This window comes from Phodopus roborovskii, unplaced genomic scaffold (assembly GCF_943737965.1).
Source record: "Phodopus roborovskii unplaced genomic scaffold, PHOROB, whole genome shotgun sequence".
Lineage (NCBI taxonomy): Eukaryota > Metazoa > Chordata > Mammalia > Rodentia > Cricetidae > Phodopus > Phodopus roborovskii.
In genome coordinates this window covers 655,245-943,602 of record NW_026126539.1, presented here as the reverse complement: position 1 = coordinate 943,602, position 288,358 = coordinate 655,245, and positions in this window count along the sequence as shown.

Here is a 288,358-nt window from a genome sequence, read left to right as displayed (position 1 = left end):
AAAGAGCATTTCTTTAGTTTTTCAAGTCAATAAAAACTGCCCCTGAAGACAATACAGATGTCTGGGGATACAGTGTCTTTATCATGGGCATCTGTCTTCTTGGAATTTAAGCTAATGATTTATCTGGTTGTATATGTGAATTATCTTATGTGTCAATCAGTTTTGTCAAAGGTCACCCTCAAAGTCATGAATGTTGTGCAGTTAAAGCAAAATAAATAAAATAAATGGAATGCTTTTTTTTTTTTTGTAAAATATAGATTTAAAAGGCTTGCTCCCAAAGCCAGAGGTAAAAGACTATTTTATTTGTTACTGACAATGTGATTATAAAATGGTGTTTCTGCATTAGAGTTTTGATTCCAATAAATGAAAAATGCATACAGTAGTATAACATATACATCAAACAAGCACTAACACAGCAATCATCTAAAAGAGTGTATCTATCTGAATTTGTTTACCATATAGCACTCAGCTAGACATGGATTCCCATCTAATGTATTGCTAAAGTGAACTCAATTCTGGCTTGGGCACCCCTGCTACAGCCATAGTTCTCGGATCATCATTTCTGGCCTACACTGTTAGAATAGATCTACTCCTGTATCCCTAAAGATATGCACTAGTACTTTATAAGAAATGTTTTCAACAAGTTGGCTAAGCCAACCAGGCAGGAAACTCTAGAAATCTGTCCCCAACTTCCCAGTTCTGGGCTTACAAGGTCATATCACCCATACTTGGGTAAATGTTATATGGAAAAACTTTTCCTGGGGAGACACAACACTCACATCTACTCACCCCAGCTAAGGAGCCCATGATAGACCAGAGTCTACTTTGGTTAACCATGAGTTTTAATGTGGTTACTTACAGAAATCTGGGTGAGGGGTTACTTACAGAAGCAGAAACGACTCAAAGGCTCATCCCAGCTCATAAAAGCTAGGAACCCGGAGCCTGCAAGCAATGAAAGAGATTGGAGAGTGTTTTTTCCAAATGACTCAGTTGTGTGAAACCTCTTTCAGGTAGCTTGACTGGTTTTTGCTTCCTCCAGGCAGCTGGTCTAGTCTAAAATCTTCTTTACAGCTTTCTCTGGAAAGGATTGGCTTAGTGAATCTAGTCAGTTTCAGGGACTTCCTGAAGCTATTCAGTCTTGCTTACTTTCCTGTGTAAGGAGTTTCCCTGTTGATGGATTGTTTCCATCTCAGAGGAAACTGTTACACTGAGTAATTAATTAACCTGTTAATTTGTGTGTGCGGACCAATGGGTTTGCAACTGACATTGTGTATGGACTGATGTGGAGGTGTGGTCAGAGGACAACTTCCAGGAATGTTTCTCTTCCTCTACCATGTCTGTTTCAAAAATCAAACTCTGATCATCAAGCTAGACAGCAAGCACCCTTACCTGCCCTTATAAAGCTGAGCCCATTAGAGTAAAAATTTTAAACTACAGACTTCCTTGCATGACTGATAGAAATAAGATATGGCCAGTTTTCAACCCATTTGTCTACTATATACTGTTAGCTAAGTAGGAAGACTTGTGAACAGGCCAGGGGCATCTGTTCTCCCTCTACAAATCCAGAGATACAGAGAGGAGAACACAGGAAGCAATCTCCTCTTCAGCCAGTGTACAGAGTGTTGTGGACAGATGCTGACCACATATACTGACCAGAGATAGCTCAAGTTATAGCACACACTATTTGTATTACCTAGGGGAATTGGAGATAAATGACTTGGAGACAAGTGACAGACTACTCAAAGTATCTTCAGTACAGGTACATGTTCAGACATGTGGTCACAAGACATTAGGTTTAGTTACTAGTTATAGATTGAGTAACTTAAAAACTATTTGGAATGATGTTCACTACATCGTTTACAAGAACTCCACATGTTTTTGAACCTCATTCTCAATGTGTGTTTGTTAAGCTTTATGATGAGGATTCTTCAAAAAGAATTCTGTCTTCATTCACAGTGCTTCATGGTTTGTAAATCATAACAATATTTATTATTCAATCTTCACTAAAACTTTTGAGAGTAGAGTTGTTAATTTCACACAAAAACATACAGATAACAAGGTTTACATACTTTACTAAAATTTATTTGTGAGTTTTGACTATTTTTTATTTTAAGCCCTTAATTTTGGACACAACATAATACATTCACACACACACACACAGAGGTATATATACATATGCTTATATGTATTTACAAATGAAAGTGTTTTGTCTATATAGGTTCAAAAGGCCATATTTAAGATTTACTCATCCCAGAAAAGTACTAGAAATACATAGATTTGGAGTATTGAATCCTTATTTTTGCAATGCAGTTAATAGTGTAACCTTGGGTTAGTTATTAATATTGCATATAATCTTCTTATCTAATAATGACAATCACTCTGTAGAGTTTTTCTTAGAACCACATAAACACATGCATTTAAAGCACATGAAATGAAAGCACCAGTGACCATTTTTCTGTCATTATATTTTACTTTATCTAGATAACCTTCTCATTCTCCTCATTAATAAAGACACAACTCAAGGGAAGTAATTAGGTAGCTATGCTCTTTGTGACCTCTGGGAATGAGAAAAATAACCAGCCCATGCTAGATCAAACCTGGAGTTCTGACTTCATGAGCAAAATGCAGGGAAGGTGTTCATTCCACTGCAGACCCAGTGTGGTTCATCATTTGTACCCTTGAGTCTTGGCATTTCACATGTTTGAAAAATGGGTGTTCTAGGGCCCACACAGGCAATGAGATCTGACCTTTTTCTGACATAATTATGCCTCAATGCATTTGTGAAAATAGAGAAAACTTAAGTCATTAACCAACTTGAAGACACCATGGGATATTCTAGATTCTGTTTTGGATCTTGTCTTGCTTCTTCAAACCTCATCTTAGTATGTCTAGCAACTATTTCATTGTAGAAATAATGGACATAAATACTTTAGACGAAAGTTTAAATGATGGCTATGGAGAGAAGTTATGGGTGAGGTTTTAATCATCAATGGAAACAGAACAGAATTGAGTGATTTTCTCTTTTAATGTCTGTATTTTCTTCAACAATAAAAATATGGAAATGACAGCAGTCACATCAGTGCACTGACATATGCTCATAGCAAAGAAGCACTGCTTTGTGAATATTTTAGGGCCAGAATGAAAATGCCCTTGCTGGATTCCCAGGAGATGCCTTTGTTGGTGGACAGGCACTTTTGTCCTATGCCCAATCTCAGTTTTCCATGCTCAGAAGTTTGAGCTTCTTTTCCTGAAGCAGCTCTTTCTGCCATCCACGGATCTCATCAGTGCAATTCTCAGGGTTGGCATGCAGCTGGCTTCCCCTGTTTTTACTTTTGAATTGATAGCACATTTCTTTTCCAGAAGTTCTTTTTTTTTTTCCTTCTGATTGACCCAGAATGGGTGCAGATGTGGTAAACACATGCTGAAAGTCATTGAATATTATTTTCACCCTGAAGAAAAGCCTGACACAAGCAGTTTCAGATTGTGTGAATTCTTGATTTCACAGTGGCCCTTTAATGCTGCTTCTGTTGCCAGTGATAACAGACACTAGAGCAAGACCTTGGGAGGTAAACCACAGGCTGACTTAGTTCCAACAACTGTTGGTCTCATGAGAGCTTTGGTGCATGATCTTGGGAAATAAAGCAGTATTAAAAGAAGTTCTGGTTTTCCAAACTGGCACTAAGACCTAAATCAGTATGTGGTATATTTCCCTGCTATGTTTTAGGGCACGTATAACAAAGATAGTCTTTGCGGGCCAACTTCAAGTTTTGAATTTTCTTTTGGGTCCTATATCCTTTGGTTAATAACATATTGTATTGCAGGTCTATTTCAACTAGGAGTTAGATATGTGTATCTCCATTTTGATTCTGTGAAATTGTAATATACAATTGCAGAAAAATAACGATAGTTGTATCTATCTAATCTTTCACATAATCGTTATACTGCTTATAACTTGTTTATTTACTTTTAATAAAAGTATGGTATTACATAGTTAGCTTGGGCTAGAGAGATGGCTCAGTGGTTAAGAGCACTAGCTGCTCTTCCAGAGGACCCAGGTTAAATTCCCAACACCCACACTGCAGCTGACAATGGTCTGTAATTCCAGTTCTATGGAATTGAATACAGTCCACGCTCACAGAGACACACATGCTGGCAAACCACCAATGCACAAAAAATAAAAATAGATCACTAAAAAAAGTATAGTTAGCTTAAGTGTGTGTGTGTGTGTGTTGTTTCTGAGATCTAATAATCTTCATTCCAGAGATTTTAAAGGAGAAGACCTTCATGTTCTGGCAGATACTTTTTTGCTGATAGGTGATACCCAAGGACTTGATGTTAAATTGTTTTCCACAATCACTAAGAACAGCACTGAAAATGTGCTCAACTTACTCATTTACTTATTTAACAGGAATATATCAAGAACCTACCTCAGACCAGGTACAATTTCAGGTGTGATATGGAGGCCAGTTAGACACACAGTCCCAGATGTTACATTATCTCTAGACTTATGTGGAGATAAATAAGTCAGCATCTGCAAGGGAATCCCACTGAGGAAAACCCTGTACAATATATGATGTAAGGAAAGTGTTTCTGAAAATTAAAGTAGATCTGAAAATGAAAGGAAATTACCCAAGTTTGTTTGTATACTGAGGGAAAGTAAAGGACAGTTTGTGCTTTTGTTTGTGTGAAGGAAGTAAAAAAGAGGGGGAAGACACACACACACACACACACACACACACACACACACACACACAGAGAGAGAGAGAGAGAGAGAGAGAGAGAGAGAGAGAGAGAGAGAGAGAGAAACAAGGACACTAGGTAGTGGTGTTCCAGTCTACATTTAGAGAGAGAACTAGCTTAAGTCTACATTTGAAATGAATTAAGCCTGCATTAAAAACTAGTGAAAACACTTCCCTGGCCACCGTTAGGCTGTGAAAAACTTACTGGCCAGTTCCAAATTTTGTTTCTTGGAACACATAAAGAGAATTGAACACATGCCTCTTGGGGTGAAAGAAAGTTAATAGACCACTAAAAGGGTCTAATTTACCTCCAGGATTAGATTACTCAGACTAGAAACAGAGCAATTATGATGCCAAGACTGCGTTTAAAAACTACAGAGTAACTCCATAAGACCAGAGTCTCCCAGAAAGTGCCAAGGTTTGTTTAATGAACTAAAACTTTAGTTTTTCCAGAACCTTACACCATCAAGACAGGTAAAAGCAAAACAGGGAGAATTCATGTGGGTTCCATTTCACATTCCCAGGGGGCAGTCTTGACTACATTAGACTGTTGGAATTTGCAGAGTGTAGAAATCAGATGTACATTTGAGAGGGAAATCTGGTAATTTTCTTAAAGAAAAGAAAAGAAAACAAACAAACAAAAACAAACAAATACAAAAAACAAAGCAAAACACAAAAAACTTCATCATACATTTCTGATAGCTCTGATTGATCCAGTAAACTGGAATCACACCAGGGAGTCATGTTCTGAGTTCATTTTTTTATTCTTACACTCTCCTGATCTTCCAGTCTAGCTCTCTAGTTCTCCATTATATCACTGTGAGATGACTCTCTTCAGAGAGTTCAAATGCCACATGTGCTGGCAGTAGAGCCAATTCTACATGTGTATGCTTCTCTGCACTTTATAGACAGGAAAGCAAACCCAGTTTTGAAACACCCTGGTTTCTGAATCTCTGGCTTTGGTATGTCTAAATTTCAGTTCAAGGACTTGGTCATTTATTAACTCAGATTGTTATAAAACAAAACAAACAAACCAAAAATCTAGGAAAACAGATAAAAAATGCCTTTAAACTTGGAATTTACTACTATGCTACAATATATTTATTGATGATTTATGTTGCGGTATGCCCTGTTCCTAAGTGTTATCTATGCCCAAGATTCAATACCTGACTAAGTCTGAGTTAGAATTTCACTACTATGAGACAAATTCCATGTATACATGTGAATATAGATATTCAGAACACTGTCTGTGAACTCAGTACCTATGTGATCTTGCAGTTTAACTGTTTCTGACATCTTCATCCACCAGAGAATTGGTAAAGATCAAATGTGACACATTAAGTGAAGGGAAGCTTGCTTTGTGAACTCTGAACTCATGCTGTTCACCACTCAGATTTCATCTTTCAAGAGTCAGTACATCCGGTGGGAATCATTTTGTGAGCTTCTATCAGGCCTAGTCTTGGGAAAGACTCCCTCAAAAAACCTACCTTTATACCTCATTCTGTCCTGCAATCCACATTTTTGTTGCTGTGTATTGGTTTATGTTCAATCTTCCTTCAATTTCCTTCCAGAATTTGTACTTTGAGCGAACAAAAGATGCATCTGTTCTACCTTCTGTTTTAGGCACAATCTTTACAAGAGTCCATTTGTCATTGTTAACTAAACCAATGATACATATATGTATCCTGTAAGACTTGCTGAGGACAAGTTTCTGAAGGAGTTGAGAGTGGAACACATGTTGGTTTTTTGTCCTTGTGTGCATGCAATTCCACTGAAGTCTCAAGAGCACTTTTCAGGACAGACATTCTGAGTCACATCTCGTGGTAGAAATGTGGCTCAAAACCTAATGTTGTTTGTCTATGTTGATGGTGGGAAGAGTAGAATTGCAACTCTATTCAGCATGTCCACTAAGTCACAACATTTCTTAGCATGGAGAAACTATTCTGAAAATTACAGGAATGTTGCTGGGGTAAGGCTGACCTGGAGTTTGACCTTTGTAGCTAGCTGTCTTTTTATTTGCTTTATTTTTTTCATTTCTATCTACTGCTTTGCTCTTATCAAGTAAAGATAAATAGTATAGTGGCGGCTACTCTTGCTGTTGATCAAGGTTTCTGCTTGAAAATGAAATTCAGGGCATCTGTTCTGCCCTGTTATATTTTATGTTGAAAAATGAAAGTTATTTTTTCTAAAGGTAAGGCACATAGTTGATAAAAATGTAAATAACGCAATATATTTTAACAAGAGGGAATATATTATGGGTATCTTTGTACACTTTGCTAGTGAATGAATAATAAATACCTTGGAATAATCAATATTATTCCATGCTGTCACATTAAATCTATGCTCCATTGTTTTAATGATTACATATTACTGCATCTGATACTAATACAACATTGGCAAATTTAGTAATATCGATAAAACTTTTTTAAAAAGTCATTCAATAGCAGTTACAATGTTTTTCTGATGAATATGGAAAAGTTACTTTAATATATCTAGTTTAATTACTGGACAAGATAGAATTCCTACAGAAATAGAAAGTATGTTTCATGCTTTATTGACAGTAAGAAATCTAGATATATCGTTCCTCTTGTTATGAGTCATTTAAGATCAACTATAGAGATGGAGTGCTGTTAGAAGTTGTTGAGATACCATCTTGCTTTGGTCAGATGGATAAAATAAAAAATTCCAAAGACAGTTTATGCTTGAGAGCATGTGGAGAAAAGGGAACACTCTTCCACTGCTGGTGGGAGTGCAAACTTGTATACCCACTTTGGAAATAAGTATGGTGGTTCTTCAGGAAAATGGTAATCAGTCTACCTCAAGACCCAGCACTCTTAGGCATACACTCAAAAGATGGACACTCATACAACAAGGACATCTGTTCAACTACATTCATAGCAGCATTATTTGTAATATCCATAACCTAGAAGCAACCTAGATGCTCCTCAACTAAAGAATGGATAGAGAAAATGTAGTACATTTACATAATGGAGTACTACTCAGCAGAAAAACAAACAATGGAATCTCACTCATATATAGATATTAGAAATAGAGCAAAGGATGACCAGCCTATAATCCACACCACCAGAAAAGCTAGAAAACAAAAAGGACCCTAAGAAAGACATACATGGTCACCCAGAGACGGGGAAAGAACAAGATCTCCTGAGCAAATTGGGAGCATGGAGGGTGGGGGAGAGGAGGACTTGAGGGAGTAGGAAGATTGAGTAGGGAGGGAAATACAGGAGAGAAAAAAATCCCCAGGAAAACAGGTACCATAATAGAGGGAGCCATTATAGGTCTAAATAAGAATCTGGCACTAGGGAAGTAGGGAAAGGTCCAGAGATCTACAAGGATGACCCCAACTAAGGAACTAAGCAATAGTGGAGAGGCTACCTTAATGCCCTTTCCAATAATGAGTTATATGCCATCCTAGAGCCTTCATCCAGTAGCTGATGGAAGCAGAAACAGACACTCATAGCTAAACACTGAGCCGAACTCCTGAAATCCAGTTGCAGAGAAGGAGGAGTGATGAACAAAGGGGCCAAGACCAGGCTAGAGAAACCCAGAAACAACTGATCTGAACAAGGGGGAGCTCATGGACCCCAGACTAATAGCTGGGAAACCAGCATAGGACCAACCCAGACCCCCTGAACATGGGTGTTAGTTAGGAGGACTGGGACATCTATGGAGCCTCTGGTAGTGGATCAGTATTCATCCCTAGTGTACAAATGGATGTTGGGAACCCATTCCTCATAGAAGGACACTTTCAGCCTAGACACATAGAGGAGGGCCTAGGCTCTGCTCCAAATGATATGATAGACTCTGAAGATCCCCTATGGAAGGCATCACCTTCCCTGGGGACCAGAAAGGGGATGAGATAAGGGGTCAGTGGCAGGCAGGGTAGGAGGGGAAAGAACTGTGATTGTCATGTAAAACAAGATTGTTTTTAATATACATTAAAAATTGTTTAAAAATATTGTTAAGAACAGCTCAGGGACTTGTGTGTATATACAGTTCATCTTAAAACTCTTATTTGGACTGTTGAGAGCATTTAGCTTGATTATCTTACTGCTCTTGAAAACAGATGCTATTATTTTTAATATTTATAGGTGAGAAACAGAAGTGCAAAATCTGATTCTAAATCCTGTGTTTGAAACCAGGTCATATGTTTTTGTCAGTTGAAAAAATAACCTCAGTGTCCACTTTATGAGCCTTTGTCACCAACCATGGAGCTACTGACAGTTTTTATTAAGCCCTTAAAGCTTTTTACAGCCCGTAAACTCACTCTTATATAACCTAAGCTTGGTGCAATTATCAGCTACTGTTCCCCAATACCCTGTACCAGTTCGAAAGCTATGAGATATTTCTGGGTTCGTGTCAAATGTCCCCATAAACTACCACTATTCTGTTAGAGATATTGGTTGATGTGGGTTGAACTATGTCCACAAAATTCTTACATCAAAATTCCCACTACAGAAACTTCCAACTGTTACCATATTTGAATATAATATCTTTTAAAAGTTGATTAAGTTAAAAGTGATCATCAGGCTAGTGCTCTAATAAAAAAATAACTGGTGTCTTTATATGAAACCAGTGGTAGTGGGATGTGCACCAAAGGAAGGGCCATGTAAGGATACAGCAAGAACAATGTGTGTACAAGAAAAGTGGTCTCAGAAGAAACAAGGCCTGGTAAAATCTTAATCTTGGATGTACAGCCTCTGTAACTCTCAGAAAAACCAACCAAACAAACAAACAAATTTTATTATTCAAACCATTAAGTCTGGCATTTTTTCCATTGTAAGTCTTGTCATAACTATTAGTCTTGTCATTAGTTTGAAACCAAAGGGAGACTGCCTGAAATATAACAGGTTCTCCCTGAGGCAATTTTGATGGTTTGTTGGTTGCTCCACTTACTCTAGGTAATTGTGGGCATTTGTTTATTTCCAGAAATCTATGTTAAAATAAAATTTTCTGTAATCATATTTGTATCTCAGTATATATTGGTACACATTTCTAGAAGTAAATTTCTGAGTAGATTAATTTCATGACTACATGTATTTCAAAATCTTCATAAAATAAATTAAAAATTTTTATTCAGGCAAGTCTACACTTCTAGAAGACAATATTGTATTTATTGTGCTCATTGTAAGTCCCTTTTGGCATTCACAACTACCTTGCCAATGAGGGGGAAATATTTCAAAGTAGAAAAAAATTGAAAATGCATTGGGGTAAGTTTGAAAATCTCCATCATCTGCTAAGCAAACCCAAAGCCACAAAGGGCAGAAATGTCTAGGCTGTCCTGACAATGGGCTTTTGGTGGAGGCAAAACCACCTATGGCTGACTAGTGTATCTGGGAATGACGCCTCTTCTCTTGGACATCCTTTGCCTACAAAACTTATCCATAGTAACAATTTCCATCACATTCCTCCTTTCAAATTACTGGGCTTTCACATGGAAGTTTTCCAATCTAGAGATCCAAGACCATCCAGCAAATCAACACAGTACAGTTTTGCCTAATGAATTAGTATATCAGATGCACATGTCCAACAATTCTGACTGGGACTCCAAGAATGTAAAGACAATCCTTAGAAAATACTGCTGTCTACTAACGATGTTTTAAACATTATCCACAGAGATAGATGACTGTTTTAGTCATTTGAAAATCTAGAATTCAATAAGATTTGTTTCAATGAGGTATAATTACATTAGCATTAAACAGAATTGGTAAATCACCTAACCTCTTTCAATTTAAAAGTCAGAGCAGTGGGACAGAGAGGTGAGAGGAGGACCCTGCACTAAATGACAGGTGACAGGGGTGACAAGGACCAGCTGAGCTGCTGGGAAAAAATATTCCAGGTAGAAAAGAATTCATGGTGAGAGGTGCTAAGTTCAAGAGAAACACCACGTATCCCAGGGACAGAAAGTCCCGTGGCCTGAGACTGACAAGGAGAGAGATAAGTGACAGGCGATAAGAAATTGCTCCTTTTCAGGATACATGAGCTCATGCATGTGTGTGGTCTGTGCAAAGGTGAGGCAGAGGGTGTGGTTTCCTGTAGAGGCTTCTGAGGAGCAGAAACCTGTAATCTTTCATATAAGGTACTTCTAAGATGCTTGCTGAAGACTGAAGGGAATGAACAGAATTTGGGGTGGGGATGGGAGGGAGGAAGATACCATATCATTTTATCCATTCTCACAGATGACAATGCTCAAAAGGAATTAGCATATTTAGAGAAATAGCTTCCTAATAATTTCACACATTTAGCTATAGTTTGATAATCTTTTCTGAGTAATAACAAATCCAAACTTAGTCAAGACCAAGTTAGTCAGGTTTTCATGAAGTCATGCTTTCACATTCAGGAAATTGATATTTATGCCAAAAAAGCCTTTTCTTCATCATGCCCTTCTGTTTTCTTCCATGTCTTATTAAAACATTTTGATTTATGTATTCTGTAAGCTTATTCTTTTTAATGGAAATGTTTATGCAAAATAATTCTGAACAACATTATCTTCTTGATATGGCAAAGAAAACTTTGTGGATGGAAATTGTTTGATAAAATTAACATTCAATGCTGGCTGTTGGTGGCATGCACTCATTTAATCTCAGCATTCAGAAGGCAGAGGCAGGCAGATCGTTGTGAGATTGAGGCCAGCTTGGTCTACAGAGCTAGTTACAGGACAGCCTCCAAAGCAATACAGACAAAATCTGTCTCAAACAACAATAACAACAGCAACAAAATTAACATTCAATATAAAAAAATAGATTAACACACAATGGACTTAAAAAACTGTGTGTGTGTGTGTGTGTGTGTGTGTAAAGAGAATGATGCTGATAGAGAGCAAGGGATGCCTATTCAGACATACATTTAAAGGCACGAGTAGTCCAGGTATGCCTGTAGGCTGTCTCATGGATCTTGTTTTTCTTGGTTTTCTATCCTCTGCACATCTGAATAGAAATGGAGGGTAACTTATTTAGTACCAGTGGGTAGAAACCATCTAAAACACCTAGAATTTCTTCATATTGTAAGAAAAACACAACTTTAATTTAAAACCCTACTTTAGTTGGTCTTTGACATTTTAAGTAGAACTAATAAAGAAGCTAATAAGGTGAGTTGCTGCCCTGACATACTGGAGTGGGAAATTGATGAATAGGCTTTGTAATTATTTAAAATTCATTAGTCTTCACTTTGCAGCCAGTTCTTTTTCCCTGACTAAAACCTAATTTTCAAGAGAATTTCAAAGCTCAGCATTTTAAAGAATTCCAGTACTGTTTATTGCATGTAAGCACAGGTGAGAAAATTATTTAATTCTTTCATATGTTACCTTTTAGTAGGAAGATTAGAATAATAACACATTAGCTTGCACTCAGATAACACATCTCATCAATATTTAAGAGAAACATGTCACTTGTTCTGTCTTTCCTTTACATAACTATGTCACATTTGACATATCCAAATTCCCTGTTTTCCAGAGGCTCCCCTTATGCAGAATGGAACATTTTCCCTGTTTATCCTGCTTGGTGGCTGCAGTTGTTCAAAGCAATCTGTCCAAGGTTACACCTGAATTAATGTGGTGAGAAGTTTGTAAAATCACATTAGTTTTAAAAAACTCAAGACATAATGCAACCTTTTCAGTTATTCAGGGCAAACATTAACATATAAGCAGACTAAATAAAGGTAACACATATTTGGGGAAAATGCTGAGAGACACTCTTTTCCATTTATCCTTCCTTTTCTTCTTCCCTGTGGCCTAAAATTTCTCTATTAGAAAGGCTTTATGTAGAGTAGTATGGGATCAGAATTCAAATACCAGAATAAGAGAATGCATGCAAAGCAGTGGTTCATTTATGGCTCTTTGGATTTGCACTTCCGTTACCTAGCACAAGCTTGGGAGTAGGCACAAGTATTGCAAAGTATTTACAAAAATAGTGGAAGAAAGAAGTTCCTGGTCTCCTTGCCCTAGTTACCTTGTTCAGATTATTAATGAAGGACTATGGAGCTTTATGTGGCAGGATCTATAAGTGTAACAGGACCACAGATCATAGTAGGCCACCAGATCTTAGCACAACTGACTCCATGATGGAAATCCCATTCAGGCTGTAAAACTCAGCATGTAAACACTACAACCTGCCAAAACAAAAACAAAGGCCTAATACATCAAAGTCTATGTAGTTCTGGGAAAGTATCTAAATCTACTAACCTTCCTTTTTTGTTGTTGTTTTCTGTCTTTCTTTATTTTTGGTTTTTATAGTTCTACTTTTGGCTAACTGTTCTTATTAACTGAAGTATTTCTACACAGGACATAGATTTTGTACTTAAAAGCTCACCCTGAGAAAGGCTCAGTTTTACATTGGGATCCTGAACATCCAGTGTAGTTGTAGCTATAAAGATATTCTGTTGGTTTAAACCTATATCTGTGCATTCTTCTCTGGTAAGTATCTCACATTTTTGAAGATCCCACCAAGATTCCTAGAGACTGGGCTTCAAGATACCAGGGGTCTCGAAGCTCCTGGAGTGAGAAAGAGTGTGGTAGTCAGTGACTCCTAGGGGATGTATAACCTGAGATGTTTCAGGTCCCCAGGACTCCCTTTGATTAATTGATGCCTACAGTCTCAGAGGGTCCTAACAACTCCACCCCAAAAGGAAACAAATTAGAAATCCCCCTGGTCTGTCACCTCCAGAAGTAAGTCTGGTTAAGGCAGCTTTTGTTTGAACACATAGGAGCAGTTGGACAAAACTGCTGATCCAACTTCTGGGATCCATGTCAAATGTGACTGGGTCCCTCTGTCCCTGTATTCGGATGTATGGTGGTCACCCCTGGTTGTCTTTACTGTGTCTTTCTCTATGTGAGTGACTCTGTGTGTCTTTCTATGTGTTTCTTTTAGTTTTATTTCCCTGTATTGATCAGTGGCGTTCTCTGTTGTAAGAACCCTCTAGCTTAAGACCTGTACCCCTACCTTTTGGGAACCTGAATCCTTTTGTTTCTATCAGGTCACTGAGAGAAACTAACAACAAACAACACAAAACAACAAACAACAGCAAACCCTCCACCTGTCCAACTTTAAAAGTTGGAGTGTTTGTTTTGTTGTTTGTCTTCTGCTAATGGTCAAGGTTGGTGTTTGTATTTAGGCATCTGTACTGGCCTGCCCTTGGAGTTCTGACAGGATACATCCTCAGCTTCAGCCACTAAGAGCACCACCTGTGCCTATTCACTATGTTCTCTTTCAAAAGGGCTCTTCCCACATCCCATCCCTCTCTTTCTCTCCTTTGGTCTGTCTGTCCTTCTCCCCCTCCCCCCACCTCTCTTTCCTCTCTCCTACTGCTTCTGTCCCCAAATAGTCTCTCCCTTCCCCTTTCTTCTTTTTACAATCCCTTTCCCCTAATTAAAATGAACAAACAAACAAATGAATGAACAAAAACCTCAACTTGAACTCTGCTATAAGATGTCTTTCTCACTCAAGCTGCTTTTTAAAAAATTACCACAATTGGTTCCTGTGTGGAGATGGGGAAAGACTGGGCCTCTCATCCAGGGCTCCCTGCCGTCTAAGTACATGGGGAGGGGGAAATAATGTCCCAGGTGAGTATTCCTTCTGATCCCTTCTTGTTCTAAGCAACCCAGGGGAAAGGAAAAAGTCATGGATTGAGCCCAAAGGAAAAGAGAAAGTTGTACTCCTTTCTCATTCATAATTTATGTCTTCTTTTTAACCTGATACACAAAATCCACCATTTCCCCCCCAAAAAAATATGAAAAATAAAAATAAAAGGATAAAAAACACCTCTGGGGCAGGTAGGGGGCATTGCTGCCTGGCAAAGCATCCTGGACAGAATGGATTGTCCCTCTGTTCAACACTGACCAAGAACACTTTGAACAATTTTCATGAGGTACATTTGAAAGAGTTTAAAGACAGCTGCTAAAAAGATTTTTCCCTGCCACCAAGTTGGCCTCAGATATTAGAAAAAGTTACAAAAATTAAAGGTACAAGTAGGTCTCAGTTATTGGAGTTAGCTCAAAGGATGTTTAACAACAGAAAAGTAATTGGGACAAAGGCTTTCATATAAACTGAAAGTTGTGATCAGCCTCTCTGATGATGAAACACAATTCGACTTACAGATACACAGCAAAATTTGGGGCCTTACTTTCTTTCAGAAGAAACCAACCCCAGGACTGATTCAACACTAACCAGTTGAGTTAACTACTTCATCTATCTCCTTCCACATCAAACAGTACCCAATGACCTTGGAAACAAATGGGAAATTGCAGGCCATATTACCTGGCTTAAAGAGACAGGAATCCCTGTGCCCTGGGAGTCACCCTGGAATACATCTCTTCTGCCTATGAAGAAACCTGGGACCTCTGATTCTCATGAGTCTGATTACTCCAGAGAAACAGGTGTATACTATCTTCAACCCAAAAGATTCATTCTTCAACCTCCCATTGACAGACTTGAGTCAACCTATCTTTGCATTTAAATGGACAGACTCAGTAGGACGTTATAGAGGGCAACATACCTGGACCAGGTTGGCCCAGGACTTAAAGACAATAAATGCAGATTTCCTGCCTTTCTGATAGAGATTTCCTGGGGAAATAGATTATAAAAGAGACATATAGGACTGCTGCAAGAGTTACAAACCTTGTGCTATAGAATGTATGTTAGCTAAGAAAGCCCAGCTTTGTAGAAAGCTACCTGTCATGGCTACCAGCTGAAGGGAGGAAAACGAATCCTGTCTCAGAGTAGGATTGTTGTCATGTGTCAGATCTCAACACTAAAGAATAAGGGGACAGGTTCAAGAGTTCCTAAGTGCAGTTGGATATTGCACTCAGGATACCATAGTTTGTGGACATAGCAGGACTACTATAAACCTGCACAAAGGGGAGCAATATGCCTGCAATCTGGACTGAAATTAAAGAAGAGGCATTTGAAGCTTTCAAAACAGCTCTGACTTTGCCTCAAAAATCTTTTCATTTGTTTGTCCATGAAACAAAATACAACAGGGCTTTTAATCCAAACTTTGGGATCATGGAAACACCCTCTCATGTTCCTGTCTAAACAGGAACCTGTAGCTACAGGTTTTCCTACCTGTCTAAGAGCTGTGTGTGCTAGTTTAATGAAGGAAAGTAAACAAGTTAACTCTGGGTCAAGATCTTACATTCACAAAACACCACTGTGTGGCTGAGGACATCCTGCAAGGAGCACCAGAGACTGGCTGTCTAATTACAGTGTGACCCAGTATCAGACCCTACTCATGGCCCACCCTTAAGTCTAGTTTGAGAAGCCCACTGCCACCAATTTGGCCACGTTCTTGCCTGATGAGAAGGTGTTTGTACATGACTGCCATGAGATGAAAAATGAAACCTGGTACATAGGAGCTGAAGTGGATACTTTAACTGAAACAATTTGGCCTCAAGTCAGGTACTTTAGCCCAGAAAGCAGAACTGATTGATCTGACTCAGGCTCTCAGATGGGAAAAAGGAAAGCCCACCAACATATACACAAAGAGTCAGTTGGTATGCTTTTACTGCCAAGCATGTCCACAGTATGATATATAGAGAAAAGCAGCTCTTAACACTGGGAAAAAGGAACTGGTCCCTGATTTGGCCTCCCCCTAGCAATGGGTTCTGACAGTAGCCAAAACCTCTCAATTAATAGCCAACACTTTAGATATTGATTGAAAGCTTCATTGTGCATATAGACTTCAGTGTTCTGACCAGGTAGAAATAATAAACAAGTCATTAAAAGAAACCAACAAAACTTATTAGAGTACAGCAAAAGATAGTCTCCTTCCTTTGATTTACCTCCTATAATAATTATGTTTGGAACCACCACCACCAATTGCTTTCCAGGCTGAGAGAGCAGCAGTTGACAACCCACTAGCAATTCCTTCCACATGTCATAAGAGGCCCTCCAGTTCTCCATGGCTATTCATTGAACTATCTGTGTGACCAAGCTGACCTTAGAGTCCACCACCAGTTTCCCCTTGTTTGAGTCCAGTGATATTGTCTTGGTCAAGCAAGTAGCCAAAGGGGTGCTGGAGTGAATGTGGAGGACACTATATATGGTGATTCTCTCCACTCCACAGCTGTGAAGGCAATTGGCTTTATACAAGGGAACCACCACACATAAGTCAAGAAAACAGAAACCTTAGACACAGCTTCCAAATGGATTATTTCTAGCCTATAGAGCCTTTGAAATTAAGGTTTCATTGGGCCCCAGGCCCTTCCACTCCCAGCCTCTCTACCTCCTCCTGAGTCTTGTGTTTTGCACTATGGGTATGAATAATGCCTCATGTTTCCAGCACCCACTGTTCTCAGGCCTGGACTGGAAATGGAAGAAACCAGATACAGGGAAGGTATTAGTTAGTGTGACTGCAGACCAGCAACACATATTATATCTTGACCTTTACTTACTGAAGTCCACTTTAAGAGTTTGTTTTATGGAGAAAAAGAAAGATATGTGTATTTATCTTGTGACATAGTAGTACAGAGTTTACAATTCTATGCATTCCCAGTTATTGGGCTTCCTAGTCCCCAGAAACAAGGGAGTTTTTGTTGTAAATATCAGACTTCTAAAACTGAGGCTTCCTGAAAAAAATTCTTTAAAAAGATTCCTATGGGAAATAAGAAAAATCTTGGGAATCAGACTCTATGCCACAGGAAGGTACCCTTAGATAGAGTTAATCATTCCCAGACACAAAGAGCCAATATTGCTCATTGTGCTGTACTGCATAGGGATGGGAACTAACTGAAATTTCAGCCCATTAACTGACAAAACTCACTATGACTAGGGGCAGCCTGAAATTAATGTTAGAGGACTTATAAGGGTCCTTCAATTTTGTAGGATCATTTCTGCAAGGGGGTTGAACTGTTGTTTAATACATCTAAGCCCTGATCAACCCGTCCTTGATCTCTTGCCATGCCTTCTGCCCCCAACTACTCTGTTATCAGCACTGACTGCATCTTTAGTTCTCATCCTGATTGGATTAAAGGTGGGCCCCTGCATCTTAAACTATATGACCAATTATGTATCAAACCAGTAAACTTTGTGGTTCTTAGGAGCAGCTATACCTCTTTAGAGCAGGATGAGTCCATAATTTGACCCATTCACTAAGACCAGTGGGAAGTGTAAAAGGGTCCCAGACCTTAATAGGCACTGAGATCTTAGCACAACTGACTCCATGGTAGAAGTACCATTCAGGCTATAAAACTCAGCATGTAGAGAGCACCACCTGCCAAAATGAAAACAAAGGCCTAATCCATCAAAGTCCACAGTTATGGGAAAGTCTCTTGTTTTTTGACTTTTGTAGTTCTGCTTCTGGCTAACTGTTCTTGTTAATTTAAGAATGTCAACCCCGGGGCATAGTTTTTGTGCACAAAAGCTCAACCTGAGAAAGGATCAGAGTTACACTTGGATTCTGAACACCCGGCATAGTCACAGGCCTGCTAATAAAGATTTTCTATTGCTTTAAAGCTGTATATGAACTGTCTTCTCTGGTGTCTACCCCACAGCAATATGTAGAACCAGAAACTCTTATTCAAGTCACTTATAGAAGGATGGAGTTTTTGATCTTGCTGGCTGGATTGATTCTTCCAGAAACTCTCTGAAGCATTTTTGTTCCATTTCTCAGGATGTCTCTTCTGCCTAGATTCCAGCTTCATGATTTCTTCTGGTCTTCAAGCCTCAGCTAAAGTGCCCCACTCCTTATATCCAGTTTCCTCCTCTGGCTTTGATTCCTGTCCTCCCTTCTTTGATTATGACCTAATCTCTTCCATCACTATTATGGTTAGCTTCCCTTGCAATGTCTCTTTCCTGTGTATTAACTCTTCAACATCAAAGCCCTTTATCCATCCTTAAAAAGGCATGGGATTCAGTATATGTATAACATGTGCATTGTAGTGTTGCCCCTGTATCTCTGCTTATTTCCAACATATGAAATGAGCATTCCTGGATCACTTCTCTTTAAATATTCACCATACTTCATTTTCTCCAAGGTACTGTATTTTAAATTTCTAGCCAGTGTACCAAGACCCCTTTTCTCCACCAGCTGATTAAATGTTGGATTTCCCAGGTCTCTGTCTTTGGCTTGCTTCTCTTGTCATTTTACACCTATTTTCCTAGGTTAATTGTCTTCATACACACATACAACAGTGCTGAGAGGCCACAAATACTCCTATCAAGTTTAGAGAAAAACAAAAACAACAACAAAGACAAAACAAATGAACCCTTGAAATCTCAAAGGCCCGGCTGGAAGTCTGTGAATCTCTCCCTCCCTTCCCACCATCTCCCACATCCAGTTTATCACAAGTAGCTGGCAGACAGAAGCTGAAAGTGGGTAATTTCCTACTCTTGCCCTCACTTCTAGAGAAATGGACCAGTTGAAGAGAAGGCCCAAGTGCACTTCCTGATTGGAAGTTCAGGCTCAGAAACATTATAACTTATCACTGCACCCTAGAAAACTCACATGTCAGTGGTGAGATCTCTTTCCACAACTTGTCCTTTCCCACAGGAGTCACTGGAGGCTCTCAGACCTCCCACAAATTAGTTGTATGCTTTTTTCTTTTCTAATCTCATGCATCTCCCCCACCATGATTTCTCCTTACACCCTGATTCCCAGCACATTAGTGAGGCATTTTCATCTTTGGGGGAAAGTACGACATTTGGGGTAGGTTTTCATTCTAACTGATTCAGAATTTGAAGGCTCAGAAAGAAGTATGATGTAGCTGTGAGATCTATCACTACATCAATCAACAGGCTTGAGTCAGCTGAACTGGTTGGCTATGCCAGTGTCCCTGCCCTCCCTTACTGCTCTATGTACATCCTTCTCGGAGTTGTTTACTCAGGTGAAGACAACGACTTCTTCAGTCAAGGGTATAAGGGCAGCTTCACTCTCTTGTAGTGAGATAGTCATTCTGTGGCACTGACCACGCCCATTGGGGGTGGAGCCATGGGCGGATGCTACCTGTGGAAGGAGGTCTGAGGAAGAGCCAGAAAGAGCTCTCTTGCTGGCTGGACTCGGACAGGAGAGCATCTGGTGGAATTTCCTGGTGTTCATCTGTCTAGGTTGTAAGTTATTTCTCCCTGAATAAACATCTATTCTGCTTATTTGTTTATCCTGATCCTTATTTAACCACGATACTCTCCTGCTTGACCCTTCAAACAGCTCACAAGAGTTTGAAGACCTAATTTTCTTAGTAAAAGGAACTTCTCTTGAAAACAGGTATTTTATAAGATCTCCAGTTTTTGACTCTTGATTTGATTTCCGTGTATACGTTTTACTCTGGGAGTTATGTGGGGAGATCAGGGGGGATAAAAATCAGTTTTTAATTAACTATGGTTATTGATCAATAAAATCTTTAGGTAAAATTAAAATTTATTTATTTTGTGTGTACATTCTTGTACGTGTGTGTGTGTGTGTGTGAGTGTGTAGGTGCATGTGCAAATGTGTGTGCATGTGTATCTGTGCACAAGTGAAAGGTAGAGGTTGACTTTGGGTGTCTTCTTAAATTGCTTGAGACTTTATTTATTTATTTATTTTAGTTAGGATCTCTTAATGATGCTGGATTACATTTATTTGGCTGGACTGACTGGTAGCCAGCCTGAAGAATCCACCTCTTTTTGCCTGTCCAACTTGGGGTTAACGGGTATGTGCTATCATGTTTGACTTTTTTTTTTTCTTTTCTTTTCACAGGAGATTGAACTAAGGTAGTAATGCTTGCTCAGTAAGCACTTAGTTTGACTGAGCTATCTCCTAGCTCCCATTTTTAAATTTTTAATTGACACATAAAATGTACACATTTATTTCAAGGCATATATACTAGGTCTAATAATCAGATCAGGGTAACTGGTAAATCCATTACCTTAAACATACTTTTTGTTCAAAGAGCATTCAAAACTGTTTGTACTTTGTTTTTTATTGTTTTGTTGTTATTATTTTAGACAGAATCTCACTAGACAGTCCTGGCTGGTCTGGAACCAGATATGTTGACCAGAATGATCTCAAACTCACAGAGATCCATCTGCATCTGTTTCTCAAATGCTGGGATTAAAAGCGTGTGCCATCATGCCTAGCTTCTACTTGCATTTGCAAATATAAATGAACTTTTGCAAACTAAAGTTATCTTACTATATTGATTAGTTTCCTCAGTGAAGGACAAAATACCAGTAGGGCTTATGTTGGCTCATGGCTTCCAAAGTATAGTCCATCATGTAAAGGAAGGCATGGCAGTTTATGGAGGCAAGAGCATGTTGACATGATGGTACACTAGGAAGAAGGGAAAGCTTGGAATATAAGAGGCTGAACTAGAACTTATGAGGCCACTGATAGGGATCTACTTTGTCTAGCTTCTAGCTGGATCCTACAAGTTCCACAACCACCCTAATAAGCACTAGCCACCGAATTCTAAGTGTTCAAACACACAGGCCTATGAGATGGATATGTCACTTTCAGTATAAGATACTCTGTGCTGTATCAAACTGGCTCTATTCACCCTCCCCTCCCCCAGTTATCCTCTTTACTCACACACTCTGCCCTTCCCAGCATCTGGAAACTACTTGTGGTTGTAGTTATTTTGTAAACTTGATGAAATTTAGGATCACTGCAAAAACAGAATCTGGGTATATCTGTGAAAAAGTTTCCAGATTAAGTTAACTGAAGTAGTAACCACTCCATGCACTAGTGTCTCAAACCAAATAAAAAAGGAAAAATCAAGCTGATAGTCAGGATTCCTTTCCTTCTACTTCCTGATTGTTGATGTTGCATGGTCTGCTGCCTCAAACTCATGCCACTGTGACTTCCCTGCCATGATGGACTGTTGATGGGAGATGTCATTCTGTATATGTTTATCATACTGGTTAATGAATAAAGCACTGTTAGCTTTCTTAAAACTAGTGGCCTATTGGGATCTGGACTCCTAAGTTTGGTTTCACCAGTCTATTGAATGATCTGAACTGTGCAGATAGGAGGGACTATGAGACAAGGATGAAAGAGGAAGTAGTAGGGAGAGCCAAGATGGAGAGTTGGGAGAAAGCAGAATGCTGGCCGGCTCCCCGGTAAGAGAAATACATAGATCAGCAGAAATGGGTTAATACTTAAGACAAAACTAGCCAATAACAAACTAGTACCTGGCCAACAGAATTATATATAATACAGAGCCTCTGTGTGTTATTTGGGGCTGGCGCGGCAGCGGGGCCAGACCAGGCGGCGGGAGGAAAAACCAAACACCTTACAGACTGTGTCTTTCAACTACGAGCCACAAGATCCTTTCTTTCTTTTTTTCTTCCTTCCTACCTTCCTTCCTTCTTCCTTCCTTTCTTTCTTCCTTCTTTTCTTTCTCTCTCTCTTTCTTTCAAATATCAGTTCTCAACCTGTGTGTCATGAAACCCCTCCCCCATAGAAATGGAGAAAAAAACACAGATATTTACATTATGTTTCATTACAGTAGCAAAGTTACAGTTATGAAGTAGCAATGATAATAATTTTATGGCTGGGGTCACCACAACATTCAGAACTGTACTAAAGGTCTGAAGCATTAGGAAGGTTGAGATATACCGCTTTAAAGAACTATTTTTATTTTATGTGTATTAGTTTTGCCTGTTTAATAAATTTATTTGTTTAATTTAGAAACAATCTTATTTTACATATTAACCCCAGTTCCTTATCCTTACCATTCTTCCATGCCTCCTACCAATCCCCCCATCCATTCCCTAGGAAGGGTGAGGCCTTCTATGGGGTATCATCAAAGTCTGTCACATTATTTGGGGAAGGGCCTAGGCCCTTCTCCCTGTATCTGGCCTGAAATAGTATCTCTCTGTGGGAAATGGGCTCCCAAAGTCCATTTGTGCCCTAAGAATAAACACTGGTTCCACTATCAGAGGTCCCATAAACTGCCCATGCCTCTTAACTGGCACCCACATTCAGTGGGCTCGGTTTGGTGCAATGCTGGTTTCCCAGCTTTATGACCTGACATCCATGTGCTCTCATTAGATCAGGTCAGCTATGTCTGTGGGTTTCTCCAGCACTGTCTTGAGTCCTTTGCTTATCCTTCCTCGTTCTCTACATCTGAATTACAGGAATATGTCTCAGTGCATCCCTGTGGGTGTCTACTTCTGCTTTCATCAGCTATAGGACGAAGGCTCTAGGATAGCATTTAAAGTAGTCATTAATTTCATTTTAGGGGAAGGGTATTTAAGGTAGCCTCTCCCCTATTGCTTGGATTCTTAGCTGGGGTCATCCTTATAGATTGCTGGACATTTACCTAGTGCCAGATTTATCTTTAAGTCTATAAAGATACCCTTAATAGAGATACTCTCTATTAAGGTATCTTGTGCTTTCCTCTATTCTTCCCCTGACAGTCTTCCTGATCCCTCACCTTTTCCTCCCCCCTCCTCTACTCCCCTTTTCTTTCCTCCCTCTCTCCTCCTCCCAATTTGCTCAGGAGATCTTGTCCCTAATCCCTTCTCCAGAGGACCATGTATGTCTTTCTTAGGGTCCTTCTTTTTTCCTAGTTTTTCTTGCAGTGTGGACTGTAGGCTGGTAGTCCTTTGCTCTATGTCTAATATCCATATATGAGTGAGTACATACTATGTTCTTCTTTTAGTGACTGGGTTACCTCACTCAGGATTGTTTCTTCCAGTTCTATCCATTTGCTTGCAATGTCAGTATTTCATTGTTTTTTTCCCCCACATTGTGTAATGTACCACCTTTTCTCTATCCATTCTTCAGTTGTTGGGCATCTAGGTTGCTTCCAGGTACTTGCTATTACAAATATTGCTGCTATGAACAGATGTCCTTGTTGTATGAGTGTGCATCTTTTGAGTGTATGCCTAAGAGTGCTGGGACTTGTCTGACAAGGAAATTGAGGCTATGATACCAGCCTTAATTTAGAATGTTGAACATCTTGTCACTTTGGGTCATGGTCTTAAGACTTCTATCAAGGAAGAAGAGAAAAATGACCCCAGGACAGACCAAAGCCTCACTCTATGGCATCCCTGCCTCCAGCACTTGCATGTCCAAACCTCCACAGCCATGGGCAAAAAAAAAAAAAATTGTGAAGCCCTGGGATGCTAAAGGAGATAAAGCTAAGGCAAAGGATGAGCCACAGACAAGATCTCCAAGGATGCCTGCTAAACCTGCTCCTCAAAAGGAAAAGTCCAAGCCCCAAAAGGCTTCTGCAAAGAAGGGAGAAAAGGAGCACAAGATATGGAAGGGGTAAAGCTAATGCTGGAAGGATGTAAATTATTCTGCAGAGTACAGAGACACAAAATCAGACCCATCACAGAGAGAGAGCCAAAGTTGTTGGACATGCCAAACCAAGTGTGTTATTATTGATAACCATGTCTCCTGATGACTCTGAGGAAGGAAATGGTGTTTTTAAATAATTTCTATATAAAATGCAGAATGTTATTTTACTGTTTTTTTTTTAAACTACATTGTTAGCACACAGAACAATTCATTGTTTTTTGGGGGAAAGGAACAAATGTCACAAACAAATTTTTTTCCAATTTCGATAAGGGAAGAACACCTTTTCCTGCTGAATTTGAAAGACTCATCTTGGCTCCCAGGAGAGATGTTCAGGTGTTGATGTAAGTGGTCACCACAGCATAAAATGCTTTGGGGTATGGGAAAACTCTAAATTCATTTTTTGCATCCTATTCCTCACCTACCATTGACATAGACTTAGCTTCCTTAAAACTAGTGACCTATTGGGATCTGGACTCCTAAGTTTGGTTTCACCAGTCTATTGAATGATCTGAACTGTGCAGTGACATCACTGAGTGCTCCTTCAAAGAGCAGAGGTTTCTTTTCTAAATGACTGTGGATTTTCAGTTGATAATTATGCCCTATCAATTCTATTCCCTGAAAGTTAGGTCTGGCTTGGGAAAAGCTGTAAAACAACATTTTTAATGTGAAATGCCAACCCTCATTCTGAATTTTCCCATTTCAAAGCAGCAAAGGAAGACATTATTGGATGTTATAGTAGGTTTCTGATCTTAATGGTCCACACAGGATAGATGTTTGGAAGTCTTTGTGCACTATTAATGATTGGCTTCCCATGTTTTGCCTGAAATACCATGACTGTTTATGAAAAGTGTCTTCAGTAAAGCTGGGTACAGTTTGGCTTGGAAAAAAACTCTCTATCTAGAGCAATTGTAAAGTATTTTCCCCTGAAATTACTTTAAAAATACATTTTTTTTTTTATTGAGACTTACAGAGTCTCACAGGTATAACATTATCTGAGAATCAAATCCTCAGCATTGACAACTATTCCTTTAGATACTACGGGCCCCCTGATTTAAAACAAACAAATAAACAGAATAAAATAAGAATAATCTCCCATAGAACCCAGTCCTCAGGTTTCACCTAACAGAGCTTTTCAGAAAAGTCCTCTATTGAGAGAACTGACAGAGACCCTTGACTTTGAGCAGACAGCCTACAGCTGTGGAGGTAGGTGAATCTTAAAATGTTTCATATTTTCTGCTCAAATAATTTATTTTTTGATCCTGGACTATGTTCCATTTGCATCAAATAAAATTCAGGAGATCTAAAAATATTTTTCAGGTACAAAATATTGAAAGGATTTTCAGTGAGGTGTACCTTCTAACTTCAAGGATACAAGTAAGGACCCAAACATGGAATCTGGACAAGTATCTAACCCTGTGTTTTTAGTCCTGTGGACCATCAGCACTTAAATTGTCACATAATGGAAGGCTTCAGAACAATGAAGAAAGCCCTGCAAGTTGCAATAGAACTAATCAAAGCTTATTGAATAATCCAGTCTGACAACCTGGTTTACAGGAATACATACTGCTTCATTCAATTTACATTAAGTTAAAAAAAAATACCCCACATAATCTAGAATGGTAGCAATCTAAGTCACAGTGCCGAGAAGAGGTCATATAATGTTTCTAAGAGATGTGTAATGTGTGGGAACTCACAGAGCTGAGTCTTTGGTCTATATATTCTGTCACACATTCCAAGCATGCTGATTTGAATGCTGCAAAGGTAGGTAGTACAGCTTAGCTCTCATTTCAGTTCTGTGTGGAGAAACCAGCATGGCTGCCATCACACTGTGTAGATACTTTGTCTTCTTGTATGATGTAAATCCCTTGCCAATCAGGCTCTCTTGCCCATCTATATTTCTCCACAGCCTAATCCAATGCTTCATACAGGAAAGTGATTCAATAATTATGTTAAGTAATTACAGATGTCATTTAGACTCCCAACCATGTGTGTTAGCCACCTTTCCTTATACTTTGAACATGAAATTAATAAATTAATAACTAAAAAACTTGGATAACCTTCACCATTTGTCAAAATTTCAGATGGAAGAAATGTGACTACTTCTCCCACCTGAACTTATTCAAGTTTAATCCAAAAGTTCTTAAATGATTGAATATCATAACCTATGTACATGCTTGCTAAATCTTCAAATCCCTGGTGCTATCGTCAAAGATGCTCATTCCCTAAGCCTGGGAAGGGGACCAGGTCTGTACTGTTAAACTCACCATCACAAATATCAGCTCTTCAACTTCCACATAGAAGGAAGGATATGTAGTATTTTTCTTTTGGTGCTTGATATATTTAATTCATTTAACATACGTCCTAAAATATTCTGTTGTACAGAATAGAAGCATAGAATCACCTGAAAATGAGTCTCAATTAAGTAATTGTCTTTATCAGGTTGGGCTATGGATATATTTATGAGATATTGTCTTGATTGCCTTGATTGATGTAGAAGAGGCTGACCCACTAAATTGCTCTACCATTTTCTGAATAGGTGATCCTGGATCATCAAACATGGTTTCTGCTATACTTCCCTGGTTAGGAATGAGTTCTGTGGTTCAAAGTAATCCTTTCAAGCAATCCTTTCTTGAGTTCCAGCCTTGAATTCTGTCAATTATATATTGTGACTTGGAACTATAAGGTGAAATAAACAAACTTTCTTTCCATAAGTTACTTCTGGTTAGAGTGTTCTTCATTACACAAAGGAAGCCTGTACAATATATTATCATCTAAGTCCTTCAATGGTGCTGCAAAAAGAGAATTCCATTGTTTTTCATAGATGAATAATAGCCTATTTACATACATACCAGATTTTATTCCATTGATGGACACGTAAATTGATTACAATTGTTGGCTTGTTCAGTATTGTTTTAGCTTCAATTTTCTATCCCTCTCTCTCTTCTTCTCTCTCCCTCTCTCTCCCCCTCTTTCTCTTAATACTAGCTCCCATCTACTATTTGACTCTACATCCTTGTACTTCAAGAATCTGATTCTGTGGTAGATTGCAAAATGACCACAAATTCAATTAATCTTGCATCAAGAAGTATTATATATTTCTCTACTTTTTAAAATCTGGAAAGACTTCAGGACTTGATTTGGCTCACAGAATGACATTGATATGGCAGTGTGTAGTTTTTAAGGTGGTCTAAATAGTCCTTGCACTTTTCATTTTGTTCTCTTATAGCCCTACCTCTATCATATTAATAACTCCGGTTAGTCTGCAGGGGGATGAGAAGCCACAGAGATTGGCAAAGTGTTGTGCCAACTTAGTCACCATAGAGATTTAGCTGGCTGCAAGTGTATGAACCAGTAGGTTGACCTCAATTGAGAGTGAGATAGGTCAGCAAAATCAGTGATGGCCAAACCGCATTGATGGCCCATAGAATTGGAATTTCTTTAATATGGTTGTTATTTGGACAGATGGACAAAGTGATTCTTGGATCGTGCCCTTGGGACTTTGAGATATTTAGAAGCATCTCAGGGCTTAACCATTTGATGCATGTAGCACAACAACCTATAAGTTGTGACAACTAAATATGTCTTTTGACATTGTGGAACTCTGCCCTTTCCTCCAGTGATTAAAGACAGAGTTATATTCCTGTTGTCTTAGTTTTTAAATAATTTTCTGAACTAAACTGCTGCCAATTGCTTATCTAAGTTTCCTACTTCCTGTGGCTTACTGTTTTAACCCATCCCACACACTTCCGTCAGTGGTTAAGCATATAAATACAACAACACAAATCTGATCATATCATCTCAGTGTAAGTACACATCAGTGGCTTCTCCTTGCTTACTCAGCAAGATTCAAAACTGCCTGCATTAGAGGATTCTCCTTATCTAGCTTCCACCACAAGCCTGTCAAGGATTTTGTGTGAGCATCCATAAAACATTTTGTAGAATTAAAAAAAAATTAGGAATAGATCCTAATATACCATGATTCACATTTTCTTGAGCATTCAGTATGTTGTTTTGCCTTTATTTATTTTTGTTTGTTTGAAAAGAAACATCTTTTTTTAAAAAAATAAGCACTTCTTCACTAGTGCAAGATTAATAGTGCTATTAATAAAGCATTTTGACCTTCCCTAGCTAAGGGATGGAAACCTGATTAAAAGTAGGCTAATCAGCATCCCCTGTGTGATGCTTCTCCTTGAACTGATTGACACAAACCCTTAAGGACTGAGCCTCCTCTTGTTAATCCCTATGCATACTTTCTTAAGCAGGGTGTTCTGACTATGTTTGTGACCCTACATAGCTTGCATACAATACCTATTGTTCTTCCTAATACATTATTTCCAGTGTAGCAAAGAATTAAAGCATGAGTAAAATAATAATGGCTGACAATACCTAATGTGCATTTCACAATATTAGGGCCACTGACAAAGCATCTGTTATTATCTCAATTAGTTCATGTTTCTCTAATGTGTGTTATAAATGTGAATTTATTCAAGTCTACTACTGGTCCAAAGAAAAGATGGAGAGTGTCATGGAATACTAATTGAAGACATGTTACATTCATTTATGCTGTGGAACATTTATTTAATGATGCAAAGTTGTGTTGCATTATTTTATGTTGCTTTTGTTTAACTCTGTGAAGCTGTGTTACTTTACCTGACTAAAACACCTGATTGGGAGCTGAATGGGTAGTAGCTAGGTAGAAGAAGGTTAGGCAGGGCTTCCAGGCAGAGAGAATAAATAGGAGAAGAAGAATAAGAGAAAAGAGGAGAACAAGGAAAGGATAAGGAGAGGAGGATGCCAGGAGTAGCCACATAGCCACATAGCCAGCTATGGAGTAAGAAATAAAGGTATATGGAATAGAGAAAAGTAAAAGCCCAGAAACAAAAGGTAGATAGGACTATTTAAGTTAAGAAATAAGCCACACTAAGGTCAGGCATTCATAAGTATGAATACGTCTCTGTGTATTTATTTGGGAACTGGGTGATCGACCCCCAAAATAAGAAAAATCCCAGAACAGGAAAGTAACATAATTAATAATCCAGAGATGCCAGCAGCAGCATGTCTAGGTCCTGGCTGTGATGTGGCAGAAGCTTGGCATGTATTACAGGCCTTGTTGTTTAGGTCAGTGCATAGGGACCAAATAAGATTATTGGCGTTTTGGGGTTGTAACTTTCTCTTGAACACTTTGGACTAATGATTATTGCGATAAGGATCAGGATAAACAAATAGGTCAAATAGATGTTTATTTAGGGAGAAATAACTTACAACCTAGACAGATGAACACCAGGAAATTCAACCCGATCCTCTCCTGTCCGAGTCATGCCAGAAAGAGAGCGCCTTTCCTGGCCCCCTCCGACCTCCTTCCACAGGTCACTTCCGCCCATGGCTCCACCCCCAATGGGCGTGGTCAGTGCCACAGAAGGACTATCTCACTACAATTCCCCTTTTAGTCTAAAGAAAAGATTTAGGCTTAATACAAAAGTATATACAAAACAGTGAATAACAAGTGTGCTCCAAGAAAAGGAAAATCGAGAACAAAATGACCTATATATCTAGTCCTAGGGTGAGGGCATAATGGAGTTTACAATAGAGTTGTCCTAAGCTGGAAAACGTAAGTCTAGTACCTAATATATCTAACTAGGAAGAGAGAATAATAGTTGTGATAGTTTAACCTTTCCTGGCCCTCTCCGACCTCCTTCCACAGGTCACTTCTGCCCATGGCTCCACCCCCAATGGGCGTGGTCAGTGCCACAGAAGGACTATCTCACTACAAATGATCACTTTACTAAGGACTTGGAGAGCTACTGTTAGCATTCATTCAGAAAGATAAAGACTTTTTTTCTGGTCAACTTTTAAAATATAGTTGACAAATTTCTCTAGGATGATTTTAATGAGAAATAGTAACAATCTGCAGAGCTCATCTTTGGTTGTTGAGACAGAGCCTCATTTTATAATCTAGGCTAGCACAGAATTCAGTAACTACTCATGCTGGCCTCAAACTCATAGAAAATCTCCATACATAACCACCCAAGTGCTGAGCATATAGGTGTGAGTCAATGTATCAGACAAGTTTCTTGTTTTAACCCAAGAAGATTTATTGCAGCAAATATTTATGCAGCAAAATATCCCCTTACCTTTCTTAAAACCTCTGTATTTCAGCTGAGTTATCCTTCTGGAATCTACCTTCTCCTCCTACTTTTAATCCATATTATATGCAAGTGAAGAAAAACTTAAAAGTCCTATTGCCTCTCTTGCTGATGGTTGAAATCTCCAACTGTGCCACATTCGGTTTTGTTGAATTCACACACAATTGTTTTGCCTTTCTTATTACATTTTTGACTACCCAGAAAAATCACTTAAAGATTTGAAAATGTCTTCAACAGTTCAAACCATCTGAAACTCCATTCCTAAAAGTTACAATGAAAAAAAAAAAAAAACAAAAAACAAAAACAAAAAACCTGCCCACACTATCTACCATATTTCTTTTCAACACTTAAAATCTTTTCCTTTTACCCACCCAACAAATGTTTTTAATATCTTTATCTGTTTTACAAGGCAGAAATGGAGAAGATTAAGCTTGACCCCCAGGGTTAGTGAATGCTTTGTACTATTCAGCCTTTATATTTCTAAAGCAGCTCTTAAACGATAGTTGTTATTTTGACTTTGATAGCCAGCAAACCTCCTCCTGAATTACCCAGAAGTGAGCGGGGTCAAACATGAGAAGGACATGACCCATATTTACCCCTACATTTTCTAACTCTGGAATACATTGTGTCCTGAATTCAAACAAAATCTTCTTAGGACTGGTCCTCATGCTAGCACACCGTGATTACATTTATGACATTTGGAGTGCTGTTGCCTGTCGTTTTGAAATTACAGACCAGTTATATATCTGCACATTGACAAGAGTTTAAAGAAAGCCTCTTTCTTCCACTTTTACTTAAACTGAGTGGCACACCAGTGACCAATGAAAGCATCCAGCAGAGAGAAGGGGGTGGGGTATTGGGTCTGCGGTATATGAAGAAAGCATCATATTAGAACAGTTCACACCTCCCTGGTTTCACTGGCCACAGGGGCAGCATTGAGGGTTTTGTGCTTTTGAAAATTCAGGTAAAAGATTTAGGTTTTTCTTCTTAATTCTGGGGAAAAGCACATTTCTGTCAGAGATGCTTTTCCCTCCTTTTATGATTGGAGGATAAGGAAGAGGAGAGTACATAAATACATAAATATAGTGGAATAGTTGGCTTCTTTCTCGTTGGCTGAAATGCTGGCAATACTATACTGAAAACCTTCCCAAGCCTTCTATAGTGCATAGTAAAGTCTGAATAGCCACAATGTCTGGGACTTTTGACGTTCATTTTTTTCCTCTGCTGATTGAAGAGTATACCTCAGTCCAAACTCTTATGTACTTTATGGGATAAGGGAATTCTTCCTTATTGAAAGAAATCTTTTTTTTTTTTTTTGGCTTTAATATTTCAAGGGAAGTCTCTCAACTGCACTTCTCATTTCACACATGGTCTATAGCTTAGAATTGGATGCTGAAGTGGACAGCAGTATTGTGTACTAGATTTTTTTTCTTTCCATAAGATGTTTGATTTTTGTTGTTGTTGTTGTTTAACTGAAATTTCATACAGATATAAATGAAGTGATAAGGAAAACTGTTTTGTCTGAACAGAGAACAATGAGTCCAAACCAAATTCCAAAGCTCCTTCTGTCTTGAACTTTGACACCTGTTTATGACACACAAGTCTCTGCCAGATGCAGGAGAACACACTAGCCAAGCCAGACAGACCTTCACTTACATACTTCGTTCATTTTTCCTTCCTAAGTACTCTTAGATGAGCTGTATCTAAGTCCTGGTTTCTTCCTTTAAAAATTGTTGTTTTAATTGAAATTTCATGTGTATACAATGAATTTTGATAATACCCTTTATTCTCCCCTTCAAGTTTATTCAGGAGCTCACAACATGGCTTCCTACAAATTCATATTGTATCCTTATTAAAGAAAAAATAAACAAACCACCCCAAAAAACCAAAACACAAAAAAATAAAATAAATAACAGATTTAGCCTTGGTAATCTGACTGTGAGGCTACCCATGAGGTAAGGGCAATCTACTAGCAGTCATATCCCTAAAGAATAATTTCCGTTCCTCCCTCCTTCCCATCTCTGTCTGTCTGTATCTCTCTCTCTCAGCAGCAGTCAGTTGCTAATAGCTCCTCAGCTTGGGCTGGGGTTAAGCTTCTTTACTGTAAAATGGAGATAATTACTGTTATTTTGCAAAGTTACTTTAAGATTGAATTGGTTTAACAGGGTGGGGCAGAAGTTAAGTCAAGAGTCAATTTCCTCTTCCCAGGAACCCAACACAACAGACCAAATTAGAAGTTTTCTTTATTATTATTATTATTATTATTATTATTATTATTGTTATTCCAAATAAGCTCTGAATTTGTGTGTAGCTTTTTTCTTGTTGATATTCTTTGATATTAAATATCGTCTATCTTTCATGTTTAACAAGGTCTTGTTAATGACAATGTCTTACTTTTATAAAAAATAGTAGTTTTAAAAATTAATACTTTAAAAATTAATAACTGGTGTAAGTAATGTCTCAGTTTTTGAAGTTGACTGCTACAATTTAGTTGGTCGCTAATTTGTTTTATGAATTTTTTTGTATATCTTTCACAATTTTCTAATATGCTTCGCATTTCTTTTGTTTAAATTTTGCTTTTGTGTGTGTGTTTTGCCTGCTTGTGTGTCAGTGCAGGACATGTGTCCCTAGTGCCTGAAGAAGCCACATGAGGTTGTTAGATCCCCTGGAACTGGAGTTGTAGGTGGCCCTGAGCACCCCATGTAGATGCTCATATAGAACTTGGTCTTCAAGATGAACAGTCAGAAATACCTACTGAGACATCTCTCCACACCCACACTTGACATTTCTAATACAATTGATATGAGGTTAGAATTATTGTTTTAAATGTATATATCAGTTCCATGAGACTTCAAGGTTATATATTGTTATGTCATGTGTTCCCATGTTCTCTATATGACAAAATTAGTAAAATTATAAATAGATTAAAGTCCTTTTTTTGGCTTGCAAATTAGTTCAATGAGGAGAAAGATAATATTCGATATTTGTTATTTTGTTTTTCATTCTGTACTTTGGACTATGGTGCTGTCTGGAAAAATGCTGTAAGATATTTTTCTCTCATCATTTATTTGATTTCTCTTGAACATGATTTAATATTTGACTTCATCATGTCTTTGTAATACATATGTAACTCCTATCTGTTCCTTGTTTTCTAGTAGGCTCATATTTTTTAATAGATTTATTTTTAATTATGTGTATGTGTATGTTTTGAGGAGGAATGTGAACCATGCATGCATGTGCTTGCATTGTAGCGAAGATTGGCCTTGAACTTGTCAGCTGGACTTGGCTACAAAGCAAGTGCAAGCACAACCTGGATTATATGATTTTGTCTCAACTAAATAAATAAATAAAAGAAAATGTGTGCAGTGAATAGATTTAGCATTTCCTAGACTGTGCTGTTCAGTCACAGATTAACTTTTGGGAGGCTTGTAAGAACACAAGGCAAAATGATTGAGATGAATGTAACTTAGGCTAGAATAAAGGTATGATGTTAATCATAAGCAAAATGAGTAATTGTTTGCAACTGACACAAGGTTTACAGTTAGGGTATATTATCTAAATCTAAATAGGAACCTGACATCCCCAGTTAAGGAACTGCTTGAAGAATTTACACACTTTCATTGAGTTTCTTTAGGTAAATATAAATCAATTAGTGTATTTTATTAGAAATTCCTTTCTCTATGGTATAGTAGATGATGGAGGAAAAAGCAGACTTAAGGGAAAACAACTGGGATTCTTACAGTTTATAAATGAAGTGTGCTCAAGTTCTCCTTAATATAGTTTGGGAAATGTTTCCAGAATGTTGCCAAGTCCCCATGTCTTTGAATTGAGCCTTTGGAACTTATTAAGGAAACTCAAAGGAGACCCAAGGTGGCACAGCACTTACTTCCTCATGAGCTAGCAAACTGAACATCAGTCAACACTTCCTAAAGAAGGCAGATCTGAGCTTCTAACTGGCAAATTTTGTTTATTTGTTTGTTTGAGTGCCAAAGCCTGTGTTTGAAATTCTTGGTGATGAGGCCCAAGGGAATTCTGATTTGAGAATCACAGGAAATGTTTTCCCACCTTTCAATGAAATAGAGTTTTTATAATGTGACCACTCAGGGTTTGCTTTTGAATTGATAATTTATGTTGTACATTGGATAATTAATTCACAGTGTAGCATGAAAAGATGTGTGTATGTGTGCACATGCATGTGTATACATGTATGAGTTCACAAGCAACTCCTATGTACAGGGAACTCCTATTAGTAATTACAGTCTTTTCTCAAGCCTGAAGAAATATAGCAATGAGTCTCTTAGAGTGTGCATTTTGATGTTATTTAATTAAGGAGCATACTGTTTACAAAATTATTCTGCAAATGAAACTATGTTATGGCTGACGACTTCTTCTTGGCTAAACCACAGATTTGAGCTTTACTATCGGATTGGAAACATCTGAGAAAATCTATTCCATAATGTTAAAGTTACTTTTATTGCACAGACAAATTCTTTTCTATATGTATGAATGTTTAGCATTTAAATATGTGATAGCTAAGTATGATCTTAAAATTCTCTTGATCTTAGATTCTAAATAGGAGTGTAGCTGAAAAAAATAAAATATACTTTGGGGTTATTTAGTTTTATAGTAAAATCATAAAATGTTATTAATATAAGAATAACAGTCATCTTGTGACATTTATCCTCATATTCTTATGGGTAAAATATTTTGAGCAAATATAACTAATAGATACTTACTAATTTCCTTGTGTTTCACATTGTAAAATATACACATAAAAGTGCACTGATAATCACAGACTGAAATGAAGAGAAATTCACTGCAATCATTTTCTTTGCTCTGCAGTTTTTCAAGGTTCTGGACTGTCTCCAGATTAGAAGGCTCATGCAGTACTGTGTTTGAGCCTCCTACTTGAGGAAGCTTGTCAGAGAAATGTGAAGTGCTCCCTCACACCACAGGCTAGACCTCACCCCTCACAACGCAGCAGAATCATCTATGTCTCCAACCCAGGGACTTGGTATTTGTGTCTTGCTGTTCCAGAACTGGTATTTAAATCTTCCTTAAGAGAAGCTGCTGATAATTGGGGCTCAGTCTTACTTTTCTAGACCCCTGTTAGGACATTGCTGGTAGATTCCAGTAGGAAGTGGTGGAGGACCTAGCTACAGGAGGGACAATGATGGAAGCAGCCATCTGTATTGTTCACAGGTTGCTGCAGGGCTCTGGGAAAGTAAGCATCTGTGCCATTCGGTGCCAGAGATGCCAAGCAGATGGCAAGGTTGGGACTGCTTTAGGAGCTAGTCAGTGCTGAGGAGAGTGCTGCCTGGGCTGTGATCCCGATGAGCAAGCAAGAACAAGGACTGTCTATTCCATCTTAAATTAATGTCATTCCTATGTTATTAGACCTTCCACAGCCTGAGGATGCTTAGGGAAACTCCAGTTACAGCATTAACATTATAACAATAAGCAAATTTTACTGACAGCCTCCCAAGATACAAAGGTCCTTTGTATATATTATGCTACTTGACCCTCACTTTATCCCTGGGAGGTAGCAGGGATCATGCTATTAGTTCCATTTTGTGAAGGAAAATAATGAAGTACAGAAATAGTACATATCTTTCTGAGTTCATGCATATAATTAAAGTCAGAGCAAAGAAACCACTTGAAGTGCTAATTTCTCAACTTTTTCACCTGGTTCTTTGAACTGAGTGATGCTTGGTGATGCTGTGACTTTATTTGGCCATTGGAGTATTTGGAAATAGAGTAACCTCAAAATTTACTAGTGTTTCTTTGTACTATAGCCAGGGCTAATTTTTAGTGGCACTGTTTTTCAGATATTTTATACATTCATTTCACTAATGGTAGCACTACTCTTTGAAGAATGGATCAGAACAACATTGACCCATCCTTCTGTCTACTTACCAGTCAGTCAGTCAATCAGTCAATCAATCAATCAGTTAATCAATGAATCAATCAAAAAATTCATTCAATCTGTCATTTTCTGACGTCTACCTCCTTGATATCTTTCCTATATGTGTCCTGGCTGCATTTGCACTGTCACTCCCATTATTTAGGTCTTTGCCATCTTTCATTTTGCATGGTGATATATTATTTATGATTTATTAAAGCTTGACTGAAGATTCAGAAAAGCAAAGTCAATCTTAAGGTATAGAAATCAGGCAATGGTGACACACACCCTTAATCCCACCAGCCAGAAGCTAGGAAGTGGTGCTATACAGTTAAACCTAGAACTCAGGATTAAAGGTAGATAGATCTCTGTGAGTTCAAGGCCACTCAGATCTACACAAGATTGATCCAGTCTTAAAGAGAAACAACTCAGCACCTGGGATCACTTGCCTTTAATCCTAGCACTAGAGGGGCATAAAAGATAGGAGCAGGGTCTTCAGTATTCAGTCCCACACATTCATTTTCAGTCACATCGAGGATAGGAAGACATTGAAGCCTCATGATTCTGGAGCTCACTGAAGAGAGGCAACCATCTGAGGCTTGGAGGAGAGCATGATGAGACAGGATCAGACCTTTCAGTCTGAGGTAGTGCCCAGCTGCTTTGCTTTCCTGATCTTCAGCCTGAAGCACCGAACCCCACTATCAGTTTCTGGGTCTTTTATTTGTTGTGCAACAATTTAGACTCTTCCTAGGCTCCTTTTCCCACATCTAAATGCATACCATTATTCTCACAATGACCCCAGACTCTTAGCTTTAGGATCTAAATCAGATACTAGTGTTAATTATCTGACAAAATCAACTTGAGGAAGAAAAGTTTTATCTAGATCACAGTTTGGAAAGTCCAGACCACCATGACAGGAAAGACATGGAGGCAACACCTTGAGGCAGCTGGGCATACTGCATCCACATCCTGAAGCAGAGTATGATGAATGCTGCTGCACAGATCATTTTTTTCTTTAAAATCTTTCCTATTTTTTTAGGACCAGAACCCTTGGAGTGGTGTCACACTTTGGAAAGGTTCTCTCAACTCAATTAATGTAACCTGGAAACTCCTTCACAGCCAAGCCCAGAGGTTTTCTGTCATGGTGATTATAAGTCCCATCAAATCTGGACAACCAAGAGTGACCATTTTACCACCCATGTAGACCATATTGATAGTCATACATTTTCAAGCTAGAATACAAGATACTGTCCACTATAAAACCTGCTTTCAAAATCAGCATCACACCCACACAGTTTTGTCTCCATTTAATGTTCACATCACTATGAAATGTCCAGAATTCCCCACATATGACCAGCCATGTTTGCCCAGCACAGCTCTTTCACTTAAGGACTCTCCTTTGTAGACTCTTACCACCTTCTCTTCTCGATGAGGCCCAGTACTCCTCCAGAGTCAATCAAACTTCCCTTTCCCCACTGGCCATCAACAGACTCCTTGGTCATTCTCACTTGTCACAGTTCTCTCCTTTGCACATACTCACCTGTTAGAAGTTCTCTCCTTAGGAACTCATTTCACTCTACCAGTGGAACTTGATTATAGCTATTTGCTTATGTGGTCTTCTTTTCAAATCAAATATACTCCTTAGTGGTGTGAATGGGTTTTTTTTTCTTATGAACCTTGTCACAAGCTCCCAAAGCAGGGTATGACATAGGTGTGTGGTAAACACCAGATAAATGCATTAGTTGCATAGCTCCTACTCCTGATTCCAAGATTCTCTCTCTAATGGAACCTACAGTTTCTGGATGAAAACATCAGACAAAGCTTGGGCAATGATGCTTTGAGTTTATTTTTCAAATTTATAAAATATCAGATAGGGTCCATTTCTAGATGTCAGTTGATAGATGCTGCTAAGTGTTTTGCAAAGCAGTTGAAGTCTTGGATTCAAATCTGTTAACCAAACACAGGATTTTAAGTTAAGTATCTGTATAATGTAAATGTGGTCTGTGTCTGAGCTGCTATTTCCAGGTTCTTGGCCTCTTATTTAAGTAATTGAAATAAAGGCTCAAAGGGACTGCAAACAATCTCAATGTGATTTTAGTGAAAACCGAGTGGTAGTATAAATAAGAAGAGTCATTGTCAAAGTGACATTAGGTCACATGAATGAAGTTACCTGATTACTGTTTTATGAGATTCAAAAGGAATTTGGTTGCTAAAGAACATAGGTGGTTCTTGGTTTTGATTGACAGGATTAGATTATGTAAGCCTTTGCTCACTGCAAATGTGCCTTCCCATGATTTATCTGATTTTAATTGTCATAAGCATGCCAAGTTATGATAGGAATAAGATGGGAAATAAGGAATTCTCTCCAAAACTTTAGTGAGAGATCACTCACTATTTGACTTATAGCAGTTTGGCTGGATAGGCTCTACTACTTTATACCTAGAGAATTTGGATAGATACCTTTGGGTAGAAACAGTCCCAAACAGGTCATTAAGAGGATGGGGAAATATATTCCATTGCTAGGGTGGAATGTGTGCATAGCAAGATTTCTGGGTGCATTTTTAGTAGAGGGGCACATACACATACTACATGCAGGTGAGGGTTCTAGGCTAAAAACGGCATTATAGAAGAGGAGTGTGAAATAACCCAAGCCAGGAGGAGTCCCAGGTTGCCACACTATTCTCTATATTTGCCTGCCTCATAGTTGATAGAGTGTTTGAAGGTGGGTCATCTCAGAAAGTAGTAAAACATTCTTTTCAATCTGGAAAGAATTAACACAAGTGACTTCTAGTGATTTCCTCCTTAAAGATATCAATTATGGAGACCAGTGTGGTCTGTAAAGCAGCCAGTACTGTTACACAGAGAAACCCTGGTTTGAAAAATAAACAAACAAAAAAATATCAAGTATCACTTTGGTGCTTAAATGGTTAGGAACATCAATTTTAACTATTATTTTAATTATAATTTGGTGAGATAACTGGCCCAATTGTTTAATTGTTTCAAGTATCTGGTCCAGAACAACAATTACTAAACAGAATTTAAAAATAGAGGCTGAATATCAATATTCTTTAAGAGAGAAAAACAATATTTTCCTACCTGTAGTTTTTTTTTTAAATTAAGAAAAAAAAAACAAACAAACAAAAAACAAATGAAGAAACAAGTGAACGATAACTGGCTGAAAACTGCTTATACATGCTTGGCCAAATACATAAATCCCAAGTTTACTGGGGTTTGTTTTTGAACACTCTTAATTGCTTAGATGTCAGCTCAACATTTTAATACTCCTTTTGCTCCTAGTCTACTTATAATCTTGAAAGACCATCCCAAAGTGCATACTATTTTTAAGTAAGTGGCTTTCAGTGCTCAGAGATGTTCACAGTGCTTTTGGAGAATACATAAATAAGTATTTCCAGGATCCCCAATCTGTGGCACAAATAATTAAGATGCTCTCCATTGTGTGCATTGGAATGACCCTACTAATTCTATTTGTCTTCAAAATATGAACCAGAAAGTTTATGTTTATTATGGACAAGCCTGTTAAAGGTAACTATGAGAAATGTGTGAATATAAGCACATCTAAATCTTAGTATGATATGACTTTTAATGGCACAGAGAAATAAGAATGAATAAAGAAAGAGAATGCCTACATTTGCTCTATAAAGAGTGTAGGCTTGGTTTCTACACATTCTAAAACATTCCTTCATACAATTTCAGGGAAGCTAAAGTTTCATAATATTCTCCTAAATTACTGTACTATTTTTCTTGGATGAATACAGAAGACTATAGAGAGACTTCTGGAGGATTAGAACCTTCATTGGTTTCCACAATTGGGAAGATTCCAGGAATGAGGTTGCTTCAGAGTGAGTGTTTCAGAATTTTGGACAAAGGAAGTATGGCCTAGGTTTATAGAAATGCTGGATTTGCTGTTTCTACATTGTTTCATGTAACAGTTTCTTTATAGGTTGACCCCTGAGAGACCACTGGCTGCACATTGGTTTCAAGGGCTCTCTCTCAAATGCAGCTTGGATCTCTGGGATTTAAGAGGATGGGGCTGACTGCTTTTGCAGAATCTGTGCTCTTTTACTTTTCTGCTTTGTGCCTTGATTTATGTAATATATCTTACAAAGACATTGGAATCAAATAATATTCATTAGTAATCTAGTCGACAAATATAAATAAAAGAAGAAAGTTATAAAAATAGGAACTCTTTTAACATTATATAATGTGTGACAATAGATACTCTTAGTTCACCAGCTTTTTGAAAATTTCTATTGGAACTTTAGGCAAGGTTATCAGTGTTATCTCTATACCTAATTAATCATGAAAGCCAGTTTTGATCTCTAGGAATACTTTTGGTGCTGGGTTTGACCAAATCATTAATGTCCATTATCTGTTCCCTGACTATTGAAACTTTACCATAAAGGTCCTTTGGTATGAGATGGAAAACAATATTAGGAACACAGATTATAATACTTATTCAATACTTACAATATATATGAATTTGTAAAGAAAAAGTGTTGTGCTTGTGTTTATATTGCCAACTGCAGAGCATAGCTGAGATTGTGTTTATGAGTTATCATATCAAGCTGAGCCCAGCACAAGTTAGATGTCAATTTTGATTTTAATGATTGACTGCTGAATGAAACAGGAGTTTCTCAAGAAGGCAGTGGTAGGTACACTGGGCCAAGCCAACTATTTGAATAGCTGAAGAGATCTAAAATCATCTTGTAGCTGAGGAGATTCACATTCCATCCAGAACTGATGGTAGGGACAAACGTGGTCTAACCCCTGCCAGAAACGCTGCCTTCAGATTCTTGTCTCTCCACATTCACAGTTTCTTGTGTCTTGCAGACAGGAGCCTGAGTCCAGTTTCTGACTTTTAGAAACATTTCTGTTGTCTTGATCAATGGAGCACTGCCTGCTTTCTTTACCCAACAAGGGCTATATTCTTGCCTGCTAGTTTTTCTCAATTTGTTTCTGCTCTTGTGATCTTGCTTCTGAGTTGGGTGTTGGCATTTTTGACTTCTCTAAATAAATGTCCCAAATTGTTCTATATGTGTTTCATGTAGAGAGCGTCTATCAAAGCCTGAGTTTATGTAGCCAACTTAACTGGAGGAATTTATCAGAGCAAGTATTTTACTGTCTTTAATGTAACTGCAATAAAACAATAAATACTGGGGATGGAGAGGTGGCTCAGTGAGGAGAAGGGTCAAGCAGGGGGGGGGGAGGGGGGTTATGTTTAGTACCTACATGGTGACACACAACCTTTCTGAAACTATAGTCTCAGGGGATCTGATGCCCTCTTCAGGCCTCAGCAGACACTGCATACACATGGTGTACAGAATACATGCAGCCAAAACTCCCATACTTATAAAATAAAATAGAAAAAAAAATCAGTGGAACAATACATATAAGAGATAAAATGTTGGTGTGTATAAGAAAAAAATCTAAAGTGGATCTTTCTATCTGAACTTGCAACCATTCCCAATAATAGCTGACAATTCAGTGATTAAATCACTTATGTAGTGGCAGAGGTCAATGTTAAGCAGAGAGTAGTACATAAAGATGTCCATGAAGTCTTTTTTATAGGTCTGAGGCAGGCAGGATAAAGAAAAAGTGAGCACAGAAGGTTCAAACACAGTGGTATCTGCTAAAGTAGTTTTACATGTGCTTACAATTATTTAAATTATTGGCAAATTTTATGTCTTTAAACTTTATTTCTCATATACTTTACATAATATCTGTGATTAATTAAATATTCTATAAACTTTTATAATTTTAGTATAAGACCTTATAAACTGGGTGCGTTGCTCATTTGTTACAATATTTGTAGATCATGTGTGAAGCCTTGATTTTAATTCCCACTGCAGAATAAAACTGGGTTTGGTGATACAGGAAAACCGAAAATCCCAACACTAGGAATTAAAGTCAGGGGGATTCAAGAGTTCAGAGTCATTCTTGGCACACAATATGTTTGATGCCAGCCTAGGGTAAGTGAGGGCCTGCCCTCAACCAGTAAACTATGGGTTCATTAACACAAAAGTTTTTGTAGTATTAATTATGCTCCTTCTGTTTCAACAGAAACACTCCATCAATTTATATATGCATTGTTATATTACCAAAGAAGAAAACAGGGCTACCAATTAAGCTATATGCTTACATAGCACTTAGTTTATTTAAAAAATCTTATATTGCTCTTGAATAGGTTAAGGGGGGAAATGCTAATACTTCATTAAACAAACAGTTGACATCATAGGCTAACATTTGTGTCTCACTTTTCATATTACAATTGTGTTATCTGGTGTGCATATAATATCACCCTTCCATGCATTAAGAGAAATGAATGCCACCTTTCTGGATAGATTTCTTCAATATTACCTGTGTCCCCTTCCCATGTTATACGCCTCACTAGAAAGTGTCCACATATTTCTGCAACACATCATCCCATAAAGCTTTATGGTTATGACTATAGTCTTCTATTAGAATGCATTGGGCACAGGACTGTTGTTGTGAAAGACATAGTGAAATCTTGAATTTCTCGTCAAAGATGAGAAGTTTTTTTCCTGATGGTTCCATTCCCATGCTTTCCTGTCCACACAATAACCTTTTCTTTTCAGTGCTCAGTAAAATGTGACTAAACTCAATACATGTGATATTACAGAGGCCTTTAACTCAACAAAAGAGAAGACAATATGAAAACTATGGCTGAGTTTGCCAGTGCTTTGGCAATTCTTGGCTGAGTGTGATGGCAATTGGAGATTCTAAAATGTATCCCAGTGTCAGAGTTGTTAGATTATGAAGGGAAAGTACCTATAAATTAATGAAATATATCAATTTCTTAGAGTGGGCTTGTATTTTACCTGAGTAATTTGAGTAACTTGTCCCATGATTAAAGTTTATTCCTGGGAGAAGCACTGAGCCTCCTTAAAGAATCTACATTTAGATCCACTGAATTAGGAATTATCTGTCTGCACAGAAATTGTAACAACCCATCCAATAATTCAACTACCCCAGCAAAGACTTTACTAATTATTTAAGTTATTTAAGTGGCTAAAGTATTCATTCAAGGGACAGTTCATGACACTCTCTGTAGCACTCGTTCTGAACTTGTTCAGTGTCAGTCATTCCTTATAGAAACATTTTGGATTGATGACTTTTCAGTTTGCTCATTTGCAAGACTGGGGAACAAGGACACAGAAAGGACAGGAATCAAGCCCATACATCTAGCCCAACAGTGTAAAGTCTGAGCTTTGACCATGTGCCATTCTGCTTCTCAGCAAGTGATGTTATTTTGGCTGTACTTCTGGTTTTCAGAAGATCTCATAGTTGATTGAAAAAATAATCTGCTAAAACTTTCCAGGTCATGAAAGCATATTATAGGAGGGAAAAAACAACAAGTCTGAATTAAAACAAACAAACCAAGTGGGCTAGGCAAGGACTTAGGCATGAGTGGGACCAGCTGAAGAAAATGTGGCCCCATCAGAACCTCCAGCAAATCTTTGTAATAAATGCCCTTGGCAAGCAAACACCATCAGAACAAGAACTACTTTCCAGCACCATTGAGAGGAAAGCACTGGCAAGCACTGTGGAAATGTGGTGAGTAGTAATTACCCAGCCGAGGGGGAATCTAAACTGGGACTTGCAGAGACTTTAGATGCCAAACAAAACTATTACAATGAAACTTGAGGAGAGCAGCATAAACTTTAACTGTGGGCCAGGCTATTTCCCTGCTATTGTATATACAAGGGTGAAGTTGAATCAGCAAGCACATTCTGGTGCCAGCTATTTTTTTTTTTCAGCATGAAAACCCAGTAAACATGAAACCAAATTGTCTGAAACAGATGTGTCTTATCAGATTGCTGTTTACCTGAAACAGAGCATGGAATACCTGTTGGCCAGATGTGAATGAATCTTACAGTTCTAAGAAATACAATATATTAAATGCATGTGTTTTACACATGATAAAAACATATGATCATATTTATTTTCTAGCAAGTGGGAAGTAAAAACCATGGTTATCAAAGGTCTTGAAGAGGAATGGGGCTTTAGAGAATGCTGGCCATGGATCTTTCTTCAAGCAGAGTTTATGAGAGCAAGACAGAGAGATCAGTAGGAAGTGTGTGAGGAAAAGCTTTGGCCTGCCCAGGAACAGCAATTTGTTTCTTATGGGCCCTTATAAGAGACTGTGGAAGGGTGGGGTGGTGTGGAGATATGATTCCTTGTATGCCTGGTTGATGCAAGTGTTTAAAAGTTCACAAGGACCCTTGGAGAGGTAAGGGACATCTGGAAGAAGAATGGGCCAGTTACTATGCAGTGTGATAGTGGTGGCTTATTCTGGCTGCAAACCTTGGTTTGGGGTTTTGATAATCAGAAAGGAAGATGGCTCTGGGAAGCAGTGGACAGTGACTGTTTCTGTGAAACAGAGAGGCTGTACCTGCAAGGGCTTGGATTGTATGGGTAGATAGTTATTGAGAACTACAAAGAGGAGCAAGGATGCCGGTGGTCTTTGTCCTGTTGTACTCTGGCTGTAAGGCTTTGGGAGACAGCTTCTTCATCTGGCCTTCACAAAACAAACCTTCTTCTTCATTGATGAAATTTCACTAACAAGTTAACCGAACCTGGTTTCAAATTCAGAAAACACATGACTATATTCTGAAAACAAAACAAGCCTTATTTGGCATATAAATAAACCGTGACTAAAAAGAGCAGATGGGTGCATGCATACTTTCTAACAAGGCTATGGCAGGCTCAGGCGCAGGAGGGGTACCCTGTGGCATGCCCAGCACTAGCATCACAGACAGCTGGAAGAGCATGCTTCCTTTTCAGTTCCCACTTTGTTTACAGCCCAGAAGCCTCCTTCTTTAGATTTGAGACTGATTCTCTCTCTCTGTCTCTGTCCCTGTCTCTCTCTCTCTCTCTCGTTCACTGTGTGTGTGTGTGTGTGTGTGTGTGTGTGTGTGGGTGGGTGTATTGAAGGTCGAGAGTTGGATTTTTAAAGTCAAGCTTATTATTGTCATTTTCTTTCTGGGATATGGAGTGATCCATATTCAGTGATTTTGCTCACTTCTGTCTGAATTTAGTGCCTCAAATATAGCTTTTGTTTAATTCAAGTTTAATGAGGTTTGTTTTGTTATCAAAACAGATGTGGAGGTTGTTCCCTTGAAGGCTTTTCCATTTATTTATTTATTTATTTATTTATTTATTTATTTATTTATTTATTATTCTTATTTTACATATCAATCCCAGTTCCATCTCCTTCTCTCCCTCCCTCCCATGCCTCCAGACCACTTTCCAATCTCATACCCCCCATTACACAGGGAGGGTGATGCCTTCCAGGAGGGGTCAACAAAAACCTGCCTCTAGGTTAAGGGAGCATATCTTCATGGAGAATGTGATCCCAATGTCCTTTTGTGCACCAGGGATACATTCTGGTTCCACTGTCAGAGGTCCCTTAGACTGCCCAGGCCTTCTAACCATTCCGAATGAGGTAACCCAGTCACAAAAGAGGAACATGGTATGGACTCATTCATATATGGATTTTAGACATAGAGCAATGGATCAGCCTATAATTCATACTGCCAGAGAAACTAGGAGACAAGGAGGGATCTAAGAGATTCATACAAGTTCCCTCACAGAAGGGTAAAGGGACAAGATCTCCTGAGCATATTGGGAGTGGGGAGGCAGTGAGTAGGGAGGGAGCTAGGAGAAAGAGAAGGGGAGAAGAGTAAAGAATGTGAGACCAGGAAGATTGAGTCAGGGGAGGAATAGATGGGAGAGAGAGTGAGAGAGGGAAAAAGAGAGAGACAGATAGAGAAATACCATAAAAGAGGGATCCATTATAGGTTTGAAGATAAAACTGACTCTAGAGATAGGTCCAGAGGACTACAAGACTGACCCCAACTAACAATTTGAGCAACAGTGGAAAGGCTACCATAAATACTCTTCCATGATAATGAGCTTGACAACTACCTTATCCACCATCATAGAGCCCTCATTTAGTAGCTGATGGAAACAGAAGCACCCACAATTAAACACTGAGCCTAACTGGAATCCAGATGCAGAGAGGGAGGGCAAGACCAGGCTACAAAACCCCACAGAAACAGCTGACCTGAATAAGGAGGAGCTAATGGGTTCTCAGACTGATAGCTGGGAATCCAGCCTTGGACCTACCCAGACCCCCTAAACATAAGCTTTCCTCTTTTTAAAGCTTGTCATTATTAGTATAGCTTTCCACTAAGTATAGCTGCATTCCCCATTTCTAGCTAATTCAATGTATCTTAGTATATTTTACATATTTTGATTTTTTTGAGTTGTGAGTTATTTAAAAATTTACTATTTGATTTCCAAATATTTGGGATAGCTAAAATATCTTTCCTTATTTGTTTTCATTTAATTACACATTTGTGGGGCTTAACATTTCCTGGAAACTGCCCAGCTGCTTGGTCCATGCTTGTTCCTGGTTCAGGGTCATACCTTGTTCCCTGTTTGCTAGGTAGTGGTCACATTGTCCCCACTTGCTTTTATGACTTTGTATATTTCAATCTTCTCCTTTTGTTCTTCATTGAATTTTTCTATTTTTTTATGACTTTCAAAATTTAACTCAGATTGATTTATTGTTTGTTTTTCTCCTGGTCTTTTCATTATCTTTTAAAAGCAATTTCTATTGTGATCCTTATTAGTTTTTCACGTTTTATTTCTTCCATTTTGTGCCCTTTTGAGGCATAATATTTAGGCTGTTTTCTTTGAAATACTGTTTATTAAAGGCATTTATTGATGTAAAGTTCTCCTGGAATTGCTTTGGCTGCATATCATACATTTTTCACTTTGTGTTTCCATTTTTGTTTTCTCAAGATGTTTACCAATTTGCCTTTTGATTATTCTTAGACTCATTTCTGTTCAGGAGCAGGTAGTTCACTTTCCACATATGAATAGAGAACAGCAACAGGACATTTGTGTGCATATATGAACTCACAAACGTTTAATAGCATGCACAAGACAGACAAAATCCCAGAATGGATGGGAGAGGTAGACTTGTAGATCCATTCCTAGGTGAGGAGCTATTAAAAGTCAATAGCTGTAGGGTGCTGGAGAGTTGATTTTCTTTAAAGGTGTCACCCCTGATGGTATTCTTTTTTTTTTTTTCATTTCTTTTCTCTTTTTCTCTGGACCTTGAGTGTATCATTCTAGTTTCTCTATACATATAAAATGCTCCTCTTGTGAAACCCACCCAGCCCTTGTAGGAATTGGGCATTCCTGGAAGGAGCCTCATTTTACAACTCATTCTTTTTCTTTTGTTTTTACTGATAGGATTATTTGGGTTTTGTGTTTAAATTTTGGTGGATTTTTTTTTTTACTTTGCATTAGGGAGACTCAGCTACAGTAATCCCTCTTAGTGATGGGTCTGACATGAGACTAGAACACCAGGTTTGTAGCTGCTCCCCAGATGCAATGCCCCAGGATCCAAAATGGGTAGGATGCTAGTTTTATGTATAATTGCTCTACTAACTTAGGTATAGCTTCTCTGATAGTATACAGTCATTTAGCTACCTGCTTCTTTGAGAAAAGGTGGGAAGACATTTGTGGCTACTTTCTTGGATCAGCATCAGGATCTTCACTGGTCTAGGTCAACCAATTTTGTGGAAGAGCAGAGATGCTCTAGTCCAGTTGTTCTCAACTCTCATGATACCTTTGGGATGGTCAAATGGCCCTTTCATAGGGGTTGCTTAAGACCATCATAAAGCATAGACATTTATATTACAATTCATAACAGAAGTAAAATTACAGTTATGAAGAAGCAGTGAAAATAATTTTGTGGTTGGGTTCACCACAACACAAGGAACTATGTTAAAGAGTAGCAGCATCAGGGAGGTTGAGAACCACTACTCTATCCCCTGACATTTCACTAGCCACTAGAGGACATGACAGTGGAACACCAGAGCCACTGTGAAGTAGCATAGTAAGAGTTTCCCAGGATTAGGGAGTTGGAGAGCATAAGCTGGGCTACCATCACCTGATGCAATGATGGAAGAATCACAGGGATGGCAAACCATAATGCCTACTAACCCCTAGAGCAGAGGGAACTCTAGTATTGCCTCTGTTTTCACGATGGTGCAATACAGTTGCAACTTGTGCCATATTGTACCTGAAGCGTAATGTGGATTTCTTCTCTGGAGTCATAGAGCCATGTGACCTTCAGACAACTTTCTACATTAGGATTAGATCCTGGAGAGACTAAGAAAGTTCGTGGTAGTTAAAGGCTCTGAAAGCCTTTTCATTACCTTTTCTTTCCTCATAGGAAATAATCCCTCTTGATCTTGGCCAGAGTTGGAATATCCCAGGTAGGTTGAATGAGTATATTCTCTTACTTTATTTGCCAGCTTGAAATTCCATGTTATCATTTCCCACTGCACTCCAGAACTTTTAGACACTTCAGTGAAAATGTGATTTATTCATGTGTTGGTTCATTTTGGAGGAATGGAAGGGTAAACATCAGGCACAGATTTTAACCAGGTGCCTTGTTCTTTCAATTCTGTTGTCTTCCAATCCATATGAGATCTAAATTTAATGTTTGTTTCGTATAGAAAACATACAGTAGGATCTTAGGCTGCTTCAGTTTGACAGTTTCTGTCTTTTAATTGGTGAATGTAGATTATTTACAATGTAATTATTGTTATAGTTGCTCTATTTGCTGCTGATTTTTATTTAATGCTTTTCTTCATCCACATATTTATCTGCCATACTTTTTATGGAGCTTTGCTGGAACCTCTATACAATTATATTTCCTATTCTTAGTATGTCAATTCTAGTTTTTATTTATCTCTTTATTGGTTACTATAGAGGTTATATATACTTCACAATTAATCTAAGCCCACTTTCAAAAAACAATCCCACTTCACAGTTAATATATATACTTCATAAAAAGAAAGTCCTTCCTCTTAAATTTATTTCCATTAAATAACTACTGTTATTCTCCTCTTGTATATAGGTTTACATATACATACACATACACAGACCCAGTCACACATACAAAGACAAACACATACATATATGTTTGTATATACATGTATAATTTGTATATGTATATATAAAACAATCCAACATGGTGATAGATTACTATTTTTCAGAAACTATTATGTCCTAGATCAATGAAGAATAAGAAAATTGAAATCTTCTGTTTTTTTTAAGCTCTTGATCTTTTGAAGGCTTCCTTTATGAGACCCAGACTTCTGATTAGTCTACATTATTCTTCTCACTGATTAGTTTTTCTTATCACTGATTGTAAGGCAGTTCTTCCAATGACAACTTTTTTTATTACTTGGCTTAATAATGTTTGTTGTGACACTACTTATGGCAGCTGCATAATGGAACCAAACCAAGTGTCCAAAATCAATATAATGGATAAAGAAAATGCGGTGTGCATACACAAAGCAATGTTTTACACAAACAAAAATGCAGATGGTCATCTGCAGTAGAAAAATCCAGTTTCATAAAGACAAAAATATCATCTTTTCTCTCACTTATGGTCTACATTTTATATAGACACATAAAACTGTACATATATATATATGGCATGAGAGTAAGAATGACATTTTCTAGCTAGAACAAAGAGAGCTAACACAGGTAGAAAAGGTGCCTCAGGTATGTTTGAGGTATAGAGAGGATGTGTTCAATATACAATGAAAAAATGTCATTATGTAAGACAGTAGCATATGTAATTTATATATACAATAAACTTCAAGAATATTGTGTGTACATATAATATGAAGCAAAGTCCCCATTGTTTGGGGTGAGGGATATAGGAGGCTCCCTTTAGTGAACAGGAGTTGATTATTTTGAGTTCAGTTGAAGAGGCAGAATAACTCTGTATCTTACTGTGCATGAAAACACCAGCACAGACTGCCAACTTATTCCTAAGTTGCCTGAGTAGACTGGCTTCCTAGGAGCACATGGGTGTTTAAAACCATACAGAGAAATCGGGCTCAAGAACTCATCAAACATACCAGTCTAAGAAAGAGGCCTCCTGGAACTGGAGTTACAGATGGTTGTGAACCACCATGTTGGTGCTGGAAATCAAATACAGGGTTTCTACAAGGGCAACAAGTATCCTAACAGCTGAGCAATTTCTCCAGCCCTCTATCCCAAATATGGTATTTTCAAAGGTCTTTAGTGTCAATCATTCTTTTGTATACTTCTCCCTTTACCTTTCTCTCTCTTCATCCACCCCATTTAGCTCTTCCTGTTCCATTATTATCCCTTGTTCCTTTATATCATAGGTATTCTGTCCTACCTGTGAGCTACAATAACAACTGTCCTGTAATATTCCCCCTATGTCCACTACTAACACCCTGCCTTCTATAGGTGCTCCAATTTAAATACAGATCTAAGTTTCAAAGCTGACATTTACATCTTTTTTGGTACTGGGTTATTTAACTCAAAGTGATTATTTCTATCTGTGAATTATATTTTTAACTACTAAATAAAATCCTATTGTATATATGAACCACATTTTCATCACACAATCAGTCCTACACTTCCTAGATATTGACAGCAGAGTAGCAATAAGCATGGAGGAACAAGTATCTCTATAGTAGGATAGTCTTTGAGGAGTATGCCCAGGAGTAGTAGAGCTGGACAATGTCATAGATCTCTTTTTTAGCTTTTTGAAGAACCTACACATTGATTTCCATAGTGGCTACACAGTTTAAATGCCTTCCTTTACATTGGCAGAATTTTATCACCTAGATAAATATTGTAGAAAGCAACTTAAACTAGAAACAATTTGTTCAATACGTTTTTCCTCATGGTTTCAGTCTACTGCCATCCGGTTATACTACAATGGGTTGGTGGAGTGGCAGACATCGTAACAGTGTAAAGAGGTGGCAAAGGAAGCTGCTTGCCACATGGCAACCAGGAATCAGAAAGAAAACAGATAAACAAACAAATAAATAAGCAAGTGAAGGAAGAAAGGAACAAAAAAAAATGCCTAGTGAACCACTGAAACTAGCATTCACCTCCTAAAAGGTGATTAAGTTATTGTATAATTCATTAATGTAATTACTATCCCCATGAATCAACCCTCTTTCAATAGTATCTCTATTAAAGAACCAAACTGTCAACACATTAATTTTTCATGGGAATACTTCAACCTATAACTTCATTTGTTCAGTCTACTAACTAGTCCATTAAAAACCATCCTTCACTTTTCTTACTGTGTGCTCTATATCTACATTTAGAGGGAAGTCTTGAATTACATAATGACTTAATGTTGGCAGGATGATTAGACAATCTTTGAGCTAAGCCTTCCTTCATTTGAACAACTGTATCAATCTGGAGTTAAGTATTTATTTTATCTAGATATTTTAAGTTCTAATTAAGTTCTATCAGGTTAGGTTCTGATAAAAGATAGGCCTCATTAAAGCAACCAGAAAGCTCATAGGTATCTCAAAATAGTTCCTGTTTTCTGTTGCTGAACATTTTTCTTTTTTATATAAATTCTTTTTTATATAAATAAACAGAAGTTGAGAGTATAGAAACATAACTCCCCTACAAAGATGCTGTGATGTCACTTGGGGAAAATACCAATAAACCAAATCCTGATGCTCATGGTTCTTAACGGTTTCTATTTCCTTTGTCTCTGAATAGAGTTAGTCCTGCTTAAGCTCAGGGGTTGAGAAACTGACTGCGATTTGCTGCAACACTGTGCTGGAATGTTCCAGTGATTTCCACAGGTTTATAAGTGGTGACAAGTCAGCTGATTCAGGCCTCTGTGAAATGCTGAAATGACTTTGGTATACCAGTGAGTACTTTTAAAAACATTTGAATGTAAAAGCTCTTTTCTGTGCATATCTGGGCACCAGTTTTGAACTGGGGATAATGTCTAAGGAAAAAAGTTTTGAGGACAAAAAAAGGTTTACAAGGAATACTTGGAGGAGGAGGGGTCAACTCCCATTACTGAACTCTGTTTTGAATGATGTGCCATTGCCAAAATGTGAGATAGTCAGGGCCATTATTGGCAAGGTGTTGACAAACTTTTCCTGTGAAAGCTGCAAGTAATATAGCTTTGACTTGAACCAGACTTTGCAGTGTTTTTAAAGGGAGGCAGAGTGAAATTGCAATATCTAGGAGAAAAATAAAAAGGCATCCTCCCTCATGCCTGATTATACTACAGAATACATGGGATTGAGAGCTGTCCAGACAGGAGTTTGAGGTGAGGTATTTCAGATGTGGAAGGAATGCTAAGGCACTGATAAAACACAGCAGATAAGTGGTGTGTAATTAGATCTTTAAAAATTAATGCATTTCTATTGATGTTGTCCTTCTCCATCTCATGTTTAGGCAGTCATGTTGGTAATACTTTATTTATGTAGCTTCTGAACTACAACCAACTAAGGATTACTGAGAGTGAACAAGTGTCCTCCCTTTCAAAGAATACACTGTTTGATTTTCAAACACCAAATGGTCAGCCCTGTAAAAATACATACAAATACACACACACACACACACACACACACACACACACACACACACACATTCATGCAATAACAATTAATGAAAAAAGAGACCATGAATTTAAAAGAGAGCAAGGAGAAATATAGGAGGGTTTTAAGAGAAGAAAAGGAAATGGTCTTAAAAGTAAAGAAAGTAAATAATTAGAAAAAAATATGTTTCTGTTTAGGTCAGTTTGTTAGAAATAAATAGTGAAAATTATAAAAGGAGAAGAAAATCAAAGCAAAATAAAGTTCTAGAACTAGTTATAATGTAATCAGACATTTCAAGATGAAAAATGGGAAGGTGGAGTCAATTTTATGATGAAGCTAAAAGTAATTACAGTAATCAAATAGACTATAAAGCTATCAGTGGCAATCTTCTCACCTTATTAATTAAAAATTAGCTATTTAATATAATTTCTACTTTAACATGTACTAGAAAGTAATATTGAACCTAGTTTTAACATAGAACATTATTATTACCAGGAAATGCTGTTTCTAAAGTATTTGTATGCAAAACTACAGCTATACATACATGATATAATTATATGTATATAATATATATAAGGTCTATCTATTTAGCCACACACACACACACACACACACACACACACACACACACACACACACGTACACATCATACCTGAGGATGTGACTGTCCCACTGCATGGGCTGAAGCATTGGCACACAAAGACTATTTTCTCAGGCACAATGTGTTTCTCTGGACAGAACAGTAACAGGAGGTGCCAAGAGAGGGACAGAGACGCTCAGGTTCTTCTGGAAGCCACTTGTTTTTCATTTTACAAGATCCACCATATACAAAGGTGCAGAAATTGGGCAGAATTCTGAGCTTTGTGGCTTTTCCTTTTGAAAACAGTGATTGGCTTTCCATCCCCATGGTAAATTAGAATGTATAGCAGCTTGGTAACATAACACATGCATACTCCACACACTCCTGATCCATCACGTTCCTGGGTCTATCACCATATTATTACTAACTTCAAATCTTCTAGCTTCCAGTGTAATCATTAAAATCCACCTATGTCTTTGCATCAATTTATATAATTGCGTGAGTCTGTTTTTCCTATTGATACAGTTCTTGGTTGGTGCCAGTAAACTTGGGGTGGTGGCCATACCTTAGGGTGTGACTTCAGTGTGTGGACGTAACCCCTATAAGGAAGAGTAGGGGCTCATTAGCCCACCCCAGGTCCACTGTGGGAATAAAATGCCTCTACAGTTCTCTTTTCTTTTATAACTTTACCTTCACTTATCATATATTTCTCGTGTAGTGTCTATCTTGACTTTTTATGTGTTAGACTATTTCACTTTTCAAAAGCTACTATCTACCACTTTATAATTCTTTTAAAAATGTTTTAGTTAAAATTTTAGCTGATCAGATCATGAACAAGAATCATGGCCAGTAATAGAAAGTTACTTTTTGTGTTCCAAGAAAAGGAGGCACATTAATTTTTTCCTATGTTCCTATTTTTTCCTGATCCTCTTGCCTAGATTAAAATCACCACCCCCCAACACACACACCAACTGTCAACTCAGTAGTAAAACTCTGACCTTCATATATGGAAAGTATTTACCCAGTCTTAGACTTCAAAGGGTCACATGTGTATCCATTTAGGGTTGCTTTTTATCTTACTAAGTAGAGAACGTTTCTCACGAATTCTGCTCAGTGACTTCATGATCTTACCATACAGGGCATTGAGGGCTTGCTAGGACATGTCTTATGTTTTGAATTTCACTTTCATTTATTTATTTAGGGGTTGAAAGAATGATGCATAGGTACAATAGGAAAAATAGAGATGGGATTTTCTCCATTTTTGAATAATCAAAGAAGTGTGCATGGGGGGGCAGCAGGGGATTCATTTCAGAATCACATTTTCTTACAGCATATAAGCCATTTTTTCTCTGATTGATACTGTCTTCTCACTTTCTGATGAAGTCTTCATTCCACATCCACAGCCTGGAATAAGTTTGTTTGTAAGTCTGCATGCAATCCATTGAGTCAACATAAAATGTGAGGAAAGCCTCGAAGCAGAAGCCTAAGGTCCGTGCAGAAACCCTTACTAAGAACAGGATATGGCTGGGATACAGAGAGAACAAATGCCTCATTTTCAATGTTGCTATATGATGATTTCTGCAGATGTGACTTAATGATTTTCACTTCTGCATTTTTTTGCAATCCCTGGAACTCATCAGATCTGGAAGAAAATGATCAATTCCCAAGGAATTTCTGGCCTGCTCCTAGTCAGGAAGTTACATAGTCTCCTGAGAAATCCTGTCCTTGTAATAGTTATGATCCATTTTGTAAACTCTACAAAGTTGAACCAGGGTCAACAGCAGCTACATTTGTTACATATGGAGTACTAGCCACTGTTTTCTTTCTGTATGCTTTGTTCTTTATAGATAATGTCAATCCTGTTATGTAAATATAATTATTCATATTATCTAATAAGAACTTTGAAGCTCAGCTAACTTATCTCAAGGTTACATGGTCAGCAACTGGCTGAAATGGGACAAGAAACCATAAAAACCATAACTTAGTTTTTAGGCACCATGTAACATTGCCCCCATACGTAAAATTCCTGAATATTTATTCTATGAGAAGAACAGACCTATAGCATCATATTGCTAAATGTATTCAAGTTAAATTTAAATTGATAAGATCAGTAGATTCACTTGATAAAAAAATTATTTATCATTTTGCTGTGTTTAGTGTCTGTCATACTATGATCCATGGTCAAAGACAGCATGGAGGCAATATTCTAACTATAAAGAATATAAAATATGAAACAAAAATTAAATTTAACATATAATGTGATATTCTTGAATTTTACAAATTCCTTAAGTTTAAATATATTTAATATATATATTTATTTATACATAATAAATATATATTTATATATGTATATATGTACAATATATGTATGTGTATAACTTTTCTTTATTATTTACTATCTGCCTTGCCTTAAGCATCCTTCGTTCTCTCCCTTTTTATCCCTCTCTCTCAAATTTTTTCTCTTTTTGAGAATTCCATGCATCATGCATATAATACAATATGATCACACTAACTGCTTACAGGTCCACTCATATTCACTTCAACATATCATCCACTCAACTTCATTTCTTCTTTGCTATAAATATTTTATTTTTAATACTGCACTGTAAGGAGTATGGTTTTTCCACCCGCCGCCTGGTCTTGTCCTGCTGCCATGCCGCCAGCCCCAAATAATGCACAGAGACTCTGTATTTGATATTATACTGTTGGCCAGTTACTACTTTCTTATCGGCTATCTCTGTCTTAAGTATTGACCCATTTGTGTTAATCTATGTATTTCCATGTGGTCTTCTTACCCAGAGCCGGCTGCGGCGTACTGCTCTCTCCAGACTCTCCATCTTGGCTCCTCCTATCTACTTCCTCCTTCCTCCTTGTCTCCTAGTCTCGCCTATCTTCCTTTCCTATTGGCCAACAGTGCTTTATGATTAACCAGTATGAGAAACATATATACATAATGGCATCTCCCATCACTGCACTGAATCCAGTTGGTGTAGCCTACTTGTATATGGGTGTAGGGCTACCTCTTGAGGCATGGGATCCTAGTGGTGGCCCTGTCCTTAAAATTAAGTGATTCTCTTTTTTCCCAACAACTGTTAACTGGTTATAGCTTCTAAATATATTAGGAAGGAGTCCAGAGGTCTTTTGCCCTATCTACTCAGAATTTTGGATGTCTTAGATTTTGTGTGTGTTATGACAGATAGTTCCAGCTGCTGTGAATTCATGATTGGAATTGTCATCTTGTTTGTACAGGACAGTATTTCAGAGCATTCTTCCCAGTTCTCTGGCTCTTACACTCTTCTGCCTCCTCTTCTAAGATATTCCCTGAGCCTTGACATGGGGCACAGAGTTTAATATAGATGTCTCATTTAGGGATGAGCACTCAGACTTGTACTCACAATATTTGACCAGTTATACATATCTCCTTTGACTACTGCCTAAAGCAAAAGGAGCTTCTCTAATCAAAGCTGAGAGCAGCTCAGGCTTGTGGGTATAAACATAAATATTTAGAATACATTTTAACAGCATGAATTTTTAGAAAAACAATCTGAAAAGTAGGTTCTATGCTATGGACTATGACTTGCCTAGATTGGTTTTGACTAAGATTATGGTATCAGTCTTGGAATTCTCTCCTGTGGACCAGGCCTCAGATACAATCAGAAAGTGGTTAGCTACCCCATAATAGTCTTTCCACTATGGCACCAGTGGTCCTGGCAGGTTGGTACTGTATTATGCATGATCCACCTCTGGGTGAGACCACTGATGTATTTTTCCCCCTTATGTCTATATAACATCTTCCTAAGATTGTGAAAGCTTTCCAGCATTGGAGAGTTTATTTATAGTTTTGCAATTGATTTCTTCATGTCCTGTAGGCAACATATGAGGTGTCTTCATCAGTAAGATCCTATCATGTACTTGTGGAGGGTATCCAAGGCAGTGACAATAGCTTGCATTGTTTTGGAGACTTGTGGGGCCTCTCTGAACAATAATTCATGAAGAGATATCCTCTACATTGCATTGTGATTTTCATTTAATAATCCATGTAATCTAGGGGTGACATTGTGCATCCATTCAGGATAATTCTACTCAAATATTTCTTTTTCTTAGTTACATTTGCAATTATCTTATTAACTAGAGTGTTTTTCATGCATTCTTTGTTTTGATCAACCCACCTCCCTCCTTATCTCCTCTCTTTTCATTCATACTAAATACTTTAAAACCCAGTATTACCCAATTAATTCTCTCTTTGTTTTCCTTAACACCTATCTTAACATTCTTCCTGCTACCCCCTGAACACCCCAAACATCTGATAAGTTCACCTGAGCTCCAGAGTACTTTGAGCAATCCTTCCTCTTCCCTTAAACACTGGGGTTCTATCACTGTCAGTGGAAGACTTGTGTTTAACACTTGTTTGTCACACTTGTAAGACTCAATTCACTTCTCTCTGGCACTCTAGTCTCAACTTCTGAGAAAATGCAGTGAGAATCTTTTCATTCTAGAACAGGTTTATTTGTGTGGTCAAAAGCTGTATCACGTCTGCTACCCCAATTCTACACCAATGTTGAGATTACCCAGGACTGAACTGGAAGTATACTGAGCTGATATCAAACCTGCCAGGATGGGGTAACAGCAAACAGAGCAGAAAATCTGCTCAGCAATGGTAACACATATACCCATTCCAAAAGATACCACCAATGACATAATTCCAGGTGTTCAAGTTCCAACACAAAAACACAAACAATGTGTGTCCTGAAAAATTAATACTTCTATAGTAATTTCCCTCAAGGAAAGCAAATTAGATGACAGACAAGACACTGAAGTGAAAATTATAATTATAAATATGTTCAAGGAACACAAAGAAGTTATGAATAAATGCCAGAATGAAGACCAAGAAAACACATTCTTGCTGTCAAAATCTCATACTCTGTTAATTCCTGAACTAAATGCTAACTACTCAAAATCTTTACCATTTGTACTTTATGTGTGTGGGTGTCTTGCTTGCATGTGCATGTGTGCTCCATGAGTGTTCTTGGTGCCTATAGGGGCCAGAAGAGGAAGTCAAATCTCTTGGAGTTTTGAGACACCACATTGATGCTGCAATAGGAACCATATCCTCTGACTACCTGCTGAACTATTTGTTAAAAATTCTTTTACATAAAAATTTAGCTATCATGTTTTTGTTCAAAAATTTCTGTAAACATGTTGGCATCCAGGTCAGGGAAGTAGATTCTGTTGACCTTTAGTTTGTAGAAACACAGCAAATTCTGGCACATTTTCTCTCACATCTCTAAAATGTAAAAACATCTCTTTTAGTTAAACCCCCATTTCTTCCAATCTGTTCACTATTTTGACACTTTTACTCCTTTTTCACTGCAGGTCAAGTCTCTTGCTACGAAATCATGAATTTGTTATGTGACTTTTCTTATCTACTTCAGATTGAGAGGGTAAAAAGGGGGAGCAACCAAGGAAAGGATTTAGTCCCAGTCCATCTTGGTAATTCAACCTGTTCATTTGGAAGTAGCATATCATCTTCACCACCTGGGAAAACTTGGGAATCTCAGGTGATGCTTGCAGAGAGCCATAACCCTGGGGAGTGTCCTAGTTCAGCAATTGTTTAAGGTTTGAATGTCCTCCATGAGAAAAGGGCTTTATGAGCATTCTGTCTTAGCTAGGTTTCTACTGCAGGGAAGAGACACCATGAACACAGCAACTATTATAAGGGAAGCACTTAATTGAGAGGGTTCATTTACAATTTCAGAAGTTCAGTTGACTATCATCATGGTGGCATCAGGCAGACATGGTGTTGTTTACATCTTGACCCCAGAAGGCAACACAAAATCAACTGACTCACTGGGTGGTATTTAGTGCATAGGAAACCTCAACATCTACCCCCACAGTGACAAACTTCCTCCATCCTCCAACAAGGCCATGCCCATCCAACAAAGCCATATCTCCTAACAGTGCCATTTCCTATGAGATTATGTGAGATAATTACATTCAAACTACCACATATCCCATGTTCTCTTCTTGCAATTGTGCATAAAGCCAGTCTTGAGGGCCTTGCATCAAGATGATGTGAGACTAAACATTTCCTTTCAAGGCTGAAGAAGGCAACCTAGTAGGAGGAAAGGATTTCAAAAGCAGGGTACAGAGTCAGAGTCAGCCCCTGCTCCCACCATTAGGATTTTTATATGCCAGATAGTAGGTTCAATGCTAGAGGTGTAATTCTAGGAACCAGTCTCCTTTCCTAACGGTTTTTACAAATATATGGATAAACATTTTCTTCTTGACTGACTGTTTTCTATTCCCATACATCCTCCAAACCAAATCTTTTTTTACTGTTGACTCTTACATCCAGTTCTCCCTACAAATCCCTGAGGCATTAGCTGAGTACAAAGTATTAAGATTCCAAATAAAGTTTCTTCTATTACATCTTTATGAAATGGATTTCTTGGGGCTAGGGATCAGGGTTTAAGAACATGTGCTGTTTTTGCAGAGGACCTGGTTTAATTTCCAGAGCACATATGTCAATTCACAACTGTTTGTAACTTCAGTTCCAAAGAGTCTGGCACCCTCATACAGATATGCATGCAGGTAAAATGCCAGTGTACATAGAAATAAACATTTTTATTTTTAAAAAAGAAATTTATTCCCTGCTAATCATCAACAGCTCAATAGAGCAGCATCTTATTCTGTCTGAATCGCATATTCAGAACTGATTTGACTTGACCTTGCTGGTAGGTACCAAGTGATATTCTTTAGTGGATAACACAGTTAAATTACTAGTCTATAATGAGAAGATTTAGTTCTGCTTTTTTTTCTTTTGTTTTTGAGAAAGCCATATTGCACAATTTATCATCAACATTGACACATGAACCAGAGTAAGGCTTTTCTATATCTTTGAGTAAGAATTAATTGTTTTGTGTCCTTTTAGTAGCAAAAATGTAGAGTAGAGGTTTTCAACAAATATCCTAGGTCCTCTCTGGTGCTGAAATGTTTTTTGTATTTATGAAGGTGTCTTTGTTTCAAAGGGTTTTTTTTTTCTTTTGACAGTTTTGATCTATCATCATTCTTACCATAATCATCATTGTTGTCACTGTTTTTGTCATCATCATCATTCTCATATAGTGTCCAACATGAGGCAGGATACTTTCATATACTTTCTTCCATTTAAACTTCACAAAAATATATTTTAAAATGACTTCTGATTCAGATCTTTGAGAGAGAAGAAGCCTTTCCTAGCACTGACAGGCTTGACCCATGAATACTATGTCAGAAAATCAATGTCACCAGAAGTCAACATGAGACTTTATTTCATTGTCTCAAATGTCTCATTTGATAACACTTGAGACACAGAGAAAAGACTGAGCAAAAGTAAAGAAACATGAAACTCTCAAGGACAGAAAGGAAATGCACAGAGCTGTGTTATATGAAACTTTTTCTATGACTCATGGCAGAAAATGGATAAAAGCTCATGTGAATTCTACAGTTAATTCTCTGGGCATATTGTGGTCTTAGCCAGTGGGGTGGTGCTCATGTGGTCTGTGCATGTTCTCTGGGCCCAAGTTGGGAGGTGATCAGGTATTGTTGGCTGAACCAAGAGTAGTCAGGTATCATAGTAACCTTGCTCATTATCTTTCTTGATCATAGAGCTGTTAGCCTCAGGTAGGTCTCTAACCTTTGACTTTGGTGGAATCTACTAGCCACTGACATTGACTGGCTCTACTATCTGTCATTCAAACCATTATGTCTCTGTGCTCATGATTACATCACCAGTTTATAGTTTGTCATGGATGTTTTCCTTTACTACCTACAGGGAGCTGATATTTTTTTTTTAACCACAGCTGTCCAGATTCAGCTAGCTATTTTCTTGGTTACTTCATTTTTAGTTCTGATCTATTAGATAGTGAAGATGGCTTCCTTAGAAACAGGTGGGAGACTTCTTCTTTTTTCCAATTCATATATTTTATTTGTATTTTTTTAATTTAAAAAAATTTGCTCTTAGCAGGTGAGAGACTTCTACAAGCCACCATATCAGTATTTTTGGGGGTGACCACCAATCAGTTCTGAAATAATGACATGGGGACTTGGCTGGCCTAGGTTCCTTTCTGGCTAGCTATTTTTACTTAACCTTTTCTTCTTTATCTACTTTTTGCCTTAGGACTTTTTACCTTTCTGTATGACCTGCTCTATGTCCGCTGTCTGGTGCTTGCCTGGCTGATTCCAGGTATCTCTCTTTCTCCATTGTTCTATGTTCCTTCTCTTCTCTCATTCTTTTTGAACCTAGATTTCTTCTCCTATTTATTCTCTCTGTCTGACAGCCACACCTATCCCTCTTCTGCCTAGCTAATGACCATCCAGCTTCCTATTAGATCAATCAGATACCTTAGGCAGGCAAGGTAAAATAGCAGCACATCTTTTCATAATTAAAAAAAAAATCAGCATAAACAAACATATCTTTACAGAGTTAAACATTCCACCATATAAAACAAATGTAACACATCTTACAGTTAAATAGTCCACAAGTCACCCTTATCCACAATTTAGTTATTACAGTTAATTGAATTAGATAACAGAATATGAAAAGGAGCCATTGCCTTGTGTGCATGGGAGGGGTGGGGGAGGTTGGCCTGGAGCTTCCTGGGAGCTAGGTGGAGATTTCTGAGATTGTTTTGTTTGTGTCAGCGGCCTGTGTTTCTTATTGGTCAGATTGGGCTCCTTATAGCCAGCTTCAAGTCCTCTTATTCAACTTCTTCTTTGTTTTTGACTTTGCTATTTTAATTCTAATATTGCTTTTAATTCCAGTATTTGAATTCATGACAACACAATTAGCTTTAAAAATTTACAACCAAAGAACCCAAATTCAAACATCACACAATCTTCAAAGCTACTAGCCACATAAATGCATTTAACTTAAAATATTTTGACAACTTCCCAACTGCATTTGTGCTAGTTAGTTTTTGACAACTTCATACAAACCTAAACATACACAGGAAAAGGCAATCTTACTTGAGGAACTCTTTCTATAGTATTAGACCAGGGGCATGTACATGGGGCATTTTCCTGATTGCTAATTAATGTAAGCGGGTCGAGACCACTGTGGTGATACCTACCCTGGGAAGGTGTGTCTGAGCTATATCATAAGTTGTATGCTATGTACATATGCCCCAAAGTAAAGCAATAAGTAGTAGTATTTTCAGGGTGGTTTGTGCTTTACTTCCTGCCTTTAGGTTCTTGCCTAGAGTTCCTACCCTAGTTTCCTCCCATGGCTGAATATATATATATATATATATATATATGTATGTATGTATGTATGTATGTATGTATGTATGTTATCATGTTATGATAGTTTAAGTGAGGCTGGCCCCAATGGGCTCATGTATTTGAATGCTTGATTCATAGTTGATGGAACTATTTGGGAATGACAAAGAAGTATGGTCTTGATGGGGAAAGTTAGTGAAAGGTGATGGGACTGGAGACTTCAAAAGCCAATACCATTTCCAGTGGTCTTGTTCTCTTTGCCTTCTGCCTGTAAATCAGGATGCCAGCTCACAGCTACCACACCAGCACCATGCCTGACTGCCTGCTACCTTGATTCCCTCCATGATGATCACTGACTAAGCCTCTGAAACTGTAATCAAGCTCCCAGTTAAATGTTTTCTTTTTATAAGTTGCTTGGTCATGGTGTCTTTCCATAACAATAGAACAGTGACTACAATGCATGGTAACAGAGATACCAAACTAAGATGACATCTATTCATTTCTAGGATATGATTTTCTTCAAATAAAACAAAAACCTGGAGCTGACTTTATTTACATTAAAGTACATCCCAAGATTTTAAACATCTTAATTTGGGCGACTTGGTATTTAATTTTTGCTTTTAAAACTCAGGCTTGTCAGCATAAAAAAATAGACTGGTGAAATTCATGTGGTGCTTTAAGTTGGGACTCTGGTTTCTTCTTTTTGCATCATCCTAAAGAGGCAGTTATGAAAATATTCTTTGGCCTTTCTTATTATATTTTCCATAAATACACAGTTTGCACAGTCCTTCAACTTTGGGATCAAAAAAGAGAAAAGTGTTATTTTAGGCCTAGATGCAAAGACCTTGAATTTTATGGGATAAATAAATAAAAATGTGTTGTTCTAAGTATTCTAAATCTACATAGGTCCAATAAATGTTTCTAGTTCCCACAGGCCAAAGGGTTGGTTTTCATTAAAAAACTTCAAAACTTGTTTTTTTTAACTCAAAACTCCTTTACCCTGATAACACTTTTAGTGTCAGATTCTGAAAACACAGACTTGTCAAATGTCAATACTCTTTGGCAAGGGGTCAAATTAACATTTTCTCATGGATATTTGTACCAGAATTTCCTCTTTCTAGCCCTGGCACCAAAAGAAAACAGAGCTGTGTTTGTTTTCTTCAGATGTCTTTTTCTTCAGATCTAGTTGAGAAGGAACTCAGCTTTACAAAAGAGGATAGTGATGTTAATCAATGGCAAAATAACAATAGACTAAGACATTCAAGTGTGACAGGATTTGTTGTCTCCCTCTAGATTAACTCTTCTTGAACAGTATCACAAATCTTAGAATTTGATCTTGTTCCACCAGAGTTGCTATAAAAAACCATAGACTAATTTTTATGAAGAGCCTGCATTTATTGCTCACAGTTCTTAAAGATAGGAAGCCACAAATCAAGGTGTGAACAGATGCAGTGACTAGTGAAAACATGTTCTGAACTGCAAAGATGATACCTTGTTTCTATATATTCATATTGCTGGGGAGAAAAATGACCTCAGTCAGGTTCTTTTCTAAGGATTATTGTATAATTAATGAGAGCAGAGACTTCATCACTTAATAAGATCTCAAAGAATTCAAATAGTAACACTTCATGATTAACACCAAAAAATTATGTTTCAAATCATGAATTTTAGAGAGGGAGATAAAAAATACTGAGGCTATCGAAACTGTACAAAAAAGAATTAATGAAAATTTTCCCAGTTGAAACATATTTCATAAGATTTGATGTTTTCCTTCAGCATTTATTAAACACCTGTTCTGTATAAATTAGGAAAAAGATGACTTGTTAATCAAATTCCTTGATTATTCTTCCATAGAGCCACTACAGGACCATCCATGATATAAGGTGATTATTATTGCCCAGGCATTGACAGCAACCAACATTTCTTGATTACTGTAGTCATCCAAATGTATATATTTTAAAGACTTCCATGTGGCAAGCAGTGTGTTACATCCTGAAATGCATGTCCCTGTCTTAGTCATAAACAACCTGAAGACTCAAGCCATATTCTGATTCAGATATGAAATATTCTTCAAAGGAATTGTAAATGCTGTGTCCCATTGAGCAGTGACTAGATCATGCTGAATGGATTATTAGAAGATATCTTCTGGTTGGAGGAAATGAACCACTATAGATATAGCTTTGAATGAATTAGCTTGTTCCCAAGCATTCCTCTTACACTATCAACTTCCTTTGTGAGGTGAATAACTTTTTATTGCCATGCTCTTTGTCTTTATGTTGTGTTATTACCATAGCCCTGTGAGGATTAGTGTTAACCCTCAATTTACAGAATCTAGAATCACATGGGAAGTGGTCCTGTGAGATGTCTATGGGGATTATAGGTTAACTGAAGTTGTAAGATCTGCTTACTCTTGGTGTTTGCTGCTCTAGAGGCAGTGGGATATGAGAGAATGGAGCATAAAAATGAGGCAAACTAAAGTCTCGTGCAATAGCCAACTTTATTCAGACCACCAGACAATTTATACTCTGAGGGTTAAGAAGAATCACATCATCAAAGTTCTCATGAGTTCAAGATGCATACAATCACAAGGACACGACACACATGGCAAACACATGTTTTTTTGTTTTGTTTTGTTTTGTTTTTTTGTTTTTTTGTTTTTTTGTTTTTTTTTTGTTTTTGTTTTTTGTTTTTTTTCCAGAGGCAAAATTGAATAACATCAAGCAATAATAAGTAACATTAAGTGAATACACTCCTATTTGCTTCACCTTGGAGAAGTACAAAAACATATTCTAAGAACATAAATGTTTTTTGAAGAGACTGAGGTTACAAGATCCTTGACTTGTTCTCTTAGAGTTTAGTCATAAGTACTAAGAATTCTCACATGACTCCACTCTTGGCTCATGCTCCAACATCTTGGAATTATTGTTCCTTCAGCAAGGGATCTGGAACCATATAACTTTGGAGAAAGTAAGCTTAAAACTACCATGAATGTATTCAGCCATTTATCTCTTCTTTACTGTAGAAAAGCTTATCATGATATTGTGAACCTAGATAACTTGTTCTCCTTTAAGTTGTGTTTTGTCACTGAAAAAAAAATTACTAAAAATTTACTAGCACTAAAAACATGGGCCTAGGAGTGGAGCTGCTAGGAGTGTGACTAATCTTTATGATATGGCCCAGAGGCCTTCTAATTGGCTTATAGGAAGAGTTTTGATAGTTTTGAGGATACAGGCTGTATTAATAGTCAATTATGACAGAAGTTTGGAAGAATAATGACACAAATTTATGTTGTAAAAGCTGTGGTACTTTTGTTTCAGATGGGAGGAAGTTAATCCTTCTTAAGACAGTACCAATTCAAAAACCTTTTCAAATTCTGTATTTAGACATGAAGGGATTTTGTATACAGTTGCTACATATGCTATATATTGTGCCCCCGTTTTATTAAAGTTCTCACTGTAAATGTAGCCACACATTCTAGGGTCCAAGATAGTGATCTGATTTGAACTTCGAAAAAAATGGCATTGTCAATCAGAGCTGATAAACCCAAAAATCTTGAGGTCTATGTATCCCATGTTTGCTATTAAGAAGTGGGATGTAGAGTTCTTATGATTATATAGTACAGACCATTTCTGACTAAGTGGCATGCCATCAATTCATGGAATCCATAGATATATTAAAATTTTGCATAATAGGACACCAATTTTTCATGACTCTGAATTTTTCTTGTAAACTAAAACTCAAAATGCCTCAAAAATGTAAGTTTATTGTTTTAACTAAGTGAATCCTGGTAGTTCCTAGACACTTTATGTTACTTTTCTTTGTCTTCAGAAAGAATGACAAAACCTGTCATTAAGATGCCTTTGCCAAGACTTGCTCCTCCTTGACCAGTTAAGTTAGGTTTCTCCAAGTAATGTCAAAAGCCTTACATTTATAGTGAAAATTATTTTTTGATGTGTATTCTGGAACTCTCTGAAGAGATATATGATTTTTCCAGACTGGTATCCTAAAATACTGATGGTACTTGACAATATGTTATGAATATGATAATAGTTCTAGCTTTATCTAGCTTCAGAGAAGCTAGATATTCTTGTTTACTTGTTTAAAAACACCTGGCCCTCTCTTTCTTTACTAAACACCTTTAAATATAGTAAAGCTCTGACATATTTAGAATGACTGTATAAATAATGCCAGATTCATGGTCATAAATATTGTTCAGTTGGTCTTGGGATAAATGTAAATAATAATGATAGAGGACTGCTCTTGCTTATCTGTTTTTCTTAGTATATTTAAATTTACAGGAAAATTGACAGTTCATTTAAAAATTGCCCATAAATAAGCTGCTCTATTTTTATCATTCTCAACAGAATATTTTCTTTATTGTAATCAATTAACCCATGTTTCATAATGTAATTACCCACAGTATATAGTAATGTTAAACATTGTTCAACTTTGTTGCACATTTATAGCTTTAAAAAATTTGTGATGGCACAAATCTATCATTATAGAATATTTTCTTCACCATGTAACTCCTCTGTTCTCTTTCTTCTAATCTGTGTCTTAATGAATCCCATGCGAAAAGAAAAACTAATGCATATAGCTTTTTCTGGATTATTGTATTCTGGTGGTTTGTTATGTTTCCTTCATTTGTTTTTATTGTGTGATAGCTTTCTTCTCCATGGGAATAAATACTATTCTAATATCTGAAAGTATAGAAGTTTATTAATCTATTTAATAACAGAAGAATATCTTTGTTACTGGAACTTTTGACAAGTATGAATAAAATTGCCATGAATTGATATGAACATTCATGTACAGTTTTTTGAGTGGTCACAAAATGTCAATTCTTTTGGGTGAACACCAAGGCATTCAAAAGTTAGATCATGTGATAAGAATGTGTTTAGCTTTGTTCAAACCACCAAACTGTAACTTATAGTGATTATATCATTTGCTTTCAACTAGCATGAAAGAGAACTTTGAGGACCAGTCTCCTTCTCAGTGTGCCTGTGTTTCAGATTGTAATCATTTTGATGGGTGTAGTTCATTATTGCTTTAATTTGGAATTCCCCAATAACATTTGATACAAGAAAATCTTTTTATATACTCATTTTCAATCTGTATTTATTTTTAATGAAGACTCTGTCACATTTTACAAGCAAGTGGTAAGTTATCTTGTTTCCAAGAATTCTTTGCATGTCTTGGATGAATGAAAACTAAACAAAAGCAATAGGAAAGGGTACTACATACTCATCAAAGAAAAAAAATCTTAATATCTATACCAAAACACAGAAGTACCCAAGTTTGTAAAAGAATCACTACTACAGTTTATATCATATATTCACTTTCACACACCATCTTTGGGAGTCTCAGTAGGCCACTGTCACCAATAGGCATGTTGTCCAAGTCAGAATCAAAGGGAGAAATACTGGACATAACAGATGCTATAAACCAAATGGACCAAATGTATTTACAGAACATTCACCCAAAGAAAATGGAATGTACTTTCTTTTCTGCATATCCTGGAACTTTCTCCAAAATTGACCACACACTTGGAAACAAAGCAAGTCTCAACAGATATAAGAAAATTGAAATAATTCCCTGTATCCTATCAGACTACCATGGGTTAAACTTGGATGTCAACAACACCAGAAAGCTTACAGACTCATAGAAACAGAACAACTTTCTACTGAATGAAAAGTAGGTCAAGGCAGAAGCAGAGAAATTGAAGAAGACTTTATAGAATTCAATGGAAATGAATATACAACATACTCAAATTTATGGAATGTAATGAAACATAGTGTTAAGAGGAAAGTTCAGAGTGGTACATGTTAATGGCATTTGTTTACATAAAAAAAATCCTAGAGAGCTCTAATGTTAGTAATTTAACAGCATACCTGAAGCTCAGAAAAAAAAAGAAGTTATCATATCCAAGAGGAGTAGATGGAAAGAAATAATCAAACTTAAAGGTGAAACCCATGAATTACAAGCAAAGAGATAAATATAAAGAACCAATGAAACAAACATTTGGTTCTTTAGGAAAATCTGTTAGAGAAATCCTTATTTAGCCTGACTAAGAGAATAGAGAGTATCTATGTTAACAAAAGCAGAAACAAAAATGAGGAGAAAACAAACAACAGACACTGATGAAATACAAAGAATCATAAGGGCATACTTTAAAATCCTACCCTTTGAATTTAATAATTTCTTGATAATTACCACTTATGTAAGCTAAATCAGGATCATGTAAGCAATTTGAATGGACAAATAACCCATAGTGAAACAGAAGCAGTCATTAAAAATGTCCTATCCCAAAAGAGTCCATTCCAGACTGTTTTAGTGCAGATATATCAAACTTGCAAAGAAAAGTTAACACTAGCCACAGCCTGCCTTCTCCTCACCTTTTGTCCTGTTGGGCCTGCTGATCCTGGTGAGCACTGGGCCAGAGTGTGGGTCCAACAACCCCTCCACCTCGAAGGAAATTCTCGAGTCTGCCCTGAGAACACTGGACCAGCCTTCCCACACAGGACCACATTGAAGCCTCACTCACATGACCTTTGGACCCCATTGCCTACCTTCTGCTGGAGGAGAGACCTCTAAAAGAGATAGGATCATCCAGGGTTATAGACATCAAACTCCTGACCCACCTATACCCACCAGGAAAGCAGGGTAGAGAGAAAGAGAGACTCCATCTGCACCCACTGAAAGAAGCAATGGGAAGATGGCAATACAAAAACAACAACAACAACAAAAAAAAACCCTAACCCTAGCCCTGAATGTTCAGAGACTTACAAGGATGACCCAAATTAAAAATCTGAGCAATAGTGGAAAAGGCTACCTTAAATGTCCTTCCCTGACAATGAGATTGATAACTAACTTAAATGCTATAATAGAGCAGACACCCACAGCTATACACTGAGCGAAACTCCTGGAATCCAGTTGCAGAGAGGGAGGAGTGATAAGAAAAGTGGTCAAGACCAGGCTACAGAAACCTACAGAAACAGCTGACCTGAACAAGGGGGAGCTCATGGACCTCCAGACTGATAGCTGTGAAAGCACATTGTACTGACTAGATCCCCTGAATGATGGTCTCATTTAGAATCAAGATGTGTCTCTGGTGCATGAAAGAGATTTGGGAGCACATTACCCATGGAGGGATACTCCCTTAGCCTAAAGGCAGGAGGGAGGGCCTAGACCCTACTCCAAATGTCTTGACCAATTTTGATTAGTTCTCCTGGAAGGCATTGCCCTGTGGATTGGGGGGAGCAGATGGGATGGGAGGGGAGTCGATGGGTATTCCTGGGAGGGAGAAGGAACTGGGATCAATATGTAAAATAAGAAAAAAAATATAAAATCAGAAATAAAAAAAAGAAAAGCTAACAGCAATAATTCTCTGTTCTACAAAATAGAAACAAGAGCAATGTCCAATCCACTTCATGAGACCAGTTAACTTGGTACCATAGAACGTCCTTAAAAAGAAACAGTATTATAGATTAATTTCTCTTCTGAACAGAGATGTAAAAATACTCAATAAAACATGCAAACTGAATCTAAGAACACATCAAAATGATCATTCCTCATGATCAAGTTGGCATCATCCCAGAGATATATGGGTATTTCAACATACAAAAACCAACAAATGTAATCTACTACATAAAAAAAATTGAAAGAAAAAAATTACATGATCACTCATTAGACACAGAGGAGACCCAACACCATTTCATGATAGAATAACTGGACAGATTAGAGATGAAAAGATATTCCTAAACATAAAGATGGCAGTTCACAGTATGGCTATAGCCAACATCAAATTTAATGGAGAGAAACTCAAAGTAATTCCACTAAAATCAGAAAAAAAAAAGACACTGTCCTTACCTATTCACTACAGCACTTGAAAATTTAGCTAATGCAATAAGACAACTCAAGGAGATCAAGGGAATAAAAAATCAGAAAGGAAGAAGTCAAAGAATGGCTATTTATAGACGATATCAATGTATACATGAGTAACCTCAAAATCCTATCTTAGAACTCCTCCAGCTGACAAATACCTTTAGTGAAGTGACTGGATACAAAATTAACTAAAACAACAACAACAACAACAAAAAACAATAGTTCTCCTATATACTAACGATAAATTGGCTGAGAAGAAAGAAATCACGGAAACAACACCCTTCACAATAGCCTCAAATAATATGAAATGCCTTGGGGTAACTCTATCTGAAAAAAAAATGAAAGTCTTATATATAAAATATTCAAGTCTTTGAAGAAAGTAATTGAAGAAGATATTAGAAATGGAAAGACCTCCTCCCATGCTCATGGATCAGTAGGATTAACATCAGAAAAATGGCCATCCTATCAAAAGTAATCTACAGAGTCAATGCAACCCCCATCATACTTAAAACATAATTCTTCCCAGACCTTAAAAGGACAATTCCCAACTTCATATGGAAAAAAAATTCCCAGAATAGACAAGCAATCCTGAACAATAAAATAACTGTTAGATGTCTTACCTTTCATATTTTAACTTCTACTACAGAGCTTTAATAATAAAAAACAGATTGCATTGGCATATAAACAAAAATGTTGTTCAATAGAATCAAATTGAAGAGCTAGACATAAATCCATACACCTATGGATAACAGACTTTTCATAAAGGAGCCAGAAATAAACACTGGAACAAAGCATCTTCAACAAATGGTTCTGGTCAAACTGAATAACTACATGAAGAAGAATACAAACAGGTCTATACTTATTACCCTACACAAAGGTGAATCAAAGACATCAACATAAACCCAGACACACTGAACCTTATAAAAGAGAAAGTGGTAAATAGCCTTGAACTCATTGGCACAGAATAATATTTCCTGAACAGAACACTGATAGTGCACTCTTAGATCAACAATTAATAAATAGGACCTCATGAAACTTAGAAGCTTCTGTAAGGCAAAGTATACCATCTACCAAACAAAGCTGCAGCCTATAGCATGAGAAAATATTTTCATAAACTCCACATGTGATAGACAGTTAATAACCAACATATATAAATGTTGGGAGATGTCATTCTGTAAATATGTTTCTCATACTGGTTAATGAATAAAGCACTGTTGGCCAATAGGAAACCAAGATAGGCGGGACTAGGAGACAAGAAGGAAAGAGGAAGTAGTAAGGAGGAGTCAAGATGGAAGGTGGAGAGAGCAGAATGCCGGCGGGCTCTCTCTCCAGTAAGATAAGACCACGTGGAGATTATTAGATATGGGTTAATAATTAAGACAGAGCTAGCCGATGAGAAACTAGTAACTGGCCAACAGCATTATAATAAATACAGAGTCTCAGTGTGTTAATTGGGGCTGGTGCGGTGGCGGGACAAGACCAGCGGTAGGCGAAAACCTTACTCTTTACATAAAAGAACTCAAGAAGCTAGACATCTACAAGCCAAATAATCCAAATAAAAATGGGGTACAAATTTAAACAGAGAATTCTCAATGGTCAAGAAACACCTAAAAAAAAATCTTCACATTGTTAGTCACCAGGAAGATTCAAATCAAAATGACTCTGAGATTCCATTTTATACTTTTTCAGAATGGTTAAAATCAATAAGCCAATTGACAGCTCATACTGGTGAGGAAGGGAACACTGACCCATTGCTAGTTGGAGTGGAAATTTGTGCAGCTACTATGGAAATCAGTACAGTAGTTCTTCAGAGAGCTGAGCATCAATCTACATCAAGATCCAACTATACCACTTTGGGACATATACTCATAGGATCCTCCACCCTGTCCCAGGACACTTGCTCAATCATGTTCATTGCCTCTCTATTCATAATAGCCAGAAACTGGAAACAACCAAGATATTCCTTAAGAGAAGAATGGACAAAGGAAATGTGGTACATCTACACAATGAAGTACTGCTGAGTTGTTAGAAAATGACATCACAAAATTTGCAGGGAAACTGATGGAACTAGAAAAATAAAAATCACCATGAGTAAGCTAACCCAAACCTAGAAAAATAAATATGGTACATGGTCTATAGCATAATAGTATGGATTTTTATTTTGTAGGGATAAAGTACAGAAATTTGTATGTGCTAGACAAGTACCTTAAATATATGCACTGATCTTTACCTAGTGTCTTAGAGTTACTATTGCTCTGATAAAACACTATGATCAAAGCAAATTGCAACAGAAAGGCCTTGTTTATCTCACTATTCTATATAACAGTTCATTATCAAAAGAAGTTACCATCAGGAACCTGGAGTCAGGAGGTGATGAAAAGGCCATGAAGGAGTGCTGCTTACTGGCTTGCTCTCCATGACTTGCCAGCCTGCTTTCTTATAGAACCCAGGACCACCATCCCAGGGATGGCACCTCCCACAATGGTTTAGGCCTCCCCCACTGACCACTAATAAAGAAAATGCTTCACAGCCAGATCTTATGAAGGCGTTTTTTCAGTTAAGGCTCCTCTATGATGGGTCTAGCTTTTGTCCGTTCTAGGAGTGACAATTATAGGAACATCAGGCCATCCACAAACATCTTTTATGGCCAGCAAGAATCAGTGATCAGTATAGGGACAATGACAGCAATTTAGGCTGCTTTGGGGATAATTGCTATCATTTACTGAAAATCGAGGACCTTTTTAAAATGGTGTAGCCATGCTTAACAGGAGGGCTTAAAGTCAAGCCCCCTGAACTCGTCATCCTATGACAGCTGGTGTGTTGGTTGTTCTTGTCTCTGCATTCATATTTCAAGAGGATGCTATCTATATACATTTGTGTGACATGCTTAAGGTGGTCTGAATTAATTAAATGAACTAGAAGAAAATGGTTATTAGGAGTTTGACAACAGGTCTGAGCTGGGCCATAACTCTGAGGCTTGTTCTTTGGTTTCTGAGACATGGTAGGCTAGACTTTCTGCTGTATCTCTGACAAGACTGGACTAATTTATGAAAGCTTTTGAATTTGTCAATGTCAGCAGGAGGGCTGGAAAAATTGTGGATACTTATGCACAAGGAGAGATTCATAGCCAGCAGTAGTTTAGAGCTAGTAAGCAAGTAATGGACAAGATTTAGTTTATACTTTAGAGACAGAGATTTAACAGGGTGAAGAGAACAGGGGTCCAAACTTTAATAAGAGTAGAAGCCCATGAAAGAGGGGCCAGAACCCAAGAGTAAGACAGAGAGCACAGTAAAGGGGAGAGGAGTGGCCACCAAAATTTTATCAAGAGAGCAAAATCACTGAGGGATTTCTAGAACTCTGGCAGTAGGGCCAGAGCTCAACTGGAGAGAGAAAGAGCTCTGAGTGACTAGACAGAAAGTGTCCCTTAGAAATCTGTGGTGGCTTACCTCCCATGTGCCAGGAGTTTGGTGCTGTATGTTTAAATATTAATAGTCCATTCCAGGTTTCACAGAGAGATGCACTGAGACTAATTCCAAGTGCAACATCCTCTAGGAAGGCTGGCTACTCATAGTAGAGGAGACTGGGACAGCAGATCCAAAGCAACTCCTCTTTATTTCCCTTTTAGAACCATATTTTCTAAATCTATAATAGGGAATCTAATATACTCATTTCAGCTTTAAACAGAAACATGGCTGCAGAATGTGTTGAAAATAGGAGTTATACCACCACTAGTAGCAACTTTTGAGGAAATGTTCAAACATTGAAAAATACGGAAAGAAACATGAAGGAATGATAGTCAGCTCTCCCAATGGTTTCTATGTTGTAGGGCTTTGTTATTGCTATTGTAATGTCTGTGTTCAGGTTTTAGACTTCTGTCTCCTCATTCTCTCTCTCTCTCTCTCTCTCTCTCTCTCTCTCTCTCTCTCTCTCTCTCTCTCTCTCTCTCTCTCTCTCTCTTTAACTACCAAACGTTAGTCCCTGAGAAGGACCTCAGAGACTTTGGTTCACTGACCTGCTTCACAAACAAACAAAAAACCAAAACAAAACAAAAAAAAAAGAAAAGAAAAAAAAGAAAGAACAGTGAAACCAAAACCAAATTCAGCCTTAGAAATATAAAGGGCTGGAATGGGGTTAACATCCCTCACCTAAGAATAAACCTAAGGGCACTCCCAAATTTCATAACATTTTAATACAATTTAAAAATCAAAATAATTCCCAACATTCCAGAGGACCAAATAAGAAATCCTTAAACAAAGCCAGGCTGTTGCTTGTTTGTTTTATGGCCCTGCATTATTGTGCAATGTGAATGGTTGTTTCTAATTAGCTTGTGGTTTTTAGCCAGTACAGCCCCCTGGACCATGCCAGCAGGGACAATGAGAGTTGACAATGTGTGAGCATCATTTCTTTCAGCTTTTATTAGTTTTTCCAATATAGGTTATATATGCAAAGATATATTATAAAGTGTTTAAAACCTATACTTTGTTTTTTCATTATCCTCATACTGTAATATGGTTTCATAAACACAGATAATCAAACTACCCTGGAGGTAATTACTATAGAATTCATCAACATTTACCTTTGAGTGTCAGAATGGGTGTGCTTAAAGTTCTGGGAATGTGCTTGAGAAAAGAAGTTCCTTTTGGAGGACCTGAAAGAATGAGAGCATTTCTGGTTTCCTATCACCAGCTTGAAATGTCAAACCAAGCCATCACAATTCCCCAACCAGAACCACAAATGCACAATAATCCCTAGGATAGTGCCTGCTGTAGAGTAACTTCCTAATGCATTTCAGTTTTACCTTCTTTCCAGTTTCTGCAAGTTAAAAAACAAAGCAAAGGGAAAGACATATCTTTTTCATTTTCTAGGGTAGAAAGTAAGCAGTAGTGGCACAGAATATGAGTGTAACAAGAAAGACTATAGTAAAAGCCCTAAAACTGTCACTCTTGATAACATGTAAGGTATGCTGTTGTTACATGTCTTTAATCTTCTCTGTTCCTCTTCATGGCCATTAAGACCTGTGGAGACCTAACTTTCAAATCCCAAAACCAAAATTAAGTGTAAGTTTCCCAGATCCTTTTCCTATAGAGAAAAAATAATGGACATGACACCTTGATTCTTCTGAGACACTGCCTTATTTTGACTTGTGGAATTCCTTGAAGCCATGGCCAATTGTCTTGAACATCACATATTTTTTAAGTGCAGATTGAATTAGACACCATGAATCTGAATTGCAACAGTCTGAGTGATATTAAAAAAAAATTCAGATTTAGGAGATGACTTTCTTGTGCCCTGTTGATGTCAGCCTGGGGCACCAGAGTGCTTTGTGCTGGGATGATCAAATGCGACTGGAGAGAGTGTAGTCCTGGAAAAGTTCACCTAGGTGAGATCCCAAGGTATTCAAGGGATATCTAGGCAAAGTAACCTTGTCTGTTCAGACTGGTTCAAAGTAGTCTGAATCCCAGTCCTACACAGTACAAAGATCATTTCCCCCTGCAATTCATTTCAGAACTCACTTTAAAATTAAAACTCATATAGTAATGAAAACTCAGAAACATAAGGGACTGGCACATTGTAATGAATTTTCTACAAGGGAAAGCTTAGAAAGAAATGGTGCATTTGTGTGGTTTGACCTACAAATCAACTCAGAGCTATTGGTACTTTTCCTTTTTTTGTCTTAGTTTGTAGCAAAAATAGCATGACCCAAGAAAATAATAAAGATGGTGATAATGGGTCTGACGGATGGCAATTGCTACTCTTCCAGAGGACTGAGTTAGGTTCCCATGTTGGGTAGTTCACAGCCACCTATGTCTCCATTTCTAGATCTGACATCCTCTTCTTGTCTGTATGAGCACCTGAGAGCGTGTGTGCTCATACACACACACACACACACACACACACATCTTTCACATGCATACACAAATCAAATAAAACATAAAAAATGATGGTAATTTTTATCTTAAACTCTAGAGCAGAGATGGGAGGTTTCTAGGTTTTTTAAAGATAAAGTACCCAAGCAACAACCTCAGGTCCATGAAGTCCTGAAAGCTAGCCAAGAAAATAATGCCTAGATCAGAGAATGTATGAAGCTTCCATATATGGTGTCTACTCTGCTTTTAAAGGTCAGCTCCAGGAAAGGTAACCAACAAATCATGTGGAGAATACTTGCTGTTTAATTTTTCAGGAGCTTACATTTCTATTGCTTTTGAAGAGACAGCGTGACCAAGGCAACTTATAAAAGAAAGCATTTCTTCACTTGCTCTGAAGACCAGGCCACCACCATGCCTTCAAAAGAAAGTATTTCATTGAGGGATTGCTTACAGCTTCAAAGGGTGAGTTGCTGATCATCATGGTGAGGAGCATGACAGCAGGCAGGTAGTTTATAATGGTGGAGCAGTAGCTAAGAAATGAGCAGACAGAAAGATTGTGCACTAACTCAGAATGGACTGAGATTTTGAAACCTCAACCTGCCTCCCCCAACACACACACACACACACACACACACACACACACACACACACACACACACACCAATCCATGGTATATCTTATCCAACAAAGCCATACTTCATAATCCTTTCCAAACAGTTCCACTGTCTGGGGACAAAGCCTTCAAACATCTGAGCCTTTGGGGACCATTCTCATCTAGACCAACACACACAGACTCCAAAGTTCTGTAGTTTATCTCTTAGGATGCAAAAATGTACTGTGTTTTCTACTTAACATTCAGAGGAACATAGATGCATAACAAGAAGTCATTTTAACAGTAGATTTTGGCATTAGGCTTGTGGCAAAATTCTTTACAACTGTGTGGAATATGGTTTTAAATTTCCCTCAGTAGGAAAATAATTGTTTCTTCTCATTTGTAATGATAGTGCATATAAATTATATTTATCAATATACCATATATAATACTATTAATTCTTTCCTGTTGTTTCTTAAGGGTCTCATATCTAAATAAATCACTATGCTGTCTGTTGAACACCTTGCTATTCCCTCAAAATAATCCCAAAATTTTTATTTTTTTAAAGTGGTAGTCATGCAAGGTAAAAAATTGTCATTGTGTTATTAAATGTGCAGCATTTGTGATCTTTATACAGCTAACTAAGCATGTCCTAAAACATGATGTTAGTAGAGAGATATCTTTGATTCTTTGAGCACAGATCCATTTAACCTGTACTTTGAGAGCCACAGGCCTACTTTTAAAAGTGAGACAGTGATATAGCTGGAGTTACTGCTTCTCTGAGGGTGAAAGAATTTTAGGAGCATTTGCCACTTGAAAGCCATTGGTTGAAATAGAAGAAGCACCCCAGTTTTGACCCCACTACTGCAAGGGAACACCAGCTGCAGCATCCCCATCCCTACCCCTGCCACCATTCATTTCCTGGATCCTACAGCCCTTTCTCTCCTAACCTTCCTCCCTCCACTCATTGCTATATCCCAACCCACAACTTGAGCAGACACCCCCTGCTAAACCACAGGTCATACCTACCAGAAAATCAGATAGGCATTTCCCAGACCATCTCCTCCCTTGTCCCTAAAACTATAATGAAACATCAGTTGCAGCCTTTGCTCACCACTGCCCAAAACTATCTCTTCCTAGCCTCCCTCCATACTCTTATGTTGTCACATACACAAAATCCAGCAGACTCCCTCTGCTAACATCACTGCAGCTTCTCCCAGGGCAACAAGAAGGCAGAAGACAAACCCATACCTCTCCTATTGCTCCTGAGATCCAATCCCCCCACCACAGTCACATCTCAGCCCTGTAGTTGAAAATCTACTGTGGTCTCCCTTCCATCTCTGACACCATCCCTAATGGGTCTCAAAGAACTTCCCCTCCAACATTCCTTCCCCAAAGTCATCCCAATCTCCAAACACCAATAGGCATTCCGTGTGAACATACCAGCTGAACAAGCCAGGAAAACAGGCAACATACAACCATTACATTCTCCAAAAATCCAGAAAGCAAACAGAAGCCAAGGAAAAACATACCACCCAACAAAGGCAAATTTATAAATCAGCCCCTAGGCATATAATCATCCCAAACCCAGATGCCAAGAGGCTAGTATAAAAACATGATCAAAACAGCTTTCCACCAGAGCACAACTATCCTACCATAACAGGTTATGACTACTTCAACGTAGTTGAAAAACAACAAAAAGACCTTAAAACCAACTATATAAAGATGATAGAGATCCTTAAAGAGGAAATGAATAAATACCTTAAAGAATTCCAGAAAAACACAAAGAAACAATAGGAGGAGATGAATAAATCCCTTAAAGAAAGCCAAGAAAACACGGGGGGGGGGGGTGTGAAGGAAAAAAAATAAAACCATTCAAGCCCTTAACATGGAAATAGAATCAATAAAGAAAATATAAAATTCGAGGCTGGAGAGATGTTTCATCAGTTAAGAGCACTGATTTCTCTTCCAGAGAACCTGGGTTCAATTCCCAGCACCCACATGGTAACTCAAAATTGTCTATAATCCAGCTCCAAGTGATTTGACACCTCACACAGATGCACATGCAGGCAAAACACCAATGCACATCAACTAAAAATAGATGAATCATTAAAAGACACAAACAAAAAATAAGGGAATTTTGTAAATAAAACATTTAGGAAATTAAGCAGGCACTACAGAGGCAAGTTTAACGTCAGAATAAAAGAGTTGGGAGAGGGGATCTCGTATGTTGAAGACAGAATAGAAGAAATAAATACACCAGTCAAAGAAAATGTGAAACCTAAAAAGTTCCTGACACCAAACATCAAGGAAATCTGGGACACCATGAAAAGACCAAACTTAAGAATATGAATAGAGGAAGGAAGAGAATCCCAGATCAAAGGCCCAGAAAATACTTTCAATAAAATAATAGAAGAAAATTTTCCTAACTTAAAGAAGGAGGTGCCTATAAGTGTATAAGGAGCATACAGAACATCAGATTGGACCAGAAAAAAGTCCTTGTAACACATAGTAATCAAAATACTAAAGGTAGAGAACAAAGAATACTATAAGTTTCAAGGGAAAATGTCTAAGTAACAAATAAAGGTGGATCTGCTAGCATTACATCTGATTCTACAATGAAGACTTTAAAAGTCCTAGAGCGATGTGCTGCAAACTCTAAGAGTATAAGTAGCCAGCCCAGACTAACTTTCAATCACCATAGATAGAGAAAATAAGATATTCCATGACTAAGTCAAATTTAAACAATATCTATCTATAAATCCACCAGTATAGAAGATGCTAGAAGGAAAACTCCAAAGTGAGGATGTGAACTGCACCCATGAAAACACAAGAAATGAATAAATTCACGACAGCCAAATCAAAAAAAAGTAAGTGAGTACATGCACAGGCACATACACATACATTACCACCATCACCACCACTACTACCACCAAAAACAAAATAACAGGAATCAAAAACCATTAGTCATTAATATGGCTCAATACCAACAGTCTCAATTTATAAACAAAAAGATGTAGACTAGCAGAATGGTGCTAAAACAGGGTTCTTCTGTTGCATCTAAGAAACTTATTTCAACATTGAGGATAGGCACCACTTTGGGGTAAAGGGTTGGAAAGAGATTTTCTAAAAGATGGACTTAAAAAGCAAATTGCCATATCTATTTTCATATCTAACAAAACAGATTCCAAGCTATAGTTAATAAAAAGATATATGGAAGAACATTTTATACACAACAAAGGAAAAAATCTATGAAGATGATATTTCAATTCTTAACATGTATACACCAAATAAAAGGTTACCTATATTCATCCTCACACAATGACAGTGGGAGGAGTCAATACCTAACTCTCACCAATGGACAGGTCATTCAGGAAAAAAAAAAAACTAAAGAGAAGAATGTTGGAGCTAATAGACATTATATGACAATGGGACCGGACCTACCAAATATTTACAGAATATTTCACCCAAAGCCAAAAGAATATACTTTCTTCTCAGTACCTCATGGAACTTTAACCAAGCAAATAAAAGACTTGTATAATTAAAAACTTCAAGTCTTTGAATGAAAGAAACTGAAGAAGATATCAGAATATGAAAGACCTCCTAAGTTTGTGAGTTAGGAGGATTAATGTAGTAAAAATAGCCATTCTAAAAAAGCAATCTACAGTTTATTTTTACATTTATTTTCATTTTGTGTTCATTTGTGTTTTTGCCTACATGTGTGTCTGTAAGAGGGTGGCAGAAGCCCTGGAACTTGAGTTACAGTTATGAACTGTAACGTGGATACTGGGAATTGAGCACAAGTCCTCTAGATAAGCAGCCAGAGCTCTCAACTGATGAGCCATCTGTCTACCCTACAATCTACAGTTTCAATGCAATCACATCAAAATTTCAAGACAATTCTTTATAGATCTTGAAGAACAATTCTCAGCTTCATATGGAAAAATGAAAAATCCAGGGTAGCTAAAAAAAACAATCCTTAACAATAAAAGACTGCCTGAGGTCTGAGGTCTCAGCATTTCATATTTTCAATTGTATTACTAGGCTAAATTAATAAAATAACAGTATTGGCATAAAGGCAGGCATGTTGTTCAATGGAATTGAATTGAAGATGCAAATATAAATTCACATACTTATGGACATGTGGTTTTTGATAAAGAAGCCAGAAATATACATTAGAAAAAAAGACAATTATCTTTAACAAATGGTGCTGGTCACTCTGAATATCTGCATCAAGAAGAATGCAAGTAGAACCATGTTTATCACCCTGTACAAAAGTAAAGTCCAAGTGGACCAAAGACCTCAACACACAAAAAACTAGATACCCTGAAATTGATAAAGTGGGGAGCTGCTTTGAACTTATCAGCACAGAAGATGATTTTCTCCACAGAGCAACAGTATTGCAGGATCTATGGTCAACGATAAATGGAATCTCTTGAAACTAAAATCTTCTGTAAGGCAAAGGACACTATCAAGAAGACAAAGCTGCAGCCTTGATAATGGAAAAAGATTTTTATCAACTCCACATTCAGTAGAGGACCAATATCCAAAATATATAAAGAAAAGAACTCAAGAAAGTAGACATCAACAAACAAAATAAGCCAAATAAAAAATAAGGTTCAGATCTAAACAGAATTCTCAATACAGGAAACTCAAATGACTGAGAAACAGTTAAATAAATATTCAACATCCTTATCAATAAAGGAAATGAAAATCCTTTCTCAAAACTACTTTGAGATTCCATTGTATACATTTCAGAATGGCTAAGATCAATAACACAAGTGATAGCTGGTTAGGAGATGGAGCTAGGGGAACACTGATTCATTACTGGTTAGAGTATAAAACTTTTACAGATACTGTGGCAATGAATGTGGTGGTTTCTCAGAAAGTTGGGTTTGATATACCTCAAGATTCAGCTATATACTCAGTGGATGCTTCACCTATCACTAGGAAAGTTGTCCAGCCATGTACATTGACATTCTATTAATATAGACAGAAATGGGAAAACCTAGATATCCCTCCATAGAAGAATGGATAAAGAAAATGTGGTAAATTTGCACAATGGCGTATTACTCAACTGTTAAAAACAATGACATAATGAAATTTGTAGGCAAATGGATAAATCTAAAAAAATAATCATCCTGAGTGAGGCAGCCCAAACATAAAAAATCAAATATGCTATGTATTAACTAATTAATGAATATTTGCTGTTAAGTAAATGATAACCAAACTACACCCTGTATACCCAGAGAATTAGGTATAAAGGATGAGTCTGGGAGGACACATGGATCTCCCTGAAAGAGTGAAATATAATACATTTGATGGATAGACTAGGCGATGTTCAGGAGAGGAACTAGGGTTTGTGTGGATCTGATGAAAATGTAGGGGTTGGTTGGGATAGAGGGAAGGAGTGCAGGAAGAGATGGCTGGAATTGGAGGTGGGGGCATCTAAGACACAAAAACCTAGTGCGGGAAATTTCCTGGAATCTATGAAGGTTATCCTAATGAGGAGTCCTAGGAATGGGGAATATGTGTCTCAACTAACCATCTCTCCAGTCAGGTGAGGCTTCCAGTGGTGGGACTACAGTATATTTAGTTAAGTTATTGGCCAAGGGGGGGGGTCCTATGGAAATCCCCAAGCAACCAAGATTTTTTCTAAGACAAAAGGCTGCTCTCTGAAGACTGTCAGTAGGTTCCATTGCTTAAGATAGCATACACATTGAACATGGAGAAGTGAGATGCTGCCTAGGTGAATCCTTCACCCATATGTGCTAGTGTCATCTCCAAATCATTTGACCCACCATCTGTCCTGATTGCAAAATATGCTAAAGAAATGGTGGTACAGAACTTGTAGAAGTAGTCAACCAATGTCTGATTTGTTCTAAGGCCATGAAGGAACCCACAGATGACACTGTTTGGTAATCAAGAGCCAGAGACTAAATACCCTAGAGACACAGGGTAAAACCAAACACTACTACTCTGAATATATATATGTATATATATACATATGTATATTTATACATATTTATATATATATTTATATATATTTATATATTTATATGTATGTATATGTATATGTATACATATATGTATATATGTATAATATTTATATTATACATATTTATATATATATATATGTGTGTGTGTGTGTGTGTGTGTGTGTGTGTGTTGTGTAAATAAAATATATCATTGACTTACCTAGCTATCAGAGAGGCTTCCTCTGCCAACAAATAGGAACAGAGACCCACAAACAGGCATTGTGTATGTGGAGAGTCTAAATTGTAGGTCTTCATCAAATCCCTTTGCTCAGAGCTCAGGAAATTGAGAAAATAGGAGGCAAAGATTGTGAGAGCCAGAGGAGAAGGAGAATAAGGCCATCTGAATCAACTGTGTATGGTGTATACAAGTTCACAGAGATTGAAGCAGCAAGCACAGGGTCTATGTAGGTCTGCACTAGACACTCTGTAGATAAATTATAATCATTAGCTTATTATTTTTATGGGATTTATGTTGACTGTGAATCTGGGTGTGTCTCTGACTCTTCTACCTGAACTCTGAACTCTTACTCTTGTTCGGTTGCCCTATCCAATTCTAATATAGTTTTTGGTTAATTGCATTATATTTTGTTATATTTGGTTGTTATCTCTTAGAACCTATTCTTTTCTAATGAGAGACACAAGAAAGTGGATCCAAGGGGAGGGGAGGAGAAACTCAAAGGAATAGAAGGTGGGAAAACTATAATCAGGATATATTATATGAGAAATTAATCCATCTTCAATAAAAGAACATAATTACAGAACTTGAAAGTAAAACACTATAGAACTTTCAGATTGTTTGTATTTATCTACAATAGCTATGTTGTTTATCTACTGAAGACATAGGGCAGATGTTTCTCAAGCCAGAGCATCATATTATTAAGAGTCTGTGAAGAAATTGACATTTCATTTGGTATTTGGATGAATGTTCAGAAGTTGTCTACTGCCTAAATCAATTTGTCATCTTAAAAATATTTCAGTTTGTGCAGTTGGTGAGCTGCAGGTGTTTGGCTTTGGAAATAGAGGAAGCACAAACATGCAGTTAGAACACTGTGGTTATGTGGCTGGTTCACAATAATTTGAATGGGAGCTAAAAGAAAATATCATTTACTACCAATTAATTTGCTTCCTTTTCAAAAGTGTCTTTGTGATGCGAAACATCTGGGGAAGAAATACAAAAGCCTTAGAGAGTCCTTTGCAGAAGTTTTTCATTTCTTTCTTTTATTTTTTTACCCATCCAATTTTTCAATAAAACTTGTTGGTTGCTTTGTCATATCCACAATTTCATTGTTAAAGGGGAAATTTATATACATGTACTAATATCACAGAAGTTAAAAAATATGAATGCTACAAAAGGTGCAAACAAAGTGTAATATTTGATCAGATTTCTTTCCTATAGCTGGTAGTTTTAGATATATGTGTTGTGTATAATGGTATTGAGCTGGGATGCAGTATAATTGCTGTTATTGCAGCTGGAGAGTAAGTTGTGGAACAGAAATAGTTTGGATTGCAAAACCCTGGAGACATAATCAAAAAGCAAATTAGGATACTAGTGAGATGAGAGGGCGCAATCCCTGAGAGCAGGGTTATTTCCATTCACATTGTATGGTCAGGATATGGTCATAGCATTTTTGGAAAAATTGAGAAGGGAAGAAAAGCAAAAGGTTTGTCCAGATTTGTTTCATAAAACTGTCATCTATTAAACACTTGTAGGAAAGTAAAGCTATGAAGGCTAATGCAGCTGCAAATGTCAAATAAGGGGTAAGTAGTCAAAGGAGGAAGGAAAGTAGGAGGTTACCGCAGTAGGACAAGTGAAGGAAGATAAAGGCTTGGGTTATAATCAGAATGGTGTTGGGGGCAGTGTCTGTATTCTAGGTCTGTCCACTATAGGGCTTATACAATCAACAATATTATTTGAATGTTTGTGATTTTTTTTTGGTACTATAAAACAAATCGGTACACAGACATTCAACTTGGTCTATATTGAGCTTGAAGTATCGTTGAGTTGGGCTATCCAACTCAAATATGGAGCAGATTTTTTGAATATTCATGTTGGAAAGATGTCAAGATGGGGCTGCTGATTGGGGAGTTCTACAGACATGGAGAAAGAAAGAAGTCCAGAGATTTTCAAAAAAATATGTATTGTACAAGAAGAAAAGTAAAAGAAGATCAAAATTACCAATACATTAAATACCAGGGAAAATAAAAATTTTTCCACACTCTCTAAAAGTATACTTGCATTTTTCTCTTTTTTTTAGGCATGGCATATCAGCATGGAGATATTTGAATCTATACTGTGATTTTACTTTATTATTAAATGTAGTAACCTATGCTTTATTCTAACATATGATTTAAGTCCTAGATATAAATACTGCAGAGTTAACAAATGCTCTCTCAATTTACATGATTTTCCAGTCTGAAGAGTCCAAGAAATCAAATGGACTTTAAACCTTCTTCTTATGGTTATAATTCATATAGTCTTAAGTAATTTGGTCCTACAGAGGCACATTTCAGTATTTTATGTTTTTGTCTTCATGGTTTCTCACTGCACCTTGGCCTGACGTGTTTATTGGAAATTCCTGAAAGCTTCCTCAATACTCCTCTGTTGCATGTATACGATATATTTTACTACATTGACCTCTTATTTTGCCCTCTATCTGGACCCTCCCCATTTGCACATAGCTCACTAGATTGTAGCACACTGGAAAGTTGTCTAGTGGAGCATAGGCTATACCACTGAAGAAAACTGACTGTCCCTCTCCTAGAAGCCATCAACTGCCAATAATCTTCAGCTAGTGGCAGGCCCTCATGAGTCCCTCTTCAATCTGTGCTGAATTGATGATTCACTTGATCTTCAGCAGATCTTGTTCAGGCAGCCACAGCTATTGTGAGTTTGTAGGTGCAATGACTCTGTCAAGTTAAAAAGATACTATTTCATAATATTTCTTTTCATCCTCTGGCTATTACAATATCTGTGCCCCATTATCTGTAATGTCTCTGAGAATTGTGGGGTAGGACTGTGATATAGGGTTGATTACTCCATAGTGACTTATTCTCTTCACTTTAGTCAGATATGTACCTCTCTATTAATCTCTGTTCACTTCCACAGGACTGTGAGCTGCACTAATCTATAGATAAAGGAAGGAGTGTTTAGAAGAAAACTAGATAACATATCCATTTATCAAAATAACAATAGTTGAATTTCCCCCAAAGCATATGCCTTCCCAGCCATGAATTGGGCAAGAGTTTCTCCTATCAAGTGGGCCTTCAATCCAATCAGGAAGCCTTTGGTCATACATGACTTCCATGCCACTACTGTATAAATGGACATATTTTGCCAGGCTGCTTGTTACTGTTCATAGCATTCACACCTGTTTAAAACTGTTGGTTCTTTCCTCACTCAATAGCCTTCATGCCATCTTCTTTCACTATGAAATCAAGTCATCAGAGAGGAAGCTTCCAAGCTGATTTCTCCATGTTCTGTGGAAAAAGTGTGTGGTTTCTTCAGCAATAGAGTCTCACCATTAAGCTCTGATAGGCAAACAGGAACAACAGTAGCCTATATTTCAGAGATCTGCAGTTCCTGGGAGTTCTCTGATGAACAACTTGAAATAAAGTCTCACATCTGGAACTGGGTGCTTTTGTTTGATAATTGACAGCTTCTAAAAGGAGCAACTGGTGTTTTTGATTGATAATTGACAGCTTCTAAAAGAAGCATTATCCCCCATTAAGGCTTTTTCAAGTATCCTTAGTGTCAGTCACACCTCCATTCACCCCTCTACTTTACCCTCCCATCCTGCTTTCTGCATAAATGTACCTCATCATCACTGAACTTGTTTAGTGCTTGGAATACAGGATATTTTAACATCCAAGTTGAAATGATAGGTGGGACCATGCAAAAAGTAATATAGACTGTTCTTTGTTGTGTTTTTATGCCATTTGTGAAGATAGATGTAATAAACATGCTTGTAAAGTGAAGTCACCTCATTACAGACATGAGAACAAATAGTATCTGTGTGAAAACAGAAAGCAAGTCATTTACATAGGCAGCTTTATGAAGATGATAATGTAAGTTAATTCCACAGTGATCTATGAAGGAGATAGGTTTTATTTGCCTTACAGATTTAGTCCTTCTTAACTCTGTAAGTGGAGCAATCGATCCCCACCAAGAAATGGACTGGTGGGATTGTGAATAATTTTCATGCTGAAAAAGTAGTCTCATAATGATAGGCCATTAAAATGTAAAAAAAAAAGGTCTATATATGTAAAGCAATTCTACTCAAAACAATAAACAGTTTGATACATGCATTAGAAAGTCTTGGAAAGCACACTAAAGTGATTAACTCAAATGCTTTTTAAAAATAAATAAATGATTATATTTAATAGATGGTAACATAAAAGTGGAATGGAATGCATTTTAGTGTATTTTACTTCCTATCATGTGTTATTAAATAAGACTCTGGAAATTATACTTAAGAATACTTATAAAATTGAATGCCTAATAGAAGTTTTCAGGCTAACAACACTAACAACATGGAAGTGCCCTAGATTGCATGTAGTGAATAGCTCTAGTCCTGTGGGTATGTGGAATTTATACAGAAGCAATATGGAGACTTCCGTGCCCTGAAGTTAAAGCTAATTTATGTATGTAGAGTACAGGTAATTTTGGCCTACTGAATATTTGTTGTTCTCTTAGTTTAGTACCTTTCTTAACTTTTCCCATTTATCCATGGCTTGAAGAAAAGAAAAAGACTTGATATTGCAATAATTGTGTTTTCAGCGTAACTTTGAAACATGATTCAAGATGCAAAAAGAGTATAAGTATTTATAAGTCTTAATGACATGCAAAACACGTCTGAATCATCAAAGAAGTTGCACAATAGGGAGGGCTGAGGGATGTCCCAACAGTTAATAGTACTTACCACTCTTCCAGAGAACTAGGTTTCCTTTCCAGCACCCACATTGTGACTCACAACCATCTGTAACTTCAGTTCCTAGAATCCAATGCCATCTTCTGGCCTCTGCATGCACCAGACACACGTGTCAGGCACAGATACACATGCAGGCAAAATCTCAGATTAATAATAAAATAAAATAGCATAATAATTTTTAAAGCTTTGTAACTTTTACTTCTTTTCCCATCACACACACACATTGATAATACTGGGGATCAAACCTAGGGCTTCACTAATACCAGGCAAACATTTTGTCACTGAGCATACACCCTTGCCCTCTATCTCTGTCTTCATCTGACATTTTTCTGTGTCAATGTCTGAGCAGTAATTACAAGAAGAGCTGCTTATGAGGGTCTGAACAATCAATGAACCTTTTATATTGATAAATTCTTCCTCTTTTCCTGTAGGTAATTCACTACTATAAATTGAAGTTTACTTTTAAAGGGATCTCATTTGGGGTGAATATTTTGATCTGTTTGTAAAAGAACTGCTACTTTTCTTAAGGTACCCAACCCTTAAAAATTCAAAGAACTGGTTCAGTGTTTAGAAACTCCTCCTCTAATCAAAAACAAAGACATGAAAGAAAGAATGGCTTATTTTAAGGGAAACTTAATTACATGCTTTTGTATTACCAGACTCCTTATTCACATGCCTCTTGTTTTGTAGTATGCAAAGACAGTCTTCAAGGCTTAAGACTAGGAAGCTCTATGCTGCCAGGTTTAAGGGAGTGTAGATGCCAAGAGTTTCAAATTTTACTTAAAATTAAATTATTACTGCTATTAGAGGAACCTTGGGGAAAACTAGGCAACATATAATTAGAAAAAGTAACATATGAAATTAAATGAGATCATGAGTGATTAACAACACAGTTTAAAAGAGAAAGAGTAAATGCAGCTAAAGGGGGACCTTTATAACTGACAGAATTACCTTGTAAATTGGGGGAAAGGTAATAAACAGTATAGCTTAAATAGCTACTTATAGACTATCAAGAGCTCTGATAAGAACATTGTAAATAATGTACTTTGGTATTTGCCATAGTAACAGAAGGGAGATGCTGTGCTTACTGCTGAGAAACCTGACCAAGAGAGATGCTACCTAACTTCTGGCCATTTACACATCTAGAAAAAGGTGGGTCTGAAATTTGAACTTGAGGGTCCAATCCAATGATCCAATGAGTAGGATGAACTCTCTCTAGTTCCAGCTTTAAATTAGAGGTGTGAATCATGATGATCAATTTACCCTGTGTCTGGTGTGAGTTCTTTTTGCTAACTCAACATTTAGTAGAAGGAACAAATCACATAAATCTCTTTAATTTTAATTTACTACCTTGAAATCTGTGAGTCTTCGTCTTTTCTGAGTGATTTGAGAATTAAACAAAAGTCATTCATGTCATTTGTAGTATAAAAAAACCCACACAAGCAAAACCATTTGGATAATTAAAGGATTACATATAATGTACTATATTCAACCCTTTCCCACCTCCTATACCAGCACCTTCCTAGACAATTAACAAATTTAAAATAATTTTGTTATTCTTTATAATTGTGATGAAAAAGTCTTTCTGTAGCCATGTACCCTATCTATTTCCTAGATGTGCTACTACATACAGAAAAGCATGGTGCTTAATTACTGTCTTTTCTTTTTTTTTTTTTTTTACCATATAAAGAAAACTTACTAGTCAAGCAGAATGACTCATATTTGATATAGTAATACTCACTGGTCTAAAGCATGAGGGTGGCCATGAATTAGAGGCCAGTCTGGATTACAGAATAGCCAAAGAAGAAAGAAAATACTAAAGAAAAGAGGAGGAAGAAGATGAGGAGAAGGTAAAGAAGGAGAAGAGAAGATGATGATGAAGAAGAAGGAATAAGGAGAAGAGAGAAGGAGGAGGAGAAGAAGAAGAGGAAGAAAAAGAAGAAGAAGAAGAAGAAGAAGAAGAAGAAGAAGAAGAAGAAGAAGAAGAAGAAGAAGAAGAGACTCATGTTTATAAGATAAAGTTGCTGAATTCATAAGATAAAATTGACCTGAATTTGGATATATCAGAGATTTTGCTATATAAATGTCTGAGTCTTGTGAACTCCAAATTAAATGACTTGAAGACATTTAAATGTAGTAAGTAGTAAGTTCTTGCTTAGACTGCTCTATCATGGAAGTTTTGATTAATCTGCCTTCTCTGGCTATGATGTCAAATAGAGTCTGCATAAGAAAGAACATTTTCTTGCCTCTTCTAAAGATTGGTTCTCACACATTTTATAACAAAGGTTTGAAGACTTAATCTAAACGAAGTCATGATTTTTCTAAAGTTCCATTGTGGTGGCACCTCTGCAACACCTCAGGCATTCACTCATGTCTCCTGGTTTTCTTGCTACCCCTGGGGCATTGCTAATGCAGCTTCTGAAATGCTGGCTAGCCCTCTTTATTCCAGAACTTTAACTCTTGGTCACTTGTATTTGCATATTATATGACAGCTACTGAATCTGCCCTCCCTGTGACTCAGTGAAGAACAGCCAGATCTTCCACAATATCAGTTAAGGTGGAGTGAGCATTATCCTCTTTCTTGTGATTTATTATTGGAAGTTTCTCTATGTACCTACTTTCCCAAGATCAGGAAAATAAGAATGCCTCATGGGATTATTGATCGGGATCGAAGGAGCTCATTCATGTGAAGAACGTAGAGTAATGCCAGGCACTGTATAGGTGTTAGTGGTGGTTTTAAGAGCATTGGTACTGTTTTTACTGACCTATCCTGAGCTTGGGGATTGCAAACAGGGTTTATGGCCAGTTCCCAGTGACAGTTAATGGCAATTTGCACTATGTGACAGTCGTAAGAATTAAAGTTCAAGCACAAATTAGGAACTTGATTTTCCTTATATTCCAGTCTTAGTGTTTGTTTAACTCCTACCATATAGCCTGATTTATCAGTAACTGAAAGTGTCATAAAAGGAAGCCTAGGGTCTAATGTAAAGCATACTTAGAAATATGTCCTTTGTCAGGGGAGCAAATGGACATTCCTTGTCTTCTATGGCTTAAAAATAAGCACCCTTCTTCTTCCTGCTCTGAAAACTGACATTTACTCTCAGTTCTTCCTCGCTGGAAAGTAGCACACTCTCTCCACTGCTGCCTGTCAGTTTTTCTATTGATTCCTATGACCACTGCCACGTTTTAGTTCTTTGACTTGGCCCAGTCATGTCCTAGGTAGTGAATGCATTTCTTACTGTTCACAATTTTCATTGACAATTATGGATTCTATAAATTGTCTCATTAGAGGTTTTAGTATTTTCATTGGACCAGACAATGAGGTTAAGAGAATTCCCATCCTCAAGCACACAGTTCATAGAAAGACAATCTCTAACATAGATCTTAATTTGACCTGGTGAGCCTAGCTAAGCTTTGGGACAAGTTCCGATTACAATCAATCTATCATTGTAGCACATGCCAACCATCCTACTCCTGAATTGTAGTCTATAGGAATTAGGAATTATAGTGTAAGATTATACTGCAAGTTTTCTTTCTTCATTTGTTTATTTATTGATTGATATTTTGGTTTTTTGAGACAGGGTTTTGCTATGAAATAGTTTTGGCCTTCCTGGAACTCACTTTATAATTCAAGCTGTCCTTGAACTCACTGAGGTCCGCCTGCCTATGTCTCCCTAGTTCTGGGATTAAGAGTATGTGCCACCACCACCTGGCTATACTCTAAATTTTATGTTTTGAGATTTTTCCAGTGTTGGTAATAGTTTAGATCAAACAATTTCTCTACAATTTCTTGGTCAATTTATTTTGACCAAAGATATGTATTTACTGGTAGAAGAAACACATGAGTTTGAGACTAAGTACAGTACATTGTATTTCATTTTGACAGGGAGACCTTACTGAAGTTTTATACAATAGTTAGCATTATTTCTTAAATAGGTCCAAAGCAGTACATTATACCTTGAGTACATATGTACAAACACACATGGAGTTGTAAGAAATGGAAAGTAAATTGCTCTACCAGTAAAAATAATAATAATGATAATAACAGTAATAATATCAATATTTTAGGAAATGAGAAATAGGTAGTATATTTCTAATACCTAATGTCTTAGATATTGCATAGGAAGTCTACTATGGATGGAGAAATTACTTGTTGCCAATTTATTTTTAGTCAATATTTAATACAGGACAGTAATTGCTTTCATTTAATTATTTTTCCATTGCTTGCCTAGTCATAAAATGACTTTAATATTCTTATAGTTATTGTACTTGTAATTCCTTTTGTTTGTTTTTGCTTTTCTATATAAGCTCAGCTTACTTGGAAGTTGCTATGAACACTTGAGTGCCCTCAAACTCATAGAGATCTTCCTGCCTCTGCTTCCTGAGTGTTTGGATCAAAGGTGTGTGGACCATGCTTGGATGTGTTTGCAATTCTTGTCTTTACAAGGAGAGTATGTGCCTTTGATTCTGAAACCTGTGGATCTCGTGTGAAATGGAGACAATATCCTTCTTGGTGCTTCTACCTGTATGGTCCTTAGTTAAACTTTGTTGAAGGAAGTCATTGCACTAACATTCTGTTAACATAAAGAATCTTGAATACACTGTCATAACTTTTCTCTCTAACCATTGTAAAATTCTCTATGCATTTTTTTCTATCAGTTCCTCCGTTTAAGAGAAACTTTCATATACCTTGGCAGACAGTTATTTATTCACTTTCTTTATTATTAACAAAGGCAAACTTTGATAGGAATCTGATTCATGTTCAAAGGCCATTGCTATTTTTAGAAAACGCATGTATATATGTTAATAAAAAAATTTTACTTTCAAAAGACCATTTTCTTTTTTGCTAAATAAAACTAATGAAAATAAAATTGATGAATTTATAAGCTGTGTCTTCCTCCTGTTGTAAATTAAAGTGTGTGTGTGTATGGTGTATGTGTATGTGTGTGTGTGTGTGTGTGTGTGTGTGTGTGTGTGTGTGTGTGTGTATATATATATATAGATATAGATATAGATAGATATAGATATATATATGTTTCTGGCAGAAATAAAAATCATTGAAAAATCTTTTAAGTAATAATTTGTGTATCTTAATCTCTTTCTGATACTATATCCTTATGGATTTAATGGTCTCTTCCTCTAATGTGATATTGCTAAATTGTCTTTTTACATAAAAAGTAAAACCTATAAACTACAAACACAACTTCAAGTTAATGACAATAGGATAACATTTATCAGATACATCACATACCAGGAACTTTAGTAAGCATTTTGTTGCATGGATTATCTAATGTTGATCATGAAATATGATCAAATTTGAAACACTAAATGAAGTTCTTTTAAAAAAAAGTAGAAGTATTATCAGTTATTAAATAGAAGTTTCCTGAATGATTTTATCTTTAAGCACAAGTTTCAGTCTGTATTTGATTTATAGTCCTTGTACTTTAGTTAGGGAGCACTTGTCTTAGGTTTTCTATTGCTGATAAGAAAACCCATGAGAAAAAACAAGTTGTGAAGGAAATGATTTGTTTGACTTACACTGCTATATTACCGTTCAACATTAAAGGAAGTCAGGACAGGAACTCACACAGCCTAGGAAACTGAAGACAGGAGCTGATGCAAAAGTCATGGAAGGGTACTGCTTACTGGCTTTTCCCTCATGGCTTGGACAGTCTGCTTTCTTATGGAATCCAGGACCACCAGCCCAGGGATAGCACCACCCATCATGAGCTGGGCCAAGGAAATGACTTACAGGCATGCCAACAACACATTCTTAAGGAGGCATTATCTTAATTGAGATTCTCTTCTTTCAGAGAACTCTAGCTTGTATCAAGTTGACATAAAATTATCCAGCACAATTGACCCCTTGTTACCCTGACACACAGACACATCACTATTGTTAATCCACAGCTTTTCCTTTCATATTCATCCCCAACAGCACACATTAATAACATTGAAAGTCAAATAATAAAATAATTAAAAGTCAAGCAATACTTTCCTGGTGTTCTGACTTAATGTTACAGTAATAAACAGCAACAACCCAGGAGTAAAGAGATGTAAAAGATCTTTTCAGACTGGATTAAGAACCAAAGAAAGGAATACAATTACCAAGTACTTTACAGAGAGGCAAGTGTCATGTACAGAGATTCATGTTACAGCAAGCCACACAATTGAGGCACACAGAAACCAGGCAGTTATGTCTTTTGTCTCCCTAAATATTTCCCTTTGTACACAGAGAAAGACTTTTTCTAAAATATCTCCCTCCTCCTTTGACTTCTCTTTGCCCTTAGTTTTATTTTATTTTATTTGTAAGAACATAGCTTTTATTATTTTTTTCTTCAATATCAGAAATACCCTGCTAATTTCTCTCTGAATTTCCTAAAACTCTGTTGGGTAATTCATTGAACTAAGACCACCAGAACTTTGTTTCTCTTGCCTTTTGTCTTGTTTAGGAAGATTTCTTTTTTGGTTTTGCTTCTGAATATGCCAGGCTAGCTGATCCTGGGCTTTGAGGGATTCTTCCATCTCCATTTCTCATCTCCTTACAGGAAGGTTGGAGTTACAGACACATCTGGCTTTGTATGGCCTCTGGGTATTTGAACTCTGATCTTCACATTTGCACAGCAACTGCTTCACCAACCATACCTCTAATATATATATATATATATATATATATATATATATATATATATATATATACACTTGAACAGTCTAAAGGAGGGGGGAATTTGAAGATGCTGCATGCAAATTGTGCAAGTCAAATTAGATCAAATAACAATTCCCAGAAAACAAAAATGAGAAAGGGCTAAGTAGCAAGCATATTCTTCTTGGGTTTGAATCTATAATTCTTTTCTTCACAGTGATACAGCAGCAGTAGCTCAACCTGTATTTTGAAACTGAGATGATTTTTATTTTAGAAGGAAAACAATCATTAGTCTGACAGTAAAATTGTTATTTCTATAAATTTTTAAATATTTCATCATAATGAAAATAATTGTGTTAAATAAACATTCTAATATTATTTATTGATTTTATGTATAATTTAGCAATTAGTTGCCATAAAATTTACTTACTCCTTAATTACTTTATACAAATTCTGCTTTGTTCCTGACTAGAGTACAGTAGAGCAACTTTATAAGCTAAAAATATTATATATGCTCCTTTTAAACACACACACACACACACACACACACACACACACACACACATATGTTTAAACATAGAGCAGGCAGTTCTGATTCCTATCTTGTTTGAATCATTTATCATGATAAAGATCAAATAAGAGGGTGCTGGCTGAGCCACCTACCCTTTCCACTTAAAGTTTAATTTCTCTTCTCAAGTGCTGAAGAGTGAAAACTACCCTTCATCCTTTTTTCTCATTTCCTCTTAGTGGCGTCCTTTGTCTATCTTGTTACCTATACATGAGAGGTGTGAGAATGCAATAAAAATGGTAAAATGGGAGGCTTTTTAAACTACCTGTTCTGCAGAAAGTGCCTCCAAATGTCAAGGGCCCCAACTAACACTGTGAAAGTACTTTCAACAAGCTACCTTAGAGAACAACAAAACTTTACCCAACATTAAAAATTGAGGCATGCACAAACATATCAGTTGTGCCTGGGTGTGTATGTGTCCAACACAGATTAAAGGAACCTAGGGGATATTCACTTCCTTTATCCAAACTATTGTAGCAAATGTCATTTCTGATCACTGGTCTAGTTAAACATGCGCACAGGGTAGGCAATAGTCTGGGCTCATCAGAACAATTCCTTCAAGAATTATGATGGAAACAGCATCCATGATAAATGAAGCCCGTCTAAGACAATATCCCCAGTGAAGAAAACACAGGCAGTGGGGTTAGTGGAATGAGATACTGTCTGGAAGAAATGTCACATACTAACCTCTTGATTGTGGCTCCTTCAGTGGTGACCTTTATAGGGATGTGATTTGGCTTTCTATCTTCTTTTAATAATACCTCCTCTGTTGCTAATTATTGGTTGAAATGTACACTGTAATTGAGTGATGGGGTGGTATTGAAACAACCATTAAATCACTTGGGAAAATAAAATTTAAAAGAATGGAGAAAAATGCACTGCAAACAAAGAAATCACCCAGCTCTATTTAGCTCCACTACAATTCTGCCATTTTTCTTCCCCAGGAATTTTTAATCTGCCCTATATATAGTGATCCTGACTGGCTATTCTATTGTATTCTTGCAGGTTAGAGATAGAGAATAGTATGTAATTTAACAAGGTCATATTCATGGCTCTGCATTGTGTAATATACTAAAGATTTGTATGTACTACTTCCTGTTCTCAGTTTGTACCATAATTTCTTCAAAAATTATTTATTGAACACTGTGCTAGACCAAAAATCTGCAATTCTCACACAGTAACCAATAATTGAATCATATTTTTTAAATGTACACTAGTACAACATAATGATACAGTAGAACACACTGTATTTTGGCTAATATTCATTAAACATGTCCACACCTCTTCTTCTCCCCCATATCCAATCCCCACAGTCTCACCTCCAGCTCTGCAGCAGCAAATATGCTGTAATCTCCCTTTCTCCTTCTGACTCATGCCCAAGAGATGACAAAGATCTTCTCTGATCTTCCTTCTGCACAACTTATCTCAGTATCCCAGCATCCATTACCAGAAGGCCTTCACACCAGCTGCAGGCCAGAGAAACAGGTAAGCCCACTGAAGATGTTCACCACTCCCTCCTCCCCTGCAAATCCAGTGCCCCAGATTCATCTTTAGCTCTGTAAAAGAAAACCAGCTGTAGCCCCACCCCAAAGTTCAGCAGACATCCTCTGCTAACAGACCACACCTGGAAGAAAATCAGGTAATGTAATAATGCAGCATGAGGGGGACCTTGTAAGGGTCCCATGGTGGATGAGGGACAAATGGTGGGTAAGAGACAGAGACCTGCAGATGTAACTTATGTGGAAAGTTTATTGGGGAAAGGTAAAGGAGTAAGGGAAGGGAAGAGAAAAAGAGATAGATACAGATAGACAGCTTCCTCTTCAGAGAAACTGCAGAAAGATAAAGTGGAAGTGGACTTTCCTCTTAAAGAGACCTTCACACCTTCATACATAGCCAAGGTACTGCCTGCTATGAACAGAGGGGTGAGGAGCACTGTGTCAGGTTCCCAAGGGGTGGGGACAGGTTTGCCTGGATTACAACAGATAGACTGCCTGCAGTTCTTTTCTTCTCCATCTGCACTGCCCCCCTCCCGATCTAATCTCCTAATCTCATCAGTAGTTGCACAACAGTACACCTGTGGTGGTCTGGTCGTTCTTGCCTCCAATCCCATCTTGTGAACCACACAGATCTCCTCTTCCTAACCTGGCTCCCTCTACTCATTACTTTGTCCAAGGCCTCAACCCCAGTAGGCTTCTCATACCAAGCAAAAGGACAAACCTGATTGCCATGGAAACAGCTGGTCTGACCACAGACCTTCACCCCTCTTCAGTACTCCTCCTCTCCTGTCTCTTTCCCAGCTCTGTAGCAAAAGATCTGCTGAAGTCTCCATTTTCCCTCTGAGACCATCCCTAATGGATCAAAAAATTTGTTTTCACCAACTCTGCTTTCCCTCCAACTGACACCATTACCTCAGTCTCCAATACCAAGAGGCATTTCCTGTGAACATAGTGGGTAACAGATCCAATCTGCCAGTCTCATCTCATCCCTAGCACTGTGGAGGACCTTTTGGGGTTACCTCTCTTCCCTGTTTATTTGAATTCAAGGAGACAAATTTTTAAAAAAAGCCCTGGTTGAACATTGCTCTTATCCCTCCGGTGAACTGCTACAAGTCCTTCGTTTATCCCCAACCATAAGTATCAGCTCCTCAACTGAGAAATACATTTTATTTGCAACCACAAGTAGCCTCAACTATCAACAGAAAATTTTCTTTGAAGCAACACACACCACTAAAATCCAGAGAGAAAACAGTAATCAACACTCACCCAACAAAGACACGATCAGAACACTGCACCAAGACCTATAATTATTTCACTACCCAATACCTAAACGATATTGAAAAAAAAAAACACAATCAATATCATCCCAGGAAATATATATCCTCTTGAGTCCAGCTATCCTGCCACCACAGGCCACAGAATATTCAGAATATTCCATTATAGCAGAAATACAAGAAGAATAAGAAGACCTTAAAATGGCCTGAATAAATATAATAGAGGTCCTTCAAGAGGAAACTGACAAATCTCTTAAAGCAATCCAGGAATAATCTAATTAAAAATGGGGTACAGATCTAATCAGAATTCTCAATAGAAGGATTCAAATGGCTGAGAAACACTTAAAGAGATACTTAACATCCTTAGTCATCAGGGAAATGCAAATCAAAACTATTTTGAGATTCCATCTTACACCTGTCAAAATGATGAAGATCATTAATACAAGTGATAGTTCATACTGGTGAGGATGTGGAATAAGGGAACACTCATCCATTGCTGGTGGAAGTGAAAACTTGTATAACTACTAAGAAAATTAGTATGACAGCTTTTCAGAAAGTTAGGAATGGATCTACCTCAAGATCCAATTATACCACACAGGACATACACCCAAAGGACACTCCATCCTATCACAAGAACACTTGCTTAGCCATGTTCCTTGTTGTTTTATTCATAATGACAAGAAACTGAAAACAGCTTAGATATCCCTCAAAAGAAGAATGGATAAATAAAATGTAGTGCATTTATAGAATGAAATATTTCAGTTGTTAAAAAAGTAAAAACTGACATCATGAAATTTGTGGACAAATAGATGGAGCTTTAAAAAATTCATCTTGAATGAGGCAATCCAGAACCAGAAAGACATATATTCTATTTATTTATTTATATCTGGATATTAGCCATTAATGAAATGATAACAAACCTACAGTCTGACAGTCTGTAGACTTAGAGATGTTGAGTACAGAGGCAAGGATTGGAGGAACATACAAATTTCCCTGGAAGGGAGAAATAGAATAGTTTTTACAAGCGGACTTTAGAGAAGTGGGAGTATGTGGTGGGTGGCAGGGAATGAGAGAGTCTGGCTTGGCACAGGCAGGGAAGATGGGGTTGAGGGAGGAAATTCAGGGAAAGACAGATGTAATTGAGGAGACTTTGAGGGATGATTTGGAAACCTAGAGGAGTGGAAAATAAACTTCCTAAAATATATGAAGGTTATCTGAATGATGTCTCCTAGTAATGGATGATAGGGAGTCCCAACTGGCCATCTCTTTTCAACAAAGAAGGCTTCCAGTATGGTTTGCATTCAAATGAAGTGTTGGCTAAGGAGGTCCAATCTCCAAACAACACCGGCTGTCGTCACTAAGACAATAGGTTGCTCTTCACAAGCTAATGGGATAGTTGGGCACTACTGATGATAGCACACATACTACTTAGTAAAAAAGGAAAAGTCAGGCCAGTGCCTACATGGAACCTTCACCCCTATGTTCTATGTGTGCAGGACATTCCTATGGCCTTGGTAAGAGAAGGGACTCTGCTGGCTGTCAAAAGAGAAATGTGGACACCAACCCAGCTACAAAATTTTTGATATACAATCTGTCCTCACTGAGAGATAGAGCAACAGTAGCACTGAACTTGGAGTAGCCAACCAATGTTTTGAGTTTTCTTCCACAAGCTGGAAGCCATACCTGACTAAGGTATGTGTGACCAAGAACAAGAGACTAAACTTCAGTCATCATTAGAGAAGTCTCCCCTGCTGCAGATGGGAAAAGATTCAGAGACCCACAGCCAGACATCCTTTGAAACTCCTGGAAACTTAGGATATCTCCATCAAATCCTTCCCCTCAAAGGTAAAGGATCTCTGTGTAAGGGGATGTAGAAAGGGATAAAAGCTAGAGGGGCTAGAGGGCACCAGGAGAATAAAGAGATGTTACAATCCAAAATATGGATGGCTCACAATCTGAAAAACAAGAAAAAAGTTATTCAGACAAAGTCATAGTAAAAACTCTTCTATGAAATGGCATGGTCCTGAAGTTCAAGTCTCAATGTTGACACAAGGGAGAAAGCCTCAATGTATAAGGAAGTACCAAAACAAGTATAATAGAGAATATGCAAATGAAAGAATATCCCATACAATCCATACAGAAAAGGACTAGGAACTGAGTTCAGTTTAACTCTCAGTTGTATTGTGCTGTCATGCAGTGCTCTTTTGTTTCTGTTGGGTTTGCATCTGGTTCTTCAATCTTGAGTTTGTAATTTTCGTCACATAATGAAATTTTTTTTACTGTATTTCACTGAATGTATTTTTTCTGTTCCCCTTTTTCAAAGATTGTGAATATACATATGTTAGCCTGTGTATTTTTGATCTACAGCTCAATAAAGATACCATTTTTTGCCTCCTTTCTATATTAAAATGTAGTAGTTTTATTGTTATCTTCAAGTACTATATTGTTTACCTATTTTGTTCATGAGCTTGTTCAGTGCAGGCTCTCATAGAGTTCAACTCACTTTCTTTCCTTCTCTTTAGTGTTTAAAGGAACCATGGTTATATGTTTCATCTGGTTTTCTGATTGATTAATATGTAAGATAACTCTCCACTCATATTTTTGACAAGGTACACAAGGAGAATTCCTGATGGTAAAATTGGACAAAGTTTAACCCATTTCACCATAGTACATTAAGAACTAGAAATAAATTAGAAAATGTAAATTATCCCTAGTGTACAAATGAACTTTGGAGACCATTCCCCATGGAGGGATACTCTCTCAACCCAAATACACAGAGGAAGGCCTAGCCCCCCCCCACACAAAAATGATGTGACAGATTTTGATGATCCCATGGAAGGCCTCATCCTCACTGGGGAGTGGATGGGAGGTAGGATGTGGGGATCTGTGTGGGGCATGTGAGGATGGGAAGGAGAGGGAACAGGGATTTATATGTAAAATAAGATTGTTTCTAAAAATAAATAAATAAATAAAAGTAAAGAATAATAGAAATATTAACAAATTTTCTGAATAATTCTGGGTTCAAAATATTAAAACTGTAATATAGAAAAAAAACAAGTGTTGTTAAACTAATGCCTTGCATATAGCTAATCTAAAGGGAGATTCAACAGCTTTGAAATGTTTATTACTTGACAAGATTAACAGGGTGTCAAATAGTCAACTGAAAAAAAAAGAAAAAAAAATACCAACAAAGTAAGTATCATGAAGTTATATAAGGAATAAAAATAAAGTTTTACCTCAAAAGTCAGCTAAAAAAGACTCAGTTCATCAATCAAAAAGCAGTTTGTTGAAAAGATCAATAAGTACATAAATCATGAACTAAAATAAGAAAATAAAGTAACATCATACTAGAGAAGACATAAAAACAATGAAAACAACTTTATTCCATATAATAAATGAGAAAGGCTTTACACCACACAATAAATGAGAAACACACACATTTCTAGGGAAATGTAAATTAAGAAACTTAAGGAGAAAGAGGCTACATAAAATACTATTCTTCTAACATATGTTTTCCAGGTGATTTTACTCCTGTAAATCCCAGATAATTTCTTGGCTATTTAAACAGCCCCAGAGTAGAAAGAAAAGAAAGCTTTGCAATGTTTTAAATGAATCCCCCAGACTCTGAAAAATTGTATTTTGTAACAAGAATCAAAATGTATAATATTTCAGTGAAATGCCACTTATATACCCTAAATAAAGTGCTAGCAACTAGAATCCAAATTTGACTGAAAAGACCTACAAAAGGGTCAACTAAGAATTCTGCCAAGTTGCCAATTAATTGTTGTGAAATCTACAGCTGTAAATAGTTGTTATAATGAAGAGGGCAGCTCTTCTTTGTATATTGGGAATTTTCCCCCCAAAGACATGGTTTCTCTGTGTAGCCCTGGCTGTCCTGGAACTGGCTTTGTAGACCACACTGCTGGCCTCAAATTCAGAGACTCACCCGCCTCTGCCTCCCAAAGGCCTGTTCCAAAGCCCAGCCACATGTTGGGATATTTATCTATTGACAATTACCTTCCATGTGGCTGTTAGGAAGAGGAGGGACCTGTAAAATACTATTATCTCACTCTTACTCAATAATTCACAAGAAAATAGGCTAATCTACATATATCCCATCTAAACCATACCTTTCCCAACCATACCCTATTCCTGTCTAAAAGATAAACCTCAGTGTAAGCATCACCTTCCATACCTGACCCTAAATAACTAAAACCAACCCAAAGAAGATGACTATTATCCCCAAATTCCAAAGGTAGGGAAAGGGGGCGTCGTTATCTTAAGGTTACTTTCTGCTGAAATGGGAAGATGATTGCTCCATGGGATCCTGTAGGAAGAAAATTTTTAGCAACCAGATTTCTCAACAAAACTGGCTGTGACATATGTAGCTAGTCACTGTGTGGCACAAAATGCTTGACTGTAGTTTTTTTGAAACTCTGGCCAGGGTGTAATAAGAAGGTACACCATTACAGCTAGCTAGTCATGAGTTGTCTCAAGAAAAACAGTCTCAAACCAGTTTTAGGGTAATGTTTTAGTCCAGATGCATCAGGTTGAGTCAAGTTATATTGTTTAAGTATTTGTTCCTGCTTTACTCAGGAAAGTTTTAATCAGTCTTTTTAGCTAAGTTCCTGAGTATTACAGATTATTTTCACTCACATTTCCTGTACCTATGAGATTAGTCAGATATAGATGCTTAATCTTCAATCACTTCATAGACATGCAAAACATGACATTTAAATGTTTTAATATTAGTACTCCATTGACATGAGACACTGTTGCTCCTGACAGCACCGTGCACTTTCCCAAAAATATGTTGGACACTGTTGTTGCTCCTGCTGGAGTTCAATCTTGCCTCAGCTAATGGCCTGTTGGGCATAGAATTGCCCCCACCTTGAACACTGATTTGGACATGCAGTCCTCTGTGCTTACAGGAGACAAATATAGAAGACTGCTTGACCTTGCCAAGTCAGGGTAAGACAGCCACTCTACCTCCCTGCTGTTGTTGTGGTCTGTCAAGTTCTCTTGGCCTTAGCCAAATCTGGGTGTAGCAACGTTGCTGTAAGACCTAGGGTGACTGTTCAGGTGGCTTGCTGTTTCTGTCCTTGCTGTACCTTTTGGAAGTTGTCCATCCGCATTTCCTGTCTACTCTAGTATTGTTAATTTCCTTCTCAGTTCTTGATAAGGTTGAAGATTAAACTATCACAACTATTATTCTCTCTTCCTAGTTAGATATATTAGGTACTAGACTTACATTTTCCAGCTTAGGACAACTCTATTGTAAACTCCATTATGCCCTCACCCTAGGACTAGATATGTAGGTCATTTTGTTCTCGATTTTCCTTTTCTTAGAGCACACTTGTTATTCACTGTTTTGTATATAGTTTTGTATTAAGCCTAAATCTTTTCTTTAGACTAAAAGGGGAATTGTAGTGAGATAGTCCTTCTCTGGCACTGACCACACCCATTAGGGGGTGGAGCCATGGGCAGAAGTGACCTGTGGAAGGAGGTCGGAGGGGGCCAGAAAAGGCTCTTTTTCTGGCATGACTCGGACAGGAGAGGATCGGGTTGAATTTCCTGGTGTTCATCTGTCTAGGTTGTAAGTTATTTCTCCCTGAATAAACATATATTCAGCCTATTTGTTTATCCTGATCCTTATTTACCGTGATAGGCCCTATCTTCTTTTCAGAGAGTTCAAAGATTGCTGTTAGGAATTGTTATTTTTTCTTGTGGAAAACTTAAACATTGATATTAAAGTAAAAATTTCAAGTTTTAAGGTATGCATTAGGGAAAGGCAACAATAAGCATTAAAATGTATATGAGAAAATTAGGATTTCAGAGAGAAAATTGCATATAATAAATGAGTTCCCAGATTTTGTTTTCTTCTGCCTTACACCAATTAGCTTCTTGATTTAAGGCAGAAACCGTGAATTTAATCTTAACAACATGCTTGAATTTAGAGAAGGAAAGCCAAATCCAACTGCAAAGCCAGCATTGGTTTACACGAATTGGGACTACAGTAATACTAGATAGTAGAGAGAAATAGATTTCTGTATAGAAATAGTTTACTGGAATTAAATATTTTTACCATAAATCAGATTCCTCTTCAGTAAGTTATTGTTTCTGGAGAGCTGTCTTTTTTTCTGTAGGTACCTACATGTTCAGTGTCTTTTGACTGTTTGAAGATAGGTGTTCTCTCTTTTCCTGTAAGAACAGGAACAGAACACTTTCAGTACTTTTGAGAGGTCTCTGCACATCTCAAGGGACCTAATTTGTTGGATGAGTTGTCATTTCTCTTCATTAAGATGTTTCTCTTGTTCAACTCGGATCTTGATTAACTTAGATGGTATCTATAGTTTTTCTTCTCCTGTAGATACAAATGTGAAACCCCTACCCCAACATAACACACATCCTGGTTTCCATTCTGAGGTCAATATATCCTTGAAGTACACTGGCTGATTTAGTTCAGAAGTTTTTTCTATTGTCCAGTGTCTTTCTGCAGCTGTTTTTCCTTTTTCATCAACATTAAGAAAGTTTAATGTTAATAAAGCAGTATGTAATCTGTGTTTGGGTGTCTTGGTTCCTCCTGCCTGTTTATGGAGCATTTCTTTTAAAGTACGATTGGATCTCTCAACTACTGCTTGTCCTGTAGGATTGTGAGGTATACCAATTATGTGCTTTATGTTATAATACTCAAAAAACTGTTTAAATTTTCTGGAGACATATGCTGGAGCATTGTCAGTTTTTATTTGTGTAGGTATGCCCATAATGGCCATTACCTCAAATAGGTGTGTGATAACAGAATCAGCCTTTTCAGAGCTCAGAGAAGTAGTGCATTGAAGCCCTGAAAATGTATCTATAGTGTGATGTACATATTTTAATTTTCCAAATTCTGCAAAATAAAACACATCCATTTGCCATATTTCATTTTTATTTATACCTTTAGGGTTACTGCCTGGTGGTAAAGGAGTATGTTTATAGAGTGAGCAAGTAGGACATTTCCTTAATATTTTCTTGGCTTGTTGCCAAGTGATAGAAAAATCGATGCCCAAATTCCCAAATATTGTTTATTAATGTTGTTTTCATTTAAATGGGGTTGGTTATAAATGGTTAATGACAATAACCAATCTCTTTTTAAATGTAAAAAGGGGATTATGGTATAGATATGATTACTTTGTTTTGGAATGGATTTTCATTTATTGATACAAATTTAAAGTCAATTTTATGATATGTATATTTCTCCTCTTGTTTAGCCATTATGTTTATATATCTCATTGACAAATGAAATGTATAATGTAGTACAGATTATAGATAATTACCTATGATAGTCAAAGCTTAGAGTTAAGTTACTTTTTCAAGATATACAGAGATGTATTTGAGGTAGATAGGAATTCTTCAAACCCTTCAAATACCTACAGAATATGGCATTTAAAATGGTTAGGGTTTTTCTTGACAATCAGGCACAATTGCTCCTGGCAACACCACCTTCGTCAGAAAGGAAGATGGACATTAAAGAAACTCATTATGGAATTTACTTCCAATATGGCATATATTTTACTATGTTAAGGTTAAAACCCTTCTTTTTATTTAGACAGAAAAGGGGAGATGATTGGAGATGTTATTCTGTATGTATGTTTCTCATACTGGTTAATGAATAAAGCACTGTTGGCCAATAGAAAAGCAAGATAGGTGGGCCTCGGACACAAGGAGGATTCAAGGAAGTAGGGAGGAAGAGTCAACATGGAGAGTCTGGAGAGAGCAGGACACTGGCTCTCCGTAAGATGAGACCACGTTGAAATACATGGATTAATAGGAATGGGTTAATAATTAAGACAGAGCTAGCTAATAAGAAACTAGTAACGGGCCAACAGAATTATATCAAATATAGAGTCTCTGTATGTTATTTGGGGCTGGCGCGGCGGTGGTACAAGACCAGGCGGCAGGTGGAAAAACCTTAATCCTTATACCTCTCTCCTTCCCTCCTCTCTTTCTTCCCTCCTTCCTTCCTTCCTTCCCTCCTTTCTTTCTTTCTTTCTTTCTTTCTTTCTTACATTTTGTTTCTTTTGTACTAGGGATCAAATACAGGATTTTGCCCATGCAAGGTCATCAATCTGCCAATAAGCTGATCTCTATGACTAAATACTAAATATTTTGAAATCCTGAACTCACCCTAAAATAGTTGATAAAATATTAAATCACAATGAAATCATCAATAGAAATTTCCATTAGTTGTTAAAAAAATTTTTTTGACTTTCAACTGGAACCATAAACATGAATATTCAACTAATTCTATTGAGAAAAGAAAGTAAAGAGATAAATTTACTTTAAGTAGCATTCCATCTGAAAGATATACCTATGCAAAAGAAATGGTGAATAATAATGGGAAGAATAAAAACACACAAAGTAAATTCTTGGTAGATTAAATAAGTAAATATGAAAATATAGATCCTAAATATGTTACACGTAATGCATATGTAACGCTGAGCATATAGCTCACTAGAAGAGTGCTTGCCTGGCCTTCTTGAATCTCCAGATTCAATGACCAGTACAAAAGAACAAGCCAAAGTCAAAACTGCTGTAATATAGTCTTAGATGTTTTTCTGCCAATCTAACAATGTTGAAAGAAGAAGAAGGAGGAGAAGGAGAAGGAGGAGCAGGAGCAGGAGAAGAAACAGAAATAAAGAAGATAAGGGAAGTCATATGAAACAAAAACACAGCAAAAGATATGAATTTTGATCAAATAAGAGAATACATGTGTTTTAAGGTAATCTTATGAACCTGAAAAAATGTATTTGTGATTTATAAGACAGTTGGAGGGCTAATTTCTCCAATGTAATATGTAAATTAAAATAAATTTAAAAAGATACACATTGTGGCAGGGAAAATGGCTAAGAGATAGAAAACTTTTTGGAAACAAAAGCAGGAATGAGTGCTAGATATTTTGAAAGTTTTTTCCTAGCAACTAAAGCAATGAGATGAAAGCAGCGGCAGGAAGGCTTTGAGGGGAGACATTTGCTGTGAAACTTAAGTTCTATCATGTATACTCAATTGAAATGTATAGTTCAGAAAGTTTACTAAAAGGAGCATTTAAAATGTTCCCCAAGATATGAAATGTAGTTTTCAGCCTAGCAGCCCAACCTCTATAGCTCAAGTCAAGAAAAATGCCCCACAGTTACACTCCCAAATGAGGATGGTGACTTCTTTTAGTTAGGTGTGTTTTGCCAGCTGTCATATGATATTTAAATTTTTATTACATGTATTTATTTTGTGTGTGTGCTTGTGTGCATATACTCATGCATGGAGAGTCAGAGAATAGTTTGTAGGAATCTGTTCTTTTCTTCCACTATGTATTTTGGGGATTGAACTCAGCTCATCAGGATTGGCAGCAACACCTTTACCTGCTGGACCATCTTTCTGGACCCATTCTGATGTTTTTATTTAAAGAAACTCCAAAAATATCCTTCTTGCTGTTCTGAAACATTTTAGTGAAACAGCTAGATAAAGCATAATTATCATAGCAATGTATGGTGTAAGCATTGGTTTTTACACTTTTAAAAAAACATGTTGGGAAGAATGGACTTCCTCCTGTGTATGAGTGGGTTCTATGAAGAGAAGAATGCTCTCAGCATCTTCACCTGACAGGCTCAGTTTTGTAGCCTAAACTAGAAATTAGAAGTGATTATTACTTTTTTTTTAGTATTGTTTTAAATATATTTGCTTATTCATTTTTGAAGTCACTGTTTTCTAATTAGTTTTCTAATTAGTAAGAGTTGAGGGCTTAGATTGATTATAAAAGAGACATCTCTATACAACTTAACTTCTAAGTAGAGCAGACAGAAAAGAATGGCAAAGAACGCATTTCTATTTAGAAATGCAGAGGCCACCACAGACTTCAGAAATAGCTTTAAAAGAATGGTAAGAGAGGAAGCCAGATGTAGGATTTTAAGAAAAGAATTAGCTGAGAGGAAGTAGAGGAGAGAAATATGGAAACTGCTGGACTATTTTTACTCTCCTCCCGTTCCATAACCCTCTTCACACTCCTCTGCTTCTCTTTTATGAACTCCATTGTTAACACCCTTCCCTTCCTTACAGCAGAGATGGCATCTTGTGGCATGACATCCAGCTCCTCATGTCCCTGGGTCACACTCTGCTGAGAGATTTACATCCTTCCCCACAAGGGAGCAACACAGGTAATGTTCTTATATAGGTTACAAAGATTCAGGCTTGAATAGAAATATGCACTGGAGTCTGAAATATGTTTATTCAAATGCTACTTTTAATGCTGTCACTTTGCAAAGCATGGACTCAGTCTTCTGGCACTTTATAAATACCATTCCTTTTTTTGTTTGTTTGTTTGTTTTGTTTTGTTTTTTGTTTTTTTTTGTTTGTTTGGTTTTTTTTTTCAAATACCTTCAATATTTCACTGATCTCTAGGTGAACTGTAGTCTTTTATCCACAGTTACCTCTATCCCTCACCCTTGCCTTACTGTCCCAGGATGAACTCATACTATCATGAATGCTAGGCAGGTGCCTCACTATCTTCACTCTTTCCAACACCACTTCCTCTTCTGGGCCTATAGCAATTACTATGACATTAAAAGCCTTCACTTTGTCTTCTGAGCATGAAGGTTGTTGAAGAGATCTAGTCACCCCTGGGCCTGGCCAAAATGACTCTAGCAGGCCTTGCCATTCTCATCCATTTCCTCTGGCTTGAAAAACAAAACAAAACTTTAGATTACATTTCTAAAGTTAGCAACTAAAGTCTATTTCCTTTTCTGGCCATGTCTTCTTCCTGAGGTCAACCACCAAGGTCAGTCAATCAGAAACCCCCTTTGGCTCACCCAATTAACATGCCCAATTAAGACTAAACACCTCGTCTTTCCTTTCAGGGGTTAGGTGAAATAGAGGAGCCAACTCCAGTATGTGGTGAACACAGCTCATCAAAAATGTAGATGCTAAACTTTACCCAAAGAAATCAGAGGTGAGGTAACCTAGAGACAATGATGTGAACTGTAAACTGAGCCATGTTTCTACACATTTATCCTTAAAAATAAAAAAGAAAGAGGAAGGAAGGAAGGAAATAGGACAGTAACAATAATCAATGGAGGCATTACACATTCTGCTTCCTCTGCTTTTTCCTGGGTCCTGTTGAGTGTCCCAGAGGTGATTATTAGTATCAGCTAACTTGAGTGCATCATCTCCATTCACAGTGCACAAACCCTGTAGCAGCTCCCCTCAATCCACTCTTTTTTTTAAAATATTTTGCTTTATTTCAGATGCAAGATTAGAGTATTACATTTATATTTAACATTTTTAAATTTTACATGTCAATCCCAGTTCCCTCTCCCTCACTCACTCCTTCTTACCCTCTCTTCCTCCTCACATGCACCCTGACAAACCTCCCCTCCCATCCCCCCCACTCCAATTCCACATGTAGGACAATGCCATCCAGGTGGGGTCATGTAAATCTGTCAAGTCATTTGAAGAAGGGACTAGGACTTCGCTCCTGTCTCTAGGTTAAGGCAGTATCCCTCCGTTGGGGATGTGTCTGCAAGGTCCTTTTGTGTACCAGGAATACACCCTGGTTCCACTGTCTGAGGTCCCTTTGACTGCTCAGGCCTTCTAGTTGAGACCCATATTCAGAGGGTCTGAGTCCATGCTAGATTCCCAGCTATCAGTCTGGAGGTTCATTAGCTCCTTCTTGTTCAGTATTTCTGCAACCTGGTCTTGTCCTCTCCCTCTGCATCTGGATTCTAGTTCAGCTCAGTGTTTAGTTATGGGTGTTGGCTTCTGTTTCCAACAAATACTAGATGGGGGCTCCATGATGTGCTCCAAGTTGCTTGTTGATCTCACTATCTGGGAAGGACATTTATGGTAGCCTTTCCATGGTTGCTCAAATTGTTAGTTGGTGGCAGTCTTGTAGGTCTCTAGACCTTTCTTTAGGTTCAGTTTTCTCTTCAAACCAATAATGGCTCCATCTTGTAAGTTTGTTCTCTCTCTCTCTCTCTCTCTCTCTCTCTCTCTCTGTCTGTCTATCTGTCTATGTCTCTCTGTCTCTCTCTTTCACTCACTCTCTTCTGTCTTCTATTCCTACCCTGACTCGATCTTCCTAGTCGCACATGCTTTCCTCTCCTCCCCTTCTCTTTCTCCTAGTTCTCTCTCTGTTCACTGCCTCTCCCACTTCCCATGTTCTCTGGGGGACTTGTCCATTCACCCTTTTGTGAGGAAACTTATGTGAATCTCTTAGAATACACCTTATATCTTAATTCCTCTGGTGGTGTGAATTATAGGCTGGTAGTCCTTTGCTCTAGGTCTAAAATCCATATATGAGAGAATACATACCATGTTCCTAATTTTGTGACTGGGTTACCTCATTCAGGATGTTTTCTTCAAGTTCCATCCACTTGCCTGCAAATTTCAAAATTCCATTATTTTTTTCTGCAGAGTAGTATTCCATTGTGTAGATGTGCCACATCTTTATCCATTCTTCAGTTGAGGGGCATCTAGGTTGCTTCCAAGTTCTTGCTATTACAAATAATGCTGCTATGAACATAGTTGAGCACATGTCTTTGTTGCATGGATATGGATCATTTGGGTATATGCCTCTCAATCCACTCTTCATAGCAGCCAGAATTATCTTTAAAAACCTTAAACAGCCGCAATAATAGTAACTCTGCTTGACACCCCCAAAGATGCCACTATTGGTTAAGGAAGGGGCTACATTGTGGACATGGCCTGTGATTGCTGCCCCAGCTAATCTGCATTGGCCTCCCTGAGAAAACTTTCCAAACTATACCCGATCTCATTGACTCCTAGACAGGTCTTAAAGGGAGAAAAGGCCAAATTCTTCCCCCTTCCTGGCTTAAATCTGCAGACCCTATCTGGGGATTTGTTCATCACAATCTACCCTCAGGAAGACCCTCCCTTGTATTAAAGCTGCTCTCTAGGGGAAGACCTTTCTTTCCAGAAAGTGTCAGACACTGTAGATTCTCTTTTTAACACTTCCAGCTTCCTTGGTGTGGTTCCCAGACCTGAGGAACTAAGCAGTGTGGTGTTTGCTGTGGTCTGTGCTGTGATGGGTGTCAACATGCTTCACATTTACCAAATTGAATCTCCTGTAGGGAACCTGAATTCATAGCATAGCAGGTAACAAGACATGCTGTCCTGTGGCAATTTAGCAGAGTGGTTGCTATTCTGAGGGCAGCAGCTGCCTTCACCCAGAATTCTGTGATGCAGATTTGAGGCCCAGGTGTGTCAGCTTATTTTTTCATGATCATTTCAATCCTCATTGTGAAAGTCATTTAGTCATGGTCATGGATTCCTTTAGGCTTAAGCTAAACATAGCTTTGCTGTACTCAGGTCAATGGTGGCTGGTTATGCGGCCCCTCCTAAATATAAATCAGTCCACTCTATTCTAGTCTGTTAATACTCCTGGAATTTCTCTTACAACACTTGTCCTAAGTTGTAATTATACATTTACCCATGTGAGTGTCTGTTCATGAGATTACATTCTCAGCTTTGTGAGACTGGATAGAGTGGTTTTCAACCTTCCTAATACTGTTACCCTTTAACACATGTTGTGGTGACCCCAGCCATAAAAAAAAATATTTTCATTGATATTTCATAACTCATTATTGCTACTGTTAGGAATCATAATGTAAGTATTTTTGGAGATAGAGGTTTGCCAAATGTGTCAAATCCAAAGGTTGAGAACTGTTGTTCTCATAAGTACTTAATGCATAGCTTTTTAAAAACTCCCTTAGCCTAGAGACACAAGGGAGGGCCTAGACCCTACCCCAAATGACTTGACAGATTTTGGTGATCCCTCCTGGAAGGCCTCTCCCTCCCTGGGGAATGGGTGGGGGATGGGACTAGGGGAGTGAGTCAATGGGGGTATGGGAGGATGTGAAGGAGAGAGAACTGGGATCGATATATAAAATATTTCTTAATTTAAATAAAAAATAAAAAAACGTCAAACCATAGTAAAATTCCTGTATATTTGAATTTGTTTTTCTTTAATTTTTAGCAATTTTTATATGTGAATATAATATATTGTCATCATGGTCACTGCACTTTACCTTCCCTTATTGTTAATCCCAATCATGAGTAAAAACCACTGGCCACAAATTATGGACAAACTGAAACAAGCTTTATTCTGTGCACAGCAGCTGTATCACTTCACCCTAAGACAGGGTTCTAGAGAGCAGTCCTGAGCCAAATTTTTCAAGCCTCATTTATAAGGCAAAACCACTAGGTGCGGGATTATACAAGCAATGACAGTTACAGAATCGAGACCAGACAGTTAAGGAAATCTTCCTGGAATATTTGTTATAGACCATTCTGTGTTCACAGGGGTGGGGCATAGCCCAATTCTGAGAAACAGAAATGCATGTATCACAGTAAATAGAAACCTAACTTATCTAGAATCTTAAAATGGCTCACACAGACAAATTGGAATCCACCTAGTTTTTCATTCTCCCTCTCTTAATCCTCCCCTTGGTCTTCCCAAATACTTTCCCTCCTGATTTCATGTGTTTCTTTTCCATTGTACAGGTCACCTCAACACCTGTATGTTCATAATTGCATTGGCCACATCACATCCAGAAAACTATTGTATAGCACTAATCCTCAACCCCTGCTCCTCTTACAACCCTGCTATTTCCTTTTTCGTAATGAGTTCTGCACTATAAAGGGGGTTATAAGTTATCAGTCTCCATGTTAAACATTCATCACTGCAAATAGAAGAACTTCTTACCATGACTGAGAGCAGCACCAGTCTATGGGCATAAGCAAACTCAGAAGATGGTGTAACTATATGGACACGATGCTAAAGAGACATTCTTCTACCCTACTAACCCTGTTGCCTTTGATACGCATATATCCTTATAAATATATTTTCATGCTTTTATCATACTCCAAGGGATACTTGTGTTGTTTGTATCTGTTAGGATTCTATTTAACCAACTATTAAAGACAATAAGAAGGGATTAAACAATCTTGTTTTTGCCTTGTGTAAATGCAGAGGTGATTCTACTAGAAAGAGGAGGACCTTGGACTATTAGCCAGTATCACTGTTTATTAGATTGTTACTTTGTAGGGCAAGATATTACCTTTGCATCCTACTCAGGCATGATTACCATACCTTCCACTAAGTAAATAGCCACTAAATAATTGCAAAGCTTCATATATAAATGGTTTTTTAAAAATAAAAGGCCAATGTTGAACGTACTAATAGGCTAGATTATGATTCTTCATGATTGAAACAGAAGTTTTTTTTTAAGTCTTACATTGAGTCCAGTAAAATAATTAAAAGTTGGAACCCAGTGTTGGAGCACAGCAATTTGATTCCTGACCTGGTTTCCCCTGAGAGAGGCCTGATACTGTTGATACCATAAAACACAATCAGAAAGCCACCAAACTCTTGACCCCCACTAGCACAGAAATCTGCATCCATCAGTGAGATCAAGTTGATTTATCATAAGGAAACAAGTAATCAAACTAATTATTAATAAAAATTATGCTAAGTTCTTTTGTAGCTGCAAAGGACACCAAGTATTTTTGGAACACTAAAATTTTGTGTCAAAATACTGAAGATAGGAAAAAATGATATTGTAGTAGCATTTTAAAATCAAATTCCCTGGTCTATAGTTAATGTTGAAAAGTATATATGCTACACTTTTCACTATTAATCATTTGTATTATTCAAGGAATATCTTATTCACTAATTTATTTATTTGGGTAGGGCATCAGTGGTATTGATGCAGAAAAACCAGAGAGGAACCTCCAAAATCAAAGATGAAGGATGGAATAAAACAATCAAACAGAAAACAGAATCCAGTTATTCCTCTTATAAGCAAAGAGGTTAAAATTAAATACAGTGAGCAAGAGAAGGCTCAGTAGTTAATAAAGGCATTTGCCACCAAGCCTCACAACTTCAGTCAAGTCTCTGTGATCCACATGGTTGAAGGAGAAGTTATGTGCTCCCACAAGTTGTCATCTGATCCCCACACATGCACCATGGCACACTTTTTCTCCATAATAAAAATGAATAACTATAACATCAAAATTAAGTATAAGGCAAAAAGGTAAGTTCAAAATATTAAAATAAAGTTCATAGACTTTGGAAGAAAAGGAAACGATAGAACAGCAGGAAGGCAGTTGCTTTATAGACATGTTTGATCCATGTTGCAAGAACTACAATTTTTTTGTAATATGTGCTAGTACTTTGACAGGAATTTGACATAAGCGAATTTCCTACCTCTTTTGGTGAGAAAGAAGATATTACATAATTGCTGGGTGGTGTGTCTTACTCTAATGTCACCTACACTCTTTCAACATCAAGACAATGGTGTAACTAGCCACAATGTTGTACACAGATAGAAGGATCCTCTGAGATTAGCTTGGCTAATAGATCTTTAGTGATATTAAAAGTTAATTCTAAATAAATAGACTTGAGAGTAGATTACAAAGCTTGGTATTCATTTTTAATTATTTCTGTCAACTCTGCATGAATATTGACTCAAAATAAAACCACATTTATTATTTTCATATTGCAGTCTATCACATTCTGTGATCATTTCTGGAATGTATCAGAACATTCCTGTAGAATCTCCTACACAGGGCAAAAAAGGTCATGTCTCTATAGGTAGGAATTCTTGCTGAGACTACCTTTATTACAGGGAAATTATAAATTGTAACAACTATCAAAAACATGGCTCTCAAAGATTGTTCTTTCTCCCCTATTCAGGTACTTCTTACTTAGTTAAATTCTGTCTGATCTCCTCCATGCCTTATTCCCAGTCCAATTCACCTTAGAAAACTAAACTGGCACATCAATGAGGCATCTCTTGGCATACTGACATATCAATTTCTCCATTTTATACTAAAAACAAATTATGTCCTTAAAGTTCATTGGGGAAGCATTTATCACGCAAATGATCATTGAGAATGCTTAATAAAGAAACAATTCTAAAGCAGAAGTGCTTGAGCTTTAGCAGAGTTGACAGACAGTTCAGAGTTACCCAAGAGCCCAGAGGGCTGCTGGATGGACCTAGGTTGTGTAAATATGCCTGCTACATACATTCCTCCCTTCATGGAATCATTTGGGTTGCTTCCCTCTGGTCTCTATTTCATCCTTCTCTGTTGAGCCCATTTTTCCACCTCTCAGGCACCGAGGTTTCCTAGAACAACAACAACAAAAATGTAAAAGCAGAAGCAAATAGTTCAAAATTTAATAACATAGTAGGTGAATTAGCTATAAAATTTAGGGTGACTAGTGCATTATCACTTGAATTATACAAATATTTTAAACTCAACTAATCATATAAATAATTGTCTGAAGCTATTATGGGCAACAAAAGTTTGCAGAAGTTAAAATATATTGTGTCTAACACACACAATTTGATTTTTAAGTCTTATGTTAAGTGATTTTTAACACATTCACAGTAGCATATAGTACAATGAGACAGGAGTGACCACTGTGATTCTGGATACTCTAGCCAATCCTCAAAGTATTGTCACAAATATGCATTTTTAACATAATGTTTGATTGTATCTTCTGTGTACCTAAATGGTTTATTTTTTCAAGTGATTGTTTGGTTAGTTATCTATGGTACTTAAGGAAAAAAGTGTACTTAGAGGTTTACATTTATCTAAAATAATTGGGTGTATGACTGTTTTACATGTATGTATGTATGTATGTATGTATGTATGTATATGCACCGTGTACGTGTTTGGTGCTAGAGGAGGTCAGAGAGGGTGCAGATCCCCTGGAAGTGGAGTTATAAATGATTATAACACCATATGTGGTTTGGGAGTAGAAAGTGCTTTTAATAGCCAAACATTTTCTCCAGCTCCAGTGGTTGCTTTTTAAAAATATTCTTAATTGTATATTCTATTTGCTATCAGGTGAATATAAAACACTATTTTCTTTTATCATCAATAATAGCAAAACATAGAACATACCATGGAAACTGACAGTAAGACATCTTTTGTGATGGAATTTCTCAAACACAAGCAAGTAATAAGCTATTTTAGACACTTTTATCATGTAGAACTGCATTATGCCTTCTCAGTTACTCTCAGAAATCCCTGTAAGAGTGCTGTTGTTAGTGGGTTTCTCTAAAAGTGAGCTAGCATTCAAACCTGATCACAAACAAACAGAAACAGAGAAAAGTGAAAATTGACTTCTTACCATCTTATGATGTTCTGACAGTTATATGGGAAGTGCGGTGCCCTCCTACACTACCCCCACTGACAGCTTTTTTCATAAACATATTTTCCTCAAGAAACTCAAAGAATGTTACTTTCCTTGAAAGGAAGTGTGCTTTTTCTGGTGGATGTTGATTTTGGATGAAGATTAAAGAAATGTAAAGTATTGTGCATACCCTGGTATTGAGGGCAGGAGTAAGCAGGAACTCATCTGTTGAGTTCTTGTTTTGGCAATTACTAAATATCTAAAATAAAATCTAATCCTTGGTGCTGTTGCCCATTTTATAGATGATTAGTTCAGTTGCCTAAATCCATACTTTTGGCAAATAGAAGAACATGGAGTTATGTTGAAACAGCACAGGAAATCTAGAATGAGAAGCATTCCTGCTTTTCATCAGTCAAGGTTCGATTTCAAAGGGGCAAAGGAGTATCTGCAGTCACCTTCATCTCCCTTCATTGGCTTCTGTTTGCTTTCTTAGGCAATTATTTTGTTAGTATAATGATCAGAGAGGATGCTCATGGGAAAAGTCAGTAGGGAAGTTGGCACTGCATTAGCCTTCAAATATTAATTACTATATATTATACTTATCACAGATGTATGGTTTTCCACATAATTTTTATTTGATCTACATTAGGCTTCAAGAAAGGTATTATTATATTTCTACTTGACATAAGACACAGGTATGACTGGCAGGAAATAAATAATTATCACACAGTGCAGGGAAGAACTACATTGGAATTCAAATATCTGTTCTTCAATCTAATCATGGCTCTACACAAGTGTCATATGAAGCTAGCAACAGTGATTATCTGAAATGCTGTTGAGGGTTTAGCTACCTTCCCAATGCACCTAGTGTTTTCTGTAGTCTGGCCCTCATTTCCCTACTCTGAGCACATACAGTTTTCTGTGGTTGATTATTTTCTGATAGAATCCCACTTGGTCTAAACTATTCAATGCAATCCATCCCAGTAACCATAGTTATGTATTTAAAATGAACATATCTGCAAATAAAGCTGGTGATGTTTGAGGTGATTCTTGGAAATTCTTTATCTGCTTCTTCTGTATTTAACAGCATGAGAACATGAGAGGCTGGAGCTGTGGTTATTTGCTGTTCCCAGTATAAGCCTAAAGCCAATAACAAATAAGTTTTGAAACTTGGGACAAGGGCTGAGATGAACCTTGGTATCCATTTTTCCTGAATGAAGCTCTGACCATATTGTTATCCAAAGACTAGGCTATTATATAGATAGTGATTTGCATTTCTGTTTTTGGAAATTTATACTTTCTAGTGTTTTTAAGTGAACAAAATATTATATTTTAATTAGATTATAAAATACCACTAAGAAAATAACAATAAACTGAATTACATCAATGACTAATCTAAAAATTATATATCCTGAAATACTTTTAAGTAGCAAAATAAAAAATTGTGACACAAATACAGGTAAAATAACAATATGAATGGATTTTAAAGAGCTATAAGGAAACACACTATTAACTATGTAAGTTCAATACAGATAGATAGAAAGATAGATATATAGATAGATAGAATATTTAAAATGAACTTTGTTCATCTGGGATGTTGGCACAAATAAAAAATTGTGACATAAATACAGTTAAAATAACAATATGAATGGATTTTAAAAGGCTGTAAGGAAACACACTATTAACTATGTAAGTTCAATACAGATAGATAGAAAGATAGATATATAGACAGATAGAATATTTAAAATGAACTTTGTTCTTCTGGGATGTTGGCACTTATTCCAAGAGCCAAAGACCACTTAACAAACTCCCTAATACCACATATGTGAAACTGTCTTTTCAGTTATTAACCAGGCTTGTGTAAGAGACTACCAAAACATATAGCTTGTTGCTGCTGCCCCTGGTTACCACCCAGAGGTGGAAGGAACTCCCTATAGCTGAAGACACCATGAACTTCAGAAACAGGACTCCAAGACAGAAGTGACCTGGACAAATTGTCTTCACTGCAACATGTCCACTTTTCTGATTTATTCAGAAATGTATAACTTTTCTGTTCCATTTTTTTTCATTTCTTATGGATATTGGACAAAACTCTGGAATGCTTCCCCAAATCTCTGGGCTTTCTTACTCCCTTTTCTCTAAAGTGACTTTCTCCCCTTGTTGTTTGTCCCCTATGCTGCTGTGTTAGTCCCACTGGCTAAAAATAATATCACTACCAATTTTGAACCAACTTTGAAGCAAACTTTATTAAATACTGGCCAGAACAATGGACACAGTCCAGGTCCATACCCAGGATTCTCCGAGAAAGGCCATGAATTACTTTAGTCTGATGCTTATAAAGGCAAACCCCACAAGGCTATCTACTTCCTGCCTTTGTCCAAATGGAGCTTGCATACATCCTGATGTATTTCCTACTTATGTACCTTCTGCCTGCATGTAAACCAAGTTTGTTTACAGAAATGAGAACACTTTGCGTGTATTTCACATGAACAGCCCAAGCGTTTCAGGAAGTTATCTGTCCTTGGGCAAGTGGTGCTTACAAATTAGAGGTAGTTTTGTTTCATAGATCTCCTAAAGCAAATTGTTCTTCAATTTCCTTCTGAGTCCTTTTATAAATTCTTTAACAAGTTTAAGAAGCCACAGGAGGTCAAGAGTAACCACCTTTTGTTGTTGTTTGTTTGGTTGGGTTTTTTGTTTTGTTTTGTTTTTTGTTTTTTTGGCTTAGGAAATTCCAAAACAGCATAATTATTGCTCATGGCACTTATTCAGGTCTACAACGTAGAGATGAGCAAGTAGAGTGGAAAGATATTTTTAAAAAAGTGTTTAGATACAGAAGGAGCAAAAGTGAGCTTAAAGTTGCATGGTAAGTGAGTGTGGATAAAGCATTAGAGAAACTTTGACCTATGAATTCAAACAATAGGTTAGATGCTTGAGGAAAAGACCCATCAGAGAATACAACTTAGAAACAATGCTAATATACTTGATCGAGAGTCTGTACACTGGGAATGCAGGTGAAGGAGTTCTTTGCTCTAAGATAAATGCCTGGGGAAGTCTTTTCCAAGATTCAGTCAACTCAAAGGCCAAAAAGCCATTAAAAATCAGTATTCTAAGGGAATCAGAATTGCTATGAGTATGAAGTATTGGCCCTTAAATCTATTTATGTGCTGAATTGTACTTGTTGATTTTCATATGCTAAATCAACCTTGCATCCTTGAGATGAAACCAACCTATTTATTGATAAAAAATGGATGAAAAATTTTAAGTTAGCACATAATTCATTTGATACTATCACATTTTTTGAAAGTTTTAGTGGATTATCTTCCTCATTCTTCATCTCTTCTGTCCCCATGTTACTCTTTTATCTTTCCAAGTCAAAATTGCTATACTTGTGTAAAATCATGTACAAGAATTATAAATTCTTATATAATCTAATATATTGTTTATGTTTTTGTTCATTTTTTAATGTTTTACTTAAATTTGAAACAAGCTTATTGTACACATCAGTCCCAGTTCTCTTACCTTCCTCTCCTTCCCTGTCCCCCTTCCAACCTCCATCCTAAACACTTTCTGCTATCCAGGAAGGGTGAGGCCTTCTTCCATGGAGGATGGTAAAGTCCATCATCATTTGGAGCAGATCCGAAGGCCTTCCCCATGTGTCTAGGCTTAAAGAGTATCCCTCTATGTGAAATGGACTCCCATTATTCCTATACAGGAATAAATACTGATCCACTACCAGGGGCCCCATAGTCTGCCCAGTCTTCCTAACTAACACCCATATTAAGGGGGTCTGGATTGGCTGTATGCTGGTTTCCCAGCTATCACACTGGGGTCCATAAGCTCCCCCTTGTTCAGGTTAGATATTTCTGTGTGTTTATCCAGCCTGGTTATGACCCCTTTGCATAGCACTCCTCCCTCTCTGCAACTGGATTGCAGGAGTTCAGATCAGTGTTTAGCTGTGGGTGTCTTCTTCTGCTTCCATCAGCTACTAGATGAAGGCTCTAAGATAGCATACAAGGTAGTCCACTCCACTATTGCCTAAATTGTTAGGGTCATCCTTGTAGATCTCAGGACATTCCCCTAGTGCCAGATTTCTCTTTAAACCTATAGTGGCTCCTTCTATTGTGACATCTCTTTTCTTTCTCTCTTATATTCTTTCCATGACTCAATTTTCTTGCTTCCTCATGCCCTCCTCTCTCCTTCTCCCCTTCTCTTTCTCCTAAATTCCTCTCCCCTCCCCCATGCTCCCAATTTGCTCAGGAGATCTTGTTCCTTTCCCCTTTTCTGTCAGAACATTTAGGTCTCTCTTAGGGTCCCCTTGTTTCCTAGCTTTTCTGGCAGTGTGGATTGTAGGCTGGTGATCCTTTGTTTTATGTCTAAAATCCATATATGAGTGAGTACATACCATGTTTGTCTTTTTGTGACAGGGTTACCTCACTCAGGGTGGTTTCTTCTAGATCCATCCATATGCCTGTGAATTTCAAGATTCCATTCCCCCTCACTGAGTAGTATTCCATTGTGTAAATGTGCCACATTTTCTTCATCCATTCTTCAGTTGAGGGACATCTAGGTTGCTTCCAGGTTCTGGCTATTATAAATAATGCTGCTATGTTCATGGTTGAACAGATGCCCTTGTTGCATGAATGTGCAGCTTTTGGTTATATGCCTAAGAGTTGAATGGATGAATCTTGTGGTAGACTTATTCATATTTTCATGAGGAACTGCCATACTGATTTCCAAAGTGGCTTTATGAGTTTGCCCTCCCACCAGCAGTGGAAGACTGTTGCCCTTTCTCCACATCCTCACCAGTATAAACTGTCTTTGTGTTTTATATTTCAGTCATTCTGACAGGAGTAAGAAGCTTTCTCAGATTTGTTTTGATTTGCATTTCCCTGATGGCTAAGGATGTTGAGTACTTTCATAAGTGTATTTCAGCCATTTTAGATTCCTCAATTGAGAATTCTCTATTTACTTCTGTACCATCCTTTTTATTTGGATTATTTGGTAACTAGCTTCTTGAATTTGTTGTATATTTTAGAAATCAGCCCTCTGTCAGATGTGGGATTGTTGAGTATCTTTTTCCATTCCATGGGCTGCTGTTTTGTCTTGTTGACTATGTACTTTGTCTTACAGAAGCTTTTCAATTTCAGGAGATCCCATTTATTAATTATTGATTTTGGTGTCTATGCTACTGATGTTTTGTTTAGGAAGTAGTTGGTCTCCTGTACCAATTCATTCAAGAGTATCTCCCACTTTCTCTTCTAAGAGTTTCAGTGTGGCTGGATTTATTGTTGAAATCTTTGACCCATTTTGACTTAAGTTCTGTGCATGGCAATAGATATAGTTCTATCTGAGGTATTCAACAAATCAGCATCCAGTTATGCCAGCACCATTTGTTGAAGATGCTTCCATTGTATAATTTTAGCTTCTTTGTCAAAAATCAGGTGTTGTAGGTATGTGGGTTAATATCAGGGTTTTCAACTCTATTCCATTGGCCTACCTGTCTATTTCTGTGCCAATATTAATCTGTTTTCAGGACTATAGCTCTATAATTGAGCTTGAAGTCAGGGATGGTGATGCCTCCAGAAGTTCCTTTATTATACAGGGTTGTTTTGGCTATCCTGGGTCTGTTTTTTTCATATAAAGTTGAGTGTTGTCCTTTCAAGGTCTGTGAAAAATTGTGCTGGGATTTTGATGGAGACTGCATTGAATCTTGTGGTTGTTTTTGATAAGATTGCCATTGTTACTATGTTTATCCTACCTATCCAAGAGCATAGGAGATCTTTCCATTTTTTGGTGTCTTCTTTAATTTCTTTCTTTAAAAACACAAAGTTATCATTTAGGTCTTTCACTTGTTTGGTTAGCATTACCCCAAGATATTTTATGTTCTCCAGTTTCTTCACGTGGGCACTTAGTGCTTTGAACTTTCCTCTTAGTCCTGCTTTCAATGAGTCCCATAAGTTCGGGTATGTTGTGTCTTCATTCTCATTGAATTCTATGAAGTCTTTAATTTTTTCTTTATTTATACCTTTACCCAAGAATAGTGTAATTGCACATTGTTCAATTTCCATTAGTTAGTTGGGTTTCTGCAGTTTGTGTTGTTTTTGAATTATAACTTTCAAGCATGGTGGTCTAATAGGATACAGGGTTTTATTCCAATTTTTTATAGCTATTAAGGTTTACTATTTTGCCAAGTATGTGATTGATTTTAGAGATGTTTCCATGTGGCGCTGAGAAGAAGGTATATTCTTTTGTGTTTGTACGGTATATACTATAAATGTTTGTTAATCTCATTTGGATCATAACTTCTGTTAGTTCCTTTGTTTCTTTTTAAGTTTCTGTCTGGTGGACCTGTCTAGTATTGAGAATGAGATGTTGAAATCTCCCACTGTAAGTATGTGAGGTTTTATGTGCAATTTGAGTTTTAGTAATGTCTCTTTTACAAATGTGGGTGCCTTTGTATTTGGGGCTTAGATGTTTAGAATTGAGACGTCATCTTGATGGGTTTCTCCTTTGATGAATAAGAAGTGCCCTTTTTATCTCTTTTGATTGATTTTAGTTTAAAGTCTAATTTTTTAGATATTAGGATTGCTAAACCCATTTGTTTCTTGGGTTCATTTGATTGGATAATCTTTTCCCAACACTTAACACTGTGATAACATCTGTCTTTAAAGTTGTGGTATGTTTCTTGAATGCAGCAGAAGGATGGATTCTGTTTTTGAATCCATTCTCTTAGCCTGTGTCTTTTATAGACAAGTTAAGACCATTAATATTGAGGGATCTTAATGACCATTGATTCTTAATTCTTGTTTGTTTTGAATTTTTTGTTAGTGGTGGCATTATGTGTGGATTTCCCCATATTTTTCTTTTGGCTATTGGTAAAGTGGGATTACTTATTGTCTATGTTTTTGTGGGTATAGTTGACTGCCTTGGGCTGGACTTTTCCTTCCAGTACTTTCTGTAGGGCTGGAGTAGTTGATAAGTATTGTTTAAATCTGGTTTTGTCATGGAATATCTTGGTTTCTCTATCTATAGTGATTGAAACCTTTTCTGGGTATAGTAGTCTGGGCTGTCATCTATGGTCTCTTAGTATTGATAGATTATCTACCTTCTGGTCATCAGAATTTTCATGGAGAAGTCAGATGTAATTTTGATAGGTTTGCCTTTATATGTTACTTGCCCTTTCCTCTTTGCTGCTCATAATATTCTTTCTTTATTCTGTATGTTTGGTGTTTGGATTATTATGTGGCAAGCAGACCTTTTTTGTGGTCCACTCTATTTGGTGTTCTGTAAGTTTCTTTTACTTTCATTGAATATCCTTCTTTAGGTTGGGAATGTTTTCTTCTATGATTTTGTTGAATATATTTTCTGAACTTTGAGTTGGGTTTCTTCTCCTTCTTCTCTATCCATTATTCCTATGTTTGGCCTTTTCACAGTGTACCATATTTCCGGGATATTTTGTGTTAGGGATTTGTTGGACTTAAGATTTTCTTTGGTTGATGAATCTATTACTCCTAGTGTATCTTTACTGCCTGAGATTCTCTCTTCCATCTCTTTTTTTCTTTGGCTTTGCTTGCATCTCTAGTTCCTGATCATTTACCCAGCTTTTCTATTTCCAGCATTCCCTCAGACTGTGGGGTTTTTGTTTGTTTGGTTGGTTTTGGTTTTTTATTGTCTCTATTTCAGCTTTCAAATCTTGTACTGTTTGAATTGTTTCTTGCACTTTTTGGTTTGTCTTTTCATTTCTTTGAAGTATTTTCTCATTTCCTCTTTTATGGTCTCTTTATGGTCTCTATTATCTTCATGAAGTTGTTTTTAGGATCGTTCTCTTCTGCTTTATCTACACTATGGTGTTTAGATCTTGCTGGTGTTGAGTCTCTAGACTCTGGTGTTGTCATATTGATATTTCTGTTGTAAACCTTGCTCTTATACTGTCATCTACCCATTCATTCTTCTAGTGCATACCAGTGTGGCCTCTCCCTCTTCTGGTGAATATGGGCCAAACAGGTCCAATACTCCAATGGCTCTCCTCTTCTAGTCAGTAGAATTGGGATGAGGATACTGGAAGACTCTAGATGGGCTTGTCCACCTGGACAGGCTCCCCTGCATGCAGTCCCCAGTCCTCAGGAGGTTCTGAGCAGGGCACTGGAATTTGGGCTCCTTCTATGGGAAGAGGTGGGCCCAGGATGCTGGCAGACTGTGGATAGGCCAGTCCAACTGGATGGGCTTCCCTGTGCATGGGCAGGCCCAGGCCTCAGGAGGCTCCAAGAAGGGCCTGGAAGGCAGGCCAGAAACAGGCTCAAGCTTACCTCCTACATTGTTGGAGGTGGAACTAGTATACAGACAGACTCTTGATTGGCTGGTGTGTGGGGAAGGACTCCCCAGCAAGCAGTCCCCAGTCTTCAGGATGCTCTGAGCAGGGCACGGGAAGGCATGCTCCTTTCATTGGTGGAGGTGGGACCAGGGCCCAATCTAATATCTTTTTAAAACTTTTGTTATTTTTTTCTTTGTGTTTCACTTTATGTATCCCAATCCTGTACATTCCCCTGTCCCTCAAATGTACCCTCCGCTCTTGTAGCTTCCCCGCCCCAATAAAACAAAATAAAATTTCAGAAAAAAAGTGAAGAAAGGGAAAATCTCATTATGGAAGCTACAGTGAGAAATAGTGAGCCATGCATAAACCCCTTTATCTGTTCAGTTTTACATCCAGGCATTTATGGCAAAGAATCATCGATCTGTTTTTAGGTTCTTGATCTCTGTTACACCATCATGCTGGGTTCTTCCCAGGACTGTTCTTCCACATCCCACTCCTTGTGCTCCAACAGTCCACAGATGGAGTGGATATTGAGATGGGCCAACTCATAACCCTGGTTCTGCATCTGGGTAGTTGTAGGGTTGGTCAGGCCTCCAGTTCTCCCGTTTTCACCACCAGGGTGAGCTCTCCATCATTTCCCTAACTAGTTCACCCCTTAGTGATGAGCAAGGGAAAGGGCCAGTTGTCCCACTTTCATACCCTTTGGATTGGTTCTCCCATACCTACACCTTCAGGGCCACCTCTACTGTGTTGTCCATGTAAGTTGTAGAGGCCACATTTCCCAGTACTGCAGCTGATGAGGAGCAGGGACAGCTCTACTACTCCTATGACCTCAGGGCCAGAACTCTCACTTGCCTCAGGCTTTGTTGGGCAGGGCACTAAGGGGGCATCTATCTGCCCATGTTATCACTTGACAGATGAGCAATGGGAACAGCTCTTCCATGCCCACAACTTTAGGACTGGCTCACCCACATCTCTGCCAACAGGGTTAGCTCTACTGTGTTACCTAGGCAAGGAATAGTACCCGCTTTTCTGAGTGTTGCAGCTGGTAAGGGGAGTATCATTTCCATCATCTGTTGCAGACAGTGAGAGTTGAGGTATAAAGGGAGCCTCTCTTCTCCATGAACACCACCACATGACAGATGAGCAGTAGCAGCAGCTCTCCCAGGTTCACAACTTTGGGGCTGGCTGACCCACACCTTTGCCAACAGGTTTGGCTCTATCATGTTGCTCAGGCAAGGTGCAAGGGCTACTCTCCAGAGTGTTGCAGTTGGTAGATGGCAGGGACACGTATCCTGCTCTACTTTTTGGAAAAAAAAAACTTCTTCTTCTCCTCCTCCTCGTCCTCCTCCCTTCCTTCTTCTCCTCCTTCTTCTTCATTTTTCAAGACAGCATTTTTCTGTGTGGCTTTGTAGACCAGGCTGGCCTCAAAAACTCACAGAAATCTGCCTGCTTCTGTCTCCCAAGTGCCTTGCTACTCTTAATGAACTCCTGACCCACAACTTCCTCCTCTGGTCTCTTCCTCTTTCATGTAAATGTATCCATTTGCCCCGACCCCTTCTCTTTCCTCATCAACAATTTTAGCTTCTTTTCATCTTCTTTCAATCATGTTAGATTTTACCTACATATTTACCTATTTTTATACACATAAACACATGTGCATGCTACAGGCTAGTATCTATATATGATAGGGAAAACACAGGATAATGTCTGAGTATGATGAAAATAGTTTTGGGTCTTTTGAAGTTGGTTAAGTCTGCTTAATAGTATACCATCAATAGCCATTTGTTTTTCTGAAAATTTCATAATTTCATTTTTCCTTAAAGCTGTATAAAATTTAATTGTGTGTATATATCTTGCTTCCATTGTCCATTCATAAGTTGATAGCTGACTAGACTGGTTTCACTGACTTTCTATTATGAATAGAGCAGCAACAAACATGAATATACAAGTTACCTCTGTTGTAGGATATGGAAACCTTTGGGTATATTCCCAGGAACTGTATAATAATTGTACTTTTAATTTTTGAGAAACAACCATACTAATTTCCATTGCAGCTGTAGCTGTCCTAGTTTTTACTCCCACCAGCAGGATATAAGTCTCTCCTTTCCCATATTTCACCAGCATTTGTTATCAGATTCTCTTTTATGAAAGTGATTTGAGTTAGTATCCCAAAGTAGCTTTAGTTTGCATTCCCCTGATGACTAGGTATGTGGAACAGTAAAAAAAAAAATACTTATAGGCCATTTGTTCTTCTTTTGAGAATAGGCTGTAGGCTGTCCATTTTATTGGAACATTTTTTTTTGATTGGCAGTTTTGTGAGTTGGAAGTGGGTTGTATCTGTGTATATTTTGCAAGTTCCAGATATCAGCCCCGGTCTGAAATATAATTGGGCTGTCTGTTTTCTCTACTGATGTCTTATTTGCTCTGCAGAATCTTTTTAATTATATGAAGTCCTATCTGTTGCTTCATGGGTCTAGTTCCATTGCCATTGGAATTTTGTTCACAAAATTCTTGCCTAACCCTATATCTTAAAGTTCAGGTTTTGAATGCAAGTGTCTGATTCATGCCATATTGATGTTTGTATGGCATGAAAAATATAGATCTACTTCCACTCTTTTGCAAGCAGATAGCCATGTTAGAGAGTGCTGCTTGTGGAGTTGGTGGTCTTTATCCCTAAAGCATTTTTTCCTCCTTTGCCAAATCTTACATACTAATATCCTTGTTGATAATTTCCTATGTCCTTTCACTCTGCTTCATTGATCTGCTTCTCTGTTTTATGCTGGCACAAATATATCTTTCTCACCATAGCTCTTCTGTATTATCTGAGTTTTCTTGGAGATTCTTTTAAACATCTTTTAATCATCTTTTAAACATAGAATCATGTTTTCTCCAAAATTTGGCTTTGCTTTTTCCCGTTTTAATACATTTTATGTCTTCTACTTGTCACATTCCTATAGCTAAGAATTCAAATAGGGTTGAATAAAAGAGGTGAGAGTGGGTATTTATGTCTCACTCCCATTCTTGCCAGAAATTTTCTTACTTATGCCAATTTAGTAGAGTATAGTGTATAAGTTTGTTATATATAGCCTTTGTTATTTTAAGATATGATATGTCTATTCTTAATGTCACCAAAACAGTATCATGAATCTATGTTGAACTTAGATGCTTTTTCCTGCATCTATAAAATGATTACATGATTTCTCTCATTTGTTTTAAGATAGGGTCTTACTATATAGCACTGACTGGCCTGGAACTCACTGTATAGAGCAGGCTAGCCTTGAATTCACAGATATTGCCTGCTTCTGCCTCCCGGGTTCTGTGATTAAATGCATATCCCAGCATGCTCAGTGATCTGAAGTGTTACATATGTTGATTTGCATATGTTGAACCATCCTCTCCTATCTAATCTACTTTGTCATGATATATGATTTTCTTAATTTTCTCTAAAGTGAATTCATATACATTTTGCCAATAATTTTCACATCTATGTTCATCTGAAAAGTTATACGGTAGTTTCTACTTTGTTGTGTCATTATCTGGTTTGGATATTAGGATAATACTGGCTTCATAAAGTAGATTTAGTGACATTTCTTCCTTTTCTAGTTTTTCCCTCACATATTTTTATTTTCTGTTATGTATGTATGTATTTACTTACTTATTATGTGCATGTATGTTTGTGGGTTTCAACATTGCATGGCCTATATGTGGAGGTCAGATGAAAATGTGTAGAGTCTTTTTTGTTTGTTTGTTTGTTTTTACTTCCAACTATGTGAGTCTTGGGGATTGAATTTATGTTGACAGGATTAGCAGGAAGTGGTTTTACCCACTGGGACATCTCACTGACCCTTCATTTCTATTTTGTGGAACACATTGAAAACTTTCCTTAAAACTTTGAAGTAATTTGTCATCAGGTTTTGTCCTTTTTTACGAAGAGAGTATTATTTCCTTCCTTTTAAAAATGAATTTCAGAAATAGACAATGAAGTTGAAACAATAATACATTCATACATATATGAAGAAAAGAAATTAAGGAAGACAACTGTGGTGGTTTTATTAGGAATGGCACCCACAGACTCCTGTGTTTTAATCCTCAGTCCCTAGGGAGTGGCACTATTAGGAGGTATGGTCTTATTTGAGTAAGTGTGTCACTGTGAAGGCAGGCTTTGAGATCTTATTTGCTCAAGCTGTGCCCAGTGTGGCACACAGTCTCCTTCTCTAGCACCATGTCTGCCTTCATGCTGCCATGCTTCTCACCATGGTAATAATGGACTAAATCTCTGAAACTGTGACCCAACCACCATTAAATTTTGTTCCTTTGTAAGAGTTACCATGGTTCTGGTGTTTCTTCACAGCACTAAAACTCTAAGACAAAAATCTAATGTTTCAATAAGGTCTGTATTATGTTAAGAAGGTTAAATCTGAGAATTTGTATGGAAGTCAAAGGAACATAGATAAAGTCAAAGGAAACAGGCAGAACATTTAATCAAATAATAGCACAAAACTTGAAAAAACTAGAGAATGAAGTAAATATCCAAGCACAAAGACATTTAAAATCTCAGACATGACCAGAGAAGTCATTATAGAAAAGATGCCAAACATACAAGGTAAAGAAACTATACCAAATAATACAAAAGAGACATAAAATATCAGCTCATATGCAAAGGTGAAAATGTCAGAATAATCTTGAAAGTTTCACCAGAAAAACTTGGTGTGACATATTTCAAGCTTTGGAAACAGATAACTGTAAACCAAAAATAATATATCCAGCAAAGTGTGTCTTTCAAGATTGATGCAGGAATAAGGATATTCCAAGACAAACATAATTTTTATAAGGTTTATCCATTTTATTTTACACATGAATGTTTTGCCTAACTGTATGTACCATTTATAAACTTGAAACCCAGGGGGATCAAAAGAGACCACTGAAGCCCCTAGAATGGATTGACAAGTGGTTGTGAGGTACTATACAGTTGCTGCGACCCAAACCCAAGTCTCACAAAAGAAACAGGTGCTCTTAACCACAAGTCTTTTGATAATCAGTTTTCAGATATCTTTGTTCCGTGTTTGTTTCTTAAAAAAGCAGACAGTTTTTGTCTATTAATATAGTTAGTTATTCTGCTTCTTTTATTGGTAACTTCAAGCCATTTCCATTTATGGTAATAGGGGGTTGATACTCTGAGACTCTGGCAGGTGTTGTTCTAGTTTACTGCATTATTGGGATCTGTTTTGCTCTTTTCCCCATTAGCATTGGGAGTTTGCTCTCTTTCCTTACTTCTCTTTGTTCATCTGTTTCTCTCCTGGAATACATGTATCATCCCACTTTTCCTCATGTTTTACTGTATTTTATGGAAATACAGTAGAAACTTGGCAACACAGGGTGTCTTGTGAGAGTGTGCAAGTCATTTCTATTACAAAACAGATGTTATGTCTGTTCTGCTGGTTTTGTACTATGTATCATTTCATTATAATCTTTATACTTCATTGAATTTGGTTAGTGTCAATAGTTAGATTAGAAATGTAGTTATGTTATACCCTCTTCTAAAAGATGTAGTTAAAATAGAGTATGTTATTGAACCTGAGCATTAATTATTTCTCAGATCAGCAAAGCAAGTAATTATACAATAGCTTCTTTAGAGTATGATGTTAACTACCCCACATTACTGTCCTTGTTTTAATATTGAATCCTTTCTTTAACTTTGTATTATATTTTCATTAGTTAAATGCTTTTGAAAACATACTTAGCACAGTAAAATTGCACTTCACTGTAGTAAAAGCAAATGCCCCCAGTATAGTAAAAATTCAATTCAAATTTTATCTTGGAATTGTCTGATACTTTATTGCCTGTTTTCCATGGTTTCCTTCACTCTATTGTAGATATTTCTAAAGGTTATAATGTAATTTAACCCGTGAAGCTATGGTAACAAATATTGGACTTTTATGCAAGTTAGTTAAGTGTTATTTCCCCTGCTTTTTGTAGCAAAATTAAATTTATTTTCTTCTTTAGAAGACAGGAATACATTGTTTAAAAATTTGGAGTCTGTTGTTAAATACACCATATACTTGAGTCATAGAATATGGAGAAATCAAAGTAGTACCAACCTGGAGGCACCATCTGTTGTGACCAGCTTTCATAGGGCTAGAAGGTGGAAATCACGTTATTGTGGGATAAATTTTATCATCTGTAAACCTTGTCAGCCACAATAATGACAAACCTAACAAGATGTACCCAAATGTGTTCTCTCTTCTTTCTCTCTCTCTCTCTCTCCCTGTATGTCACTGTATATCTCTAAATCTCAAGATTCTCCTCCTACAGAACATGCTAGAATTACAAGTATGTATGTACATCATACCCAGCTAACGTATGCAATGTTTTGAAAGTATCTATGATATACCTTAGTTCGAAGCAAAAAGTTCCTAAAATTTTGTGATAAATTTGTGTAATAACTTTGATTAGTAAAGTTTGTTTTGTCTTAGGGTTCCTTTGTTCAATCTCACTACTTCAGTTGATTTAACCCAAACATAAAGATATTAATTCAATAGTTTCTATTGTAAATGATATGTTTGAGTATCATTTAATATCAAAATACTGTTCCTATGAAAATAAGGCAAGGAAATAAAATAAAACCAATTTTGAAAATGTTTGATGGATTTACTTTGCAAATGTCATGATTACAAATATGTTAATCTGGAATCTTCTAATAAAAGTAACTTATAGAATGAATGAGGTAGTGTTACACATTAACTGAGTATGAAAAGATTCATGTACACATTGTTTTTAATACTTATTTTTAATAACGAGCAATTGGATAATAAGAAATATTCCCCTTTAAAAACTAGCTGGGGCCTAGGTGATGGTGGTGCATGCCTTTAATCCCAGCACTCAAGAGGCAGAGGCAGGCAGAACTCTGTGAGTTCAAGGCCAGCCTCATCCACAGAGTGAGTTCCAGGAGAGGCTCCAAACTGTACAGAAAAACCCTGTCTTGAAAAACAAATAAACAAAAAAAAAATGAACTGGGTACTAAGATACATTAGGCTCTGAGTGTCAAAAGAAGTAAAAAAAAAAAAAAAAAAAGACAAATCCATCCATACATTCCAACAGAAAAGCATTAAAAACATGAGAATTTAGTAGTGTTTCATTGAAATACCTGGAAAAACTAAATAAAAGGAAAGGCATTCTACAAGAATATTTAATTTCCTTACAAGTCTATTTCCCTTAAATTGATATAGTAGCCTATGAGAGCAAATTTTTACAAGTATGAGCATTTCCCAAAGGTCAGGAAGTCGTTGTAACACAGCCCAGAGAAGTAAAAGGCTACACAGGAATGATAGACACATTCTAATATCAAATTTTACATGTCATGGCAGAAAGAATCTTTATAAATGCAGTTACAAAATACTTGCATCCTGGGTGAGAGTTGAAGGACTAATTCCAAGCACACATTGACATATTCTTGTACAGGTGTAAAGAAATAACACAATTGAGAGAAACGTAAAGGATTTGAATAATAAATCCATTGAAGAGTAAGTGAAATTCAGTGAATAAAAATATCCAAAGAAGGTTAGAATCAGTACTAATTAGGAACCTGAAATTATGATGAAAGTGAATGATTAGTCTAAATATCAAGCATATTATGTTAAAAAAAAAAAAAAAAGGCACAGCCTGCACCTGCTGTTCAGTGAGCACATCCTGGTGATGTAAATGCCTTGAAAACATCTTAGTACTAGAAAAATGTTTCTATGCCAACCATTCTGTATCCCTGTGCCTCTGAGACTGGTCTAGCACTTTGTGCTCTGTGTTCATAGACCACTTCAGCCACTTCCAAGCTCTGCTGTCTCCTCAGACCATGAAGCCCAACATTTAAAAGAATCAATTTGGTAGTCTTTTAGTGTTTACACAATGTTATATGAATGTCACCACTATTAATTCAGGATCTACTAATTATTATATTAATTGTGTATGTATTGCTATCAGCACAATAGATTTTATAAATTATTATATATTACATAAACATTCTGTTATGTATTATATCAACAAAATATATTTATTATTAACAAATATATAATTAATTATATTCCCACCACTGCAAAAAAAAAAAAAAAAAAAAACCTATTTTCATTAGAAGTTTGTAAAGATGAACCAGTAGGTTAGGCAGAGGTAGAGTCATATATATAAGTGGGGTTATTTATTAGGAATTTTTCTCCCTATTACAGAAGCTTGGGAATCACATAATGAGTTATTTCCTTCCAATATGACAACAAAGAGGTTGGCAGTGTGTATGAGTTTATTTATTTAGCTATTATATCCATGGAAACTGTGACTCTCAGCTTAGTACCAATGGCTTGAGCACACCATGGTGGAAGTCCCAAGGCTGCATAGCTATGAATACTTATACTCAAGGGCAGCAGAGTATTTGCTTCTGGGATTAAAACCAATTATCTTCTTCAGCCTGTGGTCCATTTAGAATGTTGTTTATCTACATTGGGGCAAATCTTTCTACTGTCTTTTGAAGCACATGGCATCTCTTCTGGAAATACTCTCACAGACACACTGAGCCAAATGGAGGTCAAAAAGTTGGGAGGCTCTTGTCATTTCTAGTTTCACTAGTGCAGAGGCAGAACAGTCAAGGGTCAGCTTTTTGTCACAGGTGCACTTGCATTAAGAACTTCCATTCATTTTCATTCAGCTACTCCTACTGGTAGCACTTACCCTTGCAGTCTGAGTGGGCTCTACAGAGATCCCTAGGATTTTTTTTTCTAGCTAAACAAGCTGATATCTACACTGTGGGATATTCCCTAAATGCACTGGAGGATGGAGAGAACAAAACACTGATAGCTGGACCATAGAGTTCAATGCTTCCCTGGACATGAGTTTAAGAGTTCTGAATTTTGCCACCAGCTGATTACAAGGCAATTGGTCACTTGGAAACTTAGCTTCCAACTGAGCATGATCTTGAAAGTATTGTTCTCTGCTGGGTGACAGAATTTGCCCCTCAATACAGAGGGTAGAGTTAACAACGACTGTTCATTCTCTAAGTTTCCTAATACAAAATCTTTCAAGTGCCTGTGCCTGGCCCTACCCATCTCCATGACTGCCTGGAAGGTCATCACCCATCAAGAATTCTGGCATGGTGTCTCCAAAAACCATTATTTAATATTTTTTCTTGTCTTCAGGTCCTCAATATGGATCAATCTCAAAATAAATAAATAAATAAATAAATAAATAAATAAATAAACAAATAAATATATAAATAAATAAATCCACCTCTCAGGAGGCTATGACTTTTTCAAAGCACTCTGAGACATGAGATGTCCTAAAATGACTTTTTTCTCCAGATCTGACTTGTCATACAATAAGGAGTCATTGTCACACCTAATACTAAAGCTGGATTGAAGGTTTGTGAGAACTGCAGGTTTGTCTTGTGGTTGGGACTAGTAGTCATTTTTTATCAGAGCCATCTAGTTTACCTAGTGGAGGAGGCTTTGGCATTCTATCATTCTTTGGAAATATAGCTGATGCTGCTGGGCTGTTTCATCCTCTTTTATTCTATACTTTTAGCTATCTTACTATGTCTTCCTTGAATAGTTCCTTTACTACCAGTGTTCTTTCTTTTTAATCTCTTTTTAGAATGGGTCTGTCTTTTGATAGCCAGACTTCCTATTCATGGAGTTACATAGAGACAGCTTCTAATACAACATCTTAGCCTGGACTTGCTAGAGGTCTTAAATTTTGACAGTCCAATCAATCATTTGTTTTTAAAGAAATCAACTAATGAAAACATTTTTTTGGTAACATCCTAAATGTCTGAGTTATGTTTATATTTATAAATAGAATTAAATTTTCATATCTTGAAATCTTTCAACATCACAGTGTTTTCTAAAGTATTTCTAAAACAAACCTGTTTAGACAGTTTCATTTAGGTCGTGTTTCTCAGATAACAGAGTAAAGAGAATGAAGATAATTTTCCTTTCAGGATTGTCCATTTTCTATTATTTCACTAGTTACTATGGGTAAATTATAATGCTAAAACTAGAATTTTAATGGGAAATCATATGTAAGTGATACACATTACAAAGAAAAAAGATACAATCTGTGTATACCTTAACTTTTTTCAGTTTATAGTTGATGTTACTGTGCACCAAGTACTAGCTCTTCTGCAGCATCTACAAATAGAACTTATTCTTAAAACCAAACCTATATTTAACAATAAAAATAAGCCTACACATAAGTTTCTGCCTGTAAAATCAAGTAAAATTCTCAGAATCAATTAGGTCATCCAGTCTATTATTTCTATATGGGAAATATTTGAGACAGCAAGAATTTTCTAACCTTGTGTCCTGTGTTGTCAGTTCTTTTGCATAACTAGTGAAGAGTGTAAAAATATAGTGTTATGTTAATAACTTGTTGATTTTTGTCATCAAATGTTTGTTTTCAAAGAAGGTTCTGCTGGAAAAAATCTTGAGAGCACTATAAATATATTAAAGGATCATTGGACCCTTGAAAATTGTTCATTAACAAAACACAGGGCACCTATGCATCAAGTCAAGAATATTAAATAGGGAAATAATTTAATATTTGTTGTGTTTGAATTGTTCATACTTTTAAGTGAATAATTGAAATTTCATAAATTGCCTGTTTTGACAGAGCAACTTTTTTTCACATAGGTGATGAAGAAAAGTAAGAATATGGGGTCAAGACCAGGCTACAGAAACCCACAAAGACAGCTGACCTGAACAAGGGGGGAGCTAATGGACCCCTAGGTTGATAGCTGGGAAACCAGCATTGGACCAACTCAGACCCCTGAACGTGGGTCTCAGTTAGAAGGCGTGGGCAGTCTAAGGAACCTCTGACAGTGGAACCAGGATGTATTCCTGGTGCACAAAAGGACTTTGGGAACACATTCCCCAAGGAGGGATATTCCCTTAGCCTAGAAGCAGGAGGGAGGGCCTAATCCCTACTCCAGATGACTTGACAGATGTTGATGATCCCTCCTGGAAGGCATCACCCTCTCTGTGGAGTGGGGGTGGGTGGAAATGGGATGGGAGGGGAGTCAGGGGATATGGGAGGGAAGAAAGGAGGGAAGGAGGGACTGGTATTGATATATATATATATATATCAATATATGATATATACATCATATCAATATATGATATGATATATATCAATATATTATATATATATGTAAATATATATATATATATATATATATAGATATAGATAGAGAGAGAGAGAGAGAGAGAGAGAGAGAGAGAGAGTGAGAAATGTTAAGAAATGGATTTAAACAATAAGCACAAGCCTCTAAGGACAATTTAGTGGCAGCAATGATTTCATTGTAAGATACAGCTTATACCTTCACCTCCCCTACACAGTTGATGATGTGTGTGTCTCTGGGCATGGAGTTAAAACACATCATTTTAAGTTCTTTGACTAACAAGAATAATCTCCATTATTTAAAAAAAATTAAAATGATCACTACACAGATTCAAATAAGAATATGATTATAACCTTGCCTTTTTTTGTGATATAAAGGAAAGATAAAGACTATTTGCTTGTGAAAATCACAGTGTACAAATATGTTATTATCTAGCATATACTTGCACCTTTCTTCACACATTTAAAAATTCAATTTATACAAGAATATTTCTTATTTTATATAATTTTTTATTTAAATTAGAAACAAGTTTGTTTTACATATCAATCCCAGTTTCTAACCCTTCCGGTCCTCCCCTGTTCCTCTACCAACTCCCATACCATCCCCCTTCTGCTCCCCAGGGAGGGTGAGGACTTCCATGGTGAATCTTCCCTTGTTTGGGTCAGATGTTTCCATGGGTTTCTCCAGCCTGGTCTTGAACCCTTTGCTCATCACTCCTCCCTGTCTGCAACTGGACTCCACGAGTTCAGTTCAGTGTTTAGCTGTGGGTGTCTGCTTCTGCTCCCATCAGCTATTGGATGAAGGATCTAGGATGACATATAAGTTAGCCATTAATCTTATTATCGCTGAATGGCAATTAAGGTAGCCTCTCCACTATTGCTTAGATTGTTAGTTGTGTTTATCCTTGTAGAACTCAGGACATTTCCCTGGTGCCAGATTTCTCTTAAAACTTGTAATGGATCCCTCTATTAAGGTATCACTTTTCTTGCTCTCCTCTATTCTTTCCATGACTTAATCTTCTGGCTCCATCATGCCCGCTTTTGCCCTCCTCTTCTCCCTAACTCACCCCCCCACATGCTTCAAATTTGCTTGGGAGATATTGTCCCATTCCCCTTCTCCAGAGGAACACGTATGTCTCTCTGAAAGTCCTCCTTGTTTCCTAGCTTTTCTAGTGGTGTGGATTATAGACTGGTGATCTTTTGCTCTGTGTTTGAAAGCTTATATGAATGAGTGCATACTGTGTTTGTCTTTTTTGACTGGGTTACCTCACTCAGGATGGTTTCTTCTACTGCCATCCATTTGCCAGTGAATTTCAAGATTCCATTGTTTTTTTTTGTTTTTTTTTTTTTGTTTTGTTTTGTTTTTTTTCTGCTGAGCAGTACTCCATTGTGTAAACGTACCACATTTTCTCCATCCATTCTCCAGTTGAGTGGCATTTAGCTTACTTCCAGGTTCTGGCTATTACAAATAATGCTGCTATGAACATAGTTGAACAGACGTCCTTTGTATCAATGTACATCTTTTGGATATATGCCTAAGGATGAAATTACTGGATCTTGAGGTAGACTTATTCTCAAAGTGGCTGAACGAGTTTGCATTCCCACCAACAGTGCAGGAATTTATCCCTTTATCCACTTTTAGATTCCTCAATTGAGAATTCTCTATTTAGTTCTGTACCCCACCTTTTGATTGGATGATTTGGTGTTTAGGTCACTAGCTTCTTGAGTTCTTTGTACATTTTGGAAATCAGATGTGGGGTTAGTGAATATCTTTTCCCATTCTGTAAGCTACCATTTTGTCTTGTTGACTATGTCCTTTGCCTTACAGAAGCTTTGCAATTTCAGGAGTTCCCATTTATTAATTGTTGATCTCAGTGTCTGTGCTACTAGTGTTATGTTCAGTAAGCTGTCTCCTGTACCAATTCGTTCAAGGGTGCCTTCCACTTTCTCTTGTAAGAGGTACACTGTAGCTGGATTTGTGTTGAGGTCTTTGATCCATTTGGACTTAAGTTGTGCCCATGGCAATAGATATGGATCTATGTGCAGTCTTCCACAATCAGCATATAGTTATGCCAGCATCATTTGTTGAAGATGCTTTCTTTTTTTCAATGTATAATTTTTAGCTTCTTTGTCAAAAACCAGGTGTTCTTGGGTGTGTGGGTTAATATCAGCATTTTCAATTTGATTCCATTGTTCTTCCTGTCTATTTTTTGTGACACTACCAAGCTGTTTTCAGGACTATAGTGCTTGAAGTGCCTCCTGAAGATTATTTATTTTACAGTGTTCTTTTGGTTATCCAGGGTCTTTTGTTTTTTCATATGAAGTTGAGAATTGTTCTTTCAAGGTATGCGAAGAATTGTGCTGGGATTTTGATGAGGATTGCATTGAATATGTAGACTGCTTTTGGCATAATTGCCATTTTTACTATGCTGATCCTACTTATCCCAGAGCATGGGAGATCTTTCCATTTTCTGGTATCTTCTGTAATTTCTTTCTTTAAAGACTAAAAGTTTTTATTATATAAATGTGTCTCCCACTTGTTTGGTTAGCATTACCCCAATATATTTTATGTTGTTTGTGACTATTGTAAAAGGTGATATATTTCTGATTTCTTTCTCAACTCATATGTTGTCTGTATATAGTAGGGCTACTGATTCTTTTTTAATTAATCTTGTATCCTGCCACTTTGCTGAAGGTATTTATCAGATGTAGGAGTTACTGGAAGAGGTTTTAGGTCACTTATGTAAAATATCATATCATCTGCAAATAGCGAAAATTTGACTTCTTTCTTTCTAATTTGTATTCCCTTGATCTCTTATTGTTCTAGCTAGAACTTAAGTACAATATTGAAGAGATGTGGAGAGACTGATTCACCTTGTCTTGTTCCTGATTTTAGAAGAATCACATTGAGTTTCTTTTCATTTAGTTTGATGTTGGCTGTCTGTTTGCTGTATATTGCTTTCATTATTTAAGGTATGTTCCTGTTATCTCTCATCTCTCCATTGCCTTAATTATGAAGGTCTGTTGGATTTTGCCAATGACTTTTTCAACATCTAGTGAAATTATCATGTTTTTTTTCTTCAGTTTGTTTATGTGATGGATTACATTGATGGATTTTCATATGTTGAACTATCCCTGTATCCCTGGGATGAAGCATATTTGATCATGGTAGATGGATTCTCTGATATGTTCTTGGATTCAATTTGCCAGTATTTTATTGAGTATTTTTGCATCAATGTTCATGATTGTTCTGTGGTTCTCTTTCTTAGCTCTGTCTATGTGTGGGTTCGATACTAACCTAATTGCAGCCTCACAAAAAGAGTATGGCAATGACCCTTCTGCTTCTATTGTGTGGAACACTTTGAGGAGTATTGTTATTATCTCTTCATTGAATTTCTGGTTGAATTTTTCACTGAAGCCATCTGGCCGTGGGCTTTTTTGGTTGAGAGAATTTGATGAGTGCCTTAATTTCTTTATGGGTTATGGATCTATTTAAATTGCTTATCTGATCTTGATTTAATTTTGGTAAGTGATGTCCATCCAGAAAATTGTTCATTTCCATTACATTTTTAAATTTTGTGGAGTAAAGGTTTTCAAAGTATGACCTGAAGATTCTCTGGATTTCCTCAGTGTCCATTGTTATGTCCCCCTTTTCATTTCCGACTTTGCTAATTTGCATGTTCTCTCTCTGCCTTTTGGTTAGTTTGGCTAAAGGTTTATGTATCTTGTTGATATTCTCCAAGAATCACCTCTGTTACATTGATTCTTTGTATTGTTTTCCTAGTTTCTACTTTATTCATTTCAGCCCTCAATTTCATTATTTCCTGGCATCTACTTCTTTGTCTTGAGTTTGCATTTTTGTTCTAGAGCTTTCAGTTGTGCTGTTAATTCTCTAATTCTCCACTTCATTCATGTGGACACTTAGTGCTATGAACTTTCCTATTAGTAGTGCTTTCAATGAGTCCCATAAGTTTGACTATGTTGTGTCTTCGTTCTCATTGAATTCTAGGACGTCTTTAATTTCTTTCTTTCTTTATTCCATGATCCAGGAATGGTGCAATTGCTCATTGTTCAATATCCATGAGGTTGAAGGGTTTCTGAAATTTATGTTGTGGAATTCTAACTTTATAGCATGGTGGTCTGATAAGATACAGAGGACTATTCCAATTTTTTGTACCTATTGAGGTTTACTATATTGCCCATTATGTGGTCAATTTTAGAGAAGGTTCCATGTGGTGCTGAGAAGAAGGTATATTCTTTTGTGTTTGGATGGAATGTTCTATAAATGTCTGTTAAACACAATTGGGTCATAACTTTTGTTAGTTCCTTTGTTTCTTGGTTAATTTTCTGCCTAGTGGACCTGTCTAGTTTTGAGAGTAAGGTGTTGAAATCTCACACTACAAGTGTGTGAAGTTTTATGAGTTATTTGAGTTTTAGTAATGTTTCTTTTACAAATGTGGGTGCCTTTGTATTTGGGTCATAGGTGTTCAGAATTGAGACTTCATCCTGATGTATTTCTCCTGTGATGAATAAGAAATGCCCTTCTTCATCTCTTTTGATTGATTTTAGTTTAAAGTTCAATTTGTTAGGTATTAGGATTGCTATGCCCGATTGTATATTGGGTTCATTTGACTGGAAAAATCTTTTTCCAACCGTTAATTCTGAGGTGACATCTGCCTTTGAAGTAGAGGTGTGTTTCTTGTATGCAGCAGAAGGATGGACTGTGTCTTCATATCCATTCTGCTATTTCGTATCTTTTTATAGGCAAGCAAGTACCATTAATATTGAAGACTCTTAATGACCACTGATTCTTAATTGGTGTTTCTTTTGGATTTGGTGGTGGTGATATTATGTGTGGATTTCCCCTCATTTTTCTTTTGGCTGTTGGTAAAGTGGGATTATCTATTGCTTATATTTTTGTGAATGTAATTGACTTCCTTGGTTTGGAGTTTTCCTTCTAGAACTTTCTGTAGGGCTTGATTAGTTGATTAGTATTGTTTAAATCTGGTTTTGTCGTGGAATATCTTGGTTTCTCCATCTATAGTGATTGAACGCTTTGCTGGCTAAGTAGTCTGGGTTGGCATCTGTGGTCTCTTATTTTTGGTATCTATCCAGAACCTTTTGGCCTTCAGAGTTTCTATGGAGAAGTCCAGTTTAATTCTGATAGGTTGGCCTTTAAATGTTACTTGGTCTTTTTTCTTGCTCCTTGTAATATTTTTTCTTTACTCTTTATGTTTGGTGTTTTGATTATTATGTGGCAAGGAGACTTTTTCTGTGGTCCACTCTATTTGGTGTTCTGTAACCTTCTTGTACTTTCATTGGCATATACTTCTTTAGGTTGGGAATGTTTTCTTCTACAATTTTGTTGAATATATTTTCTGGACCTTTGAGTTGGGGTTCTTCACCTTCTTCTCTACCTAATATTATTAGATTTGGCCTCCTCATGGTGTCCCATATTTCCTGGAAATTTTGTGTTAGAGATTTGTTGAACTAAAGATTTTCTTTGGTTGATGAATCTATTACTCCTAGTGTATCTTTAATGCCTGAGATTCTCTCTACCATCTCTTTTATTCTGTTGGTTATGCTTGCATCTGTAGTTCCTGATCATTTACCCAGTTTTTCTATTTCCAGAATTCCCTCAGTTTGTTTTTCCTTTATTGTATATGTTTCAGTCTTCAGGTCATGGACTGTTTGTTTTTCTTTGGCTTTCCTTAAAATATTTGTTGATTTCTTGTATTTTTGGTTTGTTTTTTCTATCATTTCTTTAAAGGATTTTTAAATTTCCTCTTTTAGGATATCTATCATCTTCAGGAAGTTTTTTAGGGTCATTCTTTTTTGCTTTTATCTGTGTTGGGATGTGTTGGGTCTTACTGGTGTGGAGCACCTAGAATCTAGGGGTGCCATATTGATATTTCTTTTGTGACTGTATTCTATATTTTGTTATTTTTTATTGTACATGTCGATCCCAGTTTCCTTTCACTCCCTCTCTCCCTCCCTCCCTCTTCCTTCTTTACCCCTTCATATGCACACTGACCACTCTCCCCTCCCATACCTCCACCCCAATTCCACATGTATGGGAATGCCATCCAGGTGGGGTCATGTAGATCTGACAGGTCATGTAAAGTAGGGACTAGGACTTCTCTCCTGTCTCTAGGTCAAGGGAGCATCCCTCCATGGGGGATATGTCCGCAAAGTCCTTTTGTGCACCAGGAATATATCCTGCTTCCACTGTCTGAGGTCCCTTAGACTACTTTGTCCTTCTAGCTGAGACCAATATTCATGTGGTCTGAGTCAGTCCCATGCTGGCTTCCCAGCTATCAGTCTGGGGGCCCTTTAGCTCCTCCTTGTTCAGGTCAGCTGTCTCTATGTGTTTCTGCAACCTGGTCTTGTCCTCTCCATCTGCATCTGGATTCTAGTTCAACTCAGTGTTCAGTTATGGGTGTTTGGTTCTGTTTCCAACATGTACTAGATAAGGGCTCCATAATAGTGGATAAGTTAGTTGCTGATCTCACTATGTGGGAAGGGCATTTATGGTAGCCTTTCCATGGTTTCTCAAATTGTTAGTTGGTGGCAGTCTTGTAGTTCTCTAGACCTTTCTTTAGGTTGTTTTCTCTTCAAACCAATAATGGATCCCTCATTTTAAGTTTGTTCTCTCTCTCTCTCTCTCTCTCTCTCTCTCTCTCTCTCTCTCTCTCGTCTTCTATTCCTACCCTGACCCAGTCTCTCTAGTCACACATTCTTTCCTCTCCTCCTCTTCTCTTTCTCCTACTTCTCTCTCTATTCACTGCCCCCCCACTTCTCCTGTGCTTTGGGGGACTTGTACCTTCCCGGTTCTGTGAGGGACTTTATATGAATCTCTTAGAATACACCTTGTATTCTAGTTCCTCTGGTGGTATGAATTATAGGCTGGTGATCCTTTGCTCTATGTCTAAATTCCATATATGAGCAAGTACATGCCATGTTCTTCTTTTTGTGACTGGTTTACTTAATTCTGTATGGTTTCTTCAAGTGGCATCCACTTGCCTGTGAATTTCAAGATTCCATTATTTTTTTTTTCTGCAGAGTAGTATTCCATTGTGTAGATGTGAGACATCTTCTTTATCCATTCTTTGGTAGAGGGTCATCTAGGTTGCTTCCAGGTTCTTGCTATTACAAATAATGCTGCTATGAACATAGTTGAGCACATGTCTTTGTTGCATGGATGTGGATCATTTGGGCATATGCCTAAGAGGGGGATTGCCAGGTCATGTGATAAACTAATTCCCACTTTCCTGAGGAACCGCCATACTGATCTCCAAAATGGCTGTAAGAGTTTGCACTCCCACCAGCAGTGGAAGAATGGTCCCCTTTCTCTACATCCTCTCCAGCATAAGTTGTCATTGGTGTTTCTAATTTTAGCCATTCTGGCAAGAGGAAGATGGTATCTCACAGTCATTTTGATTTGCATTTCCCTGATAGCTAAGGATGTTGAGAACTTTCTTAATTGTCTTTCTGCCTTTTTAATTTCCTCTATTGAGAATTCTTTCTTCAGTTCTGTACCCCATTTTTTAATAGGATTGTTCGGTGTTTTGGTGACTAGTTTCTTGAGTTCTTTGTATATTTTGGAGATCAGCCCTTTGTCAGATGTAGGATTGGTGAAAATCTTTTCCCAGTCTGTGGGCTGCCCTTTGGTCTTGTCCACTGTGTCCTTTGCCTAACAGAAGCTTCTAAGTTTGAAGAGGTTCCATTTATTAATTGTTGATCTCAGTGTCTGTGCTCCTGGAGTTATGTTCAGGAAGTGGTTTCCTGTACCAATTTCTTACACTGTAATTGATCTATTCCTAATTCCAGTGTGTACTGGTGGGGTCTGTCACTCTCCTAGTGAGTACAGGACCAAGGTTCTCTTCCAGTAAGTGCAAGCAGGGTGGGAGTGGAACTAGGGTGCTGGCATACTGTGGATGGTCCGGTCCACTGGGAGTGGACATTCCTTGCACAGTCCCAAGTCCTCAGGAAGGTCCAAAAATGGCACCAAGAAGCCAGCTCCTTCTGTGAAGGTAGCAGAACCAGGATTCTGGCAGACTCTGGACAGGCTAGTCTGCCTGGATGGGCTTTCCTATTTGCGTGCAGGCGCCAAACTTCAGGAAGCTCTGAGAAGGGCACAGGAAGGTGGGCTCCGTCCTCAGTGCAGGTGGGACCAGGATGCTGGCAGACTCTGAGCAGGCTGGTTCAACTGGACTCTAATATTTCTGTTTTATACATAAATTAGGAAATCCACACTACAATCCTTCCCACAAAACTTGTAAACAAAGAAAGAAAAATGGTCTTATTTAACATTTTAACATGATGCTTAGCTAGCAAATAATATTTGTATTATCCCTAAAGAGGGAGATAGTGGCTCTATAACTCACAAGTTTGTTGTCATATAGTTCTGACTTTATCTTCTTTCAGACCCATATTTACTTGTCTCATTTGATGATTCCATGACAGACCTCACACAATGGTTTGTTTTCTATTCTGCCATCAGCTCTTCTGTGTTCTCTGAAATATTGTCAGTGTATGTCTGTGTCAATTAAACTGTTTAACTATTTTAATCCTTTAGAAACATTTTTATTTATTTTAAATTTTAATTAAAACATAATTATATTATTCCATATTCTCTCTCCTCCTCCAACACCTCCATGAGTTGTTTAGGGATTTCCCTTGGACCCACTTGGCCAAAAATTCAATTCAATAAAATGATGTCACAGAACTTGTAGGAGTATCCAACTAATTTCTGATTTTACCTAATGCTGACTCCAGGAGAAGGACCCCATGCCCAAAACTGCTAGAGTAACTGAGGACCAGAGATTAGCTCTCTCAGAGGCCAAGGATAAAACAAAACAGTAATGGGCACCAAAAAACTATCTATGAAATTACCCCTAATGATATTCTGCTCTACTCATAGTTCAGTGCCTTATCTAGTCATTATCAAAGAAGCTTTCTCTACAGCAGATGGGAACAGATAGAGACCCACAGCCACACAGAGAGAATCTAAAAGGAATATCTTCATCAAATCCCTTCTCTCAGAGTTCAGAGACTCCAACAGAGATTATAAAACCCAGAGTGGACAGAGTACACCCAGAGAACAAGAACTTCTGGATGAACCAAGCAAGATGCAAATGAACTCACAGAGATTGAAGCAGCAAACATGGGTCTGTATGGGTCTGCGGCAGGTCCTCTACATATTATTTTAGCTACTAGCTCAGTATTTTCATGAGACTACTAACTATGAGAATGAGTGGGTCTCTGACTCTTGTGCCTGCTCTTGGGATCATCTTCTTTTGATGTTAGCTGTGTTCAACTTCAATATGATAGTTTTTGCTTCATCTTATTATACTTTATTTTGTTATGGTTGGTTGTTATCTCTTAGATGTCTGTTCCTTTATAATGAGAGATTACAGAAAGGGAGTAAATCCTGAGGGGAGAGGCTGTAGGGAGGAACTTGGAAGAATATAGAGAGAGGGAAAATCAGGATATATTGCATGAGAAAATAATATATTTTCAGTAAAAGGGGGAAAAGTGAAAATAATATGATAGGTTCTGTTTAAATACCTGAAGCTCTGCACATCTTTGCCAAATGTGTAGTTCACACTTCATATGCTTTTTTATTAAGATTTTGCATATAATTTCTGAGTGAAGTGAGTCAATCATGAGAAGATGAACTATGACACTGGAAGATAAATCTTATAAAGTTTTACTAAATGTGTTATATTCATGAACTACCTAATAGTAATTCTTTGCACTTATTTTTATCATAATATAACATTTTGTTTATCTGTATTTATTTCTACAATATGTATCTATAGACTACAATTGATTATAATAGATTTGTCATGAATGTAAAAGTAATAGTATCCTTATACATATATAATTGAATCATTCTACAAAATATTGAATGTTTGATTGCATTTCCAGCTAACTGTTATTTGTAATGGAAACTTTTCTTTAAATTTGCTTACCATTACACACACGATTCCAATGATTTATTATATTGCTATTCTGCCATAAATGTGTATGTATCATTAATTACACCTTAAACTATGCAGCTTCAGAATTGTACATTTTCTCAGCATTTTGATAGTAATTAAATTTACTTCATTGGTACTTCTCACTATTTAGTCAATGAACATCCCATACAGTAAAAATGTTATTACTACATGGAGGTCTTACTCAAACTGAGTAGTATATATTTGCAAGCACTACCACATTGGAGATTGGCTTCAACGCATTATGTGAACTATTGTAATAGTGTCAAAAGTATTTCCTCTTTACATACTTACTCTTGGTAAATTATCAAAACACCAATTATAAGGTTTTTACCTGTGGAGTATAGTTGAGTATATTCTAAATGTATATATCATAAAATTCATCATTTTAAAATAAAGGATTTAGTGACTTTTTTAATATTTCAGAAGGTTGAACAATGATTGGTGATATCAATTCAAATCTAGTTTGATCAAAAGCACTCCATATCTATTTTAAATTATTTTTAATCCCTTCCCTTCTGGGCTGTAACAAAAATTAATCTGATTTCTGTTTCTATAGCTTTGCTTGTTCTGTATATTTTATATGTGGTAATACCAGAAAAAGTTATGCTAGGGAACTAGCATAACTTGGCAAAGGTTTGCTTCAGGATGAGTTCTTAACTCAGACCTCAGATCAGAATTATGATCAGTTGAAATACCAGTCTGATAGGATTAGTGTACCTGAGAGTTATAAATCCATTTGAAAGTTTGTGCTAACATTGCCTGTTGTGGGATATTTGTAGACTGTGTGAAGATATATTATTGTGATTGGTGTAATAATGAGCTGAACAGCCAGTAGCTAATCAAGAGGTATAGGCAAGGCTTCTGGGCAGAGAGACAGGAAATAGGAGATTAATCTAGGGATGCATCAGATGCCAACAAGACATGGAGGGATTTGACATACAGGATGAAAAAAAAAAGGTTTTAAAAAACCCATGAGATTAATATAACATAGATTAATATAAATGGGTTAACTTAAGTTATAAGACCTAGTAGGACAAGCTTAAGCTAAGGCTAAGCTTTAATAATTAATAAGTTTCTGTGTCATTATTTGTGAACTGGAAGCTTATAACAAAGCTTGCTACAATTAGCGTTTATGGTAAACACTGATGTTTTGGCTCTGGGGTTTCGTGTCTGCACAGTAATTCTCATGAAAACTCAAGACATCAAGACTTGTTCTGGATTCTTTGACTAGCAATGGACTTCATGTACTGTTACATACTGTTGCTGTGATGTAAGAACTGAACCATCCCACTAGTGAAGAACACTGGAGGTTTCTCTTGGATTTTGCCTGTGCACTTCTTTCCTGGTTATCTTTTAAATAAGTTAACCCTGAGAATAATAAAATCTATCCTGTGGTCTAATGAATTATCAAGACTGACTGAATTCTTTGGGTCTTTACACTGGTTCCTCTCTCTGACCTCGTTCATTTAGCATGATGCTTTCAAGATTCATCCACACCATAGCATGAATTAGTACAGCATTTCTTTATTTATTGCCAAATAGCATTCTACTACATGGACATACTACAGCTTTCTTATGCGTTTATCAGTTGATGTACATTTGTATTGTTCTACATATTGGGTATTATTAGTAATGAAGCTATGATGAAGCTATGAACATTCATGTACAGGTTTTTGTATGAACATGTTTTATATTCTTTGTGTTAATTTTTTTTTTTGTACTCTTAGGAGGAAAATTCTGCATGCTATGGTCACTTTGTTTTAGCTGTGATCCCTGACTGCCATGGTAGCAGATCATTTTATGCTACTTCCAGAAATGTACGAAAGTTCTAATTTCCTCAGTCCTTGTTTACACTCTTTTTATGATAATCATCTTTGTAGGCAAGGAGACAGTATGACTATGATTTGCTCTTTTGCTAACAGCTAAAGATATCAAGAGTTTCTATGTAACTATTAGGCGTTTCTGCAGTTACCTTGGAGAACTATTTGTTGAGCTCATTTGCCTGATGTTAAAGTTTGATCATTTGCTGAATATTGGGAGGTCCTGCTAGTCAGATGTTTCCCTCTACTATGGTCCTGGAGCTCTCTCTGACCTCAGCAACACTGAGGACTCCCTCTCAGTACAGGGCTTTCTGCTTTCTACATGACCTTATTTGGAGAATGTCTATAGGCTTATCTCTAGTGTGACCCTTGACAGTTTCCTCAGGAAGTTTTCTACCTGCTGCCCATAAATAGACATTGTGCTAGGAGATTTACAATAGGACTGTGATTCCACTTATGATAATTAAGACTTTACTAGGAGCTTTGTGATACGAACATGCTATTTAATACAAATTAGGTGATGCCCCAATCAACCTCTGTCCCCATCCTTTATATCTCCCCTCACTCTGGAATAGAGTTGTGCTGTCTCACTGAAACAGTATCCCAAAAGTCTTCTCTTTCATGTTCATAGGCTAGTTATACAAAGCTCTATGTTGCCGCTTCTGCCCCTTTGTCCTCATAGACTGGTGGCCGGTGGACTGTGAGAAAAAAGGAGACTTCACAGTTGAAGACATTATTCTCCAGGAATACAATATTGGGTAGAACTTTGGGCCTTTATAAGAGATAACACAGAGGGAGGTTCAAATGTCAGAAAGGGGTTGCAAGATACTGTCTTAACTTTTTTATCCTGCTTTTTCCTCAAGATATGAGGACATCTTCCAATGTAAATTTCGCCATAAGTGGGCTACCTTCATTGAAGGCCCAAAGCAATGGGATAGTCATGGCCTTAGACTTAAACTTCCTGAACTAGAAAACAATATAAACATCCCTTTAATTCATAGTGATCTTGTGTCAGGCATTTTATCACCATCATGTGACAGATGAATCTGTCTTTAGATTGAATTACCTTTTTATGGTTGTACTGTGAGAATAGTTCATCTATTCTGAACATAAGCAAATTATGTTTTAATTTTATAAAGTTAAAGCTATCTACTTTTTTTGTAGCTTTCACTTTAGTATAAAATATAAAATATTTTATCTTTCCGAAAGACAGAAAAATTAATTTAATATACAACTATGAACATTTAAAAAGCTGTTAATATGTTTGTTTGTTTTTGTTTGTTTGTTTGTTTTTCAAGACAGGGAGCCTGTCCTGGAACTCACTCTGTAGACCAGGCTGGTCTCGACAGAGATCCCCTGACTCTGCCTCCTGAGTGCTGGGATTAAAGGAGTGAGCCACCAATACCCAGCTAAAATCTAGTTTTTAGTTTTTTTTTTTTTTTTTCACTCAGAGCACACCAACCTAAAATTAGCATGAATTACATTTACAAATCTTTAAATGAATGTATTAAATACATTATAAATTTCACCCATAGTACAGTAATTTTACTCTTATAATAGTATGCAAATGGCATCATGTTGCAGTGTACATCCTCATATTAATACTGTTTTACCACACAAAAGAGTTGACAGACAGATTTGCTTAAAGAAACAAATAAACAAAAGCAAACAAAAACCCTTGGCATAGTGCTAAGAAATGTAAATAACTTGATATTCTATTGAAGTAAACTTGGTTTATATCAATATATATATATATTTTCATTATAAATGATGGTGTAATGCTTGTCTATTGCACCAGTCCTTCAGTGCTTAAGGGAGAAGCTTTTAAATACCATCTATATAGAAATACCATAAAACTTTTATAAAATACTATAGAAAATTTTGTAATGAATTGCCAAATTTCTTTGTTGTAATAATTTATAACCAATCAGGAAAATGTGAGTTAAAATATTCCTAGTTATTCATCAAGGTATTGTCAAGCTTGCTAATGTTTGCTAAGATAATTAGTATCTTATTAATAGTATCTTTTATATTTGTTTATTAATAAAATAGCTTATTGCTTTCATATTTATTTGCTTGTGGATTTTCTCATCTATAAAATATTTATATGTAGGGCTTGAACATTCCTATTTTTTTCTCTCTTGGTGGATTCTCATGGATTGTTAGAATTTTTAATATAGTTTACATGATACTATATTACCAGTTACTGGCAGTGCTTTGATGTGGAGTTTTATTATTAGGGAATAGTTTTCTGATAGAAGGTCTACATTTTAATGAAATGTATTCTTCTACAGAGTATGCTTTCTGTGAATATTTTGCAATTATCCTTTATCCAAATACCACATTTACATTCTCTTACATTTCTTTGAAATTTTGAACGAGTTTATTGTCAGATTATTAATCCATCCTGGTTTGAGTCTTTTGAATATAATGAAACATGATTCATTGAAATTCCTCATAGAGCCATGTCCCAACACCATCAATTATGTAATTAATCATTCTACAGCATAATTTCACTTGTTTAACAGGTTCTCACATATGAATTAAGTTCTCCAATCCATTCTTGAATAGCATATACTTGATGTATTCATGAGTTCATGAATATTTTATTTTTCTTATTAATGACATCTTATTTCTATTATATTTTAGCAGGTTTTTAATTAATAATTTTTATTCTGAATTTTATTTGATTCTGAATTTGTACTTGAAATGCACCCAAGCTTTTAAAGTTTTAAAGTAGTGACATGGGGCATCTATTAGTGTCTTTACTCTCAACTTTATCTTTAAATTCTCTTATCCTAAGAACGTACTTTGTTTCTGTACAGAATTTTAGTTAATAATTGTTTTAATTACTTTACTATGCAGATTCCATTTTAGTTATTGAAATACTGTTAATAATCAAATTGTCGTTAACTTCTTTTCATTTATGCAACTTTATGGTCAGCATTGATATTGATATTTTCTCTCTTTCCTTAGATACCTTCATCTATAATTTCAATGAAATATGATAAAAAGTAAAATTTCCCTTAATTACTGCTTTTAAAAGTTTTTAAATACTTAAAACCCATAGAATTAACTAACCTGAGTTTATAGGGGTTCACAGAGAATGAACCAACAACCAGGGAGCCTGCATGAGTCTGACCTAAACTTCTACATATATGTAATGGTTATATAGCTTGGTCTTCTTGTAGAACTCCTAACAGTGGGAACAGGGGCTGTCTCTGATTCTTTTACTGGCATTGGGATCCTATTCCTCTCACTGGATTGCCTGGTCCAGCCTTAATACAAGGCAAATTGCTTAGTTTTACTACAACTTGATATGCTGTGTTTTCTTGAAATCCATGGGAGGCCTACCTTTTTCTGAATATGGGGGTGAATGAGGAAAGGACTTAGAGGAGAGAAGGGGAAACTGCAGTTGGAATGTAAAAATAATTAATTAATTAATTAATTAATTAAGAATTTACTAATTGTAGAAAGTTCTCAACTAGTTTTTATAATAGTTAATATTAGTTGTCACCCTGACAAAATCTGGAATCAGCTAGAGAACACATCTCCAGATACACCTGTGAGGGACACCAGATCTGTTTCTCTCATTCCTGACTGTGGGTGCCAGGTGACCAGCTGCCTCAAGCTCTTTCTGGCAAGGCTTCACTTTCATGAGGGGTTTATCTTCAAACCGAGCCAAAATAAACCCTCCCTAAATCTGTGTCAGGCATTTGTGTCGCAGAAGCAAGAAAAGAAACTAAGACATTTATGATTTTCACTCTTTTTTATTCTCTCCTGAAATGCATATTTTAATAAGGAGGTAATCTCAACCTTTCATCAATGTTTTTCTTTTATATTTTTCCTTTTCTGACATGTGTATTTTTGATGTGTTAATTATCCATTCATCTATGCCTAATGTGATTTTTAATATGTATTTTTCCTTTTTTTTTTAAAAAAAAAAAAAACTGTGTTCTTTAAGAAATCCACATACTATACTTTTATCATGTTTCTTCCCATTCCCCATCTCTCCCCAGGTCTTCCCCTTCCCCATCCACCCAGGTTGATGTTCTTTCTCTCAGTTTAAACAAAACCAAAGGGGAAAAGCCGCTAAGAAACATGGAGTCTGAACTGTGTTGGTCATCTACTCTTGAGTATGGATGGCATCTACACTTGAGTGTGGTTGATAAGCCCAGTGTTACTCTGTTAAACTAATGTGCTTTAAATCCAACCCATTGAGTCTATTTTTAAATGTTCACCAATACTTGTTTTATGTTTAATTTCTAAAAAACATGCCTGTAATTATTTTTGTTTCTAATATTTTATTCTTTCCTGTGATTTATCTTTTTGTTTGGTATTCAGTAATCTGACACAAACATCTTTTGAGTATCTCAGAAGACTTAAGCTTGAGGAATGAATACCTTCCTGTGCTGTCTGCTGACTTTTACTCGTGGTGCTCTTGTATCTTGTTTTTCACCATTGATCATTTATTGATCGTTGATAGAGCTCTGTTTCCTTTGAAAAACATTTAAAGTTTGTGTTACAAATCACCTAGTGAAGAATATTTATCATTCACTTCACGGGAAACTATTCTGAGAACAATTTATACATAAATTCCTTTGAAAATGTGTCACCACTCAGGTCATGTTTGTTTCAATGCATTATTTAGTGTGGGTGCAATGATGCTTACATTCCAATCTACTGAGAAATATTCGGTATCCATCTTTCTAGGAAAATTTCAAATCAGCCTTTTGTTGAAGGCTTTTGACAACCCCCCCCCCCCAGCATTACTAGTCTATCATGTAGAATCCCACAGTCATGCCTCCCTCTGCATGTGGCCCTGTAACTAAGCACAGAAAATGAAAATAGAAAAACCATTCTGTCCAACTACTCTTTTCACAAAATGTAAGTGCCCCCCACCAGTGGACACCCAGTTGTCTTATATATTTCCAACCCCCATCCGTTGCATGAGTCTACAAAAGTTCTGATCACTGAAGTGGTCCAGAATGTTATATGATACCTCTAAGCCATGAATTCAGGCCCTGAATTTATATTCAAGTTTTTTTTTTTTTTCACAACTACTCTTGTAACTACTTCTGAGTTTATGCATCTAATTGTCAGATTCTTCTGTTTCTTATGTGACAATACATATGTTTCCTATAAACTCTTCCATATATTTCAAATTTTGTTTTGATTTACTCAGCATGTCCATGTATTCCCATCAGAAATATTGAACATCAAATCCACAACAGTGCATTTACTTCTAATTAACTCAGCAATAGTCAGAAAATAAAGTAAGTATAATTCCTACATTTCAAATTTTGGGCTAGAAATGTAGCCCAGTGGCAGACCACTTGCCTCACATTTGTGAACTCCTAGGTTCAGTCACCTTACCACAAAAATTAAAGAATTAAATAAAAATTAAAAATTATTATGACCTCCTAAGGAACTGTAATCAGTATTTTCCAAGGTTTATATGCTATTCAAAACAAAATGAAATTTTCTATGCTAAGAATGGTGGAATTGAGTTAATTGTATTCCTCTTCAATTGTAAAACTATACACAGGGTTCTCTATCCATGTTGTCTACATGCATAGAACAAATAAACAGGAAAATACTTGATGGATGAATTGCATTTAATAAACACTGGCAGTTTCTTCCTAAGCATAGTATATCTGCCGTATGCAATTTGCCTTGCATGTAGATATTACAAATACCTTACAGATTATCTAAAATATGCAGAGAGATATGTGTTGGTTACAAGCATCACTTTAATGGGGGAGGGACAAGAGCAACTGCAGAGCTTAATATGTGCAGACTTTGGTGTATGAATACTTTTTAGAACTAATCCCCCATAGAGTCCAAGGCATGACTACACTTGATTTGAATGACTTGTTGGAGTCAAGAATTCTATGTCAGAAACCCAGTATTATGATTAGAAAGAATACCAGTATCTTCTACCTGTTTATATTTGTATATTTGTCCTCAGATATCCAATACTTCTGTAATATAGTATCAAAATATGGTATTGAACACTACTTAATAAAAATGTATTACAAGAAACTGTCAATAGCAAAACAAGTCAAAGTCATATTTTTCTGAACTAATATATTCATATTTTATTTTTGTAAGCTTCTAATGTGGCTACGAGGGTCTAGAAACCAGATCTAAAAAGAAACTCAGGAAGCTAAATTTATTTTGCCTCAATAGCTCAGGGACAACACCAAGTGTAAGGTTTACCCACTACAATTGATCTGCTGCAACATTACACAAGCAGATGGTTGCAGAATTCCAATCAAATGCATTCCTAATCTCTGCACTTAGGTTGATGCACTGATCACAGCAAGACGTTCTTCATTAAGAAATCAGGGACTGTATTGAATCACTCAGTCCTCTCCCGTGCTGTGTACAACTCAAGAGCAGATCAGAAGACAGAGTATGCAGTGAGAGAATTGTCTAAAGGTTACTTTTATTCATAGCCAGGCTTAGAGGTGTCATATAACATTCTGGACCACTTCAGTGATCAGAACTTTTGTAGACTCATGCAACTGATGGGGGTTGGAAATATATAAGACAGCTGGGTGTCCACTGGTGGGGGTTACTTACATTTTGTGAAAAGAGTAGTTGGACAGAATGGTTTCTCTATTTTCATTTTCTGTGCTTAGTTACAGGGCCACTTGCAGTATTACTTACTCTGAACCAAATTATTAGTGCAGGCACAAATTATATACATATGTACTGTATTTTCAAGAAGTCATGTCTTTCTGTTCAAGAATTAATGATGCTTTTCAAGCAACCCTCATTGAAGACTTTCAATTTTCTGTTCTTCAATCTGAACTGTAAGGACAGACTTTTGTTTCCCCTGTTTTCTGAAGGCATCATTACATGCATCATGTGGCAACAGTAAATAACAATAGAAGGAGACCACCCTCCCAGAGGACTGCTTTTCAGTTCTACCCATGCCATAATATCATGTTAGTACATGTGCACACACAAAAGTGGGTGGCTGACCAACTGCGTTTTTTCAAAGTATTCATTAACTCAGAGAATAGCACATCTTAAACTGCAAACCTTTCATCCCCCTAATTTGTCTCTTCAAGACAACTCTATATAAATTGATAAAATTGTACCCTTAATAATACATTTTAGAATTTTAGGATTAAAAATAACTTTTATTTCACTCCAGCATGTAGTTTATTTTTTCTCTTTTAAGGACCCACTATGAATCTTCCAAAAGAAGCTTGAAGCAAGTTCCTTTCTTAAAGAGTCAAGTGTATAACTCAGACATTATAATCTCTATGGCAATTCAGCTTAATATTGATACTATATACACTCACACACATTCACATGCATGTGTGAGTGCTCATGAGCATGCACGCACGCACACACGCACACACTCACACACACACACACACACAAAGAGAGGTAGGGGGATGTAAGTCATAAAAAAACCAAGTAAGTGAATTTATTGCAGCCGGACTAGTCAAGATAATTAAGTTTACATCTCAGCTTATGTCAAGGAACTGTATGAGCAATAAATTTCTGTTTGAAAAAATTATTCATAGTCATTTGTGTAGCTTGCTTTATAGCAATAGAATATATTTTAAATAGGTTTCCTGTGTTTAAGTAGCTTTGCCAATACTGATTTGTGGCAGGATACATATAGCGGTGGCTTCTAGAAGATACAGGAAAACTTACACAGCCTTGCTTCTGTAAAACCATGATACAAAGCAATTATTTCATGGCAGCTGGAAAGGTAATACATATGTGGTGTCTTCTACACATTTCAAAGCTGAGGACGTATTGATTTTTCTAAACCTGGCTTATTTAATATGGTGATTTCCAGTTCTACCAATTTCCACCAAAAATATAAATATATATATATATACATATATATATTCCTGTATATATGTGTGTGTATGTGCATATGCATACATTTTCTTTGCAGGGAAAACTTTCAGGATCTCTTCTTACAGTTTTTTCTAGTATACTGTACACACTGGCCATACACAATCACCCTGCTGTGAAGCTGCATACTTGAACTTGTTGTTCTTGCTCAGCCATAAAATGAATCCACCAACAAAACTTTACATTATTTTTTTCTGGAAAACCTGACAATTATACCTCCATTCAGGTTCCGATCACTGCCTTCTTTCTCTTCTTATTAGCTAATCCTGACAATGGAATAGGTTTTTCAATTTTACTTTAGACCTGCAAATCACACCAGTGTTTTTACTTTGAAGCACTTCACAAGGATCACAGTTTCATCAGATTGTCTGTGTCTAGCATGTGTGTGTGGTAGGGAGTGATATGAGTGTGTGTATAAAGGGGATTACATGTGACTGTGTGTGTGTCTAAGTGAATAATGTGTGAGCATGTGTGAATATCAGAGGACAGACTTTGGGCATTGTTCCTCACTTTTCCACCTTCTTGGAAGACAGGGTATCTTCCACCACATGTAACGGGCTAGCTGACACTTAAGCCTCTACACATGCTCCTGTTGTTAATATTCAGGCATCTGTCCTTGGGGTTTTGACAGGATATGTCCTTAGCTGCAGCCACTAAGAGCACCATTTGTGCATATTCACTATGTTCCATTTTAAAGGGGCCCTGCCCACCTCCTATCCCCTCTTTCTCTCTCTTTCTTTCTCTCCCTTTGGCTGTCTGTCCTCCAACTCTGTTCCTCTTTCCTCTCTGCTGCTGCTCCTATCCCTGGAGACTGCCCTTCTACCCCCCTTTCCCCCTTTTAGGATTCCTTTCCCTAATTAAGAAACAAAACAAAACAAAGATCCCTCTGCTTGAAACTTGTCTCATGGTATCTTTCTCTCAAGGGCTGCTTTTCTTAAATTAAAATACCTGCTTCAGCTTCTCATCTGGCAGTGGGTGCTGGGATTACAAATATTTCATCAACTACATCTGGTTTTCATGTTGTTTGGGGAGAATCTGAACTCAGGACATTAGGCTAAAAATAAGGGGGTTAACTTTAACCTGGAGCCACACCTTCAGCTGCAGTAAAGCTGGAATGTTTTGCTACCTTGTGTATATTTACATGAGCTTTGCCTTCATATTTTTAGATGTAGGCGATGATAGGTTATCCAGTGTCATGGAACCAGAATTTATTTTCTTCAATCCAATTAGTGGAAAAGTAGCACCATCATATTCACTTATATCTAATTTTGACACAATTCTCATCTGTTCACTACTGAATAATAAATTACACAGTAACTGAATGGTGAAATGAGTAGAGATTTGCTTTCTGCTCTACTTCAAATAGCCACTCTGGCCATATTTGAAATTCCATTTCTTCAAGTGCAATGTTGATGTGGTGAGAAATGATGTAGTGATTCTGAACCCCAAAGGAAGACACTGCTTACTTCTTATCAGTTGAAAGGTCTTTTCAAGTCAGGAGAATGTTCCCTGGGAGAAACTGTGTTAGTTCTTATGTGTTGATAAGTAGGAAATGCTTATCACAAATCCCCTGAATCTTGCGGGTTGAGAACCTAATCAACCTTTTGAGTGCATCCATTATTCTGTTTTGCCGCTTTTTCTTCCTGTAATAAAACAAAACTAATTTGAAGGGTGATGAATTCAATATAGTCACAAACACACACTGTGAAAAGGGAAAAACACAAGGCCACCTTAGTACACACTTTAGAGTGGAAAAGTTTCATTACCTTTTTTGCCTCTCGGGAAAACTGCTGCAGTCAAAGCCCAAAGCATTTTGATGTAGACTCGTGTTTTCAGTGTGTGGAGAAAAATCAATTGCATATTCTCCTTTCTAAAGGAGATTTTGCCTAGCTTTCTCAACATTATTAATTTCCTCTCAATGTAAATTGCTGTACCTATGAAAAATTACTCTGGGCTAAATACTAAAGCAAGAACATAGGATGGAAAGGTTCAGAGGGTTCAGTCTCATTAATTTACTGCTTCTCCTGTACATGGGAAAACAATCTGTTTTCATTTCACAAGCTTTAATTACTCACCAAGTGGCTGTAAATCGACATGTTATTCCAGGTATACTATGGGACAACAAAATGGTTCAGAGATGGCTTCTGTTCTAAAAATACTTTGATCTACAGAGGATCATAATTAAGATATCCAAGGCAGGATTAAAGAAACAAAATTTCAGGGAGGAATGTCATAATTAAAAACTAAACGAACAGACTAAGAACAAAAACGTGTTCCTATCCCAGGTGGGTCACTGGGTATCTTTGTAGTGAAAAGTGACAGCAGCTGTTGCCTAAATGTGTCACTCACTGCTAGCTGCCCATGTCAAGGTAAGAAAGCTCACTCTTAAAGTAAGCTGTGTAAAGACAACAGGAAGACAGTTATGGATACACACAGCAAGCCGTTAACTATAAATAGATGGGCTAGCAACTCTGAAGCCAATTAAGTGGAAAATTATCAACAATGTGTTGCAAATATGCCAAATTTCTAGGACAAATCATTCAGTCTCTAAAGATTAGCTAATTCTCTGGGGCTTTCATGCAAATCCTTAAAAATACAGATTAGGAATTTGTTATAGTATTGTGTGGTTCTTTTTAATTTAGACTTGCTGTTCTGTGCTGTGGACTGTGGAAGGCATGATTACACATTTGGGAGGCAATCAAAGCTCAGCCTTATCATTACAGTGAGTCCTTCCAGACAACCGTAAACAAACTGTCTGGCCCTCTGTGGGAGACAAGAATGTACAAGTTTGATTAATGGTTGGCATTAACGGCACCTGGGATCAGCACAGTTGAAATCAGACCTCAGGAAACGCTTCAAGGACAGAAGCAGCATCTGAAGCTACATAGAGAAATGGTTCCACACAGAATGAAAATGGAGGAAGCTGAATTTAAACTGAAATGCTAGGGCAGAATTTAGAGGGGAGGGACTGAGTAGAGCAAGGTGGTATATCTGGTGTCCTCTGGAACCACCCTGCTGTTTTGTCTTTCTCCCTGGGAATCTCTCTGCTCCAAGTTTTGTCTCTTCTACTGCAACTGGATTCTTTTCTTTGGCCCTTGTGCTTGCACTTTAGCTGAAGTATGTTTGGAACTTGGTCACTTGGGCTCCCCTTCTTGGTTGTTTCCTGTTGATTTGTTTTCTTTCTCTCCTGAAGGATCAATATTTTAAATACCTATAATTGGATATAGGTATTTATAAAACAAAAAACAAAAACAAAACATTGAGCCTTTAAGAGCATTTCTGCTCTTCCAGAAGACCTGGGTTTAACACCCAGCACCCACATGGGATGACTCACTACCTACTCAAACTCCAGCTCCAGGGTCTTAGAGGCCTTCTTATTGCCTCTGTGGGATCTGTACACATAAACTCGCACAAATACACATTAAAAAAAAAACGAACAAAAAAAAACCTTAAAAACTGATAAAGATTGTTGTGGATTTTTTGGTTTGTTTGTTTGCTTTTTTGGTTTTTTTTTTTTTTTTTTGTAAAAACTCTGGCTACCTCATCTAGTAGGTGATGGAAACAGAAGTGGACACCCACAGCTAAACACTGAGCTGAACTGGAATCCAGATGCGAGAGGGAGGACAAGACCAGGCTACAGAAATCCACAGAGACAGCTGACCTGAACAAGGAGGAGCCAATGGACACCCAGACTGATAGCTGGGAATCCAGCATTGGGCCGACCCAGACCCCCTGAATATGGGTCTCAGTTAGAAGGCCTGGGCAGTCTGAGGGACCTCTGACAATGGAACCAGGATGTATCTCTGGTACACTAAATGACTTTGGGAGCACATTCCCCATGGAGGGGTACTCCCTTAACCTAGAGGGAAAAGGGAGTGCCTAGTCCATGCTCCAAATGACTTGACAGATTTTGTTGATCCCTCATGAAAGGCATCACCCTCCCTGTGGAGTGGGGGGGCCTGGTTTTGGAGGGTGGTTGGGGGGGCATGGGCTGGAGGGAGGGAGCAAAAGAGAGGGAACTGGGATTGATAAGTAAAATAAGATAAATAAATAAATAAATCTGGCCACTAATTTCTGGACAGTGATATTTACATTGATGGCATTCTAAGTGAATACTTGTGTATCTAGAGTATCCTTTCCTGAGGGCCCCACATAGAGACAGTTGTCATCAGGATTTCCAGTTAGAGTTTATAGTTGCTTATCCCTCCTTGTGGGCAGGTGTCTCTCCTGAGGCTTGGTTTGTTTACATCTGAAGTGGAGATGATATCATGTATTGAGGGGAGAAACTTGTCTCCTCAGGAGCTAAGATTCTAAAATGACTATGAAGAAATTACTTATATACACACTTAAAACTGTGATGTTCTTTCTATGTTTTAAAATTTATTCTCTGATGTAGCCTCACATGTTTCCTCAGAGCTCAGAGACCTGGATAAAAAGGTAAAAGAAGCACATAATCTCACATCTCGCTCACAATAGCTGCTAAAGAGATAGAAAAATAGAAAGGGTTTTTTTTTTGTCTCTCAGCCAACTTATTGATTTGAAGTTATAAGATGCTCAATTCACTATTTTTTTCTAAAATAAAAGACAGAAGTGTCTAGATAGTAAAAATTTTATTTTCAATAAAAAGGATTCATGATCACAAATACCCAAGTTGCCTTACTCAGGGCAATCAAGATTTCTTGTGTGCCTCCAGTGAGTCTAGTGGCCGCTCTCAACTTCAGTAGCTGTTCCCAAAGCCCCTTATATCAGAGGTCTTCAGCATTCAAAGCTCCATTTAAAAGAATTAAAGGTCATAGTAGGTGAAGCATTCTAGAGGCAAGGAGATTTAGGAAGACATAAGTGGGCTCAGCGCTTGGGTCACTGTATGCTTTTTCAATGATAATAAGAAAGGATATTTTATAGTTGTCCTCTAACTTTAACTTGTGATTTCTTTTTGAACCTGTCAGAGGTCACTCTTGTCTGGAGAATTATGATTAGGTTCAGCAGAGCCTACATCACCTCTAGTTGCTGTTCCCCATCAAGAAGGGGCATATCATCTCCAAACATTAACAAAACCCTATTACTGTTTTTCAGTTTGCCATTATTAACAACAACGAAAAATCATTAGCATAGGAACATAATAACTAACAAACAAACAAACAAACAAACAAAACACTTTCTTTTCCTATATAGGAAGAGAGAAAGTCAAATTATACTTGACTCTAAGAAGAGGAAAACATTTTATATATATATACACACAAATATACATATATATACATATATATGTATGCAAATATATGTATATATATGTGTGTGTGTGTGTGTGTGTGTGTGTGTTCTGAGCAATAACCAAAAGGCTTGATGTTTTCTCAGTGGGTTGCAGTGCGATGCAACAAAAACTTATCTGAAGAAAGGAAGTGACATCGTCCCAATTCCAATTTTGAAAGATTTATATGATACTGGGTAGATATAGAATGGAACTCAAAGCAGTATAGAGAAGAGATGGCCACACAGAAATAGTTATTGTAGCTCTGTTAACCATGCCAAGAATGGAATCAACATAGGTACCCAACAACAGATGACTGGATGTGGGAAATGTAATACATATACAACTTGATCATTAAAACCATTTAAATGACCTCATCTACAGTAACATGGATGGAACTGGAGGATAGTATGCTCAGAGAACTAAGGGCAGAGAGACCAAACTGCATGTGCGTACTTCCATGTGGAGACTCAGGTACTGATTATAAAGAATTGAATCAGGTAGTGGCTTTCAGGGCCTGGGGAAGATGTGAAAGGACTGAGAGAGGAATGACACTGGGTAAAGGGGTATACCTGGATAGGAAGAATATACCAGATAAACTATGTTTGACAACAATTAATTAGATAGCTCATAATAGCTGCTAGTAGAGAGGTTCCTTAGTATTTCCAACATGAAGACACATCTTTGCAGTGACTGATAAATCAATGACCCTGATCTGATTGTTATAGATTTTATTCATGTATTGAAATTTCACTTAGTGTATATGATTATGTGTCAATCAAAAGTCAGTTTTTTTTAAGGGAGACGACTTGCTGGTATCATTGTACATAATGGAAGAGAAGGGAGAAGGGAGAAGAGGAGGGAAAGCACAAGTTTCTCACCGTTTTCAGATCCTTGTTGGTAACAGGCTAGAATACTTAAAGCAGATAAGGACATGATTGAGGTCATACAAGAACACTGAAGACATTCATTGAGACTTATGAAAAATGTATTAGAATCTAGAGTAAGGGAAAGAAGATTCGAACGTGATATTCCTATACTCAGTACCTGAGTAGGCACAGGTGAGGGAAACTTCCTAAGTCACCGGATCTAAACACTGAAACAGCAGAGCCACTAGAGTAGTGCCTCACAGTGGGGCTTGCAGCTCAGTGATGACCCGGAGAGCTCAGTGAAACAAATGAGAAGAGCACAGAGGAGCAGGAGTTCCCTGGGCTTGAATATTACGTTTTACTTTTGTTGGTTTCCAGTAAGCTCCGTGAGAGAAATTAATTTTTTTTCTACAAATTTATCTAGCTGTGAATTATTTTAAAATAATTTCTAAATCATGAAAAAATGTTTATGTGTGAGCATACGCAAAAGGTATGTAAAATATACTTTTAGCATTCATTGTTGTGTATTTAATGTAACACTTTAAGAACAGTATGTATAGTCAATCAGAGATAACTTGATAATAATTCTAAAAACTTGCCAAGTACTCATTCAAAACCTCTCTTATACTCCTCACTAACGGGCCTAAGGTAGTTTCATATGAAATACCTATAAGTAGTCCACAGAAAACTTAATTTGACAGTGGAAAAGAAACTTTGACACATTCATTTCCCCATAATAAATGAGCTATTAGATAAAATGACCTCATTAATTTTATAGCATTTACAATAAGCATTTTCCACATTTTATTTCAACACATCACTTGTTTACATATGACTTCCCAATATTTTGATTGACCCTTGTTTACCTTTGGAACTCTAGACAAATTGCCTAGACTGATATTTTGAGATATGATTTAAGGTTTTCTACTTAACATTTCACAATAATTTTTGCTTTCCTATCATTTTAGTCATAGTAATTCATTAGCAGAAGGGGGGATGATGCAATGGAGAAAGAAGTAAATCTTAGGGCTTTGGTTTTCAACTGCCTGTCTCTCAAGAGAATACAGAGAAGAACTTAGAACATAAAAGAGTGTGCTCCAAAGCTTGGATGATTACTCTGAGGGCACAGGTCTTGTATTCGGAGGCTAAATTATCTCTTGGCTGGGGAAGAAAATGAGTTAGAGGAGAAGCAAAGAAAACTGAGATATTGATGGATTCCTAAGAAAGGTCTCAGGGCCCTTTTGTCTCAAATAAACCTACCACACTCTGCTGTTCTTAGCCAGGATGTCACTCCTGGGGTCTGTTCTAACTCCTCTTCCAACTCCATGACTGTGTATCAAGACTTACTAAATAGCACAGTAATTAACAATAAAGTATCAACTTTCCATGTTCACAACATGGATAATTATTTCGCATCTTTTCGAAGAAAATCTTGAAACCTCTTTGAAAAAAAGAATTTGGGTGAAAATCCTCCATTCCCTTCTACCTCTGTTGCTAGTGCTTCTGGGACTCATTTTGCCTATAACCAAATGGTTGATCACAATGTCAACTTATGTTTGATGGCATAGTATATCATAAATTCAAATTCAGTATTAAAGACTTGTATAGAAGGCTCTCTTGGACTGCCAGTCCCAAAATCGTGACACAGACACTTAGTATTAATTATGAATGCTTGATGTTAGGTTAGGCTTATTTCTAGCTAGCTTTTTAAACTTAAATTAACCCATTTCCATGTGCTTCCCCAAGGCTTGTTTACCTTATCTATGTACTGTACATCTTGTTGTCCTGTTTTCTTCATGTCTGTCTGTCTGGCCTCAGGTGGGGCTGGCCAGGTCCCCTTATTTCTCTGATGGCCAGCTTCACATATCTCTCCTCTGCCTGCCTGCAACACGTCTTTACGTAGTTAAACAAATGCAACATAAACAAATGCAACACATCTTTATGTAGTTAAACTAATATTCCACAACATCCCTGTGAAGTTTTCCTTAAAAATAATGTGAATTTATCAGGATTCTGTGTCTTAATCCATTTTCTGTTGCTAATGCCACATTACTATTAACTAGGTGAGTCATAGAGCAAATATTAGTTCATAGCTTTGGCCTTGTTAAGTTGAGGGGGATCACATCTAGTGAAATCTTTCATGCTAGTAAAAGTTCCAGCGTGGTTCCAGGTGTCACATGGCAGACACAGGAATCATGTGTGTGTGTGTGTGTGTGTGTGTGTGTGTGTGTGTCTTCTGACATCTATCCCTGTCTTTATAAAACCCCAGAATTCAATCACTGGGCAGCATTAAAATGACTTTATTCAATTACCTCACCAAAGTCCTACTTCTAGGCATCATGATCAGTCCAAGTTTTCACTTTTTTGATTCCTCATAACATGAATTAAATTTTAACACATTATGCTTTGGGAAATATATTTACTCAATATCTAAACCAAAAACATTGTGATTAAACCATCTTTCATCTGTGCAGTATGGGGACACTATTGTTGGAGAGACTGCTACTCAGTAGAGTCATTGAACCCAAACAGAACACAGGATTAGAGGCTATCTGGGCAATGCTGGGAGAATCTAGTACTCCTCCTCATGAATCCCTCCAAGTGAATGAGAAATATCCCATGATTTATTTTCTCTATATATTTATACATAAAAGTTATTTGCCAGGTTGGGCAACAGCTCAGTAGTAAAGTACTTTTCTAGCACTCACAAGACCCTGGCTTTGATCCTATGTCTTTATGAGTATAATAAAATAATGAAAAATAATAAAGATCTATTTGTATTTTGGATGTCATGATATATAGAGAAAATTCTAGGAGAATTCGTGATCAACTTTTTAAAAATTGCTGTTAGTTTATCAAGATAGAGAACCAATGTCAGCAATGATTAATTCTGTTTTTAATATCAAAAGATATTTAGAATGTAAATCCTGTTCTTTTGAAAGAGCATAATAATACTTGGAAATAGATCCACAGTGTGAAAGATGGCCTCACAGAAATCTGTAACCACCATAGGCATATTAACAAGTTCTAAGTAAACAGAGAAGAGGACATACCCTATCATTGTGTTTATGAACTGCAATATTTGAGACGGTAAAAACTAATTTTTCTATTATAATTTATAGATCTTATACAATATCGGTAAAAATCCTTTGGTTCTTGGGATGTATGTGTGTTCACAAATGACATGTTGACTATAAAATTTATATAGACTTTTTTAAGATAGAATGTAGAGAGCCACCGGTGCCATTCCCGAAGATGGTGCCGGTTTCCTGTCCATAAGCCAGCAAGGCGCGGATGCGCGATCCACGTCATGGGGTGACCGTTACAAGCGTTGCAGGCTGCAATTGTCAGTAACGGACACGGCTCCTCTGAGCATATATAAGCAGAGCCCTTTTTTCTCCTCTGGGTCTTCCCTCAACTTGCTGTAATGAGCCACGCAATAAACATAGCTGCAGAAGAATCCTGTTGTTGAGCGTCGTTCTTGCAGGCAAGGCGATAGCGCTTGACAATAGAATCTCATGTATCTCAGACAGGTTTTGCACTCAGTGTCACTAAAGATAACCTTGAACTCCTAGTGCTGGAATGTGCTACCACATATGACTACATGAGGTCCTGAGAATCAAGGCAGGCCTTTAAATATACTAGGCAAGCACTCTGTAATTGATACATAGTCCTTGCCAAAGAAATTCTTGAATAACTGAGGACATAACCTTCCTTGCTCTCGGAAAGCTAACATTCTATATCTCAAATACATTTTTACAAGTGATTTCAAGGATTTCCCCCCTAAAATGTAAAATAATTTCCTTTGTCCTTGAGTATACCAATTCAGCTTTCCATACCAAGAATGATGACATCTGGTAGTCTTCAAGGAAGCCATTCAATACCTGTCAGAGCACTGGTAACTGGGCAGTTCCCTTACACACAGTAAATTAGTTGTAGAATCTGGTTAGTGTGTGCCAGGGCTGTTGGAGAATGTACAACTGATGTTTAAGCGCCAGCATGTTGGAATTTCAGTCTTTCCCATTCACAGTTGGTCTTAATCATTTGTTCTGGAATGTGCTACTTAACTGGAGTATGTTTCCACACATACCTGGCTGACTATAGGACGCTATTTCTGCATAGGTTTTCTTAGGCACACTGACATTGCTATGAGCTACCACCTACTTCTTCACATTTGCGATTCTTGGAGCCTGTTGTGAGATCTAAAAATATTTGGTATCTGCAGTCTTTAGAAAGCTAATGTCACAGATTAAACTGACATGTCATTGGGATCTTTCTAAATGGGAATTGAGTTCAATATGAGTTAGAAAATGAAGCATGTTACATTCTATTTTAGTATTATTTTAATAATATGGCTTAAAAGAAGACCAGGCTACAGAAACCCACAGAGACAGCTGACCTGAACAAGGAGGAGCTAATGGACACCCAGACTGATAGCAGGGAAACAAGTATTGGACCGACTCAGACCCTCTGATCATGGGTCTCAGTTAGAAGGCCTGGACAGTCTAAGGGACCTCTGACAGTGGAACCAGGATGTATCCTTGGTGCACAAAAGGACTTTGGGAGTACATTCCCCATGGAGGGAGGGCCTAGTCCCTACTCTAAATGATTTGACAGATTTTATTGATCCCTCCTGAAAGGCATCAACCTCCCTGTGGAGTGGGGGCTGGGGTAATGGGATGGGAGGGTGTTAGGGGGGCATGGGAGGGAGGGAGAGAGAGACCAAGGGAGGGAGGGAGAGGGAACTGGGATCAATATGTAAAATAAGAAAAAAGTATTTATTCTTTGAGAATTTCATAGCTGTAGACAATGAACTAGGAATTATATTCACTCTTGTTTCTTTTCTTTACCTTTCCCAGGTTCTTTGTAACAATCCCCTTCTAACTTCATGTACTCCTTTTTTTCCTTTAAAATAAACTACTAAATCTGATTAGTAATGCATAGCCATGGGGTGGGATAGGGGGCCATCCACCAGCATGGGCAACCTACCAATGGTCACAACCCCAAATAAGAATGATTTCCCTCTCCCAGCCTACAATCACTGCCAGGATTTTTTAGTTAGTGATGGGACATCCACACTGGGAATTAGGGGTAATTTGATTTTTTTTTCAGGTAACCAAAACCTCCTTGACTTTGTGAGTATTATGTTTTCACTGTAACATATTTTTTTCAAAGAGGCATTAGAAAAAAAATTCTGAGAAAATTAATTCTCCTTAGAATATATAGTACAAAGATATTAGGTATGACATATAATACACAGCCAGGTAAAAGATTTGGCTCTCAGTCTAGATGAGCTATTGGGTTCTAAAATCACAATCAAGACATCTATTCTCACCATGGTTGCCTGTATCAACACAAAATAACACACACGATAATTGGGGTTCTAATTTCTTGGTTTTTTTTTTTTAAGGTGACATAAGAATTTTTTTTTAACAAACCACAGAAAGTCAAATATCACAAAGTAAATCCCTGTACCTGTTGTGGTGGATGTTGCTGCTGTCTGTTTTAACAAAAGTGAAAAGATTTATATGAGAAAATTTTTGAAAATACAGTTCTATGCCAACAATAAAGTAATAATATGACACGTCACCTTTCAACATGAATTCAAGGGGATAGATTGACTTTTAAAAAGTGTAATTCCTAGATAGGAATTTGAAGCAATGATGAATGTTAGAGAAATGAAGAAACTAGGGTTTGCTTTTTCTAGACTGTAGTGGTGGTGTGAAAAGGGGGATAGAGTTTGTCAGTGGAGAAGATTTTTGAACCATAACCTGAAAGATGCATTTTAAGAAGTTGTAGCTATGGTGTCCGAGGACTTCAATCCCAGCATTTGGTGGGCAGAGACAGGAAGATCATGAATCTGAAGCAAACCTGCGCTAGTGAATTCTAGGTTAGTCAGAATCATATAGTGAGACACTATCTCTAAGGATAGAATGTAAAAAGTTGAACTCTTCAAAAGCCAAATCAGTCACTTGGTTTGACTAAGTAGATATTATAGAATGACCTTCTTCTACTTCATTACTGAGAGCTGACTTTACACCACAGACCAGCTTCAGTGCCCCTTGAATGGAACATCTTGGACCTAGGGACAAGTCAAGTTCAATGGCTAGAGCACAAAGCAGTCATACCATATGCTCCAATACCATGAATAAACAGTTTGGTACATGGGAAAAAGAGATAAACCAGGGAGTTCTGTCCTGCTGTTCCTTGTTTCATTCCCAGATGAATATGACCTGGTAAATTCAGATTACAGAAGAATTAAAACCCTATTGAGAAAGAGCAAACATATTTTTAAACTTTCCCTTGGCCCACATTACTTAGTAATTTTCCACCTCTTAAATCATGCTTCCTATACTTGACACAGCCCCAGTCTTTGCTCCCTGTTCTTTCAAATCAGTCAAAGCATAGTTCTCATGCAAATATTAACTCTAAGTCACACCATCTACCACAGCAGTGACTGTCTGAATCTACATTTTCATTTGAACCCTAATGTGTCCTTCTCACTGTAACATTCATTTGAGAAGGCACCCAATTAAAAACCCCTTGGAGCTATTGCCTACTTTTTCTGCTACATGAGTTTGCAGCCTACTTCGTCTCTCCTCTGTGTTCTTATGGGAAAATACCCTACTCTGAGTCCCTTTCTGACACCCAATTTAGTGATTTCATCAACTTAAAAATGGTAAAAATTGAGCTCAAATTTGTCAGATGTCTTATAAAGGATACAGAGTTCTTTTTTTTAATTTTCTTATTTTATATGTTGATCCCAGTTCCCTCTCTCTCCTTCCCTCCCTCCCTCCCTCCCTTTTACCCACTCTCACCTCTCACATGCACCCTAACCACCCTCCCCTCCCAAGACCTAGAGCAAATGATCACCAGCCTATAATTCACACCACCAGAGGAACTAGGATACAAGGTATATTCTAAAAGATTCATATAAAGTCCCTCACAGAAGCGGGAAGGGACAAGTCCCCCAGAGCACAGGGGAAGTGGGTGGGGGGCAGTTAATGGAGAGAGAAGTAGGAGAAAGCGAGGGGTAGGAGAGGAAAGCACGTGGGACTAGGAAGATTGAGTCCGGTTAGGAATAGAAGACAGAAGAGAGAGAGAGAGAGAAAGAGAGAGAGAGAGAGAGAGAGAGAGAGAGAGAGAGAGAGATAAAAGAGGGAGCCGATATTGGTTTGAAGAGAAAATTGAACACAAAGAAAGGTCTAGAGAACTACAAGACTGCCGCCAACTAACAATTTGAGCATCCATGGAAAGGCTACCATAAATGCCCTTCACAGATAGAGTTCTTAAATAAGATCAGGGCACAATAAGTAGTAACACAAGGCCTCAGAGAGCTATGCAAATGGTCCCATATTATCCAGAATTATCCTGTTACTTTAGGAATATTTAGTATACATTCTTAGGCATGTATGCAGTAACATGTTCGTGGCCTTATTAAATAAAATCAGAAACTCAATAGTGTGTCAGGCAAGCTCCTCCTCCAGCCATTCAGCTATAGCACTAGAGGTGATGAGAGGTAGCATAGCATGGGGTACTTTGGGTATCAGCCAGCTGTATCCTAGATTTCAATACTAGTTTGATCATCTAGCCAGATGATCTTGAAAGTATATTCTCTCCAGAACCTTACTTGACTTGTCTAATAAATGAGATAACTTTGTCTTCTCATATGACTGCTTTGGACATTGAATTTCATAACAATGTAAAGTAACTGGAAGATAATAGGCACTTTTTAAATTGCATGTCTTCACTATGAAATTGTTGCACCTCAAAGACACTATTTGGACTTCAGTATTACCACCCTCCCTGGTGTGATCATCCTCTATCAGCTGAGGATATTTTTGTTACAAAATGTTCACATTGGTGAGTAATTATAAGATTCCAAAGGTCAGAGGGAATGTGAATTTCAGGTATACTTTGTTCTGGACTCTGCTACAATTTTCTATTGTACTATTGGCTCAGTCATTCGCTGTGTCCCTGGTTCTCCCTACAACTCTTTTCATGCTGACAATATAACTGCAGACTTCAACTTTGCATATGCCCCTCACCACCATGAAAGAATAGTAGTCACTATTCTTGTTCACTATTGGGTGATTACTTTAACAAATCCTGGAGAAAGAAGACTTCAACTATCCAACCACTGTTGGAGAGTCCTGATTGGCCCAGCTTAGATCTGTTATAAGCAGTTTTCCCATCTGCCTGGTTCCACAGCCATGTCAGTCCCCAAATAACACACAGAGATACTGTATTAGATATAAAACTGTTGGCCTGTTACTAGCAGTTCTTATTGGCTAGCTCTGTCTTAAATACTAAGACATTTCTATTAATCTAAGTGTTTCTACATGGTCTTATCTTACCAGAGAGAGGGTCTGGACCCTCTTCTCCCAAGTCCCTACATCTTGACTTTCCTCTACTACATGTCTCAGAATCCTTCTTGTCTCCTACTCCCACCTATCTTACTTTCCTATTGGCCAACAGAGCTTTATTCATTAACCAATAAGAGAAACATATTTACAGAATGACATTTTCTACCATAGATCACTATTTATCCTCAACCGACCTTGTGACTGAGATGACATCTTGAGTCTTGAGGCTCTCTTGGGTCAATTGCATCCAAAGAAAATTCAATGTTTTACAAAGGTAGATTTTTAAAGTATTTAACAACCAGGATGGCATAATGGATGCCAGTAAGACCATAGAGCTCTAGGTCAATGAGGACAACCCTGCTGAAAGTAGCCAGTATTCCTAGACAGGTGTGGCTCTTGCTGAGTCTTATTCTATTTGGGAGAAGGTTGAACCTTGGGACTAGGAGGTACCTCTTGGTGGCCTGCAGCACACACCTGCTCAAGGGGATGAGACGATTGACCATCTCTCCTTCTGCAGCTACTTGGAGATTACTTGACCAGAATCTGGCTTGCTTGAGCTACTAATAAGCTCTGCCTTAAGAATATTTTATGTAGGAAAGAACACAGCTGGTAGATCCCTTCTTCATACAGAAAAAGTCACAGAGTGTGAACTAGAGTGTTTTCTGGTTCTAAGGGTGTCCCTTTTAAAGTTCTACCTGAAAACTTTCAGTTAGGAATTTATTGCTTAACGCACACACTTGCACTTAGAAATGCTTTCCGTGATCTTAAATTATTTCAAGCCACTTTCAGAAGTTTAGTAATTTATACTTGAAATGATTTTTCCCCTGAATCAATTTATACTCCATAGAAGGAGGAGCAATTAGCAAGCACTATTTGCTGTTCTTGGGTTGCATTTCATAATAAATTATTCACAAATTGCCTCTCAAACTCAACAAAGAAACCAAGCCTCACAGGACACCTTCTTAAAAACATAAAGGGCTAACTTTTTTCTCCTTTACCTCTAAGTTTCTGCTTCCCTTAGTTCCATATGGAAGCTCTCTAGATACCAGGAACAGGGCTAGGAAAGCAGTGGGAGTTGTCCTCAGGCTTTTCATGTAAGCCTTACCACAATGTTTTTAAGGCTAAGTCAAAGTAATAATAGGAGTGCCTGGGAATGTGGGAGGCCAGTGACAGCTATTTTTAATCTTAATAGTATTTTCTTTTGAAACCCAAATTAAAAAGAGAATGTATCTGATGCTGGGTTAACTTCTCCTAAAGGTGTGGTTTTAGTCTCATCATTGCCTGTTTTAGACATCACCTTAAATATATCAAGGGCGTAAATCCTCTCATTTAATCCCTTGCTTCAGTCACTCTACTCATGGAGGATTTATTTTGTTCCTTGAGTGTCAGGTGATTTTCTAACTTCAGATGACATAGATTACTGACAAATCCATTGTCATTATCATCTCAGAGGCTGTATTCCAATGGCAGATAGAAAAATAAGTTAAGCAATAATTAAGAATCGCAAAAATACAAAATGTATTAGATAGTTATAATATGGAGATCTAAAAGAAAGTCATCACAGTAGAAGAAGAGAAAGTGATGCAGGGAGGAGGTGGTGTGTATAGAAGGATTAGGAGGACTGGGAATCTGGATCAAATCACAAATGAAGTGAGATGAGCCCTGAGTGTCCAGGATGTAAGGATTAGAGGCTGCACACACAGAGGGCATGCATCACAATGAGCCTCCCATCAACACTGTGACAGAGGTCAATCTAATCTTTTACCCCCCCCCCCCCCGAACTAAGACTCTGAGTGGTGCTGACTTCTAACTGCTACTTTTGCTTTTGGAGAAACAAGTTGGCCTGGTCAATACTTTTCATACTTGCTTTTTAATTGACTAACTTCTTTCTATCCAATGAAATCTTAGAAATTTCAACCAAGAAGTCAGAAACAATCAAAGCTCTTTGAAGGATGCAGGCAGAAAAACTTCTTTATAGCCTTCGGATTAATCCTCTGACTTTCCATAGGCCAAGGCACTCTCCTGCCTGCCACACCTCTGTAGAACAAAGACTTTCCTTTTATGCTTGCTATTCTACACATATTTCTGTGCCAGATGGGAGGAATGTGGATCAAGGAAGATTCAAGCAAGGAAAACAAAACCAGGAAGTTTGTAACAGAGCAACCACCTCCACTTACTGACAGACCTGACAGATCCAATGCATTTATTTCACCTTTTCTGTGTGCCAGAAATCTGAGTCCATCTTAGGTGGATCCTCTGGCTCCAGGCCCATTAGGACACTGCAATGCAATCTCCACCAACTTCGTTTTGAGTCAGCAGCTGTTTGAAAATCTGTTTGCAGCTTACTCATACCAATCATGTGTATTGCTGTACTGAAAATATTAGTTCCTTATTAACTATTGGCCAAGGATTCCCCCAAACCCTTGTGACATTGGTTTCTTCATAGGACAGCTTAAAGTTTGGCTTTCTTGGATGGAAAAGACAACACACAGAAAGAAGGGTTGAAAATAAAGTCCTTTTGTCACCTAATCACAGTTGTGACTTCCTGTCATTCTGCCTTCTTTTTTTTTTTTTTTCTTAGACAGGAAACACTAGATCTAATTCACACTCAAGGAGGGGCTTATATGGTGACAAACATAGTGAGAGGCATTCTAGAAATTGCCTATAACATTGAGGCAAATCCCAAATTAGAAATTCATTTAAACTCATTTAAACCTTATTATGCTTGATATACACAAGAAAAAATTCCACCGTTCTTTCCTATACACATACTAGAGTTTCCACTGTGAATAGTGTCTAATAGAGATTTCCTAGTTTTTCTAATGTTGAAATATAAAATATCCTTTAGAACAGAATCATAATTTTATTTCTTACATGATAATTTTAATGTTTGCAATACAAACACCAATTACAGATAATCTACAAGTCTTTCATACTTTGTCTGGCAAGGCTTTAAGTCATTGGCCTGGAAAGTGTTCCCATACCCGGGCCTTCCTGTGATTAATAATGTAGGACTGTAACGCCTGCCATTGTTCTGTTATCAATTTGGTGAGGTCACTCTCATGGGTTACATATTTTGCTGTTTAGTTTTTGTTGCCTTCATACAAACTAGCAACATTGGGAAGAGGAAACCTCCATTGAGGAATTGCATCCACAAAATTAGCTTGTAGGCATGTCTATGAAGACATTTTCTTTGAAGACCTAGTTTACTGTGAATGATGCCACCTGTGTGCTCATAGTATTGTGTTTTGTAAGAAAAGATACTGAATGTGAGCCTGAGAGAAAGCTAGTAAGCATGTTCCTCCTTGATCTCTGCTTCAGTTCCTGCCTGTAGGTTCCTTCCTTGAGATCCTGTCCTGCTTTTTCTCAATTGTAGGATGACAGTTTGATGGGATGAATCCTTCCCTCCAAGCTTGCTTTTGGTTATCAGGGATTTTTTTTAATCAATAGAGAAGTGAAATAGGATATATGGATCTGTGGTTCAGCATGCAGAAAGAGATTTGATAGCATCAAAAAGGCAGAGAAGCCTTGGGTGCAGAGCTTGTTTCGTATATTTATCAATTGGAGCTGAGCACCCTAAGGAACTTTTCTCTGTACTCTGAGTAGTTAAGGCTCTCTGTAGTAATGGTCTCTTGTTGCAAAAAGGAAGCTTCTTAATTGAAGGGTAGATTATGTACTCATCTTTGCATTTAATGATAACTATTTAGAATGCTGTTAAAAATTATAATGGTTTAGCAAAGTTCTGATAGTGGGTTCTCTGGGTACATTCCCCCCATAGCCTCACTAGCCATGTGGAGCTGGATAGATTTACATATTAGGCAGTTTCCCTTCTGTTAAATAGGATTTGAATCTAATAAGACAGCTGTTGGTTACCACCAATAAAAGAGTGCCACTACTGAATGTTTTGGAACATCTTCCCATACTGCTCATTGCTGTGGTTCACAGATGTAGCAGCTCTCTAAAGCTTTTCCTGCTGATCCCCTATACTTTTCTGGTATCTGTGATTACTCTAGTTTATAAACTCACAACTGAAGATTTGGAGTGAGGAATTTCTGATGAGAGAGAACATGAGGCTCTTATCTTTCTCCTGACAGAAAGATTGTTAAGAGTCAGAAAACCAGAAAGTCTGCTATTAGACTGGACCTTCTAGCTATGACAGGGTAGCTACACCCATGAAATCTTAACAACATGGCTGCTTAAACAAGACCTGAACAATTCCAAAACTATTTCACATCCCAATGTGGGGAGGGATCTTTAAGAAACTGGAAAAAAGAGCAAGAATAAACTTTCAGGCTCACTTGTACCCAATGTCCTGAGTCCATTCAAATGTAGGAAAGAAGATTCTACCTGATAGGCCTCCATGCCTGAAATGTCTTGTTTGTTTGTTTGTTTGTTTATTTTTGTGGAATTTGTTTATTTTTTCTTTATGCTTTTATGTTAGTATATAAAATAATGAATGGGCTTTATTGTGACATTTTCATACATAACAAATTCTTGCATTTTGCTCATATTGCCCTTTAATCATTGTGATCAAAAATTACCAGAAACAATCATAACCACACCCATGGTAAAAATTCTATAAGGCTGGCTGCCTGTTGAGAACTTTGCTATTAGAGAGAGACTGTAATAGAATACTGGAGACCAAAGCCAACATGTTTTGGGCTTTCTTTAGTTCATTTATTCGCTATCCATTGCTCACTACTGTCTATCTCACTGCTCAGGTAAAACCCTGAAATGTACTAAATTAACAGGCCACTGGGACTATGAGCATTCACTAATGCAAAAACTAAGAACATCATCTGATAATACCTAGATCCTGTAGCAGAGCTTCCCCAGCTTTGCTATAACCCAATATCCCTATCAATCTTTAAAAAAGTACCACAATGTATGCTTTCCTCTTGTTCGGTGACTATAAAATTCATATAACAATTTCCAACTTGTATTGTTATTTAGGGAAGCCTGAATTCATGTTTCTGGCCATGTTCAGCCACATCTGGCTCAAGAACAGATTATCTCATATTCTCTGAGACAGTGTCCTTTTCTATTTCTCCTCCTTAGCTCTTGCTGAACCCCTTCCTCTTCTCAAACAGTCTCATTTCTTTTATGTGACATATGTGTGTACACATGTACACAATGCATATACATAAATGTATACACATCTATTTCAATTCTGAATATGAGATATATGAGATAAAAAAGTAAGTGTTCTCATCCACATGCTCTCTGTGCTCCCCCCTTCCCCTTTTATTTACTCATTATTTCTTTTTGAGACAAGGTCTTCCTATGTAGCCCAGGCTAGCCTCACTTTTGACCCCACCCTGCCTCGCACTCTCAAATTCACATCACGTACCCAGCTGGATCTCAAATCTCATGCACCATCAGAGCATCACCTGTCCTCAGCATCTCTCTGTAGCATTATAGATTCCACCCTCAGTTAATAGCTGTTTCTGAGATACAGAAAACTATGTTTAGAGGTGGCAGGGTTGACCTCCCACAGGAAAAGATCCCAGGCCTCTCAGCTAAATCTAAAAAAAAATGTCTAGCTTTTAACCCTTCTTTCCTTCAAGATAATATTCCCATGACAAAGTGAGAATGAAATTAAGAGGTTTTTGTGTGTTTATGCTTTTTTCTCTTCTTCCCTATTTTGCCAAATTGCAGTCAACCCAGTTTCTTTTATTTTCACTCTTTTAGTTTTTCTCTTTGGAATGTTGTGGACCTGAGTATCTGGTTATAGTTACAGATCTGTAGTAGCTCAAGTATTTACTCTTTATTAATTAAAATAACTGAAAGAGGCTGGAGTAGTGAGCTAGCAAGAGTGAGCATTAGTGGTTTAGCTTCATTCTGCTCTGCAATCAGTATAGCACCCATCAGGCACATGGTTTCTCCCAGGAGCCCTGGTGCCTGGCTAGGCCAGGACAAAAAGCTGTATTTTAAATAATGTTTTGTTTCAATGATACTTTCTTTTTTAAACAAAATGGATTGAAGAAGTCAAATGGAAAATACTGTGACAAATTATAATGACAACAATTTTGTCAAGCTTTCCATGACTAATAACCCACAGATGATACCAACGAGCTTCCACTCCCTGTCCTAGTTGCCTCTGTCCTAGCACCCAACACACTGATTTGCTTTTCTCTTTCTCAGGACACTGTGAGCCTGTAAAGATCTTGGCATGATCGATATGCTGAGTACAAGGTTTAAGGCACAGCATCCAAAAATATGACCATGATAACTGTGCTGCCACAAAATGGATTTCTTTACCTAAAAGGTTAGTGTTAACTAGCTGATAGGAAATTACTTACTTATTTTAGTTTATGCATATATGTGCATGCCTGCTTGTTTGTAGGTTCTAGTGGGGTCTAGAAGAAGGCATCAAATCCCCTGGAACTAGAACTAGGTGAATGTGTGCCACCGGATATGGGTGCTGGGATGTACTAGCTAAAAGTACAGAGACACTCTAGATGTGTCTTTGAAACAGAAATTTGCAACTGTGAAGAAACTCTCCATTTGTGGGTGTGTTACTATGTACTACAAGGAATAGGATCACACATCACTAAAATCCATTGGTAAAAAACCCTGTACAACGATTGTAGTTTTAGTATAAAGTGTCTTTGCCAGCATCTCACCTTAACTAGCCTTTTTCTGATTCTTTCCTCTCTGTGCTTCAGAAAAAGGTGTGATTTAAACCTACAGTGGAAGCCAGTTCTTTGAGATTTACTGCAGTGAATCTGCTGCTGTTTTTTTGTTTGTTTGTTTGTTTGTTTCGCTTTTGTTTTTATGAATAATATCTCACATAGAGAAGTGGCATATATGTTAGGGAACTTCTGATTTCCTCTAGTTAATTTGTGTCTTGTTACAAGGAGTTCTAACTAAGAACTTGTGAAGAGTGAGGGAGGGGGGTGTTTTCCTCCCTATTCCATGATGTGCCTAGGATTATTTGACAAAAAGCAAAATGAATAGAAGAAATGCAGGTTTAATTAAGGTATTTTTCTAGATTTGGAGTTACGGCTCAGTGGTTAGGAGAACTTATTCTTGCAGAGGGCCAGGGCTCAATTCCCAGCACCCACATGGTAGCTCACACCTGCCTGCACTTCAGTTGCAGAGGATCCATTGCCTTCTTCTGAGCTTTCCAGGCACTCCACACACACATGTGGTGCCCAAGCATATTTGCAGGCAAAAAAACACTGTCACACACAATAAAATTCATAATTTTTTTCAAAAATTTAAGAGCATTTTCTGTTTTATTTTAAATGTGCTTTTGTGTTAAGTGAATGGAAAAATCAGAATTTGCTGGGTTTGGGAACTTAAGTTAGCCAAAGAGTAGTCCACTAGAAACCACAAGGTTTTGGGGACTTGAGTTAGTTGAAGAATAGTCCACTAGAAAGCACAAAGCACCAAGGTGGAGTGTTCTAAATGGCTTCAAGCTTTGTCAGAATGTTAGGAAATAACTCCTAACTCTAGCAGCAGTAATAGGCAGGTTCTATAAGAAGCTCAAAAAGTTAAAATCAGTCCACTTTGGAAGCTGCAGACTGGAAAGGTACAGTGCACTCAGTCCACTGCCCAGTCAGAGAACCAATGCAAACTAATATCTGCATTGTTGTACATGTGCTTATTGATCTTTGATACAGGAAATCTGGGTGGAGTCTCTCTGAGCAACAGAGCCTTCCAAGTCTTTTGGGTTGGCTTTTAACTCAGGACTTAGGATGCCAGATGCTCACAGTCATACAAAACTTTCAGTGATTCAATGACTTTTGCATCCTTGTACTGTGAATCTGAAGAATGAAATTCACAGACCACAGAAGATAAGCTTTAGAGAGTAGTTTATCACAGACTTATAGGTGGGAGGTTAAGAGAAGCAGAAGACAGAACTGCTGCATAGCAGGAACAGGTCCCTGGGGGATTGGGTATCATCGGGCTGCTAGTCTGAGGGTTTTATTGAAGGATTTATGATAGAAAATGCTGTGCAGGCACATCCATCGACACTGGAATTTCAGAGTATGAGTAAGAAATAACCAGGGACCAAAAACAAGATCCCTCCTCTGGCATTTCTGACCTTCAGCAAGGATGCACTGTCCTACTGACCAGTCTCTACCTCTTTTTCTCATCATTATATGATGTTAAGGATTGTAGAAGTTTTACAAGCAGAAGAATACTCTCATATTTGAAATTATATATTGTTTGGTCTCCACTTACTTGTGCTTCCTTGTTCACATAATAAAGAAGATGGAAAAAAAGGAGAACATTTGGAGGCTGCTTTTGCTAAAGAGCATGGACTCTTCACTTGGGCCTGCAAATGCCCAATGGGCAACAAAAACGGAGTAAGAATGAGAAGTATCTCTGCCTCCATTTTGCATCTTCTTTCTTAGCTTAAAACTTTGAGGCCAGATATCTTTCAGTACTGCATATAGACATGTGTTGGGACTAGTTTTTGTAAACATGATATAAGTCATCTGAGAGAAGGAAACCTCAACTGATAAAAGGCTCCATAAGAATAGGCTACAGGCAAGACTGTAGGGCATTTTTCTTAATTAGTGATTTGTGTAAGAGGGCCCAGACTATTGTGTGTGATGCCATTCCTGGACTTATGGTCCTAGGTTCTATTAAAAAAGAAAGAAAGGAAAGAAGGAAGGAAGGAAGGAAGGAAGGAAGGAAGGAAGGAAGGAAGAAAGGAAGGAAGGAAGGAAGAAAAATAGGTGGAACAAGCAGCACCCCTCCATGGCCTCTGCATCAGCTCCTGCCTCCAAGTTCCTGCCCTGTTTGAGTTCCTGCTTGACTGTCTTCAATGATGAAGCATAAGTCAATAAATGCTTTCTCCCACAAGTTGTTTTGGTCATGGTATTTCATCACAGCAATAGTAACCCTGGCTAAGAGAATTTATCAGTTGTTCATATCTATTTGGAAATGTGTAAAAGAGGGCTGGTAAACTTTAAATTTGCCTAAACCCTTCAAGGCTAAAGGTACTAAGAAGACTATCTAAGGCTTTCTGCTTTTACAATACAGTTTCTACACCCCAGAGCAATAATAGAAAGGCATCATTACTTTAAGCCTGTAGTCAACTTGGATGCAGAAGTGAGTGTTGGAGTAGATAATCCTATTATAATACTGTCCCCACTATTAGGGAACAATTACCACTATGATACTTCTCATGATGAGCTGAGTCTGAGCCAGTCCCAATTCTCCCTCCTCATGTCAATATCCCTAAATACAGTCTAAAATGTGTATGGCTTCTTGACTTGCCATTGAATTTGCATTGATTAAATCCTTCCCTTGCATTTCATCATCAGTTTTCATGTGTTATTTCTGGGATGAGTGGTTCAACATGATTATTTAGTGACTGCTACAGTCTGGTAGCAGTAATAACAATGAGTACGGTTATCCCTTTCCCCTTGATATGTTGCCGCTGTGAGGACCAAGTAATGAAGTGGACACGGCCACTTATACTATGGAGCACTGTTCCTGCTTTTTCTGCCAAGAGCTTCTTTGGGAGAACAACACAGGAAGTAAGAACTGACTGTTTGACCAAACTGAGCAAAAGTGGGGCTTTCTAGAATGCTAATGTCTTTAAGAATCAGGAAGGTGCTCAAGATCAAGTCTTCCTTTTACTAATGAATGTTTTACCTTTATTCAATATCTTAAGAGGCTAGTGGGAAACCACTTTTGGATAAACACACCAAGTGGGAACTTAACTTCAGGGTCATTAATCAGTTTTAGCTTCCTGATATTTCATAAGCTCTTACACAAACTAAAAGCTATTGGTTTAATGATTTGAAATAAATATTACAAGGTTACTACACACATTTCTAAGAAGACATTATTTGCCTGTATGTCAATAAGTATGACTAATTCCTTAGCCTGTATGCTGAACTTAGATGCCTAACCTCACAGCTTGAGGTAGAATCATTCCACTGGACAAGGGAGATTGCCTTCCTGTAGTACACACTCCAACTGCAAGGGAGCAGGCATCTCTTGAAGGGACCAACACACTGCACACTTTCCTATCTTTTAAAAATGGTTTTCTGGTAGACTTCTTGCAAGTAGATTTCTCAGAAAGGAAGCTTATGACTAGCTTTGAGAGGATGGGATATTGTGGCTTAGGAGAGACTCTTTATGCCTTGAGTAGTAGTATATCTGAGTATGCTCAGATAACTTCAACTCCATCTTTGATTGCCTTCTCTCTCTATAATAGCAGAAATAAGAAATGACTGATGCTCATGGGTACTCCATAGAAAAGGAAAAAACCTGGAAGATCCCAATAAGGAAAAAAAAAAAAAAAAAGAAAAAAGAAAAGAAAAACAAGCTGTTTGAATTAAAAAGACTTGAAAATCAATGTCTCTCTAACTTTCCCTTGTGTTTCTTCTCCACTTCCAAATCCCAAACACACAGGTTTATTTTTCTAAAATAATTATCTTGAACTCTCTCCCTAATAGAAAACTACAAGTTTTCTGTTTACACTGAAAACACCACATCTTCTTGTGAAGACACTACCTAAGAGATCAAAGTAGGTATCTATCTATCTATCATCTTTATTATTTATCATCATCATCAAGCCTATAATTACCTATTAGGTCACTACTTAAGAGACAATAATAAGCAATTGAAGCACAATCTTAATTAGTCTTTATAATAAAAACCCAAAGTCAGATATTATGGGGTGAAAATTGAGAGATCAGAGAAGCTAGTGACCTTTTACCTCTACCAAGGCTCAGACCAAAGGGGTGATTCTGTTCCTATAAATTCTCAGACTGAAAGCTCTGAGCTCCTACTTCCTCCTGCCTTATTTTCCTCTCTCCAATTATATTACTCCCATCTCCACCTCCCTGGTGCTGGGATTAAAGATGTGTAACCCCAAGTGCTGGGATCAAAGGTGTGAGCTCTGTTTCTCTTTTAGACTGATTCAAACTTGTGCAGCCACAGGTGGCCTTGAACTAATAGAGATCCATATGCCTGTCTCCCAAGTGCTGAGATTAAAGGTATGTGTCACCATTGCCTGGCCTCTATGGCTAACTAGTATGGATAGCTCTGCACTCTGATCTTTAAGCAAGCTTTATTTGTTAAAGCAGAAACAAAGTACACCACAGACAATTGTTTGAGAGAAGGCCCCAGTATGTAACCCAGATGGCCCCAAACTAAAGGAAGTCCTCTTGCCTTAGGCTGCCCCATGTTGGATTCTAGGTGTATGCCACCATATACAGGCTATACTAATACTTTTATTCATGGTATAGTTTGGCCCACTTATTGTTTCTGAACTTGTCAGCAGCTCTTCTACAACTGAGAAGATTCCAATTCTTAGTCATTGTATGTGTTTTCCCTTTGAAATTGCCAACACTCTTAACCTATGTTGTCCCACTTCTTTCTCCTCTGAGAAGATAATGTTTAGGCTTCAACTGTGTGCCTCATAGCTTTCAAAGATCTGTGCACGGTGAGTAAGTTTGTATGCTTCCTCTTTTATTTGCCTGCCTACTGTTGTGACCTTCCTGGCAAAAGAGGAGATAGTTTAAAGAAAGGTACATGTACTTCTCCTTTTGTCTAATTTGTCTCACTGGGTGGGAGGGTTTCACATAGTTTTTAACAAAGAAGAGGTGAGACAATCATGAGTCAGTGCTGGGTTGGACCACATCTTGGCCAGAACTGCTTAATTATGCATATCTCTTGCCCTCTATTTCAACTGTAACCTCTTGCTCAGTATCCCACAGACAGACTATGGTGGGTAAGCAGGGGAGAGTCACTGAGCTCTTTTATCTGTTCTCCCCAATGAATAAAACTCCCTTTTTTCTGACTTTCCCCATCCCTTACTGCTTTAAAAGATATGTTGACAACTATGGCTCAGGGCCCAAGCTGATTTTTTACAATTTGGTAACATCATCAGTTCATTTTTGCACACCTCTAAAGGAAGCAGAGAGATTTCCTTTTCTTGTAACGTCAGCTGACCCTAATCAGGCTTCCCATCTATTCAAACAAATCACTGTGTGTCTTTTTTCTTTTTCTTTTTCCTTATTTTTTCTTTCTTTCTTCCTTCCTTCCTTTCTTCCTTTCTTTCTTACTTTTGTTTTCCTTTTTTGAGACAGAAAAGAACTCAGTATGGAACTTTGGCTGCTTGGCTGGTCTGGAATTTGCTGTATAGACTACACTGGCCTTTAACTCACAGAGAAACTCCTGCCTTTGCCTTCTGAAATTCCTACCCAAATTCTAAGCCTCCCTGTTCTTTTGTTGTCACCCAGGCCACCATCACAATACCATTCTTGAGCTCCTCTCTCTGCCTGCTTTTTGTTTGTTTGTTGTATTCTTTTAAATAGGAGAGCAGGAGCCTACAAAAGAGCCTGAGAAAATGAACAAACAAATTATTAATCCAATTGCTAGTCTTACAATGGCTTCAAAATGTGCCATAACTGCTCTGTGACACCAGAGTCTTAGTTGTCTACAAACATGATGATTTAGAAAAAGCTTAAAGCTTTAGAATTGATAGACTTACTAATAGATTTGCTTAAGTAACATGAGTGGAATTTAGCTAAAGAAGCACTGTCCCACAAATATTTCAAAGATAAGTAGGATGCTAACCAGGCCTGTTATAGAAAAGAGAAATTTAGGATATTGGGATGTAAATGTTTACTCACTAGGATTGTCTAGCCCTTAGGCTCTTTCCCAAAGAGCAACTCAAGGGAAGACAGGGTCATAACTATAATTAAGTCTAGGTCTACTGTTAAGTACTCTGTTCTCTTATAAGGAAAAAAATTATTCTACCAGGTGAGCAACATGACCCTAAGTGACAACTATTTCAAAAAGAAAAATATTGCTGTACTTAAAAATAATTCTGGTGATATGTAATGTCCTTGCTATGTAGATAAATCTCTTATCTGCCTAAAGGACCAAATGTGCACTGTCTTGTCCCTGTTTAAGATCTTCAAAGTGCAATCTGGAGCCTGCACCCTAAAGAGATTCAAGGATGACAGTGTCTGTGAAGTACATAAGCCTATAGTGTATATAAGTTAGTAAGATCTTTTCATGGCTGGCTCTTACTTTAGCCTTATTTAGGCCCAGCTCACCAGGAACTTTAGTAAAGAGTTCTAAGTGTGCCAAGTGATTTCTCACTGAGAAATCATACTATTTCTATTAAAACACGCAATAAAGTTCCTTTAAAACAATAACAAAAGCATTTCCCCATAGTGAGGGGCAAACCTGTGAACACAATAATTTCTAAGGAGTGGTAAAATAAGGTTTGCCTTATTACAATAGCAGAAAATGGCATTCCATGGTGGAAATATAACAAATTAGTGGTTATTGTGACTTGAACAAAATGTCTTCCATAATCTTGGGCATTTGAGTATTTGGTCTCCAGCTGGTAGCTCTGCTACAAGAGACTTAAAAAGTATGGCCCTTCTGGAGAAAATGCCAATGAGGGTGGGTTAAAGGCATGCACCATTTCAAATTCACTCTGCTTCCAATTTGTGATTGGAGATGTGAGCCTTCAGATCTTATCTTCCAGTATCACTCACCATGGATGCTTTCTATCCTTGGCAATGATCGTGATGAATTCTTACCTTTCTGGAATTGTAAACCCAAAACAAAGATCTCCTTCAGTAAGTTGGTTAAGATGTTTTATCACAACAATAAAAAAAAAAGTAAGTAATTCAGGGGTATCAACTTACAGAGAAATATGGTGGAGAAAACACACGGGCAGCCAGCATCATCTTGCACCCATGATGGTTCCAAAAGACCAAATGAACATCTTTGGTCAAGTGCCCCTCATTTGAATCTGCTTGGCATTTTCTCTTACAATATGCGGGCTTTCTTATGCCCCAGTGTAGAATGAAGGCTGTGTTCCGTGTTCTATTTTTTTCCCCTTGTTCGTATAAACTGAACCACAGTCTGCTTTTTCTGATGGTGCAAGAATTTATGGTTTTGGCAACAGTATAATACTTGAGTATTATTCACTGAGCATTGTTGAAACAAGTTAATCTTAAGACTGAATCCATGTGTTTATACATTTCATTTTGGTAGAAAATGAAAACAGTAAGAGGAAAGTATAAATATGAAAGGTCATAGTAGAGGTTTTTTCTAGAATTCTTTGTATTTGACCTCAGTTACCTCTTATATTAAGACAAAGCAAAATGTCACACATACTAACAATAAGCATACTACTTCAAAAAATTATACATGCTTGCTAAATTTTGTGTTGTAACTAAATAATATGCTTGGCAAGAATAAAAAACAATAAAGAATACATTTTTATATCAATAATTCCATGGCCTGGTGATAAAATGTTAAAAATATTGAATATCAAGACAGCACAGGGCTCAGATTGGCTCAAAACACACTTTGATGCCTGTCCTGCAAAGAGCTCACAGAGTAGTAATTAAATAGTTATATTTGTCATCAAACAAAAATTATGAGGTGATTTTAAAACTTTTGGTTATTACATAATGCAAGAAAAATTAGTTGTCAGCTATTGGGCTGGGAGAAGAAAAGTCACTGCTCTTGGCACAGTGCACACAGGCCCATGACTACTTTAAACTGAGCTCCCAACGCAGCCACCAAAATATTATGTTTAGAGATTTAGAAATCTCTTCCTCAAAGTGTCTCTTTTGTATTTTAGCATTTCTGAGAGCAAGTCATGGCTATGTAAACACCACTGTATTACAGAAAAGAAAGGCAGTGGGCTTTGGGGACATCTGGCTTTCTGAGGTGTGGTAGGGAAACTGCTGGAAGCCCTCTTTGGAAATTATTTCTTTACTTATTTCCCTTACCCGATTGATACTTACTGTAATTTGTTAAAGACAAGGTCATTTTATTCAATGATTTGAATGAAGATTTAAAATATAAACAGTCTCCTGACTTCCGTCTACAATATAGATGTATGCTGTGTCCTTTAGATGGCACGGGTAAAGAAACAAAGGGAGACCATACATTTCAGTCCCAGAAATAGATCAAATATTAGAAAAGGGAGGTTGCTGATCTTAAAGACAAATGTTAACATTAGAATTTTGGCCAACATAGTTTCTGATTAAACCTAAAGACAAAGTTACAAATTAGCACTGAAAGCAATTCCTCTAAGAAAGAAAGTCTTTTCTTGGGAGTTGTAATAACCCCCTCAACTCTCTATATTATGCAAAGTTATGACTCTTTAAATGAAATTCAACTATTTGGCTTAGATTTCTTTTGACAGACACAAAGGAAATGTTTAAGTTTAATAACAAATTTTATTGTACATTGAAATTAACATGTGGAAATGATGCCCTATGAGTTTATTTGTTCACTTCATGAATAAATGAATGAATTACAAATGAAATAACAGTGAAGAAGGAAGTATTTTCAGCTTGGAGGAGTGGATATGAGTTTTTGCTGAGTCACAGAGAAAGAGAGGAACTCATTAACACAGAGGAACTGACAGACAAGGACCAAGGGTAAACATTTTTTTCTCTGTGGGTTTCCTGGGACCACTTGTGGTTTATTCTGGCAAGCAGATTTGACTAGTACTGATGCTTTTCCAGGACCCAGTCTAAGTTCAAAAATTCACTTCCTTTTAACCAAGTTAACTACATAGTGAGTGATTAAGAGACTATCAACACCAGGTGTTTTGCTTAAGCCACACTCCCAAAGGTCACCTCTTCTTGATTGACAAGTTAATTCACTTTTTCTCAATTCTTATCTTCCTTGACCTTTTTATAAGAATAGACATCCTTGACTACCCCATAATTAATGATGTCTCCTTTGGTATCTATATCACTGAGTGTTCTTTCCTTTTCTAGAGTGTTCCTCCCTCTTCCTACCCCAAAAGACATGTACTGCTTTACTTTTAGCGTTCCATCTTGCTGTCTTTGGTTTTTGGAGCTCCCATGGACTCCAACCCTTGTAATTCCTCTAGATTTAAGCTATGATTTAGAGGTTTGGTTTGACTTCTGAATGCTTATCCCCCAGTTTCACAACTGGGTAAATATTTTTGGTTTGGTGATTCACATAGGCGTTGTGTCAATCCATTTCCCCTCTTACTGTAACAAAATATGAGATTCTGTGTAACTTTATAAAACATTTATTTAGCTCACAAATACAGAGACTTGAGAATATGACTAGTATTAGTATTTGTATTATCTTAGTAGTATCTTGGTTTTCTTTTTATATTTTTTTTATTTTTATGCATGGTCACTTGGCATTTTCTTTTCTTTTCTTTTATTTATTTTATATAACCAAGTCCGTTTAAATGAAAACAAACATTTATAGAGAATTTGGGCATCATTCTTTCCAAACTACTTCCTGCTGGTAAGGGGCACTGTCATGGGGGATTCTAAGAAGATTCAGAAATCCTAGCTGAGTATCTTAGTTTTCATAAGTATTATTTTAGCTTTCACAAGAACCTAACAGTGGGTAACAGTACAATGGTGACAACAGGGTCAAGAGGGAAATATCACATTTCCAGTTTAATTCAAATAGGCGAGGAGCTCTTTTGTAGGAGTATTCTTTTTTGTGAAAATGGAGTCTCCTTCCCAAAGGATGACTTAAATAATCACACAATTTCATACTATCATACTATTCATCTGTATGTCCAGTACTATTCCCCAATACCATCATACTGAGGACTACTCTGAGCTTGTAAGGTGAACTTTGGGGTTATCTGAAGGCAGGTAACATGTGATATAAGGGGAAATCAATAATGGTCAAAGTTTTCTGCAAATGAAAGATGCCATTAACTACTCTTAGAGCCTAGTATCTGCCTCATCATATGGTCTTACATCATTTAATTGAAAAGGCCCTTTATGAAATGAAAAGTCAGAGATATCTGCATTAAAAGGCAATGCATTGCTCCATTCACATTAATTCTTGGGAACATCGGGAAATAGTTATCTGTTGGAGAAAGTGCATTAAGCATGAAAATTTTATGAGAATGATTTAGTATCCATTATAAAATTATGAAAACACTGTGTTCTAGTTATTCCAATGTTCATTTCTCCAGTGTTAAATTGAAACCAAAGAATATTATGGGAATAAAGAGTAAAGCTTTTGGAAAACATCTTTGAATTTCTCTGTCAGTCAGTGCAAAACACCATTGCACATCTCATTTATTTTAGGGCTCATTCATTTTTTTTGTAGGAAAAGATTATTTAAGGAATAACCTTCAGCTAAGGACATAAGTATTTGTGAGAAATTCTTCACATTAAATAAAAACTACATACCACTTTTAATACTTTAGATGCTATAGAAATTGGGAGAGTATTGATTTAATTTAGCATGGCATTAGAAATATATCATCAATATTTGAAATAGAGAAAATGGCACCAGTCTCATTAGACAAGTATTATTGTTCTGTAAGCCTGAGGACAAGAGTTCAAATCCCAGCACCATATTAAAAAAAAAAAAAACAAAAAACAAAAAACAAAAAAACAGACCTTTATGCACCTGTAATCTCAGCACTGGAGAGCAGATTGCAGATTTAGGAAGATCCAAAGAGCTTGCTGGACACCAATCTTGCCCAGTTTATGGAAAAAACATGTCTCCAGACAATAAATAAGGTGGAGAACTTTGCTTTGGCTACTGCATATAGGTCTTTGTGCATTCTGAACATTTGTGTGCATGCACCACACATGTAAACCACACATAACACACATTAAACACAGGAAAATAATAACATGATGAAATACAGGAAAAGGTGAGGAAATATCCAGTTCTATCTTTTTAATTTAAAAGATGAGAAAAGAGAATTATGAGTGTTAAGTGACATAAACAGGAATAAGCAAGTTTAAAGCCTTAATTACCTAATCAATTGAAACTTTCTTAATTGCCAATATGATGTTTATATAAATAAAGCTCTTTACACTAAAATGAATGCATTTTATGGCTAGCTTGGATACTATGTAGATAAAGGAAAATCATGTAATCTTTATGATGATAAGTCTTCTTCCTATAAGTCAGGAATTGTTTTAACATAGCAGCATCATAAGGAAATGTAATAAAGTATAGAAATACAGTGTAGTTCACTAATTGGAGTCTTGTCAAATATTCATAATTCATAATAATTATAGTTTAAATATTTGTTTCACTATTGTTTAATCTGGCACCTGAGAGCCATGAATGAAAAGAGATAGAAGACTATGGGTGGTGACAATGCTCATTTCTTGTTTACAGAAATAGACTTTGACACAAATCTGGACACTTCCAACCAAAATAAAATCCCTGCTAGGTGTGGTGGCAAATGCTTGAAATATTAACCACCGAGGAAGCTGATGAAGGATGGTAAGTTCTAGGCAATTTGGGCCAACTTAGAGAATTTCTTTCTCAAAATAATCAATAATAATAAATGTTTGGGATGTAGCTCAGTGGTGAAGTTTTTGCCTAGCATACATACTCAAAGCACCTAGAATTTGAACTTTTTTGAAAAGAGAAATAGAGACAGAGAATAGATATGCAACAGTAAGTAGTAGATTGGAAAGCACTACAGATAGAATGGCTGACATATCTTGGAAATTAAAGACAATAGTAATGTTTTATCACTCTGTCTGTTATAATAGTCTAACCACACTTGTAACATGAAAAAATAAAAGACCCAGAGACAGAGACTGGGGTTCAAGCTTCAAGCTGAAGGTCAGAAAATCAAAGCAGCTGGGCACTAGCTCTCATTCTACCTCAGACTGAAATGCAATTCTGGCTTCACCAAACCTCAAAATGCTGTCTCTTCTCAGCATGGCTGGATAATCCTGAGACTTCAATGTCTTTCTATCCTCAATGTGTCTGGAGAATGAATGCCTGGCTACTGAAGACCCTGTTCCTATCTTTTATAGCATTCTAGTGCTGGGATTAAAGGTATGTGGTCCCAGGTGCTGAAATCATCTTTGTGTGTCCTGTTTCTTTTTAGAGCGGGATCAATCTTGTATAGATCTGGGTGGCCTTGAACTCACACAGATCTGTCTACCTCTTAATCCTGAGTGCTAGGATTAAAGGTGTGTAACCACATTTAGCTTCTGGCTGCTGGGATTAAAGGTGTATATCACCACTACCTGATCTCTATAGCTTGAGGCTGACTTTGCTTTCTGAATCCACAGGCAAGATTTAATTAATCATAATATATCACCACAATTCTACCATTAGGCATTGACCACAGGATTGGACTGTCTTCTGAAATTGTAAGGAAAACAGCTCTACCACCACATTGTGCTTTTCTACTACAGTTTGACTAAATGGCTACAATGAAGGAATCTACAAAAGCAGCTTGATTAAGGACTCCAGAGTAGTTGCCAAGGCCACCATCAGCATCTCACAGGGAAAAGGCAAAGCTGTGAGAGCTAAACACAAACTCCATTGATCTTTTCACACATCACAGTTACTAGCCACTCCCCAGCCTGTGAGAATGTAGCAAAACTGGTGATGGTAGTGATGGGGCATTGTATTACCTTAGCTATCTCTTATCCATAGAGTTGAAAAAAAAAAGGTGCCAGCATGGAGAGTTGATCATTTAAAAGCACCATCCTTGAACAGGAATAAGGAAACAAGGCAGGGGTTATCCAAGTAGAGGAAATCAACACAGTGATCTCATTTTTTTTATATATATATTGGCAACCACCTCTCTCTCCTCTACATTTATTTCTTATCTAGATTGCAGGAGTGCATCACAGCCAACACTGTCCCTACTGTTCCCTGCACCATTCACTGTTTTACTCACTTGCTCTTACTGCTTTTCTTACCCCCATTTCCTGTAGCCACTCCTCTTAGTCTTATGTTTCTCTAACCCAAAGTCAGATCTGGTTTATGCTATCTGCTACCATTAACTTTACATCTTCTCCATTTTCCCCTTCATATCAATTGTGCCCACTCCTATGTGAGTCCCTCTCTGTTATTTCCCACTCAACAACCTAATGCTTGTCACTAGTCTCACAGGAATTGGAGACCTCTTCTTTTCCATTTATATTCATACTAACATATTTGTATGCACAATACCATTGGGATCCGTATAATTGCTAAATTAATCACTATCGTGATTTAATAAGGATCAGGAGAAACAAATAGGCTGAATAGATGTTTATTCAAGGATAAATAACTTACAACATAGATAGATGAACACCAGCAGGTTCCTGGTCACAAAGATGCCTCCAGATGCTCTCTTGTCCGCATCCCTCCAGCAAGAGAGTGTTCTGGGCTCCTCCTCAGACCTAGTTCCCCAGGTCACTTCTGACCCTGGCTCCACCCCCCAATGGGAGTGGTCAGTGCCACAGAAGGAGACAAAGTGAATATCCCCCTACATCCTGGTTTTCATACTGAGGTCAATACATTCTTGAAGTACACTGGCTGATTTAGTTTAGAAGTTTTTTCTATTGTCCAGTGTATTTCTGCAGCTGTTTTTCCTCTTTCATTAGCATTAAGAAAGTTTAACGTTCATAAAGCATTATGAAATCTGTATTTGGGTGTCTGGGTTCCTCCTGCCTATTTATGGAGCATTTCCTTTAAAGTGTGATTGGATCTCTCAACTACTGCTTGACTTGTAGGATTGTGTGGTATACCAGTTATGTGCTTTGTGTTATAATACTCAAAAAAAAATGTTTAAATTTGCTGGAGACATATGCTGGACCATTGTCACTTTTTAATTTATGCAGGTATGCATATAATGGCCATTGCCTCTAATAGCTGTGTGAGAACAGAATCAGCCTTTTCAGAGCTCAGAGCAGTGGCCCATTGAAACCCTGAAATGTATTTATAGTGTGATGCACATATTTTAATTTTCCAAATTCTGCAAAATGAAACACATCTATTTGCCATATTTCATTCCTATTTATACATTTAGGGTTAATGCCTGGTGGTAAAGGGGTTTGGTTATAGAATGAGCAAGTAGGACATTTCCTTACTATTTCCTTAACTTGTTGCCAAGTAATAGAAAAATCCTTTTTTAAAACTTTCCTGTTCATGTGGTGTTTCTTTTGAAACTCTGAGGCTTCTAGCACACTTCCTGTTAATAACCTATCAATTTCATCATGCCTTGTGCGAGAGGACCTGGCAGACACATATGGGATCTGATGTTTGTTACATATATATAGGATGAGTCCTATTTCTGATAGTATCTTGTAACTGTATAAACAATGAAGTTAATTTTGTATTATCAGGAACAAATTCTGTAGTCTCAATGTGTAAGACTGCTCTCTGTGTGTATTGAGAGTCAGTAACTATATTGAGGGGTTCTGTAAAATCCATAAGTACATAATAATGGTGTACAATTCTGCATTTTGTACAGAATTATAAGGGCTTTGAACTACTTTACTTATTTTTCCTGATTTTATATCCTGCCTTACCAGATTTGTTTGTATCAGTGAAGAATGTAGGAAATCCAGAGATAGGTGTTTTTCTTACAATCCCTGGAAGGATCCAAATTGTTCTCTTTATGAATTTGATTCTTTCACCTTTGGGATAATTGTTGCTAATCATTCCCAAAAAACTATTGCATGCTCTCTGCCAATATTCTTTATCTTTCCATAAAGAGGAAATTTCCTCATTATTTAAAGGTACTTTAATTTCTGCTGAGACCCTTCCTCTTAGTTGACAAAGTCTTAATTTACCTCTTATAATCAAGTCAGAGATCTTTTCTACATATGTTTTTAGTTTTTTTATTCTGTGTATGTGGTAGAAACATCCATTCTAATATGGTATCTTCCCTTTGCATCAAAATCCCTGAAGGATATTCTCTAGATGGTAATATAACCAGAATACAGTCTAGTTTTGGATCCACACGGTCCACATGTGCTTCTAGTATCCTCTTTTCTACCCATTCTCATTCCTTTTCAGCTTCAGCTGATAGTATTCGTGGGCTCTCTAAGTCCTTGTCACCTTTTAGGGCCATTTCAAGTTTTTGAAATCATGCCCTTTTACTCAAATAATGGTTTGCAATTGAGAAATCTCTCCTAGTAATTCTTGAAAATCATTAAGAGTCTGGTAGCGAGCGATTACTCCTGATCTGTACCTTTTGTGGTCTAATTTTCGGTAGACCTATTTAATATCCTAAGTAATTGATAGAATCTCCTTTTTGTATTTTTTCAGGTGCAATTTGTAAGCCCCAAACATTTTTTCTAGTATTTCTACTTTAGAGTCAGCTAACAATATATCATCCATGTAATGGTAAATTATGGATTGTGGAAACTGTTTATGAATTATTTCCAATGTTTTTTGCACAAATTATTGGCACAGGGTGGGACTATTTAGCATTTCCTGTGGTAAAACCTTCCATTGATATCTCTTCACTGATTGAGAATTATTGTAATTAGGTACCATGAAGGCAAATTTCTCTTTACATTGTTCTTGTAAAGTTATAGTGAAGAAGCAATATTTTAATTCAATAACTGTAATAGGTTATTCTTTAGGTATCAAAGAAGGCAAGACATACCAGGCTGTAGAGAGACCATTGGCTGGATAACTTCATTGATGGCTCTCAGGTCAGTAAGCATTCTCCATCTACCAGATTTCTTTTTGATAACAAATAAAAGAGAGTTCCAAAGGCTGGTAGATTCCTTGATATGTCCAGCATTTAGCTATTCCTAAACCAGGTTTTCTAAAGCCTCTAACTTCTAAGAGGTCATAGGACATTGCCCTACCCAGATAGGTTCATCTGTTAGCCATTTAAAGGGCTTTTGGTTCCTCTGTTTGTTTGGCACTTGTATTCTGTTTCTATACAGCCTGGATATTTGGTGTCTATCTTGCATAATAATTTATAATATTTTTTCCACAACCATGAGGTCGTATATAGTTCCTATCTAATACTGGAGGAATATTAATCTGTGTATTCCATTGTTGTAATAGATCACAGCCCCATAGATTTATTGCTATATTAGTCCCATATGGTCTCACCCTTCCTCTCTGTCCTTCCAGTCCTATACATTCAATCCATCTCGTGCACTGTTTTACCTGAGACAAGGTTCCAATCCCTAAGAATTGAACATTTACCTCTTTTAGGGGCCATCTTGGAGGCCAAGATTTATTAGTTATGATAGTTACGTCAGCCCTTGTGTTAACAATGCCTCCAAACAATCTGTTGTTCATCTTCACTATCAATCTAGGCCTTTGACTGTTTATAGAGGTTTGCCAAAATGTATTTTTTTTTTTTTTTGTTTCCTTCTGTCATGTTTGATTCAACTTCCATCACTAGTTTGTTATCCAGAGCAGTATGAGTTTTTACAATAGGCACTGGATTTTCTAATGGTCCTGTGGGAGATTGTCCTCCACAGTAACTGGGAATGTTTGGACCACCTTTGCCATGATGACCTTAAAGAGCCCCCCCCCCCAAAGAACTTTTCAATTGTAAATGGTTTGCTTGCTTGTCTCTGGTTGATCTACATTTATTTGTCCAGTGTCGGCCTTTGCTAAACCTTCTACATAACACAGAAGGCTGAGGTTTTCTGTTTGATTCATTCCTGGGAGTAATATTTCTAGAAATGATTTGACTACAATTTCTTTTTAGATGTCCTATCTTACCACAATTAAAACATCTGACATTTTGATATCTTTTCCAACCTTTGGAGATGGCTTCTCCTAACCAAGCTTCTATGTCACCATAGTTAAGACCTCTGTTATCTTGATGTCTTCTCAGACCTTTAGATATGGTCTCCTACCCAAGCTTCTCCTACCCAAGCTTCAGTTTTATTGTCATTATACTCAATGTTGGCTGTATATAGGACCCATTCATCTGAGGGTGCTGATCTGATTTTTAAAGGCCAAAGCACTTGTTTGCATTGTGCATTTGCATTCTCATAAGCTAATGATTCTATGAGTATTCGCCTAGAATCTGTGTCTGCTACCTCTAATTGTACTGACCTAGACAATCTTTATAGGAGTATACTAAAGCATTCTCTGGGTCCTTGCCTTATCTTGGTATAGGATTCTATCCTCTCCCCTAGTTCATGAACCTTATCCTAAGCATTCAAAGCTGCTGTGCTACATACAGACAAGATGTGTTCATCATAGGCAGCTTTAGTTTCTGGGTTAGTATAAAGACCCTCACCAAGAATTTTATCTTGGGGAACTTTATAATCTTTAAGCCCTGTATTTCAAGAGCTTTTCCTTCCTCTCTCCATAAAGCCCTCCATTCTAATTAAGAGGAATTTTCAAGCATAGCTGATATTAATTGATCCCAACTCTTAGGGTTTACCTTATTATTCCTTGCCCATGATTCTATTAATTGCTTCTCATATGGTGAGTGCATACCATAAGAGACTACTGCTTTCTTTATACCTTTTAAATCTTTCATACGTATTGGCTCCCACTGATATGCAATGACACTTTTTGGATGTTTTTTCATTGCTTGTTTTTCATTAATGGATACAGGGAAAGCTCCCCTGACTGTAAATGGTGTAGAAAATTTTAAGTCTTTTTCATTCCCTGTTACCTGTAGTGCTTCTTCTGATATATCAGACTGAATGTCTTCTACGGCTTGAAATCTATTCAATATTGCTTCTTTGAGTTTCTGAACTTCTTGAATCATATAACCTTTAAGAGACTTCATTGCTCATATAACTTTCTAGAGACTTCATTGCATCAGTTTCTTGCTTTTTCCAACTACAAATGATTCCATGTTTTAAATATTCTCATCCTTAGATATTATCTGAACGGCATGTAAACTACCTTCTAGAAACAATGTTCTATCCACTAGCTTGCTATTATCCTCAGACTTGGAACAGATTCTATCTGCTAGTTTTTCCATCTATATTACAGTTTTTTAACCTTATTAGTAGCTTCATGTTAATATATTGCATTGTTTCTGTTTTGATTATTGAGGCATTGGACATGGAACAAATTCTGTTTTCTAGTTGGTCATTTTTATGTTTCATGTTTTGTATTCAACCTGTCAGCTCTCTATTACCATCTTCAATATTCTGAACCTTTTTTCCTAAGCATTCTGTTTTGTGGTCTGATTTTAAGCTCTCCATTGTCATTTTTGATATTTTGAATCTTTGTTACTAAGTCTCCTATGGTTTGTACACATTCTTTATTGTTTGTTCTAATCTCAAACCATTTCTTTAAGAATATCATATTAATGATGAAACCCATTGATATTACAAAAAATGTTTATATTGGTTAAGCAATAATTTTCTTCTGCTAAAATTCCTTCTATATGTGAAGTAAAAGAATTCCTAAATTCCTGCATTGTAAGATTATCCACCATTGATATGGGACAATTGATCTTAGGTATTATATCAGCTTAAATTGCAAAGGATGCTGCAATTACCCAAGGTGTAATTCTGCTGTCCTGGAACTTTGATACTTTTAGTTGTAGATCTCAACTTGTGGTAGTTATACCTGGAGTTGTACCACCAAATAGTGTCTGGCAGCAGAGGATCCTTCTGATCCCAGTCTCTGTAGAATAGCTCTTAACAAACTAAGGTAAGTGAAATTTTGTTAAATGAAGGAGTGAAATTAGCCTTGTGCAAATTTTTGAGACTGCAGGTCTAACAGGTGTTGCTTCCAACTGGCACTGCCAGGCCACGGGAACACACAAGCAGGGCGGGTACAGCAGGGCTCTGTGCGAATGCAATGTGAGGGAAATGGACAGGAGATGAGCAGTGGTTTCAGGGCCACTGTGGAGATAAAGGAGTTGTAGGGCAGACACAAAGTCTCACAAGCTGTAGAGTGTTTACCTGTTAGGCAAGGGACCTGCCTATTCAGGGTTGGTGACGGACGGGGATGATTTCTGCCACCTGGGTAAAATCCAGATCCCATGAAAATCCTGATCCCACTTCTGACACCAGATATCTTGGTTTAATAAGGATCAAGAGAAACAAATTGGCCAAATAGATGTTTATTGAAGGAGAAATCACTTACAACATAGATGAACACCAGCAGGTTCCTGTCCCCAAGGATTCCTCCAGATGCTCTTCTGTCCACATACCACCAGCAGGAGAGTGCTACCTGGTCCTCCTCAGACCTACTTCCCCCAGGTCACTGCTGCTCCTGTGGCGTGGTCAGTGCCACAGATGCAGACAAAGTGAATATCTCACTACATACTACACTACTTAACAAATGTCTATTTTGTAGTCACTGCCACTATTTTGTAGTAACTTGCCAGAGCAAGTTGACTACTGAATACGGAATGCTTCAGACAGTACTGGGGCAGGCTGGAGATCCAATGTGTTGCCTGCAACACCATTTGTGTTGAGTAAATTTCGTCATTTTGACATAAGTTGTAGGCATTTGAGAAGAGGGAACCTCAACTGAGAAAAATTCCCAAATAAAACTGGCTTATAGGCAAGCCCATGACCATTAGTGTCAACAAAAACCCCTGGGCAGGTGACCCTGGGACTTATAAGAGAGCAGGTCATCAAGGCAAGAAGAACAAGTCTTTAAGCAGCATTAATCCATGGCTTTGCTTCAGTTCCTGCCTCCAGCTTCCTGTCTCAAACCCTTGCCCTGACTTCTCTTCATGAAAGACTGTAAACTGTAAGATGAAATAAATTCATTCCTCCCCCAAATTGGTTTAGTCATGGTGTGTTATCATAGCAATAGGAACCTAACTGAGACAGCACTTGGTAGTAGATTGTAGAGTAATGCTGTAACAGTATTGACCATATTGTTTTTGGGGAAGATTGTGGAAGGACTTTGAAAAATTGGGATGTAAAAATCATTGGATGGTCAGAGTTTCATGAGCTGTTGAAGGAACTTAGAGATAATGCTGAGGAAACAGAGGCCTGTTCTATGACATTTCAGAGCCATTTGTATACTACTTTTTGTTAAAAAGTTTGTGGTCAACTGTGGCTGAACAATTAGCAGTGGTTAATAAGAGACAGGTACCACTGAAGTGAAACCTTTGCTTTGCTAAGACACCTGATGCTGGCAAGCTGGAGATAAGAAATTAGCCATGATGAAGGAGATTAGCATCATTGAAGTTAAATCTTCTGGGAGTATTTCTTCATGGTCAGTGCCTAGAAGCTATAGTCCAGACAGGGACAAGCATCATGCTGGCAGCTGGACTTTACAATGTGTATGAATCACCCAGATAGTACTGGTTTTAAAAGCATAAATGGGTCATGGAGAGCATATAATTAGTTCTTGGGACCCCATGGCAGGGATGGAGATACAGCCTCATTTGCAATGGACTACCCTGGTAGGTCCACCATGCTCTGATGCATGCTGCTACAACCAGGAGAATATGGCAGCACAAATTGGAGTCAATGGGTTATTGTTTTGAAAGGACACAAATTTTGGGGCTTAGACAAGTGGAAGAGAAGCTGAGAGCAGTAAATTTGAGGAGTTGATGCTAATTATGATCAAAGTACATTGTGGGAAATTCTCAATGAATTAATTTTACACACACACACACACACACACACACACACACACACTACTGTAGGGCACTTTAGATAAATGGTATTTTTTAGGATTCTATTGATCTGACATTCCTCATAGACTAATTCTTCAATAATTCCTTGTTTTACTTTATTTTGTACTTCTTAGACAATCAAAGCTTGATCAACCCTGAGTAACAGGGAACTTGTGCAGGTATGGAAGCAGAGGAGAAAAGCACATATACAGTGGTTCTGAAAGTGCAATTTTGAGAATCGTAGAAAGGAGAAAATTAAGAGGTAATCATTACATAACAGACATAGCCAATGATTAGTTGTAGGATTTAAATTATTTTTTTTAAAAAAGAAAGAAAACAACTAAGCAAATTCACTCACCTTAATTTTTATATCTGCTTCTTCTTATAAACTGTACAATAAAAATTCCTTAGTCCAATTCTGTAAAACCTGGATATTTTTATCTAGTTCTTTCCCTCCTAAGTATGCCATCTTTTTCATGTCATAAAAACTAGAGAGTCTGAAAACATTAACTCATTTAATTCTTGGAACGGCAGCCCTTTGAAGTAGCACTGTTAATATTTTATCTTGAAAGTCAAGGAACTGAAAAACAAAGATTTATAACCAAGGGAGATAGAGCAGCACCTGGTTCTTTCTGGCAATTTCTTTCTAAAAATCAGTATTTTCTATAGGCTACAATGCTGAGTAAATCTGAACATTTGTAGGATGATCTACCCCTCCAGAAGATAATTTATCTCAATACCCTTACCAATTACTTTCAACATCTTTAGTTGGACTCTTTCAAGATATCTGACAAAACTATAAACATAAAAATACCAACAAAATATACAGATACACAATATAAAGGCATGAGCTGCATACCTTTAATCCAAGTTATTGGGAGAAAGCAGGAGGATTTCTGTTACTTTATGGCCAACCTAATCTATGTTTAGAGTTTCATGTCTATAAGGGCTCTCTAGTGTGACCTTGTTTCAAAAATAATAGAAAATAAAACCGAGAAGGCCAAAACAAACAAACAAACCCACAGAGATAGAAAATGTAAAAAAATTTAAAAGCAAAACAACAAATTATTTCTAAGATTTTGCAGACTTCCTCCTGAAAATTGAGTTTCCTTAATCTTAGCTTTTCCAACAGAATCAGATAGTGAAAACCTGTCATCTGCTTGTTATGTATCAAGTTTCTGGGCAGGCTGGTCAACATGTAACTTCAAATGATACATCACATTTCAGATTGCTCAATTTGTGTTATTTAAGAGTCCTTGTTCAAATTTATTTTTACAGTATATTTGAAATACAAATTCCCCACTTTGTGGGGAAAACACAAGGCAAACTAACGTCTTTGGACTTTATGCAACCCAAAACATTCTAAGTGTCTAGAAGTGCTGTTAGCATTTAATTGTCTTTAATCCCAAGTGCCAAGAATCATAGCTTGTTCTCTTTTGATGGTTTTTTCTTGTTGAAAGTAGATATATTTTTCCTCGTGTAATATATCATAATTATGGTTTTCCCTCTCTTTATTACTCTTAGAGCTTCTCCCCATTTCTCCTACGATCTGGGTCTACCCAGTTTATGTCTCACATTAGAAAACAAACACGCTTCTAGCAGAAAATAGTAAAATACAATAATATGAAACAAAACAATCATATCTGAGTAAGACAACAGAAGGAAAAGAGCACTAGAAAGCACTCAAGAAACAGATACAGATGCAGAGACACAGTTATTCTCACACTCAGAAATCTTCTAAAAACACAAAACCAGAAACCATAATACTGACTGGTTCACTTTTGACCTCAATTACTTCCACATTCCTTCTTCATTAAAGCATCCTGGAAGAATTGAAGGCTGACACCATTGTGAGGCACATTAGTGTGAGCCACTTTGAATGCTGTACATTTCACAATTTTCTCCTTCCATTTAAAACTTTGTACAAAGGTTTATCAAGTCTTGAAGCCCCATTGTGATTCAAATCAGCCAGTTCAATAGAGAAACCTTTATGTACAAATTATTGATGTTTGCAGTAGCTGTTCATACTTTCCCAGCAAAGAAAACAATAGGCCCATATTGTATAAAACTGGTCTGTACTGAAAAAGAAAGAAAAGACATTGCCAGTTGCAATTTGGCTCCTACTTGGTGATTTGGAGGGGGATAAAAACAATTTATTTTTAAAACAGACCTTTATCTTCCTTTTCAGTTTCATTGTTGGTAGTTCCAATTAAAAATAATAGTTAAATAATGCACTACATCACTCAAATAGTGATATTTTAAATTTTCTTTAGTTGATTCAAGAACAGATACTGACTCTAGATTGTTTTAGTATTTAAGAAAATGCCTTAAACCTATGTGAGGAATATTTATATCATTACAGCCTTTCTGTACTTCCTTGTGAACTTTCCTTCAGGTCTGCTTCTGGATTTCAAAGCCTTATTTATGCTAAGTTGAAAGTACTTCTAACCTCCACTGAAACATCAACAATGAATTGCCCAAAGAGTGAATTCTAAGCATTATGCAATTGGTCAATCACCTGACAAGTTGGAATAATAGGAAGCAGGGCTTCAAACACTCACTCAACAAAGCAGAGACAAAAGATTTATATACCAAGAAACACAAGTGATGATCTAACTACTGATGTCTGGATCCTAACACAAATATATAAGCATGAATAACCAAGACAATAAGCCTACAAGACTTAGTACTCCTATAGTTATATCTCCCAAGAAAAATGACTTACATGACTTTTAAGACAATAAATTTGAAATAGCAATAATAAACAAAACCAGAGAATTCATGAGGCTATAAACACATGTCACAATGAAGATCTTATACACACACACACACACACACACCTAAATAAAATAATGAAAGCAAGTCAAGATAGAAAAGCAGAGTCTCTGAAGAAAATAAAAATGAAATAGAACTTGAAATGAAAAAATTAGAAATTCAAGAAAAAAATTCATAGAAAACATTATAAGTAAATTGCATCAAGTGGAAGACAGAATATCGGGTCTTGAAGACAAGGCAGAGGACTTTAAACACTTAAAGAAAATGTCAAATCTCAAAATAAAAAAAAAAATAAAACATAATTAAAAAGCCCAAATCTACAAATAACAGGGAGCTAAAATAGAGAAAAGACCTAGATCAAAGGCACAATAACACCAAATAGACAGGACCAGAAAAGAAATTACTATATCATATAGTAAAAAAAAAAAACACACACACACTAAATATATAGATCAAAAGAAGAACATTTAATGCAGCAAGAAGGGAAAAACAAGTCACAGACAAAACTGGCCCTTCAGAGTAACAGCCAAGTTTTCAGTGGAGATTATGAAAGCCAGAAGGGATCAGACTGGTATTTTGTAAGTTATGAAAGAGCCCATACACTAAACCCAGACTACTACAACCATAAAACTATCAATTGTAATGGAAAGAGAAAGTAAACCTTCCCAAGATAAAACAAGATTTAAGAAATGTGTGGCCACCAAGCCAGCTCTACAAAGAATACTGGAAGGATTATTTGGGTCTAAAGAGAAGATTAAATATGTCTGTCTTAGTTAGGATTTCTATTGCTGTGAAGAGACAGGATGACTACAGCAACTCTTATAAAATATAAACATTTAATTAGGGTGACATACAGTTCCAGAGGTTCAATCCATTAGCATCATGGCAGGTCATGGCAGCATGCAGGTAGACATATTACTGGAGAAGGAGCTGAGAGTTCTATATTTTGATCCACAGGTAATAGCACATGATATGTGTAGCTTGAGCATCTCCACAGTGACATATTTCTTCCAACAGGGCCATACAACTCCAAGAAAGCAATACCTCCTAATAGTGCCACTCCCTTTGAGATTATGGGGGGGGCAATTACATTCAAACTACTACATTCTACTACTTGGCCCCTATAAGCTTGTAACTATATCATAATGTAAATGCATTTAGTCCAACTTCAAAAGTCCCCATAGTCTATCATAGTCTCAACAATGTTTAAAATTCTAAAATGCATGAGATTCATGCATTCTCTTAACTGTACTTCCCTATAAAATCAAAATCAAGAAACAGATTACATACTTTCAACATATAATGGCACAGGACATACATTTCCATTCCAAAATGTAAGGAAAGGGAGCATAGTAAGGAAATATTGGAACAATGTACAAATGAAAATTACCTGGACAAATTCCAAACTCTGTATCTTTGTATCTGATGTTAAAATGTTCTTCAGATCTCCAACTACTTTTAGCTTTCTTGACTATAATAAACTTCTTTCTTTTGGGTGATTATACTCCCTATTAGCAGCTCTCCACAACAGGTATTGCAAGACTTTGCCATCTCTAACATCTTGGGTTCTCCAAGACAATCCAGGATTCTCCTTCAGTTTCATACAATGGCTTCTCTGTCCCTGTCCTCGGGTGCCTTTCTTTAGTTGAAGAGTAAATTTCCATAATGCCTTTCTTCTATCCTTGATTCTAAAACTAGAACAATGTGGCTGAAGGTGCCAAATTCTTCTTCTTGTTAGGGATGGAAGATGCCCACCCCACCTCTTTGTTCAATTACATCTTCACCAGATTTTTTGTTTTACCTGATTTTGTCAACTGCAAGAGTTTGGCTGCTCTGGAACTTGCTCTGTAGACCAGGCTGGCCTCAAACTTAGAGATCCACCATTCTCTAGCTTCCAGTTGGTGGGATTAAAAACATGCACCACCATAACTGGCTCTAAGCTATTCTTTAATTCCTTCTCATAAGTCAGAATCTTAGCAAGGTGGAATCTTGCCCTTCGGTCACCACTTTCTTTGTTCTATTTCTTAATTTGTTTATCTCTTTGAACACAGGATTTAGGGCCATTTCACTTTCTGGTGATCCTTTTCCCCTCAAATTGTATATTTATATTTTTCCTTATTCAACTTTCTTCTTTTCATAATGAATCTTTATTAAAGTTAACACTAGTAACTACACAATATAATCTATACTAGGCTATTTTGAGATTTCCTGAGCCACTGTGATTAAGCTCAAACTGTTTGCTTTAGCCTCAGGCAGACTTTTAGGACCATGGCAAAAAAGCAGCTACATTCTTCACCAAAATATCACAAGAATGATCTCTGGGCCACATATCAATATTCTTCTCTGATACCTTTTGAGTCCAAAACAATTCATCAAATTCCACTCAGAACCACTGTCTTCCATGTTCCTACTAGTATGTCCCATTAAGCAGCACTTAAAGAATGCCACTGCTTTTCTAGTTCACAGTCATGGTGTCTATACTTCTTCAAACAAAACCATAGTTAGTCCTAACAATGTCCCAGTTCCTGGTACCAACTTCTTTCTTTCTTTTTATATATTTTATTTAAATTTGAAACAATCATGTATTACATGTCAATCCCAGTACCTGCACCCTCCCATCTTCCCCTGTGACCACCCCATATTCCATCCCCTTTCTGCTCCCCATGGAGGGTGAGACCTTCCATGAGGAGTCTTCACAGTCTGTCAAATCATTTGGAGCAGGGCCTAGGCAACTTCTTTCTTAGTTAGGGTTTCTATTGGGGTGAAGAGACATCATGACGATTACAACTCTTATAAAGGAAAAACATTTAATTGGGATGGCTTAAAATTTCACAGACTTAGTCTATTATCATCATGGTAAGACATGACAGCATGTAGACAGACATGGTTCTGGAGAAATACTTGAGAGTTTTACATCTTGATCCACAGGCAACAGGAAATGAACTGATCAATATATAGCTTGAACATAGGAGATCTTAAAGTCCATCCCCACAGTGACACACTTCCTCCAACAAGGCCACACATACTTCAACAAGGCCACACTGTCTACTAGTGCCACTCCCTATGAGATTATGGGGACAAATTACATTCAAACTAACACAATATCCAAGAAGGCCAGGAAACAAGAAATATTCTAGACTAGAACACCAAATCAAAAAAGGTCTAATAGAACTCCACAAAACAACAAAATGACAGGAATTAATATACATTATTTAATAATAACCTAGTTTCAATGGTCCTAGCTCTATAATGAAGTGACACAGATGAAGGACCCATCTTTTTGCTATCTCCAAAAAACATACCTCATGATCAAAGATAGATACCACCTTAGGGTAAAAGGTGGGAAAAAGTTATTCCAAGAAAGTGGAACTAAGAAACTAGCAGGCAGTTATTGAATATCTCATAAAATAGACATCAAGTCAAATTTAATCAGAAGAGACAAAGAAGTATACTTAGAACTCATAGAGCAAAGAATCACCAGTCTACAATTCACACTGCCAGAGAAGCTAGGAAACAAAGAGGGTCCTAAGAGAGATATACATGGTCCCCCATAGAAAGGGAAAGGGACAAGATCTCCTAAGCAAATTGGGATGAGGTGATGGCAGTGAGGAGGGAGGGAGTTAGGAGAAAGAAAAGGAGAGAAGAGAACATGAAGGAGCAGGAAGATTGAGTGGGGAGAAGAATTGAGGAGAGCAAGAAAAGAGATACCATAATAGAGGGAGCCATTATAGGTTTAAAGAGAAATCTGGCACTAGGGAAATGGTCAGAGACCTACATGGATGACCCCAACTAATAACCTAAGGACTAGTGGAGAGGCTACCTTAAATGACATTCTCTGATGAGATTGATGACTATGTGCCATCCTAGAGTCTTCATCCAGTAACTGATGTAAACAGAAGCAGACACCCAAAGCTAAACACTGAGCTGAACTCCTGGAATCCAGTTGCAGAGAGGGAGAAGTGATGAGCAAAAAGGTCAAGAATATGCTGGGGAAACCCACAGAAACTGCTGACCTGCACAAGGGGGAGCTCATGGACCCCAGACTGATAGCTGGGAAACCAGCATAGTACGGACCCAGAACCCTTCAATGTAGGTCTCAGGAGGCCTGGGTAGTCTGACAGTGGAAACATGATGTATCCCTAGTGCACGAATGGTCTTCGGGAGCCCATGCCCCATGTAGGGATACTCCCTTAGCTAGAGACCCAAGGGAGAGCCTAGGCTCTAGCTCAAATCACTTGACAAGTTTTGATGATCCCACCTAAAAGGCCTCATCCTCTCTGGGCAGTGGATATAGGGTCAGTGGGGGACATGGGAGAATGGAAAGGGAGAGAGAACTGGGATAGATATGTAAAATAAGAAAACAAGGTTTTTTAAAAAAAATTTTAAAAATAATATATATAACAATAGGATATTAAAAGTATGCAATATGAACACTAGACCTGAAACAACCAATTACATAAAAAAAAAACATTATTATAGTTTAAAGAACTCACCAGTCCCAGAACAGTGATAGTGGGTGATTTCAATACCCATCTCTCACCATTAGGCAGGTCATCTGGAAAAAAAAAAAAAAGAAAGAAACTCCGAAGTTAAATTATGTCATAAATCAAATGGACTTAACATATATCTATACAATATTATACCTAAATACTAAAGAATGCACATTCTTAGAAGGCCAGGGAACTTTCTCCAAAATAGAGCCCATGTTAGGAAATAAAACATACATTCAACAAATATAAGACAGTTAAAAAAACACACAATGCATCGGACCACCATGGAATAAAACTGGAACCAGCAACAACAAAAGAGAAGACAAAAGTACACCAAATCAAAACTTGATAAAGGAAAAAAATCAAGAAGGAAACTTGAATTTTTCTAGAACTGAACAAAAATGAAAATTCAACATATAAGTCTATGGATAATGAAGGCAATTATAAGAAGGAAGCTTAAAATACTATTTGTATATCAAATATATGAAATTTCAAATTAATAGCAATGATAAGCCTGAAGGCCTTATAAAAAGAATAAATAACACTCCCCAAATGTAAATGGAACTAGCTATTCAAAATCAGGACTAACAGTAATGAAGTATAAATGAAAAAAAAACAGTACAAAGAATGAATGAAATCAACAGTTGCTTCTTTGAAAAGATCAAGATTAACAAATCTTTAGGGAAATCAAACAAAAGAGAGGATTCAAATAGACAAAATTAGAGCTAAAAAGAAGGCATTATAATAGAAATGCAGGAAATTCAGAAAAATGAAAAGGACATATTTTAAAAATTTGTACTCATCTGAACTGGAAAATATATAAAAATGGATGAATATATATATATATATATATATATATATATATATATATATATATATGATGTACCAAATTAAATCAAGATGAAGTTAATAGTTTAAACATACCCACAAATATCCACTGAACTAGAAGCAATAGTTTAAAACTTCCACTTAAAAAAATTAAATGTGCATACCCAGATGGATCCAACACAGAATTTTACTAGACTTTGAGAATAAATACCCTGGTATTTCCTTTTACAAATCTATCTGTAACAAGTATGGTTTTTCCTCCCGCCGCTGGTCTTGTCCTGCCACCGCGCCAGCCCCAAATAACGCACAGAGACTGTATTTGATATTATGCTGTTGGCCAGGTGCTAGTTTCTTATCGGCTAGCTCTGTCTTAATTATTAACCCATTTCTATGTATTTCCACGTGGTCTTACCGAGAGCAGAGGAATGGCGGTTCTGTTCTCTCCAGGCTCTCCATCCTGACTCCTCCTCCCTACTTCCTATTTCCTCCTTGTCTCCTAGTCCCTCCTATCTTCCTTTCCTATTGGCCAACAGTGCTTTATTTATTAACCAGTATGAGAAACATATACACAATGACATTTCCCATCATCTCCTCTTTTCTGTCTAAAATAAAAAGAAGGGTTTTAACCTTAGCATAGCAAAATATATAACACAACAGTTATCAAATAAGAATCACAGTTAACAATATTTAGTTCATTAACATTTAGCAAGATTAAAAAAACTATTCTATCATCTATCCTATATCTGTGAGTCTAAAGTCCTATATGTAACATATCTTTAAGCTTAACTAAGAAAATCTATAACCATAACTATCTATCTTCAACTCCTTCAAAGACCACAGAAAGATAAATATAAACTTTAGAAATGTCAGAGACATCTTAATTTGTCAGTCACCTGAACTTCTTCTGTAATCTGCCATCTTCAGCCCATAGGCCTTAATGTGTCTGGCAGACTCTTCAGCAAAGCAGGAAACTTTAAACTGTCTTTTTGTATTGGCAGTTTGTCAGTCACTTTCCTCTGTGTCCTGCAGAATGTCTGGCAGACTCTTCCATGAAGCAGGAATTTTATAGCAATATCCATCTTCAATCAGCAGTCACTTTTCTGTAGGTCCTGCATGTCTAGTTTATATAGCATAAAGTCAAGCAGTTCAGACAAGAGCAGTATCTTGTCCAAATGGCTAGTCTTGCCATATTGAAAGCAAGCTCCATTATTAGTTTCTTTAATGTCCATCTTCCATCTTCCTATCTGAAGTAGGTGGTGTTGCCAGGAGCATTTATGTCTCACTGTCAAGAAAACCCTAAACTATTTTAAATGCCATATTCTGTAGGTCTTTAAAAGGTTTGAAGAATTCCTATCTATCTCAAATACATCTCTGTGTATCTTGAAAAACTAACTAACTTAACTCTAAGCTTTGACTATCATAGGTATTATCTGTAATCTGTATTAAATTTTACATTACATTCTTAAATAAGCTATATAAACATAATACCTAAATAAAAAGAGAAATATACATATCACAAAATTGACCTTAAATTGTATCAATAAATGAAAATCCATTCCAAAACAAAGTATTCATATCTATAACATAATCCCCTTTTTACCTTTAAAAAGAATTGGCTGTGATCATTAACCATTTATAACCAAGTCCATTTAAAAGAAAACAAACATTTATAAACAATATTTGGGATTTTGGGAGTCGTTCTTTCCAAACTACTTCCTGCTCGAAAAGGGCGCTGTCATGGGGGATTCTAAGAGGATGCAGAATTCCTGGTTGTAGTCTGCGAGGCTGCTTTGAATGTTGAATGTTGGATCACCAGCAACTCTGTTTCAGGGGGCCTGGCTTGATCAACCCACATTAGTCTGGAAGGAATCCACAGCTTTTTATTTTCTGTGGAAACAAAACTAGAAATCCTTTTCCCCAGTAACTTGTCCTTAGACTTAAATTTTTGAGTCAAAGCATTTTTAAAATATATAAATTGAGTTAATCCAGCAGCATTTGTTTTAACAGTTGTTGTTTCCTCAGCAGTCAAACAATGCAAAGACAATATAACACCATACAGTAACCAGATTCTCTCTGAGCTTTTCATCTTTACGTGGCTTTATTATTACTCTGTTTATTTTACTTTTTATTTTTTGAGACAGGGTTTCTCTGTGTAACTTTTATCTGTCCTGGAATTCATTCTGCATACCAGGTTTACTTTGCAAATCACAGAGATCTGCTTGCCTCTGTCTCTCAAGTTCTGAGATTAAAGGTGTGTGCCACCACACCCAGTTCTTCTTTGTCTTTTTAAACCCATTTTATTTTTTTCCATGTCTCCTTATTTTAAAACACACTGTAAACCTTTAGATTCTTAATATGAATCTGTCTTTACTGTAAATTTTTGCATTTTTCTGGCCACAAGTCTTTTATCTGGTAAACAACAACATTGCTGAAATGAAAGTCATAGTTGTTTCTGCTGCAGATTACCAAAGATGGCGGCGGGTACTTTTACCGCCAGCACTGAAAGCTGTGCCCACTGCCTTGGTCTGCGCTGCCATCTAGCAAGCATGCTGCCCGCTTGGAGATGTGATCAATGCCATTGCCAGCTCTCCTACACAATAAATTGTTAGCAGTGCTTTTTTAAAGCCGTGCGGTTTTTTGCTGCTTATGCTGAGTCAGGAAATTTCCCTTATAGGAGCCGCGCAAATATCTGCTTGTCTCTCGCAAATCAGAGTCCAACCGAGAAAAATGCTGCTACCAAGAAACCTTGCTTATCTCTGTTCTTTTGTTTCTAAAACCATTTTTTAAGCTTTTGTTAAATTTTAAGTGGAAGTTCTTACTAGCCACGTGGGCGCCATCTCTAAGGCGTACAGTTTTTCCACCTGCCGCCCGGTCTTGTCCCGCTGCTGCGCCAGCCCCAAATAACACACTGAGACTCTGTATTAGATATAATTCTGTTGGCCTCTTGTTTTTTATCGGCTAACTCTGCCTTAATTATTAACCCATTTCTGCTGATCTATGTATTTCTCTTACCGGGGAGCCGGCCGGCATACTGCTTTTTCCCGACTCTCCATCTTGGCTCCTTTCTTACTACTTCCTCTTTCCTCCTTGTCTCCTAGTCCCACCTATCTTGCTTTCCTATTGGCCAACAGTGCTTTATTTATTAACCAGTATGAGAAACATATACAGAATGACATCTCCCATCATCTATCATTACTTTGATACCAAAATCCATAAAAAAAAAAAAAAATTAAAGAAAAAGGTACAGGAGATCACAACAAAATCTTCTAGAGCTCACAACATCCCAGATTTCAAGTTATAGTAATAAAACCAGCTTTGTACTTACATAAAAACTTACTAATCCATGAAATGGAGTTAAGGACCCATATATAAACTCACATTCCCACAGCCACTTGATTTTTGATGAGACTACAATACACTGAAAAGACAACATCTTGACCAAATGGTACTGATCCAACTGGATAGCCACATGCAGATGAATGAAACTCAATCCTCATCTTCTACCCTGAACATAATTCTGTCTCCACATGAATAAAGAACTTTAACATATGATACACTTTGATAGAGTGTAAAATGGGGAATACATTTGAATATTTGAATTCATTGGCACAAAAAGGGACTTTCTGAACAAAAATCCCAATAGTACAAGGAATTAAGGCAAATAATAAAGACCTCGTGAAACTAAAATGTTTCTGTACAGCAAATTATTCCATTGTTTAGGAGGCAGACTACAGAATAGGAAACAAATCTTTGTCAACTGTATGTCTGAGAGAGAGTTAATGTCTACACTATATGAAAAACTCAAAAAACTAATCCTTAATAAAACAAAGAGCATAATTAAAAATATGGCATAAAACTAAGCAGGGAGTTCCCCTAAGATGAAGTACAAGTGGTTGAGAAATACTTTTTAAAATCTTACCATACTTAGATATCAGGAAAATGCAAAATAAAGCAAGAATGGCTAAGATTAGAAATAAAAATGGTGGCAATCGCTGGTACAGAAACAAGGAAAAGGAACATTGGTGGAATGCAAACTTTTGCAAACACTATGGAAATAAAGGTGGGATTTACTCAAAAAGCTAGAAGTAAATCTACCATACCATCCAGATATACTACATTTGGATAGACTCCTAAAAGACAACTGCACTTACTATTCTAGAGATACCTGATCAACCTTGCTCATTGATGCTGTATTCATAATAGCCAGGGAATGGAAATAGTCTAGATGTCCATCAGCCTTTTATTGGATAATGAAAATGTGGTGTATTTATACAATGAAATATTATTCATCTATTAAGAAAATTAAAATCATAAACTTTGCAGGTAAATAGATGGAACTAGCAACAATCATCTTTAGTGTGGTAATCCAGACCCAGAAAGACAAAGGTCACATGTTTTTACTCTTCTGTAAATGCTAATGTTGAATTTTCAGATATGTATGTTTTATTTAGAATACCCATATAGGTCAGAAAATTATTAAGGGACAATGAAGAGATACTTTCCAAGGATAAAGGCAGAATGTCCTGGTATTAAGTGATAAAACAATATTAATGGATATAGATGTTGGAATGAGATTACACCCCACCCCCATAGGCTCATATATTGAATGCTTTTTATGTCTTTGATTCAGCTGTTTGGAAAAGACTAGGAGGTGTGGCTTTGTGGAGAAGGTATGTCGCTGGGGGTGGGGTTTGAGGCTTTGAAAGCCCACATCATTCCCAGTTAGCCTCTTCCCTTGCTCATGCTGTTGTCTCAGCTGTTCCAGACCCATGCTTGCCTGCCTGTCTGCCGCCATGCTTGCCACCATGATGGTTATTGAGTGGCTTTCTAAAACTGTAATCAAGCCCCCAGTTAATCACTTTCTTTTTTAAGGTACTTTGGTCATGGTGTCTCTTCCCAGCAATAGAAAAGTAACTAAGACAATTAAATATAAAGGCTTAAATTGAGAAAGGAAAGCAAAGGGTAGGATAAAGGAAGTGTGGAGAGGGATAAATAACACTAAAGAACTTTCAAATAAAGCATATGGTAATCTGCTGTTGTAGAAGCTTCCTAAAAACAAAACTGTATATATAATGTAATATATAAAATTTTACATATATAAATATACTACTATATATTTAAATGGAGTTAGAATGACTCTACTAGACACCAATGGCTAAAATATAAAAGATCAATTGCCAGGAATGGGTTATCTACTTTAAAATTGTTACCTTATGAGATGCAATAGACATCAAAACATTACAGGCTATTGCCATGGCTGTTATTTATTCTACAGAATTTTATGATGAGGTCCTATTGCTAAAGATAACACATATTGGAATCATAGAACATAATAAAATCAGGCTGTTATAAACGTAGAGGTTTCATTTCTACTGGCTGGCTTGCATAGTGCTGCAACAAATGTATCAGTGCTCCCCTCTAAGGTTCAAGGGTTATTGCAGGAGAGGAGCAAATGGAATGTCAGATCCAGAGGAGTGCATTACTACAAGGAAATCTGAGGAAACAACAATGCAACTGCATGTTCAAATTTGCAACAACACTCACAAATGCTGCAAGCCCAAGTCAGGCCAAATCCCACTATGTAGAGGGGAACTGAGCATGAAGTTCCACCCCTAGCCGAGGAGCTATTGGCAACCTAACTGTTAAGAGAGGGAGGGTCAGTTTTCTCTAAGAGTATAGACCATAATAAGATCACCAAGTTTTATTGGAAAGCCACACATCCAAGAATGTTTTGGCAGCACAGAAAAACCTTGATTTGAGAGTAAAAAAAAAAAAAAAAAAAAAGCACAGGAAGCTAGAAGCTGGGTTGGTAGGGAAAGAGGGATGATACAGGAAGGGTTGAGGAGGAAAGGTAAATATGATCAAAACACATTTATGAAATTCTCAAAAAATAATATTATAAATGATTGTCTTAAGTTATACAGCTAAAAGAGATGCCAAAATTACTTTTGTTTAGCTGCTTCAAAATACTATCAGGGGAGGTATCTGAATATCTGAAGGTTGATCCTTACATGTGCATTTGTGCATGTGTGTGTGTGTGTGTGTGTGTGTGTGTGTGTGTGTGCACATGGGTGTACAAGTCAATGCATTAACAAAGTATGACACTTCACTAACCTCCATTCACTCATGTTTAATCAGACAGCAGGCCTTCCCACAACTTGGATGAAGATTTCTAAAGATAATTTTTTGGGGGGAACAGTGGTACATATGCACAAGAGAATGTATGGACTGATGAGTTAGTTCAATAAGAGGAACTTAATTATTAATCTCTGTTATGTTTCCAAATTTTCAAAAATATTTTCAAAGAAACACAGGAAGTGTCAGCACACCTCACATTGAGCCAGAATCCGTTAGCCATATCAAGGTATATGACATGACACAAAGAAGTGCTTTTCCTGGGGGAGATGTCATGTATTGGTTAAGTTTATGATATCATTATGGCACTCAAACAGGTGCTTTTTATCAACACCCAAACAATAAAGGCAATAAATAAGAAAACAGATGAGTCATATTGTTTTTTCCAACCCTTAAAATGAAAGATCTATACATACTTCAGTGCTTCTATTTTCATTTTCATACTAAGAAAGATTGGACTTTTAAAGTAAATTTAATAATATTAATATTCTCACTAGGGATTAAGTGTATAATTTAACCCAAGTCCCATTTAATACTTTGAAAGTTCATTTAGCTTATTGTTCAAACTAAACGATGACAAAAGTCGATCTTGAAAACAGAAGTAAGGTAATTTTAAAGAATAATTAAGAGGCCACAAAGTGGATTCTAGGATGTGAAAATTATGTCTTATACAAATGTTTTCCACTTAGATCTGGGACATTAGAGTTCCCTTTGGAAACAGTCTGGTACTACAAGGAAAACTTCTTTTTATTTTCTTCTGTAGTAAATTGACAGATGCAATTTATTAGCAGAGGCTGAGAGTATTTTTACTTACTTATTTATTTTGACACCAGCTAAAAACTGCTTGGCTTTTCCAGGCATCCTTCTGTGATTTTGTGTCCAGCTGGCTCCCCCTAGTGATGATAGCCGTGTTTCACCCAGCACTATGTGCTTCTGAGAATGCATATAAAACATAGAATCTCATCGTAAAAATACACCTGAAATCAACTTTTTTTATGTAGGGGAAAAGGTGTAACAGTATCTCTGGTCTTCTTACAGTCTCTCCTAGTTTAATACTATTTTAAAACAGCATTGTGTGGAGTGACTGGCATGCTGTTATTCAACTTCTCTTTTCCCATTGGGGAAAGGAAGTTCAAACAAATGAATTGACTCTCGTATGTATGATCAACAGAAGATCCAAGTTCTTAAAAAAAAATCTAGTTAAGAAGTCAGTGATTTGCTAGAAAGATGTGGAATTTTAATGCCTGCTCTAATCATGGATATAAATGTTATTTCAGTTAGCATGTTACACTCCTACTTTCTTTGAGATCACCATGGTTGAAATTTATTATTTTTATTTTTAAATCAACCTTTTAAAAAATTTACACACTACTCTCAGTTCCTTTTCCCTCCCCTCCTCCTGCTTCTACTTTCCCCCACTCTACACGACCCCCCATGCATTCCTCAGAAAGGGTGAGGCTTGCCTTAGAGACTCAACAATATATGCCACATCATTTTCCTTAAGGCAAGACCAAGGCCCTCCGTCAGTGAATCTGAGCTGAGTGGTATCCCTCAATAGGGAACGGGCTCCAAAAAAGTCAGTTTATGTACCAGGAATAAATCCTGGTCCCACTGCGAGGTCCTCAAACTGCCCAAGCCTCAAAACTGTCACGTGCAGAGGGCCTAGATCCATCCTGTGCAGGTCTTCCAGCTATCATTCTGGAGTCAGTGAGCTCCCACTAGCTTGTGTTAGCTGTTTCTTTAGGTTTCCCCATTGTAGTCTTGACTCCCTTGCTCATATAATTGCTCCTCCTTCTCTTTGACTGGTCTCCAGGAGCTTGGTCCGGTAATTAGCTCTTGGTCCGGTGGATCTTTGCATCTGCTTCTATCATTTATTGGATGAAAGTTCTATGATGATAATTAAGGTAGTCACCAATCTGCTCATAGAGAGAGGCATTTCAGGCACTCTCTACACTATTGTTTAAAGTCTGAGCTGTGGTAGTTCTTGTGGATTCCTGGGAATATTCCTAGAGCCCATAATGGCTCCCTCTATCAAGATGTCTCTTTCCTTGCTATCCCTATATCCCCCCCAACTCCCATTTCCTCATGTTCTCCTTCCCCTTCCCCCACAATCCACTCTCCCTACCTCACCACCATGCTCCCTATTTCCTCAGGAGATATCATCTATTTCCCATTCCCAGGGCCATCCGTGTATGTCTCTTAGGGCCCTCCTTATTACATAGCTTCTCTGGGGTTATATGCTATAGACTGGTTATACTTTAAGTCCAATATCCACTTATGAGTGAGTACATACCATGTTTTTCTTTATGTGTTTGGGTTACCTCACTCAGGATGGTTTCTTCTAGTTCCATTCATTTTCCTGCTAGTTTCAAGATGTCATTTTTTTCCCTGCTGAGTAGTACTCCACTGTGTAAATGTACAACATTTTCTTTATCCATACTTTGGTTGAGGAGCATCTAGTTTGTTTCCTGTTTCCAGCTATTACAAAAATGCTGCTATGAACATGGTTGAGCAAATGTCCTTGTGGTATGAGTGTGCATCAAGGTTGAACTTTAAATGTGAGGTCAGCAATCAGAATATCAGAGGGTATCACCCTGAAGGTTCTCATATTCAAATGCATGGTGGTGGTTGATAAGCAGTTTTGTACAGACTGGCTAGAACATTTTGGACATTATGTATCCTACAGTGTCTGTGGCAACTACCAATCTTTGCCCTTTTATCTTGAAATCAGAAGCAATTGTAATAGATGATAGCTATTGTGTTCTGTTAATACATAAATTTCAAACAATGGGTTTTACATACAGATAGAAAAAATAGAATAAGGCTTGTATTTTACTGAGATGAGGGGACAGGGAAGTGAATGTTTATATGAAAGTCAGCATGTACCAATTTATGTAAAATAGAGGAACCTAATTGTAAACAGGAGTAATGGTATCATATAACTTGAGTTAAATAATATTTATAAAACATTCCAACCCAACTCAGCAGAAGACATCCCCCCCAGAGGTACAAATAACTTCTACCTAGATACAGCATACACTGAGCCATAGCAAAATATCAAAATATGGGCAGGACAAAAGCCTGCTGAGTATATTCTAAGGGTATAATAAAATTAATTCAGTAATGTAAATATCTTAATGAACTTCAAATATTGACCATATACTTCTAGGAAAACCATGGGAGGTCACAAAGGAAACCAGAGAGTTTTGTTGATAATAATACTTAAAAAAATCTCATTAAATAGCTTTTACATAAATTATCTGGGTATAATACATTAAGGCATTTGATGGTGTTCATTTTGTTATATCTAAGTTATATTTCTATAAAGTTGAGTTTTAAAATGCTGGAGAAGGGAAGGAGTTTGGAGGAAGGGGAAAGTGAACCAACAGGGAAGTGGAGAAGTAGGAAAGGAGGAGAGGAGGAGAAGAGGGGAGGGAAGGGAGAGGGAAGTGTAAGGAGAAGTTAGGGGAGGACCTCCCATCAACAGGAACAATGCACACGACAGTGTAAAGAATCCCACATCTTGTAGGCTAGTATTTAAAAATTCATGAAATACAATTATGGAGAAAGACAAACTGATGTAGTTGCTGCTAATGTGGAAGGGTTTCATGCCAGCATTTAAAGGAAATGGTATACTTAAAACAGAAGTATATTTTGTATTATTATACACTTTGTCATGTTTTTCTACTTTGCAAATGAAATACATTTAGAAACAAAAGTAGATAATCCATATACACTTAATACACATATAAATTTAATATTTAAAATAGGATACAATGACTAACCTAACCCATAACTTTTTAAATGGCCAAGTAAAGCCACTGTGATTTTTGTCCACAGTTTTCATTTTTCACATTGGCAAAAATGAAAAAGGTGAGCACACTCTGTATGTGAGGCTGCAGATACTCACTGATGGTAGAAATTAGGAAGCTATAATTTTTTCAGGAGGGAATATAACCATATGTAATGAAATGATATAAGCATTTGTATTTTGTCTTAGAAATGCCATTTTTAGAATTTTTCCCCAAAGATATTCGCTCCATCAACTTTGTGCATTCTCCACGCCGAACATGGACAAATAACATGAAGCTATGCATTGCAGTACCATTGGAGCACATTAGAAGGGCCTAACTACCACAGAGAGAATGATAGTTGAACAAACTGGAATGTATACATGCTGTGCTCTACAACTATTTTAAAAAACGAGGAAGATCTCCATTGAATTAATTTTTGGTGATTTCCAGAAACACTGTGAAGTAGAGTTAGGTGGCTGACATGGTGTAAGACAGATTGATAAAAGGATGTGCATGTGTCTGTGCTTTTAGGGAAAGAACAAACAAAGGTAAAATCAGAAAACAAATGTGAGTGGTTCTGCACAGGATGTCAGTGAGAAATCATCTACAGAATCAGAGGAAGGAATGTGATACAGGGATTAGATTGTAATACAATGGATAAAATTCTATGCATGTTTTTTTTAAATATTTAGAACTATATTTCACAAATTTAATATGTAAGAAAATAACAATAAGGGAGAAACTCAAATGAGGAGCCCCAAAAGAACTAGTAAATCTAATTATATTTTATTAATAACATAAACACACTGAAAGGGACCTGGAAGAACAAACCTGATTAGCCATTGGAAGTTCTAAATTGCATAATTTCAAGACAAGGATGAAAATCACAAACAATGAATTCTGATTTCTGTGTTTGTCTTTCACAGTAGTACGGTTGCACAATTCTGAAATTATTTGATATATATTCTGGGACTAAACAAATAAATATATTGCAATAAGAGCAACATTTCTCACTTTGGAGTAAGAGGGAAGGCTGGAATGATCTGTGCTATGTCAGAATGTAGTTATCGTATTCTCTCAAGGCTACAAAGTTCGTTGTTGTTCCAAACAGAGCTTTTACATGTTGGAAGTAAAGGTAGTCACACATAGGACTGACCTAGACCCCCTGAAGGTGGGTGTTAGTTGGGAGTACTGGGCAGTCTATGGGGCCTCTAGTAATGGATCAGTATTTATCCCTAGTATGAATGGACTTTGGGAGCCCATCACACATAGAGGAATACTTTCTCAGCCTAGACACACGGGAAAGTGCCTAGGCCCTGCTCCAAATGATATGACAGACTTTGAAGACTCCCCAAGAAAGGCCTCATCCTCCCTGGGGAGCAGAAAGGGAATGGGCTGAGTTTGGGTGGGGTGATTGGGGAGGATGGGAGAGTGAAGGGACTCTGGGATTGACATGTAAAACAACTTTGTTTGAAATTTAAATTAAAAAAAGGAAAAAAAACATGGGTTGCTTAACCTGTATTAGAGAATTGGGGAAATAAATGAAAGGCGGTAAAGACAGAGAGGGACAAAGAAACATTAATAAGAAACAGCTTTTTCATTTCTTCCTCCTCCTTACCCTCCTCCCACCTCTCCACAACCCCCCCCCCTTCCCCTCCTCATGATTCTCCTCCTTCACTTTCTTTTGACAAAGGCTTACTCTATAAACCAGGCTGATCTTGAATTTATCATCCTCTTGCCTCTACCTTCCAATTTCTGGGATTATAATTGTATACTATCACACTTGGATTTTTTGTAATGCTCTTAGACCAGAGTTGCTTAGCAACTGATAAGATATCCTGGTGAGATTCAGTGAAGAGTGCTTTTTAAAGATTGAAGAGCTCCAGAACATCTTAATTGCTGATGTAATATGAGAGAGAAGTTGATGATAAAAGATAGAGGATAGATTATGCAGAAAGGTCCTGGAAGCTTGCAAATCCACCCAGACCCACATAATTACTCAGGAATTTTTTAAACAATTATTTTTACCACATAAGGTACTTGCTAATGAAATCCAGACATCTGTGTACACAGTCTCCCCAGCCCAAGATTTTGGTTTTTTGTATGTTTGTTTTGTTTTTTGGTTGCTCTTGTATTTAATTAGTTCCATAAGCCTCTGCATTTTCTATAAGTAGATAGCTGAATATAAAAGAGCTGTTGATAAAATCTGAAAAGTTCTGAATTCTGATATTGTGGATCCAAAACGTTCCAACCAAGGGTTGTGTATATATAGCATGCCAAAACTCTTCTGCTTCAGACCCTGGAAATCCTGTCCCTTATAACTCTCAAAACATGTAAAGTCTAATAACTGAAGAATTACTGACATTTTCAGCATGGAGTTCCAGGTTTCAACTCAGATGTGAGCTAGGTCAGCTTCCGTGTTGATAATGTGTCTGCCGCCTGTGGTGGTTAGATTTTCAGAACTATTACCAAATTCCCTTTCAGAAGTGCTTTCCTTCATTACATTATTAAAAAAAAAATCTTTGCTTGTATTTGCTCACACACCACTAGATTCATGCCCTTAAAGTATACAATTCTTTGGCTTTGGTATATCACAGGATACCCCACAATCTCAATGAATCACCAAAATCTCATCTTTAAACACAGCCAAAATCCTCCTTCTCACTGGAAATCAGATCTCACTGACAAAAGTGTCCATATAAAAGAAATAAATCATAGGACCTGTGTGCTGGGATGACGACCACCTTTAACTTAATACAAAGGCTGCCACCATTTCTATAACAGCACATAGGTATCATAGGTATCAGTGTTTCACTTTTTTTTTTTTACAGAGAATTTTTTTTTTACTTTTTATTTTACATATCGATCCCAGTTCCCTCTTCCTCCCTCCCTCCCTCCCTCCCTCTTACCCTCTATCCCACCTCACATGCACCCTGACCACCCTCCCCTCCCATTTCCACCACCCCCATTCCACAAGCATGACTATGCCATCCAGGTGGGGTCATGTAAATTTGTCAAGTCATTTGAAGTAGGGACCAGGCCTTCTCTCCTGACTCTAGGTTAAGGGAGTGTCCATCCATGGGGGATGTGTCCACAAGGTCCTTTTATGCACCAGGGATACATCCTGGTTCCACTGTCTGAGGTCCCTTAGACTGCTCAGTCCTTCTAGCTGAGAACCATATTCACGGGGTCTGAGTCAGTCCCATGCTGGCTTCCCAGCTATCAGTCTGGGGGCCCGTTAGCTCCTCCTTGTTCAGGTCAGCTGTCTCTATGTGTTTCTGCAATCTGGTCTTGTTCTCTCCCTCTGCATCTGGATTCTAGTTCAACTCATTGTTTAGTTATGGGTGTTTGCTTCTGTTTCTGACAGATACTAGATAAGGGCTCTATGATGGTGGATAAGTTAGTTGTTGATCTCACTATCCCGGAAGGGCATTTATGGTAGCCTTTCCACGGTTGCTCAAATTGTTAGTTGGAGTCAGTCTTGTAGGTCTAGAGGACCTTTCTTTAGGTTCAGTTTTCTCTTCAAACCAATAATGGTTTATGTTCTCTCTCTCTCTCTCTCTCTCTCTCTCTGTCTCTCTCTCTCTCTCTCTCTCATTTCTGTCTTCTATTCCTACCCTGATTCAGTCTTCCTAGTCAAATGTGCTTTCCTCTCCTCCCTTTCTCTTTCTCCTACTTCTCTCTCCATTCACTGCCCCCCCACTTCCCCTGAGCTCTGGGGGACTCGTCCCTTCCCCCTTTTGTGAGGAGCCTTATATGAATGTCTTAGAATACACCATGTATCCTAGTTCCTCTGGTGGTGTGAATTATAGGCTGGTCATCCTTTGCTCTAGGTCAAAAATCCATATATGAGCGAGTACATACCATGTTCCTCTTTTTGTGACTCGGTTACCTCATTCAGGATGGTTTCTTCAAGTGCCATCCACTTGCCTGCGTATTCCAAGATTCCATTATTTTTTTTTCACTGAAGAACAGATAAAGAAGATGTGGCATATCTACCTAATTGAATACTACTTTGTTTCACTGTTTTTATTATCAGTGTTCTAGTATATGAGTATAATGCCTTATTTTTCCAGTCTTAAGATGATGGACACTGGGAGTTTTTTCCTTTATTGAATATTTTGATTATTTTTATCACTGTTGTTACATTCAGATGTTTCATATATATTTAGATCATCTGAGTGTGTATGTGGTGTGTGAATAAATAAGGATCCATTTGTTTTGCTATACATAAAATATAAATAAATACCTGAGTACTTTTTAAATGTATAAAACATTTTTAAAAGCCTTTTAATTGCTCATTTCTCTCTATATTCTACTGTGATATATGTTGGTGATTTAACTGTTGTCTCAAATTTCTCTGAGTTGTATTTTAATTTTTCTTTAGTTTTTTATTTTTCTGATTGCCTGATCTCTTTGACATACCTTATGAAACACAAAGTCATAACAAATAAAGGGACTGTCAGCCAGTTTTGTTTGATTTCAAGCCATGTTCTATTGGTGAACTTTTCCTACTGGAATGCAATACATTTTTTTTTTTGCAAGTTGGCATTCAAATTTCATGAGAAAACATACTTTTGTTGAAGTTATGTTTCTAATTGTTCTTTTTTCAGCTTAAATTAGTTCACATCAGCTTTCAAAGCTGAACACAACTTTATTATTGGTTTGAACTTTTGGAGACAGATGATTCTATAACAAACATGATCCACCAGCTTCAGTTATGTTCAGGCAACACTAAGGTATTACTAATGCTGCTTTGAATACCTAATCTAATTAGTTTGCTTTTTTATAAATCACACAGACACAAATAAAAAATGATTAAATGGACAGCATTTGAAAAGGTGTGATAAAATCCAGTGCTTTTATAAGGGTAACCTCATTTTCTCATTACTCTTTTCTTGGAAAAGCTATTATCTTTTGTCACCATTTTCTTCACTTGACAATGTTGAATTAGCTTGTTCCATGGGCTCTTTACCACTCTGTAAGGGATAAAGTCACCAAGTGACATATTATTTTAATTGATTATTTTGATTTTATAATAGAAATTCTCCATCTTTAAATAAATAATACACAGTAAGCACATAACAATATATAACACATTGTATTAAACTAGATTTTACTAGATTTTATTCAGAAAAAGATATACTTCTTAGGACAAATTCAAAGAAAACCCTACAACAAGAAAATAAAAGGAAAAAAACATTATTTTTGTTGCACTGAACTTAAAAATAGGTGATAAAATTTAATTAAGTACTATAATAATATTAAGCCTATACAATTCTATATTATCTTTCTATGAATACTCTGCTTCAAATATATTTATATTTGATTAAGTCCACCGTAATGTTATAGGTGGAGATTGATTGCAAATGTCAAATCTCCTGCTGTTGTAATTCACTTCTATTGCTCGCCGTGTCAAGGACATTTGACTACACTCTTTAAATGAATTAAACTTCAGCCACTAACCTTGAACTTTAATGAGTTCAGTAAGGACACTAAAAATTATTCTCCTTTGCAATTCTTTTTTTAAAGTGAATATTGAATTTTACCCATCTATAAGAATGACATTTGCATTTGAGAAATAAATAGGTAGAAGTAGATGTCATTACATTAATTGTAATAAACCAGTCCCATAAATGCAAATATTATATGATTTATTTTATGTAGGACAGGACAAGAAGAAGGATAGAAAACTAAAAGAGGATCTCCAGGAAATTAGAAATGGAGAGCAGAGAAAGACATAAGGAAGAGGAGTAGAGGATGACATGAGACAGACACATTGTATACATCTGTGGAAATGTCATAAATCCACACCATGCCTTGTCTCATACACACTAACAACAAACTAGGAAAGAATGTATCAAGAAAGATGGGAGGAATTAGAGAGAAGGGATAGTGAAAATGTAAATAATAGCTGAAAAACTTGTAGATTTTAAAAAACAATTGCATAATTTAACCAGCATGTAATTTTCTTAATGGATTAATTCATGTTTATATGATCTATTAAAGATTATGAAAGTTAAAAAAGAGGAAATTAATAAATCCCTTTTAAAAATGAAGGAAAGCATAAACAATTTGAGGAAATGACTAAATCCCTTAAGGAAAGCTAAGAAAGGAAAAACCAAATGAGCAGCTAAAGGAAACAAGTAAAGCTCTTTAAGATCTTAAAAGGGAAATAAAACAAATAGAGAAAACACAAACTGAGGGAATTCTGGAACTGAAAAATTTAGGAATGTGAATAAGTACTACAAGTGCAAGCTTTACCAATAGAATACAAGAGATGGAAGAGAGAATCTCAGGAATTGAAGATATAGTAGAAGAAATAGAAACATCAGTCAAAGAGAAAGTTAAATCTAAAAACAACCCTGACACGAAACATCCAGAAAACCTGGGACATTATGAAATGAACAAACCTATGAACAAAGGGCAATAGAGAAAGGAAAGGAGTCCTAGGTAAAAGGCCCAGAAATGTTTTCAAAAAATTCATAGAAGAAAAATTTACTAACCTAAAAAAGATGACTATAAAGTAAGGTACAATAAGCATAAAGAACACCAAATAGATTGGACCAGAAAAAGAGAGGCTTCTATCATATAATAATCAAAATACTAAAGGTACAGAACAAAGAAAAAATACTAAAAGCTGTAAGGGTAAAATAGAAAATGCTATATAAAGGAATATCTATTAGATTTATACCTGAGTTCTCCTGGGAACTCTAAAAGCAATAAGGACTTGAAAAGATGCACTAGGGACTCTAAGAGACCACAGATACCTGCCCAGATTACTGTATCCAGCAAAACTTTCACTCATCATACATGGAGAAATAAGACATTCCAAAATAAAGTCAAATCTAAACAGCATCTATCTCCAAACAAGGTGGTTTGCTACACTCCTGAAAACACATGGAATAAATAATCTCTGACCAGCAAAACCTAGGGAAAAAAAGACACACACACACACACACACACACACACACACACACACACACACACACACGAACACCATAACCATTACCACTACCAATATCAAAATAACAGGAATCAATAATTTCTGGTCATGGATATCCTTCAATATTAATGGTCTCAATTCCCCAGTAAGAAAACACAGATTAACAGAATGGATGCAAAAACATGACCCAGCTGTCTGATGCATACAGAAAACATACCTAAACATAAAGGATAGATTTAATTTCAGGGTAAAGGATCAGAAAAAAATATTACAAGCAAATGTACCTAAGAAGCAAGGGGCTATACTGATTTTAATATCTAAGAAGACAGACTTTAAACCAAAGTTCATCAAAAGAGATGTGGAAAGATACTACATAATCAAAGGAAAAGTTCAACAAGATTATTTCAATTCATAACATCTATGTCCCAAAAGCAAGAGTGCCCACTTTTGTAAAAGAAACAATATTACAACTTAAATGGCATTGATTCTCACACACTGATGTCAGGAGAGAGACTTTATGTTTTGGCTACAGTAATAAGACAACTGAAAGAGATCCAGGGAATATAAATTGGAAGAAGTTAAAGTGTCATGATTTCTTTTTTTTTTTTTTTTTTTTTTTTTTTTGCATATAGAGTATTTTTTATTTAATTTTATATAACAAAGTCCAATTAAATGAAAACAAACATTTATACACAATATTTGGGAATTTGGGCGTCGTTCTTTCCAAACTACTTCCTGCTGGTAAGGGGCGCTGTCTTGGGGGATTCGAAGAAGATTCAGATATCCTAGCTGTAGTCTGTAGGGCTGTTTTGTCCAGCTGTTTGGAATGTAGGATCAGCTTGTACTCTGTTTCAGGCGGTCTGGTGTGATCAAACCACATTAGTCTGGAAGGAATCCACATCTTTTCATTTTCTGTGGAAACAAAAATAGAAATACTTTTCCCCAGTAACTTGTTCTTCAACTTAAATTTTGGAGTCAAAGCGTTTTTTTTTATTATTATTATTATTTTACATGTCGATCCCAGTTCCCTCTCCCTCCCTCCCTCCCTCCCCCCAAGCCCTCCCTCCCTCCTTCCCTCCCTTTTGCCCTCTCTACCCTCTCCCATGCACTCTAAACACCCTCCCCTCCCAACCCCCCACCACAATACAATATGTAGGGGCTAGATGATATAGAATTATAAATAAGAAACCCACAAAATATAGAATATAGACTATAGAAAAACAAAACAAAAAACCCAGAACTACTAGAACAATCTTGAAAAATAAAGTAACTGCTGGAGGTATCACCACTCCTGTATTCAAGTTGTACTAGAGAGCTATACTAATAAAAATTGCACAGATTGGCATAAAAACAGACACATTGATAAGCAGAAAACAGTAAAAACTCAGACATAAATCTACATACCTGTGAACATCTGATATTTGATAAAGAAGCCAGAAAAACACCATGGAATGAAGAAAGTATCTTTAACAAATGGTTCTCATCAAACCAAATATTTACAGGTGGAAGAATGCAAAAATATCCATATTTTTCCACCCTAGATAAAGCAAGTCCGAGTTGACCAAAGATCTCAACATAAAACTAGACACACTGAACCTGATAGAAGGGAAAGTGGCAAACATCCTTGAACGCATTGGCACAGGAGTACTTCCCTGAAAAGATCATGAATAGCAAAGGTACTAAGATCAACAATTAATAAATGGGCCTCATGAAACTAAAAAGCATCTGTAAGCAAAGGTACTGCCTATTGGATAGAATTTTTTCCAACACCATATCTAACAAAGGGCTAATGTTCAAAGCATATACAGAACTAAATTCTACACACCACACCTTAGAAGAAGAGGTGAGTGTTTGAGCTCCTGACTGGACAGCCCTACTTTCTAGGGCCTAGACTAAGGGAGCACATTCCATGTCCAAACCCATTTATCACAACAGCTCCAGTGACCAGGCAGCAGCATCCTTTCCACCTTCCACCCAACCATCCACCTTATACCCCTACTGCATCAGCAACCAAGGGAGAGACATGCCTCACCTACACCTGGAGGAAGAGGTGAGTGTCTGAGGCTCTAACTGGATAGCCCTGCTCCCTAGGGCATAGCCCCTGCTGACAGATCCTGTGTCCCAACCCATCTACCACAGACCCAGTGACCAGGTAACAGCAATCTCCCCAATCACCCTAAACATCCCCACCACACCACAAGAGTCACAGGTCCAACCTGCACCTGGAGGAAGAGCAAACACCAGAGCCTGCACCTGCCTAATCTGAGGAAGAGTGACTCCTATAGCCACAGTCCCCATCTTAACTGATTGGAGGAAGAAAGACCCACAGAGGCACAGGCTCCACCTGCACTAATTGGAGGAAGAGATGGGTAAACAGCAGGGTAAGAACATATTCAACAACATAAAGAGCAATACGGCAGCACTAGGAACTAGTGGTCCTTCACAGCAAGACCTAAACATACCAATGCAGATGAAGCAAAGAAAATGGCATTAAAAATAACTTAATGAAGATTATAGAGGCCCTTAGAAAGAAAATGAAAAATTCCCTTAAAGAAATGGAGGCAAAGACAACAAATTGGAAGAAATCAATAAATCCCTTAAAGAAAACCAAGGAAAAACATCAAACTAATGAAGGAAACAGTTCAAGACATGAAAATTGAAATAAAGGCAATAAAGAAGACATAAACTGAGGAATTCTGGATATGAAAAACCTGGGTAAATGAACAGGAACTATAGATGCAATCATAACCAACAGAATGAAAGAGATATAAGAGAGAATCTCAGGTATTGAAGATACCCTACAGGAGATAGATTCATCAGTCCAAGAAAATTTTAAGTCCAACAAATTCTTAGCACAAAACATGCAGGAAATCTGGGACACCATGAAAAGACCAAACCTAAGAATAATAGAGATAGAAGAAATAGAAGAATTCCAGCTCAAAGGTACAAAATTAATCAACAAAACATTGCAGAAAACTTTCCGGACCTAAAGGAGGATATGCCTATGAAAGTACAAGAAGCTTACAGAACACCAAATAAACTGAATTGAAAAAAAATCATCTTACCATATATTAATCCAAACAATAAACATAGACTAAAGAAAGAATATTAAGAGCAGTGAAGGAAAAGGGCCAAGTAACATATGAAAGCAGACTTATCAGAATTATACCCAACTTCTCAATGGGAACTCTGAAAGCCAGAAGGTCTAGACAGATGTTCTGCAGACACTAAGAGATCATGAATGCCAATCCAGATTATTATATCCAGCAAAGCTTTCAGTCACCATAGACAGAAAACAAGAAGTTCCATGACAAAACCAGTTTTAAACAATGTCTATCCACTTTACCTTCAGAAAGTACTAGGAGAAACAAACAAACAAACAAACTTCAACCAAACCAAACGAAATTAACTACAAGCAAAAAATCACAAAAACACATGCAACAGATAACCTCACATCAGCAAACTTCAAAGAATGGAAATACACAAGCACTACCACTAACAAAACCAAATATATACCGGGTGTTGTAATTTTTAAAAAGTGGCTCTAGAAAGAAAGGCACCATGCAACAGAATTAAGTGGAGGGTTGTTTTGTTTGTCTGTTTGTTTGTTTGGGTTTTTTTATTTAGGGGGAAAGGATCAGGAAAAGAGGGAAGGAGAAGGGGGAGACTGGATTCCAGGGACAGGAGCCACAGGAAAGAGGAGAGGCAGAAAGACAGAGAGAGAGTGAGATAGAGAGACCCACAGAGAGGAACAGAGAGGGAGATAAAGAGAGAAAGGGATGGGAGGTGGGCAAGGTTCTCTTAAAAGGAGCCATATTGAATAGTAACAGGTGGTACTCTTAGTGGTAGCAGCTAAGGGTATATTTTGTCAGAACTCCAAAGACAGCCAATAAAATGTCAAAGTTCTAAAAATAGGAATTAACAATCACTGGTCATTAATATCTCTTAATATCAATGGACTCAATTCACCCATTAAAAGACAGGCTAACACAGAATGGATACGAAAACAATAGCCATCCTACTGCATACAAGAAACAAACCTCAACCTCAAAGACAGACGTTACCTCAGAGTAAAGGACTGTGAAAAGATTGTCCAAACCACTTTTCAAACCTTGCATTGTTTGAGCAAACTAGGAGCATGGTAGGAGGGGTTAGGGAGTTAAAAGAAAGATAGGGGGAGACTAGGAGGGGAGAGGAGGACATGAGGGAGCAGGAAGATTAAGTTGAAGGGAAGAATAGAGGAGAGTAAGAGCAAAGATACCACAATAGAGGGAGCCATTTTAGGCTTAAAGAGAAATTTGGCACTAGGGAAATGTCCAGAGATCTACAAGGATGACCCCAACTAACAATCTAAGCAATAGTAGAAAGGCTACCTTAAATGACATTCCCTGATAATGAGATTGATGACTACTTTATATGCCATTCTTGAGCCTTCATCCAGTAGTTGATGGAAGCATAAGCAGACACCCACAGCTAAACACTGAGCCAAACTCCTGGAATCCAGTTGCAGAGAGGGAGGAGTGATGAGCAAAGGGGTCAAAACTAGGCTAGAGAAACCCACAGAAACAGCTGACCAGAACAAAGCAGAGCTCATGGACCCCAGATAATATCTGGGAAACCAATGTAGGACAAACCCAGAACCTCTGAATGTGGGTGTCAGTTAGGAGGCCTGGGAAATTTATGGGGCCTCTGGTAGTGGATCAGTATATTCATCCCAGGTATTATACAAATGGACTTTGGGAGCCCATTCCACATGCAGGGATATTCTCTCAGCCTAGACAAACTAGGGATGGCCTATGCCCTGCTCCAAATGATATGATAGACTTTGAAGATCCCCCATGGAAGGCCTCACTCTCCTTGGAGAGCAGAAAGAGGATGGGATAGGGGATTGGGGGCAGGGGGCAGGGGAGGAGATAAGGGAGGAGGAACTGGGATTGACATATAAAACAAGCTTTGTTCCAAATTTAAATTTAAAAAAAGAAAAAGAAAAAAAAAGACTTTCCAAACAAATGTACCTAAGAAACAAGTAGCAGTAACTATCTTAATATCTAACAAAATAGACTTCAAATTAAAATTAATTTTAAAAAAAGGATGGAAAAGGACATTTGATATTCATCACAGGGAAAGTCCATCAAGATGAAGTCTCAATCCTAAATATCTATGCCCTAGTAAAAAGGCACCCACATTTGCAAAAGAAACATTACTAAAGATCAATATTTATCCTGGTATACAAATGGACTTTGGGAGTCCATCCCATATAGAGGGATACTCCCTCAGCCTAGACACATGGGGGGGGTAGGCCCTGATCCAAATTATATGACAGACTTTGAAGACTCCCCATGGAAGGCCTCACCCTCCCTGGGGAGCAGAAAGGGGATGGGATGAAGGTTGGTGTGGGGAACAGAGGAGGACTCAAAGATGCAGGAATTAGGACTAACATGTAAAACAAGCTTATTTCTAATTTAAATTTTAAAAATTATATAAAAAGTGAAATCACACATCAAATCCCATACACTAATAATAGTGACAGACTTCAACATCCTACTTTCAGCAATGGACATGTCTGCCAAACAGAAACTTAATAGAGAAATAAAGGAACTAACAAGTGTTATGATTCAAAGGGACTTAACAAACATCTATAGAACATTCCACCAAAACAGAAAAAAAAAATTTCTCAGCACGTCATGGGTACGTCTCTAAAATTGATCACATACTCAGTAACAAAGCAAACCTCAATAAATTAAAAAAAATGGATTAAGCTCCTACATCTTATCAGATCATCTTGGCTTAAAGTTAGAATTCAACAACACTAATTGCAGAAATCCTACAAACTCATGGAAATTGAACAATGCTCAACTGAATCATCACTGGGTCAAGCAAGAAATAAAGAAAGAAATTAAAGAATTCCTAGAATTCTATTAAAATGAAAGCATAACATACCCAAACATATGGGACATCTTGAAAGTAGTGCTAAGAGGAAAGTTCACAGCACTAAATGTCTACATAAAGAATATGGAGAAATCTCACAGTAGTGACTTAACAGAAAACCTGAAAACTCTAGAACAAAAAGAAGCAAACTCACCCAGGAGGAACGGATGCTAGGAAATAATCAAATTGAAGGCTAAAATCAACCAAATAGAAGCGAAGAGAAAAATACAAAAAAAAAAAAAAAAAAAAAAAATCAATGAAACAAATTTTTTTCCTTTGAGAAAATCAACCAGCTAGACAAAGACAAACTAACTAAAAGTCAGAGAGAGAATATCAAATATCCAGATTTACAAAATCAGAAATGTAAAAGGAGACATAACAACAGAAACTGAGGAAATCTAGAGATGTCATACTTAGTAAACCTATACTCCACAAAATTGGAAAATTTTAAAGAAATGGACAATTTTCTGGATAGACACAACATACCGAAATTAATCCAAGACAAGATAAGCAATGTAAATTGACCTGTAACTCCCAAAGGAAATAGAAGCAGCTATCAAAAGTCTCATAATCAAAAAACACCCAGGACCAGATGATTTCAGTGCAGAATTTCAAAGAAGAACTTTACCACTAGTACTCAAATTGTTCCACACAATAGAAACAGAAGGAACATTGCCAAATTCTTTTTACACTATAGTTACTCTGATACTCAAACCAAACAAAGACACAACTTAGAAATCGAATTACAATAATTACAGCCCATGAACATTAACACAAAAATACTCAATAAAATACTGTGAAATCAAATATAAGAGCACACACACACACAAATCATCCAACATGGTCAAGTAGGTTTTATGCCACAGACACAAGGATGGTTCAACATATGAAAACCTGTCAACATAATCCACCACATAAACAAACAAACAAAGGAAAAAAAACAGTATTATATGATGAAAAAGCCTTTGACAAAAATCCAACACTCCTTTATGATAAAGGTCTTGGAGAGATCAGGGATACAAAGAACATGCATAAACATAATAAAGACAAGAAGTCAAGAAACTAGATAACAACAACAACCTTAACAAAAATACTCCAATTAAAAATTGGGTATAGATCTAAACAGAATTCTCAATAGAGGAATTTCCAATGCCTGAGAAATCCTTAAAGAAATGTTCAAAACTTTAGCAATCAGTGAAATGCAAATCAAAACTACTTTGATATCTCACCATATACCTCTAAGATGGCTAGGATCAAATACACAAGTGTTAGCTCATGCTCATAAGGATATAGAGAAAGCAGAATACTCTATTGCTGGTAGGAGTGCAAACTGGTACATCCACTATGGAAATCAACATGATGGATTCCTCAGAAAACTGGTAAAAGACCTAACTTAAGATCCAATCACACCACTCCTGGGCATATATCCAAAGACACTCCATCCTACCACAAGGACATTTGTTCAACTATGCCCACTATGATTTTATTTATAATATCCAGACACTGGAAACAATTTGGATAACCCTCAACAGAATAATGGATAAAGAAAATTTAGTACATTTACACACACACCATGAAATTTGTAGCCACATGGATGCAACTAGAAAAAAATTATCTTGAGTGTTATATCCCAGAAAGACAAACATGACATGTTTTCAATTATGTGTATATTAAATGTTAAGTAAATGATAATAAAGCTAAAATCTCTAAAATCAGAGAAGCTGGGTAAAAAGGCTCTAGAGGAAATATGTGGATCTCCCTGGGAAGGAGAAATAGAATAGACTTTACTAAAGAACTGTGGATGGGCAGGGATGAGAATAGAAGGGATTAGGTGTGTATGGGGGTTTAAGGGTAGAGATAGAGAGCTGGAATTGGGGGGAATTGAAGGATGATGTGGAAACCTAGTTCAGCGCAGTCTTCCTGGAATCTATGATGGTGGATCCTTATGAAATCTTCTAGTAAGGCAGGTTATGGAGTCTGAACTGGACATCTTTTGTAGCCAGGCAAGGCTTCTAGTGGTGGCACTGGATTGCCTTCAGTTGAGTTGTTGTCTGGGGGGGGGTCTCATGCAGATCCATAAACATCTCAGACTGATGCTAGAGTAGAGGGTCAGTCTCCAAAAAGTTGACACTGTGACCCCATTGCTGAGGACAATATCCATGCAGCTCATTTAACATAGAGAGGTTGAGCTGGTGTCTGCATGGAGCCTTTACCACTATATTCTATTCACTTGGGAAGATAGTCTACAGGCTATGGGAAGAGAAACCTGTACATCAACCCATCTAAAAGACATTCAACCTACAATCTGTCCTGCCTGTAATATGTGCTGTGGCAGTGATGGAACATAACTTGTGGGACTGTCCAACCAATGTCTAGTTTAACTTGAGGCCCATACCATGAGGGGTAGCCCATGCCCTACACTATCTGGATGTCCAGAAATCAGAGACAGGATAGCCTGGAGATCTAGGGTACATTAAAACATGACTGGGGAAAAACAAACAAAAAGTGAAATGATTACTAATGATATTCTGTCATACTCATAAATCAGTGCCTTGTCCAGTCATCAAAGGAGGTTTCCTACTGCAGCTGATGGGAGATTGTACAGAGATCCACAGTCAGACATTTAGTAGAGAGTCTAAGTTGGAGGTTTTCATTGAGCCCCTCCCCTCAGAACTCAGGGAATATGGTAGAAGAAGGGTAAGAAAGATTGCAGAAGTCTCACCAGAAGACCACAGTCTACTGAATCAATTAAGCAGGGATTATATGGATTTACAGAGACCAAAGAGGCAAGCTAGAGGCCTGCAAGGTCTGCACATGGACTCTGTGTATATGTTATGGCTTGATGTTTTTACTGGACTAATAATGGCAGCAGGTGTACCTTTGGCTCTTTTGCCTACTCCTCGGACTTCTTTTCTCCTATTCGGTTGCCTTGTCCAGCCTCAATATAAGGGATTTTGCTTTGTCTTATTGTATACCACTTTGCCATTTTGGGTTTTTGTCTCTTGGAGACATGCTCCTTTGTGAAGGGAAATGGAGGGGGAGCAAATATGAGGGGGGGCTAGAGGTGGTCGAAGCTGGGAGGAGTGAAGGATGGGGAAAAGTGTGGCTTGGAAGTATTGTATGAGAGAAGAATATACTCTCAATTTTTTAAAAAAAGGAAAAGAAAAGTAGCTTGTTGAACAGAAAGTTTCATACTAAAAACATTTTCATCCTCTTCAATTGTCTTTAAAGGCAATCCGCAGTTATTTATGCTGGTGATATTTTGTAAAAACAAAGACCAAGATAAACAAACCTAAAAACTGAAATTTGCATTGTAGGGATCTATGTCTTGTCTTCCATTTTACTTTCCCTTCCCTTCCCTTTTTTATTTTAAAGAAAACATGGTAGACTGTTATGAATAGTTTCCCCACCAGCCTGGTCCCACAGCCACACCAGCCCCAAATAACACACAGAGAGGCTGTATTAGATGTAAAGCTGTTGGCCTGTTACTTGTGTTTCTTATTGGCTACTCTGTCTTAAATATTAACCTATTTCTATTCTTCTAAGTGTTTCCATGTGGTCTTGTCTTACCTACCTCTCCCAGAATCCTCCTTGTCTCCTAGTCCCACCTATATTGCTTTTCTATTGACCAACAGGGCTTTATTCATTAACCAATAAGAGAAACATATTTACAGAATGGCATCTCCCATCAGTAGTCTTTAGTTTCAACACCCACTACACCAAATATTTTGACAGAGAACCACTAAGTCTTCAGTTAGAATGGTTAAAGTTGAACTCATATTTTTTTTCCTGCCCATTAAGGGTGCACTGGGAGATGGAAACAGAGATGAATGTGAATAATAGAGTTTACTAATAAAGTCTTATATAATGGAAGTTTAGCTGTATTCACAGTGCAATTGATGTTGGGACAGGAAGCTAATTCTCAAAGAACATTGAGTTGAAAAATACTGAAGTATTTTTCTGGTAGTTTTTAAATAGACACATAGCTTTGGCTTTTATCCTCCCTGAAAACAACTATTTCTGGTGGTAGTTTTAAAAAGTTTTGTATATATAACATGTACTGTAATAAATATATTGGCCTTAAAAGACATTCCTACTGCTTTCTTGCTTGATTGTATTCATACAAAAGGAGGGGATTGCATGTCTCCTCACAATTAATGCCAAACTGACACATTTGGGACTTTCAACTAAAGTCATTTAGATTACTAACAGACAGACATCCAAAATCATAACTTTGAGTCCAGAGGGAAAAATAAGAATTTGGAAAACTCAGAGAAAACATGACTTTATGTTATATAAGTAAGCCTCCCAATTAATTTCCCTGTCTATATAAAGAAAACATCTTTCTATTTTCCATTAAATTCTTTGCTCCTCCCTCCTTACATTCTTTTTATCTCTATTTGAAATAAAAACATAAGCCTTTGCACAGGTTTTAGAAGAAGAAAAAAATAGTATTAAGGAAATATGAAAAATTTAAATTAGCTATCATATTTTATTCCAGTTTGAACTTGGTGAACTCACTGATAACTTCCAAAGTTTTATTAATGTTAAGAAGTTCACAGCAAAATAAACTTCATTAATATAGCACTGAAAATAACATTGCTTCAAAAATTACAGCATTTAAGGTCTCTTGAAAACCCAGAGTCACTTCTTAGAGTGGTTTGTAGATAACATTCTCCAAATTTTCTACAGATAATTGAACTTGGCCATCCCACATGAGTGCAAAATTAAAATAAAGTGGAAAACATGAATGGAAGGGGAATTTTAGGATGGCAAATAGGTGTGTTTTTATGTGAGAAAAATCTGAAAACATTAATGTTCATTAGATTCACTCCAAATTTGAGTAAAGGTGTGGATTTCTTTTGGAAAAGTTTGTTGACAAATATTAATTTGATTTTCTAAGGTTTTTTTTTTTTTTTTGTATTTCCCCTAAAATTCAGTATACACAAACACAAAATCCTTGTTGTTCTCTCAGTTCTAAGTTAAGGAAATGGGCAAGTAACCTGTCCATTAAGCAAGAAGTTTGGAGGGTCCTGTCCCCTCACTCTATCATTTCCAATGGTTCTGCGGGACTCAGTTTCCTTCCTTAACTTGCTCTGTTTCATACTCCAGGTCTTTCATGCTCTTATTTTGGTGCAGTTTCTCTTTGCCATCTGCCTAAATTATTGTAATTTCTTTCTGAAAAACTCTGCAAAACTTTAGTCTCTACATTGTACTTTGTCACACTATTACCAATTTTTTTCTTTTGGGAAAGTAGAAGTAAGATCTCAATTATTATCTGGAGTAAGCTATCAAAATTCCTTCTGACATTAGCCCTTGTTTTTGCTCCCCACCCCCATTTATACTTTTATTGTTATTATTTATTAAATTTACACATTTATTTTACTTCTGACTGCAGTTTGCCCTCCATCCTCTTCTTCCATTCCCTCCTCCAATACACACCTCTAATCCACTCCTTTTTTTTCTGTCCAGAAAAGGGAAGGCCTCCCATGGTTGCCAAGAAAAAACAACAACAAAAAAAAACCAAAAACATTGCATATCATGTTGAAGTATAACTAAGCACCTCCCCTTTTATTAAGGCTGTGCAAGGAGGTAACCCAGTATGTGGAATAGGTTCCTGGAAGTCAGCCAAAGCATTAAGAAAGGAACCTGGTATCACTACTAGGAATCCCACAAGTGGATCAAACTACACAACTGCCACAGATATATAGAGGATCTAGGCTGGTCCCACGCAAGGCCCCTGTCAGTTAGATTCTGTGAGCTCCTATGTGCCCAGGTTTGATGTTTCTGTGGGCTCCCTTCTGATGACCTTGACTCTCCCCCTGGCTCATACAATTCATCCTCCCTTTCTTTAACAGGATTCCTTGAGCTCTGCCCAGTGCTTGGCTGTGGATCTCTGAATATGTTTCCATCACTCACTGGATGCAGGATCCCTGATGACAATTAGTGTAGTCACTTATCTAATTACAGGGGATGACCAGTCAGGCTACCTATCCACTATCACTAGGAACTGGGGTCATACTTATGATTTTGTGGGAGTTTCCCTTGTACCAGTTTTCTACCTGGCCCCAAAATGCACCCACCCCCCATTAAGATGTCTCTTTCATTATTCTCCCCCTCCATGCCCTGTCTCCCTCAACCCAATCCCTCATGTTCACAACCCTGTTGGCCCCAAGTCTACCTAGCAGATCTCCATTTCTTCTTCCCAGGGAAATCCATGTGTCCCCATTCCACTTTGAAGCCTCCTTGTTACCTAGCCTCTCTGGGGCTATGGGTTGTAGCATGGTTATCCTTTACTTTACAGCTAATATCCACTTATGAGTGAGAACATATCATGTTTGTCTTTCACAGCCTGGGTTACCTCACTCAGGATGATTGTTTTCTAGTTCCATCCATTTGTCTCCAAATATCCTGATGTTATTGTCTTTTAATAGCTGAGTAGTACTATATTGTGTAAATGTATCACATTTTCTTTATCCATTATTTGATTGGGAGTCATATAGATTGTTCCTAGGTTCTAGCTACTATGAAAAAACATGCTATGAACATGCTTGAGCAAGTGTCCTTGTGGAATATTTGAGCATTCTTTGGATATATGACCAAGAGTGGTATAGCTGGGTATTAAGGTAGATTGATTCCCATCAAAATCCCAACACAATCTTTACTGAAAGAACAATACTTAATTTTATATGAAAAAACAAAAAGCTCAGGATAGCTAAAACCATCATGTACTATAAATGAATTTCCTGAGGTATCACCATCCCTGATTTCAAGTTCTACTACAGAACTATAATAAGAAACAGCGTGGTAATTGACATAAAAAAGACAGGTAGATCAATCAATTTGAATACTCTGACATAAATCCACACACCCATCAACACCTGACTTTTGACAAAGAAGCCAAATTATGCAATGGAAAAAAGAAAGCATTGTCAACAAATGGTGCTGGCACAACTGTATGAGGGCATGTAGAAGACTGTAAACAGATGCATATCTGTCACTCTACACAAACTTAAGTCCAAGTGGATCAAAGACCTCAATATGAATCCAGTTACACTGAACCATTTATACTTTTATATTCAACTATTTTAAACTATTTACAGTATTATCCTTCCCCTCAAATGTTCTTTTTTTCATATATATATATATATATATATATATATATATATATATATATTCCCTTTTTTTCCCTCAGTTTCTCCTTAAAAACTTTAATCTATTCTACAAGACCTAGCCAAGTATTCCTGCCCCTCAGGACCCTCTCCAGCAAGACCTGCCCCTATAGTTCTTTGCTTTTTCATTATACTTTTTTTTAGTCCATGTGCTACAATACAAGCAATAGAAATTATATCATTTGCATGTCTGTCCCTCTTCCAACACTGTGTAACTCAAGAATCTAAGTCTTTTCATTGTATACAGACACCTCACAGTTTCTCCCAAATGCTACATGCATGACTGAATGAATTGATAAATAGAAGTCCTCATGATGCCAAGACAGAGATATTTAGAGACTTGTTCAGACATATTCTGTGAGTCAGAGGCAGGTCCAGGAATAGATTCTGGTACCTCCCACACTTTTGTGTTTTCTTGGGTCCCAGACTATGAGTTACTGTTTAATTAACAGAAAATATAGAATGATTCTTCTTTTTTCTTAAAAAAAATTTACACCATAAGAAAATATTCTCTGTATCCCACTGTCTAGATTTTAAAAGTAAAAATGGCTCTTGATGCTTTCCTGGCATTTGGGGAAAAGATTATTTCATCCCAGGCACAATGTGCTTAGAATAGACTCTACAGTCCTGGCATTTAAATGGGGGAATTAAACTAAAAATGTCTTAAGTAAATCAACAAAAAATTGATATCAGTCATTGGCTGTCTGACCTCCTCTCCCTCTTCCTCTTCTCCTTGTTCTTTCTTCCTTCAGCTGATCGTTTGCTTATCAATTTTCTTGTTTTGTTTATCAGTTTCCTTGTCTAGAATTAAAGAATTTAAAGGTCTGCCTGACCATTTAACTAAGTTGAGCTTACTAGGTCAGGAATACACATACACACTTTAAAGTGGTATACATCAACATCTTCTTGAGTCACTAAATATTCTTGTAAAATTCTAATAATACAACTTTATAATAAAACTTTGAATTGTGAAATCTTTTATTGTTTTAAGTTATAATAAAAATGCTTGGTTTCATTATTCTATTGTCATAAATATATGTCACTACCTTCTTTTCTAATCAGACCCCCTCTGAGACATTATTGCTCTCAATTTGACAGGTAGAATCACCTGGGACATCTGCCTCTGGCCACACCTGCTCAGATAGTCTTGATTATAAAAGAACTGCCTACAGTGGGCATTACCATTCCCCAGCTGGGATACTGAGCTATATAGATGGAGAAAGGAAACAGAGCAGTAGCTTTCTCTCCCACTGTCTTCTTGATGGTGAATATGATGTAACCAGCTGCCTCAAGATCCTGTTGCTTGAATTTCCCATCATAATAGACTGAAACCTCTAATTGTAAATCAAAATAAACTCTTTGTTCTTTAAGTAGCCTGTCTTAGGGTATTTTATCATAGAAAATGAGAAAAACAACTAAGACAGCCTCCCTTACTACCTTTCCCCACATTACCTGATCTCCTTTGTGGTATGTTCCTTTCCTTTCTCTGAGGTAGTCACCCCTCCCCCACGACAAAAATTTCTCCTATTTTTTTTTTCAAAAACTGTCCTAGGCCCCTAATAGAACTCAATATTGTCATGTGATTATCACTGTTCTACAGAGCACAACTTGCCAGGAAGCAAAAATACAATTTCTCTAAAGAAGAATATGAACAGTAATGGCATCACAACTCCCACTCCCACCCATGCAGGCTAATATTATGGTAACATGACACAAGCTAGACTCATTTAGGAGAAAGGAATCTCAATTGAGGGAATGCCTCCATAAGATCTGCTTGTAGAGCATTTTCTTAATTAGCAATTGATGTGGCAAATCCCAACCCATTGTGGGTGGTGCTACCCCTAGGCAGGTGGTCTTGATGTGTATAAGAAAGCAGGCCAAACAAGCCAGGAGGAGCAAGCCTGTAGGCAGTGTTTCTCCATGACTTCAGTTACTGTCCAAAGGCACAGTTGAGTTCCTTTCCTGACTTCCTACAATGGTGTGCTATGATGTGGAAATAGAAGACGAAATAAACCCTTTACTCCTAAAGGTGGTTTTCATCCCGGTGTCTATCACAGCAATAGAAACTCTAACTAGGACACTCCCAAATATATAAATAGTCATACAAAATTTCAGGAAATTTTAGTAACCCATGTATCTTAAAACTTTCGTTTTCCTTCGTCTAGTTTAGTTTAGTTTAAAAATTTGCGTTATTTAAAATTTTATTATTGTTTCCCTAGAAATAGCTCAAGAATTAGATTGCAAAGCACTGAATGAAATGTCCCGAGTCTGACATTTTAGATTACATTTACCACTGATTTTCACAGCAGCTCTCTTTTTTGTAAGGTTTCCTTGCTTTCACTGTTCCTTATATGATTTCTTCTTCTGGCTTCAGTCCTTTAATTCTCACACTCACAGCCTAGCTGTTTTCCCATGAACAAAGTTCCTAGGAACAGGCTTTAGTTGCCTACTCTAATTGCCTATCATGAAAGAAGAGCTCTTCTGAAAATTGTGTCAGTAAAATTCTCTCTTCTGTTAAATTTCACCAAACAGAAAGCAATTGCTGACCTAAAGGGGAAAGAAGGCCAATAATACTGTCACTTAGTGTTGTAAAATTACTCTGGATTGAGCTGTTAAGGGGGGATCTCGTGGAAGAGGGGAGAATCTGATCAGCCAGGAGGTAAGGCATGGCCACTAATCCAGGAAGGCTTTCCAAAGTTCAAGGCTGACTCAGTCTGATAGTGTGGAGAATTTGAAGATGATGGTCATGATAGAGGCCACTGGAAAGTTATCCATACAGCTAGGATACCTAATGAACTTTTATGCATGTATCTGTCAGGTTACAGGAGGATATGAGTGAGTATTGTTGCTAAATTGAACAGTAGAAATCATAATGTGATAAGGGAGAATTAGCAGAACTGTGAGATGGAGAGTGGCATACTAAGAGTCAAGTAAACTCAGACTTGAAATTTAAAGCAAAACAAAACTGAGCTAGTTCTTCACAAAAAATAAGAAAGTAACAAGTTCTGTGCATTTGTGTGTACATGTATTTGTGCATGTTCTTGTGTGTATGGTGCACCTGTATGCACCTGTGGAAGGCAAAAAACCTCTAATGTCATTCACTCATTATGCCCTTGCTCCTTTTTCTCCTCATGAGACAGGCATTTTTGCTGACCTGCAAGTGGCGAGGTAGGTTAGGCTGGCATGCCAATGAGTTTCAAAAGTCTTCCTATCTCTGCCTCCTCAGAGTTGGGATTACAAGCATGTGGCATCATACCTAGATTTTTACTTGGGTTCTGAACTTAAGACCTAGTGCTTCTCAAGAATATTTTTCTGTCCCAATTTCTGTCTTTTATTATTTTATATGCCACCAGGAAATGGTTTAGAAGGTATATTTGGCAGGCAAAGTAGCAATAATTTTAATTGTTCATTCTCTTAAGGACCTAAGGAAGAAACTAGAAGCATGAAAACTTTTTGTTTTTGTTTGTGTATTTGTTTGAAAGATCCTTAGAGCCACAGACAGTAGATAACTGTAAGAAAATAATGTCTTCCAGACATACAGTAGAGCAACTATGCATATGAACCCAAAGCTATTATGGCAGCATGGACAAGAATGTGCATGCTCAAGCCAAACCAAATTCTAATATTCCCCCAGTTGAGGAGTTATTGGCTACTGATAGCTGCTGTTAGAGGGAGATCAATTTTCTTTAATGTGTCTCCCAGTGGGTCAGCTGGACCATGTTCAAGTGAATGGCCACAAATCTAAAAGTATATAGACAGTACAAATTGGACTCCATGGATTTTATTTTGCTTTTAAAAGGACATAGAATTGGGTAGGTAGAGTAGGGGGATGGATCTTGGAGGAGTTGGGAGAAGGGGATTGAGTATCAACACACTAACTTAAAAAAAAAGAGGAAATAAAAGAAAAGTTGATGAAATTTTGAGACAGCTGTTGTTGGAGTCATTTTTCTATATAAAATCTAAACAATATGTAATATCAAACAAAATCAGAGGAAGAAATAATTTTGAAAGTGTGGGTGAAATTAGGCCTTGTTTCAGTTCATTGATTAACAGTAGTGTATCTCTTTCTCAAGTTTAAAACTATACATTTCAATGTTCTAGAAACTTTAGTAAAATAATGAATGAATCATCATTTCTAATGTCTTTTAATACTGATATGTCATTCTGAAATTGGCCAACTACAGCATGGTCGATATCACTACTTCACTGTGCAACTCAATAACAGCCTCACTTTGACCTTCATTACTATTCTTACATTTATCCAGTGTTATTCTATATACTTCCCATTTAATGACAAATAATGCATTATTTGAGCATCACTCTGGTGTCTTGTGAGAAAGAAGTATTTTGCTTTCAGACATCAATCACTGTACACTCACTCAAGTGTCAGGACATATGCTTACATGAGTTTTACTAATGAGCAGGGAAATTACAGATAGGTTTAGTTTCCTTTGTCAAATTAGTACAGTTTAGTCTACTTAGAAGAATGAAGACTGGGGGGACTTGGAGGTGTTGTGCTCAGCTGGCCACAGGAAGACAGTGCCTTTAAATTACTTGCTGTAAATTAACTAGTGAAGTCATGTTCAGGAGAATGGTTCAATATGTTTGGCTGAGCTTAGGCTTGGAGGGTTTGATCAAAGGAAGTAATACCACATACTGGTAGAAATTATAGTAGACTGCTACGTTTACTTTGTAATCTCTCCAGATGCTAGGAACAGAAAGATACAGCGTGACAAAACTATCTTCTGCTATAATTATTTTAATCTTTGCTGTGTTGTTATAAATGGTTTCTTTTTTGTCAAATTCACTCTGCATTTTAAAATTCTCTGTCAGCTCAAGTTTGATGCTTCTCTTAACTTGTTCTGCATTCTTTACAGACAGTATCCTCTTGATCCCTACCTGGACAAAACCACATTTAGCAGCCCTGTTATTCTTTGAAGTAAAGAAAAAGTGACAGAGATGTGACAGAGTCTTTGGGCATAAGAATATTTAAATCCTTCAATGTCTTTTATGGAATTTCTATAATTTATTACAACACAATTCATTTTGTTACTTAAAAAGAGAAGAATAATGTATTATTTCACTTTCTTTAGACCAAAATAATAAATCACCTTAGAATCTAAAATAAATCATATCAGTGACTAGAGGAACTATAAGCACAATTTTCAGACTTCTCAGTTTTACTAGAAAAACTTTCCTTCTTTGACCATTTCAGCCATCATTTTTATATTGACCACTCTGATTTCAATTCACACTTGAGAATGCTGAGTAATATAATCAGGCATAAAAATCCACTAAGTGCAGAAAACCCTTGGAGGGATGCTACAATTATACAGGGCACTTTGGAAAATTTCAAGACATTAAGCTACAGACACATTCTCAAGAGAAATTTAATAGAGCAATTTACATATCACTAGAACAATGAGTCTCAGATCATCAGTTATGAGTGTTCTTTCTGCCTGAACAAGACATGGAAGGGATGTCTGTTACAGAGTCCACACAGTTGTGGGCTCAATATCAGTTTAAGCCATGGTTTTTTTTCCTATAATATCCATAACAGGTTATCTGAAGGGAATTATATTTATTTGAAGACAAACAGATATTGTTTTGTTGTATTTATGAAACATATTAAAGTATAAGGGCAACTAAACTCATAACAATGCCCACCCAGAAATAGTGTCAATAAACAGAAAGCTGAAAAACTTTAGTAACTGCCATTTTCCCCAATACACTATAGTTATTACATAAAGAATCTAAAAAATATTATAAGTAATAGAAGTTCCTCAAAATATATTTGCCAGTACCTTCTTTTAAGGACACACATCTAAAAACCTTTCAAACATTCTAGCAATGTCAAGGAATTATATTTAAAAGTCCCAAGTTGAGCCCCCCTTTTTTTTTTTCAGCAACCCTGAGAGATTAAGCCTCTGAAGCATTAGAAGAAATGTAAAATGTTTTTCTTCACACACCATAATTTATGTAAATACTGATTTAATACCTTTACTACCTGGCTAGCTGTGTGGTTGGCTCATGTGCAATCACTCACATGACTCACAAGTTGCTATTAGCAATCTAGGAGATAAACTCTCTGTACTCAATCTCTCAGGACATAGGTATCATTTCCTGAAAAATGCTCCTATAACAGTTAATTTCCCAAAGGAATGATGACAGAGTAGAGTGATAGGAAACTAGAAAGTGACAGTGGAGATCAAGAACTAAGCTTGAAGGACAAGGGCATAAAGATGGTCGCAGTGAAGAGAAAGGGGACATCCTTTTCTCAGATGATGAATCTAAAAATAACTGTTCTACAAACACTCCCAGTACCCATCTTCCACACAAGCCAGAAGAAAAGCATCTGAGCACTATGACTTTTGTCCCTCTTTTCTCCCCATGAAGGCTGAAGTGGTAAGGTATACTCGAGCTGCCATGGCTTTGAGGAGAGATGTCTTGGGAAAAGTCAGCATATCCAGAAGTCTTCATAAACACCAGAATAGCCTCCCCTCCCATTTGGTTCTCCTCATCTGTTCTGAGAGGTAACAGGAACAGATTACTTTTGCATAGTAAAGGATTTCTACTTGTTTAAAATAGCTATTTATTTATTGCCTGTTTCTATGGACCAAAATATAATTAATGTAAATGTTATGGGAAGCCTGAAGTCCATTTAATTGCAATTTGTGCTTCATTTGCATAATTATGTGTACATTTGTTCATCTTGACTGGTTTTCTAATCACCCCCCCAATACACACACATTAAATGAAGACATAGCCATCCCTTGTCATCCAAAAGAGGCAGACAGGAGGCAGGTTTTCCAGTAATGCTATTTAAACATCTAATCAACTATTCCCCAATTCCAATTCAGTATTCAGAGAGGCTTGGGGATTAGGGGGAATATTTAAAGGGATGTAACAGACTAACAAACAAATGGATTGAAGGACTAATGGGACCAATTCCAGTGGTGTCTAGTAGAGATGACTTTATATAATAAATGTTCAAAGTTTGTATGCTACAAGTGGCCTGAGTTCTAGATGTGTACACGAGGATGAATGTCCAAAGATCCTATAACCTCATGCTAAGGCAAATGCTTTGTGATGTCTAGAAATACATCTGTTAACAGAGTTTATCTGCAATCTAGTTTTAATCAACTAGAGTTGGTAGGCTCATTTTGTGGATTCAGGGCAATTGAGATGAATAAAGCTTTGCTGAAGACTGGAATTCACAGAGTTCAGAGTAAACATAGCTGTATACATCGGGATGGCTTTATTGACAATGCAGATCTGCTACCACCATAAGTGGTTGTTCTGTAAAGGCTCATATCAGTGTCTACCTTGTCCCAAAACACAGATTTGTCAGGAACTAATTCACAGGCTAAATTATTTATTTCCCAGCACACTAAAAATTCCCTAAATAGAAATATTATTATTTAAATTGATTTAGCATTTCAGTACAAATAAATGGAACTTTGTTATAGAAAGTTTCATTTATAGCCTTCTCATTCTTACTCTTTCCTAAGCAATGGAGTGGGTGATATCTCCCCACCGTGATTTTTGTAGTACAGTCAGTTCCAATAGAGCATTGGTTTAATGGCTTTCCATTTTATGTAACATGTTAAAACATTTGAGGAATATAGCTTTCAAGAGATCAGAATTCCACTAAAATTCTACCCAGCCCACGCAGACTTAATAACATTATTTCCTTTCTTTGGAAAAGAATCCTTTGTTGTTCATTGAACACCTACTTACCCTTGGTTTCTTTTATTAGCCAAGAACAATTTGCACTTTCATAGCCGAAAGAATTATCTGCTTTTGCTGTTCTGGTTATTATGTACTTCGCTGTGGCACACAGGAAAATGTGTTGAGGTATTAACCCTATATCTAAAAATATATTTTTTATTGACCTTATTTTAAAATAGAGTCTTTGTGGATTTAATCTGTTTGAGATGAGGTCATTAGGATGGGTGTTATCTGATATTATTACTGTCCTGGTAAAAGGGGGAAATGTGAGTCCAAGCACAGATGTGCCATACAGATGGAGAAATTAATAGACAACACATGTGAAGAGGGAGGGCTGGAGTGTTACATATACAAATGAATGGAGGCAAGGATGAAGGCAAGTCACAGGACTATAGAAAGAGATAAGAAAGGATTCCTTTTTAAAAATAAGAACAGTTTTGTTTTCTCTCTCTCTCTCTGTGTCTGTGTGTGTGTGTGTGTGTGTGTGTGTGTGTGTGTGTGTGTGTGTGCCTTGATTTTGGTTTATTATCAATGTCTATTCTGTAAACTAATCAGCTTGTTATTTTGTTAGGGCAGTCTCAGAAAATGAATACTAATCACAACTTGGGTGATATTCTAATTAATTAGAATGTCTGTGTATATTTTTCCTATCAAAATACCATAGTTGCAAGTTGTTTGATGTCTTAAACAGAATCTAAATGTAACATACAGCTGAGAACTGCCATCTTGGTCCCTTCAGCCTTGCTGACATTTCTCTCCAGAGAAATGCACATAAGAAAACCAGTAGAAGGTCCACAAAGCAAAACAAATTGGACTACATAAACTAAACTTGAAACAACATCAAAACAACAGATATTTTATTCCAAAGATTCACAAGGATTGTTTTGTGCTATAGACAGAATGAAGATCATAAGAACCATTAATAAGATATGTTCTTCTCTCCAAAAAATGTAGTTTGCCCCATCAAAAACAACTAGGGTAGAGATAATCAGTTACATTTTAGCTTTATTAACGATACTTATATTTCACTTAGAAAATGATTTTTATTAGTAAGTGAAAATAACTTTAAAGAACTAAGGAACCTCCAGCTATGTTCATAGCTGTAATTTGACATTTAATAAATATAAATATAAGAGAATATTCTAATTGCAGGTTGGTTATGTAAAGTTACTTCTTCATTGAGAAAGAGACAGAAATGCAAATGTTCATTAGAGACCTCTAATTCTCTTCATTTGTATAAGAGACTATTAATGCTAAGTGGAATGTCACTGGTTATAGAGGATGGCATTGTTACACTAGAGAATACTTGCCTTCTAACTTGAGAAGAAAAGGGGAGCACCATCCAAGAGAGTGCCTGTATCCATTGTTCCCTTTAATTTGGGGGAAGGGGGAATGGAGTTTATTTTAGCTAATTCTCCATTCCTACCCTTTGATACTTTCTTCCTTTCCACACCAACCCTTTCCTACTTCGATGCCTTGTGTCTTTCCTGCCCAAATCCTGTTTCGTCAGCATTTCTTTTTAGCATCCTGTGGTGGCCTTTCTAAGTTTCTGTGCTTTTCATTTACCTCCATTTCTAGGCTGCTACTTCCAGTGCCTACTAAATTTTACTTGAATTCATAAATAAAAAATTCAGTGTGTTAACTCAATAAAGGTTTGTGTGACTAAGTATTTGGCACCCTAAAATCCACCTGAGGTGAGAGAGAATGCCTCTGTTTAACTCGGATACTCAACTTCCCCCATAACATACTGAATAAAATTTAATTCTGAATTTTCTTTCACATCATGACACTGAAGGAACTTCCTTCCAAGATGATCCATAATGTTCATAATAAACTGTTAAGGTTGGGTTTTGCAACATTTACCTTTTCTACTTTCAGTTATTGATTTATGGAATACTTCTGGCCAAGTAGGAACATCTATCAGTATTTTCATACTTAAAGATGAGGAGTAACATGGAAAGAAAATGGTTCTTCTTGTCACCATTAGTGTATTATAAACCTTTTTTCTAGTCTGATTTGTATTTAACATCAGTTCTTTGTCATCTGAAGCAGGGAAGAGTCTAGAGCATAGAAGCCTCCCAACCCCATAAAAATGTTACCTTCAATAGTGGTTTTTGTCCCAAACTAGGCATAATGTTCCAGAGTAACATGAAGCACAGGCATTGAATTGAGAACAGAATGTAGCTTGACTCTTAATGAGCATGATGCTTGCAGTGTGTGGTGAGCTCTGGCACATAGGATGTGTCCATTGCATGTTTCATGCTAAAAATGCAATGCAGCCACATCTCTTGCCAGTTCCCACACTACTACCTCTCTGACATTAGTCATATCTTTCCTGCCTTCATCTTTGTAAATCCTCTTTCCTGTTCTACCCCCATTTCTCATGCCTTCTCTAGAGAGAGGTGAGCTGAAAAAGAGAGCTTGACTTAGCAGGTTTGAATTCTGGTTCCTCTTCATCCTTTTTGTATGATCTTGTATAAGTAACGAATCTAAAATTTATAGTCTCCAATTTACCTAACATGGTAACCCCAGTCTCAGGAGTTGTGATTCCCTATGTGCATGCATATAGTTCATATACAAATAAGGCAACACATGCATATAAACACAACTGGGTGGGGGGATGGGAGGGGAGGGTGGTTAGGGTGAATGTGAGAGGGCAGAGAGGATAAAAAAGAGGGAGGGGGGAAAGAAAGGAAGGAGGGAGGAAGGCAAGGAGAGGGAACTGGGATCGACATGTAAAATAATAAATTAAATAAAAAAAATGCTTTGACTCCAAAATTTAAGTTCAAGGACAAGTTACTGGGGAAAAGGATTTCTATTTTTGTTTCCACAGAAAATGAAAAGATGTGGATTCCTTCCAGACTAATGTGGTTTGATCAAGCCAGACCACCTTAAACAGAGTACCAGGTGATCCTACATTCAAAACAGCTAGACAAAGCAGCCTTACAGACTACAGCCAGGATTTCTGCATCTTCTTAGAATCCTCCATGACAGTGCCCCTTACCAGCAGGAAGTAGTTTGGAAAGAATGATGCCCAAATTCCCAAATATTGTCTATAAATGTTTGTTTTCATTTAAATGGACTTGGTTCTATAAAATAAATAAATAAATAAATAAAAACACAACTTTTAAAACATTATTTTTTGAAAAACATCTTTTTAAAATTTAATCTTCCAAAAATCCTCTTTTTTTAACTCCTACTACTGATCCAATTAATCTCAAATATAGAGTGATTAATTCACCCATTTTTCCTTTCAGTCATCTCTAAAGAATGTAATGGTTTTCACCTTTTCCTCTGACATTCACGATGCCAACAATGAGTGTGTGTTTATGTGTGTATGTGTATCAATTAGTGTATATGTATGCATGTGTGACTATGTGTTAATGTGTATGTGTGTGCATATGTATGTGTGTTCTCAATAATTTAAGTTATTTGAGGGAAATATTCTTTCAAATCTCATTTTCATAATATAGTATGTTTAAACATAAAATAATACAAGACAAAAATACTGACTTCCTTGGGTATATGCTGAATGGGTAAAATATTGGTGTATTGTCATTTTATATAAAATGTGTTAATTAGATATATCAAATATTATGAAACAAGTGGGCAATGTTTAGTTTTGGCTATGCTGTGATGCAAACACTGAGAAGCTCATCTGCTATATGCTGCTCCTGAGAAGCTGTCTGTTTATCCACCATCAGGAAGATGACACTGCACCCTTTAATTTTCCTCTCCATGGCATAGATGTCTTTTGTACAGCCAAAATTCACTTTTCCATTTTGTATTCCTAAAGAAAAAATGACCTCTAATTTGTACATTTAAGAATACCCTAAAAACAAATCAACCTGAAACTGGGAGTATTTCCAGGAAACACTTCAGTATGCTCTCCCTGGATCACACTGAGAGGAAGAGACATTGTAGTTACTCAACTACTCAACTCGCAAAATATCTTAGCTGCACATTAGAGGAAGAAGAAGAAAGAAAAAAAAAAAAAAAAACACTGATTCTGTGTTTCAATTTCCCCATCTTTTAAGACATTTACTGAGTGCCGGTAAGGTTCTGGGTATTCTGACAAACAAAAAAAAAAAAAAAAAAGGAAGGAAGGAGGGAAGGAGGAGGGAAGGAAAGAAGGAAAGATCACTAAATTAGAATTTGTTCATGATGTTCATTATATTTTCCAAAAGTTTTACAAGGAGATCTTTTTTTTTAACCTTTTGACAAAATTTAAAATCAATTCCTCAAATCACATAGACCATGCATGTAAAGTATTATGAGCTGTTTGTTCTTAGTGGTTTTCATAGTGGATGGGCTAATGGAAGATGATGCTTGAGACACAGGGCTGTTCCATAGCCAGGCAGTAAAAATATCTGCCTACAGAGAAGTAAGGAGAAAACTAGAACAGGGGGTAAGCAGATGTAAATTAGCTGTTCTCTATATCATAAAGGAACAAGGGGAAGAGTCTCATTTTTTGAAAAATAATGGAAAGTAGTAAAAGTGAGGTGCTTGTTTGCTCCTACTGGTGAGGAGGAAAAATGGATTATTCCCCATAGTCTTATTTGGAGTCATAGATGAAAGTGTTGAAATAGGTTTCTCGGCAAATCTGTTCAGGATATAACTGGAATTTGGGGCATGTACCATACTTACTATTAACTAATGCTTAGTTGTTCCAAGTTCCTTGTTTTTCATATTAACTCAGTGAATCCTCACAATGAATTTGTGGCTAAACATTATAATCTCCTTTCCATATGGAGGTAAACAGAAGCATAGAGAGGCTGTGGCTTTTCCAAGATCCTAGTCATGACCAGAACTGGGATTAACATCTGGGCAGCTGCTTTTGTTGCTTTGTTGACATGCCACACTCCATTTCCTTAGTATATGGTAGCAGGAGCAAGAAAACTAAGGAAGCTCTCTGTATTCATCACCATCTTGTATTCTTTTGAGATGGCAAAGGTCAGGTCAGAGTTGTTTAAGAAATTTGCAGACCCATTTCTGTAGTCCTTTGTGTTTCTAGAATAGACAATATATTTAATTTTATATAGAGAGAAATAACACTTTCATTTATTTCCTTATTCTAACCACTAATGATATTGAATAAAAATTGATGCCTGTTATTACATGTGGATCTTTTTATTTCAATATAGCTTTAGTGTAAATTCTGGTAACTGGATATGGGGCTTTTCTATATATACATAAAAAAATATCAACCCTTGAAAGAAATCAAGTTCAATACATGAAGGTATTGACACTAAGAGAGAATGTAGCCTTCATGCACTTTCATTATTACATTAAAATAACATTCTATAACCCCCATGCTTCTTATATGAAGATAAGACATGAAAATCTTATTTACAAAAATGAAAGTCAAAAGAAGATATCATAAATTATTGCCTTTGTATATTAATCCATTATACCACTTATGAGGCATTATCATTAGCAAGCATCTATAAAGTACCATTAGTATCTGGAATAGTATTTGAAGGGCAATGCTTAGAGAACAACAAATGACTGACACATTCTTCTGAGAGGATGCAGGCACTCACCAAGTCAAGCATTAGGGTGTACACAATTTCTCTCCCATGTTGTGTAAACAGGAAGACCCCAAAGAACATGAAGCCTTGGAGATATTCAGAGTCTAGGAGCATGGACAGGGATCTGTGCCTGTTTTCTATTGACTCTACGTAGGCTTATTTTAGGAAATAAGACAAAAGTTATATTTTCTCTTTAAATCAGCTCTATGGCAAATCACTCATAGAAATGTCTTGCATTTGTCTAAATGAAGAATTTCCTTACAGGTATATTGGTTACATTTCTATTGTTGTGATAATCATGACCAAGGCAATTTATAGAAATGTTTATTTGGGGCTTATCGTTCTAAGGTCCATCACTGTTATGGCAGGGAAAATGGCAGCATGCAGGCAAGCATGGTGTTAGTGCAGCAGCTGAGAGTTCCCATCTATAACTGAAAGCAGGAGATGGAGAGTATGCTGGGAATGATTTTAGAAACACCAAATCATGCCTCAAATTACAATTTCCTCAAACAAGGCCATACCTCCTAATCCTTCCCAAACAGTTCCATTAATTGAAGATCAAATAATGGTCCCTTGGGGCCATTCTCATTCAAACCACTCACTGTAGAAGAGTAAGTTGATAAAAACTACTTTAATTGGGAAGGACACATAAAAGAATTTTAAATTCATAGAGTTTCTTAAAAGTAGCTAGCTCTATTGAAAATAATCTGACAAGAGTTAATGCATGTTTAGCTTCATGAATACTGAAATAACTCACACAGTAATTGTTTGATTCTACTGTGTGTGATTCCATCATATGAACTGAATCTTACACAAAGTCTTGTTTTTACACCACAGTGCAATTGACCCCTGGTATAAAAAGTACCATGGTATGAGTACCCAGCCCCTCTGCATATAACCTTTATGTTGGCTCTGTAATCTCATTCAAGGTTACAGAGACATTAGAGTGAAGTCAAGAAGTCTGGCATTAGCTACAAAGAGTATAAGATGATCTCAATGATGTTGTCTGCTGTATAAGAAGTATCTCAGAAATAGAAGACTAGATTAACATAAATCTAAATGCCAAAATCAGTTTGACAAAATCTCTGATTTACATGTTGCCTAGACAAATGGATGGGACTATAAATAAATCATCCTGAGCCAGGTGGTAGTGGTGCATTCCTTTAATCCTAGCACTGGGGAGGCAGAGGCAAGCAGATCTCTGTGAGTTCAAGGCCATTGTGGATGTCAGATGAATGCCAGGGCTATATAGTGAGATCCTGTCTCAAAAAAAAAAAAAAAAAAAAAAAAAAAAAAACAGAAAAGAAAATAAAATTAAAAAATCACCCTGAGTGAGGTAACTCAGATCCAGAAAGACAAGCACAGTATGTACTAACATATAAGTGGATATAAGAATAAAGAAAAGAATAATTGTGCTACAATCCATAGTTCAGAGATGCTAAATAACAAGAAGGGTTAAATGGGAATGCATTGATCTCCCTGAGATGGGAAATAGAATAGATTTTGTTAGTGGACTGGGGTAGGTGGTAAGGGAACAGAAGGGATTGGGTGAGGGTTGGAGGGAGAGAGTACCAAAAGAGATGACTAGAATTGGGGGTTGCATTTGGAGAAGAAGGTAGAAACTAGTGCAATATAAACTCCCAGGATCTATGAAGGTGATCCTAATGAACAGTCCTAGCAATGGGGGATACAGAGCCTGAACCAGCCATCTTCTGTAACTAGGCAAGGCTTTCTGTGGAAGGACTGAGACACGAACAGAGCCACAAACCCTTTGACTGACAATTTGTCCTGCCTGGAAGATGTACTTGGTTAAAGGTAGATCAGAACTTGTAGGAGTGGCCAGACAATGACTGGTCCATCTTGAGACCAATGCCACTAGAGGGAGGGATACCTGTAAGTGTTTAGAGGACCAGTAACCAGAGTCAGGATAGCCCAGAGACCAGGATTAGAGCCAAACATAACCAGCAGAGGGAGCAGAGCAGGGTAGGATGGAGGGAGAGCCAATCCTAATGATACTCTGCTATACTCGTAGACTAGCATAATCATAATCAGAGAGGCTTCATCCAACAACTGAAGGAAGCAGCTGCAGAGATCCATAGCCAAACGTGGTGCAGAGCTCAGGGAATTCTACAGAAGATAGGGAAAAAGGATTGCAGGACCCAGAAGGGTCAAGGACACCATAAGAAAATATACTACAGAAGCAACTAACCAGGGCTCATAGGGTCTCACAGAGATTGAACCAACAATTAGGGAGCCTGTATGGGTCTGACCTAGTCCTCTGCATATATATATATATATATACATATATATATCGTGTGTGTGTGTGTGTGTGTGTGTGTGTGTGTGTGTGTGTGTCTTAGAATTCTTGTAGGACTCCTCCTAACAGTAGAAACAGGGGCTGTCTCTGGTTCTTTTTTTTTTCTTTTCTTTCTTTCTCTCTTTCTTTCTTTCTTTCTTCCTTTTTTTATGTGAATGGGAGTTCTGAGCTGTCATGTGTGTGCTGGGAAATGAACCCAAGTCAATGCTCTTACCCACTGAGCTATCATTCCAGTCCTGCCTCTGGATCTTTTGCCTGCTTTTGGAACCCTTTCCTCTTACTGGCTTACCTTGCCCAGCCCTAGTATGCAGGCATGTACCTAGTCTTATTGTTACTTGATATGCCATGTTTGGTTGACACTCCTGAGTGCCTGCCCTTTTCTGAAGGAAAACAGAGGAGGAATGGATCTGGGGGACTCGGGAGGTACAAGGAGCGTCTGGAATGAGAGAAAAGAAGTGTAACTGTGGTTGAGATGAAATAAATGAGAAAATAATTATTTTTTAAAAAGTTCCCTGATGTTAGAGTTTGGGCAGCATTGTCCAAGGGAACAAAGAGGGAAAATGCACTTCAACACAGCTTTAAAATATCACTTTACACTTGATCTATTCTGGTGATCCCACTCCGGTGTCCCTGGGCCCTATTTAAAACTATCTACCATGGTCACCTCTTTGAGAGATTGATATTACCTCTAATCCATTCAACTGGACCTAGACTGTTTGAAATTTGCATCTCATTTTATGAGGTCAATTTACAAACTTGTAGTTACATCACATTGTGATCTGACAAGCTACCATTGGCTGATCTGTTCCTACTATGGAGTAATCACAAGGCAGCTTCCATTCCAAACTCTGAGGGCTGAGTGTGTAACTCTTTTCAGAGCTGTGATTGTCCCAACTCTGCATTCATTATTAATCAAAAACAGCCTTATGCCCAGATGACTCTATTCCAGAAGTATACATAATCTATCAAGTTTTGCCAAAGGGTGACTTTGCTTCCTGAATTGTTGGAATCATTTATTTTATGAATTTTAGAAGCATGCAATTTCCTTAATAAAGACAATTTATCCTCCCTCATGAGCCACCATATTATAAATAACCTTCCTTAGGGTTAAAAATGGTTCTAGCATGGCTTGTCTGCTTCCTGTGTTTGGAGTATTACGTGTAATTTGTGTATCTAAATGATTGAAAAATGGAAAACTACTTCATCTATGGGCAGTGTGGTCAAGAGCCTGTGTTTACATATCCTGCTGAAATGACCAAGGGGCAGCTATGAGATGCCTTCCATTATTGTATTTGTCTTTCTGTCATAGAACGAGGCCTTAATGTGACTTAAAGCAAAAGAATCTTCCTTGGTAAAGCAAATTACAGTCTCACAGGACTGTAATTTTGGAATGACTAGCTGCACATGGTAGTTGCAAATGTAGTTTATAGCCATCACAAGTGGCTTCCCAGGCTAACATTTCTCTCCAGGGGGGAAATTGCTGTGTGTTTTATCCAGAATAGTCTTTGGTTAATAATTCATAATACAGTAAGGAGGATGTGGAGCCTCTTTAGGCACACAGCAGCCATGGATTCTTTGAAGGAAGAAACTCTAAAGTTCTTACTAAGAAGCAATAGGTTAAAAAAATAAATAAAAGCAAAAGCATGCACCATTTTAAGTTTAAATAGAAGACAAATAATACCAATGCCTTTCAGTCATCTATGTAAATAGAATCTGAAATGAAACTTTTAAAAGTTATTTAGGAAAATCTAGTTACTATTATATTAAGGCCACCATATGATTTCTTCTTCAAAGTAATTAAAAATAATCTGTGGGGGAGGGATGCAGTGGAAATGCAATGAAAGAGATATCTTAATAGAGAGATCTACTACAAACGTAGTGCAAGGGTAACTCCCAAGATTCCACAAAGATGATCTCAGCTGAGACTTCTAGCAATAGTAGATAGGAAGCCTGAAGGAAGCCTGAACTGGTCTACCACTGTAATAAGACTGATGAATACCCCAACTATTATCATAGAGTCCTCATCCAGAAATTGTTGGAACCAGACATAGAGATCCACAACCAGGGATAGCTCCAGGGAATTTACTCAAAGAAATGGAGGAGGGAATATACAAGATCATGATAGAGAAATCTACAGAGACAGCTGAACCAAGTTCGTGGAAACTCATGAACTCTAGACTGACAACAGTAGAGACTCCAGGAGACTGAACTAGGTCCTCCATATGTGGGAAACATTGTGAAGCTTAGAATTTCAGAGGGGCCACTGAGAGTAGGACTAGGATTAAAATCTGGTACATGAGCTATCTTGTTGGAGCCCATTCCATGGTGGATGTCATGTTCAGCCTTAATGCATGGTAGACAGGTTTGGTCCTGACCCAACTTACTGTGTCAGACTTTGTTTATTCCCACTGAGAGCCCTTACCAGTGAGGAAGAGTACACTGGGGGAGAGATGAGGGTGGATGGGAGGAGAGGTGGGAGCGAGAACTGTGGTTGGAATGTGAAATGAAATTTAAAATAATAAATTATAAAACTAATAATCTATGTTCTCTTGACAGGCAAAAAAGGAATATCTCTTTCTAACACACACATACAACATAGTTAAAACAGAGAGAGACAGAGACAGAGAGAATATACTTAGGCTGGCATTTCTAATTAACTAAATATTAGAGAAATCAAAGAATTGAGACAAGCCAGCTTCAAAGAAAACATCTGCACTGAGTATCATGTGCTTTAAAATATATAAAGAATAACTAAGGATAAATTATAAAATATCTTTTAAAATAGCAGTATTACTTATTTCAACAATTAAACAGATATTACCCACTTGCTCATCAACCATCCATGCTAAGATGTCTTGTATACTTGTGAAAATTAAAATTATCTTGGTGACTTCTCATTAGAAGAAAAGGAAAGTCAAAAGAGCAATTAAAACAGCTCACAGCATCATTACCATGACATGCATTTACTAATGAATCATGTACACAGATACTTAATTTTGTTTCCCTTTGCTTATGTTTGAGTCCCTTTATTTTCCTAGTGAATAGTCACTTTTAAGTAAACTAAACTTTGCTAAAAGCCACATATTGGTTTAATTGAATGGATTAGGAAATAGTGTTCACCTTTTTGTTGTATACAGGAAACACACCTTAACCTTAAAAGAGAGCCTTGCAAGTAGAATAGTGAAAACAAGTATTCCTAGCAAATAGGACCAGAAGACAAACAGGTGTCTCTACTAACTGAGAAAAGAGATTTCCAGTAAAATTAGTCAGTAGACATTAAAAAGAAAAAGACCAACATTTAATTCTGCTCAGGAAAACAACTAATGAAGAGGACATTATAATCCTTTACCTATATGCACCAAACTCTAGAACCCCATATTTTATAAAAAGAATATTTCTATACTTCAAATAATAGACTAATCCTAACCCAGTAACAGCAGCTGTGATTGTAGTAACCTACTTTCTTCAGTAGGTAGGTTGTCTGGACAGTAAGTAAGTAGGAAAACATTAGAATTAAATGGCTTCATACATCAAAAGGAACTAATTTCAAAATCAAGAGCAAAATAATGTATACACCTAACAGTAACTCCAGTAACTCATGGAGATTAAACAACATTTCATTTAATGGTGTATGGGTCAAATAATAAATCAAGAAGTAATTTTTTTTTATCTTGGAAATGAACATGAAAATACAGCATACGTATAACCCCTTGGGCACATTAAAACAATCCTAGGACACATTCTTAGTTCTAAGTGTCTATAATAAAAATGCAATCAATACTAGATGGACTCAGTGGGTTGTATTTATGGATTTATTTATTTATATATGTTATAGTAATAATCAAAAATTGAAAGCTGGGGGATGAGGAACAAGGAGACATAGGAAGTGTCATAGGGAGAAGAAGAATGTGGGAAATGATGTAAATATAGAGGAAATAAATGAAATTTTAAAATGAGGTTTTATTTTAAAAGAAAAAATTATTATTACCGTTTCTATAAGGTCTCTATTTACATCTAAATAAAAGTAGTGTAAAAAGTCTTTAATAATTCATACCAAATAAAAATGTCAAATCTTTATGTCACAATTACTTTTCTCAATGTCATTACTTTTCTCAATGATTTTTATTTAACATTGTTGCCAAAATGTGCAAACTATAACTTTTTATTCCTTAAATATAACATTTATAGCTGGACAGTGGTGGTGCATGCCATTAATCCCAGCACTCAGGAAGCAGAGGCAGGCGGATCTCTGTGCGTTTGAGACCAGCCTGGTCTACAAGAGTTTGTTCCACGACAGCTTCTAAAACCACAGAGAAACCCTGTGTGTGTGTGTGTGTGTGTGTGTGTGTGTGTGTGTGTGTGTGTATTATATATATATATAATATATATATATTATAAAAACACAAGTGTACAAATAAATGATGAAATGATGTAAGGAATCAACTCAAGGTTTTGAAAACACAAGAACACACCAAATCCCAAACCAGAAGACTAATAAATATTAAAAACCAAGGCAGAAATTAATCAAATAGAAACAAGAACAAAATAATAAATAGGATTAATTACTCTAAGAATTTGTTGTTTCAAAAATAAATAATATTAGCAAACACTTAATTGAGTTAATCAAAAGAAAGGAAAAGAAGACCCAAATTAATAAAATTAGAGACAAACATGACAGTATCACAACAGACACAAAAGAAATTCAGAGAACCATAGGGGGATTTTTAAAGACCTATATCGATGGGGATGTTTTCTGTACATACGTTTTTCTCTTATTGATTGATGAATAAAGCACTGTGGCCAATGAGGCAGGATGATAGGTGGGACTAGGAGACAAGGAGAATTCTGAGAGATGTAAGTAGAGGCAAAGTCATCATGTGAGCCCAGGGAAAAGAGGATTAGAGTGAGGTATCTCTCCAGTAAGATAAGACCACGTGGAAATACTTAGATTAATAGAGATGGGTAAGCCTGCTCTAAGTTTTCTGAAGAATGTGGAGTGAGTTGTGCAGAGCCTGTCCCAGCAGTCCAGCCCATCCCGAGTCTGCCAGCTTTCTAGTCCCATCTCCAACCACTGGAGGAAGTAAGCTTGGGACTGTTTCCACCCTGCTTTTCAGGGTCCAGCTAGAAGCCTCCTGAATCTAGAGACTCCACACCAGCAAACCTGAACTTACCAAGACAGATAAAGCAGAAGAGAACAACCCTAAATACAACTTCATGAAAATTATACAGACCCTAAAAGACATTAAAAGAGGAAATGAAAAAATCCTTTTAAAAAAGGAAGAAAAGACAAACCAACAATTGTAAGAAATGATTCAAACAGTGCAAGGTTTGAAAGCTGAAACAGAAACAGAGACAAAAATAACAACAAAAAACATAAACAAGCAATAAAACAAACCATCGGAAGGAATATTGGAAATAGAAAAGTTTGGTAAATGATCAGGAACTAAGATGTAAGCATAGCCAAAAGAATAAAAGAGATGGAAGAGAGAATCTCAGGTGTTGAAGATACACTAGGAGAAATAAATTCATCAACCAAAGAAAATCTTAAGCCCAACAAATCCCAAACACAAAATATCCAGGAAATATGGGACACCATTAAAATGCCAAACCTGAGAATAATAGGTAGAGAAGGTGAAGAAACCCAACTCAAAGGTCTAGAAAATATAATCAACAAAATGATAGATAAAAACTTTCCCAACCTAGAGAAAGACATGCCAATGAAAGTACAAGAAGCTTACAGAACACCAAATAGAGTGGACCACGAAAAAGTCCCCTTGCTACATAATTATCAAAACACCAAACATAAAGAATAAAGAAATAATATTAAAAGCAGGAAAGAGAAAAGGCCAAGTAACATATGAAGGCAAACCTATCAGAATTACACCTCACTTCTCTATGGAAACTCTGAACACCAGAAGGTCCTGGATAGATATTCTACCAATACTAAGAGACCATGGATGCCAGCCCAGTCTACTATACCCAGCAAAGCTTTTAATCAATGTAGATGGAGAAACCAAGGTATTCCATGACAAAACCAGTTTTAAACAATACACTTCAACTAATACAGCCCTACAGAAAGTTCTGGAAGGAAACTCCAACCCAAGGAAGTCAACTATACCCACAGAAACATGAGCAATAGATAATCCCACTTTAGCAACAGCCGAAAAAAAATTGGTGGAAATCCACAAACAATATCACCACCAATAAGAAACCAAAAACAAAGAATTACTAATTAACATTCATTAATATCCCTCAATATTAATGGTCTTAACTCACCTATAAAAAAACACAGGCATACAAGAAACACACCTCAACTTCAAAGACAGACGTTACCACAGAGTTAAGGGTTGGGAAAAGATTTTCCAACCAAATGGACCCAAGAAACAAGCAGGTGTAACAATACTAATATCTAACAAATTAGACTTCAAACCAAAATCAATCAAAAGAGATGAAGAAGGTCATTTCTTATTCATCACAGGAGAAACCCATCAAGAGTAAGTCTCAATTCTGAACATCTATGGCCCAAATACAAATGAACCCTTATTCATAAAAGAAGCATTACTAAAATTCAAATTGGACATAAAACCTCAAACACTTATAGTGGGAGATTTCAACACCCCACTCTCAACACTACATAGAACCACCAGACAGAAACTTAACAAATAAACAAAGGAACTTACAGAAGTTATGACTCAATTGGGTTTAACAGACATTTATAGAAAATTCCATCCAAACAAACACCAGTAGAACAGACACTGAGATCAACAATTAATAAATGTGACCTCCTGAAATTGCAAAAGCTTCCATAAGGCAAAGGACTCAGTCAACAAGACAAAATGGCAGCCCACAGAATGGGAAAAGATCCTCACCAACCCCACATCTGACAGAGGTTTGATCTCCAAAACATACAAAGAACTCACGAATCTATTTACCAAAACACCAAATAATCCAATGAAAAAGTGGTATAGAGTACTACATAGTTTATGCTGGAGAGGATGTGGAGAAAGGGGAATGCTCCTTCAAGAGGAATACTCCTTCACTGCTGGTGGGAGTGCAAACTCCCATTTTCCCCAGGAAAATGGGAATTGGTCTACCACAAGATCCAGTTACTCCACTCTTAGGCATATACCCTATAGATGTGCATTCATGCAACAAGGACATCTGTTCAACTATGTTCTTAGCAGCATTATTTGTAACAGCCAGGAACTGGAAGCAGCCTAGATGGCCCTCAACTGAAGAATGGATGGAGAAAATTTGGCACATTTACACAATGGAGTACTACTCAGGGGAAAAGGCATTAAAATCTTGAAATGCACACACAAGTGGATGTAACTAGAGGAAATCATTCTGTGTGAGGTTACACAGTCACAAAAAAAGACAAACATGGTATGTTACTCAACTCATATATGGATTTTAGACATAGAGCAAAGGATCACCAGCCTACAAACAACACTGCTAGATGAGCTAGGAAACAAGGAAGACCCTAGGAGATATATACATGGTCCCCCTGAGAAGGGGAAAGTGACAGGATCTCCTAAGCAAACTGGGAGCATGGAGGGATGGGAGAGGGAGTTAGGAGAAAGAGAAGGAGAAAAGAGGTGAGGAGAGGAGGACATGAGTGAGCAGGAAAATTGAGTCAGGGGAAGAAGAGAAGAGAACAAGAAAAGTGATACCATAATAGAGGGAGCCATTATAGGTTTAAAGAGAAATTTGGCACTAGGGAAACGTCCAGAGATCTACAAGGATGATACCAACTAACAATCTAACCAATAGTGGAAAGGCTACCTAAATGTGCTTCCCTAATAATGAGATTAATGACTACCTTATTCGCCATCCTAGAGCCTTCACAGAGTAGCTGATGGAAGCATAAGCAGACACCCACAGCTAAACACTCAGCCCAACCCCTGTAATCCAGTGGGAAGAGAGGGAGGAGTGATGAGCAGGTCAAGAACAGGCTGGGGAAACCCACAGAAACAATTGACCTAAACAAGGGAGAGCTCATGGATCCCAATCTGATAACTTGGAAACCAGTATAGAATCGATCTAACGTGGGTGTTAGGAGGACTGGGTAGTCTGTGGGGCCTCTCTAAGCATAGTCACACGGGGAAGGCCTAGGCCCTGCTCCAAGTGAAATGAAAAATTTTGATGATACCCCATAGAAGGCCTCACCCTCCCTGGGGAGGAAAAAAGGAATGGGATGGGTGTTGGGTGGCAGCGAGGAGGGTAGGGTGAGGGAAATGGGATTGACATACAAAACATGCTTGTTTCAAATTTAAATTTAAAAAGTTATCTTAAAAAATTAGAGATGGTTAAATAATTAAGACAGAGCTAACCAATATGAAGCCTAAGCCAGGGACCAACAGGATTATAATTAATACAGTGACTGTGTGTTTCTGTGGGGCAAGGCAGCTGCAGAATTGGTTGCCACTAATACAGAGAACATTAAAGAAAAAGATACATTTATGCCCAGAGATCTGCCTATCTCTGCAGGTCCACTCTGAGTCCCCCCCCCCCCAGCAAGATCCTTGACCCACAAAGCAGGGCCTCTGCTAAAGAAAGAGGAATCAGCTGGAGAGTGCCAGTTTCCAGTGAGATCCCACTATCCTGCAAAAACCTTCCCAAGTTTCAGCTCAGCCTTTGTCCTCTTCTGCCAGCCATTGGCTAGAGGTGAGTCTGGGCCCAATCTGGGCAGCCTCGCCCCTACAACCTCTCTACGCTCCCCCCCCCCCAGAACTCCCTGGATTGGCCCCTGATCCTGCTGCTCCTGTGCCCTGTCCCCATCGAGAGCACCCTTGGAGCTCTGATACATCCCCACTGCGAGCCTGCCCCCCTCCCTCCGCACACTGTGCCCTACCCTGCCCACGGTCCTGCCACCGCTCTGGTTGAGCACTGGGACAGAGGGTGGAGCCAACAGTTCACCCTACTTCAGAGACTTCTCAGAGCAACTCTGAACAAAGGAGTCTTGCCTATCCACACAGGACCACCCGTAATTCCACCTGCTTGGTCTCTGACCCCACCTCCAGTCCTCTGCTGGAGTCCCGGGCCCCTCCCAAAGATCCGCCTATCTCTGTGGGTCTACTCTGAGTTCCCCCCAGCAAGAACCTTGACCCCAAAAGAAGGGCCACTGCTAAAGAAAGAGGCTTCAGCTGGAGAATGCCATTTTCCAGTGAGTTCAGACTATCCTGCAGAAACTTACCAAGTTTCAGCTCAGCCTTGGTCTTCTTCCACCAGCCATTGGCTAGAGCTATTGGCTAGCGGCATCTTCTACTGGATCCTCAGCCCTGACCCCATCCCTGGGTCCCTGTCAGAAGAGAGACCTCCTATAGAGCTTGAACCACACAGAGCTACAGACATTGAATCTCTGACCCACATAAGCCCACCAGGGAAGTACCATAGAGAGAGGGGGAGACCCCACCAACACCGACTGGAAGAAGCTATGGAAAGACAGCAATACAAGAAAACACCTAAAAACAAAAGGACAAGCATGACACCACCAGAATCTAGGGAATCTACACCAACTAGAACGGAACACAACAACAAATCAGAGGGGAACGACTTAAAAATTACCATCATAAAAATGATAGAGGCCCTCAAAGAAGATGTGAGAAAATCCCTTAAAGAAATGGAGGGAAAAAAAAAAACCGAAAAAGTGGAAGAAATGAACAAATTCCTTAAGGAAAGCAAAGAAAGTACAGAAAGCCAAGAAAAAAACAATTAAGCAGGTGAAGGAAATGTTTCAAGACTTGAAAACTGAAATAGAGAACATAAAGGCAACACAAACCAAAGGAATGCTGGAAATTGAAAAACTGGGCAAAACATCGGGAACTACAGATGCAAGCATAACCAACATAATTCAATAGATCGAAGAGAGAATCTCAGGCGCAGAAGATCAACTAGAAGAAATAAATTCATCGACCAAAGAAAATCATAAATCCAACAAATCCTTAACACAAAAAATCCAGGAAATATGGGACACCATGAAAAGGTCAAACCTAAGAATAATAAGTATAGAGGAAGGTGAGGAAACCCAGCTCAAAGGTGCCAAAAACATATTCAACAAAATCATCCAGGAAAACTTTCCAAATCTGAAGAAGGACATGCCCATGAAAGTAGAAGAAGCATACTGAACCCCAAATAGGCTGGACCAAAGAAAAAAGACCCCTCAACATATGATAATCAAAACACCTAGCATACAGAATAAAGAAAGAATATTAAGAGCAGCGAAGGAAAAAGGACAGGTAACATATAAAGGCAGACTTGTCAAAATTACACCTGACTTCTCCATGGAAACCCTCAAGGCCAGAAGGTCCTGGATAGATGTTCTACAAGTATTAAGAGAACACGGATGCCAGCCTAAGCTACTATATCCTGCAAAACTCTCAATCACTATAGATGGAGAAAACAAGATATTTAATGACAAAACTAGATTTTTCCAATATCTATCTACAAATCCAGCCCTACAGAAAGTATTGGAAGGAAAACTCTAACTCAAGGACAGTAACTACATCCACAAAGACATAGGCAACAGATAATCCAACTACACCAGAACTAATATATTCACAATACCACGGCCAACAACAAACCTAAATCAAACAAGCACCATCAATGATCCTTACTCACCCTCAACATTAATGGTCTTAACTCACCTAAAAAAAGACATAGGCTAACAGAATGGATACGAAGACAGAATCCATCCTTCTGCTCCATAAAAGAAACACATCTAGCTTCAAAGATAGATATTTCCTCAGGGTAATAGGTTGGGAAAAGATTTTCCAATCAAATGGAACCAAGAAGCAAGAAGGCGTGGCTATCCTAATATCTAACAAGTTAGACTTCAAACCAAAATTAATCAAAAGAGAAGAAGACGGTCATTTTGTATTCATCACAGGAGAAATCAATCAACGCAAAGTCTCAGTACTGAACATCTATGCCCCTAATACAAAGGCATTCACATTCGTAAAAGAAACACTACTAAAACTCAAAGCCTATATAAAACCTCACACACTTCTAGTGGGAGACTTCAATACACCACTCTCAACACTAGACAGGACCACAAATCAGAAACCCAACAAAGAAACAAATAACTAACAGAAGTTATATCTCAACTGGGATTAATAGAAATCTATAGAACATTCCACCCAAAGACAAAAGAATATACATTCTTCTCTGTTCCACGTGGAACTTTCTCTAAAATTTAACACATATTAGGTGGCATAACAAACCTCAAGAGATACAAGAGAATAGGAAGAGTCCCCTGTATCTTATCAGACCACCATGCTTTGAAATTTGAATTCAACAACAACACAAATAGGAGAAAACCTGCAAACTCATGGAAACCGAACAATGTGCAATTGCACACACTTGGGTCAAGGAAGAAATAAAGAAAGAAATTAAGGACTTTCTAATATTCAACGAGAATGAGGACACAACATACCCGAACTTATGGGACACCTTGAAAGCAGTGCTACGAGGGAAGTTCATTGCACTAAGTGCCCATATGAAGAAAACAGAAGATACTCACATAAGAGAATTAACAGTGCAACTGAAAGTCTTAGAACAGAGAGAAGTGAACTTACCCTGTAGGAATAGACACCAGGAAATAATCAACTTGAGGGCTGAAATCAACAAAATAGAAACCAGGAAAACAATACAAAAAATCAATGCAACGAAGAGTTGGTTTTTTGAGAAAATCAAAAAGATAGACAAAACTTTATCCAAATTAATGAAAAAGCAGAGAGAGAACATGCAAATTAACAAAACCAGAAACTTAAAGGGGAACATAACAAAGGACACAGAGGAAACCCAGACAGTTTTCAGGTAATACTTTGAAAATCTGTATTCCACAAAAATTGAAAATTCAAAGGAAATGGACAAATTTCTGGATAACTATCACATACCAAAATTAAATCAAGAACAGACAAACAATTTAATAGACCTATAATCCACAATGAAATAGAAGCAGGCATCGAAAGCCTTCCAACCAAAAAAAAGTCCAGGGCCAGATGGATTCAGTGCAGAATTCTACCAGACATTCAAGGAAGAACTAATACCACTACTCCTCAAACTGTTCCACAAAATAGAAACAGAAGGTTCATTGCCAAACTCTTTGTATGAGGCCACAATAACCTTGGTACCCAAGCCTCACAAAGACACAACTGAGAAAGAAAACTACAGACCAATGTGCCTGATGAACATCGACGCAAAAATACTCAATAAAATACTGGCAAACAAAATTCAAGAATACATCAGGGAAATCATTCACCATGACCAAGTAGGCTTCATCCCTGGAATGCAGGGATGATTTAACATACCAATCCAGCCACATTGAACCTCTTAGAAGAGAAAGTAGGAGGTACCCTTGAACAAATTGGTATAGGAGACTGCTTCCTGAACATAACTCCAGGGGCACAGACACTGAGAGAAACAATTAATAAATGGGACCTCTTCAAACTTAGAAGCTTCTGTTAGGCAAAGGACACAGTGGACAAGACCAAAGGGCAGCCCACAGACTGGGAAAAGATTTTCACCAATCCTACATCTGACAAAGGGCTGATCTCCAAAATACACAAAGAACTCAAGAAACTAGTCAACAAAACACCAAATGAACCTATTAAAAAATGGGGTACAGAACTGAAGAAAGAATTCTCAATAGAAGAAATCAAAAAGGCTGAAAGACTTGAGAAAGTGCTCAACATCCTTAGCTATCAGGGAAATGTAAATCAAAACAACTTTGAGATACCATCTTACTCCTGCCACAATGGCTAAAATTAGAAACACCAATGATGACTCATGTTGGAGAGGATGTGGAGAAATGGGAACACTCCTCCACTGCTGGTGGGAATGCAAACTCATACAGCCATTTTGGAGATCAGTATGGTGGTTCCTCAGGAAAATGGGAATTAGTTTATCATAGGACCTGGCAATCCCACTCTTAGGCATATACCCAAATGATCTACATCCATGCAACAAAGACATCTGTTCAACTATATTCATAGCAGCACTATTTGTAATACCAAGAACCTGGAAGCAACCTAGATGTCCCTCAATTGAAGAATGGTTAATGAAGATGTGGCACATCTACACAATGGAATACTACTCTGCAGAAAAAAAAATAATGGTATCTTGAAATTCGCAGGCAAGTGGATAGCACTTGAAGAAACCATCCTGAATGAGGTAACCCAGTCACAAAAGTAGGAACACAGTATGTACTCACTCATATATTGATTTTTGACATAGAGCCAAGGATCACCAGCCTATAATTCACACACCCAGAGGAACTAGGATACAAGGTGTATTCTAAGAGATTCATATAAAGTCCCTCACAGAACCGGGAAGGGACAAGTCCCCCAGAGCTCAGGGGAAGTGGGGTCAGCGAATGGAGAGAGAAGCAGGAGAAAATGAGGGGGAGGAAAGAAAAACATGTGCGATCAGGAAGATTGAGCCTGGTTAGGAATAGAAGACAGGAGAGAGAGAGAGAGAGAGAGAGAGAGAGAGAGAGAGAGAGAGAGAGAGAGCATAAAAGAGGGAGCCAATATTGGTTTGAAGATAAAATTGAACACAAAGAAAGGTCTAGAGAACTACAAGACTGCCACCAACTAACAATTTGAGCTTCCATGGAAAGGCTACCATAAATGCCATTCCCAGAGAGTTAGATCAACAACTAACTTATCCATGGGCCCCTCAACCAATGCCTGCTGGAAACAGGAGCAAACACCCATACATAAACACTGCGTCGATGTAGATGTAGAACCCAGATGCAAATAGAGAGAACAAGACCAGGCAGCAGAAACACATAGAGACAGCTGACCTGAAGAAGGAAGAGCTAACGGGCCCCCAGACTGATAGCTGGGAAGCCAGCATGGGACTGACTCAGGCCCCCCTGAATATGGGTCTCAGCCAGAAGGACTGAGCAGTGTAAGGGACCTCAGACAGTAGAACCAGGATGTATCCCTGTTGTACACAAGGACCTTGGGAACACATCCCCCATGGAGCGATAACTGTCTTAACCTAGAGACAGAAGAGAAGCCCTAATCCCTACTTCACATGACCTGTCAGATCTACATGACCCCAACTGGATGGCATTCCCTTACATATGGAATTGGGGTGGGAGGGATGGGAGGGGAGGGTGGTTAGAGTGCATGTGAGAGGGCAGAGAGGGTAAAAGGGAGGGAAGTAGGGAGAGAGGGAGGGAGGGTGGGAGGGAGGGAGAGAGGGAAGGAGGGAGGGAGGGAGAGAGGGAGAGGGAACTGGGATCGATGTGTGTGTGTGCACATTTGTGCCAGAACCATGCTTTTTTTATTACTGTGGCTCTGTAATATAGCTTGAAATTGGGCATGGTAATTCTCTAGTAGTTTTTGTTGTTTTCTTGTTACTGTTGAAAACAGCTTCATCCATCGTGGTCTTTTGTGCTTCAATATTAATTTTAAGGCTTTTCTTTCTATTTCTTTGAAGAATTGTGCTTACACTTTGATTGGGATTACATTGAGTCTGTACATGACTTTTGTGAGATTTTCATTTCCATAATATTAGTCTTTTCAATCCATGAACATGAGTGGCCTTTCCATATTCTCTTATCCTCAATTTCTTTCTTCCATGTTTCAAAATCCTGATTGCAGAGACATTTCAAATTCTTGTCTAGATTTATTACAAATTGTGTTTGCTTGTTTTGGGCTATTTGTCTATGAAACTGTTTTCCTGATTTCTCATAGTGACTGCCATTGGTGAGTAGGCAGGCTATTGTTAATTTTGTGCTCTGGCACTGCTGAAAGTGCTTAGGAAGTTCTAAGAGTTATCGTGAGGATATTTAGGATCTCTGAGGTATAGAATCTTGACATCTTCCTTTAGAGATACTTTCATTTCTTTTCACATTTGTGCACCCCTTTTTTATTCTTTTAACATGTCACATGAGAATGAAAGTAGTAAACACCTTTGTGTTGATCCTGAATTTGGTGGAAATGCTTTGAATTGTGCCATATTCAATACAATATTGCTATATTTTTCTCTATGTAGCTTTTATTATGTTGAGATAGATTCCCTCTGTTCTGAGTTAGTTCATTACTTTTTCCAAGAATGGAAGGACAGTTGGTGAATGCAGTTATATACACCTGCTTTATAATTAAGCCATCAATTTAATTGAAATTTTAAAAATCAGTCAATAGGGGTGTTAAAATCTTTTTTCCTTTTTCTGTTAAATTTTTCACCAATGTAACAAAGAAGCCATTTGCAATTAATACCTGTTGTCAAAGGGAAAATCCATTTTCTACAAATGGAGTGCTGTAGGGTATATCAACCACACTCCAGGGCAGGATCCATGCTCAGAAGTAGTTGGCCAACACAGTACTTTAGGACTTTTAACATGAAAGGGTATTGGATTTTTTTTCTATGTATTTATTTATTTATTTATTTATTTATTTATTTATTTATGTATGTATTGGTTTCTTTTGAGACAGAGTTTCTCTGTCTAGTTTTGGAGCCTGTCCTGGAATTATTCTGGCTGTTTCCCTAACTACTGAGGCAATGTCCATATCGTTTTGTCCCTCGTCCCATTTATGCAATTTATAACACTTGCTGATTTGTGCATTGAATGATCCCTGCATCTCTGAAATAAACACAACTTGATTGTGGTAAGTGGTCTTTTGATGTGCTGTGGAATCGGCTTATAAGTATTTTGTTGAGAATTTTTGCATGTGAGTTCACTAGAGTGGACTTGCCTGCAATTTTATTTTCTTTGTGTCTTCATATGGTTTGGGGCTAGGTATAATGCTAGCTTCATAGGAAGTGTTTGGTAATGCTCTTTTTATTCTCTCTTTCATATAAAAGATTAAGAAACTACTATTAGTTCTTTGAAGGGTAATAAAGTTTATAAGATTCACTAGCAAATCTATCTAGGTCTGACATATTTCAGTTGAGAGATTTTAAATTATTTTCTCAGTCTTATCTTAGTTTAATTTTGGCAGGACACATGCATCTAAAACTATTTTAGACTTCTTAGTTAACTATAATTTTGTTTTGTTTTTTTTTTAGAGAACATCTGCACATTTCTGGTTTATCTTGGTATATATTGCAATAGCTCCTTTTTTGTCTTTAACTTTATTAATTTGGTTCATTTTATACTAGTTAGTTTGGCTAAAGGTTTGTTTATATTGTTCATCTTTTCAAATACCTTTGTCGCTTTTTCTTCTTCCTATTATTTTTATGTTGTTTCCTCTTCATTAGTTTCTTCCCTGATCTTTTACTTTTTTCTCCCTACTGATTAGAGTGTTACTTGTTTTTCTTTGTCTAAGACCCACAGGAGTATTATTGAGCAACTTAATTGATTTCTTAAGGTAGGCATTTATATAGAGTTCTCTCTCTGGGATTTTATTTCACCCCATTTCACCAGATGCCATTACTGTTGGGTTAAAATAACTTAGGGAGGAGTTATATAGTCTTAATTTTCTATGTTACTCATCTTAGTGAATTAGGATTTGTGCATCTGATATGAGTTTTTTCTTGGTTTACTTTTTAATTAGCTATGTTCTTTTATTTGGACTATTTACAGTGTTCAAGTGAGACTTTAATGTGGACTATTGAATATGTAGCTTCTTGATGGGAGATGCCATTATGTATATATGTTTCTCATACTGGTTAATAATAAAGCACTGTTGGCCAATAGGAAAGGAAGATAGGAGGGACTAGGAGACAAGGAGGAAATAGGAAGGAGTAAGGAGGAGTCAAGATGGAGAGACTGGGGAGACCAGATGCCTGCCCCACTCCCCGGTAAGGAGGCCACGTGGAAATACATAGATCAACAGAAATGGGTTAATAATTAAAGGCAGAGCTAGCCGATAAGAAACAAGTAACTGGGCCAACAGTATTGTATCAAATACAGAGTCTCTGTGTATTATTTGGGGCTGGCGGCATGGCGGCGGGACAAGACCGGGAGGCGGCAGGCGGAAAAACCTTACTCCTTACAGATGGCGCCCAACGTGGGGCTAGTAAGAACTTACATTTAAAATTTAACAAAAGCTTAAAAAAGGGTTTTAGAAACAAAAGAACAGAGACAAGCAAGGTTTCTTGGTAGCAGCATTTTTCTCAGTTGAACTCTGCTTTGCTAGAGACAAGCAGATATTCGCGCGGCTCCTTTAAGGGAAGATTCCTGACTCAGCATAAGCGGCAAAAAACCGCACAGCTTTTAAATAACTCTGCTAACAATTTATTGGTGTGTATGAGAGATGGCAATGGCAGTGACCACATCTCCAAGCCAGCAGCATGCTTTCTGGGTGGCAGCGCAGACCAAGGTGGTGAGCACAGCTTTCTGTGCTGGCGGGTAAAAGTACCCGCCACCATCTTTGGTAAACCGTGGCTGACACAGCTATGACTTTCATTTTAACAATGTTGTTGTTTACCAGATAAAAGACTTGTGGCCAGATGAAGATAAAGATTTACAGTAAAGACAGATTCATATTAAGAAAAACCTCTAAAGGTTTACAGTGTGTTTTAAAATATACGTAGACATGAAAAAAAAAATGGTTTTAAAGAGACAAAGAGGAACTGGGTGTTGTAGCACACGCCTTTAATCCCAGCACTCAGAAGACAGAGACAAGCAGATCTCTGTGATTTGCAAAGTAAACCTGGTATGCAGAGTAAATTCCAGGACAGATAAGAGTTACACAGTGAAACCCTATGTCAAGAAATAAAAAATAAAAGTAAAATAAACAGAGTAATAATAAAGCCACGTAAAGATGAAAAGCTCAGAGAGAATCTGGTTACTGTATGCTATTGTGTTGTCTCTGCATTGTTTGACTGCTGAGAAAATAACAACAATTGATAAAGGAAATGTTGCTGGATTAATTCAACTTATATATTTTAAAAATGCTTTGACTCCAACATCCAAGTTCAAGGACAAGTTACTGGGGAAAAGGATTTCTATTTTTGTTTCCACAGAAAATGAAAAGCTGTGGATTCCTTCCAGACTAATGTGGTTTGATCAAGCCAGGCCCCCTGAAACAGTCGCTGATGATCCAACATTCAAAACAGCTTGGACAAAGCAGCCTCGAAGACTACAGCCAAGATTTCTGCAACTTCTCAGGATCCCCCATGACAGCGCCCCCTGTCAGCAGGAAGTAGTTTGGAAAGAACGACGCCCAAATTCCCAAATATTGTTTATAAATGTTTGTTTTCATTTAATGGGGTTGGTTATAAATGGTTAATGATCACAGCCAGTTCTTTTTAAAGGTAAAAAGGGAATTATGGTATAGATATGAATACTTTGTTTTGGAATGGATTTTCATTTATTGATTACTTTGTTTTGTAATGGATTTTCATTTATTGATACAATTTAAGGTCAATTTTGTGATGTATATATTTCTCTTTTTGTTTAGGTATTGTGTTTATATAGTTCATTCAGAAACATATTGTATAATGTAGTACAGATTATAGATAATTACCTATGATAGTCAAAGTTTAGAGTTAAGTTAGTTAGGTTTTTCAAGATACACAGAGATGAGATAGATAGGCATTCTTCAAACCTTTCAAAGACCTACAGAATATGGCATTTAAAGTGGTTTAGGGTTTTTGTGACAGTGAGACATAATTGCTCTTGGCAATACCACCTGCACCAGAAAGGAAGATGGACATCGAAGAAATGCATTATGAAGTTTGCTTCCAATATGGCAAGACTAGCCATTTGGACAAGACACTGCTCTTGCCTGGACTGTTTGACTTTATGCTGTATAAACTGGACATGCAGGACCCACAGGAAAGTGACTTCTGATTCAAGATGGACATTGCTAACAGAGATCCTGCTTCATGGAAGAGTCTGCGAGACAGTATGCAGGACACAGACAAAAGTGACTGACAAACTGCCAATACAAGAAGACAGTTTAAAGTTTCCTGCGTTGCTGAAGAGTCTGCCAGACACACTATGGCCTATGGGCTGAAGATGGAAGATTACAGAAGAACTTCGGGTGACTAGGCAAGATGTCTCTGTCATTTCTAGAGTTTATATACTATCCTTCTGTGGTCTTTGAAGGAGTTGAAGACAGATAGTAATGATTATAGTTTTCCTTAGTTGGATTAAAGATAAGTAACATATAGGACTTTAGACTCACAAAGATGGAATAGATGATGGAATAGTTTCTTAAATCTTGATAAATGTTAATGGACTAAATAGTGTTAACTGTGATTCTTATTTGATAACTGTTATGTGATATATTTTGCTATGTTAAGGTTAAAACCCTTCTTTTTAATTAGACAGAAAAGAGGAGATGATGGGAGATGCCATTATGTATATATGTTTCTCATACTGGTTAATAATAAAGCACTGTTGGCCAATAGGAAAGGAAGATAGGAGGGACTAGGAGACAAGGAGGAAATAGGAAGGAGTAAGGAGGAGTCAAGATGGAGAGACTGGGGAGACCAGATGCCTGCCCCACTCCCCGGTAAGGAGGCCACGTGGAAATACATAGATCAACAGAAATGGGTTAATAATTAAAGGCAGAGCTAGCCGATAAGAAACAAGTAACTGGGCCAACAGTATTGTATCAAATACAGAGTCTCTGTGTATTATTTGGGGCTGGCGGCATGGCGGCGGGACAAGACCGGGAGGCGGCAGGCGGAAAAACCTTACGCCTTACAGCTTCTAAAACAACTCCTAAGTGTTGTACTTGTAAATTCACCATCATTGTTTGAATAGGATATCAATTTTGAGAGAGACCATTGCTGCTATATATTAATACTAATGTGATGCTAACCAATTAAGAATACTGGCCCCTTTGACTTCAAAAATTATTGGAGGATAAATAATCAAAGGTAGTACACATGTCATGAAATGTTAGCTGGATTAGAAGTATGAAGCAACTAAGGGGTATACCAATAAGAATTTCTAGACCAACTTTAAAAAAAAATCAAAGTAGGAAACAAAAGATGGGATATTGTTGGGGTACACAGATACTAGAGACAGTTAAAGCTATTGGGGATTATAATCAACAGCCCAAAAATGGAGGAGATAAGGAAGAAAAAAAGAGGGAAAGAATAAAGAATAGGAAGGTAAGTATATGAGATATGGGTGAAGAGTATAGTGAAAAATATCTTATAGTAATCTATGTCAAGAAGCAAATACAATGGTCCTGAAATTTGCAAAATATAAAATCAAAAGCAAAATCACCAAGCAACATATATACAAGGGTGGATATTTAAAAAGAGAAAAATAATAGTTATGGAGTGGGTTGTGACACAGCTGTACTGGGTTAAAAGATGGAGTTCTCAGCTCTCTCTGGCTCTGGCAGGTTCCAAGTGGTACTGTAGCAGATGAAGGAGAGGAGTATGTCAAGTGGCAGCTGTTGTGTCCTAGCTGCTTAGGTGTTCCTTGAAGTTCTGGTGTGGTGGTTGAGATATTAGATCGTCTATGATAGTTCTCCTGGTTCTCTGAAACCTACAGTGGCCTCTTCTGGCACAAGTCTAGGGTATGTCAGGAACAGCAACTCCCCTGAAGCTCCCACTGCTGTCCCCTTCACTTTTACTTCTCTGCCCTCCCCCTCCTCCCCCAGCAAAGACTACTAGGCGGCAGCACCTTCCACCTGGCTGCTGTGAGTCCTGCTATTAGTCACTTCAGGCAATTTATCTTCCAATTATTGTCATATCTTGCAGCAAGAGAATATGTGTAATGGTTTAGCCAGATACTCAGGGAGTACAGGGGCATTCTGAGGACTCACTGCAACCCACTGTGTTGTCTTGAACACTGTCCACCTTCAAATGTTTTCTGAACTTATTATATTTTATAGTATTTTATAGCAATTATACTATTCATTTTCTTCTTGTTGGGAAAAACTACTAGGCAAAAGCAGCTTTGTAATGAAAAGGTTTGTTTTAATCATTGTTTAAGGATAGGTACTGTTCATCATGGCCGAGGAGGCAGAATATGTATGGAGGCCAGAGCATCAAGCATCCAGTCACATTATACCCAATCAGGAAGCAGAGAACAGTGAGTACTGGACTTCCACCTTCTCTTTCCTTTATGTTCATTCTGGAATAACAGCCCATAATTCAGGATGGCCTGCCCCATCTCAATTAATCTTATCTGAATATGTGTAAAGATTTGTCTCCTAGGAGATTCTAGATCCTGTCAAGGTAAAAATCATATTAATCATGACATTCATTAATCTGGTCTTCTTGCTTCTAGTTTTATACAATTTAAGCTGATAAAAAAAACTCCCATCCATTGTCTCAGTTGAATATAATTATGGGTGAGAAGGAATGGAGAATGCAGAACGCTGTGCTAGGCCTTACCATTTCAAGTTTTGTATTGCAGCTGCGGGTGAGCTTTACAGGCTACTTACCAACTGTGCCTGTTCTTTTTAGCAGTTCAGAAATCTGTACTTTCCAAAACAGATATCAGATAGCAAGTAACTGATAGTTAAAGATAGTGCTCCCCCCGAGTGGATAGGGCCCTCTGAAATTCCTTTTGTGTCTAATAAGACCCACAAATCTGAGCACACTCATTAAGAATGATCACAGCGCCATCTGTATGTTAGGAGGTTGGGAAGCAGGGGAGAGAGCTAGGTTGCACTTCAAGTCCTGAGCACTCAGGCTTTGGGAGATTCTACCTCCAGGAGTCTCAGTATTGGGCATGATGACTTGGTGTTGGTGACTTGCCTTGTCCTCATGGCTCAGAAAGTGAATCATCAGATTGCTGGATCAATATGCTAAATGAATAAACAAACTTCTGTGGAAAGGAAATCACTTAAATCAGTGACAGAGTCTTGAAAACTACTAACTCTCTCTCTCTCACACACACACACACACCCACACACCCTTCAACTATATTAAACTTACAAACTGAAACAGAATTGTTTACACTTACCAATGCATCCATCCACTAAGAGAGACTGAAGAACCACTGATCGACTCCTTCTATCTTGAGGCCATGCTTTTCCTTTCCAGTGTAAGTCCTCTTTGACATTTTTCCAATTAAATATTAAAATTAAAGGTCATACCTATAACCTCTGGAGGACTGACACAATTTCTAGGCCAGCCTCTACTACCCAGTAAATTTTGGGCCATCCTGGGCCAATAGCATAAAACCTTATTTCAAAATAAAATCTTAAAAAGTTATTAAACTCATAACTACAAGTACACACATATTTTACATTAAATGGTAGGGAAATGGAGGCTGTGGAGATTAACTAATAGAACAGTAAATAATTCTAGTTGTTTACTCTTTTAGGATTTCGTATTCTCTTTTCCTTTTTGCCAGCACTACATAGCTTTTTAAAATTTGAGACTTCATTTTTGAGGTACTTTAATTTTTTAGCTGTCTTATCTGTGTTTTTGTAGTGAAGGAGAAACACTAAGAAAGACTCTAGAAATCCACTGCTCAGGGATACGACTCGTGGCCATTGTGAGGACACCTGTCTCTCTTAGATAATTGGGATCAAGATGGCCTCGTCAACAGCAAACTGCTTTTGCTGCCTTTTAATAAAAGGACAAGATGCTCCAAATGGCCAGATGGGAGTACTAAACCTCAGTCCAATAGAGCCAATCTAATGTTTTCTTATGAAAGCTCATGTCTCTCTTAACCGACATCAACAGGATCCATATTTATAGGACCAGAAGCAGAAACTCCATGACACATTTGTAATGATGATAAGAAATAGTGGCTCTGGTGTGTTTGAATACTTACTGCAAAGAAACCTGATGTCTAGTAGGAATTAACATAAAATATTGCATCTTTAAGGAAATGAGGCCACCCTCAAAGGTAGTATTATCCATGTGAATCCATAGTTCAGTTATGAGTCATTTCTCCATATCATTAGGCCATCTGGGTGTAAAATAAATTCACTATAAGAACAGCCTTTTCAAAAACTGATCTAGGAGAGAGTGGACAATCACAAGTCAAAAAGTTTAAATATGACTCTCAAAGTAAACCTTATACCAATATGTAAAAATCGTCTTAAAATTGATCATGGGCCTATAATGTAAAACTATAAATTATTTTTAGAAAAATACACAGAAAGACTATTTTTACAGCCTATGACTAGTAAAATACTTGAAACTTAGCACTAAAAGCATGAATCATAAAAGAAAAATCAAATTAATTGAATTTCATCAAAACTTACACACACACACACACACACACACACACACACACACACACACACTAAAAACAGAGTGTGGTAGCACATCCCTATAATCTCAGCACTGCAAAGGCTAAAGCCAATGTATTGCTGAGGCCAAGACTAGTTTGGACTACATAATCAGAATTATGCCAGCCAGAGATATATAGTACAACTTTTCTTCAAAAGTCAAAATCAAGCCATACCCGCAATAACAAAAGCCCCAAAGTTGTAGAGTGAACCTAAAAATATTTGCAAACGACATATGTATAATAAGGGACTAGTACTAACACATGTAAGAAATATAAAAAGTTAAAAAGAAGAGATAAATCAATTAGGAAATGGTCAAAGGTGGGAATTGGTATTTTGCTTAAGAGGAATGGAAGGCCATTAAAAGGTTCCAATTATTAACAGGGTTAAACTGAACACAGTGAGATGCCACTCTACACCTGAGGTTAGATGAGAACATGGTGACAGTACCAAACACTGCAGGAAATGTAAACTACATCATTCTTATGTGCTAGGATATTTGTCACTACTGTGGGAAGCAGTTTCACAGTTTCCCATAAAACTAAACATGAGATTCTCAAAAGACAGTAGTTATATCTTGGATATTTACAGTAGATAAATGAAAATTTAGGTTCATATAAAAACCTGTAAAGAAATACAGATAATTCAAACCCTCCAGATACAGAGGGTAAAGTGTTGGGAGCCAGGCTGACCCAAGGCTTCCTCAGAGACCCTGATGAAAAGAGGAAAGGAATGTTAATTCTGTGCCTTCACCCAGGGAAATACTTGGCAAGGTCTTGTCTGGGGCTGAGACCAGAACATCAAAAGAACCAAGGTTGCAGGTTTTTAAATTGTTTTATTTAAATAAAAAACAATCTTATTTTAAATACCAATCCCAGTTCCCTCTCCCTCCTGTCTTCCCACTACCCCCACCATCTCCGACTCCCACCCCCCATCCACTCCTCAGAGAGGGTGAGGTCTCCCATGAGAGATCATCAAAGTCTGTCACATCATTTTGAATAGGACTGAGTCCCTCCCTGCTGCATCTAGGCTGAGAAAGTATCCTTCCATAGGAAATAGGCTCCAAAATGCCAGTTCATGCACTAGGGATAAGTACTGGTTCCACTGTCAGCAGCCCAATAGACTGCCCAATCCCCCAACTGACATACATGCTCAAGGAGCCTAGTTCAGTCTTATGCAGGTTCTCTAGCTGTCAGTATTGGAGTCCATGAGCTCCCACTTGCTCAGGTCAGCTGTTTCTGTTGGTTTCTCCAACATGATCCTGACCCCTTTACTATCTCTCTTCCCTCTCTATAATTGGACTCCAGGAGTTAGGCTCAGTGCTTAGATGTGAATTTCTGCTTCTGCTTCCATCAGCTACTGGATGAAGGCTCTAGGATGGCTTATAAACGTAGTCATCAATTTCATTATAGGGGAAGGGCATTTAAGGTAGCCTATCTACTATTGCTTAGATTTTCAATTGGAGTCAACCTTGTAGATTCCTGGGAATTTCCCTAGTGCTCATTAACTCCATAATGGCTCCTTCTATCCAGGTATCTCTTTCCTCACTCTAATTCTCTGTTCTTCCCTCAACTCTACCTTCCTGATTCCTTATGTTCTCCCCTCCCTCCTTTTCTCCCCCCTCTCTCCAACCCCACCCTCCCACCATGCTCCAAATTTACTGAAGAGATCTTGGGGTATCTGACTCTTCCCCCTGTGTTATGGTTATCAGTTCTAAGCCAGTTGTGCCTATAGTATTCTGTGTCCTCTTTGAACGTCCAACTTAGCTCTCTGCTGATCTTCACCATTGTCTACATACAAACAGTATGTAAGAAGCTATGTGGCTTTAGAAACTTGCTTGGCATAAACCATCAGTTTATGTAAGACCTCCTGGTCCTCAATTTTTGTCTCTTTTATTTTCTCATCCCTGGTCTTCCCATTCTACACCTTGCAATGCAGGATATTTTGTAAGCGGAGTTTTTTGGTCAGGACCACTGGCTCCCCAAATAACCACACAGAGACTTACTGTTAATTTTAAATGATCAGCCAGTAGCTTAGGCTTGTTACTGACTAGCTCTTACAACTTAAATTAGCCCATGCTACTTATCTACACTCTATTATGTGGTGGTACCTTTTTTCAGCACAGCATGTTCATCTCCTACTTCATCTGTGTCTAGCTGGCAACTCCATCCTCCTTCTTCCCAGTGTTTTCTTAGTCTGGCTCTCCCACCTAAACTCTTTTCGCCTAGTTTTTGGCCAACTGGCTCTTTATTAAACCAATGAGAGTAAAACATCTTCACAGTGTACAAAAGACTATTCCACAACATTTCCCACTTTTTGTTCCCCCTAAAGTTGAAGGTTTCAACTTTAACATAGTAAAATCATATACAAAAATAAAATATAGCTACATTATCCAGTTTATTTGTATTTGGAAAATTTAGAGAAACTACTCTATTATCTGTCTTGTCTTTGCAAGTCTAAAGTTTTGTAACTTGTAGGCTTTGAAGTGTTTTAAGACCATCTATTTGTTTAATAAATATATCTGTTTAACCTTTAACACATACTTAATATGACTATAAGTTTAATTATTATAGATTACTACTATCCCATTTTTCTTATTTATACATTATATTTTTACATGAGCTGTATAAGTATAATACCCCTGAAAATAGTAGAAACACACACAGTATAACAAAAATAACTTTAAATTTGTATTAATAATCCAAAATCTATACCAATATAGAATATTTTGAGATTAGTAGTTGCTTTTTAATTAAAATAGATTCAATAATTTACTCTTTTATCTCATCATTTCTATATTATATCCCATTTTTTTCCTTTAGAAAGAATTTGACTTCTTAGTTTAGCTTTTTCCTTGACCATGACCAATAACAATAGTGACAAACATCTATAACCCATCTTTGGGAGTGTGGATGTTGCTTTCTCCAGACTGCTTTCCTGGTATCTGGTGGAGTTGGCATCTTTAGGAGAACCTTGAGAAAGTCGGGATAATGATTATGTCATGGCTGGAGTAATCTGTGAGGTTGGGCTGGACCATCTCAGCCAGCAGTCTTGAAGCTGTTGTGCTGGATACAGAACTCTGAGCAAACTGCAACAGAGGTGCTCTGTTGCACCTGGGCTATTTATTTTTAGTGGTGTCTGGTCCCCTTGCTCTGAAAACACATAGTTTCAAAGATAACATACATATCTGCATCAATACAAGTATAGATTGTGTGTTGTACACAAGGTAGCCAAAGATAAATTTTTGTTTTATGTTTGAGTAAATAAAATATATATTGTGTGTCTTGTAGGCTTTTTAGAGGTATTTATTTATGTCTGAAGCCAGGATTTTCAGGGGTCTTCCTCAATCAAACCTAATCATCTTGAACATTGAATGAACCCAAATCCTTTTGTTTTCTGTGGGAACAAAAGCACAATCTCTTCCCTAAAACAATATATCTTTTGACTTTTATTTTGAAATAAAGGCATTTGAAAATATATAGGTTAGTTTAATCTAGCAGGATTTATAAACCAATGTCTCTCAGAAGCTATTGTTTGTTCATCAACAATAAAATATTTTAAAGACACAAGAACATAGAGGATCCAGACTCTCTATGTATTTTCCATCTTTATGTGTTTTTGTTTTTCATATTACTTTATTCCTTCTATAAGGACTTTATTATTTTTAAACTATTTTTCTGACACTGTTTATACTTTTTTCACTTGTTCTTCTCAAGCCTATGAACATTTTTTAACACACTGTTGCCTGTTTAGAGGCTTCTTTCATCAGGATCTGTCTTTATTGGAAATCTGTAGTGTTCTCTGATAATAAGTTGCTAAGGCATCTGCCACAATGGCCCAGCTTACTGCTGTGCTAGCACATGACAGCTTGTGGCTGGCTCCATCCTGTAGGCAGCTGTTGGGCAATTCATCTGGGCATTATGCCTGGCATGAGGCTGAGACAAGGAAACCACATTTGGTTCTGCTTTTGTGTGTTTAGAACTTTTTCTTAAGTTTTCTTAGGTCTTTTGTGGATATATGTATCCAGACTTTGAGTGTTCTTTGCTGGTGGAGTTTTCTGACCCACCAGTCTCCTTTGTCATACCAGTCGGCTCTCCAATAGCCACATAGAGACATATTTCTAATTATAACTGCTGATAGTTTAGCCTTGTTACTAACTGGCTCATACAACTTAAATTAACCCATGTTTCTTATCTAGACTCTACCATATGACAGCATGCATAGTCACCCCCTGTTTCTTCTGTGTCTGGTTGGTAACTCTGCCATCCTTCATCCTAACATTCTCTTAGTCTGGCCTTCCTGACTAGCCTTTTTGCCTAGCTACTGGCTAGCTTTTTATTTATTTATTTATTTATTTATTTATTTATTTATTATTAAACCAATGAGAGTAAGACATCACAGTATACAAAAGGATTATTCCACAGAAACACTTATTCCTGTGGGCTAAGGACAGTGAAAGATTAACAGATTCTGTAATACTGCTACAAACTCCCTCTTATCTATAGACTGGATCTGCCGTTCCCTGCAAACTTTTATCAGCAAATAATACCCAATGTGTTATTTGTTTCTTTCAGTCCTTTTCATATCTTATCAAATGGACAAGTCCTTAGGTTTTATCTAAAGCCTATCTAATTTGACATCATCCCCTTTACTCATCCATATTTCAATATTTCCCAAAGGAAATGAAGTCACTATGATAGAATGGCAATGAACATCCCAACATTGTTTATCCACCACCCTTACCCAGTAATAAGTTCTTTGCAAATGCTTAAAATATGATTATAAAGATTCAAAAAGTGTAATTATAGGACCTTTGAATAGAAGTCTATTGAAAGAATACTGGAAAATGGATCAATAGTTTTATGTGAATCACAAAATATGATTACAATATTATTTAAATAACATATTACATATATTAAATAAAAACTAGTGACAAAATAAGTGAAGCTTTATATTTAAGTTATCTTTGTAGTATCTAAAATGTTTCTAACAGTTACATGTTCAGTTTAGACTCAAATAATAAACTCTTAAACAAGACTTAACAGTATCAATAAATAAATTGTATGAAGGAGAAAATGTATATGCTGGTAGTTTAACATCTGTGCCTGAGGCTCAGGCCTGAGATCACAAATGGATAAGAACATGGGAAATGATCATCACAAAGCACAAACTTGTAAAAGACCCCAAAAGAACAGGAGCTTAGAGACAAGTCTAAACATGAGATCTTGTGATATTGCAAAGTATAGATACCACAGTTTAAGAAGAAAAACATCAGGCAAAAGAGTTGAAATGAATGTCAGGAAAGAGAGTGACCCAGAATCCCAGAAGGATTTTGCACAAAGGTTTTATGAAGATGCCAGATGTACCAAGTGCTAAATTAGAGCAAGTTCACCATTGTATTGGGCAATAGAGATGACACGAATGGCATAAGAGAATTATCCCTTCCTTCCTAGAAAAAAATGTCTTCTTAAGGTAGACCTACATAGCAGCTATTTTACTTATTCAAGGAAAACCCATAGCTTGTTTGACACTATCAAAAATAAAAAGTTTGAATAATAAAAATGAAAATAGTGACCTGATTAAACATTAGGCATTTAGAAGACATTAACATTACAGAGACTTATGGACTTCAATCTGTATATGAAAAAAATTCCTGGTGGGATAAAACAAAGGTTCCATGAAATGAAAGTAGGCATACTTTGAAAACCCAAAATTAATTTTATATTTGTTAATGTCAAAGTCTATACACTGACACAATTACATATTTATACAGACTTTCTCTTGTCATGTTTGTGTGTCATTATTATAAGTAAACAAAAGGAATGAGAAGAGAAATTTGCAGGGAAATTATAATACCTGAAAAACCAAAATCAAGGGGAAAGCCTGATCCCAAATGAGTCAATATTGGTTATTGTGTAAACTACCTGAGCATTTTGAAAGAAAGTAACTGAATTCACCACAAGCTCAGATATTCCTCCATGATGCAATCAGATCTGTTACAGTTAAAGGAAGATAATCTAATTTCCACAAATATGCACATAATGCCCCATGTTTCCAAGGTCCTCAAAAATGCTAGATGCTCTAATACTGATCTTCCAGTAGCCAGTTCCTGTCAAATGAATCAATGACATTTTTCTATCCCACACCTACCTGTACAAGATAAAATTGAATTCATTGTAATTAACAATTTCATGCTATCTTTGTTTCCTTCTATATAATGTTTTACATTCTTTCCATATATTTAGAATATCCCAAACATCTTTATTACCTTTACATTTTGAATAATGCTTATTTTCTCTCTTTTTCTCAGATGAAGGAGGATAAAAGGAAGGCAAGGAGAGAGATACTCAACAATTAATGGTCCTTTATCACAGAGGATAATATTACTGACACTTTTATATGAGCTATTTTTATTATAATATTTCTATAAACTCTTGGCATGTTAGTATTTTCAGGATGTCTTTTGGATACTCAATTACTAAAGAACTTTTAGTGTCAACTAAAAATATACGCCCTTAGTCAGTCTTGGAGAAGTCAAACTGATAAAAATTCTATTAAAATATCATCTTCTAGTATTAATACATACACAAACAATAGAGATATGACTCACTGCACTTTCTTTTCTTCATTCCTGTAAGGCTGCTTTTAATTTATTATTTATAACACTAGCTTCCAGTAAGCAATGCCTTAGTGTTCTTCTATTCACATAAACCTAAGGGAAATATGAAATCAAAACAGAAACTTTTGAAAATTATATTCAGCTGCATCAAAATTTTATTGTAAATATCACAGAGAAGAATAGTAATTCTTGGTTTTGGTATAAAATATTTCAACAAAATGGAAATTTATTGGAAGTAGGGTTAGATTAAGTATGATTCTAAATCTTGGAAATGTATCACTATTTGTAGCTCTGAGTTAGAAAAGACATTGAGAGCTGCTCAGAATTTGATGGGTTGTTTTGTGAGAGTTTAGAATATAAAACTGTTGAAAGAAATGCCTACAATGAATGAAGGTCTAACTTATGAAGTTTCAGAGGAAAGTAAAGACTATATCAGGGCTCTCTCTGTGTGTGTGTGTGTGTGTGTGTGTGTGTGTGTGTGTGTGTGTGTGTGTGTGATGTTTTTAATTATGAATCTTTGGTTGCTGGTCAGTTGGGGCTGAAAGATCATCTGTGATTAACAAGAGACCAACACCACAGACATGAAACCTTTGCTTTACTGGAAGAATGGATTGTGTTTGGCTAAGGCTGAAGAATCAGCTATAATTCATAAGAGATCATCATCAAAGAGATAAGCCTTCTGGGAAGTATTTCCTCAGATTCAGCATACAGAACCTGTAGTTGAAGATGTCTAGGGTTCATTTCAAGCTGGTAGCCAAGATTGGCAATGTGCAAAAATTGCCCACTTGGTATTGGTCTGAAGGCACAAGAAATACAGAATATAGGAAGTCATTGAGAATTCCTGAGGTTTGGCACTATATGGCAAGGTTGGAGTCCATGAAAAGAGGCCATGGAAGCCATTTGTGGAGGTAAAGTCTCAGTTACAGTAAAAACTCTAGGATATTGGAGGTTCTAGGGCCATAGATCATCCTCCAGGGGCTACAGAGATTTGGAGTAAAGCCTGCCTGAACCTAAGGCATGCTGTGTGTTATGGATGGTAGAACTGGAGAAATGGGGCTTCCCATGCTGTTTGGAGCCCAGAAGGTCATGAAAGAGCTCCAGATGCTGTATTTTTATTTTACTTAAATGTAATTGTTCCAATTCCTTTCTTATCATTTCTTATCAAATTAAAATAATTTGAACTTTGTAAGGATATATTGGACTATTAAATCATTGACATTTTTTAAAGACTGAGACTTTTAAAGTTGCATTTTGTTGTATATTTGTTGATATAAATATTTTTGCTGATATTAACATCAGACATAAAGTCTGCTTAAGTATGTTTGAAGAGAGGATTTTCTCTTAAAGATCCATATGCCATATATTCTTCCAAATGAAACATGAGCCTTCATCATATTTTTATCTGACTTACAACTTGAATTTAAGTCTTACCCTGAATGCTGTCTGCAATTGAAGTTATATTTCTGGTCTGAGAAAAATACGTTCTGTAAATTGGGAAAATGTTTAAGAAGACAAGGGTGAGACCAAGAAATTGAATGCTTAGATTCTGGTGGGTTATTTTGTCTGAGAAAGTAAGCCCTTCATCTTTAATGCCAGTTGCAACTGCACTTCAGCTATCACCCCAACCCCATAAAGAACAGACCACCACTGCATGACAAAATTAATCCTGCATCATCAATGAAAGCACCATTGTCCTTCATTAAAGGAAATGCAAAATCAGATAATGTTAAAATATCTAGGATCCACATAAATCACCCAGAATGGTGTCTAGACCGGTAACTAGACTCAAGACTCAGTATCCTCTTTAGGGAATCTATATAGTGTATGTGGCTCAGAAGGAGATACACTATATTGCTAATACAATTTACATAATCAGAGATCTTGGGGTACTAGTGGAAATAAATTTATAAGGGTATAGTCTGATGGTGAAAGACTTAAAACTAGACAAGATACTGATCCATTCTGGATTTAAAGTTCCAGCTGTCATATTTATAGAAGGTGCCAATGATTTATCTGATGATTTGGATGAAATGTAGATCAAAAGATGGACCACAGTAAATGAGCTGTAGTTGCCTTTGGCTTAATGTTGATAAAAGGATTAAAAGGCTCGGGGAAGTTGGAATGTTGGGTGGGTTTCTTTTTTGTTATTGCTGCTGTTTAAAGCTTTCTTTTCATCTTTATGAAAATAAGTGTTTTTGTTGTTGCTGTTTTGTTTATTTGTTTGTTTTTGCATGTAGTCTGTGCATAATGTGCATGCCTGTTGCCTGAGATCAAAAAAGGACTTCAGATCCTCTCTGGAATTCATATAGTTGGCTGTGAGCCACCATGTAGGTGTTGGAAACTGAACCTGTATCTTTGGAAGAACAACATGTACTCCTAACACAGAGCCATCTCCTCAACTATGGATGTCAATTTCATATGTAAAGTCTGTGCCTTTACTAATGTTACGAGAAACAGATTTGTGAAAAGGACACCACAATATTTTTTTCTTTGTACGCCAGACTTTACAGTGGGAGCCACAGTCATTCGACTGAGTAACTTAAATGCAATGTATCCCATTAAGTCCCATAGTGGCAAGAGCCAAGTAAAAGAGCCAAAAGTAGAAGTTAAGATGAGCACCCAATGTTAAATGGAAAACAGAAGCAGAACAACAATCATAATCATTATGTTGACCTGTGGCACTGGCTAATTAATCACCAAAGTGAAATAGGCAGTATGTCTTGATTACTTTCCTATTGCTGCCACAAAATACCATGACTAAAGCAATTTATAAAAGAAAACATTTATTTAGGCTCATGGTTTCAGGGATTTAGAGTCTACGATTGTGGAGCAAAATTGTGATCACAGCTGAGAAACAGCTCATACCTTGGTCATTAAGCAGGAGGCAGAGACAGCTGAAAATGGTGCGAGTCTTTTGAAACTTCAAAGTCCTTTACTAGTGGCACACATCCTCCAACAAAGTCCATACATCCTAATCTTTACCAAACAGCTCCACAAACTGAGAACCAAGCATTCAAATACATGAGTATATATGGGTTGTTCTCATTCAAACCACTGTACCTACTAAATTCTTGGTGAATAAGCAGAAAAATTACAAAGTAAATTAATGCAAGGATACCTTGAGTCAGAGCAACAAGAGAATTTGTAATAGCTATTCAGCTAATTTTTGTAATTGGGTTAGTTTGAATGAATGAGTGCCCAGATCTCCCTGGAGGATGGGCATACTTAAAATACTGGAATGTATTACTATTAATCAATCTCTGACACTTCCTCAAAGAGGTCTGTGGTCTTTGGTGACTGTAAAAGTACATTTGGAATTAGGATACTATTGGACATAGACATTGGCTGTGAATCAAACTTGATTTGGGAGATCCCAAAAAGCATTGTAGCCCTCAAGTCATAGTAGGACCTTAATGAGTGTCCAATTGCCTCCTGAGCTCATGCTATGGTTATTTGCACTGTCATCGAGTAATTAATTAGGAGAGATACTGATGATTAGTAGAGTTCCCAAATACATACACTGGCCTATGTAGTATGGGCTACCAGGGGAAAGGCCAAAAGGCCAAATAGAAGTCATTAGAACAGGTTCTAACTGGAACAATTGTGAACCCAAACCAACATCATGTCCACATTCCTCATAAAGGCTTTGAAAGATTCAGGGGCTGATTTTTACCATATTTTCTTGAAGGAGTCACTTGATCATCATAAGCTTAAGCAAGTAGTGACTTTATATTCAGGTGTTATTCCAAGTGTTCTTCTCTTGTTATCATAGATCTACCAAATGTTTTTGTCACTCTATATCTATTCTAAGTCCCTCTAGAAGCATTTTTTTAAGCTGGCAAGACCAGCAGCATTTTTTATTGTATTCAAATGTTTGTCAACACTGTGCCATAATTTAATTCTGCTTTTCTCACAAAACATTGTATTGTTCCATTACTTTGATGACATATTGATTGGACAGAGTAAAAGAGAGATAGCAAACATTCAGAACATAGTGGTAGAAAATTTGCACGTCATAGGAAGGTAAATAAAACCAAAAAAAATTCACTAGCCATCTTCTTCAATAAATTTCTAAGAGTACAGTGTTATTTAATATGTGGAGTCATAACTTCTAATGTGAAGATTAAGGCATTATACACACACACACACAGACACACACACAAACACTATCACCAAGATATAAGAATACCATTCAGTGAGTCTATTTAAAGTTTGCAGGCAGCACTTTCCTAACTTGGGTGTGTTACCGACTTTTAAAAATGCTAGTTTTGTGTTAGGCTCAAAAGAAGAAAAGTTTCCCAAGTCCAGGCTGCTGTGCAGTCAGCTTTGCCTATTGGACCCAATGGTATCTGAAGTAGTGGAGACAAAGATACTGTTAGAAACTTCTTGAGACCTCAAAAAGTGAATCACAGTGGAGAACTTAGGCTTTTGAGCAATGGCCTGCTGATATGTGTAGATAACTATTCTGCCTTTGAAAGACAGCTCTTGGCCTGAATTTAGGACTTAATGAAAACTGAACTTGATGGCAATAAGCCATCAAGTTACCATGTTACATGTTTCCCATCATGAGAACTGGGAGTCATCTTAAGTTTAGAAATACACAGCAATCTACTATCAAATAAAAATGGCATGTATGAATGAACCTGAATAGATTGTAAAAACATAAATATGTTACAAGAAGTGATGGGACAAATGCCTATGGACCCTACCTCTGTTATAATGTCCCTATCACCAAGAATACAGCTATAGACTCATGAAGTGTTCTATGATTGGTTGACTAGGAAAAAGAAGGCTAAGGGGCATGGTTTACAGTTGGTTCTCCATGCTATATAGGTGTTACCCAAAAGGAGATCTAGGATGATCCTGAGGATGATGATAAAAGAAAAATCTCACAATGCTCTTCTATTCTGCTTAGAGTAAAAATGGCCAGATAGATGATTACATACTGATTTATGGGTTTCAGCCAATGGTTTTGTCAGAGAATTAGAAGTACCATGATGGGAAAATTAGTAAGAATGACATTTGTGGAAGAAGTCTGTGGATAGAACTCTCAAAATTGGCAAACAATGTGAAGATGTTTATGTCCATGTAAATGTTCCCCAAATAGTGACCTAACAGCATCTGACCAATAAACTCACTTTCATAAGCAAAGAATTGCATCCATGTGCACACTTAAAATGCTAAGTCTATGCACACATACACACACATACACACACACACATATATATGTGTGTGTATATATATATACATACACACACACACACACACACACACACACACACACACACACATATATATATATATATATATATATATATATATATATATGGAGCACCCAGCCTCTCAGCACCATTTAGAACTGAAGATGTACAGTTCCCTAAGCTGAGGAGTTACTGATTTCTCTATCTCTGGTATTTAGCCAATGATCACTGGACTACCCAGCCCCTATAATGTAAGGCCATTTAAATATATATTCCATTTGTCAATTCTTATCTTCTAAAAACATGAGAAGCACATGAAACACAAAGAAAATAAATAAATACATGAAAATTCTCTTCTCAGGTATATCTGTTTTACTTTCTTTCTTTTACAAGGTTTTATCTGACAGAGAAGATCTCTACTATGGCATTCCCAAAACTCAAGCTGAGCCTAATCTTCCCATTTTCTCCATGCAATCACCCCATTTATTTATTGCTTACCTCTACTTCTCTGTGTTGATTCCCACTGTCTGTTCATCAGATGCCACATGACAGACACTGTTCAAGGGAATAGAAGAGACAGAGGAGTCCTTCTATATACTGGTGGCTTCTAGCTTGCTAAGGGAGACACACAGCCAACTACCTGAAGGAACTAACAATGAGTTCTGGTGAAATACTGGGCACTGGATAATTGTAAACATCAATGGATTTTTCTTTGTATCTGTTTCCTTTACTATAACCCTCACTGGGAAACCAAATTAAAAAGTGAGGACAGCATATCTGTTGCAAAAATCATTTCCTTGGTAATGGTCCTCAATGACAATGACTTGGAATAACTTCCAGACAAATTATATATATATGTATATATGTATATATATATATATATATATATACACATATACATATATGTATATATATCTTGCTGATCATCTTTCTGTAGTTCTGAGAAATTTTCCTCTATGACTGTATTCTCCTGTGCCCATAATTTAAAGATTTGTCTTATTTTCACCTTGGTGTTATAAGCTTACCAATGTTCCAATTGTGTGTGTGCACACATGCACGCACATGCACACACACACACACACACACACACACACACACACACACAATTAGTATATTTAATCTACTATTGAACTTTACTGAGTGACCCAATTTACTTGCTTTAAGCCTGAGGGTGTGTGTTACAACTCGAACAAAACATGGCTATAGTCCCAGAGGACAGAAAAAATAATTAAAATTAAATTAAATTACATTAAATAAAAGATGAATGAAATAAGAAAGTTAATTCAAAATATAAAATCAGAATTTGACTAAGAGAAATGCTCAAGTGCCAAAGTGAACTGTAGCTAGAAATTAAAATTCAATAAGAAAAATAAAAACCTCAGTGTAAAGCTTCGTCAATATAATGGAGCACTCAGAAAGCACACTATCAAGGCTTGAAGGCAAGATATGAGAGTTGGAATACTCAGTAAAGATCAATGATAAAAATGAATGTATATATTTAAACACATACATACATATGCACATGCAAATGGAACATAGGAGAGTTTTAGAACATCGAGAAAAAATAAATCTTCAAATTGCAAACATAGAGGGAGAATAAAGCCATAGAAGAAATTTTCTCAACTTTGTAGAAAGAGATGGCCATTCAGGGACAAGAACCACAAAAAAGACCAAACAGGAAGGATCAGAAAAGAAATTTCTCATATTTTATTGTAATTAAAACACTAAAATCACAGACTAAAGGAAGAGTATCAAATGCTTACAGAGAGAAGAGTCAAGTTATATGTAAGCCAGATGATAAACAACACCTGAATATTTCATAGAAACTTTAAAAGCTAAATGGCCTGAAAAAATGTATTTCAAATTCTAAAGGACCCCCCCCAATTGCTGATTCAAAAATATTTATCCAGCTAAATAATTACAACTGAGGAAGATATACAAACTTTCCATGATAACAAGACCTATTTTCTGATGGTGAAAATGTAACAAATGCAGCCACTAAGGAAATCAGTGTGGAGTTCCTGAAAAAGCTGAAAATACATCTGCCTCAAGATCCAGCTATATTTCTCTTGGGCATAAACACAAAGGACATTGTATCTTACTGTAGAGATACTTGCCCATCCATATTCATTGTTGCTTTATTCATAGTAACCTAACCCAACAATAGCCTAAATGTACATCAACTGAGAAATGGACAATGAAACCATGGAACACTTCCACAATAATGTTATTCAGTGGTCAAGGATAATAAAATTATAAAATCTGCAGGCAAATGGATGCAACTAAAAACAATCATCCTGAGTGAGGAAATTCAGACCCAGAGAGACAAACATTACATGTTTTGTCTTATATGTGGAAGTTACCTTTTAAGCCTTCAATATGTAGGGTTTCTATTTTTAATACCCACAAAGGTTGTGGAACTGGTAAAGTGCATTGTGGAGGAGAAGATATTTCAAAGAATGGGCATAAAATGTAGTTTTATAAGAGGAGTCAGGAGAAAAATAGATCAGGAAGGATAAAATAGAGATATGTATGAGAGGTCAGGATAAAGAATGGGATATGGGGTAGGAATAAGAAACACCTTTGAAAATGCCATATAGAAATCTATTAGTGAAGAAGCTTCCTAAAATGCACACACACTTATACACACACACACACACAATATATATAGTGGGGTTACCTACAATGGGAGAACAATACTCCAACTAGTCACTTCATACTAACAATTAAAACCTCCAGACTTGGGTGTCAGCTAAGAGAACTGGACAGTCTATGGGTCCTCTGCCAGTGGAACAAGGATGTGTCCCTAGTGCATGAACAGACTTCCGGAGTTCATTCCACATGAAGGGATACTCCCTTAGCCTAGATTCAGAGGGGCAGGCCTAGGCCCTGCCCCAAATGACTTGACAGATTTTGATGATCGCTCGTAGAAGGCATCATTTTCCCTGGGGAATGAATGGGGGATAGGATGGGGGTTCGGTGGGGGAGCATGGGAAGATGTTAGGGAGAAGAACTGGGATTGGTA